General features: G+C 45.7%; 1 protein-coding gene across 2 annotated transcripts; it reads right to left on the bottom strand.

Moving 5' to 3' along the window:
• Positions 1–58259: 58259 nt before the first annotated feature.
• LOC147706445 (uncharacterized) lies at positions 58260–210157 on the bottom strand. 2 transcript variants are annotated; one of them, XM_086929083.1, is made up of 12 exons: positions 210039–210157; positions 199794–199916; positions 193822–193980; positions 152453–152546; positions 135089–135168; positions 91076–91186; positions 90056–90096; positions 70955–71207; positions 65258–65389; positions 61836–62018; positions 60023–60151; positions 58260–59778 (listed from the first exon to the last, which is right to left on the bottom strand). In XM_086929083.1, exons 1-12 carry the CDS (start codon positions 210109–210111, stop codon positions 59582–59584), a joined length of 1575 nt encoding a protein of 524 aa, XP_086785209.1. In that variant the 5' UTR covers positions 210112–210157; the 3' UTR covers positions 58260–59581. The 2 variants fall into 2 exon arrangements, with proteins under 2 accessions (XP_086785209.1, XP_086785208.1); XM_086929082.1 differs by having other exon boundaries at positions 91064–91186.
• Between the last annotated feature and the right edge of the window lie 37716 nt (positions 210158–247873).

Consider the following 247873-nt stretch of genomic DNA (forward strand, 5'->3'; position numbering starts at 1 on the left):
TGTCCTTCCTGAAAAGGTTGGTAGGGCTGAGCAACTTTCTGCCCCATCTTTACCAGAAGCTCTTCCAAAACAGAATAGCAAAACTGTTATGATAACAGCAGAAACCCAAACTGAGTCTCCTCCTGAAAAGGTTGGTGGGGCTGTGATGGCCACAGCCCAAACTCAAACAGATATGTGTGTTGTGAAGCCTGAAATGATGGATGTGAGAAGTTGGCCTGATATGTAGTGTTTCCAATTCTGGAACCACTGGGTATCAGTCCAAACAAACCCCAAAGATGTCTGGTTGTAAGTCAACCTTGTTAGACAAGCTATCCTAGTGGTAGCATGGACTAAGCAGTCTTAAAGGCTTAACTTAAGAGGTCGTGTTAAGCGAGCTGTTTTACCACATACAATCCTGTAATCAAATGAAAGGACACCACACAAGTATATATTGTAAAAATATATGTATTTATTTCTAAATTACTCCCCAGTACTCTTTATGAGGAAAGGGGCACAAGCGTTAAATCAAAAGCACAGTATAACATATAAAGTTGCACAATTTTGGATAAGGGCCGGTGGCCACTTAAACCATATACTAAAAAAGTGGTATAAGAGATACCAATCGAACAGTGGTTAGGCCTAGGGCCTAGAGATTCGCTGGGAGCAGTCAGGACTAGCAATGCTGAAGTCGGGAGTAGCCCACAGGAGACGGGTGCAGCACGGAAAGTGCGGCTCGCACCAATGCAGATGTCAATGGTGCGTAAAAGTTGCATAAAGTGAGTTAAAAGATACTTCCCCTGAACCTAGAGGAACAAAACTTTAGACACAGACCCTAGAGGTGTGTACCAGTGTGGGAACACCGGCGTTGCAATGTTACCTCACCCACAGGCCGTGGGTGCACAGGGTCAAAGTGGCGTCGGGTTTTGACACGCAGGCTCTTGGTGCTTGAAGCTGTTGCAGCTGCAGGCGATGTGAAGCAGAAGTGTCCGGTGCGATCCAAGGGTGGATCGAAGTAGAAAAGTCTAGAAGAACGAAGGTTTTTTATCAGTGAAAGGGTGCACTGCCTGTTTTAGACGCATATAGTTCCAGACAACAAGAGTTTCTTAGGTGCTAGACGGCGAGTGGACAAACCCAAACCACTCCTGTGAGCAAGAAATACTCCTAATACGTAATTGGTTTGCCGTAGCACTCTATAAAGTAAAGACGTTTTGTACAGTGACAATATACAAGCATGTTCCAGAGCACAAAATGACAGAAGTTGACAAGTTCCACAAGATGAGTAAATCTTGGCGTCTTTAATGAAGATTACAGCCAGCCGACACGTGTTTCATCGCCTTCGCGATTCATCAGGGCTGAAACAAATAAATAAGTTGCATATAGCATATACTTTGTACATATAAATTACTTATACCAGACCATGTTGTCTGGGTATTATATCCATACAATAAATGCTTCCTCCAGCAGTGAGCATACAGTGATTGGTTCCAGCTTGTCATTTCTAGTGCTACCACAACACATCCGTGTCGAATCCAGTGTCTATCGTCGAAATTAAAACAGACGTGAGTGTACGTGATAGTGATCGTGAAGGGATGTGTGGGAGAAGGTGGTAATTCACTGTATGTGGTTACGGTATTCAATGACACAGAGTGACAAAAACCTAAGGCGCAACGAGAGTGTCCTGACCGTGCGCGGCTCTTACATCCTTCATGCCAAACTTGTGATAGAGTGCAACAATGTGTCATTGAGAAGACATACCTAGACGGCCGTGTCAACATCCGAAGGTCTATATTAATGTTCAAAAAGGGAGAAAAAACCGAAAGATCTCATCACCAAATGTACTAGAGTGATGTCTGGGCAAGAAATCGCCACAGTAAGACTCATCTAAAAACTTGCACTTAAACTCACCGCTTAGCTGGTGATAATTCCAACCCAGCCGGGCCTTCCCTGTTAGCACTAGTGTGAGTGCGTCCAGAAGCGGTGAAAATCCTAGTATCTGTGACATAATTGAGATAAAATATGTCACTAACGATATGCAGTGTCGCCCTCATCTATTAGTGGCTCTAAGCAGCATCTGCCTACGCCAGAGATGTCACAGGCATTCTTTAACTGAAGTCCTATTGCTATATAACAGTGCTATGGAATTCGCTGTTTACTATTGTAAATGATACATGTTCATTAGTCTCTACAATTCTGTATTCCTGCGTAGAATACTTTATGTACTATCATACACGGAAGTGCACTTAGACTTACATCTGTTATGACAGTATATACTTTCAAGGACGGGCTCGGAAATCACTCGAAATCTTTCATCAGACTTTCGAAACTTCTCTGGTTAGAAGTATGCTGTTAAAAGGAGAATACTGTTTTTATCTGTACTATTATGAATCGTTATCATATAGTGCTAGTATCTGCTCACGCATGATTGTAGTCTTACCCACATTAGTTCAATACCATGAGAACCTGGTGCGGTCCCCAGATTGGTTAGTGTCGTAAGCTGTAGACAGTAAAAAAAAAAGGCGGGATTAAGGAAACTCACTCGTTGATACTAAATACCCACATTCTGCACCCATCTTGATAAGCGTGGACGCATCGTTCCCACTTACCCGTGTGCGGCGTTTCTACGGAGCAGCAAGTGAGTGCAGCTCTTCCCGGGCCCGGTTCCGTGTATGGACACGTGACCACGTTTACGCCCATATAACAGCGCGTCATGAGCGCACGACGCTGCTTGCAATGTGAGTGTAGTCTGGGACGAAAAACGGGTCGGCCATATTGGAACGATAGATTATCGTATCTCTACATAATAAATAGGTTTTAACTGTTGTTCCTGCATTTAATTAGTAGAGATGGATATTACGATTAAAACTGAGAATTGTATTTAATCGGCGAAACAGTATTACCGTCAAAGAGTGAAACAGTAAAACGCCATAATGACGTGCGCAAAATACTACGTCATAAATACAGAATTTAGTGTTTGTCTGCATCACGGAATTCCATATCTTTATTTGTTACGTACCCATTCCCCAGTGCACAGTGACATTCCGAATCTAGTTGTGTGTGCTATGGTGCAGTATGCACCGTGATTAAAACTATGTAAAATATCGATTTGTCTATTATTGTGAGAAATGCCCAATCATACTGTGACAGCCTATCACAATACAATAAGTATTTTCCATATCTGCTAAAGTACTTAATATATGTTTAGAATCCTGAATATAGGAAGGTAAGTTTTTGACTATTGGAATATGCAGACCTTTTTTTGGGACCAATAGTCAAAAACTTACCTTCCTATATTCAGGATTCTAAACATATATTAAGTACTTTAGCAGATATGGAATGGCAAGAAGAGTTTCATCTTGTGACGATGGACGTGGTATCTCTATATACCAGCATCGATATAGACTTAGGTATTCAGGCTATCAACAAATGTCTTGGTAATAGACCGGCCACCTTATTGAAACATACGGAAATGCTGTCCACTATGATAGAACTAGTTCTCAAAAACAACTTTTTCATGTGTGACAAACATTGGTACAAACAAAAGCAAGGTGTAGCCATGGGCTCAAAAATATCACCCTCGTTTGCGAACCTGTTTATGGGTGCACTGGAGGCAGATCTAATTTGGGGCGATAGGGGTAGTCAATATATCGACTCCATAATATTCTGGGGTCGGTATATTGATGATTGCATCCTTATTTGGTCAGGCTCAGAGGAATTACTACAAAATTTCTTTCAATATTTAAATGACAATACATGGAAAATCAGCTTCACTATGCAGTGGAGCAAAACAAATATAGAATTCCTAGACATTGAATTCTATGTATCTTCTAATTGCTTGCACAGTAGATTGTTCAGGAAGTCAACAGCATGCAATGCAATCTTGCATGCCACCAGCTCTCACCCCCCACACCAAATTAACGCCATACCTTTTGGCGAATTTGTACGGGCAAGAAGAAACTGTAGTGAGGATGTTGAGTTCGGGAGATGCATGACTAGCATGAAAGAAAGATTTCAGGCCAGGGGCTATGTAAAAAACTCTATTGTGAAAGCTGAACAGAGGATTAAGAAAGTGAAGAGAATAGACACTCTAACCACTAAACAAAAACTGAATACTGATGATAAGAATATCATAAGAATGGTCACGGACTTCAACTCACTCCATTCTGATCTAAGAAAAAGTCTCACGAAACACTGGAGTTTTTTGAAGTCCGAAAAAGCACTGTGTGACTGCATCACAGAACGACCACTTATCTCATTCAGAAGAGGCAATACATTACGGAACAAGTTGAGTCCCACTGTACCCCGGGACACTAGGAGTGCAGATTGGTTGACACAACGTGGTCTGGGTTTCCACAAATGCGGATTCTGCAGCATGTGCAAATGGGCTAAACATGGAACAACCTGTTTTAAGGGCCCTGATGGAGTATGTTATAACATCAAAAGCAATATTAACTGCACAACTAAATTTGTCATCTATATCATTGAATGTTTATGTGGCAAAAGATATGTGGGGAGCACGATCAGATCTTTGAAAGAAAGAATGTTGGAACATATGAGAGCTATTGTCAACTGTGACCCCAAATATCCGGTGGCTTTACATGTGGCCTCCTGCCAACAAAGTCACACAAACAAAAATGTACAATTTTTTGGCATAGAAACGATACCTTTGGCCATAAGAGGTGGCAATCGCGAATTAAGACTAAGACGCACAGAAGCGACCTGGATTATGCGTTTGAAATCTGTAAAATTGGGTTTGAATTATGACCATGAGATGCAATACTTTTTGGGTGACTGAATATAATAGATTGTGATTTTGAACGTATCTAAGAGGGTCAAGGGATTCAGCAAAACTGTAGATCATCATATGTGGATACATGTGAGAGGATTGTGATGTTACATCTCTCTTAATGCTAGGATTTATTTCCCGCGCCGACAGATACTGATGTAAATACTGAAACATGGATCAAGAGAAAATACTTATTGTATTGTGATAGGCTGTCACAGTATGATTGGGCATTTCTCACAATAATAGACAAATCGATATTTTACATAGTTTTAATCACGGTGCATACTGCACCATAGCACACACAACTAGATTCGGAATGTCACTGTGCACTGGGGAATGGGTACGTAACAAATAAAGATATGGAATTCCGTGATGCAGACAAACACTAAATTCTGTATTTATGACGTAGTATATTGCGCACGTCATTATGGCGTTTTACTGTTTCACTCTTTGACGGTAATACTGTTTCGCCGATTAAATACAATTCTCAGTTTTAATCGTAATATCCATCTCTACTAATTAAATGCAGGAACAACAGTTAAAACCTATTTATTATGTAGAGATACGATAATCTATCGTTCCAATATGGCCGACCCGTTTTTCGTCCCAGACTACACTCACATTGCAAGCAGCGTCGTGCGCTCATGACGCGCTGTTATATGGGCGTAAACGTGGTCACGTGTCCATACACGGAACCGGGCCCGGGAAGAGCTGCACTCACTTGCTGCTCCGTAGAAACGCCGCACACGGGTAAGTGGGAACGATGCGTCCACGCTTATCAAGATGGGTGCAGAATGTGGGTATTTAGTATCAACGAGTGAGTTTCCTTAATCCCGCCTTTTTTTTTTACTGTCTACAGCTTACGACACTAACCAATCTGGGGACCGCACCAGGTTCTCATGGTATTGAACTAATGTGGGTAAGACTACAATCATGCGTGAGCAGATACTAGCACTATATGATAACGATTCATAATAGTACAGATAAAAACAGTATTCTCCTTTTAACAGCATACTTCTAACCAGAGAAGTTTCGAAAGTCTGATGAAAGATTTCGAGTGATTTCCGAGCCCGTCCTTGAAAGTATATACTGTCATAACAGATGTAAGTCTAAGTGCACTTCCGTGTATGATAGTACATAAAGTATTCTACGCAGGAATACAGAATTGTAGAGACTAATGAACATGTATCATTTACAATAGTAAACAGCGAATTCCATAGCACTGTTATATAGCAATAGGACTTCAGTTAAAGAATGCCTGTGACATCTCTGGCGTAGGCAGATGCTGCTTAGAGCCACTAATAGATGAGGGCGACACTGCATATCGTTAGTGACATATTTTATCTCAATTATGTCACAGATACTAGGATTTTCACCGCTTCTGGACGCACTCACACTAGTGCTAACAGGGAAGGCCCGGCTGGGTTGGAATTATCACCAGCTAAGCGGTGAGTTTAAGTGCAAGTTTTTAGATGAGTCTTACTGTGGCGATTTCTTGCCCAGACATCACTCTAGTACATTTGGTGATGAGATCTTTCGTTTTTTTCTCCCTTTTTGAACATTAATATAGACCTTCGGATGTTGACACGGCCGTCTAGGTATGTCTTCTCAATGACACATTGTTGCACTCTATCACAAGTTTGGCATGAAGGATGTAAGAGCCGCGCACGGTCAGGACACTCTCGTTGCGCCTTAGGTTTTTGTCACTCTGTGTCATTGAATACCGTAACCACATACAGTGAATTACCACCTTCTCCCACACATCCCTTCACGATCACTATCACGTACACTCACGTCTGTTTTAATTTCGACGATAGACACTGGATTCGACACGGATGTGTTGTGGTAGCACTAGAAATGACAAGCTGGAACTAATCACTGTATGCTCACTGCTGGAGGAAGCATTTATTGTATGGATATAATACCCAGACAACATGGTCTGGTATAAGTAATTTATATGTACAAAATATATGCTATATGCAACTTATTTATTTGTTTCAGCCCTGATGAATCGCGAAGGCGATGAAAGACGTGTCGGCTGGCTGTAATCTTCATTAAAGACGCCAAGATTTACTCATCTTGTGGAACTTGTCAACTTCTGTCATTTTGTGCTCTGGAACATGCTTGTATATTGTCACTGTACAAAACGTCTTTACTTTATAGAGTGCTACGGCAAACCAATTTCAAAGTAGAAAAGTACCTGAAAGCAGAGGGGACAGAGTCTGGGTCACTCAGCACTGACCAGGGTGGAACCAGGACGGAACCAGGCAATGTCGGGCGCAATCAGGTGGTTGTTGATAGGCTTCTCTCCGCTGTCACGTGGGCTCTGGGGCATCTGCGACTTCCAGGAGCGGGTCATGATCTGTCCCACGTAGGCTCTGGCCGTCAGCACCGTCGGCTTCAAGATTGCAGCAAACAGCACTTGGCAAAAGCAATCCATGCGGAACCAGGAGATTGCTTATCACTCAAACCAGGAGGGTCAGAGTGGGGGCTCCTTTTCACAGGAGCTGGTGCAGATCTGGAGCAACCAGAAAAGCAAGTCGTATTTCAGTTTTCGTTGGCACAGGGGCCACAAGCCAGCTGGCAAGTGACCGAGCCAACGCGTCGAGCCGCCACAAGCAGAAGGGCCTCACGCAGCACTCGTCGAGTGTGGAGGGGGTAGCTTTGGTGCAAGTGTAGCTCGGGGTGGGTAATTCTCAAACCCCGGTGTACAGCTTCAAGGATCACTCGTGGGCTGCACGGTCAGCGTCTCGTGGCCTTTTTTAAGATGGCGTGCCCCACGCTTCCGGTCGCCTCCACTGGTCTCAGCTCTGCAGGGACTGTGGATCGGGCAGGGGGAAGGCAGGCCAGCTTGATCTCGTCAATCTCTGTCGCTCGAGTTCCGGCGGGAACTGCAACAAAGCAAGGATCGAGGGCTGGATGGTGCCTGTTTGCACAGGGTAGTCACTCCTTGACCACAAGGGAGATTCTTCAGTCTTCTAACGTCGTGTAGAAAGTCGAAGGGTCCAGAATTCGTTTCTTATGTTTCTTCAGGATGATCTGAGTTGCATTGGGACTGCTTCCCCTCTTATTCGAATCTGGGGGGTTGGACATCCTGCTAGGTCCCCTCCTATGGGTGGGACCCAGGAAGGGGGTGGTTACACCCCTCTCCTTTGATCCTGGCCGCGCTGGGACAGGGGCTGGGAGGCCCCAGAACCGGTTTGGCCGGATTATGCAAGGGGCAGCCTTGTGCTCCCCAGGCAGTGTCTGGTTTCTTTGAAACCTCCCTACTCCAATCCACTATCTCCTGTCTGGGGTGGTTTGACACCGCCCTGTGACAGGAAACTCTTTGTCCAGGCCTCCTCTGCCGAGTTTCGGTCAGCAGCAGGAGGCCAGACCCGTGTCTGTGGCAGGGGCATCCATTTTGTGGATCTGAGGCTCATTTTAAATCAACCACGTTTCAGTAAAGTAACATGTCTTCTCCCTCTAGAAGGGTGGAATGCTACCCCCGTCGCCAGAACTGGCGAGGGGGTAGTATTCCAATTCGTATGACACCTTACACGACATGTTTTGATAAAGCCAAACCAAAGTTGCTATATAACCGCGAGGATTATAAGGCGCTTAAGAGTATATGGTATGGCATTATCCTGGATCAGCTTAGGGAGTTGTTCCCGACAGCTGCAGACAGGCTCAGCTCGTGCCAGAGCTCCATCTCACATAAAACCACGCACTCTGCCTCCAGGATTGATGAGGCCTTCCATAGGAGTGGCTTACAGGCTATATATGTGTCCAGATATAGGTTTAGATATAGATATACTATATCTAAGCAAGGGGTGATTACACCCACTTGCCCCAGCTGAGTGATCAGCCAGTTGTGTCAATTTAAGGACCAGCCAGGGGTGGCAAAAGCTATGCTTCAGCCCCTGGTAGGCCTTGGTGGCACCTATGCCCTGAGCACCTATAGTGCATGGTACAGGGGCTGACAAGGAGTCCATTTCCAATTGTGGTATGTACCTATAGCACATGTATTATACATTTAGAGAGAGAACAGCAGGCTGGGGGTCTGATTAGCAGGCCCACAGCCTCAGTAAGTCGATAACCAGTGAAGCAAAAAGCAAAAATTGGGGTGACCATAGGATAGCAGACCCTACTCTCCTACAACACATATGACACATATGACACATGACATATGACACATATGACACATATGACACATATGACACATACGACATATGGCATATGACACATGTGACATATATGACACATGTGACATATATGACACATGTGACATATATGGCACATGTGACACATATGACATATGACATATATGACACCTATGACATATGACACATATGACATATGACACATATGACATATATGAGACATATGACATATATGAGACATATGACATATGCCATATGACACATATGACTTAAGACACACATGACATATGACACATATGACAAATGACATATATGACATATATGACACACATGACACATATGACATATGACATATATGACACATATGACACACATGGCATATATGACACATATGGCATATATGACACATATGACACATATGCGACATATGACACATATGACATATATGACACATATGACATATATGAGACATATGATATATGACACATGCCATATGACACATATGAGATATATGACACATATGACATATATGACACATATGACATATGACATATATGACATATATCACATATATGACACATGTGACATATGACACATATGACATATGACACATATGACACATGGCATATATGACATATATGACATATATGAAACATATGACACATATGACATATATGAAAGATATGACATATGACATATGACCCTTATGACCTATATGACACATATGACATATATGACATATATGACACATATGACAGATGACACATATGGCACATATGACACATATGACACATATGTCATATGACATATATGACACATATGACATATATGACACATATGACACATATGACATATGACATATATGACACATATGACATATATGACTCATATGACACATATGACATATTTGACACATATGACACATATGACACATATGACACATATGACACATATGACACATATGACATGCCACCGATCCGCTCAGACCCGCACAGTTCAGAGAGTCGGCTGCACTATGTCTTCCCCCGTGCACCAACTCATCAATCTTTTGTTTTCTTCAGGGACAGTACCAACTAAGTGGAAACAAGCCTATGTCACTCCTATCTTGAAGAAACCCGCGTTGGACCCTCTCAAACTGGAGAATTATCATCCGATTTCTCTTCTCTCAAGGGCCGCGAAGGTTGCGGAGGCTCATGCCAATGGAATCCTGACTAAACACCTTCAGACTGCCAATATCCGGGATTCCTCCCAGAATGGATTTCGGGCAGGTCATAGCACAGAGACTGCTCTCCTTGCTATGACGGAACATCTGCGCTCCGTGCTTGACTCTGGTCAAACTGTGGCGCTGGTGTTACTTGACCTCAGTGCCGCATTCGACACGTTCTCACACGCGATACTGCTGCAGAGTCTGGGAGAAGCAAGCGTCTCCGATTTAGCACTTGAATGGTTTCGGTCATTTCTAGCAGGTCGCTCATTTCCGTTTGAGTCTAAACCCTATTTCATTGAGCAGTGAGTGCCTCAGGGGTCGGCACTTAGCCCAACATTGTTCAATCTGTATGTGCAGCCGCTGGCTGCGGTCGCCAAGCAGTGAGGCCTGACTATGGTTTCTTATGCTGACGATACACAGCTGGCGGTTGCACTCGGTGGGGACTCCGACTCTGAGGCCCCTAGGTTCAGGGAGGGTTTGACAGCAGTGGCTGGCTGGATGACTGCTAACTGCTTACAGCTCAATGCCAAGAAAACGGAGGTCCTTATTGTTGGTAAGCATAGCAACCTCTGGGGTGCTCAGTGGTGACCTCCAGAACTGGGTTCAGCTCCCATCCCGGTCCCCGAGGTTAAAAACTTGGGTGTCTGGTTAGACCCCTGTGAGAAGTTGGCCTGATATGTAGTGTTTCCAATTCTGGAACCACTGGGTATCAGTCCAAACAAACCCCAAAGATGTCTGGTTGTAAGTCAACCTTGTTAGACAAGCTATCCTAGGGGTAGCATGGACTAAGCAGCCTTAAAGGCTTAACTTAAGAGGTCGTGTTAAGCAAGCTGTTTTACCACATACAATCCTGTAATACCAAATGAAAGGACACCACACAAGTATATATTATAAAGATATATGTGTTTATTTCTAAATTAATCCCCAGTACTCTTTATGAGGAAAGGGGCACAAGCGTTAAATCAAAAGCACAGTATAACATACAAAGTTGCACAATTTTGGATGAGGGCCGGTGGCCACTCAAACCATATACTAAAAAAATGGTATAGGAGATACCAATCGAACAGTGGTTAGGCCTAGGGCCTAGAGAATCGCTGGGAGCAGTCAGGACTAGCAATACTGAAGCCGGGAGTAGCCCCCGGAATTCGGGTGCAGCACGGAAAGTGCGGCTTGCACCAATGCAATGTCAATGCTGCGTAAAAGTTACACAAAGTGAGTTTAAAGATACTTCCCCTGAACCTAGAGGAACAAAACTTAAGACACAGACTGTGAGAAGTTGGCCTGATATGTAGTGTTTCCAATTCTGGAACCACTTGGTATCAGTCCAAACAAGCCCCAAAGATGTCTGGTTGTAAGTCAACCTTGTTAGACAAGCTATCCTAGTGGTAGCATGGACTAAGCAGCCTTAAAGGCTTAACTTAAGAGGTCGTGTTAAGCGAGCTGTTTTACCACATACAATCCTGTAATCAAATGAAAGGACACCACACAAGTATATATTATAAAAATATATGTATTTATTTCTAAATTACTCCCCAGTACTCTTTATGAGGAAAGGGGCACAAGCGTTAAATCAAAAGCACAGTAAAAAATATAAAGTTGCACAATTATGGATGAGGGCGGGTGGCCACTCAAACCATATACTAAAAAAGTGGTATAAGGAACACTTATCGAACAGTGGTTAGGCCTAGGGCCTAGAGATTCGCTGGGAGCAGTCAGGACTAGCAATGCTGAAGTCGGGAGTAGCCCACAGGAGACGGGTGCAGCACGGAAAGTGCGGCTCGCACCAATGCAATGTCAATGGTGCGTAAAAGTTAAATAAAGTGAATTAAAAGATACTTCCGCTGAACCTAGAGGAACAAAACTTTAGACACAGACCCTAGAGGTGTGTACCAGTGTGGGAACACCGACGTTGCAATGTTACCTCACCCACAGGCCGTGGGTGCACAGGGTCGAAGTGGCGTCGGGTTTTGACACGCAGGCTCTTGGTGCTTGAAGCTGTTGCAGCTGCAGGCGAGGTGAAGCAGAAGTGTCCAGTGGATCCAAGGGTGGATCTGAAGTGGTGAAGACCTGAAAGCAGAGGAGACAATGTTCAAAGTCACTGACCAGTGACCACCGTGGAACCAGATTGGAACCAGGCAAAGTCGGGTGCAAATAGGTGATCAGGGGTTGCTTCTCTCTGCAGCCACGTAGACACGAAGAAGTCAAGGACGTTCAGGAGTCGAATACGAGCTGTCCCTTAAAGGCTCTAGCTGATGGCGGTGTCGGCAACTCGATTGAAGCAAACAATCCTTGGCTAATGCAAGCCATGGGGAAAGTGGAAAAGGCTTATTACTCGGACCAGCAAGGTCAGAGCGGGTACTCCTTTCTACAGGAGCGAGGGCAGGTCTGGAGCAACCAGACCCACAGTGTAAATTGTAGGTTTCGTTGCCAAGATGGCCGCTGACCACGTGACAAGCGGCCGGGATGGCGAGTCAAGTGGCACAAAACAAAAGGGCCCCACGCAGATCGTGGAGAGGCTGGAGGGCTGATCTTTAGTGCAAATGCTTCTCGGCTGTGGGGCTTCCTAAACCCCAAAGCACAGAGTCAAGGGTGCCTCGGGTACTGCTCAGTCAGCGTCTCGGGGGTCTTTCAAGATGGCAGCTCCCACGTCTCTCGGTGCCTCCACGGGTCCCTTCTTTGCAGGGACTGTGGATCGGGCTGGGAGAAGTCTAGGAAGCTGGGTCTTGTCAGGCTCTGCACTCGGGCTCCGGCGGGAGGTGGCAGCAAAGCAGACGTCGAGGTGCTGGGTGATGCCTGTGTTCACAGGGTGGCCCCTCCTAGGCCACAAGGGAGATGCTCTTCAGTCTTCTGTTCATCAGAATGTCGAAGTCCAGTCGTCTTCTTAGTTTAAAGTTGATTTCAGGATGATCTGAGTTGCATTGGCACTGCTCCCACTCTTATTCCAATCTGAGGGGTGGATCTCCTGCTAGGTCCCTCCCCTATGGGTGGGACCAGGAAGGGGGGTGGTTACACCCCCTTTCCTTTGTCCAGGTCTCACTGGAGCTGGGGGCGGGGCTGGGCTGCCCCAGAACCGGTTTGACCGGATTATGCAAGGGGAAGCCTTGTGCTCCCCAGGCACTGTCTGGTTTCTTTCAAACCTCCCTGCTACAATCCACTATCTCCTGTCTGGGGTGGTGTCACACCTCCCTGTGACAGGAAATCCTTTGTCCAGGCCTCCTCTGCTGAGTTTCGGTCAGCAGCAGGAGGTCAGACATGTGTCTGTGGCAGAAGCATCCATTTTGTGGATCTGAGGCTCTTTTAAAAATCAACCGCGTTTTAGCAAAAGTAACATATCGTCCCCTCTAGAGGGGTGGAATGCTACCCCCGTCACCAGGACTGGCGAGGGGGTAGTATTCCAAATCGTATGACACCTTACACGACATGTTTTGATAAAGCCAAACCAAAGTTGACATATAACTGCGAGGATTATAATGCACTTAATAGTATATGGTTTGGCATTATCCCGGAACAGCTAAGGGAATTGGTCCCGACAGCTGCAGACAGGCTCAGCTCATGCTAAAGCACCATCTCACATTAAACCACGCACTCTGCCTTCAGGATTGTTAAGGCCTGCCATAGGAGTGGCTCACAGGTTTATATGTGTCCAGATAGGTTTAGATATAGGCATACTATATCTAAGCAAGGGGTGATTACACCACCTTGCCCCAGCTGAGTGATCAGCCAGTTGTGTCAATTTTAGATAGCCAGCCAGGGGTGGCAAAAGATATGCTGCAGCCCCTGGTAGGCCTTGGATGCACCTATGCCCTGGGCACCTATAGTGCTCTGTACAGGGGCTGATAAGGTGACCCAAGCCAATCTAGTTATGCACCTAGGGTACATGGAATCCATTTTACAGAGAGAGCAGACAGCCTGGGTCCCTGATTAGCAGGGAACCAGGCCAACTAAGTCGAAAACCAGCTAAACACAAGGCAAAAAATCTGGGGTAACCATAGTCAGGTAGCCACCTTCCTACACAACCCCCCCCCCCAAACGAAAGGAGATAAGGCTATCCTTGGCCAGGTAAGCCTATATTGCCTGAGTGGCCATATAAGGAAGTACCTGCACTAGCATGGTTACCCCCTGTCTCATGGTCCACTAGGCAGTCCCTCACCCTAGGGGTATTAGAGGGTCTCCACCATAGGGAATCACTACCTTGGGTGTGTTTATGCAAAGTTAAAGGCTGGTTTGGATATGGAGTATTGAAGTGAGGATCCACAAATTTTGGGCTCAACTTCCTCCAATTATCTTCTACCATGTGTGCCTTTCTTTCTTCAACTGAGTTGCACTGAGCTCTCAGGGTCAACCTCTGGCTACCTAAAGCTGGAGGCTGGGTCCCTCTGTTTGGCTTGCTGGAGGGACAGTTCAGGTTTGGGCCCTTTGGGTCCCAGGTTTGGCTGTGCCCAACAGAATCCATCTGTGGGAGGTCCCTAACTACTTTTAAGGGGACTCCCTCAGGAGTTTTTAAAGTTTTCACCTCACTAGGGCTACTAGTTTTGGTGCCCCTAATCTGTTGATGGGGGTGCTTTATTTGACAGGGGGCCCTCCGGGTCTCACTGTCCTTCTTGTCCTCTGCAGCCCTGGGCTGACTAAGGCAAGGTAGAGAGGGGCAGGTTACCTGCTCCAGACTGGATCCCACCTGAGAAGGGTCCACTACCATCAGAGGCTCTGTCAGGCCAGGCCTAACAACCTCTGGGGCAGTTCCTTCATCAGGGGTAAGATCAGTTCCCTGAGGAGGCTGATCCTGTCCTACTGTCTGGTGAGGGGGAGATTTCTCTTCCTCCTCCATGCTCTCAGTTTGGGTGGAGTGATCCATCATTTCAGGCTTCACAACACACATATCTGTTTGAGTTTGGGCTGTGGCCATCACAGCCCCACCAACCTTTTCAGGAGGAGACTCAGTTTGGGTTTCTGCTGTTATCATAACAGCTTTGAGATTCTGTTTTGGAAGAGCTTCTGGTAAAGATGGGGCAGAGAGTTGCTCAGCCCTACCAACCTTTTCAGGAAGGACATCTTGAATTGGGGCTATAGCCAGTACAGCCCCACTAACCTTTCCATTGGAGTTTACCATTCTAGAATGGATTTCCTGTTCAACCTCAGCCCAGGCTGAGATTTCCAAATCATTACCCAGTAGACAGTCTACAGGCAAGTTTGGTGACACTGCCACTCTCTTTGGGCCAATGACACCTCCCCAGCTGAGACTTACTACTGCCATGGGATGATTTGTTTGGATACCATCAATGTTTGTTACCTGGTATGTGGCACCTGGTAAAAGGTGCTTAGAGGGGACTATACCGTCAGCCACCATGGTGATGCTAGCCCCTGTGTCTCTAAAAGCCTCAACTTTCAAACCATTGATGATGGGTTCTTGTCTATATTTGCTCAAGGTATTTGGGCAAACAGAGAAGTTGGCAAACCCCATGCCAGTCTCATAAACAAGATCATTTGGGGATGGGGACCTGGATAGGCCAGGGTCCCCTTGGGCTCCAAAAGTAAACCCACCCAGATTCCTGGGTGTGCTCCCACTTTCTGGGGGATTACTGCTGACAGTAACAGGAGGTGTTGGAGCTGGCTTTGGAGGTATGTTTTCTTTATTGCCATTCTTGGGACAACAGCTGTCTGTTTTGTAATGCCCAACCTGTTTACAGGCATGACAATAAGGCTTTTTCTCAGTTGATGAAGTGTCTTGGGACCCACCCCCCTTCTTGGAGTTTTGGGGCCCTGGGGAAGTGTTTTCTTTACTTTTATCCCCACCCTTATCTTGAGGCTTGGTAGACTCCTTCTTCTGGTTATTGTCCTGATTCTTAGGCCTAATGCTGGTTCTGACCCACTTATCTGCCCTCTTTCCCAATTCTTGGGGAGAGGTCAAATCTGAGTCCACCAGGTGCTGGTGTAAGAGCTGGTTCTGACAATTACTTAGGATCTGCTCCCTCATAATCAAATTATACAATCCTGTGAAGTCATGTACTTTGCTGCCATTTAGCCAACCCTCCAGAGCCTTAGTTGCACAATCAACAAAATCAGTCCAGTCCTGAGTCTGTGCCTTCTGGGTGTCTCTGAACTTTAACCTGTACTGTTCAGTGGTTAAGCCAAACCCATCTATTAGAACACTCTTCAGGACTTTGTAATTGCTGGCATCCTCCTGTCTGACACTGAGGAGCCTATCTCTCCCTTTCTCTGAAAAGGAGTACCATAAGATTGCTGCCCACTGTTCCTCAGGAACCTGCTGTACCATGCAGGCTCTCTCAAGAGCAGTCATCCATTTGTGGATGTCATCCCCTTCCTGATAGGGGGGCACAATCTTTGTCAGGTTTCTACTATCATAGGACCTGGGTTTCTCTTTAGGAACTTTGCTGCCACCAGTGGCATCTAAGCCACACAATTTTCTTACTCTTGTTAAAGCAAGTTTAGCTTGAGCCAAGGCTACCTCTTCCCTTTCTATTTGGAGTTGGACAGCCCTCATCCTGGCCCTATGCTCTTTTCTCTGGGAGGGAGTCATCCCTCTTTGAGATTCTCTTGAGGCACTAGAAAGATGAGAGTCCCTTGATTGAGATCTCACCCTCCTGTTACCTGGGAGAATTTGGTTATGAGATCTAGAGTGGTGCTGGCCCTCTCCATTCTCATGTAGGTCCAGGTTGGCCTGGTTAAGCCTGGCAACCTGTACCTGGTTTACCCTCTGATCCTGATTCTCAGGCTCCTCTAAATCTGAGCCTTCTTCTTCCTCTTCCTCCTCCTCTTCTTCATCTTCTGGAAGATTCTCATTCTCAGGGGAGTGTATCCCTTCACCTGCTTCTAAGGGAGCCTGACTCACCTTATCTAAGTCATCCCTTTCTAGGAGAGCTACTAGGGAAGGAATGGTAGGGCCTCTGCCCTTTTTTAGCCCCCTGGCTGTGCACAAGGCACTCAGGTCTTTGTGGCTAAGGTTGTCATATCTGGATGTTGTCCCTATAGGATCAACTATTACAGGAGCAGAGCCTGAGGCTCTACCTGTATCAGACATGACTGCTAGTGAGGTGTAAGTGATGCACTTACCTACACTAAGTGTTTTCCTACTGTACCTTGCTAGTGAGTTGTAGTCAGGGTGTGCTAATCCCTTTAATCTACAACTACTAAGTTCAGTAGAATTTAATATGCTAAGCTTTTGATTTATATGTACCTAAGGTACTTGATGTGATCTTTCAATTTGATGTAAAGATTGCAATGGTAAAACAAACAGCAAGCTCAAATCCGCACCGCTGCACACCAATGTGAGAAGTTGGCCTGATATGTAGTGTTTCCAATTCTGGAACCACTTGGTATCAGTCCAAACAATCCCCAAAGATGTCTGGTTGTAAGTCAACCTTGTTAGACAAGCTATCCTAGTGGTAGCATGGACTAAGCAGCCTTAAAGGCTTAACTTAAGAGGTCGTGTTAAGCGAGCTGTTTTACCACATACAATCCTGTAATCAAATGAAAGGACACCACACAAGTATATATTATAAAAATATATGTATTTATTTCTAAATTACTCCCCAGTACTCTTTATGAGGAAAGGGGCACAAGCGTTAAATCAAAAGCACAGTAAAACATATAAAGTTGCACAATTATGGATGAGGGCGGGTGGCCACTCAAACCATATACTAAAAAAGTGGTATAAGGAACACTTATCGAACAGTGGTTAGGCCTAGGGCCTAGAGATTCGCTGGGAGCAGTCAGGACTAGCAATGCTGAAGTCGGGAGTAGCCCACAGTAGACGGGTGCAGCACGGAAAGTGCGGCTCGCACCAATGCAATGTCAATGGTGCGTAAAAGTTAAATAAAGTGAATTAAAAGATACTTCCGCTGAACCTAGAGGAACAAAACTTTAGACACAGACCCTAGAGGTGTTTACCAGTGTGGGAACACCGGCGTTGCAATGTTACCTCACCCACAGGCCGTGGGTGCACAGGGTCGAAGTGGCGTCGGGTTTTGACACGCAGGCTCTTGGTGCTTGAAGCTGTTGCAGCTGCAGGCGAGGTGAAGCAGAAGTGTCTGGTGGATCCAAGGGTGGATCTGAAGTGGTGAAGACCTGAAAGCAGAGGGGACAATGTTCAAAGTCACTGACCAGTGACCACCGTGGAACCAGATTGGAACCAGGCAAAGTCGGGTGCAAACAGGTGATCAGGGGTTGTTTCTCTCTGCAGCCACGTGGACACGAAGAAGTCAAGGACGTCCAGGAGTCGATCACGAGCTGTCCCTTGAAGGCTCTAGCTGATGGCGGTGTCGGCAACTCAATTGAAGCAAACAAGCCTTGGCTAATGCAAGCCAAGGGGAAAGTGAAAAAGGCTTATTACTCGGACCAGCAAGGTCAAAACGAGTACTCCTTTCTACAGGAGCGAGGGCAGATCTAAAGCAACCAGACCCACAGTGTAAATTGTAGGTTTCGTTGCCAAGATGGCCGCTGACCACGTGACAAGCGGCCGGGATGGCGAGTCAAGTGGCACAAAACAAAAAGGCCTCACGCAGATTGTGGAGATGCTGGAGGGCTGATCTTTAGTGCAAATGCTTCTCGGTTGTGGGGCTTCCTAAACCCTAAAGCACAGAGTCGAGGGTGCCTCGGGTACTGCGCAGTCAGCGTCTCGGGGGTCTTTCAAGATGGCCGCTCCCATGTCTCTCGGTGCCTCCATGGGTCCCTTCTTTGCAGGGACTGTGGATCGAGCTGGGAGAAGTCTGGAAAGCTGGGTCTTGTCAGGCTATGCACTCGGGCTCTGGCAGGAGGTGGCAGCAAAACAGACGTCAAGGTGCTGGGTGATGCCTGTGTTCACAGGGTGGCCCCTCCTAGGCCACAAGGGAGATGCTCTTCAGTCTTCTGTTCATCAGAATGTCGAAGTCCAGTTGTCTTCTTAGTTTAAAGTTGATTTCAGGATGATCTGAGTTGCATTGGCACTGCTCCCACTCTTATTCCAATCTGAGGGGTGGATCTCCTGCTAGGTCCCTCCCCTATGGGTGGGACCAGGAAGGGGGGTGGTTACACCCCCTTTCCTTTGTCCAGGTCTCACTGGAGCTGGGGCTGGGCTGCCCCAGAACCGGTTTGACCGGATTATGCAAGGGGAAGCCTTGTGCTCCCCAGGCACTGTCTGGTTTCTTTCAAACCTCCCTGCTACAATCCACTATCTCCTGTCTGGGGTGGTGTCACACCTCCCTGTGACAGGAAATCCTTTGTCCAGGCCTCCTCTGCTGAGTTTCGGTCAGCAGCAGGAGGTCAGACATGTGTCTGTGGCAGAAGCATCCATTTTGTGGATCTGAGGCTCTTTTAAAAATCAACCGCGTTTTAGCAAAAGTAACATGTCGTCCCCTCTAGAGGGGTGGAATGCTACCCCTGTCGCCAGGACTGGCGAGGAGGTAGTATTCCAAATCGTATGACACCTTACACGACATGTTTTGATAAAGCCAAACCAAAGTTGACATATAACCGCGAGGATTATAATGCACTTAATAGTATATGGTTTGGCATTATCCTGGAACAGCTAAGGGAATTGGTCCCGACAGCTGCAGACAGGCTCAGCTCATGCTAAAGCACCATCTCACATTAAACCACGCACTCTGCCTTCAGGATTGTTAAGGCCTGCCATAGGAGTGGCTCACAGGTTTATATGTGTCCAGATAGGTTTAGATATAGGCATACTATATCTAAGCAAGGGGTGATTACACCACCTTGCCCCAGCTGAGTGATCAGCCAGTTGTGTCAATTTTAGATAGCCAGCCAGGGGTGGCAAAAGATATGCTGCAGCCCCTGGTAGGCCTTGGATGCACCTATGCCCTGGGCACCTATAGTGCTCTGTACAGGGGCTGATAAGGTGACCCAAGCCAATCTAGTTATGCACCTAGGGTACATGGAATCCATTTTACTGAGAGAGCAGACAGCCTGGGGCCCTGATTAGCAGGGAACCAGGCCAACTAAGTCGAAAACCAGCTAAACACAAGGCAAAAAATCTGGGGTAACCATAGTCAGGTAGCCACCTTCCTACACAGACCCTAGAGGTGTGGACCAGTGTAGGAACACCGGCGTTGCAATGTTACCTCACCCACAGGAAGTGGGTGCACAGGGTCGAAGTGGCGTCAGGTTTTGACACGCAGGCTCTTGGTGCTTGGAGCTGAAGAAGCTGCAGGCGATGGGAAGCAGAAGTGTCCGGTGTGATCCAAGGGCGGATAGAAGTCGAGATGTATCTGAAAGCAGAGGGGACAGAGTCTGGGTCACTCAGCAGTGAACAGGGTGGAACCAGGACGGAACCAGGCAATGTCGGGCGCAATCAGATGGTTGTCTAGAGGCTTCTCTCCGCTGTCACGTGGGCTTTGGGGCATCTGTGACGTCCAGGAGCAGGTCACAATCTATCCCATGCAGGCTCTCGCTGTCAGCACCGTCGGCTTCAAGATTGCAGCAAACAGCACTTGGCAAAAGCAATCCACGCGGAACCAGGAGATTGCTTCTCACTCGAACCAGGAGGGTCTGAGTGGGGGCTCCTTTTCACAGGAGTGGGTGCAGATCTGGAGCAACCAGAAAAGCAAGTCGTATTCAAGTTTTCGCCGGCACAGGGGCCACAAGCCAGCTGGCAAATGACCGGGCCAACGCGTTGAGCCAACACAAGCAGAAGGGCCCCACGCAGCACTCGTCGAGTGAGGAGGGGGTAGCTTTGGTGCAAGTGTAGCTCGGGGTGGGGGCTTCTCAGACCCCAGTGTACAGCTTCGAGGGTCACTCGTGGGCTGCACGGTCAGCGTCTCGTTGCCTTTTCAAGATGGCATGCCCCACGCTTCCGGTCGCCTCCACGGGTCTCTGCTCTGCAGGGACTGTGGATCGGGCTGGGAGAAGGCAGGCAAGCTTGATCTCGTTGATCTCTGTCGCTCGAGTTCCGGCAGGAACTGCAACAAAGCAAGGGTCGAGGGCTGGATGGTGCCTGTATGCACAGGGTGGTCACTCCTTGACCACAAGGGAGATTCTTCAGTCTTCTATGCTGAGTAGAATGTCGAAGGGTCCAGAATTCGTTTCTTATGTTTCTTCAGGATGATCTGAGTTGCATTGGCACTGCTCCCACTCTTATTCGAATCTGGTGGGCTGGACATCCTGCTAGGTCCCCTCTTATGGGTGGGACCCAGGAAGGGGGTGGTTACTTCCCTTTCCTTTGATCCAGGCCGCGCTGGGACTGGGGCTGGGATGCCCCAGAACCGGTTTGGCTGGATTATGCAAGGGGCAGCCTTGTGCTCCCCAGGCAGTGTCTGGTTTCTTTGAAACCTCCCTGCTACAATCCACTATCTCCTGTCTGGGGTGGTTTCACACCGCTCTGCGACAGGAAACCCTTTGTCCAGGCCACCATTTGCTGAGTTTCGGTCAGCAGCAGGAGGCCAGACCCGTGTCTGTGGCAGAGGCATCCATTTTGTGGATCTGAGGCTCATTTTAAATCAACCGCGTTTCAGTAAAGGAACATGTCTTATCCCTCTAGAAGGGTGGAATGCTACCCCCGTCGCCAGAACTGGCGAGGGGGTAGTATTCCAATTCGTATGACACCTTACACGACATGTTTTGATAAAGCCAAACCAAAGTTGCTATATAACCGCGAGGATTATAAGGCGCTTAAGAGTATATGGTATGGCATTATCCCGGATCAGCTTAGGGAGTTGTTCCCGACAGCTGCAGACAGGCTCAGCTCATGCCAGAGCTCCATCTCACATAAAACCACGCACTCTGCCTCCAGGATTGATGAGGCCTTCCATAGGAGTTACTCACAGGTTTATATGTGTCCAGATATAGGTTTAGATATAGGTATACTATATCTAAGCAAGAGGTGAGTACACCCACTTGCCCCAGCTGAGTGTTCAGCCAGTTGTGTCAATTTAAGAACCAGCCAGGGGGGGAAAAAGCTATGCTTCAGCCCCTGGTAGGCCTTGGTGGCACCTATGCCCTGAGCACCTATAGTGCATGGTACAGGGGCTGACAAGGAGTCCATTTCCAATTGTGGTATGTACCTAAAGCACATGTATTATAAATTTAGAGAGAGAACAGCAGGCTGGGGGTCTGATTAGCAGGCCCACAGCCTCAGTAAGTCGAAAACCAGTGAAGCAAAAAGCAAAAATTGGGGTGACCAAAGGATAGCAGACCCTACTCTCCTACAGTTCCCATCTTTTCCGTATGATGGTTTTAATTTAGCAAGCTTGCGCTGAATGTTTCAGTACAAAAATTCAACAAATTCTTACTTCCATTCTAGACAAGGGGGTGGAATTAGGAGTTATAGACTCTAAAACGCGACAATTTTTGTTCAACGCACACCCAAAAGTTCCCACCATATATATGTTGCCGAAAGTGCACAAGGACAGAGATAATCCACCTTTTCGTCCGATTGTAGCAGGGTGTGGGTCCATTCACGAAAACCTAGGTTATTACCTTGATTACCATCTTCAACCTTTGGTCCAATCTTGGTCAACATATGTCAGAGACACAACAGACTGTTTAGAAAAACTTGATAACATCAAAGATGTGTTTCATGAAGATATTCTCCTATGCACTATTGACGTTGCAGCGTTGTACACGTCCATAGCTCACGGTGAAGGGCTAGAAGCCATAGAATGGAGACTACTACAATCCAATTTTGAGAAAGACAAAAGTGTATTTCTACTGGAACTGTTACACTTTGCTCTTTACCACAGTTATTTTTGCTGGCAAGATGAATTTTACATTCAAAGAACTGGTACCTCTATGGGTTTTCCGGGGGCTCCGGCATACGCAAATACATACATGGCACATTTTGAGAACCAATACATATTGAATCTCTCTGAGTGGAGCAAATATGCGACATTATTTTTGAGATACATCGACGATATCCTTGTGGTTTGGAAAGGTCCCAGGAATATATTGGAAAGATGCATTTTGGAATTGAACACATTTAACAGCAGGATACAATTCTCGTCTGAAATTGATGAACAGAGAATACACTTTTTGGACATCGAAATTCGAAAAACTACTGAAGGATTGGAAACAAGAGTTTACCACAAACCTACAGATGTAAACACTCATACATATACTCTCAAGATGGAGGCAGAGTGTAAAGTATACTACACAAGCTTTGCCCACCTAGCCAACGCCAATGCAATATTTTGCCTAAGTGATTCTAAAGCGACAATACAACCCAAGCCTTACAAGGCATCTTCTCCCAGGCTTTACCTGAGTCGTTGGGCATGGTGGCTTTGTTCTCAATGTGATGGCGAATTGTTTCCCATTGGTAGACTCCATTGCCAAGATGGAAAATGATACCTTTAATCTTAGACAGCGCTTTATAATCCGCATTGTGTCCTGAGCACCTGAGTGGTTGTTACGAAACACACCTTTCATGAGCTTTCATCCGCTTTCAGTTTCATGGGATGTAATACCGCTTAAATGACACCAACAAACAGAGAATTTGTTGTTATGTACATCAGATGTTTACAAGTTGCATAACACCTGGCAGATTGATCCGCAGTGCAATAATCTTGACGAAGCATATACTCTTCTAGGGCTGCGCGTCTTGTGATAAGGTCACACAGAGGTCACATAGGGCTTGTTGAATGTGGACGTGTCCAGACATGCCTTGGGGTGAGTCTTATGGCAGGGTTAAAGGTTTTAGAAAACAGGTTCTGTTACCAGTGTGGAGCAGGCCAGACCTGCTGAGCTCACCCTAAGTAGGGGGTGTATGGTTGCAGAAAAGAAGGGTTTGTGTGTGCCAAGGCTTGTCTGATCCTGCTGGGGCATGAGTCTAAAGTAATCAGAGGGTGATGGGTATCTGAAATTGTCTCCCTGTGGTGTTAAAAGTACATTAGGAATAGCCTGGTCTGTGACAACAAGAGAGGGACAGATCATTAAGAGAACTACCATAAAACCAGAGTGCGGCCGGATTATCGACCCTAGAATATTGTTGGGACACCATATGGAAGATAAAATATGTTTAAAAAAATGTATAGGTAAGCCTATATTTTCTATACCATACTCCACATATTTGTACATACACTGTCCATATATCATCAAGGTAAGTAGATAGGAATGGTACATTTATACTTCCCTATGCACTTATCTTTTAATATTTTTGTCCCTCGATTTTCTATCCTGATATCCTTATACTTCGATATTCGGGGGATCGAAATTCAGCAATGAAATCCTAATCCCTTATTGTCTCCCTGTTCAAGTCTGCTGAAAGAATTGATCAAATCAAATGTTCTAACTTCCTCGCCTCACATTTGTTGTTGACTGAAGACCAAAACCAGTGTTCTCGGATGATTGCTATGTCGCTGTCGCTGAGGTGTAATGGATAAGGCAATGTGGCTAAAACGGTAAATAGAAGGGTTAAGATAAGAATAACTGCAAACATTTCAGAATTGGGAGGCATCTAAGTAATTTTTAATGAACTGGTTGTTCTACATTAATTTCCGCTTCTTGATGTATGGGTTAGAAGAAGAAGTCTCCTCTTTTCCCAGGAAAAAAATTATATTTTTTATAAATATTGATACATAAATACTTTGGTCCAAATGATATAAACAAAATACCTTTGTAGTAACAGACAACATCCATCCCTTTTTCACAATAACCTTTCAAAACTGTCGTCCCATTCCTTTAATAGTATATTTTAGCAGTCCAAATATTCACTCCAAATAATCACTCATTTCATTGGATTCTCTGCAAGCCGACACCTGTTTCGCGCTTTATTCCACTTTTTCAAGGCTTACTATGTTGACTATATGCTTGATCTGATTCCTTCAAACAGTCATTCCTATTGATTCTTAATCTTTTCTAATAGACAAATCTCTTGAGTAATTAATGCATATAATCAGTAATTCTTTGTGACGTTCGATAATGTGTGTATAAATATAAGGCATTGAGACCCATGTTAAGGTCATCAGGAAGAAGATGGTGTTGCATCATGGCCACCTTAAATTAAATATTCAACATGTCTGTGTGGAGCAGGAAAGCAAAGAAGGGGGACATTTAAAAAAAAGATTAGTGGAATGGAAGGGGAAGCAACAGACAAGCTGGGGGTAGGTAGAGCAACATGGAGAGCGCAGAGGACCAGGGGCGAAAGGGGAAACTGCACACAGGGAAGAGGCGGAGAGACCAAGAAAATGCATGCACTCTCATGGAGTGCTAAAAGAATAAAAAGAATAGTAGTTCCCTGAATGTAAGCAGGGGAAGGATACAAGGCATCAAAGAAGAACACGGTAAAGAAGAAATGCTTCAAAGGCGGGACAAACAAAGAATAGGGAGGAAAGCTATTGGATAAAAAGCAGGTAAATAAGATTTACAAGCGAGCCATTGAATCAAGAATGAAGGGGCTGAACCAAAGCCCACTACATGTACATATTTTACTGTATCGGAGACAATAGGTCTTCCATATCAGACAAGGAAAGATGTCTGCAAGCGAGCCCTAACTGCACAGACCCACCCCAGGATATTGCAGCATGGATTAGTACATTTTTCAGCACAAAAAATGGAAATTTTGGAGCACGAACATTTGAATCTTTGCTGCATTTTTGTCAGCACTTTATTTTACCTCTGTTTTTTCAATTATCATACTTTTTCGGAGGGTGACATAGGTTTGAAAAGTGGTTGATCTCACTGAAGCCAATAATGCGATCTGTTTGTCAGGGGGGGGTGAATAGAAGTAAAAAGAGGGTGACACCCACCAAATGCTGGAGAGTTGGCAGGACCTGATGGTGTAGGGGTGACTGAGGGCCAATTGCTTATCCCAAAGGTGGTGGTCTAACTTACTTTTGGGTGGTTCACTGGTGCTTTAGGTGGGGGAATGAATGACTAGGTGGGTCTGCCTGTTAAGGCTTTCCTTTGCTGCGCGCTGCACTGTGGCATTTAGGCGCTCTGTGATTTTTAAAATACCCCGTTTTTGTCTCCTCATTTATTTTCCTTTAAAGCATTTCTCCTGTTTTTAAATAACTCCCACTTACTTGCACCATAATTGTGCCCTTCACCGCGGCTTCAGCGGGTCCTTCTAGCGTGTTTCGCGCTTTCTGGGAACATCGGCGCCATCTTGGGGGTAGGTAGGGGATGCTGATAGGACGCCAGTCCAGGGAGCGCTCTAGCAGTCAGGCTGACTCGCTAGAGCCCTATATAGGCGAGACATGCAAGCGCGCAGCGTGTGCGCGTGGCGTGTGTGCCGCAGTAACGCCTGAGTCACGCCAGAGTCCAGCCCGTCTGCGCCCGTCCGCGCTAAGGACGGGCTGGATGGCTGGGAGACTGGACATACTGATGGTGAGTACACTGAGATCAGTTATTCCTGGCAGGACCTGATCAATCTTAAGCCTCCCAAGCTGCCTTGCCATCATAGGCACGCCCCGGAGTCGCTTTTGACCTCCCCAGGCTGTCACTGTTTCCGGCCTACTCTTACGGTGCCGGCTCCTGTTTCGGTCGCCACACCGGTAGGTCCGAGCGCTAAATCAGGAACTACTATGAGGAGCGATAAGGGGTTTCTTATAAATGCGAGGTCATTGATCAAGAACAATCTCGCATTCAAGGATTTCGTACTGACCAGAAAACCCGCCTGGGTCTTCATCACGGAAACATGGGCCAAGGACTCCTCAGGACCTGATTTGGTGGAGGCAGTACCGGATGGTTATTCACTGGTGAGGGAGGACAGAGTAGGACGTATTGGGGGGGGCTGGGCATCCTTTACAGAGACTGCTTTTCCTGCCATACTATCCCACTTTCTGTACCTCAAAACGCTTTTCAGGCCATTCAGTTTTCCATTAACGGATCATATGTAGTTCCGTTTACGGGCTTTCTCATTTACAGAACTCCGGGGACCAGAACAGATTTTGGCCATCATATGCTCAATATTTTAGAGCCACATTTTGGCTGTGAGCACTTTACTGTTCTGGGGGACTTGAATTTCCATTCGGAAAATCTGGAGTCAAATGAAACTCTATCCCTACTGGATATTTTCTCCGGATGTGGGATGAAACAGCTAGTTAATGATCCCACCCATCAGGCGGGTCATACGCTGGATGGGGTCTTTTCTAATGACCCCCGGCTGACCGTCGAGACTCCCATCCCTCTTTCTTGGTCGGACCACTATGCGATCCCTATAGAATTAACGATAGCTACTGCTAATAGCAAGGGGAATGAGCCAAGTAAAATGGAATTGAGGCGTAACCTCACAAGCATTACCAATGGCATGCTTGCCCCCAGATTGCCCAGTCGGGTGATTTCCTCAGAGGAGGACGTAGGTAATGCAGTAGAGAGGATGGATATTGCCATCAAAACAGCTATTGATGACCTGGCCCCAGCCTCACTGCGTTACACCGCGAGGAAAAGCCCATCGGCACCGTGGTTCTTGGAATCATTAAGACTCCTTAGGCAGGGAGTACGAAGACAGGAATGCCTCTGGAGGACCAGTTGGGATTTGCGAGATAGGGATAGTCACAAAACCCTCCTAAGGAAGTACAAGATGGAGGTGATAAGGACTAAACAAGAGTATTTTACCTCTCTTACCACCTCACTCTCTTCGCCGAAAGAGCTGTTTAAGATCGTAGACACGCTCACATCATTGAAGGTGCCGGATCCTGTTGTTAGCTCACAGCAGCTCTGCAATGATGTTGCACAATTCTTTCAATCTAAAATTGTGGATATATATTCGGCTCTAGAATCCCAGAGGTCGGCACTATCTACCTCTCCGTGCTTTCCTGTCCCCTCGTTAACATCATCCGAGGAGGTATCGTCAGGGTGTTTGTCCAGCTTTCCACCCCTTTCCCTCCAGGAACTTGAAGTTCTCCTGCTCAAGACTAGGTCGGGGTCTCCCCTAGACCCTTGCCCCTTGAAACCTCTTAAACAATGCAAGGAGACTCTCCTGCCTCTGTTATTAGAGATCATGAACAGGGCAATGAGGGATGGGACCTTCCCCCTACAATGGAAAAGAGCGGTGGTTAAACCACTGTTAAAAAAGCCCACATTGGACCCGGGGGTTCTCAAAAACGTCTGCCCCATTTCGCTGCTCCCAGCCCCGGCAAAGATGCTGGAAACACATCTCAACCAGCATCTTGCAGCCTTTCTGGAAACCTTTGGCCTTTTAGATCACTCGCAGCATGGATTTCGGAGAGAGCATAGTACGGAGTCGGCCCTTACCACTGTGCTCGATAACATCCGCACTAGAGTGGATAAGGGCCAGACTACCCTCCTCATCCTGCTAGATCTCACGGCTGCGTTTGATACCCTGTCTCCCTCAGTGTTAACATCACGACTGAGGGAGATAGGGGTTGAGGGGCCCGCACTTAGTTTGCTGGCCTCTTTCCTCGGCCAGAGGGAACAGAGAGTGAAGCTGGGGGAGTTCCTATCTCCATCCCTTCCTGTGCATTGTGGGGTCCCTCAGGGGTCGGCATTAAGTCTGACCCTTTTTAACATCTATGTGACCCCACTTGCCAGGCTCATTAGATCTTACGGGATGGAGGTAGTCGCCTATGCCGACGAAACGCAGATATTGATGTCTCTCGCCCAACCTGTCATCTCGGCTGCCTCCAATTTTAGGCACTGCATGGAGGCAGTGGCTCAATGGATGATTTACAATTCATTGAAGCTCAATGGCGAGAAGACAGAAATTCTGGTGCTCGGAGGTAAGGAGGACATTTGGTCGGCGGAATGGTGGCCTTCTTCCCTGGGCGTGTGCCCGACACCCACTGCCCTGGCCAGGAACTTAGGAGTCATGATTGACCCTACTCTGGGGTTGGGTCAGCAAGTAAACAGGACTATCTCCACATGCTGGGGCATAATAAACATCTTGAGGAAGATAAAACATTACCTGTCCCCTCAAGCCAGAAAGCAAATTGTAATAGCATTAATAGGCTCAAGACTTGACTACTGTAATGCCTTATATCTAGGCATTAACAAGAGTATGATAATGCGACTTCAAATGGTGCAGAATGCCGCCACGAAGTTTGTGCTGGATCTCCTTAGGCGGGCCTCTGCCACGGCTGCCAGAAAAGCATTGCATTGGCTTCCGATTGAGGCCAGGATCTCTTTTAAGTCCCTTTGTCTGATCTATGGGGCTTTGGCCACAAACAGACCTGGAGGCCTGAGGGATCTGTTGATTCCTTATACCCCTTCCAGATCTCTGCGCTCTGCTAATAAATCCTTGCTATCAATCTCCCGTGTTCATAGAGCTAAGTGGGGTGGCATAGCCTTTTCAACTTTGGCTCCAAGGTTGTGGAACACTCTGCCGATTGAGATTAAATCCCTTCCCACAAAGCAAGCCTTTAGGAAGGCTCTTAAGACGTGGCTATTTGCCAAAGCCTATCCTTAGCTCTGGATTTGCCTTTTATGATTTTCTTTGGTTAGGCGCCTTGATGCCTTCGGGTTTAGTTGCGCGGTATGAATTTCATTTCATTTCATTTCATTTCTTTCACGTGGGGCTAATTCCCCCGTGGTGCGGGGGGGAGGGGCCGCACGAAGCGGCGCGGTGCTCGTGACGAGCCCAGCTCGTCATGCTGCACAGTGGAGCTGTGATCATGACGAGCTGGGCTCGTCATGACTCCGCCCGCTCCAATAGAAACCCCGCACAGGCGGGGAATTAGCCGCACGTGGGTCGGCCGCGGCAGTTATGACGAGCTCAGCTCGTCATGAGCACTGCTCCACTGTGCCTTATGACGAGCTGAGCTCGTCATAAGCAAGGAAGGTGTTAAACAAATGACCATGCGGGTCCGCTGCCTTCCCATTGAGCGTCAGGCCCTTTTATTTTCTCTAATTTTTGCCCTTTCGGCCTACCAGATGCCCATGAGTGGCGTCCCAATTGCTAGTTTTTGTCCCCCACCCTATTTTGCAAGTGCCCGGTGTTGGTGGGTGGTGGCAGGGGGTGATGAACAGGGCCTGCAGGCTGACGCTGATGCTTTGGGCACAGAAGATTCGGTCAGGGCAAAACCTTCCTGCTCTCCAGACACAGTTTCCTCTCTACAATGCTCCTCTTATGGACGACTGGCTCAGGCAGCAGGGCAGGCTCTCCAGTGGATGCGACCACGCAGCCTGCAGGTGAGGTGTAAATTAACAACCACCTCGGCTGCCTGCTGACCATCCTTTTATTCAGCCCAGTGGCCAGAGTTGGTCCCCTTAATTGGGGGGATGAAACCTTTCAATTACGAGGGCACTTTTGTAAAAAGTTTATACTTTTGTATAACACTGAAAATTTCGTGATTTTTAGGTGCAAACCTCTAAATCACAAAATCCCAGTAAAAGCAGATCCCAGACTCACCGCCATTGTGCTTTAAGGGATGAGGGTCCAGCTTAGATCAGGGGGCAGCACCCAATGTACCTATTTGAAGACATATTCGTCAGGACACATGGATGGCAAGTACTGTTCTGCTGAATAATGCAAATGACCTTTTTGCAATGGGAGGTCTTTGCAAATGTTGATCCAAATTTACAGGGCTAATTTACAAGGGTACATGACCGGTAGGCCCCCAAAACCAATGCTTAAATTCGGATGGTGGTTTCAGGTAGGGCCCACTTTTTTGGGGTACCAGCACTTTTTCCTCATCATACTTTCACCCAGAACAAGAGATTGAAAGCATAGAAGGTGGAAAAAAGGAGGAAGAGAAACAGTTATTTGCAATGCAATAAGTCTTGCATTACTGAAAGTTTGCAGTATTGGTGTTGCATTGTTATTTGCAATGCCGATTGGCCAAACTTTCAGTAATGCGAGACTTATTGCATTGCAAATGCTTGTTTAATCTTGATCCCACCTATGGGATCCCATGACGTTCTTCAGCAAGCCAGTGACCTGTAGAAAAGGGCCTAAATGTTCCCCCTCCAAATAACGACATGGGTGGAAGCTGCATTTGCGTGTGAACAGAGGGAGAGAGGGTGCGCACGTGAGGAGCCAAGAAATGGTCAGAGCCCGCCAACCAAAAGAATCAATTGATGATGCCTGCTGGTAGGGAATCAAGCACCGAAAGGTGGGACAGATGCACAATATTAACCATCCAGAGAAAAGCAATTTTAAAAAGCAGCCCGACTATCCAACCAAAAGTGGTAGGCGTGTCCAAAGTCCACAAAAGCCCATACACCGAATACAGCATGCCTCGCAGAGCAGGGCATGCTCTGCGGAGGCTTGACCTGAAATGGAGGGAGAAAGCAGAGATGAAAAAGAACTTTAGAGACGTTTCTGGGTTTCTGGTAGTTGATGAAAGAAGCTTGAGGTGGAATCAAGACTATGGCCCTGATTGCAATTATAGGCATTTTTTAGCACACCTGATAAATTTCAATAGCACAGGGTACGTTATTGATCAGATGCAATAAATAGCACCTACAATGAGTTTATGGGGAATAATGTGGGGGTGTTGGTGTTTAACGCATCAAAATCAGCATGATACGGTAAATACCCTTCCCTTGTTAATTTTCAGCAGGTTTCGCCTCCCGAAATTTAAATAGCCCTAAGGTATTTAATGCATCCAATTTTTATCTGATGAATTAAACACCTTTAACTTGTTACTCCAACCGTGCGTAAACAAGGGTACACCAACCACATCATAATCAGGCTTTTAGTAGTCTTAATATTCAATATAATATAAGTACTGAGGGCCTGATCAGGAGGCAGCTTGCACCAGCACATTTCTCCTGTTAGCGCCACCTAAAACAGTACCAACTACTAACCGTTAGAGTGGGAAGAGGGTGTGGCATAATGGCCAGAGCTGCTGTCTTTGGAGCTGGTGACCCCTGTTCGAGTCTCGACGCCTGTTCAACGTCCTGTGATTCTGGGCAAATCACTTAAACTTCCCATACCTACCATAAACGAATGTGTCTAGAACTTGTGCTCATGAAAATCGCTGGTGTTGATGATTAAGTGCCTCAGCACTGGGGCTCAAATTAAGCACTGTTTGTAGTACATGACTGGGATTTGTGAGCACTACTTTGGGCCCCAGACGTTATTGTTTCACAAACTAAGCACTGCCCAAACCCAATGAAACCAAAATCCATGTTGAAAAAAAGCAGAAAATAATAATTTTTTTTGTGAAGACATCTAGAACCTGCATTGACCGGTTCTGTTGTGTATAATGTAGGAAGTGCAACATATCTACCAGGGTGCAGGTTCCTAGAACTTGATTGAGAAGTTAGTGATTCTCAACTTTTCATTCCACGTTTGCATGCGTATCTGACCTATTCTGAATTTTTAATGTATCTAAAAGAGGAGATCTGAGAGGTGTCGTGCCGCTCTTTGGCATCTTCGGGATTCAATTCTCTGAACACCCCTGCAATAGGTGCTTTACCCTCCTCAGCCAGCTGGGTTGGACCCTTGGAGCCGGGGACTGTTTACAAATCTAGTAAGGCTCCGGTTGCAAGTGGGTCCAATGGGAGGCAGTGGCGGCCCTCTGCTATAGCGGAGGAGGTCACCCCACTGCTCTCGGAGCAGTGTAATAGGAAAAATAAAATAGTAGTAACATAAGGTATTATCATTGTATTTTTAGTATCTTCCGGCCAGGTTAGGGCAGGGCTGGGCTCATGACGGCTTGGCTATCTTCGGCCGGCCAAACAGTCATGCGCACTTTGCATGTTCTCCACTGGACTGTAATGCACGGTCTGGGTGGACATCATACACAGGCTTCCAGGCCCCGTGTGAGTGCCGAACCACGGCGCTCAGACCAATCGCAAGGCTGCTGTCATGGTGACGGCAGTGTTGTGTTTGGCTTAGTGGAGCCTGCCTGGGTGCTGCCGGGAGCCAGCAGAACATCGAGGGCAAAGAATAGACAGGTGATGAGCAAGTACGACTTTTTCCTCCTTTCTAACCCCCCTCCCCGCGCCACCACAAGCTGCCACTGGTGTGAGGTTTTTATCCCACCGAGGAGAAAATGTTTCTTTTGAGTGGGGTATTTACTGGGTTTGTTACGTATCTCCTATTGCACGTTTTTCCATTGGAAATGAAGCAGAGTATGTAGTTTGGTGTTTTCGGGCCTTTTCACCTGATTAGTTTCAGAAGGTTTGATCTGTCAAATCTGCCAAAGAAAAAGCACAACTCAGAATTCTGATTCTTGCGCTACCTCGTGTTTGCACAGGGGTTGGGCCTTAGCTGCTCGTGTGCAATCAGATCCTTAAATCGTGATTACGAGTGCTATTTATCGGACCCTTTAAATGCCAATCCCTGAGGATTGGAATGTATCAGGTGTGCAAAATAGCATCCATTGCAAGTTTTACCCATTGCAGTGATGTGGATTTCCTCACCAACATCCATATGTCCCGGTATTTACCAGACTCTTTCATCCAGTAAATATCTTCAGGTTTGACCTGCTGATATTTACTTGACAAAATCTGGGGGGTTGGGAATCTCCAACCCACTTGTAATTGTGACACGCGCAAAACTGGGTCTTCAGGGGTGTCACAATTTAACAGGGTACTCGTAATTGAAGCCTTAGTAAGTTGCACACATATCCTCAGAACTGGGATCATATCCTGAGTCTGTTCTCTGCTTTATGTTGATGTAAAAGCGTCTTCACCAGTGGCGGCCACTTCACTAGGGCGGGGGAGCGTTCCCCCCTGCCCACTGCCAGCCACGCTAAACGTGAAAAATAAACTGATAATGAAATTATTTCATTGCCCTTTGATTTTTCACTATAGAGCACTGCAGCCGCCAGCCTGCCCGTGAGCCAGGAGAAATGGAGGGGTGAGTGGGGTATCGTCTGCTGTCAATTGACAGCAGAAGGCTGGAGCAGTATAAATAGAAAAAGCAAGAACCCTGCCAGGATAGATCAAAATGGTCCCCTAGGGGATCCGCACAATTAAAGACGGGGTGACATCAACTATGTATCAGAGCCAGTAACATCAAGAATATTGAGTTCAATCCATTATTTATTTATATACATTTTTTTATTATTAGGTCCAACATTTTCTCGAGTTTGATACATTTAATATATAATATAAATAGGGATTTGATTGATAAAAATAGTGGGGGACAAATATTCCAAGTTAATGTTAATGTTAATGTTAAGTTGGTCTTCTATAGCGCACGGCTACTCCGATAGAGTGTCCCGGCGCTTTTATTAGCGACCAGAAAAGACAAACGACACACAACAAAAACAGGACCACTACAGAGGAATAAGGGAGATCCAGCAATAGAGAGAAAGCGCACTAACGGGCAAAGAGCCATGTTTTAAGGCTCTTCCTAAAAGCCAGTAGATTAGATGTACTGCGTAGTGTCAAGGGAAGAGAGTTCCAGAGCTGCGGAGCTGGCAGCCTGAAAGAGCGGCCTCCAATGCGGGCCTTTTTTACTCGGGGAACCACAGCCAGGATCAGAGACTCAGATCTCAGAGATCGGGCCGGATGGTAAAAGGCGAGCCTCCTTTGGAGATATTGAGCTCCTGAGGCGTACAAAGCCTTGTGGGCCAGTGTCAAGGCCTTAAACACTATCCGCTTCCGGATAGGCAGCCAATGGAGCGACTGCAATAGGCTAGAGACTCTGGCCCGCCTGTGGAGGACAAAGATGGCCCGTGCGGCCGTGTTCTGGACCACCTGCAAGCGTTGCAGGAGATACTCCGGCAGGCCAAGATATAGTATGTTGGAGTAATCTAATCTTGAGCCGATTAAGGTCTGAACCGTAGTCGTAGTGGTATTTTTAGTGAAGAAATTCAGCATACATCCCTGTTCCAAGACACTCCCAAACATACAAAAAAAGTTTTTTACATTCACACATATATTCAGGGGATCAGTCAAATTCACATTCATTCATATACATCGTTCACACATATATAACAAGGCCTGCAACAAAACAATGGAATTATAGTTGCATGGACAAAAGTGCAGATTATGGAGGCAGAAAAGATGGAAAAACGTTGTCCTCATGGACTAGAATGCTGCCATCCAAAAGAATCACGCCGACGCGCGTTTCGGTGTTGGGCCCATGTATGCCGCACCTTCGTCAGGGCGGGGGTGTGCAACCAGAGAGGGGAACACTTAGGCTTAGGAGAGGGTAATATCCGGTCGTGCTAGGGGTTCAGGGCGTCCGAGACTGTCAAAATCCTTCGGTCGGGTCTCCCAGATAGCAGTAACAGAATCTCACTATTCCTTCCCATTCAAACCGGATGGCTGGGACAAAGTTGCCTTTAAAGCGTGCTCCGATATTTCCGGGATAGGTAGGCGTTCACAGGTCCCGAGGAGGTGAGTTGGAGACTAATAAATACACAGATTTACTGCCGCGCCTGGATAAAAAGGTTATATTCGGCCGCTGGTTTATGAATCACTGCGGTGCAGGGGTCCGATGGATTCGGTTTCCCGAGGTCAATTCAAGTGGAAGATTTCCAGGCTGCGGTGCGGTGTGCTCTCATCCTGATGTGGGGCAGGGTCCAAACCAGGCACCTGAGCAGTGGCTTGACTGGATGCTCCAAAATGCGCATTTCACTTTGGCTGGCTGTCTTCCGCATTTTGAAGTTCTCTATCCAGCTGTCTTACACAGCTGGGTGGAGAGCAAGCTCATGCCTACAGGGCCTTAACACCTTTAGTGCTCATGACGAGCTGAGCTCGTCATGATTCACAGTGGCGCTGTGCTCATGATGAGCTGAGCTCGTCATGACCGCCACGGAAGGCCTACGCGGGGATGATTCCCCTCCTGTGTGAGGCGTTCCATGAAAACGGGCGTGGTCATGATGAGCTCAGCTCATCATGAGCACAGCGCCACCGCGCAGCGGAACGAGTCGAGCTCCTCACAAGCACTGCAGCGCAGTGCGTGGGCCCCCTCACTCCCGCATGGCGGGGGAATTAGCCCAGTGGCGAAGGGGTTAAGGAGCGTCCAGCCAGCCAGCTCGATCCAATCCAGGTGCTTCTATCTTGCTGGTTAGCAGCATGAGTGCAGCGTTCTGATTGGTTAGGGGATCATCCTTCGTGCATCAGACTGTAGAGGAATACCAAGGAGGACGTGGAGCTCGTGGGTACGTATAGTTTTATTGTATTTTGATTATTAAAAATGTGTAATGCTTGTAAGTGTAGTGATTACGTTAGTAGTTATGCTTTTTAGGGGTTTTGGGTGGAGGCTTTTTTTTATTTGGGCTATTGATGGAGGGGTTGGATGTTTTTGACTTTTGGGGGGGGGGTTGTTTAATTTAGGTTTTGGGAAGCAGTGTGGTATTTCACTCACCTCACCACTTTCTAAGGCTACCCGCTGCCCCTGATCTTCACGTTCCTTTCTCCATGTATATCGCATATATTAATCCTAAAGATTTCTGAGTTACTTCCTGGTGAATGAACTCAGTGATTTTTAGAGTTAACGAATGTGCTGAAGACGCAAAAAAGAAACACAGTTCCTTCTGCATGAACTCAGCGGTAACAGGATCTTGATATAGACCTTGGTATATTTCAGTATAAAACCAAGGACATACAGGAAATGCACTGATCTGTGCAGCAGGTACTTCAACCCACCAGTCTATCTTGTCAGCATTGTAACGCAATATTCTTGATTCTTCTAAACATTCAATTAATATTGGGTGTTAGCACACTCATAAGGCTACGGCTACTTTTCCTTTCTCTCACCCACAGACACAAATCCTGCTATTGCCACTTGGAGGCGCTCTTGGAACACGTATGCCATGTCCCTCCCATTTCAGTACTCTCACGGTCCGCATGTATTGTGAGCATCTTTTTTTAAACCAAGAATTGTGTTTGCTAAGATGGTAAATATCGTTTTTTAAAACGAATATTACTGATATACAGTAACATTTCAACAATGCGGCCACATCATACACATTATAGATGTGTCTCACCATTTTAATTTTATCAGTATCTCGACCCACTGTAATATGTCTGCTAGGGTTTAGCGAGGCAACCAATTAACATGGAAAGCCAAGCCAAGGGTCTGGCTTGGCCCTAAAAGCCCGTTCACGAGCCCAGCCATGAAAAAAGTTGACATTTGAACCAACAAACATCATGTAAAAAATATAATAAAGTCTCTTCAAAATTCAAAAAGTGTATTTCTTTAACATGCAGACGCGTTTCACCTTAGTATGTCAGATTATACCTCTGCATTATAAACTTGAAAGTAAACACAGCCCTGCCTCCTACCCGTGATGGCAATTCCAATAGCGGCGAAGGGGTTAAAGAGTCAGGGTAAGCAGTAATGTCATCACTGCTGTCCTATCTCTTTGCTGGTGCATAATTAGGGATGAATATATTGAATTCATAATTGCTGTACCTACTTATAACCCTCTCTGGTCCTCCCCTCGAGGGTGGCTACACCCCTCGCCATCCTCTGTTTATTACAACTGAGTGGCCTGATTGTACCTCTCCCTCATCCAGTGCTTAATTTGTAAAACAAAATAAGTGCCAGGGCCCTCGTCAGGAGGCCATTGCAGCTTGTACCGTCTACTGCCCCTGTCACTGCTGCCAATGACTCTACCAACCCAACTACTAACCTTCACACTCCTGGAAATGGGATAATTCAGACTATTGCAGGCCCCCGCAGCTATAAGAATGGTTGTGAGGCAGGTATTTGTCATTTTAATGGATATTGAATTAATAAACACCTGTTGGTATGCTCATCTCTAACGTTAGAGTCCTACAGCGCCACCATGTGACGCTGTCTGGAGTGCCTGCTTTTCTTCGGAGCACAGAGGGTGAAAGAAAATATTGAAGCTGTTGCCGTGACAGCCGCGGAAGCACCCGCATGAAGGTGGATGTAATTGTATTTGCGGTATCATTGTTTACGTATATCTATATATGCTAAATCTATCTATCTATCTATCTATCTATCTATCTATCTATCTATCTATCTATCTATCTATCTATCTATCTATCTATCTATCTATCTATCTACTTATCTATCTATCTATCTATCTGTCTGTCTGTCTGTCTGTCAGACAGACAGACAGACAGACAGACTGTCTATCTATCTATCTTTCTATCTATCTATCTATCTATCTATCTATCTATCTATCTATCTATCTATCTATCTATCTATCTATCTATCTATCTATCTATCTATCTATCTATCTATATAGTGACTTACAGGGACTGTCAACCAAGCCTTTTCACCCATTTGTCTGTTGTTATGTCATACAAACAATAGGACAATGGGCAGGGCTTTAAGTGTGCCGGGCAAAGCACAAGTCCTAAAAGAGAAATGGGGTGACTAACCTAGTTAATCAGAGTGTAAGTGGCATCACCGCGTGACATCACAGTGTGTGACATTGCGGCTTGTGACATCACGGTGCGTGACATCACAGCAGACAACAACGTGCAGGCGCTGCGGAATGTGCCCCGTGGTTGCATATAACACCAGGATGAATTCAGCATACTTTTCAGTGGGGCCCAACTACTTTGCAGGGTGGACGGCGTCCAGCCTGTGAAAATACTGGGCGGACGCCGTCCAACTGCGTGCACCTCAACTCATGCTCTGGGGCCGGGTCTCATCGGAGCTGAGCACGGATGTATGTCATTACAACGCATGCTTTTACAATGCATGCCATTACGACGCAACTTTTACAACACAAGTCGTTACAACGACTTGCGTTGGGGGGCGCTGGATAGTGAATAATTTAATTTACTATTCCAACTCCAGTCCCCGTGGATAGTAGGGAAGGTGTTGGATAGTAATTAAACTATTCCCTATCCTAGAGCGCCCTCCAGCGCAATACGTTGTAATGACTTGCGTTGTAAAAGTTGCGTCGTAAAGGTAGTGCGTTGTAAAAATTGCGTTGTAAAGGATGTTTCTCATCTTTTTTTTTCCAGACTGCAGTGACAGCAGGCACAGTGATGTACGAGTGCTCGCACTGCTCACTTCTCACTAGTGGCGAAGTTATGGCATGACGTCATGCCAGCGGAGCGTTGTAGGGGAGGGATATCCTTTGAGGAGAGCCATTTTCTCTCCGGATGTCCCTTCTCTTTTTGAAACTCAGGAGCAGCAACATTGTCGTGGTGTCACCAGGGCTTTAAGCGGAAGCTTTTTCAATATTATATACAATCCATAGCTGCTGCTTATTTATCTTATGCAACTAACAACCATTGACAAAGCCAACAGTCCTGACTTGTTGTAGGTATGATGCTACTATTTGTATCGTAGATCTGGATGCAGTGACAGAAACAGCAAAATATAAGTCGGGCGGCACACTATGCTAAGAACAGATTTTTAGCTTCCATGTTTTAAGCCACACCCTAAATTACATTGGCCACGCCCCTTTGAGAGACCCCCCCCCTCCAGTTTTTTCATCCCACCCAGCTTTTTCATCCTACTTAAAGCTCTGGCAATGGGCCCACACATTTTATCCTTCAGCCATTGGCTAACTTCACTGTGAGCAATGGTGCATCCGCACACAAAGTAGTCCAATACAGGGACTAAAAAGATGTTTTTTCCATGTTTTAATAACATTGGCGAGGGCTTGGCAGCTCCAATTACAATGACGTTTTTATTATAAAACAAACATTGCACGTCAGCAGGGCTGGAGTCGGGGTACCACGTGGGTGGACAACATCCCCCCACTTATTTTACCGGGAGCTCGATAACTGGAACAAATGGAGCCACACATTCACTCTTTGGCCTCTCTGGGGCGAGATCGGAGCTCATTCAGAACGCTGCTCATGCGCTGGCTTCTCTGATACAATCGCATCTAAGGGGTGAGCTAGGGGAGTCAATGAGTCTGATGGTGCAAGGCCAGGGCTTTAAGTGGGCCAGGTCTCAAGGGGTCTGAGCACCGGCAGTTTTGTAAAGGGGGCTTCGAAACGGGTCTCTATCGGGCTCTGTTTTGAGCCCTGGCACAGGTGGTCTGTTTTTTTTCCGGACTGCAGTGACAGCAGTTTGCTGTCACTGCAGGCCAGAAAAAAATGCCAGGGCGCAAAACAGCCTGATAGAGACCAGTTTCGAGACAACAAGCACATTGATGTGCGCTGCTCACACTGCCCACTTCTCACTAGTGGAGAAGTTATGGCATGATGACCTCATGCCAGGTGAGCGTTGTAGGGGAAGGGAAATTCTTTAAAGAGTCATTTTCTTTCTTGATTTCCCTTCTGTTTCTGAAACGTCAGAGCAGCAACATTGTCGTTGTGTCACCAGGGCTTTAATTGGAAGTGTTTTCAATATTATATGTAACAAGCCATAGTTGCTGCTTTTTTATCTTATGTAACTAACAACCATTGACAAAGCCAATAGTCCTGACTTGTTGTAGGTATGATGTTACTTGTTGTCTCACATATCTGGATGCAGTGACAGAAACACTGGATGCAGTGACAGAAACAGCAAAATACAAGTCGGGCAGCATACTATGCCAAACACAGATTTTTAGCGTAAGTGTTTTAAAGCCACGCCCCTAATTACTCTGGCCACGCCCCTTTGAGAGACCCCCCAGTTTTTCATCCCACTTAAAGCCCTGTGCAAGCCACCTTTCGTGGCGTCACTTCCTGTCGTGATGTCTGCGTCCCCCCACTTCTTTTTTTAGGACTTGTGCCCTGCACGTCAGGCATTGACAAAACCAACAGACAGCAGCCTCCACCTGACCGATTGGCTATGCAAGTGCATATATTTCCGTTCTCTATGGGTTTAGTTGGTCTCAGCTCTGGAACACTCGATAAAAACCCCCGGCGCGAGAAGCTGCGCAGCACCGCATCGACCAATCAGGTTGCAGAACCCAGAAGCGCACCTGGGGCCCGATGTAGGTAATTTTATTTTACCACTTCTTAAATACCGAATGTTACCGAATCGGTATTTAAGAAGTGGTAAAATAGAGGGGGGGGGGGATGTAGGTAATACAGAATCGGTAAATACCAAATCGTTAAGATTCGGTATTTACTGATTCTGTAAATACCGATTCGGTAATGCCCATTGATTCCAATGGGCATTGAAGCCCATAAGAATCAATGGGCATTACCGATTCGGTAAATACTGATTCCAGCAAGGGTGCAGGGGGTGTCACTTTGACACCCTCTAGCACCCCAAATATAGGCATGCGTGCCATGTGGCACACAGACATGCCCTAAGGGCATGTCTGTCTGTCACATGGCATAGGTGTGCATGCACACATGTGCATGCACACTTGGATTCGGTATTTTACCACCCAGTTGGATTGGGTGGTAAAATACCGAATCTGAAAGGCCTGTAGCACTGGAAACAGTGCTACCTACATCAGGAATTTTCCAAATCTGTAAAATTACCGATTCGGTATTTTACAGAATCGGTAAATTTAACTAATCGGTAAATTTACCGATTCTGTAAAATATAGCCCCCTACATCTCAATCACCAAATACCGGTCGGTAACGGCCGAATTCGGCCGTTACCGACCGGTGTTTGGTGACCTACATCGGGCCCCTGGTGGTGCGGTCTGTGCGCCTCGTGCCCGGCCTGCCTGCAGCACCTGCCGGAAGGAAGTGTGGTAACGGTGCACGCGGCACGCCCACCTCACCTGCATGCGTGCGGTGCGCGTGCATGCTTTCTTTCTCACACATCCTTCCTAATGTATGGTGCTCAAAGTTCAACGCAATATTCTGAACACGGTCTGGGATGCATTGGTAGAATATGACATGATTGTGGGCCTCTACGCCCTTCCATAAGAGCATTAACACTGCCTGCCCGAGAGCAGGGCGTGACGTTGTGCACCAGGGTGCAGTTTGTTGTCCCCACGCCCTCCCTGCCTGTGTTTCTCTTTGTATACCACGCATCATTCACTTTTTACTTTGTGCGCTTTGTTAAACCACGCACACGTGGCCTGATTTCCTCTATGTGCATAAACACATATTATTCTATGGACGGGTTGCCCCCACCCTGCACACAGGGCCGTTTCTACCATTAGGCAAGACTAGGCGGCTGCCTAGGGCGGCAAAAGAGGGAGGGCGGCAAAAACCATGAATTTGGAAATCCCCTTGAGTGAACGCCTGCCAAGTCTTGCCTAATGATAGAAACGGCCCTGCCCTTTCTAATATTCAACGTGACGTGAGGTGGTGTGACGTCACGTTCGGCGCTACAGGCGGGGGCCGTGCGTGCCCGCTCTCGTAGTACCTCTGTGCTCGCCTCGTCGTGGTCGCCTGCACCGCTCATCCCCCAAGGCAACGAGGCACAGGACACCCAGACTACTGGTGAGGAGATCCCCTAAGGCGCGAACAGGTCTGTTCGAATTGGCTGGTGCGAGCCTACATCACTGGGGTCCTGTGCCAGCCCACAGCGGCGCGCTCACGCTGGGAGCAGCTCAGCGCGAGTCACCATCAGCGCAGCTTTATCTCCCCTCAGCATGGGGCTGCAGAGGCCTGCTCCGGTGGGAGAGGAGGGGGGTCGGTTCAGAGACACAGAGCCACTCATGCCCCCCCCCTGTCTCTGGTGAGACTGCCAGCTGCCATGCCCAGGTCTGTGGAGACCAAAGGAGGCCAGCCTTGCCCTGGGGACGCCACCACAGCGGCTAATCACTTTAGTAACTCCTTTACTTTTAGACTGCTTCTCTTCCTTTCCATCAATGCGGTCACCCCCTGTAATATAAGGTAAATTCACATTTTTGATGCGTATATATTTATTTAAATAAATTCTTGGGTTCTAAATGCGGCCACTTCTTTCAGAACGTAGACCCTTAATAAGATTTCCGTCCAACTTGGCAGCCTAAGGGTGTAATTTTTCCACACAGACAACTCTTCCTCGATCCCATTTACATTGAATTCCAGGTAGATTGAAAGATTTGACCAAAATATAGAATGTATAAACGTAGAGTTAAAAATAATTCAGCCAGTTTTCTGACGTCTTTTTTCAGTTCCTATTGCTGCACTTGTCAATCAAAGACTTTTAAATCAAAGACTTCCATATCAGCCCCTTATTTTAATCGAACTTGGCTGATCAAAAAGGTATGTCAATTGGTCTTCAGATTGTGCACGTTATATACAGGATTAGATGACATTGAGTCACTCGAGCCAAGTTACTGAAACATATGAACAGAAGCTAATGCAGTTCTTTACCAGTAGTGAAATTCGTATATAGTATACATTGGAGTATACTTCTTTATTTCTTTATTGCCTCTTGGCTAAAATGAAGCTAATTCATGTACGCTATGACATTTTAAGGAATATGTTCTCCTTTGGTTTAAAAATTATGTTTAAAAATTATGTTTATTCATTTCATGAGACTTAGACATGTAAAGCCCAGTCTATCTCTTTAGGAGGACTAAAAATGTCCGAATATCTATCACTATGATCCTGGTATAAGTTGATTGCCTAATGAAATATCAACATGGGTAAATCATTAATGTGTGATACAAGTTATTATCAAAACTAAACAGTGAAATAATTTATGGACGTATATGTTTTGATGTGTTGCTTTTTCGGTGTCTTTGTTTGTATTTTTGTATAAACACAGGTGTAATGATTAGAAATGTGTCCAAATTAAGGATCAGAATGTAATTGTAAATATTTTTGTTTCATTTTACATTAGGGCATTACAATTATCAATTTAACAGTCCTGAAGATGGTCTCACAGATACACACATAGGAGACCGAAACGTCAACCTACGCTCTTTTCCTACTCAATCGACAAACTTATAATTAGGAAAGGCGCCATCAGGACCTACAGAGTTTAACATTCATGTTTTATTGATTTCCCTGTAAGCCTGTTTCTGATTGCCTCTTAACTGATTGATACATTCAATATTTTCATATACACCTGGTTTCTGTTTTATGTTCTGTGTTTATGTTTTGTGTTGAACATTAATGTGTATTATTCAGTAAAACACACTAATATTGAGTTATTCCATTATAGGACCATTGATTTGTCCTTCTAAGTTTTCTTTAATTAATTCATAAAAATTCACTTTCTAAATAATTCCCTTGGAGGCACCTCCTACCTTTTCATATATTTGTACCCAAGCCCTCAAGGGTATATCAGGTTGCTCACTGTTATATACTCTGTTTGACTACTTGGCACGTTTTGCAGTCCCCCGAGGTTCAATGCATTGCACTTCAGCCAGGATCTTCATTAACCCTCTCGCCAGGTCCCGTTATTCTTGAAAGATTGTTTTTTTATAATCAAATCTTCTGAATTTTCGACCGATTTACATTTCAGTGGTGAGGAGAACTGGCACCTCACTTGTGTTCTCTATAATTCTCGGTGACAGGGATTCTAAGATACTGCAAGTTTGTGCACAATTGCTGGCGTCGGTAAGTGGCCGTGGGCAAGGGGGAAGGGTAGGTAGCAAGTGAGCTCTAGGAGAGTAGGGGAAGTGTCATGCTTTATTTCCCCCTTGCCTCCACCTGCATTAATCAGATTGGCAAACACAGCCTAGCCAATAGCAAAAGACATTTCTATAAATAGTTTCATTCATTTTCATAATAAAGCTACTGCATTCAGTTTTAAAATGCCCACAATTTCCCCGCCTCCACACGCGTGGCACCTATAAATGTAGCTGGGAGAGAGTCTGTGTAGACCGCCTCCGCCAACTAGCTGTCGGTGACCATTTGTAATGACAAATGGGAATGGCTGTAAAGCGCTCTGAAAGAGAGCCTTAAAGCAGGGATGTCCAGCATGGCCGCCATAAAAGTCGTAGCACTCCTACAGGCCGGGGGCGTTAGGCTACTGGTAACCTCGTAAAAAGCAATCCTTCTTCGGGACTGCCACAACTTTCTAGTACAGCTGTTTTCTCCTAATTGGACACTTTTATTTCTATTTTATTTTTGGGGTGTGCTTTAAGTTCGTCCTTCAGTCTTCACCAGTCAGTTTTGCGAGGGTATTTGGCGATGAATTATTATTGAATCACGTCCAAGTGTTAGATTTTTTGCAGACTAGGCTGCTGGTTAGAAAATGTTAACTCGTTGCATTCACTCCCTAGTACTTGGTGACCAAGAGAGGTGGGCTGAAGAATAAATTAACTTAAATTAAATTAACTAGCCAGGATGACAGGGGGAGAGAGTGATGGTAGTTAAAGGGAGGGGGCGGCATTTTTCAATTCTCGCCTAGGGTGGCAAAACACCTAGAAACGGCCCTGCCTGCACAGCAGCGGCTTTGCTGCCCTGCTCAGGGGTCCCTCTGTCCACATGTCCTGTGGGACAAACAGTGTAAACGTCCGAGCACCTGCGTGTGAGCAGGGTTCCCGGAACCCTTCGTGTGAGTTTTTCACTAGTGAAAATATCCCACATACACAGGAAGCCAGCCCTGCCCATTCCACACCCGCTGGTGAAATGCGACCTTTAAAAATAGCACATAATAAACGATATCGACCACCGCTATATCTAGTTATGAGGGTGTGGAGGTAAGAATAGTAAATATACACTAGCTTTACACTAGAGTAGAGGTGGCTGTAGTGGGCGTGATGTATGAAACCTGTGATATAGTTACTGCCACGCTGTCTTTGTTTACACGCCTCTGGTGCAGAAGGGTCTAGTCCGTGTAACTCTGGGGCCCTGTGGAAATATCCTCTCTCACTCAGGGGGATATAAACAGGTTACACTCTGGAGCCCTTGTGGCTTACAAATGCACTCCTGCAGGGCTTAAAGAGGGCTGGGTCCTGCCGGTGCTCCGCACCTGCAGTTCTTAAAAGCAGGTGCTGGGACAGGCCCCTGTCGGGTTTTCCATTTTTCCACTCATTCTCAGGGTGAAAAAAAATCTTAATTCTGCAGCCGTACCACTCTTCACTGCCTTTGAAGTAACTTCAGAGACTCGTATAGTTCCTTCACAGTCTTATTATTTCAGCACTGAAGCATTTTCAATATCATATACAATGAAGCATAGTTGTTGCTTATTTATCTTATACATCTAACAACATACGTACATTGCCATGAAAATTATGGCCAAATCCGGAGCAAAGGCCGCCCCCATCGCCACACCCTTGGTCTGGAGATAAAAGCAGTTCCGAAAGATAAAGAAATTTCTCATCATTGCAATTTTAAGCAATAAGATAATAAATGATGTTGGTACTTGAACTGGTGCCTCACGTTTGTCAAGCGCAATCGACATTGCGGCCAAGGCCTCCTCCTGGGGTATACTTGTGTATAGTGACACAATGTCACATGTTACCAGGAGGTCTTGTGTGGAATCAAAACATTGTCCATCGATCAGATTGATCGTTTGAGTAGTATCCCTGAGGTATGTAGTTGTAGCCTCAGCCAATGGTTTCAGAAAAAAGTCTATGTACCTAGAAAGGGGTTCCAAAAGGGAGCCGCATCCCGATACGATAGGGCGTCCCGGGGGCTTTTGGAGATCCTTGTGGACTTTAGGTAACGTGTAGATGGTGGGAAGACGTGGATGTTTTTGATTCAGGTATTGAAATTCATGTTCCGAAAGGAACCCTTGTTGAAGGCCATCTTGGGTAACACTCAGGATTTCAGACATTATGCTTTGCCCTTTGGCCTGTAATTAAACTATGCCGGGACTCTTTTGAGACCGTTGGTAGTAATTTAGCGTTTTTTCCTTTTCTTACCTAGGACACAGCCCCACCCCTTTTTCCTCCACCTCCCCCCACGTCCTGATGAAGACCCGCGAGTAAGGATCAAGTATCCTACACCTTTGGGTCGAAACGTAGACTACCATCTACCTCCAAGAACTCCTCAACCCAAAACTGATAATGATAATCATAACGGGAGTTTTTGTTGCATATGATATGTTCTGTTGTTTAACATGTGTGTTTCCCTTGATCTCAAAAGTATGGATCAACAATAATGTTTTCCAGCTGTGTATTGGTGCCTAATGAACCTTTTGATTAGTGAAGTTAACTAATTTTCTGTATAAAATAACCCCTTCCCTTGCACTCTTCTTCCCCTCCCCCCCCCCCCTCCCTGGTGGGTGCCTTTTTTGAATTTTTGTATATTGCACTAACAATCGTGATATTAATGCTTTTTCACTACTGGTACAGTGATAATAAAAACACTGGTTACCATCATTTGTGTCTTATTCAATTAACTAAGCAATGCTCTGTAAGTGCTGTGTGTTTAGTCAGGGACCCCTTTATATATCCTAAACGTATTACCCAGGTCCCACTGACTACATGGGTTGAACCCCTCCATTTAATATACTTAATTACACCGGCCACGCCCCCTTGAGAGACCCCTCCTCCCCAATTATTTCATCCCACTTGAAGCTCTGCACTCTTGCAGTACGGTTCCATCCCTCCTCCTTCACAGGCAGGAACACCTCCTCCCTCCCTGATGGTGAAACCTGAGAGGGGTCCTACACCTGCCCTGGGTGGTAGTACAGATGAGCAGATACAAGGTCTGCTCGAGACCCTTCGGGGGTCAACTAGGGAACGGACCATCCCTTGAATTACTAGCGTGGGAACCTTTTTAGGTCGAGCCTGGGCAGCTCATGCGCTGCTCTGCGAGGCATGCTGTATTCAGCAGATGTGCTATCGGGGACTGTTTACACATCCACCACTTCTGGTTGATTAGTTGGGCTGCTTTTTAAAATTCATTTTCACTGGTTAGATAACATTGTGCATCTATCCTTCCTTTCAGTGCTTGGTTCCCTCCCACGGACATCATCAGTTGATTCTTTTGGTTGGCCAGCTCTGGCCATCTCTTGACTCCTGGCTCACATGCTCTCCCCACCTCCTGCCACACAAATGCAGTGTCCATCCATGCCGTTATCTGGAGGAGTAACATTTAGGCCATTTTCTACAGGCCATTGGCTTGCTGAAGATCTTCATGGGATGCCAGAGGTTAGATCAAGACTAAACCAGCATTTGCAATGCAATAGGTTTCACAATACTGAAAGTCTGACCTATTGGCATTGAAAATATTAATGAAATGCCAATAGCACAATCTTTCAGTAATGCAAGACCTTTTTAATTGCAAATGCTTGTTCTTCCAAAAATGCCTGTGAGACAAGTTAATCTGCAAGTCAGGAGTTAATGCCATCTGGTGCCCTCATCTACTCGGGCATAAAATCATGGGCGACTACAGACAACAACAGGTGTGCCATGTAAAATGTGTAACTTCGCCTACATTATCAGAGCTCTGTGTGGGAATATCACATAATAGTTTTCTGGCCCATTTTCTGCCCCAGACCTTCTCGGTGTTAGATGTCACACAAAGCCAGGTCATGCCATTTTAGTTCTTCCATGGATTTACAACAAATCTAAAGTCTGTTAGTGCTGGCTTCTCCTTATCAGGACCCCTTTCCATACACCAGCAGGCAGGCTGGTCCAGCTATGCCATCAAGGTAGAGGATGTGGAGGTAAAAAGAGAAATTACACATTTATCTTCACAACAGAGTAGAGGATGGTCCAGCTCAAAACAAAGAATTTTGCAGCCCTGCAGCTGTGCTAACTTTTGGTACAAAGTACCCTTAGTGCGAACAATTGATCAATGCTGGTGTTTGCGCTGCTTTGGGTCGCGCACCATAACTTGGCGTTGCGTTGAGGCCTGCACTCAGCTATTGCAGACTTATGGAAGGTCTGTAGTAGGAGAGCAAAGGCCTGTCTGCAGGGTACTCCAGGTTTATCTTGAGTACGGTCTCATGGTTCATCCCTCAGTGGCAGCTTGGTGCAGTAGACATGGCCATGCAAGAGTGGGGAGTACAGATCCTGCATCTATTCTTGTTTCAACTCAGAGGCTTCAGTGGATCAAAATGGCAGCTTTGCTGCATCTACCAGAGAGTCACCCTGCAGTACCCCTTGAGTTTACCCCTTGAGTTACCTGGGCTTTATGTGTCTGTATCTAATAATATTCAGTGCCCCTAGGACCAGAGATCCTTAGAGACAGGTTGCTGGTGGTAGAGAATACTGGAGGAACTTCAAGGATTGATATTTTAGGAACCATTTGCTTTACTCACAAAGTATTTCAGGTACATGTCCTTTACCTCTTCTGGGGGCTCGCGGGGTCGGAGAATGTGGAGATGTCACAAGGACCAGGGAAGCCTTTATGTGTGGGACTCACTGTGGCCCTGGTCACCTCCCTAGGGCTGGTAGGATACCCAGGTGTCTCTAGACACCATCACAATCCGGAAGGGGCTGGCAGTTTCTTGAACCCAATCCTGCGCGTCCAGTGGTATGAGGCGGTGGAGAAGACAGGGTGCTCCCTCGAGCGGTAAAGTAAAAGGTAATATTGGTCACTGCGTGGAGCCCGCCCAGGGCTGCTCTCTTCCACTTTGTAGTCCATCATTGTTGTCCTTGCTGGATCACATGGCCCACTTTCCACCAATGAACGCCTAATCTCGCCAGGTCGAAAGCGGCGTGTCTTCGTACTCGGAGATTGCTTTGGTGGCTGCCGAAAATTTTAAAGGCCCACCTCTCGTTTCCTTGATGTATTGAGTCTAGCTATAGCCCTGAAGAAGTCTTTTGGTCACCAGACCAAGACGAAACACGTGTTGGCAGCGGCTAGTATATGTTCTCTTGACGAAGACTGAAAAATAAATCAAGATGATATGAAGACAAATCGGCTTATGGGATTTAATTGATGGACTGTGATATTTGCCTTTAGCTCAGGATATACCCCTTGTTTTTCTGTTTTACAATTGTGTTTTGTTTTCAAACCACATTGTTTGGTTCGTGGTGGTTGACCAGGACCTTATCCTTAGAGCTTAACAAGATATTGATTTTTACGTGTGTTTCTTTCCAGTGCAACCAACACTCATTCACCTGTTTCTTTTTCTATTGTCACTTTCCACCAATGCTTGTCCCTCATGCACACAGTATCCACAGTCACTGGGCAGCACAAGCCGGTGACCCTGGCCTGTTCAGTGGGTCGTTGGCACGCGGGGGAGCTCTTCAAAGCACGCAGGAGGGCAGCACAGGCTACTTCGGTAGAACTTTTTCCTACTTTGTTCATAGCAGGAAAGACAGATGGACGCTTCACAGTTCCACAACCTGAGGAGGACCAGTATAAACCCCACAGGTCAAGCTCCAAGTCAACGATGCTTCTTAACCAAGGGGTCCAGTAGAAGCATGTATGGGGGATAGAGCTAGGCAAGGGCCCACCTGCACTCTGGGACTGTAACTCTTTCGAAGAACTTGGCGGGACCATACCAGGAACAAAGACGCATTCTCATGCTTTTCTCTTGAGTGGCAAAGAAGAGCCAGTTTCAACTGGAGCCGGACATCATTCCAGCCTCAAGCCAGACACGGGCACAAGGAGCCTCTTCTGAAGGGTTTAGGCTGGATGTTGTGTGGAAAGAACAGTGGCACTTTATAACAAATGGGATTCCCTCTTCCTGGATACGTCTCGTTTTCCACCAATATTCTCCGTCACTTGGACCAGCGAAGCATTCACTTTCTCCGCTTGTAGAGGGTTTCTCAAGTCTTGCTCCATGGTCCCCTGCTCTTTTGCGCGTGCACTACGACTCTTGGTTCTACCATCTCTTCTACTTTCAGTCTCTCTTGCCAAATCCATGCAATGATGCTCAGATCTGTATTTCTTTTTCAGCAGATTCCCCACCCTGTCTCCATCAGACTACTAGTTACCCAGTATCAGGTAATTTTGCACTACATCTCAGCATTACAAAGGCCAAAATACTCTTTTATGGACTCCCTGGGCTTCTCCTTCCTCCATTCTTTCTCCATCATATTCTCTTCCTCTATCTCTATCTGGCCATAACACAGCTCATTACCTTTGATTCTTTAAGAAAGGTCAAATTGAGGTCGTGAACAAAATATTCTTCTTCAATATTCTTTGGAAATTGCCATATATACATCTATCTGTATGTTTTCAAGAAACTTATTCACGACTTGAATTTCTCTTTTCTTGATATATTATGAGCTTAACTAACTTAGAGGGAAGTTTAGCAACTTAAAATCAGAATGGCTGGTCCAACGTTAGAGTCTTGTTTCTCTTAAATAAATACATTGATTATTTTTTAGAATTCTTTTTCCATATTTCCTTTGTTTCTCAAATTTAGAAATATTTTCTTTAAAATTTAAGCTTTGTCCTTTGTGTGTTGTTAAACACAATTTTGTAGGCCACTCCCACCATTGTTATGGTCTCTGGGCAACATTTTGGGTTCTGGAATTCTTGTTGATGGGAATCTAAGTCTTATATTGATATTGGCCCACATGCATCAAGCATTTTTGGAGTCGCAAACGGTGCGATTCCTTAAAATCGGCCGTTTGCGATTCCAAAAATGCTTTTTGAGATGCATCATTTGTTTCTGTTGAAAATCGCTAATTTTACGATTTTCTAAAATGCGATTGCATTTAAGGAATCACAATTTTGCGATTCCTTAAATGCAATGCATCATTCTTAAAAAATTTGCGATTTAAAAAATTGCAAGTGCAAATTACCACGAGGTTGAACCTCGTGGTAGTTTGCGAAATTGTTTAAAACTGCACAAAAATGCATTTTTTAAACTGTTAAGTTACAGACACACATGTCCTTAGGACATGTGTGTATGTAACTTATAGGTAAAAGTGCATTTCATGGGTGCAAGGGGGGGTCATTTGGACCCCCCTCTCCACCCTTGAAATGCTTTGTTGAATAGCGATTTCAAATTGCGAATTCGCAATTCCCATTCATTCCTATGGGCATTTCAGCCCATAGGAATGAATGGGAATTGCGAAATCGCAATTTGAAAATCGCATTTTTTATGCGATTCGGTAAAAATAGCGATTTTTACCGAATTGCATAAAAAATGAAAAAATAATCATGCATAGGCCTTTGCGATTTCTAAATTGCGAATCGCTATTTTTCGCAATTTAGAAATCGCAAAAGCCGATATTGATGCATGTGGGCCATTGTGTTTGCTTGTGTCTTAGAGGTGAGTCATAGTAAATGAGGGTTAGCAAGGTTGAGGTAGAATATTGTACAGTATAGTGATGCATTGTACTTCTAGTGCCACAAATATTCTATTTATCGCCCTGGTGGTCTTGCATCTTGTGAACTGTTATCTTTTTTACCTTCTGCTGGTTACTCTATCTCCTCTTCAGTCTGTTTTTAATGCTGCTACTCACCCCCTCTTTCAACTATCCCACCTTGGCCATCATCTCCACCATGGCCTTCTACAATATTTATTTTATTTATTTATACAGTGCGACATTCATTCGTATGGATATTACGGCGCTAAGGAAAGCACATTATAAGTGAGGGTAGAGTTCTAACAGAGAGTCTTTAGGTTACTAATCATGTCTTAAGAAACAGATGCGTTTTTAATTTTTTCCTGAAAACTAGGTAGTCATCGGTAAGCCTGAGTTCCAGAGGTAATTCAATCCAGTGAGCCGCTGCTGGATGTGAAAAGGAGCGACCCCCAGCCCTGACTTCTTGATATGATTAGTTTTTGCCCGTGCCTGGTGACGTGACCTCAAGTTCCGAGTGGGTGCATGAAAAACGACTCTATCTTGAAGAATTCTAGGGCCAAGATGGTGTAGGGCTTTGTACGCATGGCCTAGGAGTTTAAATTTGGCCCTTTGTCACACGGGAAGCCAGTGGAGTGTCCTCATGCATTCTGAAGCTGGACTGTACTTACTTTTGTTGCACACCAGTTTGGCAGCCGAATTCTGGACCATCTGCATTCGGGTAAAGAGGTAATCTGCCATACCCATAAATAGTGTGCTCCTATAGTCCAATCTGCTAATGAGCAGAGCCTGGACGATGGTCTTTCTACACTCTAGAGGGATCCACTGAAACAGTCTTTTTAACAATTTTAATGATGCAAAGCTCTTCCCACAAGGAGCACGGGCCTGGTCCTGCATAGTTACTGCATTGTCAACAAGAATGCCTACGTTTTTTGCAACCTGTTTGGGTGCGGGGGCATTACCCAGTGAACAGAGCCACCAGGATGCGTTCAAGACTGAATGTGCTCCTCCAAAGAGTAAAATCTCTGACTTGTCTGCATTCAGTTTCAGACAGTGATCAGACATCCAAGCCGCCATTTCCGAGAGGCAGCTGGTTAGTCTAAGCCTCGTATCTTCGAGCACATCAACAGCAATCAGCAGTTGTGTATCGCCTGCGTAAGAGCAGATACCGACACCCCATTGTTTGCTGATTTCCACCATCGATGATACATAGACATTAAAAATACTGGGTCTCAGGGAAGCTCCCCCTGGGAACTCCATACTTAATGGGGTTTGCGTTTGAGGAATAGGTGCCAAGTTGTATGATTTGTGTTCGATTACTTAAAAAAGATCAAAGCCATTGAAGGGCTTTGGAATGGATACCTTTACCATGAAGTATTTCCAACAGGAGATTGTAAGAGACAGTATTGAAGGCTGCCAATAAATCCAAAAAGATCAGAGCGGCGGCTTTGCCCTGATTGATCAGGGATCTGATGTTACCAAGTACTGCCAGGAGGGTGGTTTCAGTACTATTGGTGGCTCTAAAACCAGTTTGGGTCGGGTCCAGCAGATCATTGGTCTCGAGGTAGTTGGCTAGTTGTTTATTTACCAACTTCTCCATTACTTTAGCCAGGTATGGCAGCTGAGATATTGGCCAATAGTTGGCCTGGTTTTGAACATCAGTGCCCACTTTTTTTAGTAGGGGAACCACAGTGGCTTTCTTCCAGATCTCTGGAAATACTGCAGTGTGCAGGGATTGGCTAAATATGCGGGTTACATAAACGCATATATAGGAGAAGATGAAATGAGGACATGGATTTAGTGGAGTTCCTGATTTAACTTCAGCCATTGCAGTTGCAACCTGCTCCTCTGTGAAGGGGGTAAAGCTACTAAGATGGGAATGGACACCAGGGTGAGGATCTAAGATTGTATCAGTCTATATCGTCTGGTAGATGCTGATCTCTGAATGATGAGTAAATCACCGAGATTTTATGGGCAAAAATTCGGCTGATTGCCTCCCAGCCCCCCATTGAGGGAAGCAGGGCTTGGGACAGGCTAGCAGGATTACATAACTCTTTAACTATTCTGTAGAGCTCTTTCGGTGAGTTGCTATTGTCGTTTACAAGTTTTACAAAGCAAGCCTTTTTGGCGTTTTAATAGCATTGTTGTACTTTTTAATTTCTGTTTTTAAATAACAACCTGTCCATGTCTTGTTTAGAAAGTCTCCACTTATGCTCTAGTGTTTTGCACTTTCTCTTTAGTATTTTAAGATCAGCTGAGTACCATTTTTCAGAAGGTCTTCTTCCTTGGGCTTTCTTCCCTAGTCTGGGGGTACATAGTTCCAACTTGTTGGAAATTTCTGCTTGGAAGCTTTCTGCCCTCACTTGTACTGACATTGGAACACTTAAGTCACTTAGAGTGAAATGGCTCTCAATTGTATCAGGGGTTACTAGCCTCCAGGCTCTTTTTACCACTTCCGATGGTATAGAAGAGTGAATTTATTTTACTGGTAGGCTGAGGGTAAAGGAGATCAAGAAGTGATCTGTCCACGGTAAAGGCTTTACTTCTAGTATATTTATGGATTTCATACTGGAAAACAAAAGGTCCAGGGTATGTCCAGCAATATGTGTGGGTTCTTTAATCCACTCTTTTAGCTGCAGACTCTGCATGTCACTGTCTAGATGGTTGGCTGCGGAGTTGCTAGAATCATCACAATGAATATTAAAAGCTGCTATTAATACATAATTCTTGTGCGTTGCTTGTCTCTTTTGCATTTGCACTCAAAGTACTTGTTCATCAACATACTTGTTATACAAGGTTACAGTTGTGATATGGCTTTATACTGGAGCAAAGTACTTTTGGCTCCTCCCTTACACATCATAGAAGTGCATTATTTATATGTACTTGACAATATAAATACACTGTGTGTTTTTAACATTATTAACGAGAAATGTAACATGTGTAGTTCCTGTTAGAACCATCCTCACTAGAAACATATTTCCTGTAGAACTTTAGATTCATATATATACGTGTGTTCTAATGTTTTCCAAAATAATATATAACCTATAGTTTGCTTTTCTATTTACACATTTTGAATTATATTGCGTTTACTGAAACTATAACACGAGTATAATCCTGAATGTATTAGTAATGTTTGCATTTATTTGTATGCACATATATAGAGACATATTAAGCGTGCACACTCTAGTGTTCCATATTAAAGTTAGCCAAACTAGGCCTGCATTTCTCTAACGCGAAGTTGTCTTTTCTCATTCTGCTGCAATAACTTTTTCCCCTCCAGGTGCCTTCTCGTAATTTCATTAGTAAGATTGAGGAGGGCAATGTATTCGCGATAGCAAAGCTGAGAAAGAAATCGTGATGATCTGACATGTTACAAGAAAGCCTCCTATTCAGCATGTACCAGGAGTGGTAAGATGTTCAAGGCTAAGGACAGCTGCCTTAGCCAAGAAGCTGGGAACTGTGAGCCACGTTGCAAAGCACCCAAACACTTTTATCTCATTGGATGATGGTGGTGAGACTGGAATAACGCCATCTGAATCTCACATTTTCACTATATCCTGATGTTAACCTCTTCCATGAGTCGGACAGCCCCCGGCCACCCGACGTCACGGTGGGCGTGTGCGTCGGACAGCCCGCGCACGGGTCAAATTTCCCCGAACCTGGGAGGAATTTGCTCCGCAGCGAAGCGGTTACCCCAGTTCAAGGTAGAGCAGATTTGCATTTTGAGAGGTACAGATGCCGCTTATTCCCTTATTCTTTTCTGTGTCTCGCTTTTTTGATAATATGAACGATTGATTTATCTATTCATGTTTTTATTAATTTTTAGAACTGGATCTTTTTATAGCAGGAATGATCGGTACAATATTGTAAGATTTTAATTAATCAAACAATAAAGAATTAATTGAATTGAGTCTACCTATATGCTGACACTTATTCTCTTCTTTGGAATACTTCTACAGACGTTTCCACAATACTGACACCTTCCTGTATTTTTCACGACTTTTCTAGAGACCCAGGCCTGGAATTGTTCCTATCTTAATTTAGAGCTCAGGGTAGATGATGTCAACTGTCCTAAACTCTATTTGGACTTTTAGCTTGATGCCTTTCAAAGCTTATTCATGCTTATTGAGGAAAGTCGGAGTTTCCTTCAGGAACCCCAAATTTTATCTATTACTTTTTGTATCTTTGTGACTGCATTTATTTTGTGCCTTCTACTTTACGGGCTGACCTTATTTTAGAATCTGAACTTACCCATTGCAATTCTGTAGCTCATTGATGTTATCACAGCTTTCCTACATTCTGGACTAATTGCTAACCTGTAATAAATCTACTAAATGTTATCCTCCGATTCCTAGTCCTCTTTGTGTAACCAAATTGGCTGCCGAATGTTAATCTGTGTAATTGTTTGCTAAGTCCTTCTTGCCTCAATCAGTCAACTAAGTTCCAAAGTGGATTGAGAAGTGGGAGCCGTCCGGATCTGCTCCAGAAATACTTTTCTTCCCCGTTCACTTGGTATTTTCTCAGCTCCGTTAGGTTTTTAAATATTTTTCCTGCACCCATCCAAGCTGTCTGTTCTTGGAGTATCTTTTTTCTCCTTTTGAAAAATCACTTACTGTTTGTTACTTTTCATGTTTTTTCCTGTACCATGATGTTTTAAATTCAGTTCTCGTTGTAAATTGAGAATTACTTTGTAACAAATGTAATTATACTTTATTCAGTTCTTGGGCGGAAGTGATAATTAAAAAAAGTGAAAAATTAAAAAAGGAAGTCCACCATTTTGTGGGTGTGGCTTGGCTGATGACATCACAGCTGTAAATGCACCTTTCTCTGCATAGTCAACGGTCCAATGCACCAAAATGTGTAGAGGTCTCTCTCCTCGTGACATTATTAGCCACAGCGTGTGCACGAAAAGGTTAGTGTACTTTTGCCACTGAAAGACGTAACGCAGTGAAAGAAACTTCAAAATCCACTTCACAGACTTCATATGGGATATAAGTTTTGGTTTCCTATCACCAGCCATCATCATGATGAGGTATGGTAGAAAAAGCTTCATTGTGTATTTTATATCTAGTCTTCCAAAGAGATAGAGTAGGTTTTGGATAAAGGTATGAGAGAGAAACACTGCCAGGCTGCATAATGCCCTAGAGGACAGGGGGCTGTGATATGCTGGAAGGGTGAGGAACGGTGAGAGAGACCCCTCTAGAGCACCACAAGGTGTCAGCGTGTAACCTGGAGGGTAGTTTTGTCTGAGATCTAAGTCTATAAGATCAATAAGATAAGAGTAATTAGTAACTTGCCTGATACCTTGTGCACAAAGCCGTAAGCCCTGACACAGCGAGCAATTCACTGCCATGGTGGGCATCTACAGCCAGATTCATCATTGTCCCGTTTTGCGAGTCCTTAATAGCGATTATTAAGGAATCGATATTAAGGACTTGCAAAACGGGATTCATGTAGGAATCGCAAAATAAATTGCGATTCCTACAGCTTCCTTATTTGCGATTAGCAAATTGCTAATCGCAAACAAGGAATAACTCCCTAAAGGCCCATAGGAATGAATGGGGAGTTATTCCTTATTTGCGATTAGCAAATTGCTAATCGCAAATAAGGATGCGATTTCAAGGGTGCCAGGGGTGTCCAAAGGACACCCTGTAGCACCCCTGAAATGAAAATGTAGGCTGATGTTGCACACACACATGTCCAAAGGACATGTGTGTGTGTAACATACAACTTAGAAAAACAGCCAGACTTCTCGGTAAATAGCGGCCAAAAATTGCGAATTCGCAAATAAAAAATGGTTAATGAATTGCATTTAAGGAATCTCAAATAGAGATTCCTTAAATGTAATTCCTTGCAATTTAGCGATTTTGCTATTAGCGATTATTGCATTTGGGATGATGAATCCCAAATGCAAAAATTGCGCTCGCAAAGGGCCAGATTCTCAGAATCTGGCCCTTTGCGAGCGCGATTTTCAATGATGAATCTGGCAGCTAGCCTTTTCCATGTGGCCGTCCGATGTCACAGTGGGTGGTGTGGAGGACGGCCGCTAGCTGTCCAAACTCCGCCAACCTCATTTTTTTCCACACCACAGCAGAATGTCCACCGTAGCGAAGCGGCTAGGCGCTATTTATACTAGCACCAATAGAATGGCGTGCTTAGCATATTTATTTATCTCATACAAATGTCAAAGTCTCTGTTCTAAGTTTAATTTTGGGCAGCATAAGTAAGTCCAGATGCCCTACTCTTGCTTCCCAATTTGTTTTACAAGAACATCTTACACTTTTTCAAAAATACAGGTCTACATGACTACATATTGCCTTCTGGAATTACATTATTTTGATTCACCAGAGAGTGCAAAGACTGTGATAGACAAAAGTGGAATTTAAAGACCAGTGGATTAGTTAGGGGCAAGCCACTAATAAATATTCATTGAAACCATCATGTACTATCAAACAAACTTTTTGTTTTCATTTTTATTTATCCTACAGGATAATAAACACGCCATACAGTGAATTGTATGTGTCAATAAAACATCCGTCAACTTTTGATTTCAAAGCATTAATCCAAAAAAGTCTTAAGAAAAGAGTATATCAGACAAATTCTCAGATATTGAATTAAATAATAATACTTAGGCCAGCCTGCAAAAGAGCAATATTTTAACTGTTAAAAATTCCTTATAAGGCACGCTAGTGTCCACTCATTCCCATACAAAAATTTGGTGGTGCAGTCAAATCAATTATTGCATAGGATTTATGCACACCATGCATTTTAAACAATGGTTGTCACGCTCTAATATAGAGGAGATTTTATGATGTTTCATTACTCAGATTTATTTTAATAGATAAAGCCTTCTTCAGGAAAATTGAAAGGATTCAATATATTTATTTAATCGCATTTGTAGAAATGCTTTGAGGGAGGTTGTTGTGAAAAATCCTCCACAAAAATAACCCAAAGATTTGCTCCAAACAGAAGAATGTGTTACAGTTTATCTCTGCTCCGACACCTCTGGACATTCTCATGTTAACAGCTATTTTAGGGAGATACGGTTAAAGTGAGATGCCCTTTTGATATTGGGACTGTAGTAAATAAGAGTTGTCTCTCTTTAGTTTTTTTTGTTTTAATTCAATATATTGTCATAGTCTAAGTAGGGGAAGAGGTGTGGCGCCGCGGCTAGGGCGACTGACTTCGGAATCTGGGGATCAGGGTTCGATCCCTGGCACCGGCGGCAGATTAGCCTAGCACCATGTGACTCTGGGCAATAGCTTGCTTAATGTTCCTGACGGCCCCCAGTGCCTAGAGACCCTTACGGGTGATTGTGCGCTTTACAAATGTGGATTATTATTATCATATAAGTAGTTTAGGTATAAGGTGGGTCAGTGGCAATCCTCTACAGGTAAAAACTTTACAATTTCCTTAATTTAAAAAAGCACAAATCTCAGTGTTTCACACGTCACATTTTGAAATGAAGGAAATTATGGACAGACAACTGCAACCACGTGAGGGAAACATACCGTGGAATGCACAATCATAGATAAAGACTGAAATTAGTAAAACTATAACAAAACCTTGGTAGTGCTGTATTTACTTGGCTCATAACTTCATGGCCCATTGAGGTGCATCAATTGTCAGACCTTCAACAATTTCTGCCACAGCCTGTGCATCTCATTGAATCCATTCCTATCTCATCCCTCTTGGTCTATGCTTTCTCCGCGGGCTTGCCGTACTCCCACAGTCTGGCGGCTCTCAGCATAGGTTGGAGCAATCGTACATTGGTGCCAACCATGGAAGTAGGGTGCAGCATCAGAAGAGACAAGGTCCTTCGGCCCATTTCTAGCCCCTCCACTCATCCTCTTCAGGCTGCTGGCTGCTGCGATTCTGCGTCTCAAGGTTCTCTTCCGGTTCTCCTGTGCTCCTGAGTTCTTTTGGAAGGTCAGCATCAGAGGAGCAAGACTGTATGACCAAGGTAGGGACATTAAGACAATTCTCAGAGGCAGTCATGGTCACCAGAGGAGGTGAGTGCATCCCATCTGCAAAGGAACATGACAGTGTATGAGGCAACAGGAAAAATAACACTCTCTGAAGGTACAAACAGCAGAAGACAATCAACAAAAACTCCAAACGGTATAACAAAAACAAGCAACATGAAGAGTGACAAAAACAATCAGTACACAGTGAAGCAGACACAAACTGCCTTTCAAGCAGTGAATCTGTAATGGTGTTTGCAGGACACTAGTAGGGTCGGTATTTTAGAATTTGTCGTGTGTCAAATACCTGTTTGCAGAGAGTCTTCGAGGTCGTTTTGGGAGTCTTCTTCACCTGGACGATATGTTGGTTTATCAAGCAAGTGAGGCTGCAGTTCAGGGGGCAGACTGCTAGGCTTTGGAGGGGTATCTAGAGGTTCTTGGAGGAGAAAATGTATCAAGTAAAGATTAGTTTCAAACTACACAAGGAAATGTAGATGGAAAGAACAGGGGACCTGACAGCAAAAAAAAAGAATAATTTTAAACAAAGCATAGGGACTACACCTCTGCTATCCATCTGTGGTTCATTATGCAGGCGTCCACAGGCCCACCCAGGATTCTGAAGTGGCGGCTGGAGCCTGATATAAAGATAGATGATTTTGGCTGAGTTGTCATCACTTTGTGCTTTATGTACACTCCCCATAGCTATTCCACTTTAATATCGACCCCAGAAAATCATGCAACCAGAATATTGTGGACAAAATATTGGGAGGCCATAATCTGGACAAGGGAAGTACATATGTAAGAATAGGTTTACTTCAGGTAACTCTCCATATATGTGCTTGACCTTATCCAGTGCTTAATTTGTGCCGGTGTTTGCTGTTATTTTGTAACACTAGCACGTTTGAAGACATTCCACTACTTGGTGATATTGTCTACAATTTTTTTTTAAAGCACATCAGTCTGTCTGTCTGTCTGTCTGTCTGTCTGTCTGTCTGTCTGTCTATCTATCTATCTATCTATCTATCTATCTATCTATCTATCTATCTATCTATCTATCTATCTATCTATCTATCTATCTATTTATCTATCTATCTATCTATCTACCTACCTACCTACCTACCTACCTACCTACCTCTCTGTCTATCTGTCTATAACCTAGATTGCCCAGTGGTGTTATCCCCACTGGGCAGTTATAGCTAGCTCTGTATTTCCTTAGGAAGAGAGAGCTTTTTTCTGTTTGCTGATAACTTTGGCGACGTTTGACAAATCTTCACAAAAGTTCCCCAAAAAGTAAATCCACCTAAACTTCCTCCTGGAACGTTTTGGGGTAATCCGTGAAGCTTGAGCTGAGAAAAAAGAAGAGTGCCAAAATCAAATTTCTCCATTAATTTTTCATAGACTTTTCAGACAGAACTACAGCACAAATTGCTGAACGGAATTACACCAAATTTGGCAGGAAGATAGATCTTGGTCCATAAAACGTGCTTTTTGTGACTTGGTGAAATCTGTTGATTAGTTTTTGTGAAATTGAGGAACAAAAATATTTGTATGTCTATATGGCTGGGTTTGAGGGAGTCTTGCAAGAGACCCTCGAATCCAATAAAAAAAATAGAGCGTTTCTATTGGCCCTTTTTTCCTTCGGCCAACTTTGTCCTGTACTAGTCAGGGTCCAGTGGGAGCTTGCGCTCTGATTGGCTGCCTGAAGTATGAGGGAAAATGTTGCAGATTTCCATTGCTTAGTCCCCTGTCCTGAGTTTAAATTAAAACAAAAACATATAACAAGGTAGGATAGGGATTCCCTGACCTCTAGTCCTTCCAAAGGAATCAACATAAGCAGTGAAAACAATCCCAGATTTGTTACTTCCTCACTGGACTTCAGAAGTGAAGTGGAGCTGTTGCCTCTCACCAGAACTAGCAAAGGGTCCTCTTATGGATATATTATTTCTCTCGAGGGAGACTTTGTAATTAGAAATGTAATGGACGGGCCATTATCACCTCTTCTTACCTTGTGCAGCTTTCCATAGTTTGTTTCGTGAAGCACCACCAGGACCAATCTACCTGCCTTCCAGGCTGCAGTTACCTCCTCTCTGAACCTGCCTGTCATAAACTTCTCCACTCACCTTTCTTTTGCGACCGACCATCGTCTGGATCTCGGTTGGTCTCCGTGGCTTTGGTCTTTTCCATTACCGGGTCTGGAGCCACAAGATCACACATTAGAATCGGATGCCCCTGGCTCTCCCTCTGACAGCTCCCTTCGGGTGGGTCCTTCATCGGCAGACTGGCTATCTGAGCCTGGGAGATCCCTGTGAATGGAAGGACAACCACCATCACCGCGTTGGATTATGTGTGGATTCATTCATGCTCACTTGGCTGAATAGTGCCCCCTTCCATGATGGACAGGTAAATGCTGGGCTGCACCTGTAGGTAAACTGTACTCCCCCCTAAGGGTCTAATTACGAGTCTGGAGGTCCGAGGACAGCCAGACTTGCAGTGGCGCGGCACTGGAGGTCCAGCCAACCCGCACCAGCTACAAGTTGGGTGGTTGGACTGTAATTGCACCGCTGGCTCCACCAGGGAACTGCTGGTACCCTAGCGGTGGCGCGCCAATGAGGGCCTTTGCAAGATGCAGGTGGTGCAGCTGCGGCATCGCCATGCATATTGCAAATTTTAGGACTGCCATCGTTTTCTTGAAGATCTTTTCCTGCTGAAACAAGGGGACCCTAGAGGGCCTTCTGTGGCCCCTCAGCCTGGGGATGCATTCAGGGGGGGGCACAACGTGTGCGCCACTGTATGCATGGGCCACGGTTCCTGCACGGCATGGACATAACAGTCTATGATGTGCAGGAACCTGTGTGGCAATCCCACTTGAAAGAGGCACCGCTGTGGGAACCGCCATGCCGCCTGCCCCCCACAAAATGACTTGTAATCTGGCAGGTGGGCAGCAGCGACTCCTGGCGGTGCGGGGGAGCAGCGGTGGCGGGCCACCCACCCCCTCACTGCCAAAAGTCGTTATTGGGCCCTAAGTGTTAAGGAGAAATCAGTACCCTATTAAATCTTTCAGGGCTGGACCTTAATGTGTAGAGCCCCCACCTAGCCTGTCCTTTCTCTACAGCCATGCCACATGCACAGGAAACATAACCTCCACTGATCATCCCTTGCATTTAGCTGATCATTTGTATATTGTGCTCCATGGTAGAGTGTGTGGGCGTGCAGAACAAAAGGTGGAGTGAAGTCAACCGCCAGTCACTCGAAGAAAGGGTGGAAGATATGAAAGGGAGAAAGAGGCATCATGGGGAGGGAAACACTAGAGATGGAAGGATCACTGACCATCGTATATGAGTAGACTCTGGAAGAGGAATGCAGTCGTGCGCACATTTAGCAGAACTGCTTTATCCAATATTAGGGTTCCTGGGAGTGCACATCTGGCAGCTTCTCTAGGAAGAGCCTCATGAACACTTCAAAAACGTTTTGCAAACTGAATGGTGACAATTCCTGTGCATTAATTATCCCTTTCCATGCAACCAGCCAGAGACTACTCATATTTTTCAATCAGTAAACCTGCCCTCATGGAATAGTTTCTAAGAAGGTCAGTATGGCATACAATGAACAGTTCTCCCTCACTGGCAGGTGTCTCAAATGGTAATTTGATCCTGACGAAAAGCCACAGGGGAAGGCCTGAAACATGTAGACCTGGTGCAAACACATACATCATATTGTGCACCTCCCACCACCCCTTTATAATCATACCAGCCACTTGTTTCAATAAAATTTAGGGGGCCGATTCACAGAACTACCTTAAGACAAAATCCTAAACTTACTACTTTTGGTATTCACAGAAGTTAGGATTTTGTCTTAAGTTTGTCTTAAGACAAACCTAAGACAGACTTAAGACAGACCTAAGGCAAAATCCTAACTTAAGTCTGTCTTAAGTCTGTATTAAGTTTGTCTTAAGTCTGTCTTAAGTCTGTCTTAAGTCTGTCTTAAGTCTGTCTTAAGACAAACTTAAGACAGAATCCTAACTTCTGTGAATACCAAAAGTAGTAAGTTTAGGATTTTGTCTTAAGTTAGTTCTGTGAATCGGGTCCACGGTTCCTAGTGGCCAGGTATTTTTTAAGAATTGTGTTCACTATCTCACTGACGCTTCCACTCCTATTTTTAGTAATATAGCCCACACTTTCCAAACAGTGCTCCCACGTCTCTGTCTTTTGCAGCACACTCCGTCCCACAGCGGGGCGGGAAGAACCTGATGATGGAGCATGCCACCAAGGGGCCTTTTGGTGGGTGAGGTTTATTTTAAGAAAAAGAAATCTTTTCCCTCAGGGAATATCAACGCGTCTGGAATTATATCAGTTTTTACTCTCTAGTGGATTTCTTTTGATTGATTTATAGCTTTTCTCAGATGATCATACAGGGGCCGTTTCACAGAACTAATCTGAGATAAAATCCTAAACTTACTACTTTTGATATTCATAGAAAGCATTTAGTAGTAGAAAATTTAGGAATCCTAACTTTACTACTACTAAACTGAGACAAAATCCTAGCTTTATGACTTTCGCTATTCACAAAAGGTATTTAGTAGTAGTAAAGTTAGGAGTTCTAACTTTACCAGTAAATGCCTTCTGTGAATACCAAAAGTAATATGTTTAGGATTTTATCTCAGTTTAGTAATAGTAAAGTTAGGAGTCCTAACTTTACTACTAGTAAATGCCTTCTGTAAATACCAAAAGTAATATGTTTAGGATTTTATCTCAGTTTAGTAATAGTAAAGTTAGGAGTCCTAACTTTACTACTAGTAAATGCCTTCTGTAAATACCAAAAGTAGTAAGTTTAGGATTTTATCTCAGATTAGTTCAGTGAATCGGCCCCACAGTGTGGTGTCATTTTGAGAGCTCTGTCTCTCCTATTGGTTTCCTCAATGATTAAAATGGGGTACATATGCAACTCATTGATGGTCATTCTAGAGTACATGTGACAGCCTTTCTCACTGGCAGGTTTCTCGGATGGTCAGTCTAGAGTACAAGTGAGAGCCTCCCTCAACCAGGAAGTTCTACAGATGGTCAGTATGGCGTGCATATGAAAGCCCTCATTCACCCGCTGCTTTCTCAGGTGGTTATTATAATGTATTGCATTGTATTGTAATTGCAGTTATATAGCGCTTACTACCCCTGACGAGGCGTCAAAGCGCTTTTTCAGCGAGTAGCACGCTACTCCAGAACCCATAACGGATTAGTGTTGAATTAGTATAGAGAAACCTCAAAGTAATTTGAGTGGTGGATAGGTTAGTCATTCATCTGGATTGAGAAGGATAGCGGACAGATAAAAGAGGGAAAAAAGGTTTGCATTTATATAGTGCTTGTTGCCCCTGATGGGGTGTTGAAGTGCTTTTTCGTCGAGTATCACGATACTCCGGAACCCATGTACCTTTTACAAATATCCTTTGCCTGGCAGGCTCTCAGATGGGCAGCCTGGCACACATAAGACAGTTCTCCCTAGCCCCAGGTGTCTCTGATCACAGTCCATTTCACCTCTTCAAGCCTCTTACCCAGCAGGAGGATGCCATTCGATGCCAGGTTGCCTGTCTGTCGTTTCTTGTTGTTTGGCGGGAAGTTGTCACTGTACTCATTCATCAGCACTGAGCAGCTGCCATGGAGTCTGGTATTGGCCTTGTGAGTCTCTGAAAGGGAAAACATTTCCTTTATCCTCATTGATGGTCAGAAGCAGAGGCAGTGGGCACTCCCCTGATACTGTCATCCTCACGTCTGACTCTTCCAGTGTAGGCCCTTGGACCCTGAGCGCCCATGCCCACAAATACAAATATATCACTGGCAGTTCCAATTTAGGATCCCCAATATTCACTATTTAACTTTCCTCAACCCCTCACACCAAATATGGTACAGAATAGACATCACATAATTGATTTATAGAAATGACTGAATGAATCTGAACCCCTCTTGATTAGTCTGGGTGCATTTCAATTCCTTTGGTTTTAGCTCATCTGTGCCTTTAGAGGCTGAGACCAATCATATGTATATCTACCTTCTCTCACCCCGAAAGGATAAACAGCCACCATGCTAGGAACTGTCACAATTAAAGACACCAAACGCACACCATTCTAGGGGCGTTTGAGCATGTTAGGGCTCAATTGTGATGACACAGTGAGTTGGGACCCTCAACTGTGACTGGAAAAGGTGATGATGGAACTGGTCGAATTCATCTGAACGACTGGTAACTCTCTGGGCATGTACCATTTTATTGTTTTTTCTCATCTGCACCATTACAGAAAAGAAGCAGCCATATGGAAGTCAGTCGTGGGAACATGCCAAAAGGGGATGTACAGAAAAAAACACTAAACCAGATATTCTGTGAACAGGAACACACATTTTGTGATGTGGTATTTATGTGAACACAGTAAAATGTTAACATTCAAGAATCATTAATTTATAACAATCCCCCACACCACTTAGCAGCCTAGATCCATGCACGTACCTAAAACTCCACAGAATAGAAACCTGGAGTTCCATACCAGCATGGATGTATACAGCACAGTACACATGAAATCCCACACTGAAAACTGGCATACATTTTTACTTTTTCAAATTTGGCGGCGACAGACCTGCACAGTGTTTGCTCGAATATGTCTCTTTACAAAGCGCGGTGTTAGCATGCGGTGGGTAACAACGCGGTTGTTACAATGACCGCGTTGTTACCACGCGTGGCTTTACATCGCAAGTAATTGCTACGACTTGCGCTAGATGGCGCGCTGGACTTAGGAATAGTATAAATTACTATTCCTACTCCAGTTAGTGCAACAGCAGGGAATGTGCTGGATTTAAAATCCAACACATTCCCCGGTGTTGCAAGCCACCTAGTGCAAGCCGTAGAAACGAGTTGCGATGTAAAGCCAAGCATGGTAACAATATAGTTGTTGTAATGACCGTGCTGTTACCTACCTGCGTGGTAACACCCGGTTGAAAACGGTGTTTACCATTTGCTCACATCTTGGAACCTCTGCCCTCAAGTGAGCTGCAGTGCCCTCTACCATCTGCTGACCTTGAGAGTGTGTGTGGTTTCCCATGGTCAGACTTTGTTCCAGGGGAAAGATTTCAACTATGGATGATGCTGGGAGGTCAAGGAGGTGTGCCAACCATCATTCGTCAAAAATAAAGGGAAGACGAGACAAAGCTCGGCTGGATGGTGCAAGGCACTGGGCTCTGACCCTCCTACAAACTGGGTGGAGGTGATATGTGTCCCACAGAAAAGGTGTGGACACCACTGCACAGAGCCTTGGAGGAAAAGGGCTACTTTTGTACTGAGATGTGCTACCCAGGGTTAATACTTGGTCTTCAAAAGTCTTTCAATATGTTCTCAAGGTTTAACTTCAAGAGTATATCTGGTGCCCATCTCTGTATTGTCACAGGGGGGTGGCAACTGGTAACAAAGATTGGGAGAAGAAAGTTTTATAAAGCATGGATACTCTTGGAGCACTACATCCCTCCATGAAAATAAGGGAGACACTGGTCACTTCCTGCCACACAGATCATGAGCTTCATAGACAAAGGGTCGCTCTACAAGATCGCTCCTTTACTCTACCTGTTGAATGTATACATTGTATATGTTGGAGGAGGTAGCATCTATTGCAATCTTCTGCTCCCTGCAAGATAAACTCTCCACTCTCTATTTAAATCGTGCCACAGCACAGCCGTGTAGTAGGAGAACCCAGCGGGCATGCTGGCGACACACCTAGGATAAGCCCGTTTAACACTCCCTCTCCCGTCCGCGACTCGCCGAGACCAGGGGTCAACAACTATGGTGGGTCAACTTGTCTCAGCAACTTCATTCTCTATAAAAAAGAAATATATCCATCACCAATGACACGCGGCTATCAATAAAAGAGTACCACACTTGGGTTATCCCTACCAGGAGATAATCAAACCTCAGGGAGGACCTGCAGTGGTCAAGAACATGGTTGACTGAAATACCTGTATCCCACCAAAACATGTACCTGAAATTAACAAGATGCTGATTGAAAATAATGTAGACTCCCTATTACTTGTGGAAATGTGTCTGATAGATTTGTAAGTATCTACTGTCAAGCGCAAGGCTAGTCTAAATTATAGGGTTCTCAAAACTAGGGTACAATGCCGAAATAACATTCTACACGATGAAGCGATAACAAACTGCCTCTCAGTTCAAATGCGAACACTAACAAAAATTATTATATGCATGGCCTTGACTCCAGACCAAGTTCACCCAATGGTCTGAACTGCCTGTATTACCAAAGGTTTTTTAGACTGTTTTTTTGGAGTAATTGTGTTGAAATATGTACTTTTTTGCCACCATTTTCTCAAAAATGTCAAAAGGCATGTGAGAGAATACTGTACCACAAGGGCTGGAATATTTCACTAGTGTGCTTTCAGAACCTATGTCTTATTTAGCAAATGCATGTGAAAATTGCATCATTTCAGCATGCTTTAAAAAAATTATAGGGTAAAAAATGTTGGGGCGTTAGCTGGAGTTCCAAGTGGGCACTGAACCCCATCACTTGAAAAGACCACTCGGTGCTGCTGTTGCTACATGGCTGCGGCCATCATTAAATGCCCGCCTATTAGTCAAGCCCTTCAACTGGCCAACTCCCCCCCACACTCACTTTGGTGAGCACCTATATCTTTATCCTATTTAAAGCACTGGGTAAGGTTATGGATAAGGGTGATGGTGTGGTAAGAGTGGGGTAAAGGTAAAGAATAGAATAAGGTTTAATGTACAGATAGGATACGCTTTAGGATATGGGTAAGGTTGAAGGTAAGAGTAAAGAATAAGGTTAGAGTTAGGAGTCAATATACAGATTACAATACACAGCATTAGGATAAGTTTGATGGTTAGGTCAGGGTGAGGGTAAGAGTAAGAAATAAGATTAGAGTTAGGTTTAGACTAAGGTTTAAGATACAGCTAAGGGTAAGCGGTAGGATATGGACAAGGGTTATGGTTAGGTAAGGGTGAGGATAAGCATGAGGAATAAGGTTAGAGTTAGGATTAGAATATGGTTTCGGATACAGATAAGGATAAGCTTTAGGATATGGGTAAGGGTGATGGTTAGGTAAGGTTAAGAGTAAGGAATAAGGTTAGAGTTAGGATTGGTGTAAGGTTTAGTACACATATAAGCATTGAGATATAGGCAAGGTTTAATATACAGATAGAGTACTCTTTAGGATCTGGGTAAGGGTGAAGATAATATTAAAGAAGAAGGTTAGAGTTAGGATTAGAAAATGGTTTCGGAGACAGATAAGGATAAGCGTTAGGATATGGGCAAGGGTGATGATTAGGTAAGGGTGAGGGTAGGAGTAAGGAATAAGGTCAGAGTTAGGATTGGAATAAGATTCAATACACAGAATACAATACGCAGCATTAGGGTATGGGTAAGAGTGATGGTAGTGGAACAATAAGGGTAAGAGTGAGAGTAGGGAATAAAGAGTTAGAATTAGTGTAAGGTTTATTAGAATATTGGAATGTTGGGAGCTCCATAGCAGACAATGGAGTGCGCCCTGCTTCTACAGCCGGTAAAGGCCCGCAGAGCAACATTCCAATGTTCTACAAAGGCTTCTCGAAGCTCGAGGGGATTTATATCCCCTTGAGCTTCGAGAACCCTTAGTTCAATTTGTTAGAACATTCTGCCCTCTAGTGGCAGAATGTTCTAATAGTCTTATAGCCCTTCGTAGCAGGGCTATACCGGTAATTAAAGTCCCGCTGTCTCGTTAAAGTCCCTCGCCTTCGGCTCGGGCCTTTAAAGTTTCAGCGGGCCTTTAATAGCGGTATAGCCCGCTACGACGGGCTATAAGGCTATATTATACAGATAAGGGCTAGGATATGGGCAAGGGTGATGGGTAGGTACGAGTGAGGGTAAGTGAAAAGAATAAGGTTGGAGTTAGGATTAGAATAAGGTGTACGATACAGGTAAGCAAAGGCGTTGAGAAATGGGCATGGGTTATGTTTAGGTATGGGTAACAGTAAGAGTAAAGAATAAGGTTGGAGTTTCGATTAGTGTAAGGTTTAGTATACAGATAAGCATTAGGATATGGGCAAGGGTGATGGTTAGGAAAGGGTGAGGGTAAGAGTAAGGAATAAGATTAGAGTTTGGTTTAGAATAAGGTTTAAGGCAGATAGGGTAAGCATTAATATATGGGTAAGGGTGATGGGTAGGTAAGGGTAAGAATAAGGAATAAGATTAGAGTTGGGATTATAATATGGTTTCAGAAACAGATAAGGATAAGCATTAGGATATGGGTAAGGGTGATGGTTAGGTAAAGGTGAGGGTAAGAATAAAGAATAAGGTTAGATTTAGGATTAGAATAAGGTTTAGTATAGAGATAAGTATTCAGATATGGGTAAGTGTTCATATAATAGTACAGATAAGAGCAAGAATTAGACCTATGTGAACTTGGTAAAGTATGGACTCTAACAACATGATGAAGTAATAGTAGACGAGGTGTATGCGACAATAGTTGGCAAAGTTGTGACATAGGCCTGAACCCTTGCATCAGTGTGTTTGTCTCTCTGTCTCTCTGTCTCTCTCTCTCTGTCTCTCTCTCTCTCTCTCTCTCTCTCTCTCTCTCTCTCTCTCTCTCTCTCTCTCCCTCTCCTATGAGAGTCTCCTACTGATGGTTTTCTCCAACAGGTGATTATTTACATAGTGCACACTTTATATGCAAACAATATGGCATGACGACCCCTTTCACCAGAGTTTGAGGTTAGGTTGAATAATTACAATGCCTTACACCTGACACTCACCATAACATAGTTCCTTACCTTCAGTACTATACGAGTTATTTGATTAGATGCACACAATATCCTCTATTCCTAATGAAAGTGGCCATCAGCTCTAGGTAGCCAAGAAGCTATCCCTGGCTTGTGTCTTGCTACCCTTAGCACTGGTCTCAGGTGCAGCAGGAGCAGAAAGAATGAAGACCTCTAACACCCCTGTTTACTTTTTATCATTTAAATGCCTGGCTTCCCCCTTACCCACTTTATAACAAATGAGAGGTTTATGAAGGCTGATGGATGGGCAATAGGTCAAACCTCTGATGTCATAAATGGTCAAATGGTGCATGATGTCACTACCACTACCTACCTAATACATTTTGGTGAACCGATGTCCATGTTAATAAGCCTAGTCACTAGACCCAAGCAACTTTCTTCACACTTGCATTGTTTGGGCAAGTCTGATGTTGTCACTTCCTGTTCTTACCTGTTTTGCTTTCCATTGGTTGACAAAGAGAACAGACCGAGGTCCCCCATTCGCTCCTGCTGGGTGGCATCTCCAGCGTTACCGCAGAGCTCCACCTCGGCACTTTGTCCTCTGCTACTACCAATGGCGAAGGAGGACAACAGGTCGTTAGCGTGGTCACTGGTAGCTCCAGGCCTCCGATTAGCAATGGCGTCTCCCTGGCCAGGCCCATCTTCTCCAATGCCAACAGAGGAGTGTTATTCTCTTGCAGAACCTGAGGAGGTCAAACCGAGAAGTCAGAAGAGAACTGGAAGTGGGCACCTGTAAAGGTTTGCTAAATTGGGGCACTAGACTGTCACAAAAGAAAGAAAATGGTGTCAAGTGTCAGAAAACAATGGTGGAACCCCGAATGTGCAGACGCACCATGTAAATCTACTGATCTGTGGAAAAATGAAAAAATATGGAATCGCAGACATTTTTCCTTTACAATCCGAAATTATATGGCATGTTTTGGCATTCTGTGGCCAGACAGTGATAATTTGGGATGAAGAACTTGTTCACTACCGGTGTATTTTTCCCTGAGAAACGATTGACCACAGAACTGCGGAGCCCAAGTAAACCTACCAGAATTCAACGCTAACCACTGACTGTATACAAGTATCCAATATAGGTCCTTTGCATGTAAATTTATCCCAATGGCACTCATGTTGAATATGCTGAAAACTGGTCCTGTTTGTGTCCCGTTGGTGTCATGCAGTGCAACCACATCTAAGAAATAAGTACAGTCTACAGACAATGCCTCGTTCTGTTGGGAGCAGTGTTTAATTTGTAAAATATTAAGTGTCAAGGGTCTGACCAGGAGGTCACTGCAGCTTGCCCGGCCCATCGCCCCTGTCATCGCTGCCAAAACAACTACTAACCATCTCTCTCGCATGTAAATGCCACCGTTCAGATTATTCCAGGTCCCCAAAGGAATGGCTGGGGAGGCCGGTATTAGCACTATTTTAATGTATATTGTATTCCCAAACAAATGTTATTCTGCTCATCTCTAAATTAGATGAACAGCGCCACCATGTGGTAGACTGTCAACACCATACTTAGACCGGTTAGGTGCCGGTGCCGAGCACTGGAAACCAATTAAGTGCCAGTGCTTAGCACCGGAAAACACCGGCTCAAATTAAGCACTGGTTGGGAGTAAGAAGAGGTGAAAGTGGGACAAAGTAGTGAAACTGTAGTTGGCAGATCAGGGATGGGCCAGCAAAGAGGAAGAGGGAAAGAGGTGAAGAGGTTCTGCTAGCAAAGGTGGATATCAAGTCTCGATATAGACTGGTGCCATGTACACGCGGAGAGCTACCATGCGATGGGGTTTACCATGGATCTTTCCTACCTTTAAATCTGCCTGTCTGGGGCCCTTTAGTGTCATGCATCCTCCTCAACCACTTCAGCATCTTGTCGGAGAAGAGCTGTGAAAGGAAGACCGTCTGTGGGCGGGTCTATGTAACATTATCGAGAGACAAAATATCGACCTGCAACAACATCGAGTGAAGACTATGGACTCCTGATACCTCTTCCTCATAGGTAAATAAGGGAAAGTGTCCATTAACTACTCTTAACGCCACATCTACTCGCCCTAATGAAACACATCTTCACTGGTTTCTCTCGATTTATTTATCGTAACGCTGCGTAGATGCGGAGTTAGGAATAGTAAATCTACACTTACCAATACATACTCTCCTGGTCGATCTAGTGATGGTCGATAAACTGTACTTGATGGTGTTGCAGGTGGATTTTCGGCACTGGTTATCGTGGTAAAACACCCTGCAGAATTTGCACGTTATGTTGATGTATTTTTCTTCCTTAGTAGAAGAGGAACCAGAGAGTGTGAGTTGCTGGTGCTCACATCCGTTGCTATGACTGAGAGACATGGTGATCGACAAAGAACAATCAACCTCTTTTCTCACAGGCTAAGAACTAAGGGCCTGATTTAAATCTTGGTGGACGGGTTACTCCATCACAACGGTGATGGATATTTCATCCGTATGGATATCCCGTCCACTGAATTATAAATCCCATTATATCCTATGGGATTTATATTTTAATCCCATTATATCCTTTGGGATTCATATTTTAATCCCATTATATCCTACGGGATTTATATTTTAATCCCATTATATCCTTTGGGGTTCATATTTCAGCGGATGGGATGTCCGTCACCGTTGTGACTGAGTAACCTGTTTGCCAAGATCTAAATCCGACCCTTAGAGATAAACAAATGAAGAAGGTCGATCCTAAATCGCGTGCCTGTCTGTCTTAATCTCTACTATTATATTTCTGGAACTGTCCAGACTTTACCTTGTAGTTTACAACCTCCCCTTCTTTGAAACCATATCCCTGCAACCTAACAATTAACTAATCTCCTCTATGCAATTTAACTATTCATCCCACCTGCTATTGACGTAAAGTCAATAAAGATCACACCTAAAGCATAAAAATCTACCACAAAGTAACCGGATTAAGTCAAGGAATGATTTTCTTGAGAGCACAAGGTTAATTCCACTAACCAGTTATAACCAAAAACTACTGGATTAAGCATTAACCTTGGCTTCTGGAGTAGTCTGCTACCCATTGTAAAACACTTCAATGCCTCTTTAGGGGTACTAGGTGCTGGATAAGTATCATTACAGCACAATTACAAAAATACAGGTAAGGAGGGGTATAACACAGGCCCCAGCTGCCCCTAAGGCATGGGGGCCCCCCGCTTCTTGGGGCACTGCATTCAGCCTAAGGCCTTTGACTATTCATGCAATATAGGATTTACTACATTCTGCGCGGAGCCTCGTCATTTTGCGCTACGCCACTACAGTTAAGAAGCATTCCTGGTTGCCCCTAAACAAGGTGAAGGCCTTCACATACGGTAAAGCAAAGTTTATATTTCTCTGCATAAGTTTGGTAAGTTTATTCACTTCCTGTATTTTCGCCTCTGGAAGATTTCCCTCACAAATTATCAACAGATCCTTAAACTTCGCAACTTTGTGATGCTTGTGAAGCCTGACATGCTTTGAAGAAACCTTCACAAAGTAGGTGGCTTGGTCATTTTGTAACTCCACACTTCAATTATTGGCGACTGGCTGGAAAAGTGACCTGGATGGTAAGTGACAGCTGAACTTTGTATCTAATGTCCTTCCTTTTGCACGCCCTCCTTAATTTGAGCCTGTCGTTTCCGGTGCTCAGCATCGCCACTTACTCAATAACATCGGTGCTTTTCATGATCAGCAGTTAAGAACACATTCGTTTATGGTAGGCACAGGGAGATTAAGTGATTTGCCCAGAATCACAGGATGTTGAGCCGATGCTGAGGCTCGAACCTGGTTCCCAAGCTCTGAAGTCGACAGCTGTGGCCATTAAGCCACACCCTCTCCCCACTTTCATGGTTAGTAGTTGGTTCTGTTGTGCATATGTGTAGAGAGGTGACAGGTGAGGCGAAGAAAAACAGAGAGCTAGAAATGTATTCAGGCACAGCAGGGACCGCACACTCTGCGGGAGAAGCACTTTTCTCTAGTGCAACATGGCTCAGCACCCAGAGTTGCACGAGGAGAGAGCGTGGCCGCACTTCAGCTACTAAGATATGGCTCGGCTTCTCTCTTACCAAGTGTTGGCACACTTTTGAGTTGCCTAGCGCCACACAAACACCTTTGCAGCATAGAGCAAAGGTATGTGTGAGTGATGTCCCGCATAGGTTTTGTACTGGCAGGGGGCCCTTCTAATATGAAAAAGAATCCTTCGACATACTTTAAAACTTTTCCGACAATGTGTGAGAAGTTAGGGTAAATAAAACCATTTCTACCTGCAGCTCCAGGCACAGTTAATAGATGCCATTCTGGACAACTCCCCTCCAAAAGCCACAAGGCCATTTTGAATCAGTTTCTTGAAATCTGGCGCCCTCTTGTGGCAGGCGGCGTAACGCTCTGGCAAACGTCTTAACCCCTTTGATGCTGATGACGAGCTTAGCTCGTCATCAGCCACGGGGGGCATGTGTGGATGACGAGCTGAGCTCGTCATGTAACGCGGCTTTTGTAAAAAAGCCGCACAGCGCAAAAATGACCGCCGCAGCGATGCGGTTAAAATAACAGGGCATGTGTTGCATGTTTGGATATTGGTGGACGAGAGATGGTCTTAGATACTTGGGGTAGGTTTACAAGCCCCTTGCGCCGCTTTTACGGCGCCGTTGCGTCACTTTTGTGACGCAGTGGCGGCGCAAAAGATGCGCCATGGTGCTGGGTATTTACAACGTGACGCATCTCCCAGATGTGTCACGTTGTAAAGCCCTGCGCCAGAAGTCACTTTTACGGCCATGCTGCATCAAAACCCTGCGCGTGCTTGAAGCAGGCATCCCGGATCATTGCTGGAGCTGCGTCGCGCTTGCGACGCAACTCCAGCAATGCCCTGCTTTTACGGCACAGATGCGTGACGCATTGGTGCCGTTTTTGCCCCATGGTGCGCCGCATTGTAAATGCGGCGCATCATGGGTGGCGGAGCTGCAGCGCACAATTACTGGCGCATCCCTGCCGATATACAAGGATGCGCCAGTTATTGTAAATCTGCCCCTTGGTTCTGTGCTTGGCTCTAAATGGACTTTGGCTGCAGGCTCACGTGGCCTCTGCAAGCTCCTGTCGAGGCGCGAGAGCATCACGTGCTTAATGAGGAGACCTGTGAGTGTGTGCGCCCTGCAGTCACAAGTTCGAACCCTGTATGCAGCTCGTTGGGTTAACGCAGGTGTTTGTGTGCACTCTGCGAGTCTCAGGAGCAGCCCCAATAGAAAGCTGCGTCGGTTGGTGCACCTGAAGCAGAGATGTCTGTGGGCCCCTTCTCACTTCCTCCTTCCCGAGGGCGATAAAAAGAAGAAAACAAGTTATTGTCCCAGTGTGAAGGTGTAGGCCGCACCCGCGCCCCCCCGTCACAGTCATGGGAAAATGTGACGTGCTTGTGTTCGCCCTGACTTCAAAACAGGGTTTCTTGACTCACGGCGCCGCCTTGGCCCCAAAAACCGCGACGGGGGAAATGTTTGAGAGGAAGGGTGCAGGGCAGGAAACCGAGGAGGGGCCCGGGCGAGCCTGCGGGGGGCGAAGGGCGTCATGGGGGGCACGTGGGTGCCGCTTTCCTAGGGCGAGGGTTTCACTTGGGGCGGGGGGAAGAAACGTATTCACAGGTGGAAAATATGCACTTCTGAACTGCGTGTGGTGAAGGGTCGGGGTGCGAGCTAAGGAGGTGCACCCCGAGAGCTGCGTCGTCGGGGGCCCAGAGCTGCAATATCAGGGGCTGCTTTAGTCCAGATCTGAGGTGCACTGCCAGAGCCCCCTGTCGGTCTCAGAATTGGAACAGCAGGCACTGGACTGAGGTGCCCTGGTAGAGCCCCATGTGAATTCTAGTCAGTGCTAAAGTTTTAGTAAAATAAGTGCCTAGGGCTCTCGTCAGGGGTCTCTGCAGCTTGCACCCTCCAGTGCGCACTCATATATTCTTTATTGTTCAATTAATTAAAATTGTTACAATTTGCTACATTTTCGTACGTACAGTATAAGAGAAAGGACAAAAGAGGGAGAAAGAGTATAAAAATAAACTCCTAAAATTCTTAGCCATCATGCGGGTTCCAGCTAGGAGAGCTAGACTCACTCAATTCTGTCAAATCGTAGAAACAGCAACCGGTGCCCCTGCCAGCGCTGCCAACGGCGGTACCAACACAACCACTAACCATCACACTCCTACAAGTGTGACAATTCAGACTATTGCATACATAGCTACAAAAATGTCTTGGGCGACAGTTATTAGTAATTTTTTGTTTATATTGAATTAATAATCAACTGTTGTTGTGTTCATCTCTAAGTTAGTCAGACGGTGCCACCATGTGGCAGAATGTCATAAGTGTGGATGCTGACATTTTAGTACTGGTGCCGTGCCCCAGAAACCACCGGCTCAAATTAAGCACTGCCTCCAGCGATAGGACATCCAAAGAGGATGATGAGTCAAAACCTAGGTACACTGACAGAGCTACTACTGCAGCATCTGTGGGTGCTGGAGGTCAGAACAGTGAAGTGCACGAGCCGAGTCTTTTGTCACGCTCACTGAAGGAATATCTAGAGGTGAGGCAGGAGTGAGGTGCCTTTGCAGGGCCTAGAACTAGAATACTAGAATATCAAAGGGGGCTGTGGACAATGATCATGGTGCTTAGGGGTAAACACAGGTTTTATTCCAGTGTAGGAATATCTGAGAAGGTCTAGTGTACCACTGAGTGCACTGAGAGGGCCATATGCAGCTCAATTTGCTGAATTATCTAAAATATCTATGGGCGCTAAGGTGTGTTAGCGGCCCTATCTGTAGATCTATGTTCTGCAGGAGCTAGGCAGGTCACGACTGGGGTGTTGCCTGTGTGGACTGACGAGGAAGCTTGGGACTGCGAGCACGCAGGAGCTGCTCTTCCTTCAACCCTTACTCAACTTCTTGCGGAACCCGCTCCGCGGGTCCCGCTTCGCCTTTGGTTCTCCGCTAGCGCTGCTGGAAGTGCGCTGTGTCTGCGAGGACTGCTTCTAACAGAGCCTCTGTGGCGGTGGTGTGGGCAGGGCTGCGAGCGTGGTCAGGCGAGGACTTCAAGTCCCAGGAGCGCCTGACCCTCGGCATCACCAGCAGCTGACCCGCTCTCCCTGCTGGCTCCTCCCCCGCCTCAGCGCGGCTAAAACCAGCGCGTCAGTTTCCCTGGTTGTTCTCTCACCTGTTGCCTGTGTGGACTGACGAGGAAGCTTGGGACTGCGAGCACGCAGGAGCTGCTCTTCCTTCAACCCTTACTCAACTTCTTGCGGAACCCGCTCCGCGGGTCCCGCTTCGCCTTTGGTTCTCCGCTAGCGCTGCTGGAAGTGCGCTGTGTCTGCGAGGACTGCTTCTAACAGAGCCTCTGTGGCGGTGGTGTGGGCAGGGCTGCGAGCGTGGTCAGGCGAGGACTTCAAGTCCCAGGAGCGCCTGACCCTCGGCATCACCAGCAGCTGACCCGCTCTCCCTGCTGGCTCCTCCCCTGCCTCAGCGCGGCTATAAACCTCCCTTGTGACACCGCAACGCGGGAGCGCGCCGGGAGAAGCCCGGGACAAGGGCGGGACCGTCTGAGGCCGTCAGAGGCTGAAGAAGGCTGGGCTGGGCCCCCTCCCTTGGCTCCCCAGTATCAAATTAGTGTGTTGTTGTATCCATAGGCTTGTATTGCATTTTAAGGTTTTGTTCATTCGGCATTTTACGCCTCAATTGTTATTTTTTTTTCTTTATTACTCTCTCCTTTTAATATAGTCTCATGACGGCTAAAAAATTACGCTCTGGGCGAGTGATTGTGGGGAGATCTGGGTCTAAAACCAAATCCAACCCCCTAAGGAACAAAATTGCCTCTGCCATGCAATTGAAAGGTCAATGCCAGCTATTCAATTTATGGGACAAAGGGAAAGATAAACCCACTGATTTGCAGTCCCCGAATGAAATCCCCGGATCTAACGAATCGGTGCCTGTTAATGGGGTCATTGATGTTTCCTCTAGTTTAAGCTTGGTTGCTAGTCAATCTTTGCCTATTCTAGTTAGTCCTGAAGTACTAAGGGACTCGCCTTCGGCGTCAAACAATGTACATCTGAAACAGAATGTTCCCCTTGAATCTTTAGGTAATAAGCCCTCAAAATCTGACAAAATTGTCCCCTCCCAAATTGCACTAATGGATGCTCCTAAAACTTCAGTGAATACTAATCTTTTCTCTTCTGAGTTAGTTAAATCCCCTGTAGTAGGGAATGATTTTACGCTGCCTGACATTGATTTAACAGCTCATAGGGCACGGGTGGGATCGTTACAGGGGATCCCAAAAGGTGAGCCCTTAGAGGAAGCAATAACGATTTCAAGTACCGGTCCTCTAAGTAGCACACCCTCTAATAAATTAAATTTTTCCCTTCCTCAATTAAATTTTACATCCTGCTCAGGTCCAGTGTTGAATAATTCAGCTGAGGGGTCTCCAAATATTAATGGGAGGTTAATTTCTAATTCTTTGTCCTCTTTAGAATCAATTCTTTCTTCAATTCTAAGTTTACTTGAAAAGTTTGTGGGAGGTTCGGAATGTATTTTTGACACTGTAACACAAATTTTGCAAGTTCTCTTGTTAAGTAAAAGGGAGTTAGTGCCAGATCTCCCCATACCATCGGCTTCTCTGTTGGTGCCGCCGAAAATAAGCGCACTCTCCGCTTCGGCAGTTTTGAATTCAGCTCTATCTTCTCCGTTGGCAGACGATCAAAAGGAAAAGAAGCCTGTAGTTCTCTTAGCTGTCACTAATCCTTCTAAAGTGGTTTCGGCTGGCGCTAATTGTATAGCTCCAATTAGTGACAAGATAGAGGTAATAGTAACTTCCCCTCCCATTCCTAAATCCGAAATTCCTTCCCTTTTTCCGATTTTCTCCTTGCCATCAAGTAAAGAAGAGGAGATTCCTAAAGTAAATACGGGTTTGATGGGAAAAGTGAGCCCCTTGAAATACAAAAAGAGTAGAATGAAGAAGAGGAAACCCATCCGAAGGTTTGCTAAAAAAAGACAGAGGAAACTTCTTTTTGATAAGAATGTTGAATTAAGTATAGACGATTCCCCACAGGTGGAGCAGTCTCCTACCTCTCATGTAGAAGTTAGGGTTGTCTCACCCAAAGAAGACGCTCCTTCCACTGGTTTAGGTCCTATAAGCTTCACTAATCCTTTCCTTCCCAAGGTTTCCTACTCTTCTGCCAATCCTTTTTCTTATTGTAATGTTAAAGCAGGATCTTGTCAAATTACTTCTAAGGTTACCTCCCCTCCTGTCATCCTGTGCCCGTCCTCCTTGAATCCTACAGCTACACCGTTTCAGGTTCCATCCTCAATGACAGTTATTGTCCCAAAAGAAAAAATAAATGTGGATACGTTTTATCTCGATTTTTCTCCCTTATTTGAACCAGATTTGATTTTAAACAGATCCGCCCTATTGTTATGTTTTAAAGAGATCGAAAGTTTGAAATTAATTCAAACGTCCGATCTAGACATTGTACTTCTCCTTAATTCCAACATGGGGAAACCATTAAGATCAACAAGGGTGAAATTTCATTCGAAAGTTGTGTTAAATCTTGTTCTACAGTGGGCTGAAGAATTACAAGTTAGAGGGATTGATGTTATGCCTTACTTTGGGGAAAAACGTACTCAAAGTATTTTTGCTAATTCTTTATTATCACTTCCCTCTAATATGGAAGTGCCGCTGTCGGATTGGTCTAATCTCAGATCAGAGGACTTAAAAATCTATGTGGCTAGGAATGAAAGACTTGTTTCATATAAAAACCCTCCCCTTAAGCAGACAGTGAAGGATGATCAATCTAAATGGAGTTGGTTACCCGGTGTTCTAGCGAGTAAATCAGCTCCTGGTTCTAAACAACATTCCAATTTTTAACAGAGAGCTGAAATTTATCTCATGGAACTCGGCCGGATTCAAAGATTATAAGGAGAAATTGGGTTTGCTACATTCTCTAAAAGCAGATATAATCTGTTTGCAGGAAACATGGGTTGAAGGAAGATTAGCCTTGGAAAAAGACTATTTTGTTTTGGATTGCAGTGCAACCAGCACTAGAAGGGGCCATGCTAAGGGAGGGTTAGCATGTTTGTTATCTAACAGATTGCAATGGAACTATTCACATTATTTAGATCCAGGAAAACTGTTCCTAGCAATAACGCTAAAAGATGTATTTGCAGATTGCCCTAATAGATTGTTGATTGTGGTAAATATTTATATCCCCCCCAATTGTAGTTTTAATGCTGGTCTAAAAACTCTGTTCACTTTTTTAACTAAAGTGTTGGATATTTCCCCAACTCCGCATGTGTTAATGTTTGGGGATTTAAATTGTAATATATCCAACTGTGGGTTGGAGCTGTTTAGAAATATTCCACTGGAAGAGTCTTTGAATATACCATCTGCCCAGTTTCCCCCCAAAATTAAAACTAACAAAAGAGGTAAACTTATATTAGATGGTTTACTTAAAGCTGGATGCTTAATAGTAAATGGGAGGCTTCCATCTGATATCCCGGCGGCTTATACTCGCAAATCTAATAAGGGAAATTCTATTATTGATTTTATCACGGTAGATTATGCAGGTTTTCACTTATTGAAGGATAAGAAGGTCATTGAGACTAATCTTAGTGACCATAATGCATTGATGCTTTCTGTCTCTATTAATCTTCCGAAAGTGGATCCGTGGAGTCTGGATACAGATTCTGTGAATTTTGATTCCAGCTCAGGGAAATGTTTTTGGAACTCTTGTACTGTTGAAAATCTGGTGCCTCTTTTGAATTTTACTGTTGAGAATTTACCCCTCTGGGAAGGGAGAGAGCTGTTGTGTTTTAACAATTTTTTAGATTCTGTGACTGTTAGTGCAAAAAAGAAACCAGGTGTGAAACAATCTCCCGTAGTCCCTCATTCTTTACGGGCTTTAAACAGAGAAATAAACAAAGTTGTAAGGGGGCAATTTTTACTCTTCTCTCAAGAAGCTAAGTCTAAGTTGTTTATTTTAAAAAGAAGGAGAGCTAGGCTTAAGGCCCGCTTAAAACGTTCTAAGGAAGATGCCCTCTGGATCCAACTGAGGGAAGCTTCTTATAATGGTCAAGCCAAGACATTCTGGTCCTTAATTGGCAAAGGTTGTGGTACCAGAGCCTGTCCTTCGCCTATTGCCATAGAGGAACAGGTGTGGGTTCATTATATCGAGAAGTTGTACAGTAACAATAATTCCCATGTTTTTAATGTTGATTCTGATAATGTTCCTCGTATACTTGACTGTCCAACGGAAAAGGAAATTGAATGTGCCATTAAGAATATGCGTTCCTCTGGTGCGATGGGTCCTGATAAAATCCCAATTTCAGTATTAAAAAACCAGAGTGAACTTTGGAGCAAAATACTCTTTCCAGTGTTTAAATTTTGTTTCTCTAGCGGAACAGTCCCCCCCTCCTGGAAAGGAAGCATTATTGTCCCTTTATATAAAAAAGGGGCAAGAGATCTACCACAAAACTATCGCCAAATTGCCTTGCTTGATGCCATTGGTAAGGTCTTTGCAAAATGTGTGCTTATTTTAATGAATCAATGGGTAGTTGAACATAAAATCCTTCCCATGGAGCAAACAGGTTTCAGACAAAATCATGGAACTTTAGATAATCTGACTGCATTGCAAGTTATTAATGAAAAATATGTGAAAGTCCGTGGTGGTCAGGTATATATTGCGCCTTTATTGACTTCTCCACCGCCTTTGATAAGGTAGATAGAAATTTGTTGTGGAGAAAGTTATCTAACTTAGGTATGCCCTCATCCCTTATTAAGTTAATTCGCGCCCTCTATTCTGACACTTGGTGCAGAGTTCTACTTGGAGGTGAACGTGGTGTATCTAAATTAATCCCCACTGCCAACGGGTTGAAGCAAGGTTGCCTTTTGGCTCCACTGCTATTTTCCTTATATACAGTTGACTTACCCATCACTCTTTCTGCTTGCACCGGCATTGCCCCGTCCTTGGGTGGAGTTGCAATTGCATGTCTTATGTATGCAGACGACATCCTGATTTTGGATCTCACGCCAAAGGGCCTGAACAATCGGTTGCATGCACTCTCTGATTATGCTGAAAGCCATTTCTTATCAATAAACACGGCAAAAAGCAAGGTGATTTGTTTCTCCGGTAGAAAGAAGCCTAAATGCCCTAACTATCCATGGGTTGCGGGGGGGAAAAAACTGGAATGTGTGAAATCTTATACCTTCCTAGGCAAAATTGTCACCTATAACTTAAGTGACAAACAACACATTGACACTAACTCTCGGAAGGCTATTTCGCAGGGAAAGAGTTTAGTTTCCCTGTATAAAGCCACAGGTAGAAGGCATTTTTCTATTCTTTTAGATGTTTTCAGAGCGAAAGTTCCGGCCTCCCTGTTATACGGAATTGAGTTAGTTGATCTAAAAAAGTGGAGTTTTTTAAACTCTGCGGAAGGGAAAATTTTACGTAGTTTAATTTCGGTAGGTACAGCAAATTCAACTGCCTCCTTGAGACAGGAACTGGGTTTACGTAGCAGCTGGGTTCAAGGTCTGGCAAGTATCATACGTTGGGTAGTAGCTCTATCCAAAGGTGAACCTAATACCTTAAGAGTTCTTATAAAAAATGAATTATTAGGATCTTTTAATGACTTCTCACTGATTGTAAAAAACTTCAGATTTGCTGTGTTACAATTGAAATTGGACGAGGAGAATTTATTCTCATTGTCCTCTCTTCAATTAAAAACTGTTCTGAGGTCAGCATCTTGGGAATTGGGATATTGTCAGGATAGAGATCTCTGTCTAGCGAAAAAAGGTTGTACGCCTGTTATTGAATCTTATACCCTGCGGAAAGCTCAACCGTATATGCATTGGAACATCTCCCATGGCGCCAGGCGCCTGGTATTTTTACTAAGACATAATATGCTTCCGCTGAAAGTTCTACATGCCAGCTGGTTTGGTCATTCGGCATGCTGTGATCTTTGTCAATTGTATGATCAGGACTTAGATCACGTCATGTTTGTTTGTCCTACGCTGATGTCTTGCAGGCGTAGATGGTTAAGACCAATTTGCTTACAACTTAACATATTATCTGCTTCTTCGTTTAAGGCAGCCTTGATTAACCCACCTAATGAAATGTTTGCTTTTAAACTGTGCAACTTTTTTAAATGTTTTTTGGATCTGTATTAAGATGTCTTTTGTAATTGTGATGGAATAATATTTTACGTATTTCTTGTTTTGTATGTACATGTTGTTTTATGTGGACCTCATAAAGAGTTCCTTATCATAATAAAATAAACTTGAAACTTGAAACTTGACTGGGGTGCACAGGGCACCGGCAGAGCCAGGCAGTGCTAGAAATGGGAAAAAAATACTTCTGGAGCCCAAACAGTGGGGTCAAGAGGTTACTGCAGAAAACGGGGTGGAGTCACAAGGAATGGTGACATGAAAAGCAACGTCTGACAGTCAATTTATACTTTTTTTTAAACTGTCGTAAAGGCATTTGCAACAAGGACACATGTGACAAGAAATCTGTTCTAGCTTACTTATTAGGTCACAAACAGTTTAAAAATATTTTTTACGAGTTAAGGCACCTGAAGCAGAGATATTGCTCTGCCCAGCAATTTTCATGGGATACTGATATCAGCAAGATAACTCTGGTAGTTAATGCATTTGCTGGAGAGATCTGTGCTTTGTATAGGCTCATTAGGTAGCATTGAGGGTTAAGGTGCCTGCAGCAAAGCACATCACATGTCATGCAGATTTGTATTTATTGTAGACAGCTCAGTGGGTAACGGATTTTGTCAAAGAGACATTTTTGTTACAGTTCATAAGTCACAATCCTTTTAATATGAATTATTATATTTAATATATTTAATACCATTGAGTTGGGTAACAATAAACATTTGTTATTCAGCGCCAAGATAACTACCGGTGAAGGTGCACTTTATAAATACACGTTATGGTATGTTAATATAGCACAATGACCTATTAAGTGGCACAAAGGAGATGCATACAAACTGCAAGGCACGGGTTTAGAACATTATTGCTTTCCCCAATCTTTCATTATTCTAATGTTGTTAAAATGGGTTTCTTTGGTCAGCAGTAAAGTCTTAATGGTACAGACAACTCCACCCATTGGATTACGTTTTAAATCCTGCCTTTATGTTTCTCCAGACCAAACACTTGTAACATACAATGCCTACCAGTACGGATGACATGTGACCACTACACCTTGCACTCCTCATTATCTTACGTTACGTTCCCTGTACATTGATTCACTTGTATGATTTATTGTCCCTGTATAATGTGTGTGATAAAAAGCGTTCGGACACCTAACATTGGTATGAGCAGTGCTCCAAAAGAAATTGAATACAAACATTTGTAAGTGCCCTTTAAGTTATTGTGAGCATAATTACACATACAAGCAGATACAGCTGACATTCTTCTGGTGCATGCATGTCTTTTACATACAGTGGTTGAACAACGTCAAAAACCTGCCTTCAAATCGTAGTTTCTCTTAAGCTCCTGCGAAGTGATAACCAGTTGATCGCCTTTGTTTCCCCTCCTTTGCATTGACATCTTAGTGGTAGGCTCCAGAGCTCCCAGCCAGGATAAGATGCCAGCCAAAGATGGGCTGATGGCCCTTTCAGTGAGGCCTTTGTGGTGGGGAGGTTCAGGAAGTGGAAATAATTAAACCCCGCTCATGCCCTGCAGGTTGCTGCTCCAAATGGAAAATAGACAAGGCTGGCGCTGCTGAGCAGTGACACCTGGGCACATTCAGCATATTTCACTGGATCCTGGACCTGGCTGCATAGGAGCTGCCAGGTAAGGGATCTGGCTGGATCCCGCTCGCTGTCTGCCCTGGAGCTATGTGCAGGCACCAAGGCCTGATGGTGCTGCGTGCCAGGCTCTAGACTAGAGCACCAGCAGTATCTCCTGGCGGTACCATCTATGCATAGCACAACTGGAAATCTAGAAAAGACATGGTGCTGCAAGCACGGTTTGAGATGCATTGGCATCGGTGTCCAATAGTTGAGTGCTAAAATCCTAAGGTTTTTTTCAGGCTCTGACTGGGTGATTGCCAGCTCTTTGTGTTTGGTCCCAGTACGGGAACCATTAGGTGTCTATAGTGCTTAATTTGTAAAATATTAAGTTCCATGGCTCTGACCCGGAGGCCATTGCAGCTTGCACCACCCATCGCCTTTGTTATCGCTGCCAAAACAACTACTAACTCTCTTTCTCGCATGTAAATGCGACAGTTCAAATTATTCCAGGTTCCCAAAGCTAAATGAATGGATGGGGAAGCAGGTTTTAGCAATTTTTATGTATATTGTATTCCTAAACCAACCGTTGTTCTGCTCATCTGTAAATTAGATGGAGCAGCGCCACCAAGTGGTAGGCTGTTCTATGCATGGTGTTGACAATTAGGTGCCGGTGCTGAGCACCGGAAACCAATTAAGTCCCGGTGCTTAGCACCGGAAAGCACCAGCTCAAATTAAGCACTGCTAGAGGTTAAGATTGAGGTGCACTGGCAGAAATTATGTGGTTCTGAGGACTGGCATAGCTAAGGGTGCTGGCCCTTCAACCAAATGTTAGCCCGATGGACACATATCTTCATTTGCTTTTCTTGAAGTACGCGTTTCTCTGTTGCTGTGCTGCGTTGCATGAAAGGGAAAGAGCAGGACAGCGCCATAACTACAAAGGTCTGGGGCCCTATCATGGTGAGCTCTGGTGGCGCAGACAAGCGCCTGTTTTGTGCACATGTAGCATGTAAAGTAAATTAATCTGACCTCTTATATCTTCAGATTTGTGCATTATTTTAAGTAGCCAATCTCAGAAACATAGAGGGGGCACCTCTGCTCACAGTTTCCGAGCTGAACTGTCTGAAAATCTAGCTCGAACTCAGCAAAATACTGGGTCAAATGAATCTACTTTTGATACTTCAAGCGCATAAAAACAGGTGCTTGGCTCTGCGTTGATCCAGAGCCCATCATGAGTCTCCCCATGGTGCTGCTGCTCTTTCCCCTGTTACAGAGGAACATTAAACTGCCTTGTGCCACACACATATGTTGCACCATGGGACAAGGGTACCTGCTTGATGCCTAACTTAGGTTTTGTTCTGAAAGAGCAGGGGGCTGCTCCGCTAAGGCGAAGGAGCAGCGTCTCACTGCTTTAACCCCTTGCATGCTGGTGACGGCTCCCCTCCGTCATGGCACACAGTGGAGAAGTGTGGCTCAATGGTTAGAGCGGCAGACTCTGATGCAGAGGTCTAGCCCGGGCCAAGGGTTCAATTCCCTGCCTCGGCGGGTCTTAGGCTCAAAATTCCGCGGACCTGATAATTCTCGCCTCGTGCCTATTCCAATCATGGAGTCCCACTCTGCAACTCTGGGCAATAGCTTGCTTAATCTCCACAACGGCCCCCACAACGCTAAGGATGCCTGACCTCCACCTTGGGGGTTCCCAGGAGTGGACGCCTCACAGGGAAAGCCAGGATGGGTTCCACAGCGGTATTCGTACAAGCGCCTTGAGACCTTTGCGGGTGAGTAGTGCGCTATACAAGTATCAATTTACATTCTTACATTTCACACAGTGCTCATGTGCTGATGACGGCCGGGAGCCGTCACGACCACGCCCGCGATCGGAACGTGCTACACAGGAACGGAATTTCGACCGCAGGCAAGGGGTTAAAGCAGTGAGAAGTAAAAATACAACAATAATAACGGCTGTCCGTTATTATCATGTTATTTTTACTATTTTAATTGCACTGCAGTGCATCCCAGCTGATAGGATGGGGTGGGGCTGGCTTCCCCTGACGTCGAGGCCGGCGGAGGAGTGGTGGCTCCACCTAAAGTGTGCATGAAGGTTTGGCAGGCCGTCTTGGCCGGCCAAACCGTCATGCGCACAGTGCATGTTGTCCAAAGGCAGCATTGTGATTGATCAAGGGATTCTGGGAGTCTGGCTGCTTCCTGAGGGAGAAAACATGGAAGCTGTGACCGCGACTTACAGGTACGTTTTCTTGTCTTTGTTCTTATTTATTATTTTTAATTCCCTTTCCCATACCCCCTCTGCTCCCCGACCCCCTCCCTGCCCTTCCACACCTGTTCGGTTGCAGCCACTTCTGTGGAAGAGTACAATTCCAGTACCAATGCAATGCTTTGGCGTACCTTACCACATTTCCCACTTTTGATTTGAGCATCTCTCATGCCACCCCTGGTCTCAGAGCCCATGAAGGCGATGCAGGACCAACGAGTGTTGGCAAAGGATATATAGGCCTGGCTCACAAGTGAACATGCTGCTTCACCGCTTGTTTGTGTGAACGGGTGAGTGAATGATTATGACACTAATTCAATGATTAGATGAATGGAGAAATGAGTGAGTAATTGAAGAGATGGATAGATGAATGACTGAGTGCATGACATGGGGATAGTTGCATAGAAGGGTGTATCTGTTAATAGATGAAGGGGCAAGGGCAGTGTGCGAGGGCGAAGGCCCAGTGAGGTGCAAGTGTAGGGTGGACAGGCTGCAACAAAAAGGGAAGCATTGTGGGAGACAGATCAGTGCATGCAGCAGTGGTAGTGAATGAGTTAGCGAGTGTGTGCATGGATGGATCAATGAGTGAGAAACAGCATGGATGAATACATGAATAGGTGAATGCATAGAAAATGCTGCGTGAATGGACGAGTTCACAAATTGATTGGTGCATTAATTGATGGTTGAGCAAGAGCATGGATAAAGAAAGGACAGGTCATGAGAGTAAATTGACACAGGAATTGGGATACGTAGAAGCGTTTACGTGGCCCTGAAGCCTGATTATCATCAACAATGTGAGCTATTAGAGGTGTTCCTCAACCGGTGAAGTACTGTCTACTCGCCATCCTAATATTTACTCGCAGATACTGAACTCTCAGTGCAAGGGACTCGATGGTCACACTCTACAATGATACGCCATCATGATGCCGGGATTGTCCACCATAAGTCAGTAATGCTATCACAATGCCTTGATACCCACAGCATATCATTAGGTGCCACCATGATGCCATTGATACCCACCATTTACTAATAATGCCATCATGATGCCAGAGATGTCCACAAAATATCATTCGTTGCCATCCTGATGCCATGCACGCCAATAATTAACCCATAATTATGCTGTAGTTTGCCTAAACATAGCATTAGATGCCACCATGATGGCGTGGATATCCAGCGTATATGGATAACGCGATCATAATGCTGTGGGTTCCTACCTGATGCTAACCAATTCACAAGTTTTGCAAAACCGATCTAGAATATCATACTAATTAGCTGTCCCTGTGCATTCCAGGGAGGTCTTTCTTCACGTTTAAGTTTCATGATAATAACTTTGAACCTTTCTATTTGAATCAAATGCTCTAGACAAGAAGTATGACTCACTCACTGTGACAAAAAATATTTATGATCTAATTGCCCCATTCTTGGTGAAGGATAATCTTAGGCAGACCTAGCAATGGGGTCCTTGCTTTCCAAGCATGGAACAGTCTCCCTGCTCGCCGAAGGCTGGCTTTGAAGCACCCTCCCAGGCACTGGAACAGCTGTGGTCACAGCAGTTCAGGACACACATGCCTTAACCATGCAGTCTTTACAATGACTGCATCTTTACCATGCATGGCTTTACTACGCATGTCTTCACAATGCATGCCTTTACAATGAATGTCGTTGTAAAGGCATGACTGGTAAGGGTATACATGTGGTAAAGATCTCACCCCAGCCCCCCTTGCCCTGAGCACTAACATTTGTCGCTCCTGCATTGTAATCTAAACATCCCCCCATATCAGAACGACCGCCTCCTTCCCGCAATTCAAGACGCTACTCAAAGCCCTCTTCCTTGAGCGCTCCGGTTCGTAATGAGAACCCCACGCCTGACTGTGATAGACCGCTGTCTCTCTGAACCCAGAACCGGCTGTATCGCTCCTGATCTCCGTCCCACAGGACGCGCAAGTCGATGTTGGGCTGACATTACTCCGGCCTGCGTTCCTTGTTTTGTCTTTCTGTCCACACCTTCTTGGTTGCATATTTGTATTTGTTGTGAAGCGCTCTGATACCCTCGGGTCCAGCCAGGGCTATACAAAACTTCAATAAATAAAAAAACCAAAAAAAGACTCCAACCCCAGCCACCCCCCACCCCCCCCCCGCCCTGAGGGCTAAACTGGCCCCCACTTCTAAAACCTAAAGCCCCCCCCCTCCTCCCCTCCCCCAGGTCCCAGGCCAGCTTTCTAAGCTTCAGGTTCCTCTCCCCACCCGTCCGCTCACACAGCGAAACCACCTACTGCCTTACCCCGCGTATGCGCGGTTAATGCACATGCGTGGTTAGGGAAAACGTTGTTTAGCTTGCGGAGAAACGGCACGCGTGTTTAGGGCCTCGTTGTAAAGGCCGTTTCCCTGGCCGAACGGTCTGCAGGTCCCAGCATGGCATGCATGGGCTTTCCTTCCAACTGTGTTGTGTGAAACTCATGCAAGGGCTCCTTGATTTAATATGTTCTAAGCCCAGAAAAGGCAGAAGCAGGTCTGCAACTTACCCTACTCCGCAATTCCAGATTCTTGTACGACTCCCCAGGTCCTGAAAAATAACCAGGAAGAAAGAACCAATGAATTGTAATAATTAAGGCTCCCAGTTTCTCCCTTTTACTGATTTTTACAGACAAATACAGACAGAAAAAATATATATTTTACTTTCTGTATTTATTTTTAAGTATTGAAAATAGGTCTTCTTTTTGACAATTGTGAATACTGTTATGCCAACTGCAGCATCATGTTTACAGTAAGCACAAAGTAATTACAGATAAATACATATATATGAGCACAAAAACATATGGAAAACTTGGACAGAAATTTCATACAAAATCATAGTGAAGTGTTTGAAGTGGGGTCAGAGCCACACCCAAGCTGCACCTATCTGCACCCTTCATCCTCCCAGTGCTTTCACTCTATGTCATCCCTTCCCTCTCTCTCTACCCAGCTGTCCCTTTCTTCCCTTTTGCTTGATCTCTTCCCCACATACTTTACATCTTTCCTTCCCTCTGCACCTCTTCCCTCATATTTTATGTTCTTTATTCCTTCCTTTGTTCCTTAGCCCCACCTTCACTTCTCACCTCCCCAATGTCCCCCCTCTTCTCTCAGTCCATTTTCCTTCTCTGTCTCCTTTCTTTCTTCCAGCAGCAAACTTTATTCACCCCTTGGTGTTTCCCTCATTGATCCATACTTTATATTTCCTATTTCCTATAACTTTCTTTCTATCTTCATGTATTGCTTCTATTCAGCTATTCTTCCTTCACCCCCCCCTTTTCATTCTCTCACTCCTTTACCCCCTCTCTATCTTCTCCCTCATTTATTCCATCCTGCTCTCCTCACTCTTCCACATTTCATCCATTATTGACACCACTCCTGCTTTTCACCCCTCATACCTCTCATTCTTTCTTCCTACCTCCGTCGCCACCTTCCTTCTCTCCTCCCTCACTCCCTCCCTTCTGTCCCTCTGTCTCATGGTCACTCATAGACAGAATTCTGCCCTGGTAGGGAAGCCTCACCATGCAGCTCACCTTTCCTTACACGTCTCTTCCTTCGGGTGAGGAGACAGATGAGGGTGACGGTGATGAAGATGAGGGTCACTGGCAGGACCACCGATAAGCACCACTGGACTGTAGACAACCCTGAGAGAAGATGAGCAGAGGTGGTTTGTGTAATGTCTAATGGGGGCAGGAAAGGAGGAGTGAAGGTTGGGCAGAAAAGGAGAAAGGGATAGAATGTGAAAGAGACAGGAGGAGGAGTAAACGTGAGATGTAGAAAGAGAGCCGCAATAAAGAGGGAAAAGGTGAATAGCGACAGAGGGGAGCGAGAGGGATGTCTATGCCAGAGACAAAGAAGAGAAGAATGAGTGAAAGACAGAGAGATAGAGGAAGAATGAGGGCCGTGGAGAGAGACATCAGTAGAAGGATAGTGGAAGGATTGTAGCTGAGTGAAGCGGTAGGGAACAGAGGAGATGTGAAGAGAGAGAGAAAAGAACTGAAAGGCAAGAGGAAAGAGAGAGGTAAGAAGGTGTGTGAGAGAGAGAGAGAGAGAGAGAGAGAGAAAGAGAGAGAGAGAGAAAGAGAGAGAAAGAGAGAGAAAGAAAGAGAGAGAGAGAGAAAGAGAGAAAGAGAGAAAGAAAGAGAGAGAAAGAGAGAGAGAAAGAGAGAGAGAAAGAGAGAGAGAGAGAGAGAGCGAGAGAGAGAGAGAGAGAGAGAGAGAGAGAGAGAGAGAGAAATTGAAAAAGTCACAGCTAAACACCAACCATCAGAGAGTATTCATGGGTAGCATTGAGAACACCCAGCACTGGTGCCCTCCCTTCAAACATGTGCCTTGCCCACAGTTGGCCCATGCAGCAGGCAGCGTTTGGGCCTATGCGCCAGGCCCACAGGTGGCCTGTGTGTCAATAGTCCAAAGATGTTCCTTTTAGGATGCCCGCTTGGGTCCTGTGAGGTGCCTAGAGTCGGCCCATGTGGCATTTGTCCACAGATTCCCAATGTGGTATGCGTCCAGAGATGGCCCATCTAGCATACGTCCACAGATGCCTAATGTGGTATGCGTCCACAGATGGCCCATCTAGCATACATCCACAGATGCCCAATGTGGTATGCGTCCACAGATGGCCCATGTTGCATACGTCCACAGATGCCCAATGTGGTATACGTCCACAGATGACCCATGTGGCATACTTCCACAGATGCCCAATGTGGTATGCGTCCACAGATGGCCCAAGTGGTGTGTGTCCACAGATGGCCCATCTAGCATACGTCCATAGATACCCAATGTGGTATGCGTCCACAGATGGCCCATGTTGCATATGTCCACAGATGCCCAATGTGGTATGCATCCACAGATGGCCCAAGTGGTAGGTGTCCACAGATGGCGCATCTAGCATACGTCCACAGATCCCCAATGTGGTATGCGTCCACAGATGGCCCATGTTGCATACGTCCACAGATGCCCAATGTGGTATGCGTCCACAGATGGCCCAAGTGGTATGTGTCAACAAATGGCCCATCTAGCATACGTCCACAGATGCCTAATGTGGTATGCGTCCACAGATGGCCCATGTGGCATATGTCCACAGATGCCTAATGTGGTATGCGTCCACAGATGGCCCATGTTGCATACGTCCACAGATGCCCAATGTGGTATGCGTCCACAGATGGCCCATGTGGCATACGTCCACAGATGCCTAATGTGGTATGCGTCCATAGATGGCCCATCTAGCATACGTCCACAGATGCCCAATGTGGTATGCGTCCACAGATGGCCCAAGTGGTATGTGTCCACAGATGGCCCATCTAGCATACGTCCACAGATGCCCAATGTGGTATGCGTCCACAGATGGCCCAAGTGGTATGTGTCCACAGATGGCCCATCTAGCATACGTCCACAGATGCCTAATGAGGTATGCGTCCACAGATGGCCCATCTAGCATATGTCCACAGATGCCCAATGTGGTATGCGTCCACAGATGGCCTAAGTGGTATGTGTCCACAAATGGGCCATCTAGCATACGTCCACAGATGCCTAATGTGGTATGCGTCCACAGATGGCCCATCTAGCATACGTCCACAGATGCCCAATGTGGTATGCGTCCACAGATGGCCCAAGTGGTATGTGTCCACAGATGGCCCATCTAGCATACGTCCACAGATGCCCAATGTGGTATGCGTCCACAGATGGCCCAAGTGGCATGTGTCCACAGATGGCCCTTCTAGCATACGTCCACAGATGCCTAATGTGGTATGCGTCCACAGATGGCCCATCTAGCATACGTCCACAGATGCCCAATGTGGTATGCGTCCACAGATGGCCCAAGTGGCATGTGTCCACAGATGGCCCATCTAGCATTCGTCCACAGATGCCTAATGTGGTATGCGTCCACAGATGGCCCATGTGGCATATGTCCACAGATGCCTAATGTGGTATGCGTCCACAGATGACCCATGTGGCATACGTCCACAGATGCCCAATGTGGTATGCGTCCACAGATGGCCCATGTGGCATACGTCCACAGATGCCCAATGTGGTATGCGTCCACAGATGGCCCAAGTGGTATGTGTCCACAGATGGCCCATCTAGCATACACCCACAGATACCCAATGTGGTATGCGTCCACACATGGCCCATGCTGCATATGTCCACAGATGCCCAATGTGGTATGCGTCCACAGATGGCCCATGTGGCATACGTCCACAGATGCCCAATGTGGTATGCATCCACAGATGGCCCATGTGGCATACGTCCACAGATGCCCATGTGGTATGCGTCCACAGATGGCCCAAGTGGCATACGTCCACAGATGCCCAATGTGGTATGCGTCCACAGATGGCCCAAGTGGTATGTGTCCACAGATGGCCCATCTAGCATACGTCCACAGATGCCTAATGTGGTATGCGTCCACAGATGGCCAATCTAGCATATGTCCACAGATGCCCAATGTGGTATGCGTCCACAGATGGCCCAAGTGGTATGTGTCCACAGAGGGCCATCTAGCATACGTCCACAGATGCCTAATGTGGTATGCATCCACAGATGGCCCAAGTGGCATGTGTCCACAGATGCCTAATGTGGTATGCGTCCACAGATGGCCCATGTGGCATACGTCCACAGATGCCCAATGTGGTATGCATCCACAGATGGCCCATGTGGCATACGTCCACAGATGCCCAATGTGGTATGCGTCCACAGATGGCCCAAGTGGTATGTGTCCACAGATGGCCCATCTAGCATACGTCCACAGATGCCTAATGTGGTATGCGTCCACAGATGGCCAATCTAGCATATGTCCACAGATGCCCAATGTGGTATGCGTCCACAGATGGCCCAAGTGGTATGTGTCCACAGAGGGCCATCTAGCATATGTCCACAGATGCCTAATGTGGTATGCGTCCACAGATGGCCCATGTGGCATACGTCCACAGATGCCCAATGTGGTATGCGTCCACAGATGGCCCAAGTGGTATGTGTCCACAGAGGGCCATCTAGCATACGTCCACAGATGCCTAATGTGGTATGCGTCCACAGATGGCTCATGTGGCATATGTCCACAGATACCCAATGTGGTATGCGTCCACACATGGCCCATGCTGCATATGTCCACAGATGCCCAATGTGGTATGCGTCCACAGATGGCCCATGTGGCATACGTCCACAGATGCCCAATGTGGTATGCATCCACAGATGGCCCATGTGGCATACGTCCACAGATGCCCATGTGGTATTCGTCCACAGATGGCCCAAGTGGCATACGTCCACAGATGCCCAATGTGGTATGCGTCCACAGATGGCCCAAGTGGTATGTGTCCACAGATGGCCCATCTAGCATACGTCCACAGATGCCTAATGTGGTATGCGTCCACAGATGGCCAATCTAGCATATGTCCACAGATGCCCAATGTGGTATGCGTCCACAGATGGCCCAAGTGGTATGTGTCCACAGATGGCCCATCTAGCATACGTCCACAGATGCCCAATGTGGTATGCATCCACAGATGGCCCAAGTGGCATGTGTCCACAGATGGCCCATCTAGCATACGTCCACAGATGCCTAATGTGGTATGCGTCCACAGATGGCTCATGTGGCATATGTCCACAGATGCCTAATGTGGTATGCGTCCACAGATGGCCCATGTGGCATACGTCCACAGATGCCCAATGTGGTATGCGTCCACAGATGGCCCATGTGGCATACGTCCACAGATGCTCAATGTGGTATGCATCCACAGATGGCCCAATTGGTATGTGTCCACAGATGGCCCATCTAGCATACACCCACAGATACCCAATGTGGTATGCGTCCACACATGGCCCATGCTGCATATGTCCCCAGATGCCGAATGTGGTATGCGTCCACAGTTGGCCCAAGTGGTATTTGTCCACAGATGGCCCATCTAGCATACGTCCACAGATGCCCAATGTGGTATGCGTCCACAGATGGCTCAATTGGTATGTGTCCACAGATGGCCCATCTAGCATATACCCACAGATACCCAATGTGGTATGCGACCACACATGGCCCATGCTGCATACGTCCACAGATGCCCAATGTGGTATGCGTCCACAGTTGGCCCAAGTGGTATTTGTCCACAGATGGCCCATCCAGCATACGTCCACAGATGCCCAATGTGGTATGCGTCCACAGATGGCCCATGTTGCATACGTCCTCAGATGCCCAATGTGGTATGCGTTCACAGATGGCCCAAGTGGTATGTGTCCACAGATGGCCCATCTAGCATACGTCCACAGATGCCTAATGTGGTATGTGTCCACAGATGGCCCATGTGGCATATGTCCACAGATGCCTAATGTGGTATGTGTTCACAGGTGGCCCAAGTGGTATGTGTCCACAGATGGCCCATCTAGCATACGTCCACAGATGCCTAATGTGGTATGCATCCACTGATGGCCCAAGTGGTATATGTCATGGCCCATCTAGCATACATCTACAGATGCCTAATGTGGTATGTGTCCACAGATGGCCCATGTGGCATACATCCACAGATGCCCAATGTGGTATGTGTCCACAGATGGCCCATCTAGCATACATCAACAGATGCCTAATGTGGTATGCGTCCACAGATGGCCCATGTGGCATACATCCACAGATGGCCCAAGTGGCATGTGTCCACAGATGGCCCATGTGGCATACGTCCACAGATGCCCAATGTGGTGTGCGTCCACAGATGGCTCATGTGGCATATGTACACAGATGGCCAATGTGGTATACGTCCACAGATGGCCCAAGTGGTATGTGTCCACAGATGGCCCATCTAGCATACGTCCACAGATGCCTAATGTGGTATGCGTCCACAGGTGGCCCATGTTGCATACGTCCACAGATGCCCAATGTGGTATGCGTCCACAGATGGCCCAAGTGGTATGTGTCAACAGATGGCCCATCTAGCATACGTCCACAGATGCCTAATGTGGTATGCGTCCACAGATGGCCCAAGTGGCATACGTCCACAGATGCCTAATGTGGTATGCGTCTACAGATGGCCCAAGTGGTATGTGTCCACAGATGGCCCATGTGGCATACGTCCACAGATGCCTAATGCGGTATGCGTCCACAGATGGCCCATCTAGCATACGTCCACAGATGCCCATTGTGGTATGCGTCCACAGATGGCCCATATGGCATGTATTTGCGACTGGTACATGTGGCATGTGCCAACCATTGGCCCTTGTGACATGCACCCACAGATGGCTCAAGTGACATGTGATCACAGATGGCCCATGTGGCATGTGTCCACAGATGCCCCACAAGGCATATGTGCACGGTTGGCCCATGTGGCATGTATCAACAGATAGCCCATGTGTTATGCCTACAGCTGGCCCATATGGCAAGGGCCCACAGATGGCCCATGTAGCATGCATGCACATTTTTTGTTTGTTTGTGAAGACATTTATTGCACATTACACATGATCAATCACAGCTTTGCACCTACAACCATAATAGGCCGGCTACATTAGTTAACTGTTAATTTTCAATTCCGTTTAAGGTTACACAGCCCATCAGCTGACAGCCATAGGACCAGCGGCGTTGCAGCAAATAGCATTAACATTTCAGTGCAGTGCTTCCCAGTTGTATGACGCATCTGTTGTCTTAAATTTTATGTTTTTTATTCTTATTTACTAGTCCCTTTCTTTGAAACCTTGAAATTAAGAAAGGTGAGAACTATTACAACTTTAATCACTGCGTCACAGCATTCTCCCTCCCCACATCGCCAACGATAAGTCCCGCAGAACCGTATCCAGTATATGGACAGCTATTTTATACATATCACTCATCTTGGTCTGAGGATCGCGCCACCAGGTAATCCCTTAAGTATAGCCAGTAGTCCTTAGGTCGTGATCTGACAGGCAAGTCTTCCTCATACGTTTTCAGCATATCTCGGCAATATGTTAAGTCTTCTAACCAGTTTTTCATTCTCGGCCCCGTCTTACCATTCCACTGTAGCGAAACTCTCCTTTTTGCCATGAGTAATGCGATTACGCAAAACTTACGTTTCTTTGCCCTGAGCTGTGGGACTAGACCTAACAGACATACTTTGACCGTGCAGTCGAGTTTCTCCGCTATCATTTCGCTGATTGCCTGCACCACCTGCTCCCAAAACTTTGCCACCAAGTGACATTGCCATGCTAGATGTAAAAACCCTGCGTTATCTTGTTTGCATCTTACACATCTAGAGTCTTCTCGTAGCCCATACCTGTGGAGCCGTTCAGGTGTATAGTACATTTGGTGTATGTATTTATAGTGGATAATTCTAAGGTTTCCATTTGGTGTTAGCATGCTGGTGAGTGCGCATGTCATTTCCCATTCTTCCTCTGTTAGTGTACCATCCACCATTGTGCACCATTTTTCTCTTACCCGCTCCGTGTTTCCCCCAATGTCCCTCTGTAAGCTCGTGTATAATCTTGATACTAGGTGCGTGGCTGTGGGTGCTGTCAGGACTAATTGCAGCGGAGACAAAGTCTGGGGTTCCTCCGGATACGAGGTAAAGTGTTCTTTTATCGCTCTTTGGAGCCTGTAGTAGTTGAAGCTAAATAATAGTGTCGGATGGCTAATGTATTGCAACTTATCTAGTGTTTGAAATGCTCCTTCTTTGTACAGGTCTCCCATTGTGCCAATACCTGCTTGCCGCAGTTGATCCATGCCTACTTGTTCTTGGGTGACAGAAAGGGCTGGGTGATTAGCTAGTGGGAGTGCTGGTGCATACAATGGTAATTTACCAGCTTTTTTGCCCATCAGCCTCCACGCGTCAGTGGTGGTGTTTACCGTATTTATATCCCTCTCGTGCAATCTGGGCCGCTTGTGTGGTAATATGTTGGCTAATGGGATTGGGGCAGCATCTCCCGTTTCCACCGCTACATGAGTCAGGAAGGGTATCTCGTGGTACCAGTAGTGCGCGAATTGCGCCTGGGTGCAGAGATAATAAAGATAGATGTCTGGGACCTTGAAGCCCCCCCTTTCATAGGGTAGTGTCATCGTTTGCAATTCTAGTCTTGCTTGCTTGCCCGCCCACAGTAGGTTCAGTACCAATTTGTTAATGTTACGAAAAACCTCCGCCGGTGGTTTGATGGGGATGTTAGCAAAAAGGTAGAGGAACTTAGGCAGTAATACCATTTTCACAATGGCAGCTCTATCCGCCAGTGATAGTGGTAATTTATTCCACCGCTTGATCTTGTCGTCTAGAGCCGATATCGCTCTCCCATAATTAGTTCTGATGACCAATTCTGGATTCCTATGAAACCATACTCCCAAATATCTGGTCGGTTCATCCTGCCACTCTAGTGGGTAGTCCATGGTGGACGGGCCGTGCTGTCTGTCAATGCTAGTATAATGGATTTCCCCCAATTTATTTGCAGTCCTGAGTAATGTCCAAATTTGATGTATTCACGTAGTAAGGGGTTGAGGTGTTGTTCTGGGTTTTTTACATAGAGAACCATGTCACCCGCATATAACGAAATGTGTATAGGTCGTGTTGGAAGTTGTATGGCCGAATAGTGGTGGTGCTGTCTTATTGTGCAAGCCAATGGCTCTAAAACTAACGCAAAAAGCATCGGGGAGAGTGGGCATCCCTGTTTCGTCCCAAGACATATTGCTATGGGCTCCGATATATGTTTGTTTACTCTGATCCTTGCGGTCAGGTTTGTGTAAAGCATGGAGATCCAGTTTGTGAAAATCGGAGGAAATCCCATTCGCAATAGTACCGTGTGTAGGAAAGTCCAATCTATTGTGTCGAACACTTTAGCAGCGTCTAAGAGCACCGCCACTGCTTTAATCTCCGGCGCTAGATGATGCGCCAGTGCGAAGAGCGTGCGTGTGTTGTGTGTCGTCGCTCTGTCCTGAACGAAGCCGGACTGGTCCAGTCTTTTTAGCAATGGCATTAGTGGTTTAAGTGTAGCTGCTAGGAGACTCTCTATTATTTTGGTGTCTACATTTATGAGGGATAAGGGGCGGTATGAGTTACACTGTTCCTCATCTTTCCCTGGTTTAAATAATGCTATCAGCATGGCTTCCCTCATTGATGGTGGGAGAGTTTGTGCCTCATGTGCTGCTCCATAGAGTCTCACCAAGTGTGGCGCCAGTAGATCCGCAAATGCCTTATAAAATTCTGTGGTGAAACCATCCGGTCCCGGTGCCTTACCATTCGGCAGTTGTTTAATTGTATCCAGCACTTCCTCTAATGTTATAGGGCGAGCTAGACAGCATTTCTTCCTGTGGCACTGAGGGACGTGCTTCATACAGTTCACCGTATGTATCCATGAATTCTCTCATTATAACTTTGATGTCCTGTGTCGCACCTCCCTCCCGAGTCCTGATTGTAGTGATATGCTGAGGTGTACGTCCCGAACATATTTTATCAGCTAATGCCCTTCCGGCTCTACCCCCCTCACCATACATTCTGGCTGTTTTTCGCTTAGTTATGTATTTTAGCTCGTCTGCCGCAAATTGCTGGTGTTCCTGTAGGAGCGTTTGTATTTCCCCCAATATAGCAGTGTCTCTCGTCTGAGTGTATCTGTGCTCCAAGGTTTGCAAAGCGTGTTCACGCGCTTTTAATTGTCGTCGTATATCCTTCAGTATGCCTGTGGTTGTGCCGATGCATACTCCCCGCAGTGTGGCCTTAAAAGCTTCCCACAGGAGGCATGGGTCATCTGTTGCGGGGCAGTTGATGTCAAAGTAATCTACTATCGCTGTATGGAGGGCATGAGTGTATACCAGTTCTTGCAACGCTCCCGCATTGAACATCCATGTGAAGGGTGGGGGCTCATACTGTGGTATATCTATTGTTAGTGTCACTGGGTTATGGTCTGAGAGCGTTCTCGGCAAGTGTTTCATAGAGACAGTCCACGCGACCACCTCCTGTGTGCCCAGCCAGTAATCCAGTCTGGACCAGCTATTGTGTACCGCCGTTATGTGTGTCGCCGCGGTGTTCCCTGGATGTCGAACCCTCCAAATGTCAGACATATTTAAATCCTGTAGTGCATCATGCAGAGTCGCTCTCGCCCGTGTGTGTGGCTCTAGCGTGTGTGGCGATCTATCCAGTCCGTCCTTTAGGGCTTTATTAAAATCACCTCCCCATATTATGTGTTCAACCTGGAGATTTGAGATGGTATGCCATAATTTAGTAAAGAACCCTGGGTCATCTGTATTGGGGCCGTATGTGTTTACTAGGGCTACTTGACGATTTCTGATCATGCCCACTACAATGACGCTTCGCCCTTCATTGTCTTTGTGTATTGCTGTTATTTCAAAATGCACCCCTCTCCGTATTAAAATGCTTACCCCACGTGAGTACGAGGAATGATTTGAGCTGGTTACTGATTCGGCCCATCTAGTTCCCAGTGTGGAGGAGGTGTTGGCAGCTACGCGCGTTTCCTGCAGAAAGGCTATATCGATATGTAATCTATCAAAGTATGCGAATATTTGCCTAATCTTCTTCGGGTTCCCCAGCCCCCTGACATTCCATGTTATTGCGTTCAGTGTGGTAGGTTGTGTCATGTCAAATATGTGATATGTTTCGGTAGCGTGGTGCGGTTTGGAACTTCAGGCTTCAACGGTACACACCGCCTAATTCTGTGTTTCAGTCTACGGTTTTTAACATTGTTAGCAATGATTGAAGAGGTCGCAATGCTTCTCAGACACAGTGAATTAATTCGAACAACTCCCAATTCCCTATCCCTCCCCTCACCCACTTCAGTGCCCAAACTTTGCCAAAGCCATCCCCTTGTAGTAACCAAACTAGTATCAAAACATGAGTAGGGGCTCACCCGCTTGGGGGTATCGCCAGGTACGCACATCTCCATCCACATAGTGGATATGGACGGGTGCACATGTTGTTTTCTAATCCATAATGTCTCTTTCACCTCACAACTGCCGCCGGGCCTTGCCTGCAGTCATCCATAAAACATTAACCCTCCACAATTAGTTCGTGGCCAAATCTGTGTTTTACAAATTGAACCTAATTCGGAAAGCAGCACCTGTCTTTCTCCCCTTCAATCTTTACAGTAGGATTCGTCTGCAGAGTCTTGCAGTCCTTACCCATGGCCCGTCCATCAGCCATTGTAACATATAGTCAGCACTGTTTAGTTGGGCCTCTCTATACACAGAACACAAACACAAAGTCCCTCCCGTGTCCCATGTCCATCGCAGCCCACCAGGGTACTCACTGTGGGTGTTTTGGCGCAACTTTATAGTATCAGTTGTGTCCGTTCGGAAAGCGCTGTTGGGACTCCGCTAGCATTTGCATCTGTTCTGTTGCTCCTTTTATGCTTCTCATGTTGCTTTTATGTTGATCTGGAAATGATTTAGGCGTTTCCAGCGTTCAAGCGCTACCAACAGTGTGTAGTTATGTATGCAGTAGTTCCTTGCATCCTCCTAACTTCTCAGTCGTTGTCACTTCCCTGGTGTTCTTGGTCCTGTGCCTTGCGTCGTCGTCCCAGCTTCTTAATGAACTCCTGCGCTGCTTGTACCGTTGGGAGAATAACAGGCTTGCCCGCATTCTTGATTTTAAGCTTTGCGGGGTATAACATTGCGTATTCAATTCCTAAATCTCGTAGTTTCTTTTTTACTGGTGCAAATTCCTTGCAGGCTAGTTGCACCGCCATGGTGTGGTCTGGGTACAATTCCAGGGTGTTACCCTGGTGTGTGATTTCGCCCATTTTCCGTGCCAGTCTGAGGACCGTATCTCTGTCCCTGTAGTTTAGCATGCGGGCGATAATTATGCGGGGAGTCGCTCCCGGCTTTGGCTTAGGCGCTAAGGATCGATGTGCGCGTTCGATGAGAAAGACAGACGACAGTTTCTCCGCGCCAAATAAGTCTTTCAACAACGCCTCCACATAGTCTTCCATTTTTCCTGTGTTTGTGGATTCCGGCAGGCCCGCTATGCGGACGTTGTTGCGTCTGGATCTGGCTTCCTGATCCTCCACCTTTGCACGCAGGACTTCTAGCGTTTTTTCCATACCTCCGCATGCCTTCGTTGTGGATCGAGATTCGTCCTCCACTCTGGATATCCTTTGTTCAGCCTCCACTATCCGCTCATCATGTTTTTCGATTTTCGCGGCCATTCTGTCAACACGTTGCACCACATTGTCCAGCTTGTTATTCATTTCCTGCAGGCTTTTTTGTATTGCTCTCAGGACTGCCTCCATTCCAGTCCCGTCGTTCACTTTGCGCTCCCCCTCGGCGTCTGATGTTGCCGCAGTGCTCTTTGTCTGTTTCCTCGTCTCGAAGGGCAGCTTGGTCTGCTGTTTTTCAGGTTTCCCCATCGTTCTGGTGCGTGATGTCGGGCGGTGCAGTGGTATCTCCGGGCTTGTAACTGTTGAGCCTCTCGCAGCGTTGATATCGCGCCGTTGGGGTGTCCTCGCTGCCCACAGCCCGGTGGACTTAGACATCAGGTTCCCTGCCGGTTAGCATGTCTACCACGTCGCTTCTTCTTAGGCTCCTTCCGTTCTTCCAGTGTCCCTGCAAAGGTTATCACCCACGTGCATGGGAGCAGACGTGTGCGCAGGAACTTCCAGCGTGAGTGGTGTGCCGCTCTGGCCTCCTACATAGCGTTTGTCATGTGGGTGGGCGCCTTCAGTCAGCAACTGCACCTGCACTATCTTTAAGACGTTCCTGCCCGTTCACTATGTCCTTTAGGATAATGGGGGCTGTAAGTGGGCCGCCGCATCAGGCAACCATCGCGGGTATAATCACACTATTCGGCCTGGTGACTGTGCGCTGCACGATTCCCGGGGTGTTGCCTCCTCCGCAACCATTTGGCGCTTCAGCCCTCAAGTTCGCGGATGATCCGTCCAGAGGTGTGCCTCAAGTTGTTGCCTCTGATACACCGTTCCCTCCGGATATAACAGTCGCCTCCCGCGCCGGGCCACCTGGAGTTCATTAATATCAGGCTGCAGAGGGGTCCCGCTGGAAACCATTTGGCGCCGGCTATATCTTGCGTTCCACTGCCCCCACCATCTTGGTGCTCTTGGAACGCATACTGAACGGAGCTAATTTCCGTGCTTGCAGTGTTTCAGGGCCGTCCCGCTGGGTCTCGAGTTGCGTGTGGCATTAGTGGGTCGCATATAGCTCGGGTCAATGCTCGTACCTGCTTGTGACACTGTTATAGTCCACGGCAAGTCCGATCTTCGGGAGCGGCCATCTTGGTTCGCTTCCCGTGTTTTCGCAGTTTTTCGCCGATAAACACTTCAATCTGCACGCTGTTGGGGTTTCATTGCCTGCAGTCCGCGGGTTTGCATGTTCCGATTGCTAGTTTAATCTCTTTGGTCGGTCCAGCAGCACTTTTGGAGGGTCAGATCGCTGTTTATTGCACCCGTCCGGCGGAGCGGACTCACGAGCCAGCCATCCCGCAGTGCGCCCTCTAGCGCCCCCCCCCCCCCCCCCCCATGCATGCACATTTGGTCTATGTGGCATGTGCCAACTGATGGCCCATGTGCAACGTCCAAAAATGGTCCATGTGACATGTGCTCACAGCTGACCCCGTGGCATGAGCCCAGCTGGCCCGACTTTCCTGCATCCACTGTAGGCCCATGTGGTTTGTGTTCACAGGTGTGTGGCGTTATGACCTCAGGAAATTCCGTAGATTACTTCCTGCACATACAACAGGGCACCCACGCCCCACTCGATTTTGAGTATGAGTGGATGGAGCTTCACGCACACAATGTGGGTGCACGTGTGCACACATGCAAACACACACACACAGAACCAAATACACTTACACATTGAGTGCAATGTGAGTCACTGCTCATAGGAGCCTGCAGGTACACAGTACTTGTGTCTGCTGTAACGAATGCTTGCATGCTGCCACAATGTTGCATGTCTCTCACACAGATATCCATGGAAGAGAAGCGCCAGCATAGTTAACATGACCTCCAGATAGGCGGGGCATGGACGTGCAGCGTAGCGCAGAGTAGAGCCAGCTTCGTCTCTACTTGCTGAAGGTGGCATCTGCTCCACAGGCTGCCCCTGTGCCAGAAGTGGGCAGTGCTTCCTTTGCAGGGGGTGGGGCGGCAGTTTTTCTTGGGTGTATGCTGCAGGTGCTGCTACACAAACACCTCCTAGTCTTCACTCCCTCTAATGCCTCTTCCTTTCACCACCCTACACTTCCTGGCTCTTCACCTCACTCTTGCAGTGTCTTTCTCATCCCTGCATCACATCTTAAAGCTGAACTCTGATAGGACTGTGGTTCTGACACTGGGAGCTCCCCTGATGAGCATCTGTCTAACGACTGGTGCCCATCCTCACCAGGCAGCTGCCACTCACCGGTTCAAAAGGGGCATCATTTGTGGCTTCTTTTTGACAATGATGGAGCGGGCCTTATCCTTAAGCAAGGGTGGTAAGAGCCTGGATCAGATGGGGTCCCCATAGATGTATTCAAATGTAAATGTAAATGTGGGTGTACTTGTAAAGCGCACTGCGAATCCATGGAGTATCTTGGCGCTGAAGACCGCTGGGAACCCGTCCTGGTTTTCCCTGTGAGATGGTCCCTTTCTGGGTATCTACAAGGTGAAAGCAGGCATCCCCGGCGTCTGTGGGGGGCCGTTGTAGAGATGAGGCAAGCTTAATGCCCAGAGTTGCAGAGTGTGTTCCCTGGTTAGAGTAGGCACCGAGGCAAGAATTATCGAGTCCGTTTTGACCCTGGTCCACGACCCTGCCGCGTCGGGAATTGAACCCTGGGCCTTGGCCGTTCTCTGCGTACAGGTCTGCCGCCTCTAACCAGTGAGCCACACCACTCCACTCCAGCATCAAACATTCCTTTGTGGGGGCCCTTTCTGGTTCAGGTAATTACGCGAGCTGCAGCTCCACTTTCCCGTCGACTTGGGTGGAATCTACTATTATCCCCATCTTTAAAAAGGGGGAAAGACATGACCATGGTTGTTACCAGCCAATCTCTTTGCTGGACGCATTAACTAAAGTTATAGGTAGGATTATCTTAGAATGCCTCCAGGACTGGGCAGAGGAGAACTCCCACCACGCTCCCACCACGCTCCCAAGGCTTGCTGGCTTTGAAGAAATATAGCGCCTGATTGCTGCCTGCTGACCTGCGGTATCGTAGCGCCTAGAGGCTTAATCCCAGCGCGACCTTCCCCCGCATTACTAGCATAGCCTGCACTGCTCGCTCTCATCCTATCGTGTGTAATTGCTGCATTGTGATTCTTTGATTGTTATCATATCGGTAGTGCGCTGGTAAGGCTGCGCATTGGTGGCTAAGAGCATTGTAGTACTGTAACACAATTGTGCCTCTGTTTACCCCCAGGCTCACCCAGTTTCATCTCGCCTCTTCCTGCAGCCATTTTGTTGTTGTTTGTTGTGCCTACTTGGCCCTAGCTCCACCCCGCGCCCGCCTCCCAGCTGACCCTGCCTCGCCCCTCCCCCTCCACCATCCATACATGACAGATGCATTTGCGTGCAGCGGTCACGCGCAGCGGTCGTGCCGAAGGTGCGCCAAAGGTAAGCCCGTCTACGCCCGTCCGGCCTGGACCGCGCCCAGCGCCAGACCCCCTGGCTCCCGTCCCACCCACCCCACCCGCATTACATACAACGCCTCCACCCTCTTAGCCCTAAACCCCGGTCGACTCCCCAACTGCACCCAAGCCGCTCCTGGACACACCCATGGACCCTTCACATGCAACTCCTGCAAGTATGACGGCACCAAGACCATCTCCTCACCCACAAACACCAAACAGAGATCTGACACCAACCACCTAAAATGCATCCTGCTCAACACCCGCTCGGTCCACAAACACGCCATTGACCTTTGGAATCTACTAGACACCATCTCTCCGGACGTCGCCTTCCTAACAGAAACATGGATGAACGCCTCCTCAGCCCCAGACATCACCATCGCCATCCCGGAAGGCTACAAAATCATTCGTAAAGACCGCACCATCCAAACAGGAGGAGGCATCGCTATCGTCCATAAGAATTCCATCCGCATCTCAACCAGCTCAGACGTCAACCTCCCTAGCGCCGAACACCTTCACTTCCAAATCCACACCGACCCCAAGACCACACTCAGAGGCACCCTCCTCTACAGGCCACCAGGACCCCGTACACAATTCAGTGAAGACATCACTGACTTCATCACCCCACACGCCCTCCCCTCCGAAGACTACATTCTATTGGGAGACCTCAATTTCCACCTGGAAAAGAGCAACGACAGCAACACCACCACCCTCCTGGACAATCTCGCCAACCTCGGACTCAAACAACTTGTTAATACCCCCACTCACCACGCAGGTCACACACTCGACCCTATCTTCACCTCCAGCAAACATATCTCCTTCAGTCACACCACAGTTCTCCACAGGACGGACCACAGCCGCGTTCACTTTGTCTACAAAAAGACCACAACACACAACCATCCTCAACCTACTCTGCGAAGAAACTGGAACAAAATCACCATCGACCAGATCTCCTCATCGCTTCTTCAAAACCCCCCTGCCCACTCTTCGAATCCCAACCAAGCAGCCATTAACCTTACTCAATGGCTAACCAACAGCGCCGATCACCTAGCACCTCTGAAAAAACGTCAAATCAAACTAGGCAGCAAAAACGCCCTCTTGTTCAACGAGGATCTTAAGAAATCCAAGAAACTCTTTCGCTCCTTCGAGAAGGCCTGGAAAAAAGACCCAAACACCAGCACCAAGGACGCCTTCAAAAACGCCACCCACATACACCACCAACTGATCCGGACTGCCAAGAAAGCCGCATTCAAAGACCGACTAGACAACAACGCCCACAACAGCAAGGAATTATTCAACATCGTCAAAGAGTTTACCAACCCTACCGCCAACTCCAACGACATCACTACCTCGCAAACTCTTTGCGACTCCCTAGCCTCGTTCTTCCACGACAAAATCGCAGACATCCACAACAGCTTCGACAACCAACCCGGAGACCAACCCACCCAACCTGCTGCCGTACCTTCACCCCCCCTGAACATCCTTAATGACTGGAAACCAATCTCCACTGAGGACACCATCCGCCTGATGAACTCCATCCACTCAGGATCCCCAACAGACCCATGCCCTCACCACATCTTCAACAAAGCAGACTCCATCATAGCACCACACCTCCGAGACGTCATCAACTGCTCCCTCAACTCCGCCACCTTCCCGGAAAGCTGGAAACACGCCGAACTCAGCGTCCTTCTGAAAAAACCCACAGCTGACCCTACCGAACTCAAAAACTACCGCCCCATCTCGCTCCTTCCATTCCCGGCCAAAGTCATCGAGAAAGCTGTCAACAACCAGCTCGCCGCCTTCCTCGAAACCAACAAATCCCTCGACTCCTCACAGTCCGGCTTCCGAGCCAAACACAGCACTGAGACCGCACTCATCGCAGCAACAGACGACATTCGAACTCTACTGGACAATGGAGACACAGTCGCCCTCATCCTCCTCGACCTCTCCGCAGCCTTCGACACAGTCTGTCATAGCACCCTGTTACAACGCCTCAGAAACATTGGAATCCAAGGAAAAGCACTGGAATGGATTACCTCCTTCCTGGCTTGTAGAACTCAGAGAGTCCGCCTCCCACCATTCAAGTCAGAGGCCACTGAAGTCATCTGCGGAGTACCACAAGGATCATCTCTCAGCCCCACCCTCTTCAACGTATACATTAGCCCCCTCGCGGCCATCGCAGGCCAACACAACCTCAACATCATCTCCTACGCGGATGACACTCAACTGATCCTCTCACTCACCAAAGACCCTAACACCGCCAAAACCAACCTACATGAAGGAATGAAAGAAGTAGCCAAGTGGATGAAGCACAGCCGTCTGAAACTGAATTCAGACAAAACAGAAGTCCTTATCTTGGGTACCTCCCCCTCCGCCTGGGACGACTCTTGGTGGCCAGAGGCCCTTGGAAAAGCACCCATCCCGACGGACCACGCACAGAACCTGGGCGTCATCCTGGACTCCTCACTTTCGATGACCAGACAAGTCAACGCCGTTTCATCATCTTGCTTCAACATTCTTCGCATGCTCAAAAAAACATTCCGCTGGATCCCCACCGAAACTAGGAAAACAGTCACCCACGCACTGGTTACAAGCCGACTGGACTACGGAAACACCCTATACGCCGGTACCACCGCAAAACTTCAGAAAAAACTCCAACGCATCCAGAACGCATTAGCCAGACTCATACTAGACATCCCGCGTAAAGACCACATTTCTGGTCACCTGAAAAACCTCCACTGGCTCCCCGTCAATAAGAGGATAACATTCCGCCTCCTAACCAACGCACACAAAGCACTCTACGAACTTGGTCCCGAATGCCTCAACACACGACTTTCCTTCTACATCCCCTCCCTCCAGCTACGCTCTTCCAACCAAGCCCTTGCTGCTGTACCTCGCATCAACAAAACCACCATGGGAGGAAGATCCTTCTCCTACCTGGCGGCTAAAACCTGGAACTCACTTCCCATTCACCTTCGCCTCACTCGGAACCACCTAGCATTCAGAAAGCAACTTAAAACATGGATTTTCGACCTGTAATTCCCCACCCTTCTCTAAGCGCCTTGAGACACTCTGGGTATGTAGCACGCTATATAAATCAATTGAATTGAATTGAATTGAATTATCCGACCTGCAATACGGATTCCGAGCAGGATTAGGGATGGTGGAACAGGGTTTAAATCTATCTATCCTGGTGGGGAAGTACACGAGGGCAAAAAAGTGGATCCTATTTTTAGCGTTTGTGGATCTCACAGCAGCGTTTGACTGTATCGTCCACAGCAAACTCTGGTCTATTTTAAAAGTCATGGGTGTTGACGGTCAGATTATCGATTTTCTTAAGCGTTTTTATTGTGACGTCAAGGTGCGTGTCCGCTATGGACTGAGGGGCGAGCGTTCAGCTGCATTCTTGATTAGGAGCGGAGTCAGGCAAGGTTGTGTCCTGGCTCCATTCCTTTTTAATCTCTATACCAGCAGCCTGGAAGAGGCCGTCTTGAAGGATAATAATGATTTTCCCCGGGTGGGAGGACGTCCAATTCCAGCCCTTCTTTACGCAGATGATGCAGTGCTGATGTCCCGCACAAAAGTAGGTCTACAGAGGGTGCTGGACAGTTTCTACAATTGTTATGAAAGATCTTGGGTTAAGAGTAAACTCCTCTAAGACCTTTATTATGCGATGTGGCTCTGGTGCTAAGAAATTTAAAGATATGTTTGTGGCAGGACAGACGTTTGGGGTAACCAAGAGATTCTCATATTTGGGAATCCTTTTTGCTCACAATGATGCTTGGGCACAAACTGTAGCAGGGAAAAAGTTGGTACTCCTTAGAACAACTTCTGCCCTTACTAACTTTACCAGGAAACTGGGAAAAAGGCCACCTGAGGAGCTTATTAAAATCTATAAGACAAAGTGTGTCTCCTCAGTAGTGTATGGTGCAGGGGTCTGGGGGTTCATTGACTTGCTACCTATTCAACGCATTGAAAACCATTTTCTAAGGTACATTTTATCTGTTCCAAACAGTACATCATCATGTATATGTCACGCGGAGCTGGGACTATCTTTCATCTCTGATTTAATAAAGCTTGAGCCTGTGCTTTTATGGCACAGGCTTTGGACTAAAGATGAGGCAAACTTAAACAGAGATATTTTACTAGATATTTTGAAACTAGAAGGGGTCTTAAAGATCCCATGGATAAGGAACGTCCGCAACTTCTTACAAGATCGTGGCCGTATAGACTGTTTTAATAAGCCTAGAACTATTGGGACAATAACAAGAAAAGAATTATGAAAGGAGGGCCTCTTGTTGTTGGGCTCTATTAGAATGTCCTCAGAGATACTGAAACCAACAGTCCTGCACCACCAGTTGGTTTTATCCACTTTTAGCCTTCAACCCTATTTGACTTTTGTACCTAGAGTATACAATAGGTTTTTATAAACTAGATTTAGGTTGGAGGTATTTCATTGACTAGTCACTTTAGCCACAATGAATGACATAACCTTCGACCCTGCCCCTGCGACAATAACTCCAGCCAATCCACAATACATGTGGTTCTCTTTTGCAGATTTTATTCCCATGTAAGGAAAATGTACATAGTACCAGTTTTAAAATTGTTTGGGCTCCGCCAATGTCGACCGGCTCTTCTTGCACTTACACCTAGATAACGAGCGTAGTGTTTTTAGAATTGTGATCTTTCTGAAGGAAGTTTTGAGTGAAAGGAAAATTATGCTTATATAATCGATTCTAATCGGATGAAGTTTTTAATTTAATACTGTTTGTTAAACTTTGCAGCATACTATAGATTATGTGTACATTTGTAGGATATTTTTTGAAATCATGTACTGCCGGATATGTTTTTTATTGTTTACTAATCAAATACTGCTTTTTTAACCTTGTAACATACCAGAGATTATGTGTACATTTGCAAGATATTATCTAACTTATGTACTCGTTGATATGTTTCTTAATGCTCTTTTTTATGTGCTTTTATGATTGTCTGATATGGCAATCGAATAAAGCTTTCTTTGACTTGACAATGAGTTGAAATGCTCAGCACAACTTTTTGAAACGTTCTGCCTCTTGCTGATTTCATTTGTAACTCATTAGGAAGATGCCACCGCTTCTTCCAGAGAACTTGCGACTCACACTCACTCGGAGACAATTGAGGGGCCACGTCATGTTTCTTGTAATACACTTCACGTGGCCAAGTACCAAATTTAAAAGCTTCAAATCATACAAAAACCAGTGGCCAGAGTACTTCTTGGGTTTCAGCTATTTTCGACAACTTGAAGCAATTACATTGTCTTCCTGTTGACAAACACATCAAACCTAAACATGGAAAAGTGAACAGCGCCTGAACCCTCAGCGCAGTGAGACGACGTCTGACACAGTGAACAGCGCCTGCACCCTCAGCGCAGTGAGACAACACCTGACACAGTGAACAGTGCCTGCACCTTCAGCACAGGGAGACAACACCTGACAAAGTGAACAGCAGCACCTGCACCCTCAGCGCAGTGAGACGTCACCTGACACAGTGAACAACGCCTGCACCCTCAGTGCAGGGCGACGACACCTGACACAGTGGACAGCGCCTGCACCCTCTGCGCAGGAAGACAACGCCTGACACAGTGAACAGTGCCTTCACCCTCAGCGCAGTGAGACAACATCTGACACAGTGAACAGCCCCTGCACCATCAGAGCAGTGAACCAACACCTGGCACAGTGAACGGAGCCTGCACCCACAGGGCACAGTGAGCCGACACCTGACACAGTGAATAATGCCTGCACCTTCAGCACAGTGAGCCAATACCTGTCACAGTGAACAACCCCTGACCCTCAATGCAGTAGGCCCACACCTGGCACAATGACCAGCCCCTGATCCCTCAGTGCAGTGAGTGCCACCTGGCACAGTCACCAGCCCCTGCACTCTCAGAGCAGTGGATCGACACCTGGCACAGTGAACAGCCCCTGCACCCTCAGAGCAGTGAGCGGACACCTCGCACAGTTAATAGCTCCTGCACCCTCAGCTCTGTGAGCCAACACCTCGAACAGTGAACAGCCCCTGCACCCTCAGCACAGTGAACAGAGACCTGGTACAGTGACCAGACCCTGGTCCCTAAAAGGAGAGAGCAGAGACTTGGCACAGTGAACAGCCCTTGCACCCTCAGAGCAGTGAGGAAAGATGTGGCACAGTGAACATCCCCTGCACCCTCGGCACAGTGATCCAACACCTGAAACAGTGAACAGCCCCTGCACCCTCAGCACAGTGAGCAGACAAATAGAACAGTGAATAGCCTGTGCAACATCAGTGCAGTGAGCAGGGACATGGTACAATAAAACGTCCCTCTATTCCCAGCGCACTGAGCCAACACTTGTGTGAGAAGTTGGCCTGATATGTAGTGTTTCCAATTCTGGAACCACTTGGTATCAGTCCAAACAAACCCCAAAGATGTCTGGTTGTAAGTCAACCTTGTTAGACAAGCTATCCTAGTGGTAGCATGGACTAAGCAGCCTTAAAGGCTTAACTTAAGAGGTCGTGTTACCACATACAATCCTGTAATCAAATGAAAGGACACCACACAAGTATATATTATAAAAATAAATGTGTTTATTTCTAAATTAATCCCCAGTACTCTTTATGAGGAAAGGGGCACAAGCGTTAAATCAAAAGCACAGTATAACATACAAAGTTGCACAATTTTGGATGAGGGCCGGTGGCCACTCAAACCATATACTAAAAAAATGGTATAAGAGATACCAATCGAACAGTTGTTAGGCCTAGGGCCTAGAGAATCGCTGGGAGCAGTCAGGACTAGCAATGCTGAAGTCGGGAGTAGCCCACGGAATTCGGGTGCAGCACGGAAAGAGCGGCTTGCACCAATGCAATGTCAATGGTGCGTAAAAGTTACACAAAGTGAGTTTAAAGATACTTCCGCTTAACCTAGAGGAACAAAACTTAAGACACAGACCCTAGAGGTGTGTACCAGTGTAGGAACACCGGCGTTGCAATGTTACCTCACCCACAGGAAGTGGGTGCACAGGGTCGAAGTGGCGTCGGGTTTTGACACGCAGGCTCTTGGTGCTTGGAGCTGAAGAAGCTGCATGCGATGGGAAGCAGAAGTGTCCGGTGTGATCCAAGGGCGGATCGAAGTCGAGATGTATCTGAAAGCAGAGGGGACAGAGTCTGGGTCACTCAGCAGTGACCAGGGTGGAACCAGGACGGAACCAGGCAATGTCGGGCGCAATCAGATGGTTGTCGAGAGGCTTCTCTCCGCTGTCACGTGGGCTCTGGGGCATCTGCGACATCCAGGAGCAGGTCACGATCTGTCCCACGTAGGCTCTCGCCGTCAGCACCATCGGCTTCAAGATTGCAGCAAACAGCACTTGGCAAAAGCAATCCACGCGGAACCGGGAGATTGCTTCTCACTCAGACCAGGAGGGTCAGAGTGGGGGCTCCTTTTCACAGGAGCTGGTGCAGACCTGGAGCAACCAGGAAAGCAAGTCGTTTCAAGTTTTCGTCGGCACAGGGGCCACAAGCCAGCTGGCAAGTGACCGGGCCAACGCGTCGAGCCAACACAAGCAGAAGGGCCCCACGCAGCACTCGTCGAGTGTGGAGGGGGTAGCTTCGGTGCAAGTGTAGCTCGGGGTGGGGGCTTCTCAAACCCCGGTGTACAGCTTCGAGGGTCACTAGTGGGCTACACGGTCAGCGTCTCGTGGCCTTTTCAAGATGGCGTGCCCCACGCTTCCGGTCGCTTCCACTGGTCTCAGCTCTGCAGGGACTGTGGATCGGGCTGGGAGAAGGCAGGCAAGCTTAATCTCGTCGATCTCTGTTGCTCGAGTTCCAAAGGGAACTGCAACAAAGCAAGGGTCGAGGGCTGGATGGTGCCTGTTTGCACAGGGTGGTCACTCCTTGACCACAAGGGAGATTCTTCAGTCTTCTATGTTGAGTAGAATGTCGAAGGGTCCAGAATTCGTTTCTTATGTTTCTTCAGGATGATCTGAGTTGCATTGGCACTGCTCCCACTCTTATTCGAATCTGGTGGGCTGGACATCCTGCTAGGTCCCCTCCTATGGGTGGGACCCAGGAAGGGGGTGGTTACACCCCTTTCCTTTGATCCAGGCCGCGCTGGGACGGGGGCTGGGATGCCTGCCCCAGAACCGGTTTGGCCGGATTATGCAAGGGGCAGCCTTGTGCTCCCCAGGCAGTGTCTGGTTTCTTTGAAACCTCCCTGCTACAATCCACTATCTCCTGTCTGGGGTGGTTTGACACCGCCCTGCGACAGGAAACCCTTTGTCCAGGCCACCATTTGCTGAGTTTCGGTCAGCAGCAGGAGGCCAGACCTGTGTCTGTGGCAGAGGCATCCATTTTGTGGATCTGAGGCTCATTTTAAATCAACCGCGTTTCAGTAAAGTAACATGTCTCATCCCTCTAGAAGGATGGAATGCTACCCCCGTCGCCAGAACTGGTGAGGGGGTAGTATTCCAATTCGTATGACACCTTACACGACATGTTTTGATAAAGCCAAACCAAAGTTGCTATATAACCGCGAGGATTATAAGGCGCTTAAGAGTATATGGTATGGCATTATCCCGGATCAGCTTGGGGAGTTGTTCCCGACAGCTGCAGACAGGCTCAGCTCATGCCAGAGCTCCATCTCACATAAAACCATGCACTCTGCCTCCAGGATTGATGAGGCCTTCCATAGGAGTGACTCACAGGTTTATATGTGTCCAGATATAGGTTTAGATATAGGTATACTATATCTAAGCAAGGGGTGATTACACCCACTTGCCCCAGCTGAGGGATCAGCCAGTTGTGTCAATTTAAGAACCAGCCAGGGGTGGCAAAAGCTATGCTTCAGCCCCTGGTAGGCCTTGGTGGCACCTATGCCCTGAGCACCTATAGTGCATGGTACAGGGGCTGACAAGGAGTCCAGTTCCAATTGTGGTATGTACCTATAGCACATGTATTATAAATTTAGAGAGAGAACAGCAGGCTGGGGGTCTGATTAGCAGGCCCACAGCCTCAGTAAGTCGAAAACCAGTGAAGCAAAAAGCAAAAATTGGGGTGACCATAGGATAGCAGACCCTACTCTCCTACACAACCCCCCCCCCCCCAAACGCAGGGACATTAAACTTAACCTTGACCAGATAAGTCTTCATGTTCTAAGTGGAATTACCTAGAGAGACCATCTGCATTACCATGGTCAGTCCCTGGGCGGTGCTCCACTGTAAAGTCCATCCCCTGTAGGGAAATGGACCACCTGAGCAGTTTGGGATTTTCACCCTTCATCTGATTTAGACACAAGAGGGGCTTATGGTCTGTCTGAATTAGGAAGTGAGTACCAAACAAGTATGGCCTCAACTTCTTCAGGGCCCAAACCACAGCAAAGGCCTCCCTCTCAATAGCTGACCAACGTTTCTCCCTGGGGGTCAGCCTTCTGCTAATGAAAGCAATGGGCTGGTCTTGACCATCTTGATTAAGTTGTGAAAGCACAGCTCCCACCCCCAACTCAGAAGCATCTGTCTGTACAATGAACTGTTTGGAGTAGTCAGGACTCTTCAGGATAGGTGCAGAGCACATGGCCTTCTTCAGGTCATCAAATGCCTTTTGACAGCTAACTGTCCACTGAACCTTTTTTGGCATCTTCTTGGATGTCAAGTCATTCAATGGTGTCACAATGGACCCATAGTTCTTTACAAATTTTCTGTAATACCCAGTCAGGCCCAAGAAGGCTCTGACTTGTGTCTGGGTAGTTGGAGGAGCCCAGTCCTGTATGGTCTGGATCTTGCTTTCCAGTGGTTGAACCTGACCCCCACCTACTAGGTGGCCCAGGTACACAACCTTACTCTGCCCTATCTGGCACTTAGTAGCCTTGATAGTCAGGCCTGCCTTTTGCAGGGCCTCCAGAACCTTCTTCAGGTGGATCAGGTGATCCTCCCAGGTGGAGCTAAAGACAGCAATATCATCTAGATATGCTGCACAAAAGTCATCCAACCCAGCGAGGACTTGATTCACCAACCTTTGGAAGGTGGCAGGTGCATTCTTCAAACCAAATGGCATTACCACAAATTGATAATGTCCACTAGGGGTAGAGAATGCTGTTTTGGCTTTTGACTCTTCAGCCAGTCTGATTTGCCAGTAGCCAGCTGTCAAATCAAATGTGCTCAGAAACTTGGCAGAAGCCAATTTATCAATGAGCTCATCTGCTCTTGGAATGGGATGTGCATCTGTCCTAGTGACAGCATTGAGACCTCTGTAGTCCACACAAAACCTCATTTCTCTTCTTCCGTCTTTGGTATGCGGTTTTGGCACAAGGACCACTGGGCTAGCCCATGGGCTCTCTGATGGCTCAATCACTCCAAGCTCCAACATCTTTTGCACCTCAGCCTTTATACAATCCCTGACATGGTCAGGTTGCCTGTAGATCTTATTCTTCACAGGCAGACTGTCACCAGTGTCCACCTCATGGGTGCACCAATTAGTCTGGCTGGGTGTGAGTGAAAACATATGCCTGTGGGCCTGCAACACCTGTCTGCAGTCCACCTGTTGCTGCTCAGTGAGGCTGCCTGCCAAGGCTACTCCATCAACTGAACCATCATCAGGGTTCTGGGAAAGCAGGTCTGGGAGAGGGTCACTCTCTTCCTCCTGTTCCCCATCTGTGGCCATGAGGAGACTCATGTCCTCCCTGTCAACAAATGCTTTCAAACGGTTTACATGGAGCACCCTGTGGGGGCTCCTAGGGGTGCCAAAGTCAACCACATAGGTGACTTCTCCCTTTTTCTCAATGATAGGGTAGGGTCCAGTCCATTTGTCCTGGAGAGCTGCTGGCCCGACTGGGTCCAACACCCACACCTTCTGCCCTGGCTGGAACTCAACCAGAACAGCCTTTTGGTCATGCCAAGCTTTCTGTAATTCTTGACTGGCCTCCAGGTTTTTGGATGCTCTCTCCATATACTCAGCCATCCTGGAGCGGAGACCAAGTACATAGTCCACAATATCTAGCTTAGGCTTTTTGAGAGGTAACTCCCATCCTTCCTTCACCAAACACAATGGACCCCTCACAGGGCGGCCAAACAAAAGTTCAAAAGGGCTGTAGCCAACCCCCTTCTGTGGGACCTCTCTGTAAGCAAAGAGCAAGCAGGGTAAAAGGATGTCCCATTTCCGCCTAAGCTTCTCTGGTAAACCTTTTATCATTCCCTTTAGGGTCTTGTTGAACCTTTCAACAAGCCCATTGCACTGTGGATGGTAGGGTGTGGTAAACTTATAGTTTACTCCACACTCTTTCCACATTGCTTTTAAGTATCCAGACATAAAGTTGGTACCTCTGTCTGAAAGAACCTCCTTTGGAAAGCCCACTCTTGAGAAAACTGCAATGAGGGCTTTTGCCACCACAGGTGCTGTGGTGGTCCTCAGGGGAATTGCCTCTGGGTACCTGGTGGCATGATCCACTACCACCAGTATAAATCTGTGCCCAGATGCTGTTTGAGGATCCATGGGACCCACAATGTCTATTCCAACTCTTTCAAAGGGTACCCCCACCACAGGTAGTGGTATTAGGGGGGCCTTTGTTGTGCCACCTGACTTACCACTGGCTTGGCAAGTGACACAGGAGCGACAAAACTCCTTGACATTTTCTGACATGTGAGGACAGTGAAAGTGTGGAACAAGCCTGTCCAAAGTCTTGTTCTGGCCTAAGTGTCCTGCAAGGGGAATATCATGGGCCAAGGTGAGAAGGAAACCCCTAAACTTCAAAGGTATAACCAACCTCCTGGTTGTGCCAGGCTTGGGGTCTCTAGCCTCTGAATAAAGGAGTCCTTCATCCCAATAAACGTTATGGGTACCTTGAGCATTCCCTGCAGCCTCAGCAGCAGCTTGCTGTCTGAGGGGTTCAAGTGAAGGGCAATCTAATTGGGCCTGCCCCAGGCCTGCCCTTGAGGGTCCCCCTGTCCCCAGAAACTCAACCTGGTCAGGTTCAAGCTCCTCAGAGACAGTCTCCTCTTAGACTGCAGAATCAGTTTCCTGTGAAACCTGATCCTCAACCTGGGGCAAGTGGGAAGGCACAGCCTTAACCTTCTTGCTCCTTCTCTTGGGTTGTGGTTGGTCTATTGTTTCAAGATCCACCACTGATTCAGGAAGGCACTTCTTAGCCTGAGACCTTGTCACTGCAAGGACATGAGCTGAAATCCCTAGCATTTCTGCATGAGTCCTGTACTCCACTTCTGACCAAACTGAGCTTTCAAGATCATTGCCTAACAGACAGTCTACTGGGAGGTCTGCACTCACAACAACTTTCTTTAGGCCATCTACCCCTCCCCAGGAGAAGTTCACAACAGCCACACTATGTGAAGTAGTGGAGTTGCTTGCATTGGTCACTAGGTAACTTTCACCTAGTACAATCTGACCAGGGTCCACAAAGTCTGGTGTCACCATAGTGACACTGGCACAAGTGTCCCTGTAGGCCTGAGCCAGTTTCTCATTGATTAAGGGAGTCTGCCTATATTTGCCCAGGTTACTGGGGCTCACTGCAGTGGTCAAAGATAAGTCCACATCATATAGGAGAACTGCCTGTGTGGGGATTCTGACTAGGCCAGATTCCACCTCAGTACCCAAGGTTAACCCTACTATCCCCTTAGGTTGTGCACTACCACTGCTGACTGTACTAGGGGGTGCAGTTGCTTTAAGAGCTGCAGTGGCAGGAACTGGGTTTTTCTTAGTGCACTCACTGCCCCAGTGTGAAACTGATTTGCAGGTATTACACCAAGGTTTCTTTGGGCCATCATTCTTCTTTTTCTTTTTGTCATTTTGGGAACCCCCCTCCTTATTACTAGTTTGGGGGCCTGAAGACTTCTGGTCCTTTTCTTTATCTTTCTGATTCCCACCCTTCTGGTCTGTTTTCTTCTGGTCACCATGGTTCTGGGGTTTCTGCTTAATCCTTGGTCTGACCCATTTGTCTGCCTTCTTTCCCAATTCTTGGGGAGAGGTCAAATCAGAGTCAATAAGGTATTGATGCAACAGCTGGTTCTGACAGTTATTAAGGATCTGCTCTCTCATTATAAGATTGTACAATAGTGTATAGTCTGAGACTTTACTTCCCTGCAGCCAACCCTCCAGAGCCTTAGTGGCGCAATCAACAAAATCAGTCCAGTCCTGAGTCTGTGCTTTTTGGGTGTCTCTGAACAACAACCTGTATTACTCAGTGGTTAGGCCAAACCCTTCAATAAGAGCACTCTTCAGGACAGAGTAGTTTTTGGCATCCTCGGGTCTAACAGTGAGGAGCCTATCCCTCCCTTTCTCAGAAAAGGAGTACCACAAAATTGCTGCCCACTGATCCTCAGGGACCTGCTGTACCATGCAGGCCCTCTCAAGAGCAGTCATCCATTTGTGGATGTCATCCCCTTCCTTGTAGGGGGGCACAATTTTTGTCAGGTTTCTATTATCATAGGCCCTGTCTTTTTCTTTAGGAACTTTGCTGCCACCAGTGGTATCTAAGCCACACAATTTTCTTTCTCTTGCTAAAGCAAGTTTAGCTTGAGCCAAGGCTACCTCTTCCCTCTCTATCTGGAGTTGGACAGCCCTCATCCTGGCCCTATGCTCTTTCCTCTGGGGGGAAGTCATTCCCCTTTGAGATTCTCTTGAGACACTAGAAACACGAGAGTCCCCTGATAGAGATCTCACCCTTCTGTTGCCTGGGAGAATTAAGTTATGAGATCTGGGGAGGTGCTGGCCCTCTCCACTCCCATGTAGGTCTAGGTTGGCCTGGTTAAGCCTGCCAACCTGTACCTGGGTCACCCTCTGATCCTGATCTTCAGGCTCCTCTATTACTGAGCCATCCTCTTCCTCTTCCTCCTCCTCTTCTTCTTCTGGAAGATCCTCATTCTCAGGGGAGTTCATCCCCTCACCTGAATCTAAGGGAGCCTGACACCTTATCTAAGTCATCCTTTTCCAGGATAGCAATCAGGGAAGGAATGGTAGGGCCTCTGCCCCTTTTTAGCCCCCTTGCTGTGCACAAGGCACTCAAGTCTTTGTGGCTAAGGTTGTCATATCTGGTAGTTGCCTTGGTAGGGTCAACTGCTACAGGAGCAGAGCCTGAGGCTCCACCTGTATCAGACATGACTGCTAGTGAGGTGTAAGTGATGCACTTACCTACACTAAGTGTTTTCCTACTGTACCTTGCTAGTGAGTTGTAGTCAGGGTGTGCTAATCCCTTTAATCTACAACTACTAAGTTCAGTAGAACTTAATATGCTAAGCTTTTGATTTTATATGTACCTAAGGTACTTGATGTGATCTTTCAATTTGATATAAAGATTGCAATGGTAAAACAAACAGCAAGCTCAAATCCGCACCGCTGCACACCAATGTGAGAAGTTGGCCTGATATGTAGTGTTTCCAATTCTGGAACCACTTGGTATCAGTCCAAACAAACCCCAAAGATGTCTGGTTGTAAGTCAACCTTGTTAGACAAGCTATCCTAGTGGTAGCATGGACTAAGCAGCCTTAAAGGCTTAACTTAAGAGGTCGTGTTAAGCGAGCTGTTTTACCACATACAATCCTGTAATCAAATGAAAGGACACCACACAAGTATATATTATAAAAATATATGTGTTTATTTCTAAATTAATCCCCAGTACTCTTTATGAGGAAAGGGGCACAAGCGTTAAATCAAAAGCACAGTGTAACATACAAAGTTGCACAATTTTGGATGAGGGCCGGTGGCCACTCAAACCATATACTAAAAAAATGGTATAAGAGATACCAATCGAACAGTGGTTAGGCCTAGGGCCTAGAGAATTGCTGGGAGCAGTCAGGACTAGCAATGCTGAAGTCGGGAGTAGCCCACGGAATTCGGGTGCAGCACGGAAAGTGCGGCTTGCACCAATGCAATGTCAATGGTGCGTAAAAGTTACACAAAGTGAGTTTAAAGATACTTCCGCTGAACCTAGAGGAACAAAACTTAAGACACAGACCCTAGAGGTGTGTACCAGTGTAGGAACACCGGCGTTGCAATGTTACCTCACCCACAGGAAGTGGGTGCACAGGGCCGAAGTGGCGTCGGGTTTTGACACGCAGGCTCTTGGTGCTTGGAGCTGAAGAAGCTGCATGCGATGGGAAGCAGAAGTGTCCGGTGTGATCCAAGGGCGGATCGAAGTCGAGATGTATCTGAAAGCAGAGGGGACAGAGTCTGGGTCACTCAGCAGTGACCAGGGTGGAACCAGGACGGAACCAGGCAATGTCGGGCGCAATCAGATGGTTGTCGAGAGGCTTCTCTCTGCTGTCACGTGGGCTCTGGGGCATCTGCGACGTCCAGGAGCAGGTCACGATCTGTCCCACGTAGGCTCTCGCCGTCAGCACCGTCGGCTTCAAGATTGCAGCAAACAGCACTTGGCAAAAGCAGTCCACGCGGAACCGGGAGATTGCTTCTCACTCAGACCAGGAGGGTCAGAGTGGGGGCTCCTTTTCACAGGAGTTGGTGCAGACCTGGAGCAACCAGGAAAGCAAGTCGTTTTCAAGTTTGTGGGCACAGGGGCCACAAGCCAGCTGGCAAGTGACCGGGCCAACGCGTCGAGCCAACAGAAGCAGAAGGGCACCACGCAGCACTCGTCGAGTGTGGAGGGGGTAGCTTTGGTGCAAGTGTAGCTCGGGGTGGGGGCTTCTCAAACCCTGGTGTACAGCTTCGAGAGTCACTCGTGGGCTGCACGGTCAGCGTCTCGTGGCCTTTTCAAGATGGCGTGCCCCACGCTTCCGGTCGCCTCCACTGGTCTCAGCTCTGCAGGGACTGTGGATCGGGCTGGGAGAAGGCAGGCAAGCTTGATCTCGTCGATCTCTGTCGCTCGAGTTCCGGCGGGAACTGCAACAAAGCAAGGGTCGAGGGCTGGATGGTGCCTGTTTGCACAGGGTGGTCACTCCTTGACCACAAGGGAGATTCTTCAGTCTTCTATGTTGAGTAGAATGTCGAAGGGTCCAGAATTCGTTTCTTATGTTTCTTCAGGATGATCTGAGTTGCATTGGCACTGCTCCCACTCTTATTCGAATCTGGTGGGCTGGACATCCTGCTAGGTCCCCTCCTATGGGTGGGACCCAGGAAGGGGGTGGTTACACCCCTTTCCTTTGATCCAGGCCGCGCTGGGACGGGGGCTGGGATGCCCCAGAACCGGTTTGGCCGGATTATGCAAGGGGCAGCCTTGTGCTCCCCAGGCAGTGTCTGGTTTCTTTGAAACCTCCCTGCTACAATCCACTATCTCCTGTCTGGGGTGGTTTGACACCGCCCTGCGACAGGAAACCCTTTGTCCAGGCCACCATTTGCTGAGTTTCGGTCAGCAGCAGGAGGCCAGACCCTTGTCTGTGGCAGAGGCATCCATTTTGTGGATCTGAGGCTCATTTTAAATCAACCGCGTTTCAGTAAAGTAACATGTCTCATCCCTCTAGAAGGGTGGAATGCTACCCCCGTCGCCAGAACTGGCGAGGGGGTAGTATTCCAATTCGTATGACACCTTACACAACATGTTTTGATAAAGCCAAACCAAAGTTGCTATATAACCGCGAGGATTATAAGGCGCTTAAGAGTATATGGTATGGCATTATCCCGGATCAGCTTAGGGAGTTGTTCCCGACAGCTGCAGACAGGCTCAGCTCATGCCAGAGCTCCATCTCACATAAAACCACGCACTCTGCCTCCAGGATTGATAAGGCCTTCCATAGGAGTGACTCACAGGTTTATATGTGTCCAGATATAGGTTTAGATATAGGTATACTATATCTAAGCAAGGGGTGATTACACCCACTTGCCCCAGCTGAGGGATCAGCCAGTTGTGTCAATTTAAGAACCAGCCAGGGGTGGCAAAAGCTGTGCTTCAGCCCCTGGTAGGCCTTGGTGGCACCTATGTCCTGAGCACCTATAGTGCATGGTACAGGGGCTGACAAGGAGTCCAGTTCCAATTGTGGTATGTACCTATAGCACATGTATTATAAATTTAGAGAGAGAACAGCAGGCTGGGGGTCTGATTAGCAGGCCCACAGCCTCAGTAAGTCGAAAACCAGTGAAGCAAAAAGCAAAAATTGGGGTGACCATAGGATAGCAGACCCTACTCTCCTACAACTTGGAACAGTCAACAGCTCCTACACCAGCAGAGCAGTGAGCCGACACCAAGCAGAGTGAACAGCCCCTGCACCCTCAGTGCAGTGAGCTGAGAGCTGGCACAGTGAACAGCCCCTGCACCCTCAGTGCAGTGAGCTGAGAGCTGGCACAGTGAACAGCCCCTGCACCCTCAGAGCAGTGATCTGATAGCTGAGGGCTGGCACAGTGAAAACTCCCTGCACCCTCAGAGCAGTGAGAAGAAACCTGGCACAGTCAACAGCTCCTACACCAGCAGAGCAGTGAGCCGACACCAGGCAGAGTGAACAGCCCCTGCACCCTCAGCGCAGTGAGCTGAGAGCTGGCACAGTGAACAGCCCCTGCACCCTCAGAGCAGTGATCTGAGAGCTGAGGGCTGGCACAGTGAAAACTCCCTGCACCCTCAGAGCAGTGAGAAGAAACCTGGCACAGTGAATAGCGCCTGCACCCTCAGAGCAGTGAGCTGACACCTGGCACAGTGAGCAGGCCCTGCACCCTCAGAGCAGTAAGCCAACATCTGGCAGAGTGAGCAGCCGTTGCACCCTCAGCACAGTGAGCTGAGAGCTGGTGCATTAAACAGCCCTTGCACCCTTAGCGCAGTGAGCCGACACCCGGGACAGTGAATAGCCCCTGCGCCATCAGCACAATGAGCTGAAAGCTGGCGCATTGAACAGCCCCTGCGCCCTCAGCGCAGTGAGCCGACACCTGGCACATTAAACAGCACCTGCACCCTCAGCGCACTGAGATTGTTAAAGATGGCAGGAATTGCTGTTAGCATGAGCTGAAAGCCATTTTGTACTTGGCAGCCATCTTAGTTAGCCATGTGCTTTCCATGTGCTTTCTCCCTCTTGCAGAGCCTTGCACATGCTCAAAAGGGCCTAGCTGATAGAATGCACCTGCTCCTAGTATATGACTGTCAGGCTATTCTTACTGATGTGCTCAGTTTAGTCTTTCCTCCCACTTTGTTGAGCAAGCAAATTTTGTAGACCCATATTTCATACTGGTTATGTGCCAGGAACTCCCCTTGGTTTTATGCTGACTAATGTAACCTATGCATGTATAAGGCCCCTATTCTCTGTACTCCTTAGAATACCTCCAACAGTGGCCTGAGGGTACCGTATGATGCAGTCTGCCTCATCTGAGATTAATAATTGAATTATTTTTATATTACAGCTTCTGTGCCAATTTCTTCTTTGTTGGTTAAAAGGACCAGGTGTATCAGTGAACCCCTTAGGAGGTTTATATTTCTCCAAGATGACATTTGACACAGTGAACAGCCCCTGCACCAACAGTGCAGTGAGGAAAGATGTGGCACAGTGAACAGCCCCTGCACCCTCCGCACAGCGAGCTGACACCTGACACAGTGAACAGCACCTGCACCCTCAGCACAGCGAGCCCACACCTTGCACAATGAACAGCGCCTGCTTCCGCAGCGCACTGAGACAACACCTGGCCCAGTGAACTGCCCCTGCATCATCAGTGCAGTGAGGAGAGATGTGGCACAGTTAACAGCCCCTATGCCCTCAGAGCAGTGAGCGGGCACCTGGCACAATTCATCAATACACGCCACCTCATTCCCTCAGTCTCGCAACAATTGAGCAATGATGGCATCCCCACCATGATTTTGCCGCTCCCAGCCAATTTGTTACAGAGAACAAGGGAACCAAAAAGTAGCAATTGGTCTGGGACCTTTGGGAGTGTAATGTTTCAAAAGACAGTGGTCCCAAACATTAACGAGAATAAGACAATCAAAATGAATATAGACCAAAATTGGAATCTATATTTTTGCTGTCCAGCCGGACAGAATTTAATAGTACAAATATTTATATATATGACAAAAGATGGAAAGCAATTACCAAGCGGAACACAGCCTGTGTCCTGCTATCACATATGACATACATATAAGGCAAAAAGGAGAAAGGGCAGTCTGTGAATACTTCCATTTTGTGACAGACGATGGTAAAAATACACTTTGCGTGATCTTTTCAATACAATTTATAAAAATCATCAAGTGTATATTGTCAACGACGTTTCGATCCCTGTTAGTTCGGGATCATCATCAGGACTTATAAATACATGCCTTAAGTAATAATTATTGCCCAACAAATAAACAGACCAAAATTACATTTGCATCCACATAACATTCAGAATTGAAAAAGGAAGAAAGAGGGGGGGGTGAAAAAAGGACAAAATGACATATATTAGAAATATTGATAGTTATATCTTTGAAGATGTCTGACTTAGCTCAAAAAAGAAGTTTGAGCATGTTGGAGCAACCACACAGCCCAAGCAGTTCAAAAAATTAGCATCAAAATCCCATGAAGCCTTGTAGTTTCAAAGTTAGTGCCACACTCAGAAAAGACGCTAGAGAATTTGTTCAGCGTGATGAGAGGAAGTTACCACCGTATAACCAATAGTTTAAATAGCAGAGCACCCGTGAGAGAAATACTAAACTAGGATGGCCGTCATTGTGCAGTATAGTTGGAACACAAAGTGCGTGGGACATACCTCGATGTCAAGCGAATTGACAGGGTCCTCAAATTTTAAAATAACTGAAGCATATAGGGACCTATTATGGGAAAAAGAGGAAATTATTTTCCAATCTTACTATTGCTTGAAACGGTAATAGCGTTTCGTAGTCAGGCTTACCGTTTTAATTTTTGTAGATCGAAAACAGTTCCTGAGGACCAATTTAAAATAGCTGGAGCATATAGGGACCTATTATGGGGAAAAGGAGGGAATTATTTCCCAATCGTAATATTGCGCGCAACGGTAAAAGCGTTTTGTAGTCAGGCTTACAGTTTTAATTTTTGCAGATGAAAAACAGGTCCTGAAAACAAATTTAGGGAATATATCAATAAGCAATCTACTTAGAAACGGGAGTAGCCTAAGAATTGATTTACAAGTAGGGCGCTTACCCGAAAAAGGTCTGTTGCCGGTCTTGGTGATGCTCGGTGAACCCTGGTAGGTAATGATAAGGATTGCTAAGAGGCCCAGTTGCAACCATCAATTTACGTAAGGCCGAGAACTTAAAAAAACAGTATGGTAATCATGGGGCTTGCCGACAAGGAGAACAGGCTCCACCACGATGGGGGTCTGTCAAGTCGGATGAGTGAATACTCATTCCGCAGAAGCTAACGGAAAACGCTGGCTATTTAATCAAGCACCCGGAAACAAAGTGCCGAAGTCATGTAACTGATAGGCACGTGATGGCTGTGCAGAAGCAACGGCGGCCATCTTGTAATAGGCAATTCTAATGGCAAAGTCAAGGGCATGCCAGTTACGAGGCTATGTGGGTTTACCAAATCCTCAAGTCCCTTCTAAAACAGACAACAACGATTATAGCCTGAAGCAGATTTGCAAGAAATGTAAATGCTTAACTCAATTCCGCGTGTATAAAAGAAACGGCAACCATTTTTGAGTGGTTAATCTCGGAATCAGAAAGAAAAGGGATTGTAGAAATAGTATAGGAAAACAGAAATTGCATGAATGTAACTTTAGAAATTTTCATCCAAAAAGTACATATTTCAGAAAATAAATACATATTTCAAAAAAGAGAATATAGAACTTTGTCATGTTAGAATGAGTTCATACTTTCTCAACCATATATATGCAGCTGCTATACCTGTTGGTAATATGGGCACAGAAATGAATTAGCTCATTTGGATCCAGATTCACAGGATGAAGTGCGTACATATATTATATGAGGCCACAGTTTGGAAATTCATGCTAATTCAAAGAATTCAGATCTTGGAACTGCGCATAGAAAATCCAGAGCAATGTAGCGAAGTGAAACAAGCCGCAAGGGCAACCAATTGTCTTTATATCAGAGAAGTCCAGTCCTCCAGTCGATTCAAACCAGTATGGATACTTTTAGTTCTCAGGATCCATTTAAGTTCCTCTTTATTCAACAGGGTGCTCAAATCAACTCCTCTTGGAGGACTTTTAATTGCATCAATAATTGTCCATTTCAATTCAGTTTCACTGTGGAGTTTTTCAACAAAATGGTCCACAAGCGGTGCGTTAGGAGTCCTGCACCGAATTCTACTCTTGTGTTGTCCAATTCGGAGTCTGGCTTTTTGAGTAGTTTGTCCTATGTATATTAGCTCACACGGGCAAAAGATAGCATAAATTACATTAGAACTGTTACAGTTTGTAAGATGTTGCCTGTGAAAAATAATCTGTTCAAACAAGAAGTCTTTTCCTTCAATTGTACTAGCACAGACACTGCAAGAACCACATTTTACATGCCCAACTACTCGCGGGAGCCCCCATAGATCATCAAGAGTGTTTCTAGTGTTAGCTGTGGGTAATACTGCTCTTACTAAGTGCTCTTTAATGTTTTTAGACTTTTTAAAGGCAAATAGGGGCCGTTCAAGATTTAGAACACCAGCATTGATTGTGTGCCAATGCTTGTTTATGCTTTTTTTGAGAGCATTGGAAATGGGTGAAAATGTAGTGACACATACAATACGATTTTGTGTCTTTTTTTCTATGGGTTCAAGGAGTGTTTATTTGGGACAATACCAAGCCCTTTTGAGAGAACGCCGAATCAACTTTTTAGGATAACCTCTCGCTGTTAACTTGTTGGTCAAAATATTGGCTTCCCTGAAATAATCTTCCTTATAAAAACAATTACGTCGAAGACGAAGGAACTGTGAAAATGGAAGTGAGTCACGCAAAGCACGGGGGTGGTGACTATGATAACTTAAAAGGGCATTCAGTTCCGTTGGTTTGCGGTAGAGGCTTGTGACTAATCTCCCATCGCTATGGATAATGTTTTAATCAAGAAACAGGATTTCCTGCTTGTTAGTAGTCAAGGTGAATTGTAGGCCATTAGAATTGTTACTAAGCCAATGTTGAAATTGTAAGAGGAGATCATTAGATTCACGCCATATCAGAAAAATATCATCTATATATCTCCTCCACAATGAAATACCACTATGGAAGGGATTTACAGGTGACAAGATACGGTGGCATTCCAAGTGGTCCATATAGAGAATAGCTAAGTTTGGAGCAAAAATTGCTCCCATGGATGTACCTCTCACTTGTCCATAAAACTGATCATCAAATACAAAGACATTTTTAGTGAGACAAATCTCAAGCAACTGCAAAATAAATAAGGTCGGCACTGCATGCGGTCGAAGTCTGGTATTGAGAACTTGTTGAATGACCAACAGGGAATCTCTTTGGGGAATATTTGTATAAAGTGATTCCACATCTAAGGAGCAAAGCATCTCAGAAGTGGAGTCAAAGGGATAGTCCTCTATCAAGTTAATCATACCCATGCTATCCCTTATATAGCACTGGGTTTTTGGCACAAAATCTTTGATAAAATGGTCAACATAATGACCCAAAGGCTCAAGGACAGACCCACAGCCAGAGACTATGGGCCTGCCTGGAGGATTTTCAATATTTTTGTGGACTTTCGGCAGTGTATACAACACTGGTGTCATAGGTGATTTAGTGTTCAAGAAATCATACTCCTTTTTGGAGAGATATCCGGAATCAAGACCCTCAGTGGTAACCTTAGATATTAAGTCCTGAATATCTCTGGTAGGATTAGACGGGATTTACAATAATGTGCATTATTATTTAGTTGGCGCAAAATCTCATTTTGGTATTTATTTTTTTCTTGAAGCACAATACCTCCGCCCTTATCGGCTGGCTTAATAATGACCAAATGATTTTTCTTAAGGTCTGCCAATGCTTGTTTTTCAGCCAAGGAGATATTGTATGGAATAAATAGTCTGCTGTTCTCAATTTTTTCAAAATCCTTCAATACAAGTTTCTCGAAAGTAATAATTTCCCCAGGTATCATACTTCCAGTAGGTGAAAACGTGGATGGGGGCCTGAACGGAGTGTTAGCAAATGGAGGATTAGAAGGATTCAGCTGGAAAAAGCTGTGAAGTCTAATCTTCCTAAAAAATCTCAAAAGTTCAGTTTGTGTTTCTAGGAAGTTAGGTCTAACAGTTGGGACAAATGAAAGCCCTTTATTGAGAATTGATAGCTCATAAGGCGTCAATTGTCAGTCCTCCTAGGTAATTGGAGGTGGAGAGCCCCTCGCAGTCTGCCCACTTAGTGAAGTTGCGTAGCCAGCGCGCAACGCTAGGGGCCGTGACCGCCTTCCAATGGCTAGTGATTTCAAGCTTGGCTAGTACTAACCCCAGGTCTAGGAACTTACTGGTAATTTTGTTGCGGGAAGTGTGGGGAAACCAGTGTAACAGGCACACCCCTGGAGTATTCTGCAGGTCCCTCTCCATCACCTCTGTCAGTTTGCCCAGTAACTCTCCCCAGAATCCCCGAAGCAGCGGACAGTCCCAGAACATGTGTATGAATACCGCACCTTCCAGTCCGCACCATGGGCAGGCAGCCTGGGAGCCAAAGAACTCATTAATTTTGTGAGGCGTAAGATACGCCCAATGAAACACGTAAAATTGGATAAGTTGAAACCTCTCGTTTCGGGAACACTTCCAGGCCTGTTCCATTAATAATTCCCAAGGTTTCTCCTCTATAGGCGTTCCCAGGTCAGTTTCCCACTTAACACGCAGTCCCTCTAGAGGTGTTCTCAAGCCCTGCGGCAACCTCCGATACAAGCACCTGTAGAGGTGACCACATATTGGCAAGGGGGGAAGACCTGTGGTTCCTCCAACCCTTTTTGCTTGCGCACAGCAGCTGTTACGCCCGCGTGTGAAAGAAAGTCCTGAGCAGGAAAGTCATGCCTCTGCATGAGGTCTTGAAATGGCAAAAGTGCACCATCTTCATACAGATCTCCAATCGAGGAGATCCCCGCTTCCTCCCAGTCATGTAGCCGCTGCCAGTCTCCTCCATGGGGGAGCTCCACACAGAACCACACCGGGATCTCAGGGGCATATGCCGGGGTTCCCTTTACTGCGTCGCAGAGACCTATACCAACATTGCCACAGGACCCACAGATTCCTGGATACCTCACGTTCCCGCATCGGGAGCTGTAGCAAAATCCGACTCAAGTGACTAAGCTCAAGGTCCCCTCCACTCTGGTTTGCCTCCATTCCCAGCTTCCCTGCCAGCCGTTGAGTGAACCATTGGAACTGGGCCGCATGATAGTACGCCTCAAAATCCGGCGCTGCAAAGCCCCCTCCGGTCGCGGACGCATCATGGTCGGTAGGGCCACTCTCCTTTGTCCCGTTCCCACAAGAAGCTCGAAACCATGGAGTTGAGTTGGGCGAAGCACTTTCCAGGTATACAAACTGGCAGGGTAGCAAAGTAATAAAGTAAACAGGGGAGGGTTATCATTTTTAATAACGCCTCCCGCCCCGCAACCGACAGAGGCAGGGAGGCCCAGAAGTCAAGGTTACTCTTGGTGGTGCGCAGAGCTCTCCCTATGTTACCCTCAAATAGATCAGCTGCCTCGTGGTAAATTCTAACCCCCAGACACTGTAAGCACCTATCCTCCCATCGCACATTGAGCCCCTCAGGAGGATCACCTCGGTCCCTCCTTAGAGGAAATAAACAGGTCTTGGCCCAGTTAACTTTGAGCCCTGCAACCCGACCCAGTCTCTCCAACAACTCCCGGGCCCCCCGGAGCTCAGCAGCAGCATTTGAGAGGAACATCAGTAAGTCGTCGGCATATAGGGCAATATAGTGCATCTGACCCATCCTCTCTAGCTCCCTATAATGTCCCCCTGTCCTTGCACGAACCGCCATTGGCTCCATTTCCAGGGCGAACAGGAGGAGAGACAACGGGCAGCCCTGTTTAGTCCGCCTGCCCACCTCGCATGCAGCCGAGATCACACCCCCCGTCCGGACTCTGGCCGTCGACCTGGAGTTGAGAATCCTCGTCCATGCCACAAACTCCTCACCTAAGCTGAAGGCTCTCAGTACTCGGAACAGGTAAGGCCATTCTAAACTATCGAAGGCCTTCTCGATATCTATGGATAGTACATAGGCCTCAGCGTCCCCTGCCTCCGCTTCATGTAGCAACGGGCAAAGCCTCCGAATGTTCATAGCCGTGTTTCGGGTGGGAATGAACCCAGCTTGGTCTCCATGGACCAGAGTTGTCATGTGCACCATCAGACAACTGACCAAAATACCGCTCAATATTTTATAATCAATATTTAACATCGCCAGAGGTCGGTATGCAGTTCGGTCCAACTCCGGCTTACCCGGTTTTAGTAGCGGCACTATCATTGCCTCACTTGTCGAAGCGGGCAGGTAACCCACCTGCTTTGAACGATTGTAAAGAGCCATCAGCTGCGGAGCCAACACGTCCAGGTAAGTGACGTAGAACTCCAAGGGTAATCCGTCTGTGCCTGGGGTTTTCTTTTTGGCCATGCGCTTGATGGCTCCCCTGACCTCAGTCATTTCTACCGGCTGGCCCAAAGTCTCCGCCTCCTCATCCTCAATCTGTGGCAACTCTATATCAAGGAAATCCCCTTCCTCTAGCTCCCTGGGGTCCAATGTGCTACGATAAAGGGTGGAATAGTATTCCAGGAATTGTGCGTTAATGGCCTGCTGCCCATAGTGGGTCGTACCCCCTCCTCTCGTATTTCAAGGGTTGGCATGCCCCTGCATGCTGGATTCGCCAACCAGGCTAGAAGTGCCCCTGATTTGTCACGCTCCTCATGTGCCCGCACCAGGTAGGCCCTCGGGTCGAAACACCTCAGTCGCTCCACTTGCGTCGCTAGGTCTTCCTTCGCCTTCAGTAGCCCTTCCTGAATGTCCTCCTACCCGGTCTCTCTCTTTCTTTCTCCCGGAGCTGTTGTTCTGCCAGTTGTACTTCGCCCAGTAGAGTCATACTCACTCCCACGGCCTCCCCAATGCATCTCCCACGTATCACCGCTTTGTAAGCATCCCACTCATTTTGCAGACTGGAAGAAGTGCCCGCATTACTCTGGAAGTAGTCCTCTATGGCAGTACCTATGGTGGTTCGAAAGAACTGATCCTCCAAGACCTCTGGACGGAGTCGCCAACTAGGGATCGCCGTTCTAGTGCGAACCCAGTTCAGGGTCACTAGTAGGGTATTATGATCAGAAGTCGTTCTGGCCAAATATTCACTCATCACGAGCATTATATGGACATCTGGGGAACACAACAACGCGTCCAGCCTGACGTGCAACTCATGGACTGCAGAAAAGTAAGAGTAGTCGCGCTCCCTGGGGTGATGGTCCCTCCAGGAATCTATAGGTTCCCAGCTCCTCTGCCAATCCCGCCTGGTCTCCGCTAGTCTGCGAGTAGAGGCGTCAGGAAGTGGTGGGTGGGAACGGTCCAGGTCTACATCTGTCACCCAATTAAAGTCTCCCCCTAGGAGAACAGGACCCATCAACACCCCCGCCAATGTCAGTGAAAGCTGTGCAAAAAACGTGGACTGTTCAATATTTGGGGCGTATATGCTTCCTATGGTAATGTCCCGCCCATCCAGATGCCCTGTGACCACCGTAAACCTACCCTCAGGGTCCACCGCCTGCCCTCGCCCAGACTAAGGTCCCCGATGCATAAGCCGAATAAGAGGTGTGAAATACCTGCCCTCGCCAGCGGCGTTGTAATGCCACCCCCTCCGCTTTCGTTAAAGGCTGCCTAAGTTGTCTTCATGGCCGCCCCTCATCACTGAACTAAGAGATGACAGATTGCACAGTCTACCCTAATTGTCACAGAGATGGACAGGCCCTTGGCTGGATCCCATCAAACCAGCACCCCATCTTTCCTCTAAAGTACCATGATACCTCTCAATGAGGGAAGAACAATTGATGAACAGAATGCAGAACAATGTCATACATCCACCCCAGTACACAGATCTGGGCCTAAATCTATCATTTTTTTTGCTCCCCATGCAATTCCAATTTGAACCCAGCCATATGCAAATCAGTCTTGACCCTGCGCCAATGGGAACAGTCCAGCCTGAACTGCCAGGCCAGGTCCTCCCTGGACTGGAACCAAGCATATTAGGACTGGTTTCGGGGTTTCACCCTTCATCAGCCAGGATAGCTTGACTCCAGTGGTATGGAGAGCACAGGAACCATGTCTGGGCATACCTGTCCCACTCAGGGTTGACAAATGCAAAAAAACGATGATGGACAGACTGCAGAACAATGTCATACATTCACCCAGTACACAGATCTGGGCCTAAATCCATCGTTTTTGTTTTCTCCCCATGCTATTCCAGTTTGAACCCAGTCATATGCAAATCAATGTTGCCCTAATACAAATGGGAACAGTCCAGCCCCAACTGCCAGGCTAGGTCCTCACTGGACTGGAACCAAGCATCCTAGGACCGGTTTCGGGTTTCACTCCTCATCAGTCAGGATAGCTTGACTCCAGTGGCATGGCGAGCAAAAGACCCACCTCTGGGCATACCTGTCCCACTCAGGGTTGACAAATGCAAAAAGAACAATTGATGGACAGAATGCATTCACCCCAGTAAACAGATCTGGGTCTACATCCATTGTTTTTATACCTGTCCCACTCAGGGTTGACAAATGCAAAAAGAACAATTGAGGGTCAGAATGCAGAACACGGTCATACATTCACCCCAACAAACAGATCTGGGTCTAAATCCATTGTTTTTGTTGATCCCCATGCCATTCAAGTTTGAACCCAGCCATATGAAAATCAGTCTTGACCGTGCGCCCAATGGGAACAGTCCAGCCCGAACTGCCAGGCAAGGTCCTCCCTGGACTGGAACCAAGCATCCTAGGACCGGTTTCTTGGTCTCACCCCTCATCAGCCCTCATCATCAGCCAGGACAGCTTGACTCCAGTGGCATAGAGAGCACAGGACCCAGGTCTGGGCATACCTGTCCTACTCAGGGATGACAAATGCAACAAGAACAATTGATGGACTGAATACCGAACAATGTCATACCTTCACCCCAGTACACAGACCTGGGCCTAAATCCATCCTTTTTCTTGCTCCTCATGCCATTCCTGTGTGAGCCCAGCCATATGCAAATCAGTCTTGACCCTGCACCCAATGGGAACAGTCAAGCCAAAACTGCCAGGCCAGGTCCTCCCTGGAGTGGAACCAAGCATCCTAGGACCAGTTTCGGGGTTTCACCCCTCATCAGCCAGGATAGCTTGACTCCAGTGGCATGGAGAGCACCGGACCCACATCTGGGCATACCTGTCTCACTCATGGTTGACAAATGCAAAAAAGAACAATTGATGGACAGAATGCAGAACAATGTCATACATTCACCCCAGTACACAGATCTGGGCCTAAATCCATTGTGAACTGGTGTGGCGAAGTGAGCTAAAACATTATGATGGATTCAACTCGGATCTGTGACTGGGGGTGAGTGTCTGAAAGGTTTCAGCGCTACGTCCATCATCTCCTTGTGTTTATCGCCCAATGAGGCTCATAAATATTTGATTCTAGTTTGTTATTTGTAGGGCTGGGGCACTGCAGGGGAAGTGTGGCACTGAAGATGGCAGAGTGTGCTGGGCTCTCCAGGATTATCTGGGTGCCATCAGTGCTATGCTGGCTTCCATGTAACCGCAGAGCACTGTTCTTCTTCTGAGAAGATGCGACACACAGATCTGCAGCTGCACTTCATGGGGGGAGGATGCAAGGGAGGAAGTGATACAGTGAAGAAGAAAGACAGACAGGGTGAGAGAGCGTGGGGGAGGGAGACAGAGAATTTCAGAGGTAGCAAAAAAGGGAATATCAAGGGAGAAGTATACCATGAGGTTGGATATGTTGGGAACACACTCATTTTGTCATCACTCCCTGGCGGTACTTCAGTAGAGTCCATCTCTTGCTTTTTAGGGTGGGTGGAATGGATAGAGAGGGGATTCTGACATCTCCTTTTCTTGGGACACTGTCTCTGTTGCACGTCATTCATTCCTGCACCAATATCATGACTACCCTGAGATGCCGCAGTTGGTAAAAGGTCCACCACCCACAGCCAAGGAATTACATCACTGTTTATGAAGCACAGAGGATGTACAAAACACAACAGCCAAACATTGATGCTCCATACTTACCTGGAGGAGGTGGGTGAGCGCACAAAGTGTCAGTAGAAGCAGATCCAGAACTCTTCATCACAAGGCCAAGAGCAGAGCACCTAAGGCAAGGAAGAAGAGACACCAGTTGGAGACATGCTACACCTGGAAAACAGCAACCATCAGAGACTGTGGAAATAACACCAGTCAGAACATCCTTGAGAGACAAGAAACCACCAAGAAAACATCCCTCAAAGCGAGAATACCATCAACATCACATTGACAGCAACCTTCTGAAATATGCGACCTCTGGAGACACACAAAATCGACAGGAAAAGGACAAAATAAATTCCATTGGAGACAAGAGCCCCTCGAAATAGTACATTACATAAAAAGGAAGCCCTCGAGAAACAATCAATTAGAGACAAGAAACCATCACAGTGCCACCAGCCTGAACGATACCCCTTCAAAGAGGCATTTGTCAGTGACAAGTTGTCCTCAAAGTTAAATTAATCAAAGGCAAAAACACACAATAACATCAGCCAGGGAAATTAAGCCAAATAAATACTACCTGTTGGAGGCATGCAACCATCCTAGACCTGAACACATCAACAACACCTATTACAGCGAAATAACAGTCAAAATTACACTACTCAAAAAAAGGAAACTATTAAAACATCAACGCCCTTAATATCAAAACAACACTGTTCAGAAACATGTAAACCATCAAAATAACACTCTCTGAATCATCAAAAAACACCCCTATGAGTAATGACAGCATTGCAACACCACAACCAAGAGACATTAAAACAATAAAATAGTGTTGGCAGAGACAAAAACAGCACACAGCAGCTGTGTCAGAAAGTAATCCATCAAACAGCAGCAAATACAAAATAAAACCATGATGATAACACTAGTCCAAGGAAAAATATTACATTGCCACTTATTAGAGACATAAGATAAATACCCCTTTAAGACACATCAAACCATCTAAATTGCACCAATTGGGGACAATAAACTAGAACCGGTCAGAAACATAAATCCATCAAAATAGTGCCCCTTGCAGACATGACCCCCTAAATATATCACTTATTTAAGTTAACAAATCATCAATATAGCACAGCTAGAGCTGTTGCTGCCACTGGACCACATGCCCTCAAGCTCCTTCTTGGATGGGGACTGGAAGACGGTCATTGGCTCTACAGAACGAGCGCTCTTTCGCCTCAGTGTAGGATGAGCCCGAGCTCTGTCCGGGCCAGGGACGGACCAGAGGCTGGAGAAGGTTCGGCTCAGCCACCCCATTTGGCCCTAGGATTTCTGGAGGGTCAGTTTTTTGAAATATTTTCCCAATGGGAAAGAGAAAAGCCGTACAAGGGACGTGGAGACTGTGAGAGTGGGGGAAAGATTGGGGGCAACTGAACGTGCAACGCATCAGCTCACTGCAGAGTTTATTGTAGTATTCTGGGACCCACTGAAAACTGAGACTGATGCCGGGAAATGAAAGGATAGTCATTTTTTTTTTTTTTGTAAATTGTGTTTTTATTGCAGATTCAGAAAATATACAATCGTTTGGTCCGACTCTCCCACCCCCTACAGACATCACACTCAGATCGTAGAGGAAGCATCACACAGCCATTTAGCCCACATCCTGGAGGCTGGGCGGCGACAGCTAGGAAGCATTAAAAAATGGTATAGCAAAGGAAACAATGACATTTGCTCGGCAAAGTGGTCTAGGATCTGCTTTTCTGTATCTACCCAATCCCTAACCCCAACAAATAACCTGTCCCACCGCGCTAATGATAATTGCGGGTAAACATTGCCATTGTACTTGAGAGGATAGTCATGGGCGGATTCTGCATTAGCAGGCCCAGACTGGCCATAGCGGGCACCGGGCAATCCGCCGGTCCGCCGCAAGGGTGGGGCCGGTTTTGATCCCCTGGGGGCCGATTTTGTTACAGGGCCGTTTTTGCAAAATCGTCCCTGCAACAAAATCGTCCGAAAACCGGCCCTAGCAAAGCGCTCGGTGGCACCTCCAATCCCCCCTCTCCCCGAGTGGGGAGGGGGGGCGAGCACTTTGCCAGGGCCGGTTTTGGTTCCTAGTCCGGCCCTGTGCATTAGGGCAATGGAGCTGTGCCCACATGAAATTTCTACACATTCTTGTACAAATATTGAATAGATCGATATATTTAGAGATACTGCCGTATCGCAAAACATATTGATGCATTTAAGCCTGGCCTGTCTGTCTCAGTCTGCCTGTCGCCCCCTCACTGTGAAGCAGGAGACGAAAGCCAGGCAGTAAATCAACTTTCTTAACTGTGACACACAATGCAGGGCTTCCTGTTCTAAAGCCCTTCCTTGCCATTGTAGTCTATGCCAGTATCCACTAAAGGCCAGTGACGCTTTCACCATCATGGTTTTGAGCGTTTGTCATTCACAGGCATAGATCCCACCCATTTCCATTCGTCACACGTGGGAGTGGGTGCAAGCATGTGTGTTTTCGTGCCTTGTTCTCTGTAATGGTAAGTGTTAGAATGCTAATCTTCCGATATGTATATTGTGCTGGGACCCCTCACCACGCTAACCTCCGCCACTGTGACACCCCAGGCCCTGGTTGCAGGTAGCTGGCCCCATTAGCTGCTGTATTTGTTCCCCTGTGAAATTGATCCAAAAAACAAGCAGGCCAGGGTTCTTGTTCCCTTGTGAAGTTGATCCAAATATCTGAGTCAAGTGCAAAGTGAGAGATATGTGTTTACAGCAAACAGTTATCTGCTATATGACATTAAACGGGCCCTATCTTTATGCCCTTAACAACTTCAATGCCAAAAACATTGATCGATTTATGATCAAGGAGTGTTCAAAAGTTTTTCCTCTCTTTCATGTTTTACTTAATCGTTGCATTATTCAAGAGATAGCTATTTAATTATGTTGTGTTTCTGTTTTTTTTTTTGGTGCATGCTTTGAGCATGCCAGATGTTTGTGAGGAGCTCTGACGCTGAAGCCAAAGCAGAGTGCCCGTCAGTGGGGTTGTCTATCTGCAGAGAACACAGAACAATGCTCATTTATTCCAGTTGCAATTCTGTGGGTGCACAGATGGCAAAATATTTTCAGTGCAAAAGCAAAAGGAAATACATTGCTTCTTGTGAGTGAATGCAGTGTATGTTTGGAAGTGGTAAAGTGAGGGAGGTTCAAGGAAGTGTATTCGGGGAAGAATGAAAACGAGGTCCTGAAGAGAAAAGAGAGGTGGTTGAAAATGTGCAGATGGACGAGATGTGCAGACAAAAAGGGCATACATATCTAACATAAAGCGCACCTAACTGAAGGCCAAAACTCCTTCCACCGGCCTCAATACTATTGAAATTTCAGAACTGAAACCTTTTCAAGGTTAATTATTTATAACAAATCCTTGTTGTTACTCATTTATCTTCAACAACTGATAACCATTGACAAATCCAATCGTACTGACAGGTTTTAGGTGTAGGTCTGTTGTTGTGTTCTATATCTGGATGCAATTACATCTCAAGCGAGAAACCAAAATACAAGTCGGGTAGTAGAACACTAGGACAGAAATGTATTTTACATGTTCCCTTTTAGAAAGCCCCCACATGTTTCATCCCACTTGAAGACCTGTCTTAACATATTTCTTTCTATATGACTGATTGTAGTCAGCTGCTGTGGGTCCTGCCCAAAGCCCGGTGAGAGCATTTTCTTCGAAAGTGGATGCCGCATGCAGTGCATGACACTGAGCAAGCACACACTTTAAAAGGCTGAAGTTGGCATGTTGTACAATTTGCACATTACAGTAACTGTTGAACATATTAATGCAGTAATATATAGGGCAGTTTTTAATGTTTAAATATTTCAAGACTATACTTTCGCATTGCTTTATAAGCCTTTTTTTTAAACTAAATTAATTTGCTTTAAAATGCACCATTTAAAAAAAGAATTCTGTGGAGGAGGACCCAGCCTGGACCCCACGTTTGTCCTTTAACCTTGCTCGCATTGCTCATGGCAAACTTTGATGTCCACCCCTTAATTCCGAGAAGGTGAAGTGTCTAAATAAACAAACAACGGACTCGTTTTCAGCTCACACATTAAAGTAATTTGTGATGTTTTAACGGAAAAAGCAAATCTTCTGGGTGAGAAACTGTGTAATCTTATAACCAGTTTGACAGGGGTCAGTGACACATCTATGAGCAAGATGCAAGAACAACCTTGCATGGGAGGCAGGAGAAATAACGTATTTCTGTGGGAGGAAGTGCATGCTGATGGGTCGATTCACTTCAGCCTAAGAAACCTCAATTTGTGACTAATCTGGACAGTGATTCGCGTCAGTCACAAGAGCGAGGAGCTGCAATGTACTCCTTACGCTGGCACAACCAACATGATATAGTTACCAGAACACGTGCATTCTTGTGCCCACTTACAATTAACCACCCTTTCTACTCAATAATCTTTGAGGAAAATGACTGACTGCACAGCTCTGAGAAAAATTATTTTTGCCTTCGCAACAATGCAATAAACCAACATGCATGGCCAGCACTTAATTTATGACAAAATAAGTGCTGGGGTCCTCGTCAACAGGCCTCTGCAGCTTGCCGCACCCATTGCCCATGCCCACACTGTCAATGACAGAGCCAAAACAAATCTAAGCATCACACGCATACAAGCATGACAAATCAGACTATTTCAGGCCCCCAAAGCTATAAGAATGGCTTGGAAGGCAGGTATTAGCCTTTTTCAAGGTATAATGATTAACAAACTGTTGATGTGCTCATCTCTATATTAGACAAACAGCACCACCTTGAGGCAAACTGTCATAAGTGCCTGTGTTGACAGCTAAGTACTGGTACAGAGTACAGGAAAATACTGGATCAAATTAAGCACTGTCCCTGGCGCAAACAGTTCTTTATGGTAAAACTCCTTGTGATAATAACAAGACCTAAGTGTCAAAGACGTTAGTTAAAATAGCTTCTTGGGATGTTGCAGGCATTAGCAGCAAACTAAAAGACAAAAATTGGTTGGGGTATGCCAAGCAGTTTGAGTGATTTGTCTGCAAGAAACGTGGGCCCTAAACAAATTCCACATAGAGGGTTACTCCTTTTTTCAGCCCTTAGCCACACCACCAAGAGCGGGCAGGGCAAAAGGGTTTTGGCCATTGTGAAGTCAGTGTTTGGTCCACGGTGAATAATCTGGTGTTATACTGATTATTTCCAGTAGCATTTTCTAGGGAGTGACCATTGTTCTGATCATCAACTATTGTAAAAACATCTTTGATAATTAACACAATTATATACCTGATATGCTGGAAAGCATTGTAAGCAAATATATACACGGGGAAAGGTATAGGTCCCTATTATATAGGCTTGCGATTTCGACACCAGGTATTGCAAACATTCCAATGACAATTTCTGTGATTTTAGGAACACCTATGAATATGCACAAATGCATTTATTTTTTACTAATCCTCATAGTGAAGTTCCAAATAATTTTATAAAGAATTTTAAATTGGTTGTCTCATGGAGGTTTACCCTTCACCTTCCTTGCTAGCCCAGACATTTGCTATGAGAGGTGCTGATAGCAGGATTTAATTTATTTTAATCACAGAGCATGTAAAAGTTTGAATGACCGATTTTACAGCTGATCCCAACTATGCCAGTGATCATAATGCTTTGCTATTCATGATGTCTGTGGGGCAACACGTGGAAAACTATATTGTTAATTTATTGGAAATTGAATTTAATAAAAAGAAAGGTCTAATGGTAAAGTGACCCAAAATAAACCCTTCTACCTTGCTTTCTAACCTGTTTACTCTGAATATAGCTGCATGCTGGCCATGTCTAGATGGAAATGCAGAGAATGAATCAATGTTATGTCTTTTTGATTCCAAGTCTACCCTGATAGTCATTTGTCACCCCGAGTGGGACGGATATGCCCAGACGTGGGTCCTGTGCTCTCCATGCCACTGGAGTCAAGCTAGCCTGGCTGATATGGGGTAATGCCCAAAACCGGCCCCCAGGATGCTTGTTTCTGGTCATGGAGGACCTGGCCTGGTAGCTTGGGCTGGATTGTTCTCTTGGGAAGTAGGGTCAAGATTGATTTGCATAGGGCTGGGTCTAAACTGGAATGGCATGTGGAGCATCAAAAAACAATGGATTTAAGCCCGATCTCTGTACTGGCAGTAAATGTTTAACATTGTTTGGCATTCTGTCCATCATTTGTTCTTTTTACATTTGTCACCCTAAGTGGGACTGGTATACCCAGACGTGGGTCCCGTGCTCACCATGCCACCTGAATCAAGCAATCCTGGCTGATGAGGAGTGTTACCCCTAAACTGGTCCTAGGATGCTTGCATCTGGTCCAAGGAGGACCTGGCTTAGCAATTCGGGCTGGACTGTTCCCATGGGGAACAGGATCAATACTGCTTTGCATATGGCTGGGTCCAACCTGGAATGGCACGGTGAGCAACGAAACTATGAATGTAAGCTCAGATCTCTGTATTGGGGGTGAATGTTTGACATTGTTGAGCATTCCATCCCTCAATTGTTCTTTATGCACTTGTCTACTGATAGTAAAGCTGGGGTCCTCTGTGGCTCGCCCTTTCGATGGTTTGATTCCACTTGCCCTTGGGTAAATTCTAACCTCATATGAGCATTGAAAACAAGCCTGTGTGCACTAACTGAGTTGCAGGCCTGTAGACACCATTATAAAGAAGCCCCATTCAGAGGAAGAACACGATTAAGGATGAAGCATGGAGGTCCTTAGTAAAAGCAAGTGTGGTTAGAGAAGGGAGTGTGTTTTGAAAGGTCATTAATTCACCTTTTTTAATGATTCTGCTGCATCCAAGGCTTATGTGATGATCTCCCCCACTTGCTGGGTGAAGCATTTTACTTCTGTCCATAGGTTTTTCACATCCTGTATGGCCTGTATGGTAATAAAGCATGCATGACTTAGGTCTCACAAATGGTTACCCCTTTCGAGGCCTCAGAAGTCCTTCAGGCAACACAAGAGTCCCAGTGGCAAAGGCCCAGAGTGGGTGCTAATAGATACATTTAAGAATAATCCAGATCTATGTGCCCCATCATAACTAATGTTCCCAGAGCTGCAGTGAAGAGTGGTGTTCCGCCATCTTGGAAGCAATTCCATTTCTGGCATTAGGGTCATAGGACCATAACCTCCTTTTGACCCCCCTTTTTTCTAGTTTAATTATCCCCTATGACTCCGCTACTAAAGGGATACCTGGAGTCGTAGGAGGACTTTTAATCTTCAGAACCCCCTGACCTTTTTCTCTTACCTGCTCCCTGAAATATGGTCGAGCCCACCCTGACCTTTAGGAGTCAGGGTGAACCCGATGATGATGCATGCCACTACTAGAGTGCGTGAGGGTTACTTGACAAAAAGGAATTGCTTCCTTTCCCGCGCTTGAGTGGTTGGTACCCCAGGAGTTTAGATTGATGCCCAACTGTCTCCATTCTAAGTGGGGTACCTCTGTTTGATTAATGCTTGATTAGAGAGGACGTATCCCCTCTAGGAATTCCTCTCTACACTTCCGGCCCAGGTGAAGGTCTCTTCTCCTAGTGGCCATAGTTGAATAGTTCCGCCATCTTAGTCTGAATCCATAATTGTGCCAATTTACAGAAAAGCTGATTGTGATGACCCGAGGTGGTATCAGCCAATATCACTTCTGGATTCTACAGTGAAAACTATTTGTAAAATTTTGTTTGGCAGATTGGAAGCATGAGCCGAACATAACCCTGTTGTTGCCAATGCCCAATATGGTTTTAGACAAGGCACGTTTGACCAGTACCCGAACTTATATTCACTAATTGCAAAATATACATTGGCAAAAAAAGGCTATATATACATGACATTATTGGACTTTTCCTGTGCCTTTGACTGTGTTTACCAGTTCAAACTTTGAGCTATAATGACTACAGTGGGGGTGGAGAAGCCTATAGTTAGATTTTGAGGCAGCTCCACTTAGACGTATCAGCAAAAGTTAGATTTGGACCGAATGGCGAATGCACCGACCCTTTTATAATCAATAGGGGAGTAAGACAAGGATGTGTATTAGCAACATTCCTATTTCCTTTGCATATCAATAGTTTGGAGACCCCAGATTACCAGTTAGAGATACAGGCCAGCAGTTTGGTATCAACACCAGTTGGCAGAGGATATAGACCAATTGAGGGGACAGAAAATCACGACTCCAAATGTCACCAAAGATAGGCGTAGCTCCCACACAGGGGTACATGTTTATAGGCATCCTACGGAAGACACACAAGTAATGTAGATTATCTCAATATGCATGTACTCCTGGGTCTGTAGTGACGATCAGCGGCAATTATGTATGAAGCTCCCTCCCAATGTATAATCAACTGCCAAACCCATGTTAATCTATCTAAGCATGTAATTCACGTATGAACATGTGCTTCTCTGTATTAAATTGTTAAAATCTAATAAACAAATTTAAACAAAAAAAAATCAGTAGTTTGGAGACTTATTGATTGATGAAGAGTCAGTACATTTATATGCGGACTACGCAGTTCTGCTCGTCAGGATAATAAACGGCCTTCAGAGACTACTCAACGCTTTTGTTGATTTCATGGCAAAGCTAGATTTGCATCCAAAATGACCAAATCACACACTATGGTTGGTGGGCCGAAAGCCACAATAGGCCGGTTGCACAGTATTGGAGCTAGCCTGGTTGGCAATGTGCACACTTTTACACATACATATCTGGGGATACCCTTTGATTCATTTTTATACTGGTGGTATCTATGTACTGTAATGTCACAAAAAGTCAACAGAGCATTAGAAGCTGTCTTTAGATTTGCCTCTAAATTAGTTGTCAAGCCCATTAGGGAATTTACCTCTGTTTACAAAGAAAATACATCTACCTGACAACTTACGGTGCATGTCTTTTGGGGGTACTGTAAGACAAGCGCGCTCCAGAATCTGGAAAACTGTGCCATACACAGGTTCATTGCGATCCCACAAACCTATTTTACTTATATGTGTCACATGGATGTGGGGATTTTGTTAACAGATCGCGTTTATAGGAGATCCTTTTAAATTATGGGTTGGACGAGGCCTTGGTTTATTTTTTGGCGTATTTGCACAGGGATTTGAAGGCACGGGTGAGGATAAGCAATGATGGGGAGGTTTCTGGGGACATTGTCACTGGCAGAGGGGTCAGACAAGGTTGTGTTCTGGCCCCTCTACTTTTTATCCTTTATACAAATGAATTACATAACTCCCTGTCTAAACTGACCAGTGACGTACCCAAAATTAATGGTAAACTATTCCCCGCGCTTCTATACGCAGACGATGTGGTCCTTATGGGCCGCACCCCCAATGCACTTCGCACTTTAGCCACAGGATTTGTATCTTTTATGGCCGATCTGGACCTCTGCACTAATTTAAAAAAATCTTATATAATGACTTGTGGGCCGAAAAAACACTGCATTAAGTCTATAACATCGGGCAGTGAATCGCTAACATGCACAAGCACTTTTCCTTATTTGGGCCTAGTTTTTTCAGAATCAGGCTCTTGGCAAGCCCACGTGGCCCACGGCAGAAGCAAACTCTACAAAGCGGTTAATTCCATCATTAGCCTTCGGCAACCAAAACAAGCAGAGGTAGTTTTACAGTTGATTCAGATGTATAAATCACAATGTGTATTAACAGCCACTTATGGTGCTGAAGTTTGGGGGTATGTGAATTGTAGTAGGATCCAAATTGAAGAGAATAGATTTTGCAGAAAAATTCTCGGGGCTAAAATTTCATCTCCAACTTACATACTCCATAAGGAATTGAATTTACATTATGTGGAGGATTTTATCAGGTCTCGCCCAGCTTTATTTTGGTAAAAATATGGCAGAATCCCGCTGCGATTTTAACAAGAGAGATAATTACAGACTGTCTTAAGTGTGACAAGGGTGGTAGCATACCCTGGCTTGCCACAGTAAAAGCCAGCCTAGCTAGTGTGAAGTTGGAGCACATTTTTTTGTGCACACTAGCATTGGAAGGCATAAGCATGAAATCAGTTAGGGGGGCATTGTATGATCTGTACCATAAAGAAAGACAGAACATTGAGCATCATAAATTATCGATTATTAGATATATGCCCCTTCTGGAGGTACTGAGCATTCAACATCACATGCCACAGCTATACCTTAGGAAAAATATAGGGAGATGGAAAAGGAGCTTACGTTACCACCTTAGGGACGGCAGTATAAAATATTCACTCTGCTTTCCGATAGAATTCAACAGCAACCTTGAGCAGTTGAACTGCCCCTGCGGTACTGGTAGCAAACAAACATTGTTACTTTTTTACTCTGTTGTAAATACTATGTAAGATACGCAAAACAGTATTTAACTCCCTATTTCAAGGCATGGGCTATTTTGGATTTGAAACTAGCATACCTTGAAATGTTAAAACTAGGAAGTGACGACTTGATTTTTCGTGTAAGCACGTTTTTACAAGCTGCGGTACGCTCACGTGCTTCCATGAATGAACTTTAATGCGCCACAAATTTTGTAACATTGCCTAGTGAAATGCCCCTTTTATCCTTGCTTCTATGATGGCCATTAACATCGCCCACAACCAATACCTTGATGATGCTGCTATTATTGGTAGAATAAAAAAAAAGGGGGGGGGTTTAGTTTAAATATTTTTGCATCTTGATGCCTACTACTGCCTGACTTATTGCATGTTATTGCACTTTATTTGTAACATATTGCTGATTTTGCACAATCATTCTAGATCTTATATTTTGCACTATGCTATTAACGCTGCTAGATTTTACAGGCCCGTCCAACATTTTTATCGTGATTTTAATACTGTAACTTTGCACTTGTATTAGATGATATTGTATATTTATATGTTTTAAAACTTGTATTGCATTTCTTATTGGTGGTGATGAACTGTGCTTTTATGGATACTTTTATCCGAATAAAGATCATTTGACTTGACTTGACTTGACATATACATGTCTGGGGAGACCCTTTGATTAATTTTTATACAGGTGGTATCTATGTACTGTAATATCACGAAAAGTCAACAGAGCATTAGAAGCTGTCTTAAGATTTGCCTCTAAATTAGTTGTCAAGCCCACAAGGGAATTTACCACTGTTTACAAAGTAAATGCATCTCCATGACAACATATGGTGCAGGTCTTTGGGGGTACTGTAAGCCAAGCGGACTCCAGAAACTGGAAAACAGTGTCATACACAGGTCCATTGCGATCCCACAAACCTATTTTACTTATACGTGCCACAAGGATGTGGGGATCCACTACTTCAATGATCTAATTAAATTGTGCCCCCTGCTTCTATGGGTTTCTGCCTGGAAAAAAAGATGCGCTATATTCTGGCAAATCTTGCAAAATTGATTGGCCCTGGATCATCCACTAAGAATCCCTCGGTTATCTTATATTAAGAAGTCCATTTACCAGATTGGTGCTAGCAATGTCTTTGATAATACAGCATCCATTCATGCATGCACAAAAAATTGTGTAAAGAAACCTTTTCTGAATATCATGAGAAACTTAGAACAGCAACTGAATGTGAATGTCAGAAACCTTGCGTGAGAATATATGTGACCAACTCAAACCCTGGTGTGATGGAATCATATTTGCACTTTGCAATTAACTCACATCACAGATTCTAACTAACCCATTTTAGGCTAAACACTGTGCACTTTTTACATGCTTTACCCTCATGTGTCTCTTGGTTTGCAGAAGTTCCACGCTGCCCTAGTGATAATCGGTCATCAGAGAGTACTCTACATGTTATGTACGTTTGCAGGTTTTACACTGTCCCTAGAAAAGCGTGCAGTCTATACGACATACTTTTATCTTTAAGTACTGTAGACCTGCTCTTTTGCACATTCAGCAACTTTCTTCTGATTTGTCTAGCGTTAACACCTTAGCTGCTTCGAACAATCAGCACCCAGTGCTGAACGTTCGAATAACTAGCGCTGGCCCGTCGGCCAACGGTCGTGCGCAGCACTGGGGAGGTAGCGCTTGCGACGACCGTTGGCCGACGGCAGCGCTTAAGGGGTTAAGAAAGTTTATTCGGAATGCCCAGAGGATATGAATGAAACTGTAGAGCTCATAATCGATTATATGCCAATGTTATTGATTTTATTGTTCTAACATGCAAACAATGTGTATTTTATATCTGAATATTTTAATGGTTGGTTGTGTATTTGTCAGAGGTGAGAGGAACTCGCAGAGTTTCCCTCTGCAGAATTCCGCAGAGTTGCATAAAAACTCAGCGAGACTCCGCGGATTTCTGTCAACAGGCAGACAATAAACATGTCCCGCTTTAGCGATGGTTGCAAGAGCAGCGGTGAAAAATCAGCATCAACAGCACCATTTGGTGGGCATGAGTGCGCTCCCATTTGAGTTGATTTTGCTGCCGTTTAAGTAGAAAATCTACTCGAACTGCAGTAAACCTACTCGATAAGTAGCCCTCTGACCATGACTGCCTGCATTAGAAAATCACACTAAGTTACGCCAAATCTCGCTTGCGTTTCTGGAACCTCACGGGGGAAAAATTCTCCCACACAGCAGTTAGTAGAATACAGCCTGCACTCTGCTTTACAAGTGTAACATGGAATCCGCCAATTCCGTGGGTGGAATGAAACATTCTGTACAGCCTAGTATTTATTACATGCACTTCCATCACTTCTATGGCTCTAGAAGCCGAATAAAGGTACTATTGATGGATTGATTGGCATATAAAAAACACTTTTCAAAAACAGAAATCTATGAAAACAGCAGCTCTCTGGGAAAAAAAGCAATAAAATGACATACCTAGAGAAAATAAATCCATTAAAACTGCATGTATCAGAGATATGAAAGCATAAAAACTTTGCTGACTATGGGACAACCGCAAACTAGCACTTGTTGGAGACATGAAGTTATCTGCCCAGGATACCTCAACAGCCGCCTCAACTTCTACGCTCCCAAACGCCAGCTTCGATCGACCGGCCACGCCCTCGCCGCCGTCCCCCGCATCCGAAGAGCCACCACAGGGGGAAGGTCCTTCTCCTACCTCGCCGCCAAGACTTGGAACTCCCTACCGACCCACCTCCGCCTGACCCAGGACCACCTCCCCTTCAGGAAGCAACTCAAGACCTGGCTGTTCGAGCAGTAGCGGACCCCCCCTCCCCTAGCGCCTTGAGACCCTCCGGGTGAGTAGTGCGCTATACAAATGCTTTGATTGATTGATTGATTGAAAAGCAACTGCCAAGAAATGGGACCATAAACATAATACATGTGTGCAACTTCAAATTAACACCACCTATGATAAGAAATCATCACAGCAGCACTGGTTATGCCCACATGGAGATCATTTCAAAACAACTTCTTACAGATGCTAGGAACCGTCAAAGCAGGTTTGGTCAGGGACTGCTAGCCATCAAAATCACATTTGTAAGAAATAGGAAATCCTCATATTAGCACCAATCAGAGACATGAAAACCTATACATTGTACCCGTCGAGGTAGAGAAATTAGAACATCACACACAAGAGAAAGTAATAGAGTATCCTTTAGAGACATCTAATCTTCAATACATGGCCCTTCAATGATGTGAAACCATGATAACTGCACCAGCCGGAGGCATAAAAAGCCCAATAAATGCATCAGCAGCATGAAATATTGGATACACCACCAGTCTAAGATCATAATATGTCAAAGAGATACCTATTAAATAAATGAACCATTGAAGGGTTTTTGCCAGGGAAACTACGCAAGTAATACTCATCAGATTCAATGAAAAAATCAAATTGTCATCTGTTAAAGGCAACAACTGATCAGATTACAGACCAATAACATAAGAGGGCTGACCAAAGAGTTATAGTTTCTTAATTTAACTATAACTGGTGAATTTCAGTGCTTTTTTTAGTTTACAATTTTATGTTTTAACTGACATTTTCACCAAACTACAACGTCCCTTTTAACTTTGTTTTTTCAGTGAATTTCTAAGGTTTTTCTTTGATGCAAAGTAGGATAGTACTACCATGCCTAACTATAACGTCACTTTAACCTTTTTCTCAGTGAATTTCTAAGGCTTTTTTAACATCAAGTAACATTTATTTTATTACCATACGTAACCATATAACACCCCTGCAGCGCACAGCATTTGGCCATACCTAAGATGGGGGTTTGCCGATGTGCATGGCCCTGTAGGTGGCCAACCCTTTGCTGCGTATGGCCTTCGCTCGTGCCTGCTCGCAAACCCCTGCGGGTGGCCAACTGGACGGTCTGTACAGTCTTTTTTCCCCCGTTCCCATGGGATTCTCGCAAGAGTCTCTTGGGAGTCAGAGCATACGCCTGTCCTCCTGCAAGACTCTCTCGGGAGCACAGTAGACTCATGCAGGCTCCAGAGAGACTACAGCTGGATCTCAGTCCCCTGAATTGTTTTCTCCAAATTTCACCACGGGGTGGGGAATCCATCATGGACCTCCCCCACAAGAGCCAGGCCCGGACTGGCCGTTGCGGGCACCGGGCAATCCCCCGGTGGGCTGCATGGGTGGGGGCCGTTTTTTGTTACAGGGCTGTTTTTGCAGCATAGCTGCAAATACGGCCCTGTATCAAAATCGGCTGAAAACCGGCACCGGCAAAGAGCACAGTGGCACAACCAACACCCCCGGGGGGAGGGGGGGGGCGGCCTAGCACCTTGCCAGTGCCGGTTTTTGTTCCCAGTCCGGCCCTGGCGAGGGTATCCCTAACCTACCTTCTTATACCTTAATTATTTTTACCTTTCACAATATGGGGACTGAGTCCCATAGTCTTGCAATGGCGGCCACATCATCATGTCTGTCTGTGTTGCAGCCAGTTAATCAGAGCGAGTGCTCCTGCAAGAGTGAGATGGCTGACAGGAAAAAAGGCCCTGGTGGTCAATCCGATTGCTCCATTATTTGAAGTTGCGTGCCACATAAATCTCGCAAGACGTCGGGTATTTTTAATATTAACTACTGGCAGCCGCCAGCAGGTAGTTATAGTTAGGACATAGTTTCCATAGGAAAAGTGTTTTGGGTGTTTTATTTTTGCTATTCGCCATTTGACAAATCTTCCCAAAATTTTCAAAACTAGTGTGCCAGTCACTTCCGCTGCTCTCTGAATAGTTTCAGGGCGATTCGTCAAGTGAGGGGAAGAGAAAAAGAGGGTTCCAAAACACGTTTACCCCATGCAATTTCTCATGGGAATTTTAAACATGATTAAATGTAAATGTAATGTAAATGTATGAAGCTTATATAGCGCATGACTTACCCTGGGGCATCTCCGCGCTTGCTTAGGGAACCCGTCCTGGTATTCCCCTGTGAGATAACCCTGGCAGGGTATCCACAAGGTGAAAGCCAGGCATCCCACCGCGAGGGGCCGATGTGGAGATTAAGCAAGCTATTGCCCAGAGTCGCAGAGTGTGAACCCGTGAGTCGAGAAGGCACCGGAGCGAGAATTATCGAGTCCGTGGAATTATTGAGCCCAAGACCCGCCGAGGCGGGGAATTGAACCCTGGTCCAGGGCCAAACTCAAGCTCCAGGTCTGCCGCCTCTAACCCCTGAGCCACACTTCTCCAGTTACAGCCCGAACTGCTTAACGAAATTACATCAAATTTAGCAGGAAGCTAGATCTTGGTCCACAAAGGGTGCTTTTTGTAATGTGTCAATTCGTTCAGAAGTTTAGGAGTTATTAAAGAAAAAAGACTTAGAGAGATCTAGGGACGCAGACACTCATCAGATCCGACAGATATCATGGTGAGATCTGATTGACTGCCACTACTTCATCTAGGAAGTGGTGGCAGCCATGTTAGGACTCGAGTCCCAATAAAATGGCAAAAAAAGAAGGGGGCAAGGTAGGAACACCCGGACCCACTAGGCCTGGTGGACCCCCGTGGGGGCCTAAATGTTTTTTTGAAAAAGGTTCCTGCGAATTCACAGAGGATCCGGGGTAAAATAAAAAATAAATAAACAACAAGCATAGTTTCCTGCGCTTGTTGCTATTAGCTCCCTCGGGTGGGCCAGGTCCCGGGGAAATTGTTTACAATTTAATTGGGGAGGGGCGCAGGCGGCCCCCCTCCCAGGCCAATGTTGACCACAGGGACCCCAACCCCGGGGCCCATCCTTTTGTAATATTGGGAGGAGGCATGTGGCTCCCCTCCCCTGGCAACCTGTGGAAGTGTCGAGGGTACAATATTACCTGATATTAGTCCACAATATTGCCAATCTCCAAAATCATCACTAAATAATGTGCTAGAGCAATGGCTCGTTGAGCGGGGAAAATTTAATCAAACACCTGGCCATAATTTTACGAGAATGAGAAAGGCCCAAGACTTTATAACTGGTCTGAGAACTTTATCAATTGTGAATGACAAGTGTTCATTAGCAAACAACAGTAAAGCACAAATTGCAATGAAAATGATTCAGCAAAATTAGCAATCTTTAACTAAAATTACGCAATATGTGACTTAAATGCTTGAATTTTCTTTTGTTTAAAATGAGTATGTTCCACCAAAATGCTCACATTTTTCTCTGAAATTATAATATATGCGCATAAATGCTATCTTCCTAATAAAACTTGATATTCCCATTGTATCTCTAAAAATGAATTGCATGCCTTCCAAATAGAGATTTATTAATAAAAACTATGAAGGTTTTGAATAGCACAACTGCATTGAATTACCACACATGCATTCGCAGTCTCCAGGATTGATGCTATGCGGAATCAGCTGGATCCTGAAAGATTTCTATCAACCATTGATCTGACCAAGCAATAGGCATAAGTGCCCCTGGCTTGTTTGACTGAAGGTACATTGTGACCTTCAAGGTGTGCTGCATCATTTACAGAGACTCCACCATACTTTTTTTCAAGGATTAGAATATTAATTGGCACCTACAGTTCCCATAGCAGCACAAGACTGGAAACCAAGAGTTGCAAGATGAAAAACAAGACAGGCAAGCCTTATCCCGCTAGCCCCATATATATTATCTCTGATCCATGCCCACATCTGGCAAGCTCACACCTTTGGCTCCAAGCAAATGAAGACACCTCCTTTGGACAACATCTTCCCATGCTGTAAGACATCCTGCCTGATCACCAGCTGCACTCCCAGATCCTCTGGAATCTCCTTTATCCTTGCAGCCACTCTTTTTCTTGCGAAGTCACCTACAGGTTAACTCTCAGATCCCATTGTACAGTGCTGTTGCGTTTTACAGCTTGGTATGATGTCTATAAATCCCATACCTCAGTGCTTGTTTGGATTCTCACTATCCCTGATTTGGCTCAGAAAACTTCCAACAATGGTCCAGAGGCCAGGAAATGAGACAGACCAGGATATTGAGGGCTGAGGACATGAAGATTATTCAATGGATTTCTCGGTCAGGTTGGGCACTTACTGTGTGTGGTTCACGCAGGGAGAGCTGGTGTCTGTGATGTTTGAAAAAGTCCCTTTTGGACACGTCTGGCACTGGGTATCCACCCAAGATGTTGCTGAAAGCACAGAGGAGAAGAGGCGTTATGATATAATAATAATTTAAAAAATAGCATCTTTTTTTATAGTATTTTATACTGATGCCTTAATACATTTTACTATTAACCTATTCAAGGGTAATCACAGGGTTAAACTGCTGTGTTGCCCTTGTCAGTATTTGAACATGAGCTACAGGTCAGGAGAGATGCCAGTGGTGAGCATTTAACTGACTGAGCTATCTTGCTGGCCTACACTGCAATGTCAGAAGGCAGAAAAGACACAAAAAAGTCAGGCTCCATGAAGGTCAAAAGGACACACACAGTACAGATGACATAGGAAAGTATGGACACATACTTGGGGAAAAAGGAGTTGAGGACATAAATAGGCCAGGACACAGTGAGGTCAAAAGGATAGAGGGCAACGAGGTCAGTAAGGATATAGGACACACACGGGTAAAAAAGGGGCAACAAATGGGTGTACATCTGTATATAGAAAAGACAAAAGAACATGTATTTATTTAGATAGGACAGTTAATATTTAAGAAAGAGACAGACTCAGAGGTGAAAGAGAGAGTTAACACTAGGAAGAATGACACACCAAAGTAAGGTGATAAAGCACATGCTCCTATCTACAATACAATACTGGAGGACTAAGATGGCAGGTGCAACCACCAAGGATGAAACACAAAGACCAGGATAACACTAGAGCAATCAATGCTGAAGGGTAAAGCTATCAGTCGTAAAATACAGTAGGTTCTATAATTGCAAAGCAGAATAGACAATACATTAAGATTACAAGTACACACTCCCACATTAAACTTTATACACTGAATCAAATAGACCTGGAATAACAAAAGTAATAATATAACAAATAAACATTAAGCAAAGGCCCGGCTTAGGGCCTAGTTCAGAGTTTGGCGGATGGGTTACTCTGTCACACATGTGGCGTACATTCCGCCTTCCTTATTCCAAGTGCATTGTAGCCTATGACCCTATGCTTGATTGAGCCATTTAACTATATCATGTGACCTGTATCACAACATCAATGGTAATGGACTCAAGACGATTCAAGGTACCTTAACTTTATTGATAAGAATATTGCTATTCACTTGAGTATGAAAATATCATCCGGGCATACAAGAGTGTATGCAGTCAAATGGAGAGATCACATTAACCACAGTTTATGGGAATTTGAAAAACAAATGTATTCAAGGCAGAATTTAGTTTTGTCAAATGGGTATATATAGCTTAGGGAACAGTGTTTCTAAAATATAATACAATATCTCATGCATAATGCGAGAATAGGAGTACACAACACAACATTTTACATAGGGTTAGCATAAAAGATATATGAGATATATGACAGATTAAAACAATGTTTCAGTGATTTAAACTGCAAATATGTGGAGTTTTTTTGCAATGAAATTAATGGATGGATATCTGTTTCAACTAGAAAATAAACATTTACGAGTGGCAGTATAACAAAATATCGACCACGAATATATTGTGGCACTATAATATTGTTGTCACAACTAACAAGAATAAAAATATCAACCTAACATACTTATAATGTAAATATATATATATATATATATATATATATATATATATATATATATATATATATATATATATATATATATATATATATATATATATATATATATATATATATATATATATATATATAAAACGAGAAATCCCTGCCAATAGCGCAGAAAAGATGGGCCACACCAGGCTGCAGTTTGTAGAATATTTGAGTTTATTCTGCAAGCAAAAGACGAAGCGTTTCGATCTCTGGTGAGATCTTGGTCACATGACCTTCTGTGGATTCCACACAACTTTTAAAGGTGCAGTACTTTTGCACCACGCATTGTGCATAGACATAAAAGAAACACTGTGAAAATGACAGTCATCTTATGTTCAGTTGACTTTGTAAATAAAGTTTCAGACAAAAATAAGTATTTACAAATAAACTTATAATTATTAATCATCCAGTTGGTTTTAGTGAGGGTTTTGGGTGACGCATAGAGGGCGTCATTATGGTTGATGGAATCAGCTTTCATTGCACCTTTTCATAACATCTTTGTGGGGTAGCCTCAATTCTTAAATCTTGTCACCATGTCATGTTTGTTTTTCTGGTACGCTGCTTCTATGCTACGGTTTCTTTTGGCGCGTAAAACCAGTCATTGAGATATCCCTGGTATCTAGGTTGTAGAGTGTCTAGATAGGTTTTATCCACCCTCTCATAGCAGATGGTGTTCTTGATTTGCCTGAGGGCCTCTTGTATGTATTTCTCCGTATCCATTACCACAATGTTTGCTCCCTTATCGGAGGATTTAATGATTATCTTGTCATCCTTTTGCAGGTTGGTAACTGCCTCCCAATGCTCCTTTCTCATATGTTTGAGTCTAGGACTGGTGTTGATGAGTTTTAAAGATCTTGACTCACTGTCTCATGGAACAGGTCTATGTTGTCTTTAGGTGTCTGAGGCACTTATCTAGATGGGGCTCTAAAGTTGGTCATTCTTGGTGCTCCTGCATCTATACCCAATGATTGTAGCGTGATGTCATCACCCCCAGGGTTAAGTGGATTGGGTGCTGTCGTTGTTGCGATAGTCTGGTCTAGCAGGTCTTGCATATCTACCAGTGCTGGGATATCTGCTATGACTAATGTTTGAGATGTGTCCTCAATGTGCTCACTTGTCACTAAATTGCTAGTTGTTACATTGGTAAGGTTACTGGCATGTAATTTAAACAATTTAACTTTGCACACAAATTGGTAAAGATCGATGCGTGTTCTGGCATAGTCTATAGTAGTGTCTGGACAGAAGCATAAACCTTGTTTTAAAACCTCTTCCTCTACAGGTGTTGTAGGTCTGCTAGATAGGTTCATTACTGTAAAGTGTTGGGCGGTGTCATCCATGACTTTTTCTTTTTGTCCTGGCTCCTTGTTCCCATGCCAGTTTTGCTGTTCCTTTCTTCTTCTGCACCGTCTTTTTTTGCTATTGTGTTGGCCCCTCTTCCTCTTCCCCCAGGTTTTCCCCTGTGGGACTGTTCTTGATTCCTCTGTATGACGCGCACCTCCTAGAAAAAGAAGAAAGCTCCCTCCTGCTTGGATGCAGCGCTGTCAGTTCTATTCCTGGTCAGAGCTGAGGTCAGTGACAGATCCATCTATGCCTTTGTCAGCTGCTCCCAGGGTTTTGTCTTTCACCATATCAGCTCAGGTTTTGTCAAACTTGTGTGCAAAAGTTAGTATTCGTCCAGTTTTGTAGTCTCTCTCGTCCCGTGCAAATTTTCTTTCCTTTCTTTCAATGACTCCCTTTTCAAAGATTTTGATTCTGTCATTGACTAGTTTCAAGGTGTTTTTTACCTCGTTCTGATCTGGATTCTTTCAATCTCCTCCATTAGTGACTGGATTTGTTGTGTTAATTAATATGCACGTCCCAGGCGTTTTTAATTAACATGTGCAGCATGTTTTTAGAGCATGTATTGGTTTCTCAGTCCAATCCTTCAGTAGTTGTGGCTTAGGGCGGTATAATGTGGGGATAATGAAGATCCTCAGTCCTCTTGGGATTCTGTTAACTTCTAAGTAATTTTGTAGGGACGTTGCCCCCACCATCGGCTTGTCTCTTTCTTTCTTAGCCTTTCCAGTTGATTCCCCATTTGTTTCACAGTTGAAACTTCAAATGCCATTTGCTGTTGGCTGACAGTGTTCCCACTGGTTTCGGCGTTTCTTTTCTTGAAAATCATGTTTGCTGATGCTCCTCTTTCTTTCAACCATTCTGCTGCCATTCAAACTCCGCTCATACAACAGTCGAGTTGGTTCTGACTTCTGCAGCCTGCGCTTCGTAATTCGTTTACGTGCGGACTCTGGCGTAACTCTGTCCCGCTTGTGGGCAAAGCTGAGCACAAGCGGGGGAAATTCAATAACTGGGCAGATATACTGAGAGACGAGCCTCTCTCGGGCGATTCAGGAAGAAAGTTCTGTCCTCTCACCTCGCTTATCGATCGTTCTCCTCGGCTCCCGGTGTTGTGCCGACGTCCTGTGGAGCTCCTGCTCCTTACGGATAAGCTTTGTAGAGTTATCGCCGGCGGGTGTGTTCTTTGGGTTTCCAGACGTGGGTTTTGGCCGAGAAACACTCCTCTTCCTGGCGAGTGAGGGCTTGTTTAGTGGACGCCGCCGCTATATATATAGCTCTCTCTCAAAGTGAATACCTTTGGGGCTGGAGCACTTTCATTAAATCTATGGCTTTATCATGTTTGTATGACTCTTCTTTCCATAACAGTTCTCTTTAAAACTTAGTCCAACACCATGCAACACCCCGAGCTGGCAGACCGCTATTGCCAAACCTAATATATATATATATAAAAATTATCAAGCTGGCGAAACAAAAAACTCCTTAGTGAGAATGAGTATAAGTATTTAAAGAATGATAATCCTACTGTACCAACAATATACTTTATACCCAAAATACATAAGGACAGCAAGAAACCACCGGGGCGTCCTATTATCAGTGCCAAGAATAGCCTCCTAGAAAAAACATCAGTCTATGTGGACTTTTTCCTTCAAGATTATGTCAAATCATTAGCGTCCTATGTTAGGGATACAAGTGACTTTTTAAACAAACTAAGGAACTTTCAATGGAACTGTGAATACATCATGATGGCAATAGATGTATCATCATTATATACCAGCATAAAACATGAAGACGGCATCGAAGCTGTGGAATATTTTTTGAAAGACAGAGAGCCTATTGTCCATCAACACAGTGAGATGCTGGTGGCGATGATCAAATTTTGCCTACATAATAATGTATTCATGTTTAACCATCTATTATATTGCCAAACACAAGGAGTAGCCATGGGGGCTAGCTTCTCCCCAAGCTATTCATGCCTACATATGGGCAAATGGGAGAAGCTAGTCCTAGGTGGAATACATGGTGACACTGTGACAGCGAAAGTTAAAGTGTGGCTAAGATTTATAGACAATTTATTCGTAATCTGGCATGGAACGAGTGGGGAAGCTGAAGATTTCTTGTGTGAGTTGAACAACAATGATATCAATTTAAGATTTACTGCAAAAATAAGTAAAACTAGGGTGAGTTTTTTGGGTACAGAGGTATTTGTAGATAACAACACTTTACAAACGACACTACACCGGAAATAAACGGCAGGAAACTCCCTATTGCACGCCTCAAGTTCACACCCACATCACCTAGTGAACAGCATTCCCTACGGGGAAATGCTAAGGATAAAGAGGATATGCAGCACACATGGGGAATTACAACTAGCCCAGAAACAGAGCAAAGAAAGATTCCTAGCCAGAGGCTATACTAAACAAACTATAGACAGAGCCATAGCGAAAACAATGTTAGTTGAGAGGGAATCTCTATTGGTCAGTAAAGCAGAACGCGATAAACAAGATACTGAACATCAGGCTAGCCAGCCAAATATGGAGGAAAATAATTTTCGCTTGATCCTAGGATATAGTAAACAACATAAGACAATACAGAAAATTATTCAAGATGAGTGGCCTACAGTGTTGAGTGACCCAGTAGTAGGACCCCTGCTTCCGCAGAGGGTGTCCATTACCTACAGTAGATGTCCTTCTATGAGAGATTGTCTAGTTGTTTCAGATCCAGAAATTATTGGCAAACCTACTTGGTATCAAAGCCTAAAAGGTTTTAAAAGATCTCCCACATGCAAAGCCTGCACACATGGTATAAACACAAAGACATACCTCAGTCCCTTCAAAGCTAAACCTTATATGATTAATAAAATGCTGAATTGCAAAACAGAATTCTCTGTATACGTGTTAACGTGCCCATGTGGGTTAAACTACGTGGGCTCAAGTAAACTACAGGCACACGTTTGAATACTTCAGCATCTACGAGCCATCAAGAATATGGACAACACCTACCCGGTGGCTCGGCATTGTAAAACATTTCACGGGTCGAACAATAAAGGGTTAACATATTACCTTATAGACGCAATTCCCCCCAATAGACGAGGAGGGGACCGTGAGAATAAACTAAGGAAGTTGGAGACGAGGTACATTCTGCTGCTGGATTCAAAACATCCGCATGGATTGAATCTTACAGAAGATTTGTACACTTGTCTATCTTAGTTAAATATGAGGAGAAATAGCTTGGAAATAGGGACAAGACAACCAGTCACCAGATCTTTCAGATTATGAGATTAATTTGATATCCCATAGAAAAACACACTTAAATTAAATCACCAGATATATATGAAGAACAACATTGTGTTTTAAGTTGTAAATAATGTATATATGCATTTTTATGACCAAAAGGGGTAGAAAAGATTTTAAAAACTATAAATATCTTATGAATGTTTTTTTAAACAAAGTTTATAAATGTTTATAAAGGTGATTAAATATAATTATTTGATGTTCAAAAGGGATACCAAGAAAGATCGGTATAGATAGCAGCAAAATACATGTGGGACATTAAATATAGAAAATAATGATACAAGCCGAGGTATAATGTTCATAGATAATAGCTAGTGCAAAGAAGTTCCATGAATAATATATGCAAATAATGAGCAAAATTAAATTATGTATGTGGTAAGGATATAATGGAACGTAGAGTTTGAAATCAAAGTAACTGTTGATAATTTGGATTGTACAATATGAGAATATCAAATTAAATGATTCTTTTAACTGCACTATCACTTATAAGCACTTTATCGATAAATTTTGACATGGTAATTGGAGAGACAAGTAATATAGTCAAAGCAACAGGTTAAAGGGAGAATGTATTTTACAGAGATTTAAAGTATAAAAAGCTAAATGAATTGCATTTTATAATTTGTGAAATGTTGTGTGTAAATCTTTAAGGCGTATTTTAAGTATATTTTGTACAGCAACTGACAGCCTTAACCGATGTTACATTCCAAGTATTATACGATGATTGTAGTATGTTTTCCATGTCCATGGCAAACAGTTACCACGTGATTCACATTTTTTGAAAGCACTGTCACTTTAAAAAGCCTTCATGCCTAAATGAAATTGTCGAGTGAACAAGCGGCGTTCGCGCCGCGAAACGCGTCTCTGACATCTGGCTAAAATAAAGAAATAAGCAGCACGATAATCCTGGGTCCGTGTCCTGTTTGGTTCCTGCGCATGATTGAAGACGTGGCTTCTAATACAGGATTTGTGATATATATATATATATATATATATATATATATATATATATATATATATATATATATATATATATATATATATATATATATTACCTACTGGCGGTCGCCAGTAGGTATATATAGTTAGGATTTTTTCTCTATGGGAATTTTGAAAATTCTATGTCTAATAACTTTGGCGTTTGTGGAAGGAATTGGCTGAAATTTTCAGGAAAATGGAACATTTTGTTTCTGAGCAGCCCCTGACAATTTGGGGGGGTTTCATCAAGGGGGGGCCGAGAAAAAAGGGGGGTCCCAAAACGCGTTTTTCCCATGTTAATTTCCATAGGGCGGTTGGCCTCACTTTTAGCTCGAACGGCTGAATGGATTTGCACGAAACTTGGCAAAATTGTAGGGACTGTTAGCCCGATGTGCCTTTGCTAGGTCTCAATATATGTGCTCCAGTGGATTTTGAGTAATTTAGGTTCAAAAAAAGATATATATCTGGGCGGAGCCTAACCACACATCTGATCTGATTGGCTGTCAGCACTTCATCCAAGAAGTGTTGGCAGCCATCTTGGGACCAATATACATGATAGCACCTCATTAAAAAGCATTGTAGTTAATAGAGGGTTTTAGGACTTTAGTTACATTATAAATCATTTGTTGATGGTACCATACTCGTTTTAGGAATTGTGGTGGGTTCTAAGGTGATTTTACCATGTGAAAAAACCTTCTGCTGTGATATCATGAATATTGTTTGAAAGAAAACTAATATCTCAAGATTTTCCCACAGTGGTTTGGAAGGGGATCTATAAGCTAAACTGAAAGCATATTTTCTGTAAATTCACATTATCTTTCTCAGTCATGTGAAAATGAAGTCTGACATTCTCAGTAAAACATGTACATCCAACAAGGACAGAGACTGTCAGTTGATTCCTTTGTGTTCTACTGCAGCCTCCTAGAGTGTTCTAAAGAACAACTAGAGCGCTAACAGTCCTACTTATTACAAAGGTATGGCACACCTGAAGCCATCTTGATTGGAATAAAGTGGTAACTCTTAAAACATTTAATTTAAAAAGAAACAACATGAGGGGGTATATTTTGCCATAGAAAGTATGATTAGTGCTGCAGAATGAAAAATTAGGGCACATTTTGAGTGACTTCTCAAATCCTTTTCTATTTCATTAAAACATTCTGACATGCAGTCTCCCAAAATGGCCACCAGAGACAAAAGAGCCCAAATGTAGCCCAAATATCACCTAGATGTAGCCCAAGTATAGCCCAATGACAGAATGTTCCAGAGTGTTCTAAAGAACAACTAGAGCGCTAACAGTCCTACTTATTACAAAGGTATGGCACACCTGAAGCCATCTTGATTGGAATAAAGTGGTAACTCTTAAAACATTTAATTTAAAAAGAAACAACATGAGGGGGTATATTTTGCCATAGAAAGTATGATTAGTGCTGCAGAATGAAAAATTAGGGCACATTTTGAGTGACTTCTCAAATCCTTTTCTATTTCATTAAAACATTCTGACATGCAGTCTCCCAAAATGGCCACCAGAGACAAAAGAGCCCAAATGTAGCCCAAATATCACCCAGATGTAGCCCAAGTATAGCCCAATGACAGAATGTCCCAGAGTGTTCTAAAGAACAACTAGAGCGCTAACAGTCCTACTTATTACAAAGGTATAGCACACCTGGAGCCATCGTGATGGGAATAAAGTGGTAACTCTTAAAACATTTCATTTAAAAAGGAACAAAATGAGGGGGTATATTATGCAATAGAAGGTATTATTAGTGCTGCAGAAAGAAAAATTAGGGCACATTTTGAGTGACTTTTCAAATCCTCTTCTATTTCATTAAAAAATTCTGACATGCAGTCTCCCAAAATGGCCACCAGAGACAAAAGAGCCCAAATGTAGCCCAAATATCACCCAGATGTAGCCCAAGTATAGCCCAATGACAGAATGTCCCAGAGCGTTCTAAAGAACAACTAGAGCGCTAACAGTCCTACTTATTACAAAGGTATGGCACACCTGAAGCCATCTTGATTGGAATAAAGTGGTAACTCTTAAAACATTTAATTTAAAAAGGAACAAAATGAGGGGGTATATTTTGCCATATGAATTATGATTAGTGCTGCAGAAAGAAAAATTAGGGCACATTTTGAGTGACTTCTCAAACCCTCTTCAATTTCATTAAAAAATTCTGACATACAGTCTCCCAAGATGGCCACCAGAGACAAAAGAGCCTAAATGTAGCCCAAATATCACCCAGATGTACCCCAAGTATAGCCCAATGACAGAATGTCCCAGAGTGTTCTAAAGAACAACTAGAGCGCTAACAGTCTTACTTATGACAAAAGTATGGCACACCAGAAGCCATCTTGATTGGAATGAAGTGGTAAGTCTGAAAACACTCAATTTAAAAAGGAACAACATGAGGGGGTTAATTTTGCCATAGAAAGTATGATTAGTGCTTCAGAAAGAAAAATTAGGGATCATTTTGAGTGACTTCTCAAATCCTCTTCTATTTCATTAAAAAAATTCTGACATGCAGACTGAAACATGCACTTTGAATACCAGCAGCAGACGTCCCTGGTGAGCAGTAGCTTTACTACAGTGATCTAATGTGCAACTAGAGTGCTAACATTCAGAATTTATGGCAAATGTGTGACACATCTGAATGCCTTCTTGATGGAACCAAAGTAAACAAGCATTGAAAATGCAATAGATCTCGCCCTCGTTTAAGTTAAAGCCATTCTGTTTGTAATGAGGTGGCTTTTTAGCTTTGCTTTTATTAGTGTTTTTTCAACTTTCATGTAAATAACATGCATCTGTATGCATATAAGTATATGTATGCATGCATTTATGTTTGTATTTATATAGATATACAGATGATATATGTTTATATATGTATGTATATATATATATATTCACTGAAAAAACCATAGGTTATAGACCATATATAGTTAGGAATTAGCATTTACAAAACCTTGAAAATTCACTGAAAACACCATAGGTTATAGACCATATATAGTTAGGAATTAGCATTTACAAAACCTTGAAAATTCACTGAAAAAACCATAGGTTATAGACCATATATAGTTAGGAATTCGCATTTACAAAACCTTATTTTACTCACACAAAACCATTGAAATTCCATATATAGTTAGTTGCACTAACTATATATCGCGCACCCGCAATCCACTGCTGATGATGTCACATATTACATCATTCATGACATGGTCAGTGACATCACTGATGACATCACTGATGACATCTCAAATGACATCACTGATGACATCACTGATGACAACATCCAGTGACTGTATGTTTCTGTAAAGTTAAAATATGTCTTACATATTGAAGAATGAGTGGATGTATAAGTGTCTGGATGAAGGATTTAGTAGGTGCATGACTGACTGTATGAGTGAGTGATTAAATGTGTCTCACTGAGTGCATGGGTTAGTGACTAAACTGTCTTAATTTGTGCATCATTATGTCTGTTGTTCTGTAAACTGTTGCATGTGTTGATAAGTAGCTATATGAGTAACTATATGGGTTATTGATTGGTTGCCCAAGTATTTGTATGGGAGACTGAGTGTGTGTGTGGGTGGCTGGGAGGTGTATGACTCTGTGCATAGATGTGTGAGCAGTTGATTCACTAGATGTATGGTTTCAAAAGTGCATGTGGAAACAGCTGTATGGGCGGTTGACTGTGTGCATGAGTGTATTGGTGAGTGAATGGATATGTCAGTGCTACATGTCAAAGTAAGTACATATGTAAAACACAGTACATGTGAGAGTTGACATATATAAATGACTGTGCATAAGAGCCAGTGAATGTGTGAGTGGCTGTATGGATCATTGTCAACTTGTATCAGGGATTGTATAAGAGAGTAAATATGTGTTAGTATATGTTTGAATAAGTAAAGTTTGTATAACTGTATAGTTGAGGAAATGGAGGTGTGATTGATTCTTTGCATGACTGACTAGGTGTGTGAGTAACTCCATGGATGAGTGACAGTCTGTGAGTGTCTGTTTACACTGATTGTATCTAAGGTTATATTAGAGTCTGAAGAGGTTCATCGTATTATCACATGAATGATATCATCAGTGATGTGATCAGTAATGTCAAATGAGATGTCATCAGTGATGTCATCAGTGATGTCATTTGAGATGTCATCAGTGATGTCATTTGAGATGTCATCAGTGATGTCATCAGTGATGTCACTGACCATGTCATGAATGATGTAATATGTGACATCATCAGCAGTGGATTGCGGGTGCGCGATATATAGTTAGTGCAACTAACTATATATGGAATTTCAATGGTTTTGTGTGAGTAAAATAAGGTTTTGTAAATGCGAATTCCTAACTATATATGGTCTATAACCTATGGTTTTTTCAGTGAATATATATATATATATATATCCAAAAAGCCGCGTCTCGCTCCCAGCACTCAGAATTTCGCCCAGGCAAGGATAGCATGGACACGGACCAGTTAAGTGCTTAAATTTTATTTAGTGCAAATTCAGCCGCATATATATATATATATATATATTACCTACTGGCGGTCGCCAGTAGGTAGTTATAGTTAGGACCTAGTTTCCCCAGGAAATCCACAACATTCTATTTGGAATAACTTTGGCGCCAGTGGGCGAATCTTCGCAAATTTCTCCAAGAAAATGGCCTGCTCCGCTCCTTCCCTGAAAGTTTGGGGGTGATTCGTCAAGCGGGGGCCGAGGAAAAAGGGGGGTCCCAAAAGGTGTTTTCCCCATGCAATTTTCCATAGGGACCTTTAGCCAGGGCTACAGCCCGAACGGCTGAACGGAATTACACTAAATTTGGCAGAGAGGTAGAGTTCAGTTCGCAGATTGTTCTTTTTGTTAAATGGTGTAAATCCATTCAGTAGTTCCTGAGAAAATCAAAAGTAAAATCATAGCGATATCTAGAGACTAAGTACAGCATACGTACGGAAATCTGTACAATTACGAGCACAAGCTGCATGCTGATTGGATGTCAACTGTCTGTCAACACTCCAAACCAGGAAGTGTTGGCAGCCATCTTGTGCCTCGGTAGCACCGAGTCACAAGAAAACAGTAAAACAAAGTTGAAAAATAAGGACCCTCTAGGCCTGCTCAGGGGGTCTCACATTGATGTTTAGGCGCAATTTTTTATTAATTTTTTAAAATAAAAAACCTGCGTTCGCGTATTGTACTCGTACACGGTGGACAAGGAAAAAAAACAACTAGAAGTTCGTTTTATTCCTAATTAGCTCCCTGGGGGGGCGGGGGGAAATCCCGGGGACAATTTTTTCTATTATGGGGGCTTGGAAGTGTCCAACAGGAAGAAAAGAATGGAAAAAAAAGTAATGTTGAGGACAGTGATGCTCCTGCTTCCTGCGTTTTATCAGGTCAATAGACTGTTTCCCATAACACAAAAGTTTATTGCAATAAATGTATGGAGTTTTAACTTGAGCAAAATCAGGATGAATTTGTGTGTGTGGACTGCTGTTTGCTGAAAATGCTGGTGCAGCAGTTGATATGCTTGGTGCAGTAGCAGGTGGGTTGTCCTTCAACCTCTGTGTTGCAGCTCAAGCAAAGTTGTTGGGGTGTAAGTTCTTTACGTGTCGCTCCATATTTGCTGTGCTAAAGAAGTATTTTTGAGATGGATCACCCCTTGAAAGAGTTTGGAAAATTTTACAGGTTACTTTTGGAGCATTAACCTTTTTTTTGCCCTGCCAAATTAGATCTTCTTTCCTCTTCTTTAGAGTTCCTTTACAAATAAAATATTCTTCTGAAGAATGGCTGGAAGATGAGTCCATTGCTGTTAATATGGTAAACTTCGTTCTATTTGACAAGATTCTCAGAAGAGATGTTTCTTTTTAGAAAGTCAAAGTAGAATTTTTAAAATGGGACGGAAGTTTCAACAACTGTAATAGGAAGTGCTATGAACCAATGAAATTTCTTCTTTTAAAGTCACATGGCTTTGCGTACTGTTACGCTGTGCTTACAGTACTGTTACGATGCCAGTACGCATGACGTTCCACCATGATTTGTGTAATTGCTTTTAAAAGTAATATAGGATTATTGGAACTTTAAAAAAAATGTTTTCATAATTATCCTAGATAATGTCTTCTGTTAGTATGTTCATTAAATACATAAATATATGTTTTTAAACAATTAGGAACATTCGCTTCTTTGCGTACGGGGCGCCGTACATGACGTCACACGGAAGCTTTGATGCGACGCGTAACATGAAAGCGTATTCGTAGCGTATGCTGAGAATGATTAGCAGTACAAACTATGGTGCGATCACTCTCTCACTGTCAAATCAGAGCACAAGGCGCGCTATGAGAATGGTTACAAGTGGTCCCTCATTGGAGATCCGATTCAGCTGTGTGGCTTATCCACAGTATCATAACATTACTTTTCAGCCTGTTTAAGTTTGAGGTTTGCATGTAATACTATGCTATAGGCAGATATGGATGTTTAGGCAGCGCTTATCTCCATTAAGCTAGGTTATTATCATTTACATATAGGTGTCTGAGGGAGGGAAAAGAAGTCTATGTTGTGAGAAGTTGGCCTGATATGTAGTGTTTCCAATTCTGGAACCACTGGGTATCAGTCCAAACAAACCCCAAAGATGTCTGGTTGTAAGTCAACCTTGTTAGACAAGCTATCCTAGTGGTAGCATGGACTTAAAGGCTTAACTTAAGAGGTCGTGTTAAGCGAGCTGTTTTACCACATACAGTCCTGTAATCAAATGAAAGGACACCACACAAGTATATATTGTAAAAATATATGTATTTATTTCTAAATTACTCCCCAGTACTCTTTATGAGGAAAGGGGCACAAGCGTTAAATCAAAAGCACAGTATAACATACAAAGTTGCACAATTTTGGATAAGGGCCGGTGGCCACTTAAACCATATACTAAAAAAGTGGTATAAGAGATACCAATCGAACAGTGGTTAGGCCTAGGGCCTAGAGATTCGCTGGGAGCAGTCAGGACTAGCAATGCTGAAGTCGGGAGTAGCCCACAGGAGACGGGTGCAGCACGGAAAGTGCGGCGTGCACCAATGCAATGTCAATGGTGCGTAAAAGTTACACAAAGTGAGTTAAAAGATACTTCCGCTGAACCTAGAGGAACCAAACTCAAGACACAGACCCTAGAGGTGTGTACCAGTGTGGGAACACCGGCGTTGCAATGTTACCTCACCCACAGGCCGTGGGTGCACAGGGTCGAAGTGGCGTCGGGTTTTGACACGCAGGCTCTTGGTGCTTGAAGCTGTTGCAGCTGCAGGCGATGTGAAGCAGAAGTGTCCGGTGCAATCCAAGGGTGGATCGAAGTAGAAAAGTACCTGAAAGCAGAGGGGACAGAGTCTGGGTCACTCAGCAGTGAGCAGGGTGGAACCAGGACGGAACCAGGCAATGTCGGGCGCAATCAGGTGGTTATTGATAGGCTTCTCTCCGCTGTCACGTGGGCTCTGGGGCATCTGCGACGTCCAGGAGCAGGTCACGATCTGTCCCACGTAGGCTCTCGCCGTCAGCACCGTCGGCTTCAAGATTGCAGCAAACAGCACTTGGCAAAAGCAATTCACGCGGAACCGGGAGATTGCTTATCACTCAAACCAGGAGGGTCAGAGTGGGGGCTCCTTTTCACAGGAGCTGGTGCAGATCTGGAGCAACCAGAAAAGCAAGTCGTATTTCAGTTTTCGTCGGCACAGGGGCCACAAGCCAGCTGGCAAGTGACCGGGCCAACGCGTCGAGCCAACACAAGCAGAAGGGCCCCACGCAGCACTCGTCGAGTGTGGAGGGGGTAGCTTTGGTGCAAGTGGAGCTCGGGGTTGGGGCTTCTCAAACCCCGGTGTACAGCTTCGAGGGTCACTCGTGGGCTGCACGGTCAGCGTCTCGTGGCCTTTTCAAGATGGCGTGCCCCACGCTTCCGGTCGCCTCCACGGGTCTCAGCTCTGCAGGGACTGTGGATCGGGCAGGGAGAAGGCAGGCAAGCTTGATCTCGTCGATCTCTGTCGCTCGAGTTCCGGCGGGAACTGCAACAAAGCAAGGGTCGAGGGCTGGATGTTGCCTTTTTGCACAGGGTGGTCACTCCTTGACCACAAGGGAGATTCTTCCGTCTTCTATGTTGAGTAGAAAGTCAAAGGGTCCAGAATTCGTTTCTTATGTTTCTTCAGGATGATCTGAGTTGCATTGGCACTGCTCCCACTCTTATTCGAATCTGGTGGGCTGGACATCCTGCTAGGTCCCCTCCTATGGGTGGGACCCAGGAAGGGGGTGGTTACACCCCTTTCCTTTGATCCAGGCCGCGCTGGGACAGGGGCTGGGAGGCCCCAGAACCGGTTTGGCCGGATTATGCCAGGGGCAGCCTTGTGCTCCCCAGGCAGTGTCTGGTTTCTTTGAAACCTCCCTACTACAATCCACTATCTCCTGTCTGGGGGGGTTTAACACCGCCCTGCGACAGGAAACCCTTTGTCCAGGCCACCATTTGCTGAGTTTCGGTCAGCAGCAGGAGGCCAGACCCGTGTCTGTGGCAGGGGCATCCATTTTGTGGATCTGAGGCTCATTTTAAATCAACCGCGTTTCAGTACAGCAACATGTCTTATCCCTCTAGAAGGGTGGAATGCTACCCCCGTCGCCAGAACTGGCGAGGGGGTAGTATTCCAATTCGTATGACACCTTACACGACATGTTTTGATAAAGCCAAACCAAAGTTGCTATATAACCGCGAGGATTATAAGGCGCTTAAGAGTATATGGTATGGCATTATCCCGGATCAGCTTAGGGAGTTGTTCCCGACAGCTGCAGACAGGCTCAGCTCATGCGAGAGCTCCATCTCACATAAAACCACGCACTCTGCCTCCAGGATTGATGAGACCTGCCATAGGAGTGGCTCACAGGTTTATACGTGTCCAGATAGGTTTAGATATAGGCATACTATATCTAAGCAAGGGGTGATTACACCACCTTGCCCCAGCTGAGTGATCAGCCAGTTGTGTCAATTTTAGATAGCCAGCCAGGGGTGGCAAAAGATATGCTGCAGCCCCTGGTAGGCCTTGGATGCACCTATGCCCTGGGCACCTATAGTGCTCTGTACAGGGGCTGATAAGGTGACCCAAGCCAATCTAGTTATGCACCTAGGGTACATGGAATCCATTTTACAGAGAGAGCAGATAGCCTGGGGCCCTGATTAGCAGGGAACCAGGCCAACTAAGTCGAAAACCAGCTAAACACAAGGCAAAAAATCTGGGGTAACCATAGTCAGGTAGCCACCTTCCTACACAACCCCCCCCCCCCCCCCCCAAACGAAAGGAGATAAGGCTATCCTTGTCCAGGTAAGCCTTTATTGCCTGAGTGGCCATATAAGGAAGTACCTGCACTAGCATGGGTACCCCCTGTCTCATGGTCCACTAAGCAGTCCCTCACCCTTGGGGTATCAGAGGGTCTCCACCATAGGGAATCACTACCTTGGGTGTGTCTTTGCAAGTTAGAAGGCTGGTTTGGATATGGAGTTTTGAAGTGAGGCTCCACTAATTTAGGACTCAGCTTCCTCCAATTATCTTCCACCATGTGTGCCCTTCTCTCTTCAACTGAGTTGCACTGTGCTCTCAGGGTCAACCTCTGGCTACCCAAAGCTGGAGGCTGGGTCCCTCTGTTTGGCTTGCTGGAGGGACAGTTCAGGTTTGGGCCCTTTGGGTCCCAGGTTTGGCTGTGCCCAACAGAATCCATCTGTGGGAGGTCCCTAACTACTTTTAAGGAGGCTCCCTCAGGAGTTTTTAAAGTTTTCACCTTACTAGGGCTACTAGTTTTGGTGCCCCTAATCTGTTGATGGGGGTGCTTTATTTGACAGGGGGCCCTCTGGGTCTCACTGTCCTTCTTGTCCTCTGCAGCCCTGGGCTGACTAAGGCAAGGTAGAGAGGGGCAGGTTACCTGCTCCAGACTGGGTCCCACCTGAGAAGGGTCCACTGCCATCAGAGGCTCTGTCAGGCCAGGCCTAACAACCTCTGGGGCAGTTCCTTCATCAGGTGTAAGATCAGTTCCCTTTATCTGCCCTCTTTCCCAATTCTTGGGGAGAGGTCAAATCTGAGTCCACCAGGTGCTGGTGTAAGAGCTGGTTCTGACAATTACTTAGGATCTGCTCCCTCATAATCAAATTATACAATCCTGTGAAGTCATGTACTTTGCTGCCATTTAGCCAACCCTCCAGAGCCTTAGTTGCACAATCAACAAAATCTGTCCAGTCCTGAGTCTGTGTCTTCTGGGTGTCTCTGAACTTTAACCTGTACTGTTCAGTGGTTAAGCCAAACCCATCTATTAGAACACTCTTCAGGACTTTGTAATTGCTGGCATCCTCATGTCTGACAGTAAGGAGCCTATCTCTCCCTTTCTCTGAAAAGGAGTACCATAAGATTGCTGCCCACTGTTCCTCAGGAACCTGCTGTACCATGCAGGCTCTCTCAAGAGCAGTCATCCATTTGTGGATATCATCCCCTTCCTTGTAGGGGGGCACAATCTTTGTCAGGTTTCTACTATCATAGGACCTGGGTTTCTCTTTAGGAATATTGCTGCCACCAGTGGCATCTAAGCCACACAATTTTCTTTCTCTTGCTAAAGCAAGTTTAGCTTGAGCCAAGGCTACCTCTTCCCTTTCTATTTGGAGTTGGACAGCCCTCATCCTGGCCCTATGCTCTTTTCTCTGGGAGGGAGTCATCCCTCTTTGAGATTCTCTTGAGGCACTAGAAAGATGAGAGTCCCCTGATTGAGATCTCACCCTCCTGTTACCTGGGAGAATTTGGTTATGAGATCTGGAGTGGTGCTGGCCCTCTCCATTCCCATGTAGGTCTAGGTTGGCCTGGTTAAGCCTGGCAACCTGTACCTGGGTCACCCTCTGATCCTGATCTTCAGGCTCATCTAAATCTGAGCCTTCCTCTTCCTCTTCCTCTTCTTCCTCCTCTTCTTCATCTGGAAGATTCTCATTCTCAGGGGAGTGTATCCCTTCACCTGATTCTAAGGGAGCCTGACTCACCTTATCTAAGTCATCCTTTTCCAGGATAGCTATTAGGGAAGGAATGGTAGGGCCTCTGCCCTTTTTTAGCCCCCTGGCTGTGCACAAGGCACTCAGGTCTTTGTGGCTAAGGTTGTCATATCTGGAAGTTGCCCTGGCAGGGTCAACTGTTACAGGAGCAGAGCCTGAGGCTCCACCTCCAATAATAGTAGGACCTCCTACCTCACTCAGTCTGACTCTAATTCAGTGCTAACGCTGCTCTAGCGCTGCGCGCTTAACGCTCCTCTTGCTTGTTACCTTCCTGCCTGTAACTTTTAAATTGCACTAAGCTTCGTTTTTATTTTACTGCGCCGAGCGCTACGCGCTTTTAACTATTAGTACCGCTTAGGGGGAAATAAGGGAGCTCTCACCCGCACTATAACCATCACATACCCACATTTTGTGGGACAGAAGGGACTCGGGGGCACTGCAGGACCATCGCGCCGGTTTCGAGCGCCATTTTGGAGTGGGGAGAAGTCCTTCCACTCTGAGCGCCATCTTAGGTGAGGGAGAGACACTCGCCCTGCCAGGACCCACGCATTGGAGGAGGAGGTAATAATAGTAGGACCTCCTACCTCACTCAGTCTGACTCTAATTCAGTGCTAACGCTGCTCTAGCGCTGCGCGCTTAACGCTCCTCTTGCTTGTTACCTTCCTGCCTGTAACTTTTAAATTGCACTAAGCTTCGTTTTTATTTTACTGCGCCGAGCGCTACGCGCTTTTAACTATTAGTACCGCTTAGGGGGAAATAAGGGAGCTCTCACCCGCACTATAACCATCACATACCCACATTTTGTGGGACAGAAGGGACTCGGGGGCACTGCAGGACCATCGCGCCGGTTTCGAGCGCCATTTTGGAGTGGGGAGAAGTCCTTCCACTCTGAGCGCCATCTTAGGTGAGGGAGAGACACTCGCCCTGCCAGGACCCACGCATTGGAGGAGGAGGTAATAATAGTAGGACCTCCTACCTCACTCAGTCTGACTCTAATTCAGTGCTAACGCTGCTCTAGCGCTGCGCGCTTAACGCTCCTCTTGCTTGTTACCTTCCTGCCTGTAACTTTTAAATTGCACTAAGCTTCGTTTTTATTTTACTGCGCGGAGCGCTACGCGCTTTTAACTATTAGTACCGCTTAGGGGGAAATAAGGGAGCTCTCACCCGCACTATAACCATCACATACCCACATTTTGTGGGACAGAAGGGACTCGGGGGCACTGCAGGACCATCGCGCCGGTTTCGAGCGCCATTTTGGAGTGGGGAGAAGTCCTTCCACTCTGAGCGCCATCTTAGGTGAGGGAGAGACACTCGCCCTGCCAGGACCCACGCATTGGAGGAGGAGGTAATAATAGTAGGACCTCCTACCTCACTCAGTCTGACTCTAATTCAGTGCTAACGCTGCTCTAGCGCTGCGCGCTTAACGCTCCTCTTGCTTGTTACCTTCCTGCCTGTAACTTTTAAATTGCACTAAGCTTCGTTTTTATTTTACTGCGCCGAGCGCTACGCGCTTTTAACTATTACTACCGCTTAGGGGGAAATAAGGGAGCTCTCACCCGCACTATAACCATCACATACCCACATTTTGTGGGACAGAAGGGACTCGGGGGCACTGCAGGACCATCGCGCCGGTTTCGAGCGCCATTTTGGAGTGGGGAGAAGTCCTTCCACTCTGAGCGCCATCTTAGGTGAGGGAGAGACACTCGCCCTGCCAGGACCCACGCGACACCCTGCCGGCCATTTAAGATGGCCGCTAGACAAGTGCGCAGCGACGGTGCGCAGCGGGGGCGCCGTAGGGGCGCCGGAGGTGCGCCAGAGGTAAGCCCGTTTGCGCCCGTTCGCGCAACGGACGCGCTTAGGGCCGCTGCCTCTGGCCTCTCCGGTCCAAACCGTATAGGTTATACTCGGTCTGAGCTACTTAGACTCAGACCTGGTCAGGATCAGGTCAGTCCTCCAACCTCTAGGCCCATTTCCTGTGGCTTGCTTTATGTCAGATCCCTCTGCAAGCACCACACGGAAATAGCCTTCCTCATCGATTCTGAACAGCTCGATGTCCTCTTTCTCACAGAAACGTGGACTCGGGAGGACTGTGAGGTCGAGCTGGGCTTAGCTTGCCCCTTAGGATATAAAATCAGCCATTCTCCGCGCCCTCTTAATCGAGGAGGGGGAATTGGATACATCTATAGGGACTCGCTTACCCTCTCCCAGCTAAAGATTCGAGAGGTACCGGGATTCGAATTGATGGGTTTTACAGTTAAACAGCAGGAGCTGATTTGCTGCTCGGGTGTCCTCTGCTATCGTCCCCCGGGACCGGCACCTTCCATATCTTCTCTCATTGATTTGATTTACGAACTTGCTAGCTCGCACTCCAAGCTATTGGTTCTTGGAGATTTTAATTTGTGGGCAGGCAGTTCGTTGGATAGTGCTTTCTTTTTCCTCAGCCAAGCTTGTATAGACATCAACTTAGAACAGCTGGTGAACGCCTCCACCCATCGGAAAGGCCATATTCTGGACTTGGTGTTCGCGGACCCTCAGTGGGCTGCATTAGTTGACATCAAGTGCCAGTTTTGGACGGATCACTCTTTGATTAGGTTCTCCCTTCGTTCGGAGGACTCTACTTCGCGAATGGCTGGTTTACCCCTAGCTAAGCTAGAGAGACCTTGGTCCCGAATACTCAAAACCTCACCACTGCCGAACATTTTAGGTGAGGATTTCAAGCTCGGCAACACTGCCGAAGAAAGTTATAATCTTTTCTGTCAGTCCATATCGAGTACACTGGATAAGTTGGCACCCCTTCGGAAGTCTCGAGGAAGGGTGAACCGAGCCAGCCCTTGGTACACGGGTGAACTACGCCAGCTTAAACTCGATTGTAGACGCGCAGAAAGGGTCTGGAGGAAACAGTACCTAGACTCTGATAAAATTGCATTTAGGTCGGCCATGCAAAAATACAAAGCTCAAATCAAGATGGCGAAAGCGACCTATCTTGAATTTACTCTGAATCAGGCCCCAAACAAGGCACAGGCCCTCTTTAGAATCGTTAAGGACCTTGCCCACCCCACGTGTGTGGCTAGTGCAGTCCCTTCATCGCAAGCTCTTTGCGACTCACTTGCGGACGCTTTTGAGGAAAAAATCCGTAAAATCTTAACAGGTCTGCAGGATCCACGGATTTCCATCTCTGAGGAGGGAGCTCCGGAGGAGGTGGCCAGTCGACCCCTGCAGAGGGTTAATCACCTCTGTCAGGAAGCTCCGGCCACGTTCTCTAGTCGACCCCGACCAGACGAGCAGCCCCCCAGCTCGGGAGCTCTGGCGACGGAAGCCAGTCGACCCCAGCTGAGTAGTTCTCCTGCCCCTCTTTTGGATCAGGCTCTCGGCCTGGGAGCTCCGGCGACTGTGGCCAGTCGACCCCAACCGAGTAGCTTCTCCTTTCCAATTCTGGATCCGGCTCTCTGCTTGGGAGCTCCGGCGACTGTGGCCAGTCGACCCCAGTTGAGTAGCTCCTCCCTTCCCTCTTCGGATCCGGCTCACTGTCTGGGAGCTCCGGCGATTGTGGCCAGTCGACCCCAGCTGAGCAGTTTTTCTCCTTCTCCTCTGGTTCCAACTCTCTGTTTGGGAGCTCCGGCGTCGGTGGCCAGTCGACCCCAGTAGAGCAGTCCCTATCCTCCTTCCTTGGATCTGGCTCTCAGCTCGGGAGCTCCGGCGAGTGAAGCCAGTCGACCCCAGCTGAGTTGCTTTCCCCTTCCCTCTCTGAAGGAGTTCGGAGACTTAGCCCTTACGGTTTCTTCTGGTTCGCCTCTGGATCCTCTTCCTCCAAAACTCTGGAAGGTGTTTCAAGAGAATCTCTTCCAGCCCTTGCATGCCATCTGCTGCCAGTCATTTGAGACAGGCATTGTACCGAGTTGCTGGAAGAAGGCAGTGGTATCTCCACTTTTAAAAAAACCTACGCTCGACCCTGCGTGCCTATCCAACTACCGGCCGATTTCCCTGCTCCCTTTTCCGGTGAAAATCATGGAAAAATTGGTCACCCGCACTCTGTCCGGCTTTGTAGAAGGGAACACCTGGTTGGATGAGATGCAATTTGGTTTTCGCCCAGCGCATGGGACGGAATCTGCGCTGGTGACCGTGCTAGACAATCTGCGGGCGCGAGTCGACAGTGGTCGGGCAGCATTCCTGGTGCTGCTCGACATGTCGGCCGCGTTCGACACGGTCAGTCATCCCACCTTGATCTCTAGGCTGGAGGAATGCGGGGTCAAAGACAGAGCTAGGGATTGGTTAATCTCCTATTTGGACTGCCGTCAGCAAAGGGTTTCGCTACCCCCCTTCAGTTCAGAGGAGCGGAGAGTGGGACAAGGTGTACCCCAGGGCTCAGCCATCAGCCCCATACTTTTTAATATCTATCTCCGCCCTCTAGTCCAGCTCATTAAATCCTTTGGTATCTCCGCATTTAATTATGCGGATGATACCCAGCTGGTCTTTTCTTTGGAGGGTCAGGATGCAGTCACATTGGAGACCTTCCACCGGTGCATGCAGGCGACAGCAGAATGGCTCCGTCTGAACTCATTACAGTTCAACGGAACCAAGACGGAGGTTTTACACTGCTCCACAGATCGAGTTCCTCGCGATCTGCCGGCTGATTTTTGGCCTCCGTCCTTTTCTGAGACGGTGTCAGCCGCACAATCTGCACGCAATCTGGGTGTTATCTTTGGGCCCAACCTGCAGCTAGATCTACATGTAAATAAGATCACCTCCACATGTATGATGCTGATTCGTATGCTGCGTAAGGTCTTACCCCTTCTCCCTGAGCAAGCCAGGCCAGAAGTAGTGCGTTGTACCATCCTAAGTCGACTTGACTATTGTAACGCACTGCTTCTGGAGGCCCCGGTAACACTTCTGGGCAAGCTGCAAAGGGTGCAGAACATCGCTGCCAAACTCGCCCTCTCTCGCCCTTATCATAGTTCTTCTACGGCAGCGCTGCGAGAACTTCATTGGCTGCCGGTCCATCTGCGGGTGCGCTACAAAGCAGCTTGTATTGTGGTCAGGGCTATTCATGGCCTGGGCCCTATTCCTCTGCGGCGAATGTTTGCCTGGTATTGTCCACCTCGAGCCTTACGCTCCTCGTCGTCCAGGCTACTGATAGTTCCGCGTTTCCAGAGAGTGAGAATGGGTGGCCGCTCGTTCAGAGTAGCGGCGGCCAAACTTTGGAACTCTCTGCCAATATCCTTGAGAAGCCTTGAAGATCTTCTAGCCTTCAGAAAGGCTTTGAAAACCCATCTCTTTCCCAGGATAGGTTGAGCTACTGTTTCCCGCTGGATCATGGGTCAAAAGCGCCAGGATGCCCTTGGTGGTGACAGGCTGCGCTATACAAGTATGCTACAATACAATACAATACAATACAATACCTGTATCAGACATGACTGCTAGTGAGGTGTAAGTGATGCACTTACCTACACTGAGTGTTTTCCTACTGTACCTTGCTAGTGAGTTGTAGCCAGGGTGTGCTAATCCCTTTAATCTACAACTACTAAGTTCAGTAGAACTTAATATGCTAAGCTTTTGATTTTATATGTACCTAAGGTACTTGATGTGATCTTTCAATTTGATGTAAAGATTGCAATGGTAAAACAAACAGCAAGCTCAAATCCGCACCGCTGCCCACCAATGTGAGAAGTTGGCCTGATATGTAGTGTTTCCAATTCTGGAACCACTGGGTATCAGTCCAAACAAACCCCAAAGATGTCTGGTTGTAAGTCAACCTTGTTAGACAAGCTATCCTAGTGGTAGCATGGACTAAGCAGCCTTAAAGGCTTAACTTAAGAGGTCGTGTTAAGCGAGCTGTTTTACCACATACAGTCCTGTAATCAAATGAAAGGACACCACACAAGTATATATTGTAAAAATATATGTATTTATTTCTAAATTACTCCCCAGTACTCTTTATGAGGAAAGGGGCACAAGCGTTAAATCAAAAGCACAGTATAACATACAAAGTTGCACAATTTTGGATAAGGGCCGGTGGCCACTTAAAACATATACTAAAAAAGTGGTATAAGAGATACCAATCGAACAGTGGTTAGGCCTAGGGCCTAGAGATTCGCTGGGAGCAGTCAGGACTAGCAATGCTGAAGTCGGGAGTAGCCCACAGGAGACGGGTGCAGCACGGAAAGTGCGGCGTGCACCAATGCAATGTCAATGGTGCGTAAAAGTTACACAAAGTGAGTTAAAAGATACTTCCGCTGAACCTAGAGGAACCAAACTCAAGACACAGACCCTAGAGGTCTGTACCAGTGTGGGAACACCGGCGTTGCAATGTTACCTCACCCACAGGCCGTGGGTGCACAGGGTCGAAGTGGCGTCGGGTTTTGACACGCAGGCTCTTGGTGCTTGAAGCTGTTGCAGCTGCAGGCGATGTGAAGCAGAAGTGTCCGGTGCGATCCAAGGGTGGATCTAAGTAGAAAAGTACCTGAAAGCAGAGGGGACAGAGTCTGGGTCACTCAGCAGTGACCAGGGTGGAACCAGGACGGAACCAGGCAATGTCGGGCGCAATCAGGTGGTTGTTGATAGGCTTCTCTCCGCTGTCACGTGGGCTCTGGGGCATCTGCGACGTCCAGGAGCAGGTCACGATCTGTCCCACGTAGGCTCTCGCCGTCAGCACCGTCGGCTTCAAGATTGCAGCAAACAGCACTTGGCAAAAGCAATTCACGCGGAACCGGGAGATTGCTTATCCCTCGAACCAGGAGGGTCAGAGTGGGGGCTCCTTTTCACAGGAGCTGGTGCAGATCTGGAGCAACCAGAAAAGCAAGTCGTATTTCAGTTTTCGTCGGCACAGGGGCCACAAGCCAGCTGGCAAGTGACCGGGCCAACGCGTCGAGCCAACACAAGCAGAAGGGCCCACGCAGCACTCGTCGAGTGTGGAGGGGGTAGCTTTGGTGCAAGTGGAGCTCGGGGTTGGGGCTTCTCAAACCCCGGTGTACAGCTTCGAGGGTCACTCGTGGGCTGCACGGTCAGCGTCTCGTGGCCTTTTCAAGATGGCGTGCCCCACGCTTCCGGTCGCCTCCACGGGTCTCAGCTCTGCAGGGACTGTGGATCGGGCAGGGAGAAGGCAGGCAAGCTTCATCTCGTCAATCTCTGTCGCTCGACTTCCGGCGGGAACTGCAACAAAGCAAGGGTCGAGGGCTGGATGTTGCCTGTTTGCACAGGGTGGTCACTCCTTGACCACAAGGGAGATTCTTCCGTCTTCTATGTTGAGTAGAAAGTCGAAGGGTCCAGAATTCGTTTCTTATGTTTCTTCAGGATGATCTGAGTTGCATTGGCACTGCTCCCACTCTTATTCGAATCTGGTGGGCTGGACATCCTGCTAGGTCCCCTCCTATGGGTGGGACCCAGGAAGGGGGTGGTTACACCCCTTTCCTTTGATCCAGGCCGCGCTGGGACAGGGGCTGGGAGGCCCCAGAACCGGTTTGGACGGATTATGCCAGGGGCAGCCTTGTGCTCCCCAGGCAGTGTCTGGTTTCTTTGAAACCTCCCTACTACAATCCACTATCTCCTGTCTGGGGGGGTTTAACACCGCCCTGCGACAGGAAACCCTTTGTCCAGGCCACCATTTGCTGAGTTTCGGTCAGCAGCAGGAGGCCAGACCCGTGTCTGTGGCAGGGGCATCCATTTTGTGGATCTGAGGCTCATTTTAAATCAACCGCGTTTCAGTACAGCAACATGTCTTATCCCTCTAGAAGGGTGGAATGCTACCCCCGTCGCCAGAACTGGCGAGGGGGTAGTATTCCAATTCGTATGACACCTTACACGACATGTTTTGATAAAGCCAAACCAAAGTTGCTATATAACCGCGAGGATTATAAGGCGCTTAAGAGTATATGGTATGGCATTATCCCGGATCAGCTTAGGGAGTTGTTCCCGACAGCTGCAGACAGGCTCAGCTCATGCCAGAGCTCCATCTCACATAAAACCACGCACTCTGCCTCCAGGATTGATGAGGCCTGCCATAGGAGTGGCTCACAGGTTTATATGTGTCCAGATAGGTTTAGATATAGGCATACTATATCTAAGCAAGGGGTGATTACACCACCTTGCCCCAGCTGAGTGATCAGCCAGTTGTGTCAATTTTAGATAGCCAGCCAGGGGTGGCAAAAGATATGCTGCAGCCCCTGGTAGGCCTTGGATGCACCTATGCCCTGGGCACCTATAGTGCTCTGTACAGGGGCTGATAAGGTGACCCAAGCCAATCTAGTTATGCACCTAGGGTACATGGAATCCATTTTACAGAGAGAGCAGATAGCCTGTGGCCCTGATTAGCAGGGAACCAGGCCAACTAAGTCGAAAACCAGCTAAACACAAGGCAAAAAATCTGGGGTAACCATAGTCAGGTAGCCACCTTCCTACACATGTGAATGGCGAGGATTGAACAATAGCACCACATTACTCCTTAATTTGTAGACACATACAATTGCATGGCTCTTCTAATCAAGATGCGCCTAATTTGGTGTGAGTTTTGAAAGGCACTGCGCCACCTGCTATCATACCATCGTTCAGTTTACTGGAAATGTGAGTTATTTAATTTGAAATAATGCAGATTGTTGTGCAATGTTACCAGGCATCGGTTACATGATTACGGTAACTGAGCGTGTGGTTTGCTAAAATAAAGTTGTGTTTACTCCTTTGCATGGGAAGCTGGATGTTTCCATCTGGCCGTTGATTCTGACCTTGAAAGAAGAGTCAACCAAGTGAGCCGTATAAGAGCGCTATTGTCTCAAAAAGAGGTCACTCTTACATCTGCTAGAGAAACATTTGTCCTTCATGTAGTGAACACCCGCACAGAAGTGTATGATTTATTAAATACAGACGTGCCTTTGTATTTTGGGGAGTTAATTCAGAGTATCTTTAATGCGTCCTTGACTACGGGGTTACCTTACTTTTTTAAAGTTAGAAGCAGTGGTCTTGTGAGTTCTTTTGAAACTATACTTGGTGTCTTTTCGGCATTTTTTCATTCGATTTTTTCCAGCATCTTTGGTGGATTCCTATTAATAGTCGCATTAGTTGCCAGTGTCCGTCTATTAATTTGTTTACTTAAATATGGATGCACATCCTCCAGCACAAAACAATATTTCTCGGCTGTTGCTGCTCCGCAACCGAATGCTTAGTTATTATGGTGCGCTGCCTCTGGCTACATTGAGTGGAGCTTATGGATTATCGTTTTGATTTTTCTTTTCCACATGCGTTCAACCTGTCTTCCATTGCCTGTGCTGCGATTCCGACTGGGCCCTGGATTTGTGTCTCTGCAGTACGGTATCTCCCAACGCGGATTATGACCAGCTGATGAGCCCCTTAGTAGTTCATGACTTGCTCTGTGCTGGCGGCGGGATTATGGCCTTAGCAGCGATACATGGAATAATGGGACGTTGGAATGTTTTTGCAGCGGCGCATGACTTCTTGGCACGCAGTTACATTGAAGATGATCCGAGTTTTCCTCCGATGGTGATAGAGGCTCCTGTCGTTGAGGAACATGTATGTTCATTCCCACTGTTGAATTGGATGGCTGAAATGTTTTCCGATGAGAAGGATGACTTCCTCTTGGAGGCTGTTGCTACATACTGTGCTTATACGTTATTGGATTAAGACTCTTTGATTTTTCTACCTATTCTTTATTATTTAGTTACTGTTTTCTATCAAACAACGAATAATTTTTTATGCAAATTTGAACTTGACTCTGCTTTTCAGGCTCGGACTCTGCGTTCCTAGTTCGCCCACGTTTATATCACGTGGTTCTATCGAGGGAGGGTGTCGTGGGCTGAGCCTTGCACTCACACCGTGTTAAATTAGCATGGGTTCATTAGAAGCTTAAACGCCATTTTTTCTTTCCTGCTCTGCTTTGCAAACAACACACAATTTTGATGTTGTTTAGAGAAGGCTGAGTATTTTGTTTCACATGAGAATAATTTGTTATGCTACATTTCTAGACTGCCTCGCTAGTTTAGTGTGTATAGTGAGACCATGGAACATCAAGGTTATCTTGGATACTGTGTCTGTTATTCGGAATGATCCTTGCACGTCCGACATCCCTCCCAAAAACTCCTCTGTCTTCACCGATTTCCCCACCCTCACGCCCGATTCCCTGATGGAACTCGCATCCCGGGTAAAATCGGGCTCTCCGAATGACGTCTGCCCCCCTCGGATCCTTCGGAGCATCTGTCACTCTCTCCCTGAATGTATCCTACCTCTGCTGAATGGCTCGCTCAGCACAGGCACCGTCCCCAGCACCTTCAAAGAGGCTATTTTAGTCCCCCTCTTGAAGAAACCCAGCGCGGACCCAGTAGAACTGTCCAACAACCGCCCTATATCGCTCCTACCCTACTTCTCCAAACTAATCGAAGCGCATGCCACTCGATACCTCTCCAACTTCATCGAGACTTCAGGCTACCTGGAGCCCAATCAGGCTGGCTTCAGGCCAGCTTTCTCCACTGAGGCTGTCATCTTGGCCGTCCTTGACACACTCAGGAGGAATGCCGACTCGGAGACCCCCCAGGCCCTTGTACTCCTCGATCTATCGGCCTCGTTCGACACGATTGACCACAACATCTTGCTTCACTGTGTCGAACAGGCTGACATCCAGGGCACCGCCCTTAGCTGGATCCAGTCTTTTCTAACTGGCCGAACACAAGACGTCCGCCTGGGCCCCTACACAGTGCCCAAAACCCCTACGTCATGTGGAGTCCCCCAGGGCTCCTCCCTATGACCTTTACCATTTAACCTTTACCTCCGGCCTCTAATCCACTCTCTCCGAAACTGGGACATTACAGTTTATAATTATGCCGATGATCTGCAGATCATCTTCCCACTCAACTCCCCGAATGCTGTGGACAACTTCCACTCCGCCATGCTTCATATTCAGGAATGGATGAACTGTAACCAGCTGAAATTAAACCCTGGGAAAACCAAGCTCCTCCTCCCGGGCTTCAGCCCCAACTCCTGGGGCACCCAGTTCTGGCCGACTGAACTGGGTTCGCCACCGACCCCCGCAAAATCGGTAAAGAGCCTTGGTGTGACCATCGACACCGAACTTTCCCTCCGCTCTCAAGTTGGCTCCGTGATATCATCCTGCTCGTTCCAACTCCGAAAGATTCGGAAGGTCCGCCACCTACTTCCTCCTGCTGCCCTTATCCAAGTAACCATCTCCCTAGTGCTCTCCCGTCTGGACTTTTCCAACTCCCTCTATCACGGGCTTCCCAAATCACTTCTCCACCGCCTCCAGGTAGTCCAGAACCAAGCAGCTCGTCTCATTTACAAATCTCCAAAATGGCAATCTGCCAGACCCCTGCTGCACAAATTGCATTGGTTGCCCATAGAACAACGCGTGGCCTTCAAGCTGGGCTGCCTCACATTTAAAGCCCTCCGCTGCACCAACTCCGCCTTCCTAACATCACTCATCATCCCTTACTGTCCAAATCGCAATCTGCGTTCTGCCCATCATCACACGCTTGTTGTACCTGGAACCAGAACAAATAAATTCGGTGGCCGCAGGTTCGCTTTCCTAGCCCCGCAGTTTTGGAACCTTCTCCCCCTGACCATCAAATCTAGCAGGTCCCTCCTTCATTTCAGGAAGCAGCTCAAAACCTTCCTCTTTCCCCCTCCCTGCTAACCCTGCAAACTTCCAGCCCATGTTTCTCACCTCTGTTCTATAGCGCCAGGAAACCCATGGTGTCAGCGCGCTTTATAAATTGCAAATAACATAACATAACAAAACATAACCTATAACACATATGCAGGTGTGGCCACGTCTGATACTGGCGCGTTTAATAATGTATTCTGGAGGCATAATTAGACACAGTTGTAGAACATTGGTATCCCGACAGTTTGTGTAGAACTCAATGTGATCCACTACTGCTGAGTACCAGAGGTATGGGACCGTCCATGTAATCCTATGAGACCTTCTGTAGTTATAAACTAACCTGGTAGGTAGGGAGGGTGAAATGTAGGTATATTTTAAACCTGTTTCACGTTAGCAATATAAGAAGCTTTCTTACTTTGTATTTCATGGAATAGTAACAATGCTGACAACTTTGTTTCTGATAATATGTTTGGTTGTATTATCTAAGGTACTGTGCATGAGATTACGGCATTAGAAATAAACATTTCAAACTTGCACGTGTTTTTATTTACTCCTTGTTTTGGACTGGTGTAAGACTATAACGAAAGAGTGCTCTTTTTATCTATCTTACTTGAGGTAATCTAAGTCACATGTTCTGGGTTGACTAGTCATTGGTGTTTTTGCTATAGGACGAAGAACCAATGAGTCTCTGATTGCTAGTCTGGTAGGGGATTTGGGTACTAAGGTGGGTTTTGGTACACCGTAATTCTTTGAGGTCCTAAGTCTTTATGCACAGTTCTGTGTAGGAGCAGAATTCCTGCAACAGTAGTTACAACAAAAATGCTCATTAAAGGGCTTCGAGTTTGAATCAGAATATGAAATTGAAGAATAATTGATAACCCCAGCCAAGAAAGGGAGCAAGTGTGCAAATTTACAATGTCTTCGGCTGGGGGACTTGTTACAATAAAAATGTTCGATAAAGGACTGCACTTTGAATAGGTATATGAAATAGAAGAATAGTTGATAATCACAGCTAATGTATGCAGCAAGTAGTTGTGTGTATGTGTGGATGATGTGTTGATTGAGTGGAAGATGAAAAAGGTGAAAAATAAGAAAGGTTGGAGACACGCAAACTACTCACTGACTTGTCAGTGAAGAGAATCTTTGGATTTCCAGCTCATTACACAGATAGGGTGTTGGATTCCGCAGTGGCAGCAAGAGTAGCACATCTAAGGAAGCAAACTAGTGCATAAAGTAGACATAGTGTGCAGTAGTAAGGACGGAAGAAAGGACGGAAGGGTAGAAATTACCTACTGCTATTTATGGGTAGTAGTGATGAAGAAGGCTGAATAAAGGGCCTTGACTTTGAATTTGAATTAAAGAAGAATAATTGATAAGCCCAGCCAAGAAAGGCAGTAAGTAGGTGTGTGTATTTGTGGATGATGTGTTGATTGAGCGAAAATGAATAAGGTAAAAAATAAGACAGGCTGCAGAGATGCAAACTTTCCATTTCTTTGTAAGGGAAGTGGGTGTTTAGTTTTCCAGTGCATATATATATATATATATATATATATATTCTCTCCAAAAGTCGCCTCCAATGAAAACACCACACCCAGCGAGTTTTAGTCCTTTTAATCCAGGGACTGCAGGAGTTGCCAGCCCCACATCCACAGCAAAATAAATTAAAACTGGCCAGACGCGTTTCGGGCAAACAAACGCCCTTGTTCACTGGCACTTGCAAGAAAAAGACAGCTCACACGGACCAGCTGCGCATAAATAAATGTTCCGCCCATGTGGGCGTATGCGCTATGTGCATTGTTGTTAACGTAGTCCCTGCGGTAGATATTTGTGGGCGCTGTCATCTTCCCCATAATATTGCAATGTCTTACCCCAGTGGGTTTTGCTGAAAGGAAAAGCAAGGCTGGATTCCTGCCAGTACTCCGTCCTTGAATCAGGCTCGTCGTCCCACATACGCCTTTAAATGTTAGGTGCTGCAGGCCTGCCATGGATCAGCAGTGGGGCATTTTCGCGGTTGAGACACACCGCATAAATTCTCTCCAAAAGTCGCCTCCAATGAAAACACCACACCCAGCGAGTTTTAGTCCTTTTAATCCAGGGACTGCAGGAGTTGCCAGCCCCACATCCACAGCAAAATAAATTAAAACTGGCCAGACGCGTTTCGGGCAAACAAACGCCCTTGTTCACTGGCACTTGCAAGAAAAAGACAGCTCACACGGACCAGCTGCGCATAAATAAATGTTCCGCCCATGTGGGCGTATGCGCTATGTGCATTGTTGTTAACGTAGTCCCTGCGGTAGATATTTGTGGGCGCTGTCATCTTCCCCATAATATTGCAATGTCTTACCCCAGTGGGTTTTGCTGAAAGGAAAAGCAAGGCTGGATTCCTGCCAGTACTCCGTCCTTGAATCAGGCTCGTCGTCCCACATACGCCTTTAAATGTTAGGTGCTGCAGGCCTGCCATGGATCAGCAGTGGGGCATTTTCGCGGTTGAGACACACCGCATAAATTCTCTCCAAAAGTCGCCTCCAATGAAAACACCACACCCAGCGAGTTTTAGTCCTTTTAATCCAGGGACTGCAGGAGTTGCCAGCCCCACATCCACAGCAAAATAAATTAAAACTGGCCAGACGCGTTTCGGGCAAACAAACGCCCTTGTTCACTGGCACTTGCAAGAAAAAGACAGCTCACACGGACCAGCTGCGCATAAATAAATGTTCCGCCCATGTGGGCGTATGCGCTATGTGCATTGTTGTTAACGTAGTCCCTGCGGTAGATATTTGTGGGCGCTGTCATCTTCCCCATAATATTGCAATGTCTTACCCCAGTGGGTTTTGCTGAAAGGAAAAGCAAGGCTGGATTCCTGCCAGTACTCCGTCCTTGAATCAGGCTCGTCGTCCCACATACGCCTTTAAATGTTAGGTGCTGCAGGCCTGCCATGGATCAGCAGTGGGGCATTTTCGCGGTTGAGACACACCGCATAAATTCTCTCCAAAAGTCGCCTCCAATGAAAACACCACACCCAGCGAGTTTTAGTCCTTTTAATCCAGGGACTGCAGGAGTTGCCAGCCCCACATCCACAGCAAAATAAATTAAAACTGGCCAGACGCGTTTCGGGCAAACAAACGCCCTTGTTCACTGGCACTTGCAAGAAAAAGACAGCTCACACGGACCAGCTGCGCATAAATAAATGTTCCGCCCATGTGGGCGTATGCGCTATGTGCATTGTTGTTAACGTAGTCCCTGCGGTAGATATTTGTGGGCGCTGTCATCTTCCCCATAATATTGCAATGTCTTACCCCAGTGGGTTTTGCTGAAAGGAAAAGCAAGGCTGGATTCCTGCCAGTACTCCGTCCTTGAATCAGGCTCGTCGTCCCACATACGCCTTTAAATGTTAGGTGCTGCAGGCCTGCCATGGATCAGCAGTGGGGCATTTTCGCGGTTGAGACACACCGCATAAATTCTCTCCAAAAGTCGCCTCCAATGAAAACACCACACCCAGCGAGTTTTAGTCCTTTTAATCCAGGGACTGCAGGAGTTGCCAGTCCCACATCCACAGCATATTATGGGGTAAGACATTGCAATATTATGGGGAAGATGACAGCGCCCACAAATATCTACCGCAGGGACTACGTTAACAACAATGCACATAGCGCATACGCCCACATGGGCGGAACATTTATTTATGCGCAGCTGGTCCGTGTGAGCTGTCTTTTTCTTGCAAGTGCCAGTGAACAAGGGCGTTTGTTTGCCCGAAACGCGTCTGGCCAGTTTTAATTTATTTTGCTGTGGATGTGGGGCTGGCAACTCCTGCAGTCCCTGGATTAAAAGGACTAAAACTCGCTGGGTGTGGTGTTTTCATTGGAGGCGACTTTTGGAGAGAATTTATGCGGTGTGTCTCAACCGCGAAAATGCCCCACTGCTGATCCATGGCAGGCCTGCAGCACCTAACATTTAAAGGCGTATGTGGGACGACGAGCCTGATTCAAGGACGGAGTACTGGCAGGAATCCAGCCTTGCTTTTCCTTTCAGCAAAACCCACTGGGGTAAGACATTGCAATATTATGGGGAAGATGACAGCGCCCACAAATATCTACCGCAGGGACTACGTTAACAACAATGCACATAGCGCATACGCCCACATGGGCGGAACATTTATTTATGCGCAGCTGGTCCGTGTGAGCTGTCTTTTTCTTGCAAGTGCCAGTGAACAAGGGCGTTTGTTTGCCCGAAACGCGTCTGGCCAGTTTTAATTTATTTTGCTGTGGATGTGGGGCTGGCAACTCCTGCAGTCCCTGGATTAAAAGGACTAAAACTCGCTGGGTGTGGTGTTTTCATTGGAGGCGACTTTTGGAGAGAATTTATGCGGTGTGTCTCAACCGCGAAAATGCCCCACTGCTGATCCATGGCAGGCCTGCAGCACCTAACATTTAAAGGCGTATGTGGGACGACGAGCCTGATTCAAGGACGGAGTACTGGCAGGAATCCAGCCTTGCTTTTCCTTTCAGCAAAACCCACTGGGGTAAGACATTGCAATATTATGGGGAAGATGACAGCGCCCACAAATATCTACCGCAGGGACTACGTTAACAACAATGCACATAGCGCATACGCCCACATGGGCGGAACATTTATTTATGCGCAGCTGGTCCGTGTGAGCTGTCTTTTTCTTGCAAGTGCCAGTGAACAAGGGCGTTTGTTTGCCCGAAACGCGTCTGGCCAGTTTTAATTTATTTTGCTGTGGATGTGGGGCTGGCAACTCCTGCAGTCCCTGGATTAAAAGGACTAAAACTCGCTGGGTGTGGTGTTTTCATTGGAGGCGACTTTTGGAGAGAATTTATGCGGTGTGTCTCAACCGCGAAAATGCCCCACTGCTGATCCATGGCAGGCCTGCAGCACCTAACATTTAAAGGCGTATGTGGGACGACGAGCCTGATTCAAGGACGGAGTACTGGCAGGAATCCAGCCTTGCTTTTCCTTTCAGCAAAACCCACTGGGGTAAGACATTGCAATATTATGGGGAAGATGACAGCGCCCACAAATATCTACCGCAGGGACTACGTTAACAACAATGCACATAGCGCATACGCCCACATGGGCGGAACATTTATTTATGCGCAGCTGGTCCGTGTGAGCTGTCTTTTTCTTGCAAGTGCCAGTGAACAAGGGCGTTTGTTTGCCCGAAACGCGTCTGGCCAGTTTTAATTTATTTTGCTGTGGATGTGGGGCTGGCAACTCCTGCAGTCCCTGGATTAAAAGGACTAAAACTCGCTGGGTGTGGTGTTTTCATTGGAGGCGACTTTTGGAGAGAATATATATATATATATATATATATATATATATATATATATATATATATATATATATATATATATATATATATATTCATTGAAAAAAACATAGGTTTTAGCCTCGTTATAGTTAGGAATTAGCATTTAAAAAACCTTAGAAATTCACTGAAAAAACCATAAGTTTCACACATGTTATAGTTAGGAATTAGCATTTAAAAAACCATAGAAATTCCCTGAAAAAAACATAAATTTCACACATGTTATAGTTAGGAATTAGCATTTAAAAGACCTTTGAAATTCACTGAAAAAAACATAGGTTTCAGGCACGTTATAGTTAGGAATTAGCATTAAAAAAACATTAGAAATACACTGAAAAAACCATAGGTTTCACACATGTCATAGTTAGCTGGGCATTTTTCACTCATACAAAACCTTTGAAATTCCCCCGTTATAGTTAGTTCAGCTAACTATAACTCACGCGCCCGCAATGCACTGCTGATGATGTAACATATTACATCACTCATGACATGGTCAGTGACATCACTCATGACATCACTGATGACATCATCCAGTAAATGTATGTCTCTCTGAAAAATAAATATTTTTTATATATGTATATCTAAAGGTCGATGGAAGAATAAATGGGTAAATAAGTGTGTAAATGGATAGGTTATTTTCTAAAATTGATTGTATAACTGACGTATTAAGTGTATCTTAGTGAATACATGTATTACGGGGGAATTTCAAAGGTTTTGTATGAGTGAAATGCCCAGCTAACTATAACATGTGTGAAACCTATGGTTTTTTCAGTGAATTTCTAAGGTTTTTTTTAATTCTAATTCCTAACCACATAATGGGGAGAAGTGCAAACTAAATGATGCTGACATTGCCCAAGCCAAGCTGAAATACTTACCATATGAAATATACCACCCAATGCATTGTCTACCCCCGATTGGGTTTCACCCCACATATCCATCCATTGAACATTTCCCCTAATCTTGTGCGACTCCAGCACTAGTTCCAAGGTCAGATCATACTAAACACTTCAAATGGATCAGCAATCAGGGTGAAAAAAACACAACTGTACTCCCATATTCCAAAGTATCCAATCATATCAAATAGGTAAAAAAGTAATGGCAGGACAAATGTGTTCTAAACAAAGCAAATGTTTAATTATGCAAAAACAATTAGATGTACTAAATCGAAGGCCAATGGCCAGTCCATTTTCAAAATGCGTGGTCCAGCACACTACTGTGCCACTAAACTTGACCTTCATGACATTGCCAGGGAACCTCCTCACAAAGGGGCATCCATTGGGCATGGCAGGCACTTTGAAGATCTTACTTGGGATGGGGATGTTTGGGTTTGGTAGGGGTGTCCATGGGTTTGGAAGTTGGAGATTTGGGAGAGGAACGGGTGGACTGACGTTTAGAAGGGGTGGATGGGAGTCTTAAGGGGTGGTTCAACGTTTTGAAGTGGGAGCCTTGGGAGTGGAAGGGGTGGCTGGGTCTGGACATGGGTGGATTTGCAGGTGGAAGGGGTGTGTTTGGGTGTGGTTGGGTGTGGCAGGGGTTGGAACCTTTGTGGAAAGGGTGGTAGGTGGGTTACGAGGTAAGATGGTCAGCTGAATGCTTGGATCTTCAGTGGGGAACTTGAGAAGGTCTTTGGGAGTGAGTGGGGTCTTGGAGGCAGTGGGAGTGTCAGCGTCTGACATGTTTTCAACTGTTGTAGGTGCAGGTGCAAGTGTATCAAGTGTATGTGATGCAAGTATGGGTGTGTCTTGTTTCTTTGGTGTCAGTTGGGTGCGTGATTGTTTCTGTCCGAGTTTCTTAGGTGCGCATAGTGTGAGTGATGTGTCTGTGGATGTTGGTGCAATGCAAGAGCAGGGTGTGTGTTGTGACCGCTGATGTGGTGGTGACTATGGGTGTGGATGTCTGTGATGTCTGTATGGATGTGATGGTGGTTGTGGTGGTGCATGTGGGTGTGAAGGTATCTGGGCTGGGTGGGGGTGTGGTGTGTGTATGCATGTGTGTTGTCTCCTCTGCTGTCCAGTGTTACATACCTGTTGCCAAAATGAAATTGGGCTGGACCATACATTTAAATAGTGACGCATATCATGGGCCCTGGGATGATAATTTCATAGTAATGCACTGACAGACAGCATTCCAGCATGTGGCCTCTAAAGGAGATTGATACATTTGATTTTATATGCAAAAATATACATGAATACTTTGAGTATTGCATGTTAGGAAAGTAGATAAACAGCACAATAGTAAAAGCTGAGATGAGAGCAAACAGGATATTGAACTGTTGTGACAGTTAGTGAGGCAAACTTACCAGGCTATACTCCCCCAGGTATTCCTGTCCATCCCTCAGAGTGTGGGTTCTGCAAGACCTTCTCCTCCCAGGGAAAGAGTTGCAATGGGGTGCTGAGTGCCCACCACCAGTCTTCTGAGTCTCCAGGTGTTACTTGGAGGCCAAGGAACACACCTTCCCCCTCAGGTCGTGCCACCTCTTTTTAATTTCCGCCTTTGTGCGCAGGGTGGTACCTACAGTATTCAATTTGTTGACTATCCTGTCCCACATAACCTTTTTCTTACTGAGAGGGGTATGTTGGACTTGGCCTCCAAACAATTGTGGCTTTACTGATTTCATCCACCATGACTGACAAATTAGCCTCTGAAAAACTTGGATTTTCTTGACGTGACATTACTCTTAATTAAAGTGAGTGATAATGACTAACAAAAAACACCAAGGGACATTAGAAAAAAATGCAACAAAAGTGTGTGGAGAGTGTTAAAAGGAGTAGGGAAAAAAAGGAAAGCCTTATGTGACCAAAACTGTTGCTCTGTCTTGCTGTGCTAAGGGGCAGAGGCAAAGGATCATGGTCTGTGATGGGGTGTGTTTTAGAGTGTGACTTGCAGGTGTGTCCACTTAGCCAATGGATATCAGCTGTGTTTTTGTATCAATCCAATGGGCACTGTTCTGGTGCTTTGCTAAGAGTGTACTGTGTCGGCCTACCGCCGTCGGGGAACCGCAGCTAGGCGACTGCTTTCACAACTGCGTTATCGTAATCAGGTCAGATGGAAGCTGCGGCCCAGATTGCGTCGGAGTAAGTATTGCCAACATTGCAGTCCGATGAGGCCCAGGTGGGACACACTCTGTCGATGGCAGCCGGCGGTTCAGGCCGCATGCATCATAATACGGAGGGCAGAAAAACAGCGGTCTTCTTGGGACCATCAATGCGGGGAGCCTGCCAAACTCATAATCGGGCGCTTAGTCTGTGAAATGAAAATAAAAATGATCAGCAGGACAGCAGGCTGTGGCAAAAGAAGGCTCCATGTCATCAGATAGCCACCGGACATACTTTCAGTTTAGCTGTTAAGTTTTGGTGGAAAAGCTGCATGTGGGAATAATTTAAATTTCCCCCCATAGAAGCTCCTTCGCTGGCCGCATACTTTTGGTGCCTTAGTCCAGTGAAGATTTTAATGTTTGGACTTAGTCACGTTTTTGGAGCTCGGAATATTTCAGCTGGTCAATGCTGCCGGCTGTAGCCAAAGAGGATATCAGCTGTGTTTGTTTTTATCAATCCAATGGGCGGTGTTCTGGTGTTTTGCTGAGAGTGTACCGTGTCGGCCTACCACTGTCAGGGAACCACTGCTAGGGGACTGCTTCTACAACAGTTTTATCGTTATCTGGTGGGAAGGTAGCTGCGGTCCACATGGCGTCGGAGTACGTATTGCCAACATTGCTGTCCGATGCGGCCCAGGTGGGACACACTCTGTCGATGGCAGCCGATGGTTAAGGCCACATGCATCGTAACACGGCGGTCAGAAAACAAGCGGTCTTCTTGGCACCATCAATGTAGCGTTATGGCGGTGAGCCCGCCAAACTCATAATCGGGCCCGGAGTCTGTAAAATGAAAGTAAAAAATATCAGCAGGACAGCAGACTGTGGCAAAAGAAGGCTCCATGCCATCAGATAGCCACCGGACATAATTTCAGTGTAGCCGTTGGGTTATGGTGGAAAAGCTGTATGTGAGAGTAATTTCAATTTCACCCCCATAGAAGCTCCTTCACTGGCTGGATACTTTTGGTGCCTTAGTCCATTGAAGATTTCAATGTTTGCACTTATAGTCACATGTTTGGAGCTCAGATTATTTCAGCCGGTCAACGCTGCCGGCTGTAGCCAAAGAGGACTCCACAAGGTCCAATATCTAACCAAATTGCGATTCCATAATATTCGGAATTTTGGAAATCACAACTTTACTTTCATACGTCTTGCCCTATGTGGCATAAAATATATATTTTAAATCTCAGCTAAATTATAGGTCAAGGAACGATATGAGAGTCCAATACAATGCAGTGAGTCTTGAAAATAAAATGTGTGCATGACTGGGTGAGCAGAGTGGAGTCTACTGCTTGCCTTGACCCCAAAGTCTGTATTCGAGAGGAATAACATAACATAACAGGTGTATTTGTAAAGCGCACATTTGTCCCAGCAACGGGGCATTTTGACGCTGAAATAACAGATGTATATTGTTACCCAACTCAATGGTACTCATTTTATCCACCTCAAATGGATGGCTGAGCGGATCCGCCAGGATTTGAACCTGTGACCATGAGGTCGAACACAGGCACCTGCAGTGGATGCATTAGTCCACTGAGCCACCAGACCCGGCAAGGACACATTGTTCGACTTTCCATGAGTTCAAGTTGAGTTTAATTCCAAAAGGCAACAATTACCAGGCCATCATGGCAAGAGCCCTTTCATGACTGTGAAGGTTTCAATTAGGCCCTTGATGGTGATATTGTTAGAAAGGGATGCGCTTGGTTCAACACCGGCATGTGCAAGCAACGCAAGGAGACAATTGGGATGGAAATATTATTAAAGGAAAAGATCACTATGATAGAATTATGCATTTCACATGAAAAGCCCTCTAGTATGTGTTAAAAATAGATAACATGCCATGCAGCACCTAGCCATAAGGAGATCACTGGTTTGGATATAGACATGCATTGCGGTAGCACCTTTACAGCCGTGCGAAGCATGGAGTTTGCTGCCGCGTTGCACTGAATGTGTACAGGCGTCTCATTTGGAAGTTCTGAGAGGGATTTGATAGTAGTGATAAAGCACAGCAATAGGATCTGGAACTATTTCAAAGCTCTTCTTGTTCATGCAATTGGGTACCACAAACAGCGACAAGAACAGCACTGGAGGAGAACTTTATGCACTTGGACGGACCTAGAGGGACAGGGATACCACTGGGATAGTACCTCCAGATACTGTGATGAGTCCTGATGCACTGCAATGGGACCTCAGTAAGCAGGATTATGATCAGCATGGAGAGTGCAAAGAATAGGGTTCTTACTTAGCCAGGATCTAGAATTCCTTAGATGAGGTCAGTAGGTAATGAGACGCTGTCATGGGTGAGACCTTGAAGCACAAGCGTAATCTTGGTGGTGGGACATGGACACACTTGTCTGGGACCTGGAAGCACTTGTGTGAAACATGGAAACACTGGTTTGGAACCTGAAAGCACTGTTTTGGGACATAGAAGCACTGGTGTAGGGCCTGGAAGCACCTCTGTGGATCTCGAAAGCTGCGATTTCAGGAACCAGGTGCACCAGTGTTGGGCCTGGAAAGACATCGTATGACCTGAAAGAAAGATTGTGTAATGCATTGCACATGGAAGCACAAGGATAGGACATGTGGGAACTGGGATTATCACATGGGTGAAGCCTGGAGACACTAAGGGCCAGATTCACAGAACTAACTTAAGACAAAATCCTAAACTGACTACTTTTGGTATTCACAGAAGTTAGGATTTTGTCTTAAGTCTGTATTAAGTTTGTCTTAAGTCTGTCTTAAGTCTGTCTTAAGTTTGTCTTAGGACAAACTTAAGACAAAATCCTAACTTCTGTGAATACCAAAAGTAGTAAGTTTAGGATTTTGTCTTAAGTTAGTTCTGTGAATCGGCCCCAAAGGGAGGGGGTGATGGTGTTGGGAAACAAAGATAGCAGTGGCTTTGGTTCTTGGAGCTATGGAGGAAACTGATGTGGGCCGGGGATTAAGGGATTCATTAACAGAAGAGACATTCAGATGTCACATGATGCCCTGAAGGAGCATTCCTAATGGTAGGTTGATCTCCAGTCGTCTCTATCATCCTTGCTATCTGCTCACCCTTTTTCAAGACACCCTGACCCGGACCACAGGCTTTGATCTTGAGACAGTCATCACATGTGTCCTTGGTGGCAGGTGGACTTCTGCAGGTGAATCCTTCCCTGCAGGCACAGCGGATGTTCTGGGTTGGGATGCAGTCAGCAACCACGTCGAGAAAAGCTGAGGATCAGAAAAAGAACTACTTTTAATCTGCACTTCATGCAGCCCGCTATTAAATTCATATTGTTCCCTACATACATACAGTGACAGATGGTGGATTATTAATTTGGCACGGGTGGTACCATACAAAGGTAACAACATGTTAATTTTAAGTACTCCCAGCAATTGTAAATCCAAGAAAACTACACAGTAAAATTCCAAAGTCAATTTAGAAAAATAAGAAACAAAACACACCAAAATCAGATAAGGGGAATGGAGATAAGCATTTAATTTTTTTTTTTAATTTCAAATAGTTTTTATTGATTTTACAAAAAGAATAATACAAAAATGAATTACAGTGAAAGTGACCTTAATAACAATATTGTGCATTTTTACATTTTTAACACAAAAATCCCCTAGAAAAGTAAAGCACCAATGTAAATTGTTAGTTATTGGTTGATTGGGCCTGGCACCATTTCAGGTGGATAACAATGGAGCAAAGGGCAGAAGGAAACACAAGTCAGGTTTCACCAGTCAAAGTTTTTCCATGATTTAGTCACTCTTATGGAGGTGAAACTCTTACTGCAGGTCTGTGGCTGAATCTGGCAAAAGTTTACCAAAGTCAAATATATATTTGTTGAGCTCCCAAAAAAGCTATTGGTTTTCGCCCCAAAAGCTCGGAGAATGACAAGGTTGATTTTGTAGCCGTATAAATTGCTTCTTGCTGTGATAGATTTACTGCCTTGGTACAGTCCAAGATCTTACCCTCTGGCAAAATCCTCTTTGGATTAAAGCTGGAAGCTGTAACTGGGCAAAGATAAACAAGGCCGGATACCTTTACCCTGTGGCCTGCCGAACACATTTTCAGCATAGTAAAATGCTCTGCCCTGTATATACCTGATTGTATTGTCCACCTTTAGTGTTCCTTGTTCCAGTCCTCTGGAAATGGAAAACATTTTATCCAGCAGCCAGGAATGTTCTTCCTGGTCATTCCTACACCCTTGGATCCTCTGGCAGACTTCTAAGCTAGGAGTCTTTCCAGTCAGGGCTCCTACAGGGCCAAGTCCTTTGTGGTCATCTAGGCCCTCTTGGAGTGTGGTATACTTCAGCTTTTTGTTTTCCTGGAACAGGCAAACAGGAGGTCAGCCACTATACCCGGAGATCATTTCCAGACTCTGGGTGTCAGCAGGAGACAGAAATATTTGAGCCTTCCTTCTTCAAACAAGGCCTTTTTTCTTCGGTGTACTATTAAAGAGGTCCAAGAATGTTCTGGGGAGGTGGTGGTGAGGTGCCAGTCTTATCATGTGCTCTACTATGTGATTTCAGATATTTTCCACACAATCCTGTCTATGTTCTCACCCTATGTCTACCTCCTTTTGCAGCACTTCCTGTCTGCTTTGCTATGAAAATCAACAGATGCACTAAATAAGAAATGGTTAACCTCTTCCTGCATCAGAAATGGCTCTGGATCTTCCTGCATCACTCTTCTATTTAGAAGCAGTTTCCTTTCTCTGTCAGGGCCAAGAACTGATTCAAGCTGCTGGAATTGGAGCAAGAGGTCCAGGAGAGCCCTGATCATGAAAGGGAGAAGACCCTGTCCGTCCCGCTTGGCATATCCAAATCAAAAGAGGTAGTGCGAAGGGTGTCCTTTGTTGTACCAAGTGCTCCTGTCCCCATCCCAAAGGGATCCCTGTTATGAGGCCAGTTGTTGACAACACCTCTGTTTTCCCAAGCCAAGAGGCCAAGCCATTGTCATCTAGAGAGTAAGGTTGTTACCGCCAGCCAAGAGTGGCAAAACCAGGTTGAGATCATGTTTTGCTCATGCAGCACAAAGCACATTTTTACAAAGTAACTATTTTACTAAAGTTATCAAAATCTGATTCCCCCATTAAATTAGATTTTTAAAAATGAGTAAAAAAATAGCTTTGATTGACCTTTCTAGCACTTCCTCAGCGAAGATACATTTTGAGGATCTTAATACCTAGGATTGTTCATGGAGAATCTTATTAATCTATACAGTGAAAACAGCTTTAGGATATAGGCAGGGATAAGACTCAGGGGTGGCTTAACTGATGCTGAAGCTGCAACACACATGAGTCATGAGGCTATTTAAGAAATGACTTGTCTCATTAGGAGGGTAGCAGTGGTCAGCCTGGAAATACTCCAGAAAAGGGGTCTTGATATTATTCTCCACCTGGGCCATGTCGTCAGTAAAGTCGACACCGTCTTCTTCTTCTTGTCTGATTTATCGAAATACGCAAGTGTAGTCTCTCAATCTGAAACATGACAAATAAAGTCTCCCTGTCCTCATGTTCTGTACTAGAGACTTAATATAAAAGGAAATTGCATTTATCTTGCTTTACTACTGCTAGTCAGTATTTTGGAGTTGCAGTGTTTTCACAACGTCCAGTACTTGGTCCAGTACTTGGTCCATTTTTTTCTGCACCTGAGTTTTCCTTCAGTCCTCCCTGCTATATCTGTCAATGTTTTTTTCTATTTCTATTTCATTTTAGTTTTATTTCCATTGCGCCGTCTCCACTATTATTTCCTGAATACACTTCTATCCTCACTAACCTCACTAAGGGTGGTTGGTCTCTACCCTTATTTTATCTGAACTGCTTCAGTCTACTACTATTCCTGGGCATGAAGTTTTGTCACTTTAACAGTTCAGCCTCTGCAGATTCTGAGCTATACGCTAGAGCTGACCCGGGGACTCTTTTCTTGCCAGGGTCTTTTCTGTTCTGTTCTCTTTGCAAGCAGAGTTCCAGGCTCAGGGCTCCTACTCACATCTGTCCATTCATCCGGGTAGATATTTAGCTACTGTGTGGGTGCACTATTCCAAATATATAGTGTGCCATTCTGTTTACTAAAGTAAGCACCCAAGGCATACTTTATAGAAATAAAAAGATTAAATAGATTTACCCGCATGATAAATGCACTTTTTGTTCCCACGTGTCACTGGGGTGCTTTAAATTTGACGCCCAGTAGGAACACACAGGTGCTCCACGCAGCCATATGTTTTTGTCATATATGTGGGTGGTGTAAACACACATTGCAGAGCAAATATGACATTTGACTTTCATGTCACTGGGGCACCTTCTGCGCAATCTACCACAGGCTTACAGCAAAGTTAAATAGATCAATTGTGTGAAACCAATTTTACTAGAACCATTTTAGAGGTAGAGCTTACACACAGTAGTACTGAATGGCCAGGGTGTTGGCCTTGTTAATTCAAATGAACTCATACTATGGACTATTGTTGTTACACCGGAGCTGACTCTTGCCACTAGAAAATCCTAGTCATAATGATTATTCATGCTGCAATAGTTTGTCATAATGTATACTGATGATGTATCTCTTTGTGATTTTAGATGTGTTTGTTTCACACCACTTGTCCATCCTCGCCCTGATGACGGTGTGGCCCCGGCTGGGGCCAGACACCCAAACGCGTATTGGCGTTTAAATTGTTTCGGGTAGCTGGATTGTAACTACCCCTACCATCAGGATGATATATGAGAACATATCATCCAACCATCCTGTGGCAGTTTCACCATCTTGATGTACTTGTTGATGCTATGATATTGTCTGTTGTATAGAAAGAATGTATGTGCTAATCTGAATGTATGCTAGTGTGGCTGTTTGTTTCGATAGAGGTGTGTGGGACATTGTATATGTATAGATTTATTGTTGAGCATTATCTTGGTATGCATTTATTTTGCAAAAGTTTGATAAATTGGTCTTGATAATATAAAAATAAAAATGAAAAACAATTTAGCTAAAATAATTTAATTGCTGGATCATTTAATATTTGCAATTGTCAGTGCCGGTGTTGTTGTGCTATTATCGGGACCCTCTCCCTAGAATTATTTAGGCAGGTAACCTCTATATCTTGGCTGGGGTGAGCAAGCAGAAAAGACAACTTTGATACACACACATTGCGGTCTGTCAAGCTCTGTTTCTGTAAGTGTTTTCTTGATATAGTTTGAAAGGTGTTCAGTAATGGTTTTAGTGGTGGTCTGAGGGCATGGCAGTACCACGCGATCGCCTAGGGTACCAGCAGCACAGGACGTCATTCACTGTCCATGATCCACCAAATGCCACTTGTCAATATCCTTGTACTTGTCCATGGAGGCATCCTGCAGTAGAAAGAAAATAGGCCTCTGTGTGCATATCGAACAGACAGTGTTTGCGATGTGGCTAGGATCAATTCTGAATGAAAGAAATGTTGTCTGTAAAGTGGTCCAGGTTAATGATTTGAGGAAAGATGAACCTGTAAATTGACTTCTGATCTAATTTTAATGATTGGGATCAATCTTAGGAAGTCCTTTAAGGCATTGTTCATATGACTACTTTAAATTGTCTGTGGCTATGCAGTAGAAGGTAAAACACATCCTGAAATGCATTAGCACTCTTTGCAACCCCTCAAAGAGACTTATGGGCCGTGAGCAGCTTCAATCTCAGGTAAGGAGCGCGATGAAGAAGGTTACTAGCCACTTTGTGACACACGTTTGTGTTTGTCTCAGTTTTGGTAACCTGCACCTGTGCAAACGCGACCACATCAGACCCCACCCAAAGCCCGTCACTGTCTTCTGGAGGAAGGAAAAATTAAGGTTACGGTACTCGCCATTGTCCACAAAAAGTAGTGCATGAGAGGTTAAGCATATTGTAGCCCCCCATTATTACAAACGGTAGCCCCCAGTTGTCGGCTAATCAAGAACGTCTTTTCCCTTCCCCACCCAAAGATCCTTCAAACATCAAACCACTCAGAGAGGTGGATCCTAATGAGTTCAATGTTCTTGGATGAGGAAAGTCCTGAACCCAAACCTGAGAGCTTCACCCGACTACACAAGGCTCAGACAACAGCTGCAAACAGAACTTCTCAAAGTTGTATAGAACCATGCTATGGGCAGGATAGAGCTTATGGCAGAAGGAAATTGGCCAAGGATCTACCTTACTGGTCCAATACTAATGAGTCTCCCAAGCCACCAAAGCCGGCTTTCACCTTCTAGACTATCGGTGCTCTACAGGTGAAGTAGGCAGGCAGAACTTTACAAGAGACATGAATAAATAAATAAAGTCATGGGTGGGAGGGGCAGTTTGCAGATAAGACAATATGGCCATATGTAGGAAGCCAAATACCATTTGGTTGGTAATTTGGTAAATTTCACCGTTACCGACGGGTATTTAGGGATTTGAGATGTAGGAGGCTGCAAATAAGGAATCAGTAATTTACTGATTCGTTATTTCAAGGAATCGGTAAAATACTGGTTCCTTATGTAGAGGAATCAGTAAATTACCGATTCCTAAAGCCTATGTAGGTAGTACTCAAGTGAGTACATTTTAGCGTTAAGGATTCGTTATTTACCACCAACTATATGTTGGTGGTAAATACCGAATACCTTTGAAAAAGCAATTTTTTGGCTTTTCTCAGTGTCATGTGGCACATTAGGGCATGTATGTGCGCCACATGTGCACACATGCACGATTCAGGGGTGCAACAGGGCGTCAATGTGACCCTTGAATATGTTCCCCCTATTACCGATTCGGTATTTACTGAATCGGTAATAGTGAATGGCTTGCCATTCATTCCTATGGGCCTCCAGGCCCATAGGAATGAATGGGAATTACCGAATCGGTAAATACCGATTCAGTAATACCGAATATTGCCGAATTGGTAAAATGTACCGAATTTTTACCTGCATACTATTTACCGATTATGAAATACCGTATCGGTAAAATTCGGTATTTAAGAATCGGTAAATAGAGATTACCTACATGTGGCCCTATATCCAAAGACTTCTGAGACAACAATTTTATGAAACGTAATGACTTACCATCACAGACAGAGCAAGCCCGGCAATTAACCATATGGTTTCTGTGGTCCATATATTCATTGTCTCTGCATGGATGACAGACCGTCTCTTCTGCAGCCGTGCAGTCCTTCTGCATGTACTCCCCTAAAAAACAAAAAAGTAAAAACCTAAAATAGTCAACGAGGGGCCCTGAGCAGTGTGTTGACTCTATGAAAATCAGTGAATGTGAGCTATATAACATGAACACTAAAGAAACCCCACCAATGGCTAGCAAGTCCTTTCAAAGGTCACAAGAGTATGTCCAATATTAATAAATATCTTGGCACACAACAAATCTGGCACTATCCCGGCTGGAGGCGGTTGAGAGAAAAGATGCTATTAACTGGAAAGCAGCAACTGCGCAACTGATCTGTGCAGCCCAGAATGGACACAGACTAGTCCCACATATTTTACTTTAAAGGTGAAAGAAGCTACAAATAATCAACAATTATTTGTACTTGATCAGTCAAACTATTATATGGGATAAAGTACTTTCCAACGGACGCCCCCTCCCTTGCTGGAAGGAAAATTCCCCTCCTCATGTTCGCGGACGACACTCTTATTATTTCTAAAACGAGGCAGGGCCTCCAGTCCGCGCTGGCCCGTTTTGAGTGTTTCTGTAGCGAGCATGAGTTAGAGGTGAATGTTTGCAAGACCAAATTTATGGTTCTGAGAGGCCCCAAGGCTGTTAAGGCCAAGTGGTCGATGAGCGGAGCCATTTTGGATCAAACTGAGGTTTTTACATATTTGGGTGTCACATTAAGTGAGAACTTGAGCTGGAAACCCCAATTGGATCTTATGACCCTGAAACATGCTCAACTTGGGGGAGCCTTATTGAAGGAGCACGCAAAATCTCTCACTAAACCTCTGGCACCGTTGGTAAAAATCTATGGCTCCAAGATAATTCCTGCAATTATCTACGGTGCAGAACTGTGGGGGTATAGTGATTTATCCACTCTGAGGGTGGCTCAGAATAGGTTCCTCAGAATGGCAACTGGTCTCCCACAATCAACACCTTGCTTACCCCTGCAGCTTGATTTAGGTGTTAAATCTATCGAGGACATGGTACGGTATAGACCACTGGCGTTCTGGCGTCGTCTGTGGACTACACCCCAATTATCCCTGTTTGCTGAGGCCATCGTTGAGGTGAGGGGGCTCGAAGGGGCCCATAGGGTACCCTGGTTCTCTCATCTCAGGATGCTTTTGAAAAATCTGAGCCTGGAGGCACTATGGGTTGATCCAGCACGTGCTACCTTTCCATCAAAAAAGGCACTCAAAGATATTTATTGGCACTGGATCGCTGAGAGGAGATCCACCATGGTTGTTGGTCCTACCATGTCACTGGAATTTTTGGTTGTTAAGGATGTCCCTAAATACGAAGCTTACTGGGACTTAATAACCAAGCCAAATGATCGTAAACTGTATCATCAATTACGAGTAGGCTCGTTACCCGTGCGGGGGCTTACGCACTCCTGGTCGACTGGTGGCAGCGATAAGTGTCCTTTCTGTGTAACAGCAGTAGAGAATATTGAACACTTTTTCTTCTGCTGCCCTATGTACTCGTTACCCAGAAAAGTTTGGCTTTTACCAGTTTGCCGCTTATTAGGTACTAGATCTGCTGTTGCAGCGACTAGGATTCTAAAAACTGATACTTCTGCCCCTATCGCCATTGGTGTAGCAAAATTCGTGAGTTGGGCTTGGTCACTCCGCATTTGCAACCTTGGTAAATGAAGTTCCCATTGTATTTGTTTTTATGAGTTTTTAGTTGCAACTTAGTATTGCTCTTATGTAGTCAGGGGTCCTTTGTACATCATTATCTAAATGTAATACTTTTTTTACCATGGTTTTAAAATGTAACGTATTTATTATCTTATATGTAAAATTGTATGAATTGTCTTTTTATGTATTTTGTCTTTTATGATGCAAATCGGATAAAGACCTCTTGACTGACTGGATAAAGTACTCCCTTACTGTACATTATTAAAATGATATTGGATGGCTTCAAGGAGTGCTGCGGCAGTGCAGGGAAATGAGGTAGAAGGTATTTTTATTTAAAAGTAAACTGACCTCCGAGGCAATTTGCAATATCCATAAATAATGGGGTATTTTATTCCTCATATTATGTGATAACACACAACATCACCCTTCCCAAAACCTTCTTTAAAATTCTTGGTCTTTTGCTCTGTTATAGAAAGACATCCATTCGGCCTCAAGTATGTTTACTTAATGTGGACTCTTAAAGTAAACATGTCAATCAATGTGAGGCCTGTGGCTTGGTGCAAACCCATCTGGTAAGCAGGTTAATATACGCCCCTTTCCAGCTACTGTGAGTTAGGAGGTGTGGTAACCTGTAGATAAAGTCCTTCTATTTTGTGGTCAACCTCAGCATTGTAATACAGAATCATGCACAAGTGCCTCTTTATCTGATAATGAAAGTGAATTTTCAAAGAAAAGATCAGAAGAAAGATCTGAAAAGCTATCTCTCTCTGTTAGTATAAGCCCAAGAGGTAATTCTGTTCAGTGAGTGTCTTTTAGATTGTCTGCTGCTTTTGGCAGAAGGCTTTGTGATATCGTAAATCATCAGTGATAACTTACTACAGTAGAGAAACTAAACAATGTTCTTATTACATATGAGTTATGATGTCACAACTAGTGTGTGATAAGGAAATTATATTAAAAGGGTTCTTACAAATATTGCAGGGTTCTTTGTATTATTGCATGTCAAATTTTAACATGCAACTAGCATAAAATAAAATTATTTAAATAAAGCAATTGAACTGTTAAGCATTCATGCAATTAGTAGTATGGACCGGGCTTACAATACAAAAAGAACAATTGATGAACAGAATGCAGAACAATGTCATACATTCACCCCAATACAGAGATTTGGGCCTAAATCCATCGTTTTTATGCTCCCCATGCCATTCCAGTTTGGACCCAGCCATATGCAAATCAGTCTTGACCCTGCGGCCAATGGAAACGGTCCAGCCCGAACTGCCAGGCCAGGTCCTCCCTGGACTGGAAACAAACATCCTAGGACCGGCTTCAGGCTTTCAGCCCTCATCAGCCAGGATAGCTTGACTCCAGTGGCATGGAGAGCACGGGACTCACGTCTGAGCATACCCATCCCACTCGGGGTGACAAATGCAAAAAGAACAATTGATGGACAAAATGCAGAACAATGTCATACAATGCGGCAGATTTACACCTGTCCAGTGTCGACAAAAGGATCCATATTGGGCCTAAATGCCTGACTGGTGCCTGATTGTACACCACTGTCTGCAAACAGTTACACAGGAGTAAACTCGACACAGTGGGTGGGGGATGGGCGGGTCTAGGCGTGGTTTGTCATGTGACCTGTGAGTGTGTTGGCATTCACGAAACACCCCTCCCACCCTGGAAATGGTCACAGGTTTGCTCCCACAAAAGGCTGGTTGAGTCTCTTTCCAGAAAGGCATTGTGGAGGGAACCTCCTTAGAATGTGTTGGGGCTTTGAGAGAGGTTATTCCATGAACAAAAATATTTTGCCCGCACAGAAATAAAAGAAAAAGTTAAAAAGCGTGCACTTCTGGACTGACTTTCCTCAATGTAGAAGTGTCCTGTGCGTTCCCACAATGGGGGACGTGACATTCCTGAGAATGCACGTGCAAGCATGCGGCTGCACGACTTTTCAGCAACGCCACTGGCAATGCTGGTGAACTCAAAAAGTAGTAAATCCGTACTCGTCGTAGGAGCACTCCTACGGGGGTGGTTTACTACTCTTTTCGTGAGTCGGCCTTTTCTGTTTTATAGGGGATTTCTACAAAAAGTGACAGATAATTAGCTATGAAGCCCTAGAAATGGTGAATTTGTTTCAATGAGTGACTGATCAAATTATTTTTTCAAAGCACCTCCCTGCATCTCCCCTTATCTGCCTTTCGAAATAAAACAAAATTCTCTCACCAATCACTCTGGGCCTTTCCACCCTCTTCCAGCTCTTCTGAAATTGTGACGTTATTCACAAACTCCTTCCCAGTGTTAAACTAAAAGAATTATATGAAGCAAGGTATAGATCTTGGAGTAAGAAAAAAACAAAAAATGATACCTTGGCCTTATATCTCTTGTGTCTTTCAACAAATCGCCTCAAAGACCAGGGTTTTCCTCCTGGGCTCCACAAGTCATCATTCCTCGCGTGTGACCTATTTTACCCCGATTCCGCTTGCCTCGTAGGTTTTTAAAGCTTTTGTTAAAAACATTTTAAATATAAGTCGCCCTTTTTGCATTTTTTGGGGTCTCATCTCAGCTTCTCACGTACCACCTCCACTCCCCACTCATGGTACATTCCATTCACACCCATCTGAATGCCAAGGACAGCTTGATGGCTTTACCCTGAAAGAGCACTTAACTGCACATGCCCTTCAAAATGTGTTTGCATTTTCTTTATTGTACTTGCTCAGCTCACTGTTTACAATTCACATCTTTAGTTTTTTTTTCTTATCTCATTTCCTGTTTTTGTCAACTGTATTTTTTTTATCTTCTCACTCTGTTTTCATTGCTGCTATCAATTCAACTGTATTTTCATTATCTCCATTACCTCCTCCTGTTTTTCCCATCAGAGCAGATTCTGTCGTTGAGTCCTTCTTTGTTTACATGGCTCTGCTATGCTTCACACTGGAGGCACTTGGCAACCTGAGTCAAAACGTACAAAGACAGCCAACAGAGGGGCTAAAAGCGTAAACAAAACTACCATGCGTCCATGAGACGAACTCCCCTGCAAGCCATCAGAGGGACTGAAAACCTCACCTCAAACCAATCTGGCAGTCATGAGAAGGACAAAACACCTCAGGCAAGTCTGCCCTGCAACAGCTGTATGAGGGAAAATCACTATAAACAAACTGACCTGCCAGCCACCAGAGAGATTAAATAACTTCAGCCAAAACATACCCGGCAGAGAAAATAACTACAAATGCAAACCTGGGGGCATATTTACTAGGACGGCGATAAATAAACGCAAAGCGCGCTTAGCGCTTGCTTATTTATCGCCATCTATCGCAGGGATTTATTGCCCTGGTAACGTGTTATTAACAACGCGTTACTCCAGGGCGATAATATTCCAGGGAAATGGGCCAACAGCGATGTTTCCCCCAAAACGGAGATAGCCTTGGTGATACGACCTTGTGGTTGTATCACCATAATCCACCTCCCATGTTAGCTAAGCCTTTTTTTTATGTTTGAAAAGCTTTATTGAGCAAATTGTTAATACATAGAGATACCAGCAATACAAAAGATAGATTCAAACACAGTATTAAAATAGTGACTAAGCTGATAAAAGCATTTTGTGAATGTTAGCTATGCCTTGGTCAGGATTTTAACAGACGTTAAATTCCTGTGTTAAGGCATAGTTAACGGGATTTAAAATATCTCTACCCCTTGTTGATGATATCACAAAGCTGGGGTAGGGATATTTTCCCATGGTGTTTTGTTCGGCACGCCTCCTTCGCATCTCATTAGAGATGCAAAGCGAGGCGTGAACAAAACGGGAGCTGAATCAAGGAAACACGCGCTAGCGTGTCTTTGCAAATAATGAGATATAATTATCGCTGCTTTTCGCCAAAAAACGGACGCTAAAGCAGCGATAATTATATCTTCAGCCCTTGATGATATGCCCCCTGTTCTGGCAGCCATAAAAGGGAGCAAATGACTCAAGGCAAACCCTTCCATGCCACCACAAGAGAGACTCAAACTCTGCTAAGAAAATCTACCAAAGCAGGCACTGGAAGCAGTGAACATTATTGATGAAAATCAACCACAGCTGTCACCGGAATTACTGAACAACTACTAAATACTAAACACCTACAAGCCATTAGAGAACTAAACAAGTTCATTCAAAAACGAGTGACGGAGGGAATGGAAGCAGTCAGTAGCCACGTTGAAAGCCACCGAGAGGGTGCTACTGGCAACAGGCAAGGACTTCCCTAGCCCGAAGAGAGGCTGAAATACTACAAGCAAGCACTACATCAGCAGCAAGCAAGGGGTCAAACAACTATAATGTAAAACTCATCTAAGAGCCGTGGGAAGTACTAAACTACCACAGGAATAGTACCCCGTGAACACCCGAAGGACTGAAACGACTAAGCAAGTTCATTATTTGTCGAAGCTAATAAGTCTCAGCGGGGCACAAGTCCTAAAAAAAGAAGTGGGGGGACTAACCTAATTAATCAGTATGCAAGTGGCATCATGGCACGTGAGGCGCGTGACATAACAGCGCGTGACATGACAGGTAGTGACATCACAGGAAATTACATCAGATCTTAAGCCCTCACATATATGTTTAGCTGGTCTATCATGAGTACATTTGAGCACATTTCGAGTATACTTGCAAACCCTCCCGATTTAAGCAGAAGATTCACACTTTTGTAACCTTCCCATAAACCAATGTTGCCTTTTGTCAGCGTAAAGTTTTGTCTACCCATAGTGCTTTAAAAGAAAAAATAGTGATATTTAAATTATTAAAAATGCCTCCTTAGGGGTAGTTTGTGCTGTATAATTGATATTTATTTTGTGAAAATACAAGGAAAGATCAACACATCTGACTTCTTACAGTGCATGATTACCTCCTAATCAGAGCCTGAACAAAGTGAAAAGCTGCCTCTCTTAAGTATGTGTGAAGTACTAACAAGGTGGGAGCCTTTGTTTCCCCTCTGCTGCATTAGCTTCTAGGTGTGAGGGTCCTGACTGCTGCCAGCCAGTAAACTTGAACAAAAGTAGGCCAGATGACCCTCAGATCCAGCTAAGTTATGGGCACAGCAGGAGTCAGAAATAAGAGAGCCCCATCCCGTCCCCACATGCACCCTGTTGCTGATAGTAAGCATCAGGACTGGACTCGCCATAGCGGGCATCGGGCGTTTCCCCAGTAGGCAGCTAGGGTAGGGGCCGGTTTTGGGCCCCTGTGCCATTTTTTTACCGGGGGTCGTCAATATCGGCCCCCTGTAACAAAATCGGCTGAAACCGCTCCTCGCAAACTGATCAGCTGCACTCCCCCTCACACAAGGGGGGGTCAGCTGAGCAGTTTGCCAGGGCCGGTTACTGTTCCCAGTCCGGCCCTGGAAAGCATACAACAAGGTGCAGGCGCTGCTGAATGTGCCCCGGTGTTTGGAAATTACATCAGGACGAATTCAGGATCTTTTTCAGTGGGGCCCAACTTTTTGGCAGGGTGGACGGCATCCACCCTGTGAAAAAAGTGGGCGGACGCTGTCCACCTGCGTGTACCCGTCCTCTTCACCCCGACTGGTGCCCTGAGTCTCAGCTGTGGAAGATAATACCATTGTCCATGCTTTTTATGACTGGCTTGAGGGCACAGCTGTGCCCAGGTGTTATCTGATTAACCTAAAAACAGGCTTTCGGGAGAACTATAGAGGGAGAGCCTTTGGTCCCTCCTACACGTTGGTGGATGTAAGTACAGCCTTTGATTGGGCAGACGTTGTATGCTTTCATCAAAAGAGCGCTTGGTTTATCCTAGATGACTGTTGTCGCAGCCATCTTTATAAGCATTTTATTTTAACTAATCACGCTCAAAGATGGCCCTGGTTGTGGGCGAATCTGGGGAGGTCATCTTTATAAAGGATTTGTTAAAATATAGGAAATGTAGTTTCTCAGATGTCTGCATGCACACATGGAATGGAATGATTTTTTATAGAGCGCGGTAGCTACCCGGAGGCGAATATCTCAGAATAGTTCAAAAACAATCTTCAGATGTCCGCTGCCGACATTGTGATGGGTGGCCACAAAGCCAGCAAACAGATGCTGGGTGAGGATGAAAAAGAGAGGGTTGCGAAAGGAGAATGCTGAGAAAGTATGGGGAAGCCGGGAGAGAGAGAGAGACAGGCAGAGAAAACAGTTCTTCACATGCAGCTCAATGCAAGGTCTGAGGTCAGCAGGGTAGAAATGAATCATCCAATCAAAATACTGTGAGACCAAAATGCTCTGGGGTGGTGTAAACACAAGAACAGGAAGGAAAGCTACAGTACTTAATTTGTAAAAAGTAATAAAAAGTGCCAGGGCCCTCATCAGGAGGTCTCTTCCGCCCGCACTGTCCATTGCCACCCTCAGCGCTGCGAACTACTTCACCTAACTAACCACATGAAGCACTTCACAACCTGGGTCAAAATGTACAAAGACACCCAACAGAGGAGCTACAAACTTTAACAAAACTGCCATGCATCCAACACAACTACTAACCATCACACTCCTACAGTTGTGGCAATTCTGACTATTCCAGACCTCCAAAGTTGTAAGAATTGCTTTGCAGCAGCCATTAATCTTTTTAATGCATATTGAATTAATAAACAACTTGTGTTGTCTCCGTCAATAAATTAGCTAAACAGTGCCACCATGTGGCAGACTCTCATAAGTGTCGGTGTTGAATATTAAGTGTTGGTACCGAGCAGTGGAAACCACCAGCTCAAAGTAAGCACTGGGAAGCTATTGAATTAGAAACAGGATGTTGTGATAGACACAAAGCCATCCAATCATGTGTATTAGACACAATTGGTCTCAAAAAGAACATTGTTCTCTGCTTCAGATAGCTAGAGCTATCTGCAGCTGGGACCTCAACAGTAACTTTTATGATGTAACTAGGCCAGGCAACAATTACCCAGGCTGCAATCAGAAGAGGTGCAAGCCCTCCCTAGCAAGAAACAGTGGTAATAATATGCTTCTGTCTATCGTGCAAGAGTACAAGACATTGAATGTTTTATTTCCATATACTACATTGTAATTGCTTTTATACAGCACACGTGCAATGGGCTAAGGGTGGAGCAGACACAATCAGTGCTTAATTTGAGCCGGTGTTTTCCAGTGCTCAGCACCGGCACTTAATTGTTAACACTGCACTTAAGACAGTCTGCAACATGGTGGCGCTGCTTATCTAATTTAGAGATGAGCAGAACAGCAGTTGTTTATAACTGCATTATACATTAAAAATGGAATTATCTGAACTGTCACACTTGCAGGCAAGAGAGATGGTTAGTAGCTGTTTTGGGAGCGATAACAGGGGCGATGGGTGGCCTCCTGCTCAGGGCCATGGCACCTATTATTTTGCAAATTAAGCACTGAACACAATATGATAAACCACTCTTTCAGTACAACAGTGTTAGGACTGCAAGGATTTCTTTGACTTTATTACAAAATGCTAAATTTGAAAACATTTGTTACAGACTTTTTTACATTTGTAAAAGTCTTCTGAATATATTAAAATGTGTTTTAACTGAGTTGTGTGGAAATAAGTCTATTAACAGTAAGAAAAAGAATACTAAAACCAGATCACTTCACACAAACCAGGCTCCGAAGAGATACTTGGGGTAGAGACAAAAGCCAATGACGAGCTCAAAAAGTGGATAGTTCAAAGCGGGAACTCACAACTGAAGAAGGGATGCGGCCCTCCATAGAGAAACCACAAATGCACCAATTGCACATCACTGCTTCATCGGCAAGCCGGAGCAATTTATTTGATGACACTGTGTAATGCAGATGCTCTCGTTAATTAATTAACCAATTTGTTATATGCAAGTAGCTCCACCGTGTCTCTACTAAATTTACGCCTTTTTGTGGCAGCAAACTTTAAACAAAATATCTCAGAATGGACAACCCAGTGCAGGACCTTGGTAAATGGACTATGATCAAAAGAGATGCCATAAGGGGGCGTACAGAGCTGCTCAAGGCAGTGGAGCAACACAGGCCCCTGTAGCACCCGCGGGTGTAGGGGCCCCGAGCTCCAGGGAGCCGCCTCAGCACAGTACCCTGGCCTGAGAGCTCCTGATTGAGCCCGGAAGGGGGGGGGGCTCCTCCATGTACCTTGCAGGGGGGCTCCCTCAAGTTTCATTACGCCACTGTCTCAAGCCTGTCAGCTCAAAGTAAACAACCATTTCACGCCTGTCTCTCAGAGTTCTACAATCATCACCCTGCTAAGCGCTTTGTCTCATAACATGAAAACCACAGGTCGGTGGTCATTACGCACGGCATGGAAACTCTTCCTGCATAAGATAAATAACAAAGACAACATCCTTCCAACCACACACCCCACACAGTGTAGCACGCTGCCCGTGTAGGGGCAGCGCTTAAGAGCCCCACAAAGGGGTAGTAAGCACTTTATAAATGTTGCAATACAATACAAACTAGGACAGAAATGCTGGGCTTCAGTGTGGCGCAGCAAAGGTTACCTACCACAGCTAAGAATCATTCTGACCTCACCTGCACTGCACTTCCGGCAGCACTTCTTGGGTGTTTCTGCCCAGTAGTAGTGCTCTTCGCAGGCACGCGACATGTCTGAGGCGTCCACCAGAAGCTTCACGTTTGAGGCTCTAGAAAAATGCGTCTGACATAAGGAAGGAGCTTGGGGGGTGGAAACAGCCCACTAATCAGAAGTGACGCTGTCAGTGAAGGGGCGGTACCACCAGCAGAGGGGTGGACCTGTAGAGCTGGGAGAGCTTTTTATTTTATTTTTTGCAGTTTATCTAGAGAAAACAGGACCGGAAGGTATTGGAGGCTTCACGTGAGCAGCAGTTACATTACATAAGGACACCTTCATTTTTGGTAGGCACTGGGAAGATTCAGTAATTTGCCCAGAATCACAGGATATTGAGTCAACGCCGAGACTCTAACCAGGCTCTGCAGTTCCACTTCCAAAGTCGACACCTTTGATGTTATACCACCGCAGTCTGCTCCGGGGAAGAGGATGCCAGCGCCCTGGCCTGGACTACCTCTCATCATCCAGGACACAACTGCGCAGCAGCAGCAGACAGGTAACCTCTCTCCCCCCTGTCCAGCAAGAAGATGCAGCCCTGATGAGTCGGGATATCTTTGCTTCTAAATAGTCACTATGGTGCATATGTAGGTAATTTCCATTTTGCGATTCCTAAATAGCGATTCTTAAGGAATCGCTATTTGAGAATAGCAAAATGGAATGTAGGTAAAAATTCTAATTTTTTTGCGAATCTCTAACATTCCTTAACTGCGATTAGAAAATTGCGAATTGCAATTAAGGAATGAGGGGCAGATGTATCAAGATACCATTTTGCACTTCTCAAATAGCGATTGTTAAGGAATCGCTATTTGAGAAGTGCAAAATGGTATGTATGTAGAATATCGCTATTAATTAGCGATTCCTTAGAATTCCTTAATTGCGATTAGCAAATTGCTAATCGCAATTAAGGAATAATTTCCCATTCATTTCTATGGGCCAGGAGGCCCATAGGAATGAATGTAAAATTATACTCAATTTGCGATTAGCAATTAGCTAATCGCAAATTGAGAATAATTTCAAGGGTGCAAGGGTGTCTTAAGGACACCCTGCTGCACCCCTGAATTTGATATGTGTACGCATATGGCGCACATACATGCCCTAAGGGCATGCATGAGCGTCATATGGCACCTTTAGAATTTTAAAAAAGTGCTTTTTGAAAAGAATTCGCAAGTTACCACCAACTACAAGTTGATGGTAATTTGCGAATTCTTAGTCAAAAATCGCAACTTTCAAATTTAAAATCGCAATTTGCTATTTCTTAAAAGCCTCGCAATATTAAGGAATCGCTAAATTAGCGATTCCTTAATATTGCGAGGCTTTTTGAATGATACATTCCGATTCCCGTTTTTTTTGTCGCAAACGCTGCTATTTTCCGAATCGCAGCGTTTGCGACAAAAAAAACGGATGATACATCTGCCCCTGAGTGTCCAATTCATTCCTATGGGCTAAGAGGCCCATAGGAATGAATGGGGATATATTCTCAAATTGCGATTTTCTATGAGAAAATCGCAATTTGAGAATCGCAATTCCAAGGGTGCCAGGGTGTCCAAAGGACACCTGTTGCACCCCTGGAATGTGCCTGTAAGTACATTTGGCGCACAGACATGCCCTAAGGGCATGTCTGTGCGCCACATGGCACTTTGAATTTTTTTTAAAAATGCATTTTTGAAGGAATTCGCAAAATACCATCTATTTGAAGTAGGTGGTATTTTGCGATTCCTTATGCAAAAATCACAATTTTTAAAGCACCCATACATAGGATTTAAGGAATTGCAAATTTGCGATTCCTTAAATGCTATAAACAAAATAAGGAATCGCAATTTTTCCTTATTTGCTAAGTGGCACCTGCATATCAAAACGCCATTTGCGATTCGCAAACGCCGAAATTCGCCAAATTTCGGCGTTTGCCAATCGCAAATGGCTACCTACATATGCCCCTATATGCTGTCGGAAACGCATCACTCACAACACAACTGCCCTCCGCGTGCACCGATAAAACCGCACCTAACCTCACCTGCCTTTCGTCAGCCAGAATAGAATTGCCGCATACCACCACTGACGTAAGTGGCTCTCATTAGGCAGGAAAACACCTGCCGCACAACAGACGAGAACACGCCTACCAGCTCAAACATATCAATCAGCACTGAAAGGTCATTAATAACCTTGGCAAATGAAACAAAAGAAATAGGTAGTCGTGTTCCCTAACAGGGAAATGTCCGCACATTCAATTAAATAGTTAAATCTATCAGTTTGCGTGAGAATATAATTACCATACTTAGAATATTAAACACGGGTGCTAAATTCGACATAAACACCTAATCGGTGTCGTGAGCACACCTAAATTTGCATCAAATACATGAAAACAATTTTTGGGACTAAATAATGATAAGCGGTGTGCTGTAAAAAAAAAACCTTGGCAAATGTACTGCCTCTATGCAGAACCACGTTTTATCACTTTTGTAGTAACTTTGTATCCGTTTGCGCTGGAAACTGTTTATTGGGGGATGAGATCCGCAAAGTATGCAGAAGATGGGGGTTATGTGGCAAATGTCGCCCATGCATAGTAAAGTAGCAAACCCCAGGGCCACAGACACACATATTTACGGGGCCCTGAATGTAAGTGACAGCCCTCAGTCAGAAATAGCGGTCCCTCGTGGGAAAGGATCGGTTGTGTTGGGGCTCAAAGATCCGAGTGTGGGATGGTGGGTGAAGTATTTACAAGCACCAAAGAGCAGTAGAAACAGGATTAAAACTAGTTTTGCATGTTCCCAATTTTTGACCTTTTCACATATGTGAACGTTGTCATTAAAATTATGAGTGAAAAAATATATTATTTTACAATGTACTCAATTGAGATTTTTAGACTTTTTTAATTTTTAATTTTTACTCCTTTTATTACATGAAAATTCTACCGAAATGTCTAGTTGAGGGATTGGTTTATCAGAATATTTTGCTGAAAAAGCAGCAAAAAAATCACACTTTTTCATGCAATGGGTAGTTTCCCAATGTATTTTCATGACATACTATTATTTTGCATATTCATAATTAACTGTTACTGACAAAATTTGTATCAAGCCAACAGTTTTTAAAGGAGGGGGTGGCTGGGGTTAGAAGTGCATCTAATGATCTTAAAGTCCCACACCTTAGACCTTTCCTCACTCCTTCATTGGAGCTCACCTAATCCGCTGTTTGCAACAGCACAGCCGTCGCTCAGGCTGTGCTTTCTGTGGTGTGCTGGAGACCAGGCTGCCCCTCTTATCCCTGAAGCCCTGTGGTCCTGCGGTGGCGTTACCTATAGTTTACTATATTGTTGTATTGACCTTTACCTCTCTATGCATTGACCTATGATGACAGTAAATCTTGTTTGTTTGTGCCATAGATGGTTTCATCACTAGCAGGGCCACTGGAATTAAGCAATTCTTCAGCTGTGGTTTATTCCGCATAATTATGGATTTGCTGCATTTGCTATATAATCCATCATCTGCTGCATAATCTACAGATTTTAACAAAAACAATTGTGTTTCTAGCTCTAACGGTTCCAAAGTTACTAAAACCCTGACCATATGTATGTAAAAGCTGTGGAAGGCCCTCCCTCCGCAAAGGATAACTTGTAATTTCTCTGTTGCTTGTTTCTGTATTTGGTTATTAAACTGATACAAATGAGGTGAAATATTTGCACACACAGTGTTACCATGAGTAACAATTACCAAAATAGTAAAGTAATACTATAAAAAAATGCTGCATTATGCTGCATAATTTGCCTTTTCTTGACGCTTGAGTTAGTGCTCCCCTGCCGCATAATTTGGTGCTTCTCAGCCGCATAATTCTGGTGGCCCTGATAATTTGGTCTCTGCCATGGGCGCTGTTCTCTTGGTTTGTTCCTCTTATGTGTACCGTGCCAGGTGTTGTCTTCTTTGTGAGGTCTCCACTGCCCACGGTCAGTGTTCAGGGGTAGTGGAGTACACTCACCTTTCACATCCAAGCTCAGGCTAGGGCATCTAGCATGAACTCCCTTGGAAGCATTTCAGTTTCTGTTCCTTTCTCCATCACTCAGGATGCCGCTCATTTGCAGGATCGAAGCTGTCCTGATGATGAAGGACACCAATATTTACCCCAAGCATGAACAAGCCTGCAAAACTCATCTACAGCAGGGGCGGCTCTAGGCTCATGGCGGCCCTGGGCAGGGAGCGTAGGTAGGGGGCTCCGGAAGAGTGGATCCGGGCTGGGCGGACAGGAACTAGGAGGAACGCAGGCGCGGAGGCCAGTGAAGAGGGGGGGGGGGGTCAGGGTGTTTGGAAATGGAACAGAGCCGGAGGCTTCCAAATCCCTGCCAGGGGCCGCCACGCAAATATGTATCCATCCTCAGAGGATTTTTATATTAAGGATATATATTGGCGTGGCGGTCCCTGGGGTTTGGTGGCCCTGTGCAGGTGCACAGCTTGCACATGCCTAAGGCCGCCCCTGCCTACAGAATATTTTAGGCTCCTGGTAATTCTGTGTCTTTAAATTGGGACCCCCACCTCCCACACCCACAGTGAGATCTTCCTGCAGAGTTTGCCCCTCATGTGTTGACACTCTCTGTGTTGACATTGCCTCCCTTTGTGCATTCATTCTTGTGAGCTTCTTGAGGCAAGCGTCACCCACACACTGACCCTTTGGTTGCCTTGAACGCTGTATGAAGAGCTTTATTCCACTTATATGTTCTTTTTGCTCTTCTGTCCTCCCTGGAGTCTGAGCGAGTTTCCCTTTATCTCCACCAGGGTACCTCTTGCTCTTTTTCCTTGCCATGATGTTGACAAACCCCTTTTTGCATGCGGTGTCCTGCTAAACCTACCGAGGCCAAGACTGTGTTGACTTTACCCTCTGAGACATTTTAACACCTTCCGAGTGTCGAACGTTCAGCGCCCAGTGCTGAACGTTCGAATAACGAATGTTGACCCGTCGGCCAACGGTCGTGCGCAGCACTGGCAAGGTAGTGCTCGTGACGACCATTGGCCGACGGCAGCACTTAAAGGGTTAAATATTAGTACGTTTAGGATTTTGTCTTAAGTTAGTTCTGTCAATCGGGCCCATTGTTTTCTAATTTTTCAATCTCTCCATTTATAAACAAATCTCCACGACTTCCTCTCATGCTTATCTAGCTGTGTTTGTTATGACCAGTGTAGTCAGCGTGTGAGAATCTGTCGTAGAGACAGAGGTCAAGCAATTTCCACAATGATCATTGGCTCTCGTGCGGATTCTGACGGCACTGAGCTGCCTCGACCAGCCAGGAGTTTGGCTGCCATCTTGGCCTAGTCATTTCTTTCCCCAGATTAAAGGGAATAAAGCATCTCCTCCTCCGAAAATGTCTTAATGTTCCAACTGGATACATATGGTTTGACATTCTCGAATGCTGAAAAGTTTCTGCTTGAGCCCTCCTCCTTCAAAAGGGAAAAATTGATGGCTCAATCGTTCTCAGGTAATGCAGTGAGAATCTGGAACTCGCTTCCTCCATCGCTCCGTGTCACCACCTCCATCCAGATCTTCAAAGCATACCTCAAATCTCTTCTATTCCAAAGACACTTTCAGAACTAATTCCTTCATTCTCAGACCCCGCCATTGAAGTCTGTTAGTCATTGTAAATGTGTAATATTTATCTATTTTTGTATATTCCTTGCTTGCTGCGTTTGATGTTGTGTTCCTCTTGCGTGCTGTGTTTGATTCTGTATCTTGCTATTTTTTGTACGTTCTGTTTTGTAACATTTCTCTCATGTAACGTAACTGGTTCTATTGTACAGCGCTCTGACACCTTCGGGTAAAGTTTGCGCTTTATAAAAATGCATAAATAAATAAACTGAGAAACAGGGACATACCACTTACAAATATGGCGGAGCCTACCAAGGCAAGCGTGTCTGCTCCCTTCCCTGCTAGAACAGAACTGAAGCATGGAACTTTGTTATAAAAGAGGTCAGCATTAATGGCCCCCAGTAACACTCATGCCATATTGTAGAGCATCCAAGCCTCAGATGATCCTGTGGCCATACTGAAACATTGTATTACACTATCCTGAAGGGTGTTTGAACCATGATTCTGGCATCTCTGCATAACCTGTTTCCTTTCTTCTAAGTTCCTTTTGTTCCCTAGTTCAGTTTTTAATTGAGTTTCTTGTGGCTAGGGGCCCGATGTAGGTAAATTCATTTTACCACTTCATAAATACCGAATCATACCGATTCGGTATTTAAGAAGTGGTAAAATGGAGGGGGGGGGGGGATGTAGGTATTTCAGATTCGGTAAATACCGAATCGTTAAGATTCGGTATTTACCGATTCTGTAAATACCGAATCGGTAAAGCCCATTGATTCCTATGGGCATTGAAGCCCATAGGAATCAATGGTCATTACCGAATCGGTATTTACCGATTCGGTAAATACCGATTTTTGCAAGGGTGCAGTGGGTGTCACTTTGACACCCTCTAGCACCCCGAATTCAGGCATGTGTGCCATGTGGCACACAGACATGCCCTAAGGGCATATCTGTCTGTCACATGGCACAGGTGTGCATGCACACATGTGCCTGCACACCTGGATTCCGTATTTTACCACCCAATTGGATTGGGTGGTAAAATACCGATTCGGTAAGGCCTGTGGCACTCCAAAGAGTCCCACCTACATCTCCAATTTACCGAATCGGTAAAAATACCGATTCGGTATTTTACCGATTCGGTAAATTTACCGAATCGGTAAAATAGGGGCCCTACATCAGGAATGACCATTTACCGGTCGGTAACGGCCGAAATCGGCCATTACCGGTCGGTAAATGAACACCTACATCGGGCCCTTAGTCCCCAAAGTGTCCCGACCCAGAGAAACATAAACCTGAAATTGTGTTTTTGACCACTCTGCTTCTTTCTGTTCCTGTGCAGTGGCCCTGTACCTCTGGCATGCAGATGCAGCCGGCAAAGGTAAGACCGGTGGGCAGGGTAGAAATTGACAAATGACAGGGTTGGTAAAATTAAATAAAAAAATAAATAAAGCCTCTTACCTTGCGCTCGCCGCATCACTGACTCGGTTACTGCCGAGGGGCACCGTGCATTCTTTGAAGACTTATGGAATTTCACTGTTCTGAGCAATTGTATATACAGTTGTCAAATATACTTCCATGTGACCAACGTTGTTGAGCATTGGGTACCGTCTCCATAGGAAGGCACACATTCATTATTCCAGTTTTATCCCCTGGGGTCTGCAGGGTCTTGTGAGTTCGAAATCATGGGACTCTTTCGGTTCCATAGAACAGTGACGTGAGTGCTTGGGTGTGGTTGATAGAATTCACTATATAGAATGTTCAGTTAACGGTTACACGCTGAGGAATAAATTATAAGGATATGTTCCTAAAGTTGTGTTTTTTTTAATTCCCAACTATGATATATACTTTTATTTTTTAATTGTCATGTGTGTCATTATTGTATGGATAATGAAAATGTGAAAACTTTGATGGCATGCATGCCGAAAGAAAGATATTTATACAGAATAAAGACATGCAATACACAGCAGCTCTGTGTGTGGCGTAATCATATACATGTTTCGAGACTGGGGAGGATACTACAGGGTTGAATGAGGATACGCTGCTTTAAGCTGATATGTTTTACTAGTGATCCAACATGGAATCTCATTCTGCTTCACAAGGGAACTCTCCAGCAGGGAAAATCTTAGGGCTTTCACAGACATTGCTGAGCTAAGGTCAGAGATACGAGGTTACAGTCCATGGTGGGTGAAGGTGATTACCAGGTCAGATTGTGGTACTCCATGAAAAGAAGAACATTGATCTGATGGTGTGACTCACAAGAGGGGACAAAACGATGAGAAGTTATAGTTTGAATAGTGCCATTAGATTGATCAAATTTTACTAGGCAAATTGATATTTTAGATTTGCTAAAAACTGACACCATCTTCTTGCACAATACAATCAATAATGGACACTAGATGGCAGGAGAGGAACATTTACAGAGAAAAAATACTTTTACTTTCCACACTCTTTTGCCCACATGCATCAAACTCCCGTTTTGCGTTTCCAGATTTGCGATTTTTACCGAATCGCAAATAAGGAATCGCAAAATTGGGATGCATCATTGAAAGTGCTTAATATTTGCGATTCGGTGAAAATCGCAATTTTTACCGAATCGCAAATATTATGCAAATTCAAAATTGCGAATTCGCAATTCCCATTGATTCCTATGGGCCTAAAGGCCCATAGGAATCAATGGAAATTGCGAATTCGCAATTTTGAATTCGCAAATGTTGAAGCATTCCATGGGTGCAGGGGGGGGGTCCAAAGGACCCCCCCCCCTGCACCCCTGAAATGTATTTTTAAATGGATGTTTCACACACACATGTCCTAAGGACATGTGTGTCTGTAACATGATATTGTTTAAAATGCAAATTAGAACATTTTAAACATTTTTCGCAAATTACCACGAGGTTCAACCTCGTGGTAATTTGCACTTGCAATCTTTGAATTCTCAATTTGTTTTAAGAATGATGCATTGCATTTAAGGAATCGCAAATTTGCGATTCCTTAAAAGCAATCGCATTCTGGAAAGTCGCAAAATTAGCGATTTTCATCAAAAAATAATGATGCATCTGAAAAATCATTTTTGGAATCGCAAACGGCCGATTTTAAGGAATCGCACCGTTTGCGACTCCAAAAATGCTTGATGCATGTGGGCATTTGACAATGTTTGCTAAACTATTGTACATTTTTAGATTGTTTTATTAATTCTCTACACAAAATGTCTTCTGAAAGAGTTCTTGCTGTTGCTACTTATTTTATAAAAATTGCTCTACTTTACTGGTCCTTAGGCCTACAGCTTTAGCAGTTTTGCCAGCCTCATGTTAAAAAACAATCCTAATAAAAATGCATGTATACACATAGAGGGGCATTCAGCTAGCCCTCCTCAGCTATTGGTCTTTTCATGTGTCATTCACATTTTGCTTCTACCTACCACAGACTGTAGCATGGGTCACTGGGCCATTCCACTTCAGCCATTGGCTCTCTTCACTGTGACATCATTTTGCTGTTGCACATGTGCACATCGGCCTGCAAAGTAATCCCTTTCAATGTCAGGGTAGGTGCGACATCCTCTACTTCAATTTCTGATGCCTTTGCAAGTTTGTTTTCTTTTCTTGTAGGGTGATTTTTTTTTACTTACCTTTTCTTGGAAATCTGGACACCGTCTGTAGAAGTATACAAATAAGTGGTGGATGGAACGCTTGAATTAACCTCAACCACTGGTAAATACTTGGGCTGCATCTCAGCCCATCGCTATTTTGCACACAATGCCATCCCAGATTAGACCCAGCCATATGCAAATGAGTCTTAACCCTGTTCCAATAGGATCACTTTTTTTGTATATTTCATTGTTACGCCCTAAGTGGAACAGGTCTGCCTACACGTGGGTCCTGTGCACACTATCCAATTTGAACCAAGCTATACTTGACGGATGAGCCCCAACAATGATGGAACATGTCTTGGGTTGCTTATGATCCAGTTTAGTGAGCACCTGGCATGCCAGTTCGGGTTGCACTGTTTCCACTGGAGCAGGGCCATGACTGATTTGCATATGTTTGGGCCAAAACGGAGAATGCTTGGTTTGCAAAAAATAGATCGGTGGTCTCCAAAATTTTCCGTAGTAAGAGCTACTTCTGCTCAGTGAAACCATTGTGAGCTACTGAAGGCCAAACAACTGGAGCATTGTTACCAGACAACCCGAAGCCCGATTCAATGACTTTAAGTCCAAAGTCCATAGAGCCAGATACCATGGTTTGAACAATATAGTATGACTGAGCGCAGTATGAAAGGGCTGCCATGTGTGTCAGTGAGAGCACGTTCTTTGGGGATGTATGAACATGTGTGCGTATGAACGGGATATATTTGTACGGGTGACTGAGAGACTGTTTTGTATGCACTTGCAGTACAGGACATACCTTTCACCATATGTGGCGCCGCTACATGTATACCACAAACATACAATCTTTTTTTTAAAGGAGAGAAATTTATAGTGCAGGAAAATAATATGTAAAAAAGTATATAATATGGAAAAAATTTCTACACTTTCGATTTCTCTCATTTAGAAAAAAGGCTGAATTGTTCTGTTATACGTATGGCACAGTGTCTACTAGCGACTGGGAGTAAGGGGACTGCTATCTGTAAATGCAACACTTTGAAATGGGAGAAATTGAAATGAAAAGTTAACTTAATCATTTAGGTAACTTTCCATCATATATTTTTTCCATTTAAAAGCATTCAGAAACATAATTTTGTTCACGGCTTTAAGACTGAGTTGACACTTGTAGGAGAGTAGGATCTGCTCCCATGGTTGATCCCACTTTTTGCTGTGTTTCACTGGTTTATCGACTTTAGTCTGGCTGTGGCCCTGCTAATCAGGACCACAGCCTAGCTGTTCTCTCTCTAAATTGATTGCATGTACATTAGGTACATACCAGATTGGTTAATGGGTTACCCTTGTGAGCCCATAGTATATGGTACCTTAGGTACCCCAGAGGCCTACCAGGGGCTGAAGCTTGTATTATGCCACCCCTGGGAAGCCTTCCAAAATGGTACCACAGGTCTGCACTTGCAGCCTGGGTAAGGTGGTGTAAGCACCCCATACCTAGATATAGTGTACCTATATCTACCTATATATACAGACACATATTAACCTAAGTCACTCCTATGGCAGGCCTTGACAATCTTGAAGGTAGAGTGCTTGGTTTTGTGTGAGAGGGTGCCCTAGCATGAGCTGAGCCCCTCTGCAGCTTTCGGAAACCCTTCCTTATAGCTGTTCTATGATATAGCCATACCATATACTCTTAAGTGCATTATAACCTCACTGTAAATGCTAACTTTGGTTTGGCTTTATCAAAACATGTCATGTTTGGTATCAAACACTTTGGAATCCTACCCTCCCCCATGGTGGCGGGGGTAGAATTCCACCCTTCTAGAGGGAAATGACATGTACACACATACCTGAAAGGTAAAAGTTAAACAGCGCCCCAGCATCACAAAATGGATGCTGCTGCCACCTCCTGCTGCTGGATGAAACTCCGGCAGGGGAGGCTTGGACAATAGGTTTCACCTCCCCAGGCAGGCTTTAGTGTATTGGGGCAGGGTGGGTTGCATTCAGTGACTGCTTTTCAGACACTGCCTGGGGCACACAAGGTGTCCCATGCCTTTCCCAGTTTAAACTGGTTGCTGGGGCACTCAGCCCCAGCTCTGGTCCGAAACTGGACAAAGGGGAAGGGGTGTAACCACCCCCTCCCCAGGTCCTCCCATAGGTGGGACCCTAGAGTTGGTCCAACCCCTAAACTTAGTATAAGTATAGGAACCCAGTCACTAGGACTTTAAACGAAAAAATATGACAAAACTCTGAAACATAAATCTTGGACCTTCGACATTCCATATCGACTGGAAGACGGAAAAAATCTCCCTTGGGGTCAAGGAGTGACTCCTCTGTTCAAACAGGCACCAAAGAAGCAACTTGCCGGTCTGCATTTTCAAGGCTCCCGACAGATCTCGAAGAATCTGCGACACAGCACATGGACTTCCAGACATCTCCTAGGCTGACACGAGTCCCCTGCAGAGCTGAGACCTATAGCTATCACGAGAGACGTGGGACCGGAACTCCTGGACATCCTGCAATTTTGCAACTGCACCTACTGCCCGAAATTTCCCGAAGTTGTGCATGGGACTATTTGTTGCCCTCACCCGAGCACCTTTTGCACCAAAGCTTAGAGGCAGACACTCCACGAGTGTTGCGTGGGCCCGCTTCCTCCATTGCAGCTCGAGGCTCCTTCACGATCCCTAGTCCGTTGACTGGTGGGTCCCCACAAAGGACAATCCTTTGTTTCTTGGGCTTCTCTGGTTGCTCCACACGTGCCTGACTCTCCTCCAAAGGGTGAGACCCTCAGACCTTGCTGGTCTGCATCGAAGCCAATCTTGTTATCTTGCTTGGGCTGCTGTTGCTAAGGCTTGTTGGGTCCAATCCGGATACCGACCCTGCAGCACTCAACATCCAATGTGGGACAGCTTGAATCCAGCTCCTGGTTGTCGTCAACGTCTCCTGGACCTCATGGCTGAAGAGGCAAGCTTCACCTGCATCATTTGAAAGCACCCAACATCGGCTGGCATCTTCTTGTCGCCATCCTGGTCACTGGCTAGTGACCCAGTCCCTGTCCCCTCTGCTTTCAGGTTCTTCTGATCTCTGATCCACCCTTGGATCCATACGGACACTTTTCTCCTGGTCGCCTGCAGCACTTCTTTGCAGCTGACCATAAGAATCGACGACGAAACCCGACACGAAAAGACACCTATGCACCCGGCTTCCCTGGGTGAGGTAACACGAGTACTTTGATGCTCCAGTGGGTCTTGACTCTCGAAGTGTCTAGTACTGAAGGGGTTCCCTTGCAGTCCACTCCTAAGTGTCCTTATTTTTTAAAACTGTAACTTAAACTTTCTCTATAGAAGTCAATGGTGATTCGCGGCTGTGTTTAGACACTGCACGCGTCCCCCGTGGGTCTCCTGCGTCCCTAACTTGGGTGGTTCCTGGTTGCCCCAGCGGTTCTACAGGCCCTAGGCCTTGTCTCTATGCTTACATGGGTACTTATACTACTTTCTTAGTACATGGTTTGTGAGGCCCCTAGGGCAAAGCGTATACTGTGCTAGATTACTGTGTGCTATTTAATTTCTTGTATTGTACTTTTACCTTTAGCCTCATAAAGAGACTAGAGGGGTGTGTGTAGAATAAATGCATATATTTTATATATACCTGGTGTGCTTCTCCTTTCATTTGGTCATTCAAGAGATTATAGACTGGTAAAACAAGCTGCTTTACATTCCTTCAAGACTTAGCCTGAAGGCTGCTCTCCACAGCTACCACTAGGATAGCTTTCTATAGATGTTGTCTAAACCTACCATCAATAAAGGTCGTTTGGACTGGTGCAAGGTGCCCACTAGAATACTGGACATCATATGCCAGGCCAACTTCTCCCAACACTGACTTTTATTTAAGAGTTAAATACCTCAGTGCTTCATTTTTTCACCTTTGTACCCCAGCCCCAGCTTCTGTCATAAATCTGACTGAGCACTGCTTATTATCAGAGCCTGCTATCTGCAGCCCGATGATAATAATGTAAAATGGATGCAGTCTTTCCTTAAATTTAAAAGGAAAATATGACCATGTGCTTCTTTAGAAATGAGCTCAAGGCTGTGAGGTACCATGAAGGTGTCTGGGAGCTACTGGTATCTTTACAGACCAGAAAGGATGCACAGTTTGTTCACTGCCCACAGGGTGGTCTTGCACATCAATCGGCCTCTCCAGCTCACCAGGACTACAGCGGCTTTCGAGGCTCAGGTGACCACTTTATCACAAAAGGCCATGCTGTGTCCACAATATCACCAATGCAGGTATGTTTCTGATTCTTTTCTAACTAGCCCACCCAGTTGAGCAAACACCTGCTTCATTTGTAATACAAAATAAAGAAATAAAGAAATGAATACAAATTATTTCAGGTACTTACATTTCTCCTAGAAGCCCATCATTGGTGCTTCCAACTAACAAGGCTGCCTAGCTTTGATTGTACATCATGCCTCATTGTTTCGCTCCCATGCATTTCCTGTCTTCTACTCACACTCTAGGAGGTTCTTTTTCATGGTAAACGACCAAAATACAGAATCCAAAATATAGAATGGACAGAATAACGACTCCAAAATATAGATAGGACAGAATATCGAATTACTAAAATATAGTCAGTCAGAATATCGAATTTGGGGTATGAAATATCGATTTCCAAAATATAGATTTTTTTTGTGTTATGTATGGTAGTATATGTGTTAAAATGATGTATTAATTTTGTAATGTATGTTTAATTTTTTTAAAGTAATGAATGTTATGTAATTTAATTTTTACATAATTTAATTCCGTAGCGGGTTGTGGGTGTATAGAGGAATAGGGTTTGAAGTAATTTAATTATAGTAAATTAAATATTAATTTGCATGTATATGTATTGATAATTAATTGATTGACAATTAAATATTAATTGGTAAATAATTTTTATTAATTGGTAATTATTTTTTATTAATTTGTAATTAATTTTTATTAATTGATTAATTGATAATTATCTTAATTGTATTATTTATTTGGAGCGGGTTGTGGGTTTATTGGGGAATAGGGTGGGAAGTAATTTAATTGTAATAAAGTTAATATTTATTTTTATTTATATGTATTGATAATTAATTGCTTGATAATTAATTATTAATTGGTAATTATGTTTTATTAATTTATTAATTGATAATTATGTTAATTGTATTATTTATTATTTGGAGCGGGTTGTGGGTTTATAGGGGAATAGGGTGGGAAGTAATTGTAATAAAGTAAATATTTATTTTTATGTATATGTATTGATAATTACTTGATAATTAATTAATAATTGATCATTAATGTTTTTAATTGGTATTTAAATTTTATTAATTGATAAAACAATGTAATACATTTTTATAGGCATTGATTTTTTAATATTAAATCATTACTTTCCCTACTGTTGCACTCTCTGGAGTGGAAATAGTAATTTTTACCCCTGCGGTATTAAACGCTTTCCCTACTGTTGCACTCACTGAGTGGGAATAGTAATTTTTACCCTCCCGCTATCCAACGCTTTCCCTACTGTTGCATTCTCTGCTGGAGTGTGAATAGTAAATTTTACCCTCCCGCTATCCAATGCTTTCCCTACTGTTGCACTCTCTGAAGTGGGAATAGTAATTTTTACCCCCCCCCCCCCCACTATCCACGCTTTCCCTACTGTTGCACTCTTTGGAGTGGGAATAGTCATTTTTAACCCTATGCTATCCAACGTTTTCCCTACTTTTGCACTCACTGGAGTGGGAATAGTAATTTTTACCCCTACAGTATCCAATGCTTTCCCTACTGTTGCACTCTCTGGAGTGGGAATGGTAATTTTTACCCCTACGCTATCCAACGTTTTCCCTACTGTTGCATTCTTTGAAATGGGAATAGTAATTTTTACCCCTACGCTATCCAACGCTTTTCCTACTATTGCAGTCACTGGAGTGGGAATAGTAATTTTTACCCTCTCACTATCCAACAAATTCTCTACTTTTTTTTACATTACATTTATTATTTTTACATTTTAAGCTTTTTTATATTATTTTAAGTATGTTTTATTTAATTGTTTTTAATATTTAATGAACTTTATATTATGTTTAATACATTTAAAAAATTTGATATTTTAGTTAACTTTTAGTTAACTATATTTTAACATTCTGTATTTTAGATTTGATATTTTAGTACTTACCTGTTTGTAGATAGGGATTCTATATTCTCTACTTCGATATTTTGGAGTCGATATTATGGGCATTCTATATTATGTCCCTTGATATTAAGTCACTGAACCCTTTTTCATCCCTCCATTCTTCCTTCGCCATTTTTCTCCACCATTCTCTTCCTCTTGCTTTCCTCCTTTACTGTCTTTCTTTGTTTTGCTCTGGGTCAAAGTCCGATGTTGAAAAATTAGCCGTGGTCCCCAAAAATGAGCGGTAGGCATCAAAATAGCTCTGAACTCTCATCCTGTGTTCTTTATCATGATTTAAATTAATTTGTGGGTTTCCAACCGTATTTGTCACAAGTGACCTGGAAGGCACAACGGTTTGTGTTGACTAGACTGAGAACCGGAGTAGTCCACAACCTTGTTGCTTTCCCCTCTCAGCATTCACATCCCGCTGGCCCTTGTCCATGTGACAATACCACCCCTCAAAGCTAGGCATGGGCGGAAAATCCGTTCCGCTCGCGGATTTTGCGGATTTTCGGGAAATCCGCAATCCGCGAGATTTGCGAATTTCCTGCAAAATCCGCAAATCCGCGAGCAGCGGATTTTGCTCGCACTGCTCGCACTGTTCGCGTGAGTTCGCGCCCCGCGAATAAGTGCGAAATTGCAGAAATACGATCTAAGCAAAACTGAAAGTAACTACTTACCAGGTTCAAAAGTTCAGGCACATCATTAGTAGCCATTTCCTGTAGTGCTTCCTGAGGGGCCCCTCCAGAGTTCAGTTGCCAGTTGCAACTATTATGTGACCCTGCTCTGAACCTCAGAATAGTTACACATATGCCACAAAGGTCCTGAATTACAGCTAAGGGAGACAAGCAGGAGCCAGGCTGGAAGTTAAAATCCATTAATCAGCCCCTAATTCATTATTGTCAGTTGGGGCAGGGCAGGTGTTGTAACTAATTTTGCAACAATGAAAGCACTTAGCAAGTGCAAAAGATCACTAATCAGGGCGCACTAAGGAAGCAGGTGCCAGCTAAAAAAATATTCTGTGACACATTAATCAGCCCCAAATTAATTCAGGTCACTTGAGGCAGGGAAGGTGTGCTTTGCTTTGCCGAAAATAATGTACACTGGACAACCAGAGGGTGTGGTGATGAAACAGAGGGTGGCATGGGTGGGCCAGAGGGTGGCATGAGTAGTCAGAGAGTGGCAGTGGTGACAGAGAGTGGCAGTGATGAAGAAGAGTGTCCCAAACAGGTTGGACACGTAGAAACAACAAGTTCGCAAAACTTGCGACCCGACAGGTAAGTTCGCAAATTGCGAAATTGTAAAAACCCTCGCGAAATGGCAGAAACACGGGCGAACACAAAAAAAAAAAAAAATCCGCAAATTCGCGGGAATTCGCGGATTTTGCGGATTGCGAGTTTGCAAATCCGCAAATTCGCGGATTGCCAATCCGCAAAATCCGCTCATGACTACTCAAAGCACTGTGCACTTTCTTTTGATCTGTCAGTTGTACAAATACCTGCGGATTGCTTATTTGAAACCTCTGTTTGCTAAGTTTGGAGTCAGGACAATACGAGAATGCACGAGCCTGCTTTTTAACTTACATCACCCTGACGTTTGTTTTTATACGGCTACCTTTCTCCTTAAATCAATTAATGCAAGGAAAAGTATGCTTTTTTAGCCTTTTTAAACTGCTGTATCTCCTGCTTTTGACGGTTGTTTTATACTGTTGTCTTTTTATGCTGTGCTTTTATGGACTTGTCTTTTGCTCCGAATAAAGCCTTATGAAATGAAATGAAATGAGCGGTAGTGCCCACCATCTGCATCCACCAGCACAAATTAAGTGCTCACCAATGTCCTATCACTTAATGTGTTTACCTGTGAAGACCAGTACTAGATTTTAAATTGTGGAAGAGTGATTTTCCATTATACACACTTTTGCAAAGAGTCTCTACTGAGATTAACAGTTAACCTCAGCCCTACAACAGAGGTCTAAGGATTACATTCGCCTTGTCAAAAAAAATCTTTTTAAATCCTGAAGGGGATGTTTTGCATAATATAAAGGAAAGTGGGCAAAGTGAACATATAAATTATCCTCTCCAAGTCCAAGAGAGATGGGGAAGTCCCCTTGTCTACGGTATAATAGCTGGTTCTATATCCTTGAAGTGGGGTGTTGTTCTCAGCTCTGAAGGCCTTATGTAGGATTATTTCTGTCCAGATTTGGAAGGTATACTTGTATTGCGAACAATTACTGGACAGCTAGAACTAATACACTGCACCACCAGTAAGTTCTTTTTTTGAATCTATAATGGCTGGTTGGCCACCTCCCTGGGTTAGCTGTCCAACAACCCAGCCCTTAAGATAAAATAGCAAATTGAGAAACTAGTACGCAAGAAATTCCATAAGCTCAAACAATGTGGCTCCAAGTGTTTTGAAATTATGTTGTTAAAATTAAATCCTCTATTTTTCTTCCAATTCTCTTAATAAAATACAACCAAGCAGCAAATGCGTTTCGCTCATGCAACACTAGCTTCATCAGGGCTGCAATTTAGAAAATCACAAATCATTAAAATAACAATAATTACATATTACAAACAAAATAGTAAAACCTATTACAATATTACAAGAGATTCCTATCCATCGAGTCGGAAAACAAATTGGCTAGCAGAATGGAAACAGTTCATGTGTAAAACACAGTGAAGAGACTACATTTGTAAATCATTCAAGAAAATCCAATGCTATACCCTTTACTGCATGTATTGCAATTTGGGCCTAAAGTTAATATCAAACTAAGGCCCCCATTAGGATGGCGAGCGGACTTTGCCCGCCCGCCATCCTCGTGCAAAACAGGTCCGTCAGCGATCTGAGCGGCAGTCCCGCCATGGCCATTATGATGCGCCCGCCACACTGGCAGGCGCATCATGGATTCATAACATTGCGGCGGGCGGTGTTCACACCGGCACCCGCCGCAATGTTATGAATGCATGGTATGCATTTGCATACACAAAGCGGCAGGCACCGCGCTGTGCCTGCCGCATTGTGTATGCAAATGCAGGGGGGTACCACAGGTACCCCCATGCGCACCCCCCAACATGGGGGCCCACAGGGGCCCCCAAAGTAAAGACCGCCTGCCTTTCGGCATCTCCCAAAGCCTATCCTAATATGGCTGGCGGTGTCTGAGACTGGGGTCACAGCTCTAGTTCCAGAGGCCTCATCCAGAATGCAGTGCTCACTTCAAGAGACTGGGGCCACAGCTCTAGTTCCAGGGGTCTCATCTAGAATGTAGTGCTGACTTCAAGAGACTGGGGTCACAGCTCTAGTTCCAGAGGTCCCATTTAGAATGTAGTGCTCACTTCAAGAGACTGGGGCCACAGCTCTAGTTCCAGGGGTCTCATCTAGAATGTAGTGCTGACTTCAAGAGACTGGGGTCACAGCTCTAGTTCCAGAGGTCCCATTTAGAATGTAGTGCTCACTTCAAAAGACTGGGGTCACAGCTCTAGTCCCGGTCAACAAAGGGAGAGACAGGGTTCAAGGGCACTCTTAGTCCCCAATCAATAGATACACAAACAAAGGAAGAGTGTCCGTCAGTAAGGCGTAAATGTGATCGAGATAGCACGTATAGATATGAGGCCAGCTGTAGTTGGTCAGAAGGCTGGACTAACTTTCAAGAAAAAACTCATTATTTTTTCAGGAAACCCTCACTCACCCTAGTGGTGACATGCTTCATCATCGGGTCCACTCGGGAGATCGAGTACCTCCCGAGTGTGCTACGACGCCAGGAGACTGCGGAGCAGGTTGTTGTGAGAGTGAAAAGTGAAAAAAAGGTGTAGTTAAAAATGTCAGCGGTTGTCCCAAAAAATCATTTATTCGCTGGTCAACTTGACATATTAAAATTAAGAGCTATGTGCAGGGAAACTATCCACAAGAAATACAGGTGTTTCCCTGTTAGGGGAAGGTCAACATGTTTCTGCCCTTTAAGTGTATGAGTTTACAGGGCTTTCGTCAGGACCAGTAAGTGGGTGTTACCTCAACAGGTATAGGCGCGCTAAGGCCTACCCTGCTGTAGGTAGTGAAAGTTAAAACAGTGGCACTATGTGTAAAAATAGGTGCGTGAGAATACAAACCAGAAGGCTTGGGGATTTGCCTCTATTGCGAGGAGCCCAGAAGTCTGCAGGTAGGTAAAAGACAGACAGACAAACAAAACACAAAACATAGAATGAACAAGTGGTCGTTAATGATCATGTTTTGTTGCCATGCAACTTTAGGTGTGGCGTGATACGTGCTAGCAGACCTATCAATGGCCGTGGTCAGGAGGGATCACGTTGTAGAGTGAAAGTTGTGCCCATGAACCTAGGTGATGGGCCTCAACTAGAGCCAGAATCGTGTGATCTGGCGCAGTACATTTAGTGAGGTAATGCAAATGGAGGCTTGCAGTGCTAAGTCCATCCGTGTGGGAAGCCAGGCAGGCTGCCCATAATAGTAACATTACCTATGGTAAGAATACGGAGAGATATTCCCCGAAGAGTGATGTAATAGAACAGAGCTACGTAATGGTAATGCGCTGCCCTGCTGTCCGTGAATTAGAGAGCTTAAATAGGCACACTAATTGAGAATATCGGTGGCAGAGATCTCACTTGTATTCAGTATGAACCACGTCCCATAGATTCAGAGGGGGGGTGGGAGCGACAATGGCACACCCTATCAAGGTAAAAACAAAAATACACAAAGGAGAGTTCAAGGAGAGTAGGCAGAAGCTCACACACAAACACTTAGCTTATTTAGATGTCAGGTCGATTGTACATACGCCCGCAACGCTCAGCACCCTCTCGGCACCTAGCTGTCCCCGCTGGATCTCGTGGATCACGAGCGAGGAGCAAGCCCGGCGCTAAGAGAGGGAGGCGTCGGGGCGTCGGCCAATCAGAAGCGTTGACTGCAAACGAGGCTTGGAAAGCAAGCCCCGCGTCGTCGCGTGTAAAGCACTCGTGCACACTGTGCCGAAACGAGGCTTGGAATACACGTTAGGTGCGCATGCGCGCACAGGGATAGAGTCTGGATCAGAACGAGGCTTGGCACGCAAGCCTGCAAAGGACCGGCTGAGTTGTTCGTAACCCTGGAGTCCGCTATGATTACGTGTGCAAAGGTCACTGGCACAAGCACTGGACACAGTGACTTGGGAATACGTCACGCCTAAGGCGTTCATCTTACAATGTGCAAGGATGGCACTGAAAGAAAATTACTTTGAGTACAAGGGACAACTGTACCTTCAATGCACAGGGACCTCAATGGGCAGCACCTTCGCTCCTAGCGTAGCGGGGCTGTACGTTTACGATTTTGAGACTAAACATATCCTGCCCCCTTCCAACCCCTTTGCCTCCTCCATAGGCTTATGGAGGAGGTACATCGATGATATTCTCATACTATGGACGGGCACTGAAAACAGTCTCATTGAATTCCTAAGCTGGGTCAATACTCTTGACCCTTATCTTAAATTCACCAACAATTACAGCAAAGAATCAATAGTTTTCTTGGACGTGGTGATAAGGATCGATGGAACAGCTCTCACTACTGTGACCCATCACGAACCCACGGCAAGGAACAATCTTCTGCAATTCAGCAGCTTCCATCCAAGGCCACTGCGTGAGAACTTGCCCTATGGGCAATATCTCCGCCTAAGAAGGAATTGCAGTAGTACTACGGACTACAAGACACAGGCAAAGGACCTAACTGTCAAACTGAAACAAAGAGGCTACCCTCAAGACATCCTCAATAAAGGACAGACTAGGGCCCGTAATCAACCTCGGGAAGCCCTCCTGGAAGAGAACGAGAATATTGACACTGAGGTCCCTTTGACATGTGTTACCACATATAGCACACTATCAGACAATGTAAAAAAGTCAATAAATAAGAATTGGAGAATTATCACCAGTAGCATTGGTAATTGGGAAAAACCATTGTTTTCTTTCAAAAAGGGCAGGAGTCTTAAGGATGCCCTGGTGCATACAAGGCCCTTAACATGTCCATCAGCACTTATCAGATCTGTTACTGAACCGTGGCATTTACCCCCCATTACCGGACACTTTCCATGTACTGACTGCAGTGTCTGTCATTTAACCACCCACACTAAACAGTTAAATCTGGAACCGGGCAAAATATGGACGCAAATGTCCCATACCAACTGCAATTCCACTCATGTTATTTATCTGATTACTTGCCCGTGTGCCAAGAGATATGTGGGCATGACAACCCGGAAAGTGAAGACTCGCATCGGCGAACATCGCAGTAATGTTCGCTGCAAGAAAGTAACGACCAAACTCAGCGAGCATTTTCTGCAGGCAAATCATACCCCCAATGATATGACCTGGACAGTAATAGAACAGGTCAACAACCCCAGGAACAGAGAGAATATTCTGTTTGAAAAAGAGCAGCGCTGGGTCTACAGACTCAATACACATAATCAAGGTTTAAATGACCAAATACCTTGGGCCAGCATTCTGAAACAGTAACATTGTCCTTCTCTCCACTTTAGGGCACTGCCCATGATGAATGTTCTCTACTGGTGGTATCACTCCTTTGTTGCAGCCCTCAGTATGTCAATACTATGGATCACAAGAGTATCCCTGTAATACATCACCTATGGTGGGGATTATACACCACTATCGTCTTGTGTGCTTTCTATATTGATTAATATACTCCCTTGCTGCAACCCTCAGTATATAAATATGATGGATCATTCATCTCCTATGGTGGGTACTCTAACATCCTTATTGTTTTGTCTCTAATCTTTCAATGATCCTACACCCATCCACAATGATAATCCATTTAAGCGTGACCTTTGCACACGTAATCATAGCGGACTCCAGGGTTACGAACAACTCAGCCGGTCCTTTGCAGGCTTGCGTGCCAAGCCTCGTTCTGATCCAGACTCTATCCCTGTGCGCGCATGCGCACCTAACGTGTATTCCAAGCCTCGTTTCGGCACAGTGTGCACGAGTGCTTTACACGCGACGACGCGGGGCTTGCTTTCCAAGCCTCGTTTGCAGTCAACGCTTCTGATTGGCCGACGCCCCGACGCCTCCCTCTCTTAGCGCCGGGCTTGCTCCTCGCTCGTGATCCACGAGATCCAGCGGGGACAGCTAGGTGCCGAGAGGGTGCTGAGCGTTGCGGGCGTATGTACAATCGACCTGACATCTAAATAAGCTAAGTGTTTGTGTGTGAGCTTCTGCCTACTCTCCTTGAACTCTCCTTTGTGTGTTTTTGTTTTTACCTTGATAGGGTGTGCCATTGTCGCTCCCACCCCCCCTCTGAATCTATGGGGCGTGGTTCATACTGAATACAAGTGAGAACTCTGCCACCGATATTCTCAATTAGTGTGCCTATTTAAGCTCTCTAATTCACGGCCAGCAGGGCAGCGCATTACCATTACGTAGCTCTGTTCTATTACATCACTCTTCGGGGAATATCTCTCCGTATTCTTACCATAGGTAATGTTACTATTATGGGCAGCCTGCCTGGCTTCCCACACGGATGGACTTAGCACTGCAAGCCTCCATTTGCATTACCTCACTAAATGTACTGCGCCAGATCACACAATTCTGGCTCTAGTTGAGGCCCATCACCTAGGTTCATGGGCACAACTTTCACTCTACAACGTGATCCCTCCTGACCACGGCCATTGATAGGTCTGCTAGCACGTATCACGCCACACCTAAAGTTGCATGGCAACAAAACATGATCATTAACGACCACTTGTTCATTCTATGTTTTGTGTTTTGTTTGTCTGTCTGTCTTTTACCTACCTGCAGACTTCTGGGCTCCTCGCAATAGAGGCAAATCCCCAAGCCTTCTGGTTTGTATTCTCACGCACCTATTTTTACACATAGTGCCACTGTTTTAACTTTCACTACCTACAGCAGGGTAGGCCTTAGCGCGCCTATACCTGTTGAGGTAACACCCACTTACTGGTCCTGACGAAAGCCCTGTAAACTCATACACTTAAAGGGCAGAAACATGTTGACCTTCCCCTAACAGGGAAACACCTGTATTTCTTGTGGATAGTTTCCCTGCACATAGCTCTTAATTTTAATATGTCAAGTTGACCAGCGAATAAATGATTTTTTGGGACAACCGCTGACATTTTTAACTACACCTTTTTTTCACTTTTCACTCTCACAACAACCTGCTCCGCAGTCTCCTGGCGTCGTAGCACACTCGGGAGGTACTCGATCTCCCGAGTGGACCCGATGATGAAGCATGTCACCACTAGGGTGAGTGAGGGTTTCCTGAAAAAATAATGAGTTTTTTCTTGAAAGTTAGTCCAGCCTTCTGACCAACTACAGCTGGCCTCATATCTATACGTGCTATCTCGATCACATTTACGCCTTACTGACGGACACTCTTCCTTTGTTTGTGTGTCACAGCTCTAGTACCAGAGGCCTCATCCAGAATGTAGTGCTCACTTCCAGATACTGGGGTCACAGCTCTAGTTCCAGAGGCCTCATCCAGAAATTAGTGCTCACTTCAAGAGACTGGGGTCACAGCTCTAGTTCCAGGGGTCTCATCTAGAATGTAGTGCTCACTTCAAGAGACTGGTGTCACAGCTCTAGTTCCAGGGGTCTCATCTAGAATGTAGTGCTCACTTCAAGAGACCGAAGTCCACAGCTCTGGTTCCAGGGGTCTCATCTAGAATGTAGTGCTCACTTCAGGAGACCGAAGTCCACAGCTCTAGTTCCAGGGGTCTCATCTAGAATGTAGTGCTCACTTCAGGAGACCGAAGTCCACAGCTCTAGTTCAAGAGACTGGGGTCACAGCTCTAGTTCCAGGGGTCTCATCTAGAATGTAGTGCTCACTTCAAGAGACTGGTGTCACAGCTCTAGTTCCAGGGGTCTCATCTAGAATGTAGTGCTCACTTCAAGAGACCGAAGTCCACAGCTCTGGTTCCAGGGGTCTCATCTAGAATGTAGTGCTCACTTCAGGAGACCGAAGTCCACAGCTCTAGTTCCAGGGGTCTCATCTAGAATGTAGTGCTCACTTCAGGAGACCGAAGTCCACAGCTCTAGTTCTAGGGGTCTCATCTAGAATGTAGTTGTGAGAAGTTGGCCTGATATGTAGTGTTTCCAATTCTGGAACCACTTGGTATCAGTCCAAACAAACCCCAAAGATGTCTGGTTGTAAGTCAACCTTGTTAGACAAGCTATCCTAGTGGTAGCATGGACTAAGCAGCCTTAAAGGCTTAACTTAAGAGGTCGTGTTAAGCGAGCTGTTTTACCATATACAATCCTGTAATCAAATGAAAGGACACCACACAAGTATATATTATAAAAATATATGTATTTATTTCTAAATTAATCCCCAGTACTCTTTATGAGGAAAGGGGCACAAGCGTTAAATCAAAAGCACAGTATAACATACAAAGTTGCACAATTTTGGATGAGGGCCGGTGGCCACTCAAACCATATACTAAAAAAATGGTATAAGAGATACCAATCGAACAGTGGTTAGGCCTAGGGCCTAGAGAATCGCTGGGAGCAGTCAGGACTAGCAATGCTGAAGTCGGGAGTAGCCCACAGGAGACGGGTGCAGCACGGAAAGTGCGGCTCGCACCAATGCAATGTCAATGGTGCGTAAAAGTTAGATAAAGTGAATTAAAAGATACTTCCGCTGAACCTAGAGGAACAAAACTTTAGACACAGACCCTAGAGGTGTGTACCAGTGTGGGAACACCAGCGTTGCAATGTTACCTCACCCACAGGCCGTGGGTGCACAGGGTCGAAGTGGCGTCGGGTTTTGACACGCAGGCTCTTGGTGCTTGAAGCTGTTGCAGCTGCAGGCGATGTGAAGCAGAAGTGTCCGGTGCCATCCAAGGGTGGATCGAAGTAGAAAAGTACCTGAAAGCAGAGGGGACAGAGTCTGGGTCACTCAGCAGTGACCAGGGTGGAACCAGGACGGAACCAGGCAATGTCGGGCGCAATCAGGTGGTTGTCGATAGGCTTCTCTCCGCTGTCACGTGGGCTCTGGGGCATCTGCGACGTCCAGGAGCGGGTCACCATCTGTCCCACGTAGGCTCTCGCCGTCAGCACCGTCAGCTTCAAGATTGCAGCAAACAGCACTTGGCAAAAGCAATCCACGCGGAACCGGGAGATTGCTTATCACTCAAACCAGGAGGGTCAGAGTGGGGGCTCCTTTTCACAGGAGCTGGTGCAGATCTGGAGCAACCAGAAAAGCAAGTCGTATTTCAAGTTTCGTCGGCACAGGGGCCACAAGCCAGCTGGCAAGTGACCGGGCCAACGCGTCGAGCCGCCACAAGCAGAAGGGCCCCACGCAGCACTCGTCGAGTGTGGAGGGGGTAGCTTTGGTGTAAGTGTAGCTCGGGGTGGGGGCTTCTCAGACCCCGGTGTACAGCTTCGAGGATCACTCGTGGGCTGCACGGTCAGCGTCTCGTGGCCTTTTCAAGATGGCGTGCCCCACGCTTCCGGTCGCCTCCACTGGTCTCAGCTCTGCAGGGACTGTGGATCGGGCTGGGAGAAGGCAGGCAAGCTTGATCTCGTCGATCTCTGTCGCTCGAGTTCCGGCGGGAACTGCAACAAAGCAAGGGTCGAGGGCTGGATGTTGCCTGTTTGCACAGGGTGGTCACTCCTTGACCACAAGGGAGATTCTTCCGTCTTCTGCGTTGAGTAGAAAGTCGAAGGGTCCAGAATTCGTTTCTTATGTTTCTTCAGGATGATCTGAGTTGCATTGGCACTGCTCCCACTCTTATTCGAATCTGGTGGGCTGGACATCCTGCTAGGTCCCCTCCTATGGGTGGGACCCAGGAAGGGGGTGGTTACACCCCTTTCCTTTGATCCAGGCCGCGCTGGGACTGGGGCTGGAAGGCCCCAGAACCGGTTTGGCCGGATTATGCAAGGGGCAGCCTTGTGCTTCCCAGGCAGTGTCTGGTTTCTTTGAAACCTCCCTGCTACAATCCACTATCTCCTGTCTGGGGGGGTTTAACACCGCCCTTCGACAGGAAACCCTTTGTCCAGGCCACCATTTGCTGAGTTTCGGTCAGCAGCAGGAGGCCAGACCCGTGTCTGTGGCAGAGGCATCCATTTTGTGGATCTGAGGCTCATTTTAAATCAACCGCGTTTCAGTAAAGTAACATGTCTTATCCCTCTAGAAGGGTGGAATGCTACCCCCGTCGCCAGAACTGGCGAGGGGGTAGTATTCCAATTCGTATGACACCTTACACGACATGTTTTGATAAAGCCAAACCAAAGTTGCTATATAACCGCGAGGATTATAAGGCGCGTAAGAGTATATGGTATGGCATTATCCCGGATCAGCTTAGGGAGTTGTTCCCGACAGCTGCAGACAGGCTCAGCTCATGCCAGAGCTCCATCTCACATAAAACCACGCACTCTGCCCCCAGGATTGATGAGGCCTTCCATAGGAGTGGCTTACAGGTTATATATGTGTCCAGATATAGGTTTAGATATAGGTATACTATATCTAAGCAAGGGGTGATTACACCCACTTGCTCCAGCTGAGTGATCAGCCAGTTGTGTCAATTTAAGAACCAGCCAGGGGTGGCAAAAGCTATGCTTCAGCCCCTGGTAGGCCTTGGTGGCACCTATGCCCTGAGCACCTATAGTGCATGGTACAGGGGCTGACAAGGAGTCCATTTCCAATTGTGGTATGTACCTATAGCACATGTATCATAAATTTAGAGAGAGAACAGCAGGCTGGGGGTCTGATTAGCAGGCCCACAGCCTCAGTAAGTCGAAAACCAGTGAAGCAAAAAGCAAAAATTGGGGTGACCATAGGATAGCAGACCCTACTCTCCTACACAACCCCCCCCAAACGCAGGGACATTAAACTTAACCTTGACCAGATAAGTCTTCATGTTCTAAGTGGAAGTACCTGGAGAGACCATCTGCATTACCATGGTCAGTCCCTGGGCGGTGCTCCACTGTAAAGTCCATCCCCTGTAGGGAAATGGACCACCTGAGCAGTTTGGGATTTTCACCCTTCATCTGATTTAGCCACAAGAGGGGCTTATGGTCTGTCTGAATTAGGAAGTGAGTACCAAACAAGTATGGCCTCAACTTCTTCAGGGCCCAAACCACAGCAAAGGCCTCCCTCTCAATAGCTGACCAACGTTTCTCCCTGGGGGTCAGCCTTCTGCTAATAAAAGCAATGGGCTGGTCTTGACCATCTTGATTAAGTTGTGAAAGCACAGCTCCCACCCCCAACTCAGAAGCATCTGTCTGTACAATGAACTGTTTGGAGTAGTCAGGACTCTTCAGGATAGGTGCAGAGCACATGGCCTTCTTCAGGTCATCAAATGCCTTTTGACAGCTAACTGTCCACTGAACCTTTTTGGGCATCTTCTTGGATGTCAAGTCATTCAATGGTGTCACAATGGACCCATAGTTCTTTACAAATTTTCTGTAATACCCAGTCAGGCCCAAGAAGGCTCTGACTTGTGTCTGGGTAGTTGGAGGAGCCCAGTCCTGTATGGTCTGGATCTTGCTCTCCAGTGGTTGAACTTGACCCCCACCTACTAGGTGGCCCAAGTACACAACCTTGCTCTGCCCTATCTGGCACTTAGTAGCCTTGATAGTCAGGCCTGCCTTTTGCAGGGCCTCCAGAACCTTCTTCAGGTGGATCAGGTGATCCTCCCAGGTGGAGCTAAAGACAGCAATATCATCTAGATATGCTGCACAAAAGTCATCCAACCCAGCAAGGACTTGATTCACCAACCTTTGGAAGGTGGCAGGTGCATTCTTCAAACCAAAGGGCATTACCACAAATTGATAATGTCCACTAGGGGTAGAGAATGCTGTTTTGGCTTTTGACTCCTCAGCTAGTCTGATTTGCCAGTAGCCAGCTGTCAAATCAAATGTGCTCAGAAACTTGGCAGAAGCCAATTTATCAATGAGCTCATCTGCTCTTGGAATGGGATGAGCATCTGTCCTAGTGACAGCATTGAGACCTCTGTAGTCCACACAAAACCTCATTTCTCTCTTCCCATCTTTGGTATGAGGTTTTGGCACAAGGACCACTGGGCTAGCCCATGGGCTCTCTGATGGCTCAATCACTCCAAGCTCCAACATCTTTTGCACCTCAGCCTTTATACAATCCCTGACATGGTCAGGTTGCCTGTAGATCTTATTCTTCACAGGTAGACTGTCACCAGTGTCCACCTCATGGGTGCACCAGTTAGTCTGGCTGGGTGTGAGTGAAAACATATGTCTGTGGGCCTGCAACACCTGTCTGCAGTCCACCTGTTGCTGCTCAGTGAGGCTGCCTGCCAAGGCTACTCCATCAACTGAACCATCATCAGGGTTCTGGGAAAGCAGGTCTGGGAGAGGGTCACTCTCTTCCTCCTGTTCCCCATCTGTGGCCATGAGGAGACTCATGTCCTCCCTGTCAACAAATGCATTCAATCTGTTTACATGGAGCACCCTGTGGGGGCTCCTAGGGGTGCCAAAGTCAACCAAGTAGGTGACTTCTCCCTTCTTTTCAATGATAGGGTAGGGTCCAGTCCATTGGTCCTGGAGAGCTGCTGGCCCCACTGGGTCCAACACCCACACCTTCTGCCCTGGCTGGTACTCAACCAGAACAGCCTTTTGGTCATGCCAAGCTTCATGTAATTCTTGACTTGCCTCAAGGTTTTTGGATGCTCTCTCCATGTATTCAGCCATCCTGGAGCGGAGACCAAGTACATAGTCCACAATGTCTAGTTTAGGCTTTTTGAGAGGTAACTCCCATCCTTCCTTCACCAAACTCAATGGACCTCTTACAGGGTGGCCAAACAAAAGTTCAAAAGGGCTGTAGCCAACCCCCTTCTGTGGGACCTCTCTGTAAGCAAAGAGCAAGCAGGGTAAAAGGATGTCCCATTTCCGCCTAAGCTTCTCTGGTAAACCTTTTATCATTCCCTTTAGGGTCTTGTTGAACCTTTCAACAAGCCCATTGCACTGTGGATGGTAGGGTGTGGTAAACTTATAGTTTACTCCACACTCTTTCCACATTGCTTTCAAGTATCCAGACATAAAGTTGGTACCTCTGTCTGAAAGAACCTCCTTTGGAAAGCCCACTCTTGAGAAAACTGCAATGAGGGCTTTTGCCACCACAGGAGCTGTGGTGGTCCTCAGGGGAATTGCCTCTGGGTACCTGGTGGCATGATCCACTACCACCAGTATAAATCTGTGCCCAGATGCTGTTGGAGGATCCATGGGACCCACAATGTCTATTCCAACTCTTTCAAAGGGTACCCCCACCACAGGTAGTGGTATCAGGGGGGCCTTTGTTGTGCCACCTGACTTACCACTGGCTTGGCAAGTGACACAGGAGCGACAAAATTCCTTGACATTTTCTGACATGTGAGGCCAGTGAAAGTGTGGAACAAGCCTGTCCCAAGTCTTATTCTGGCCTAGGTGTCCTGCAAGGGGAATATCATGGGCCAAGGTAAGAAGGAAACCCCTAAACTTCAAAGGTATAACCAACGTCCTGGTTGTGCCAGGCTTGGGGTCTCTAGCCTCTGAATAAAGGAGTCCTTCATCCCAATACACTTTATGGGTACCTTGAGCATTCCCTGCAGCCTCAGCAGCAGCTTGCTGTCTGAGGGGTTCAAGTGAAGGGCAATCTAATTGGGCCTGCCCCAGGTCTGCCCTTGAGGGTCCCCCTGTCCCCAGAAACTCAACCTGATCAGGTTCAAGCTCCTCTGAGACAGTCTCCTCTTGGACTGCAGAATCAGTTTCCTGTGAAACTTGATCCTCAACCTGGGGCAAGTGGGAAGGCACAGCCTTAACCCTCTTGCTCCTTCTCTTGGGTTGTGGTTGGTCTATTGTTTCAAGATCCACCACTGGTTCAGGAAGGCACTTCTTAGCCTGAGACCTTGTCACTGCAAGGACATGAGCTGAAATCCCTAGCATTTCTGCATGAGTCCTGTACTCCACTTCTGACCAAACTGAGCTTTCAAGATCATTGCCTAACAGACAGTCTACTGGGAGGTCTGCACTCACAACAACTTTCTTTAGGCCATCTACCCCTCCCCAGGAGAAGTTCACAACAGCCACACTATGGGAAGTAGTGGAGTTGCTTGCATTGGTCACTAGGTAACTTTCACCTAGTACAATCTGTCCAGGGTCCACAAAGTCAGGTGTCACCATTGTGACACTGGCACAAGTGTCCCTGTAGGCCTGAGCCAGTTTCTCATTGATTAAGGGAGTCTGCCTATATTTGCCCAGGTTACTGGGGCTTACTGCAGTGGTCAAAGATAAGTCCACATCATATAGGAGAACTGCCTGTGTGGGGATTCTGACTAGGCCAGATTCCACCTCAGTACCCAGGGTCAACCCTACTAAACCCTTTGGCTGTGCACCACCACTGCTAACTGTACTAGGGGGTGCAGGTGCTTTAGGAGCTGCAGTGGTGGGGACTGGATTTTTCTTAGTGCATTCACTGCCCCAGTGTGAAACTGATTTGCAGGTATTACACCAAGGTTTCTTTGGGCCATCATTCTTCTTTTTCTTGTTTCCATTTTGGGAACCCCCCTCCTTATTGCTAGTTTGGGGGCCTGAAGACTTCTGGTCCTTTTCTTTATCTTTCTGATTCCCACCCTTCTGGTCTGTTTTCTTCTGGTCACCTTGGTTCTGGTTTTTCTGCTTAATCCTTGTTCTGACCCATTTGTCTGCCTTCTTTCCCAATTCTTGGGGAGAGGTCAAATCAGAGTCAACAAGGTATTGATGCAACAGCTGGTTCTGACAGTTATTATGGATCTGCTCTCTCATCATAAGATTGTACAATCCTGTATAGTCTGAAACTTTACTTCCCTGCAGCCAACCCTCCAGAGCCTTAGTGGCACAATCTACAAAATCAGTCCAGTCCTGAGTCTGTGCTTTTTGGGTGTCTCTGAACAACAACCTGTATTGCTCAGTGGTTAGGCCAAACCCTTCAATAAGAGCACTCTTCAGAACAGAGTAGTTTTTGGCATCCTCAGGTCTAACAGTGAGGAGCCTGTCCCTCCCTTTCTCAGAAAAGGAGTACCATAAAATTGCTGCCCACTGATCCTCAGGGACCTGCTGTACCATGCAGGCCCTCTCAAGAGCAGTCATCCATTTGTGGATATCATCCCCTTCCTTGTAGGGGGGCACAATTTTTGTCAGGTTTCTATTGTCATAGGCCATGTCTTTTTCTTTAGGAACTTTGCTGCCACCAGTGGCATCTAAGCCACACAATTTTCTTTCTCTTGCTAAAGCAAGTTTAGCTTGAGCCAAGGCTACCTCTTCCCTTTCTATTTGGAGTTGGACAGCCCTCATCCTGGCCCTATGCTCTTTTCTCTGGGAGAGAGTCATCCCTCTTTGAGATTCTCTTGAGGCACTAGAAAGATGAGAGTCCCTTGATTGAGATCTCACCCTCCTGTTACCTGGGAGAATTTGGTTATGAGATCTGGAGTGGTGCTGGCCCTCTCCATTCTCATGTAGGTCCAAGTTGGCCTGGTTAAGCCTGGCAACCTGTACCTGGTTTCCCCTCTGATCCTGATCTTCAGGCTCCTCTAAATCAGAGCCTTCCTCTTCCTCTTCCTCCTCCTCTTCTTCATCTTCTGGAAGATTCTCATTCTCAGGGGAGTGTATCCCTTCACCTGATTCTAAGGGAGCCTGACTCACCTTATCTAGGTCATCCTTTTCTAGGAGAGCTACTAGGGAAGGAATGGTAGGGCCTCTGCCCTTTTTTAGCCCCCTGGCTGTGCACAAGGCACTCAGGTCTTTGTGGCTAAGGTTGTCATATCTGGATGTTGTCCCTATAGGATCAACTATTACAGGAGCAGAGCCTGAGGCTCTACCTGTATCAGACATGACTGCTAGTGAGGTGTAAGTGATGCACTTACCTACACTAAGTGTTTTCCTACTGTACCTTGCTAGTGAGTTGTAGTCAGGGTGTGCCAATCCCTTTAATCTACAACTACTAAGTTCAGTAGAACTTAATATGCTAAGCTTTTGATTTATATGTACCTAAGGTACTTGATGTGATCTTTCAATTTGATAAAGATTGCAATGGTAAAACAAACAGCAAGCTCAAATCCCACCGCTGCCACCAATGTGAGAAGTTGGCCTGATATGTAGTGTTTCCAATTCTGGAACCACTTGGTATCAGTCCAAACAAACCCCAAAGATGTCTGGTTGTAAGTCAACCTTGTTAGACAAGCTATCCTAGTGGTAGCATGGACTAAGCAGCCTTAAAGGCTTAACTTAAGAGGTCGTGTTAAGCGAGCTGTTTTACCATATACAATCCTGTAATCAAATGAAAGGACACCACACAAGTATATATTATAAAAATATATGTATTTATTTCTAAATTAATCCCCAGTATTCTTTATGAGGAAAGGGGCACAAGCGTTAAATCAAAAGCACAGTATAACATACAAAGTTGCACAATTTTGGATGAGGGCCGGTGGCCACTCAAACCATATACTAAAAAAATGGTATAAGAGATACCAATCGAACAGTGGTTAGGCCTAGGGCCTGGAGAATCGCTGGGAGCAGTCAGGACTAGCAATGCTGAAGTCGGGAGTAGCCCACAGGAGACGGGTGCAGCACGGAAAGTGTGGCTCGCACCAATGCAATGTCAATGGTGCGTAAAAGTTAGATAAAGTGAATTAAAAGATACTTCCGCTGAACCTAGAGGAACAAAACTTTAGACACAGACCCTAGAGGTGTGTACCAGTGTGGGAACACCGGCGTTGCAATGTTACCTCACCCACAGGCCGTGGGTGCACAGGGTCGAAGTGGCGTCGGGTTTTGACACGCAGGCTCTTGGTGCTTGAAGCTGTTGCAGCTGCAGGCGATGTGAAGCAGAAGTGTCCGGTGCGATCCAAGGGTGGATCGAAGTAGAAAAGTACCTGAAAGCAGAGGGGACAGAGTCTGGGTCACTCAGCAGTGACCAGGGTGGAACCAGGACGGAACCAGGCAATGTCGGGCGCAATCAGGTGGTTGTCGATAGGCTTCTCTCCGCTGTCATGTGGGCTCTGGGGCATCTGCGACGTCCAGGAGCGGGTCACGATCTGTCCCACGTAGGCTCTCGCCGTCAGCACCGTCGGCTTCAAGATTGCAGCAAACAGCACTTGGCAAAAGCAATCCACGCGGAACCGGGAGATTGCTTATCACTCGAACCAGGAGGGTCAGAGTGGGGGCTCCTTTTCACAGGAGCTGGTGCAGATCTGGAGCAACCAGAAAAGCAAGTCGTATTTCAAGTTTCGTCGGCACAGGGGCCACAAGCCAGCTGGCAAGTGACCGGGCCAACGCGTCGAGCCGCCACAAGCAGAAGGGCCCCACGCAGCACTCGTCGAGTGTGGAGGGGGTAGCTTTGGTGCAAGTGTAGCTCGGGGTGGGGGCTTCTCAGACCCCGGTGTACAGCTTCGAGGATCACTCGTGGGCTGCACGGTCAGCGTCTCGTGGCCTTTTCAAGATGGCGTGCCCCACGCTTCCGGTCGCCTCCACTGGTCTCAGCTCTGCAGGGACTGTGGATCGGGCTGGGAGAAGGCAGGCAAGCTTAATCTCGTCGATCTCTGTCGCTCGAGTTCCGGCGGGAACTGCAACAAAGCAAGGGTCGAGGGCTGGATGTTGCCTGTTTGCACAGGGTGGTCACTCCTTGACCACAAGGGAGATTCTTCCGTCTTCTGCGTTGAGTAGAAAGTCGAAGGGTCCAGAATTCGTTTCTTATGTTTCTTCAGGATGATCTGAGTTGCATTGGCACTGCTCCCACTCTTATTCGAATCTGGTGGGCTGGACATCCTGCTAGGTCCCCTCCTATGGGTGGGACCCAGGAAGGGGGTGGTTACACCCCTTTCCTTTGATCCAGGCCGCGCTGGGACTGGGGCTGGAAGGCCCCAGAACCGGTTTGGCCGGATTATGCAAGGGGCAGCCTTGTGCTCCCCAGGCAGTGTCTGGTTTCTTTGAAACCTCCCTGCTACAATCCACTATCTCCTGTCTGGGGGGTTTAACACCGCCCTTCGACAGGAAACCCTTTGTCCAGGCCACCATTTGCTGAGTTTCGGTCAGCAGCAGGAGGCCAGACCCGTGTCTGTGGCAGAGGCATCCATTTTGTGGATCTGAGGCTCATTTTAAATCAACCGCGTTTCAGTAAAGTAACATGTCTTATCCCTCTAGAAGGGTGGAATGCTACCCCCGTCGCCAGAACTGGCGAGGGGGTAGTATTCCAATTCGTATGACACCTTACACGACATGTTTTGATAAAGCCAAACCAAAGTTGCTATATAACCGCGAGGATTATAAGGCGCTTAAGAGTATATGGTATGGCATTATCCCGGATCAGCTTAGGGAGTTGTTCCCGACAGCTGCAGACAGGCTCAGCTCATGCCAGAGCTCCATCTCACATAAAACCACGCACTCTGCCCCCAGGATTGATGAGGCCTTCCATAGGAGTGGCTTACAGGTTATATATGTGTCCAGATATAGGTTTAGATATAGGTATACTATATCTAAGCAAGGGGTGATTACACCCACTTGCCCCAGCTGAGTGATCAGCCAGTTGTGTCAATTTAAGAACCAGCCAGGGGTGGCAAAAGCTATGCTTCAGCCCCTGGTAGGCCTTGGTGGCACCTATGCCCTGAGCACCTATAGTGCATGGTACAGGGGCTGACAAGGAGTCCATTTCCAATTGTGGTATGTACCTATAGCACATGTATCATAAATTTAGAGAGAGAACAGCAGGCTGGGGGTCTGATTAGCAGGCCCACAGCCTCAGTAAGTCGAAAACCAGTGAAGCAAAAAGCAAAAATTGGGGTGACCATAGGATAGCAGACCCTACTCTCCTACAGTAGTGCTCTCTTCAAGAGACCGGGGTCACAACTGTAGTTCCAGGGGTCTCATCTAGAATGTAGTGCTCACTTCAAGAGACTGGGGTCACAGCTCTAGTTCCAGAGGCCTCATCCAGAATGTAGTGCTCACTTCAAGAGACTGGGGTCACAGTTCTAGTTCCAGGGGTCTCATCTAGAATGTAGTGCTCACTTCAAGAGACTGGGGTCACAGTTCTAGTTCCAGGGGTCTCATCTAGAATGTAGTGCTCACTTCAAGAGACTGGGGTCACAGTTCTAGTTCCAGGGGTCTCATCTAGAATGTAGTGCTCACTTCAAGAGACTGGGGTCACAGTTCTAGTTCCAGGGGTCTCATCTAGAATGCAGTGCTCACTTCAAGAGACTGGGGTCACAGTTCTAGTTCCAGGGGTCTCATCTAGAATGTAGTGCTCACTTCAAGAGACTGGGGTCACAGCTCTAGTTCCAGAGGCCTCATCTAGAATGTGGTGTCTAGTTTGGGAGACCTAAGGTCACAGCTTAAGCTCCAGGTGCCTTACCTAGAATGTAGTGTTGAGTTCTAGACACTGGAGGCAACAAGTCTAATTAAATAGGTCTCATCCAGAATGCAGTGTCCACTTCAAGAGAGCAGAGGCCATAGCTGTAGTTCCAGGGACCCCCATCTAGAGTATGATGTCAGGACCTGTAGACCCCAGGGCTCAACGCTAGCTCTGGTAGCCTTATCTAGAATGTGGCATCTAGTTCTAGAGACCATTGCCACATCTCTAGTTCCAAAGCCTCATCTAGATTGTAGTGCCCAGTTTATGAGACCCGGGGCCTTATAACACAAGTGCCCCGGGCGCGCAACGAGCATTTGCGCCCCTGGTTCATTTTGGTATTAGAGAAGGGGCCCCAAATGTTTGTGCGGCCCCTTCTGTAATACAGACAGCGCAGGTGCACATATAGCGCCAGAGCTGTCATTAGAGGGCATTCCCTCATTCACATGGGAGCATGCCAATCAGGGAATCACTTTTCCTTACTGTCATTGGCGCAGAGGCAAAGATGACTTTAGATGGAGCACTGAAAGTGTGCCACAAAAAGGTGGTGCATTTTAAGTGTGTCTTCGAAAGGCAGCCCTCTAAAGAGATAAAAGGGGTCCCATGAACCTTCCCCAGAGCATCCCCTTGCAGGTGGGTGCAGTCTCGCTTTCAAGTGCCTCTCTGTCTCTATTCCGTTTTGAAAGTGCAGGTGAGTTGCCACCTGCACAGAGAAACACAGTGCAGCTTTAAAACAGTTGCTCCATATTTCTCTTGAATGCGCTTCCCTGGGGGGTAGCACGAGTTTGCAGCTGCCCCGAGGGTGGTGCTTTCTTCTTGGTAGGGCTATCATCAGAAGCGTTACCTCATTTGCCTGGTGGCGTGGCCCCGTACAAATTAGGAAATTTGCAGGAGCGGCTTGTTTCGGGGGAAAGAGGTGGGTGTGGAGGACGGGGGTTGAAAGGAGGATGAGGGAGACAAACGTAAATAATAAAAGATAACTTACCTGCTGCCCTCTACCATCGGGCTCTTGTTCTCCTCTTCACTGCAGGAAGGCACAGGCTCCCAGCCTGCCCTGCGGCCAATCCTAAAGCTGCTCTCATGCATGAGAGCAGCTTCAGGATTAGCCTGAACGCAGATGCTTAGCGCTCCAGGACAGACTGCGAGCCTGTGCCTGCTCTCTCCATCCCCAGTCATGCAGCTGGGTTTGGAGAGAGCTTCACTGCCAGGCCCGGCTTGGCCGTTGCGGGCACCGGGCAATCCCCCGGTGCACCGCAAGGGTGGGGGACGGTTTTGGGCCCAGGGGGTCTTTTTTTGTTACAGGGCCCTGTAACAAAAACGGCCGGAAACCGGCCCGACAAAGAGCTAGGTCGCAACCCCAGGGGGCTGGCCGAGCACTTTACCAGGGCCGGTTTTGGTTCTCAGTCCGGCCCTGTTCACTGCGCATGTGGGTTTGGCTGGCCTGGGATGGCCGGCCAAACCCACATGCCCACTGAAGGCAATGCACCTATCACTCCCCTCAGTGTCTGGTGACTGTGGCCCCACCCCCCGGCATAAGGAAAATAAAATGATACTAAAACGGGTTTTAAACCTGTTTTATTTTTCATGTTTTGGAGGGTGCTGGCAGTGGGGGTGACGCCCCTAGAAATCCCTCTGCCTCTGGCCCTCGCTGCATTTTAGAGGTGGGCTCAAAGGTAAAGAAGCAGTCAGCAGGGGCTCTGACACTGCGCCCCCTGATGTCAGTCCTCTGAAGGGGGTGAAGGGGACTTCCCCTTGCAGGTGGGTGCAGTCACTCACTGCACCCATCTGCAAGGGGATCTCTCATGTGGGTTGAAAAAAGGAGGCTGCATGAGATTTCAGCAGACATGGGACCAGTGTTTAATTTGAGCCGGTGGTTTCCGGTGCTCTGCACCAGCACTTAATGGTCATCACTACCCTTATGACACTCTACCGCAAGGTGGCGCTGTTCATCTAATTTAGAGAGGAGCATAACAACGGTTGTTTATGAATGCAACATACATTAAAATTTACCAATCCCTGCCTTCCCAGCCATTCCTTAGCTTTGGGGACCTGAAATTATCTGAATGTCGAATTTACAGGCGAGAGCGATGGTTAGTAGTTGCTTTGGTGCAGCCATTGGC

The sequence above is a fragment of the Lissotriton vulgaris genome, chromosome 7 (assembly GCF_964263255.1).
Source record: "Lissotriton vulgaris chromosome 7, aLisVul1.2, whole genome shotgun sequence".
NCBI lineage: Eukaryota > Metazoa > Chordata > Amphibia > Caudata > Salamandridae > Lissotriton > Lissotriton vulgaris.

Bases quoted from the DNA above. Each gene is read 5' to 3' on its own strand.
- LOC147706445 (XM_086929082.1), bottom strand. From the start codon at position 210,111: ATGTCGCGTGCCTGCGAAGAGCACTACTACTGGGCAGAAACACCCAAG. The intron at 152,547-193,821 runs GTGAGCAGATAG...CTGTGCTTTCAG, and splicing joins TCAGGGTGTCTTGAAAAAGG to CAACATCTTGGGTGGATACC. The intron at 60,152-61,835 runs GTGAGTGGAGAA...TTCTCCTCCAAG, and splicing joins TGGTCGGTCGCAAAAGAAAG to AACCTCTAGATACCCCTCCA.